Source organism: Periplaneta americana, chromosome 14 (assembly GCF_040183065.1).
Source record: "Periplaneta americana isolate PAMFEO1 chromosome 14, P.americana_PAMFEO1_priV1, whole genome shotgun sequence".
Classification (NCBI taxonomy): Eukaryota; Metazoa; Arthropoda; class Insecta; order Blattodea; family Blattidae; genus Periplaneta; species Periplaneta americana.
Window position 1 is genome coordinate 158,991,984 of NC_091130.1, and position 288,358 is coordinate 159,280,341.

Sequence of the window (288,358 nt, forward strand, 5' to 3'; positions counted from 1 at the left end):
TGAATGCAGAAACTTGTGTGTGGTTACATGATCGATCAGTGCTGTGTTCCCTAGCTGAATGCCATCGAGCATAGTGGCACCGTCCTTGCAGTGGTGCATAGAGGATGGTGCACTGTTACTATCCATGTGTGTTCAAAATTGATAATCCTGTCAGCTGTGAGATACACTTGGTGATACGATTTCGTGTGGCAAAAAGTGTAAAATGGCTGAAATCCATCATGCTGCGCTCCAGGGTGGTTTTTTGCACAATGCCCGCCCACATACTGCACAGCGTACTACAGTAGCGTGCAAATTAATCCGAACAACGTAATTACTTATGCAAAAACACTCAAACGGGATAAAAAAAGGATCTAAGACATACCTCAGTAATCTATGTGGCCTCCCTTGTTCCTAATAACAGCTCTGAGACGATTTGGCATGGATTCCACTAATTTCCCACAAATATTTTTCATTTCTTCATTGCGAAACCATACACCAATGAGGGCAGAAATCATCTTCTCCTTTGTAGAACAATCCATTTTTTGCATTCTTCTTTTGCAAATTGACCACAAGTTCTCAATGGGGTTGATGTCGGGTGAGTTGCCTGGCCAGGGGAGTACCTGAATATTCTTCTTGTTGAAGAATTCTGTAGTTTTTCGAGACGTATGGCATGGTGCCAGGTCTTGTTGGAACACACCTCTGCCATCCGGAAATGATTTTTGCAGCTGGGGTACGATTCTGAATATATTTGTCAGAATTCATCATTCCCTTGATAGGTATTAATGCTCCAGGCCCTTCATGTGTAAAACAACCTCAAAACATTACTTTAGGGGGGTATTTGGGTGCTTATTGGAGATGAGCTGCTGTTACTTTTTCGGATCCTTTCCGTATGTAAGAAACATGGTGGCCGTGGACCTCGAAATGAGACTCATCGGAAAAAAAAAGTACATTCTTCCAGTCATTCACTGTCCAGTGTTGATGTAATTTTGCCCACATTAAGCGTTTTTTGCACATAACAGGGGTTAGCAGTTGCTTCTTAATAGGCTTATGAGCCCTTCGTCCAGCTTCCAAAAGCCTACGCAGCACTGTTGTGACGTGAATATTCGCCCCAGTGGTAGCCATTAACTCGCGGGTTAAGTCGACAGCAGTTAGTCTAGGATTTAATTTACTTTTCCTGACAATTAAACGATCATCTGCAGGTGAAGTCTTCCTTTTCCGCCCACAGTTTCCTTTTTTCTGGGGTGTGATGGATCCAGTCTCCCTGTATCGTTTTATGATCGAATTAACAGTAGCCAAACCGATGTGACATTCTGCAGCAATTTGCCTCTGTGTCACAGAAGAATGCTCTGCTAATGTTATAATTTTAGACCGTTTTCGTGGAGTTGTATCCATTTGTGAAGACGACAGAATGTACACAGGATTGCAGTATTAAGCCTTCAACACAACTGAAATGCTTATAAGTACAAAACGACAGGCAAAATGTCACATATTATAAAAAAAATAATAACAGACCTTCAACAATGGAATTACACGTACTACAGATGTCAATTAAAGCGGTATGAGCAGCTGTGAGGCCAACAATGACAGAAAATGTAAAAATATGTCGTGTTTGGATTAATTCGCACGCTATTGTATGTTCGAATTGCAAAATTTAAACTGGGAAGTACTCAGTCATCCTCCATACAGCCCTGATTTGTAGTGATTACCATCTTTTCATGCATATGAAGAAGTGACTTGCATCGCAGCGCTTTGACGATGACAAAGTATTGCAGTGCAGCTTCAGTCACAGGCGGGAGACTCTTATCACCGTGGCATTCAAAATATCGTTAAACACTGTGATGAATGTGTCAGTTTCGCCGGAAACTATATAGAAAAAGAAATCAAAGTCCTATAGTTTAAAACTTTTAACTATATTGCCATTTTTTTATAGAATACAACGAAAGTTACTTCATGAACAGCTTTTGTACAATAACTTCAGGATTTAATCTTGCAGAAATAAATATCTTTCATATAAACAGTAAATTTTCTTCTGTTTTATTGTACTATTTAATACTGAGCATCATTACAATTAGTTAATGGTGAGGAAAGACGAAAATAAGTGTGAGGAATCTCTATTGTGTTGGAACATGACCCTGTGTGTCGGCTTCCAGAGCGGCGGAGCTGCTGAACCACCTGTTGAAGTCCAGCCTGAGCAGCAGCTGCGACAGGTGGGAGCCGCAGGGGTGCAGGCTCAGGCTGGTCAGCAGCTGCAGCAGGCACTCCACCAGGCACTCGTGCTCCTTCACCATCATCTCCAGCTCGCACAGTTCCGTCTCCTTCAGACTGCTTCCCCATGAGCTAATCTTGCTGCAGAATTTTTCACACAAATCAAGAAACTTAGCCAAAATCGATTGCACTGGATTGGACTTCGCTGCAGACCCACTGCTGCCCTGAAAATGAAGATACACAGCAATCACACATTGCACTACAAGTTTCTCACTCTGTTAACACTTTCCACTCAGCCATGAGGGACCACGGATGCAAATGACAACAATTTGCTGCATAGGAACTATACTATTTCCAACTAAAGATTGAAGTAAACGTAAACAAAACCGAAATGTATTACTCCGCAATCGGAAGCTAGCCACCAAAGCAGCCGCCGAGGCGCATTATTTTGAGCAAGTGAGCACGCAGGGCAGCCATCATCTGATATATTGCAGACAACATTTGAACTCAGTCATTAAACTAGCCCGTAAAATGCTCACAGAGGGTTAATAACAAGACTTACATGATTTTAATAAAGTTAAAATGTTATTAATATAATAATTAGATTCTACTTACGTCAGTGTGCGAACTCGTACACCATTGATCGTAACTTGATAGCGCTCTATCCCCTCCATATCCGACACAACCACAACACTGTAACACACGCTTCCTGTACTGACTGCTTTAACAATAGGCTACTACAATACAATACAATACAATACAATACAATACAAAAATCACTGTCGTCTGCCACGAATAAACTATTGCGACAGAGACATTGACCTCGACCTCAGATGGTGCCAGAAAGACAAGTCGGTGATTCACAAAGGCATCTTTCACGTGATGAAGGCATGAATCTCCCACGTGATCGTTCTTGGAACGCACGCACGCTAGAGGCAGACGGGAGACGAATTTTGTGCTGACAGGCGGTGATTCAATAATACAGGGATATCGAAGAATTTTCTTAGTTACATATATGCGCGTTGATATCGAAGAGTTCATTATTTCTCTACTGGGAATAGTGGATTTTCTTTTTCTGTAGATTCGTGATTAAAATGTTATTTTTTGAAGAGAGGAGAATTTCTTTAATTCTACAGAAATTTCTTTGAGGTTGGCAACACTGTGTTAACAGCTGTGCTGATGTTGCTGCAGGTCACCTTGGGAGGAACTTAATGCCTATTACGCATGCGCGTTGCCATAATACACTTTACAATGATTTATCAAGCTATGTCTGAAACTACTAATATAAACATGTTGTTTAAATCGTAACAAAGTGTTGTTATAAGCATGTTTAATTTACCCATATTCCATGTATATTATACATTTTATTATTTTAGAAGGAACTATTTTAATGTGAGGAAGAAGACGACAAGCATGAGCTTGGAGGCGTTGTGCGTTCAATAGCCAATCAGGAACCATCATGCCACGTGCATTTATTTACATTTACTTCAATCTTTAGCTGGAAAGAGAGTAGATGTGTTATTGGCACTGCTTCACTCCGGGATTTCTACAACATTAATGAAGAGAAAATCACGCTTTGACTTAGCAACCAGAAATGACGTTCTCTTGCTTTACAAATTGTCAAAGCCTGCTAATTTATAAACATGTCCCATTGATTTAATTTTTCTTCATTAAATTTTATACCCATTTTTGTTCCGGTAAGTTCTGTTAATTTAACAATATTTTCTTTAAGTCCGTCATAAACTTATCTTATATAATAATGTAATATTTTTATTTCATTCTACTTGATGAACGTTTTCGGTTTTGTAAGACATCTTCAGATCACTGTTACCCCTATTGAACTCTTGTTCTGATGTGCAATGGGTTACATTGACCATATTGTGTTAAAATGTAAAATATGTTGTTGTTGTTTTCTAATGCCAGGCGTTTGACAATAAAGTCATTTGACCTCTTGCACTCCAATATTTTTCAAAGATATTGTCATGGTCAGCCAATGAAGCACAGATTTTGAGGTGTTCCGAATCCATTTCTTGGTTTGAGTTGCACAATGGGCAGTTAGGGGACTGATATATTCCAATTCTATGCAGGTGTTTGGCCAAACAGTCATGGCCTGTTGCCAATCTAAATGCAGCTACAGACGATTTTCGTGGTAAATCGGGAATTAACTGTGGATTATGATGCAGAGAGTTCCATTTTTTCCCTTGAGGTTGTGTTATCAAATTTTGTTTGTTGAAGTCTAAGTATGTAGATTTAATAAATCTTTTCACAGAGTAATACGTAGATTTAGTAACAGGTCTGTAAGTAAAAATGTAAAATATAAAATGTATAAAATATAAGATAAGATAAGATATGTGCATTCATTAATTTTATCTTATATTTTATATTTTACATTTTAATACAATATGATCAATGTAACCCATTGCATATTAGCACAAGAGTTCAATAGGGGTAACAGTGATCTGAAGATGGCTTACAAAACCGAAAACGTTCATCAAGTAGAATGAAATAAAAATATCACATTATTATATAAGTTTATGACGGATGAAAAAATGCTACGGTTAACAACAACAAAATGGGAAAAAAGACTGTTACAACCAACCAAGTTGAAAACACAAACAAGTTTCCTGTCCAAAGTCACGGAAATAAAAACAGAATTGAATCTCCCTAAATCTAAAGAAAACATTTTAAGCAGAGAAAACCCTCTAACCTTCGAACCAATTAACATTCAACTAGATACAAAATTTGAAACTTCCAAACCTGTACTAAAAGCGCTGGCATTAGAAGCTGTGAACAATAGATACCCACCAGAAGAATGGTTACATATCTACACAGATGGTCTGCTATCGATAACAATTCAGGATCAGAAATTACGTGTGCGTTATTCTCATTTTATCAACCAGCAGGACATCATGCAACAAATTTTGATGCGGAAATAATGGCTATTCATATCTCACTCCAACACCTACTGTACAGAAAATAGATAAATTTCAAAATGCTGTCATGCTCTCTGATTCTAAAGCAGCATTATATGCAATAAATTCATATAAAATGATGTCAATCCAAATTAAAGAATGTCACAAAATGATCCAACAACTTCAAAAACTACAGAAAAGAATTCAATTGCAATGGATACCTGCACATTGCGGAATTGTTGGAAATGAAACTGCTGACTTTCTTGCCAAAAAAGGATCCAATTTAATTCAGAGTAGTAATACAAGCCTACCTTTTACATCTATCAAAAGACTAATTAAAAATAAATATAAAATCAAGCAAAACCAAGCACTATGTACCAAAGCCAAAGATAAAAAATGGAGCATTTTAATAAAAAAACCAGAAATTATTCCAGAAATCCCACGTAAATCTGCAGTAGCAAAATTCAGACTGCTTACAGAACACGATTATTTGGCCAAACACTTGAATAAAATAGGAATTTACACAAATCCAAATTGCCCTCTATGCAACAAAGAAGAAGAAATGACTGAAGATCATCTCATAACCTGTGAAGCTCTACCTGATGGATCCACCACAGAGAAATATTGGAGAGCAAGAACGCTAATGGCTTCGTTGCCAAAGCCCGGCATTAGATAACGACAACAACAACAGTTTATGAGGGACTTAAAGAAAATATTTTAAAATTTTTCTTAATTGTTTTCATACATAGGTTTCTTATGGCAATGTCAAAACCCTTTGTCTATACCAAGAAAAACACATACAGTATTTCAAATATAGGCAACACGAATAAACCCACATTAAGTTTTAATGTGAAATGTATGCAATTAGAATGAACAGCACAGAACATTGCAATATTGTAATGATTTAGACTGTTATGAGTTCAGAGTGCATGTAACAGGGCGAACTGCTCTATGGCAAGGACACGCCATTTATGCCATAAAGCAACCTGCTGCATTGCAGTGTGCAAACATAGTGACTGCAACACAGATGGGCCCTTCGGAAAAATTTACAAATCACAACAAGAAATTTACTTACCCTATCAAAAAGCAGAAATGTCTGACTTAATATGTTTGCTTGGAAGAGCGTATGCGCCTTCTGAATTTCTTCGAAGTCTTTTGTGGCCTGGACCGCAGACTGGAAAAGTGCATACTGACTTTCCAGCACATCGACTTGCAGGTAGTACTGCAGGTTGTCCACCAGGAACATCAGCCGGTTACGGAGATGCCACACTGCGTGGTCGCTCTTACGCAAACTGCCAACAGAGATCGTTGTATGAGTGGGAACTGGCCGTTCATCCCCTTGCAGTGCTACCAACAGTAATTATTGACTTGAAAGTTACATTTCATGATGATGACGGGGAGTATGATATTTTGTATTTTGATCCTCCTTTTGCAAATGTAGATGAGCCACCTGGTCGGTTTATTCAAGTTCTTGTTTCCATGGCAACCACATAATTTTTCTTCTAAATCTCAAAAACAAACGTTGCTTAATATTTTTTTAATGTTATGACCACCTTTTGAAGACATACAAGAACTTCACATATTTTAACTGTATGGTTGGGAATGAAAGCAGAACAGAAAGGCTGGCTGGCTTGTGAAGAACTTCGTTGCAACATGTAATTATTTTGTGGCTGCTAAATATGAAGAGTCCACTGCAAGAATGATGGACGTCACTTTCTTGTCGAAAATGAACCAAGACTGTCAATGCATAGCTTAAGACATATAGAATGTACATAGAGAGTTATATGGCATTAACACTGATAGTCACTGATAGTAATGAACGGAAAATCACAGTTAAGCTTTGAGTGCTAAGCATTTCAAACAATCTCAAGGGAAAAAATGGAACTCTCTGCATCACAATCCACAGTTAATTCCCGATTTACCACGAAAATCGTCTGTAGCTGCATTTAGATTGGCAAAAGGCCATGACTGTTTCGTCAAACACCTGCATACAATTGGAATATATCAGTCCCCTAGCTGCCCATTGTGCAACTCAAACCAAGAAATGGATTCGGAACATCTCAAAATCTGTGCTTCAGTGGCTGGTCATGATATCTTTGAAAAATATTGGAGTGCAAGAGGGCAAATGACTTTCTTGTCAAACGCCTGGCATTAGAAAACAAGAACAACAACTTTCAATTGCTTCTCCTGCAAAATGTATTCCAAATGACATCCATCATTCTTGCAGTGGACTCTTCATATAGCAACTGAATTAAGAACACAAATATCCATAAATTATTGCATCATATAAAACATTGTTACTAAAAACTGTTCAAATTAACTGATAATTATATCATTAAGAAATAATATTAAACTGAAAGTAGTACAATTCCTCGCAATCCAGTTCCTTAAGCACCTGCATTGTATTTTGTTGTAGTAATTTATTAAACAATTGCTGAACTGCAGGGGTCATTCAGTATTGAACTCAATGTGGGCGAGAAATGACCTGCAAACTTTGACGAGGAGCCCTCTATCAAGGACAGTACTGTATGCCCTTACTCACTGCCTTTTAAGGAACCCGAAGGTTCATTGCCGCCCTCACATAAGCCCGCCATTGGTCCCTATCCTGAGCAAGATTAATCCAGTCTCTATCATCATATCCCACCTCCCTCAAATCCATTTTAATATTATCTTCCCATCTACGTCTCGGCCTCCCTAAAGGTCTTTTTCCCTCCGGCCTCCCAACTAACACTCTATATGCATTTCTGGATTCGCTCATACGTGCTACATGCCCTGCCCATCTCAAACGTCTGGATTTAATGTTCCTAATTATGTAAGGTGAAGAATAGAATGCGTGCAGCTCTGTGTTGTGTAACTTTCTCCATTCTCCTGTAACTTCATCCCTCTTAGCCCCAAATATTTTCCTAAGCACCTTATTCTCAAACACCCTTAATCTCTGTTCCTCTCTCAAAGTGAGAGTCCAAGTTTCACAGCCATACAGAACAACCGGTAATATAACTGTTTTGTAAATTCTAACTTTCAGATTTTTTGACAGCAGACTGGATGATAAAAGCTTCTCAACCGAATAATAACAGGCATTTCCCATATTTATTCTGCGTTTAATTTCCTCCCGAGTATCATTTATATTTGTTACTGTTGCTCCAAGATATTTGAACTTCTCCACCTGCCCTACTGGTATGAAATACGTGCCATCGAGTTTTGCTCTGCATGTGACTTCTCCAGACGTCGTGCAGCTCCAGCTGAGTCTTCTTGACGCGCAGCAGGAAGCAGAACAAGTGGTTGTAGCTGTCCAGCACCGTGTCGTCGAACAGCAGGTGCAGGGGCCAGCTCACCTTGTAGTTGAGTATCAGCAAGTGCCAGCTGCCTGTGCGAAGACAAGAAGTCAGCATGTTACAATTATGAGCTTCTCACAACCGAAAATTATGTTTTTCTTTTTCTCCGAGCGTTGCAATCCAACCAAAGTGTGCAATTGCATTGAACTGCAGGTTGAGGAGAGGAGGGGGGCTAGAGGGGAAGAAGAGAATGGAGAGGCAGAAGGATAAGGAGGACAGAGGAGGATCCGAGAAAGGGAGGCAGGCTAAGGAACAACGAAAAGGAATAGAAAGTGTATAGAGAGGATAGAGGACTTCTGGCTATAGTTCATGAGTTCCCGGGTTCGATTCCCAGTTAGAGTACAGGAAATTTTGGTGTGTTCGTCTATGGTCTGGAATTTAGGTTAAGTTTAGTCTTAAGACCTCTGCAGGCACTACGTAATCACATCAAAAGCTTACATTGCACCCTCCTCTGAATACTCATACTTCACCTCAGTCTTCCATAGCGATACTTTTACAGGGTTCAGCTCCATATGAATAGTGAGGGTCACATAAGAACAGTTCCTAAACAGCAAATATTGCCGTCTAGTCAGTGTTGCCAACTGTTACCAGATATCACATGATCCTACATATTAAATGACTTATTTACTTACCGTACTGGTTATTCTAAATAATTAAATAATTTGCAGCATATTTTCGTAGGCAAACTATATGGGAAAGTGGTCAACATGTCAAGTATTTTGTCTGGCAATACGAAATTCATTGCTTTGACTAAACAATTGACTCACGAGACCTAACCTAAAAATGTATTTTGTTTCACCTCATAAAATTATTAGTATTAACTCAGAAAACTTACCTGACTATAGTCTTGAATTATAACCACAATGCAACACATAAAATAGCTATTATGTATTAATATTAATACTGATATTAATTAATTATTAGTATGTTCAAATTTCACTAGCTTCCAGTAACCGGCTTAGAAATCTAGTACAATTTTAATTTCATGGAACTCCAGTACCGACAAATATTGTCGATATTTGTCTGAGCTGCCAACATACCAGTTAAAAAATCACTACCATTTGTAGTATTTGTCAGTATCGAAATTCGAAACGAAGTTGGCAAAAGAAAATTCAACCTGCAAAGTAGAAAATCACCACAATCACTAGCATATGTAGTGATGGGGGAAAAATGGTTAGCTTTCACCCCTAGGGTATGAAGTAAGCTGACCCGGACTATACATGCTATATATTACATTTGGAACTATGAATGTAATCTTGGAGGATTCTAAAAAGGTGAATTATAACTCGCTGTGCTGTACTGCACTGGAAAATAACTGAATGAATAGTATTTTATAACATTTCCTGCTCGATAAAATATAGTATTGACATTTACAATATTTGTTTGTACCTTTAATATCGTCTGTCTCAACATGGCCTTTTCCTGGCAGCGTGAAGCTGAACTTGTCTATTATATCATCGTTTATAGAAATTTTACGAGCTGCTATGTGGAAGGCCTGGTTTACATCTGAAAATACAAACAAACAACTCAACAGTGAAGAGTTGACACACTACAGGAATCAAGAAAAACTGGCACACACAGGACTGGCCACTGCATACAGCTGGACTTCAGTGGGCTGTGCAACAATTTGATGAATTATATTGTTACGAATTTATTCTCTGTGTTATGCAACTTGATGAGCAATGGCATGTTTTTCAGTAAATCAGCGGGCATTTACTGTGAAGCATTGTGCAGGCAGGAAGAAATTTCATGACTCAGATTCGAGTTCCAGGACATGGAAGGACGATTTTAAAACAGGTTAGCAATTTTCATGTTCATGGCAGTGGCAGTATTTAACACCCAAGAACACTGAATGAGTGCAAACTGCCGTGGCAAGAAATCCGACCCACTCAGCAGTGAGACGTCTCTGGCATTGAATATTCAGAGAATGACTCTTAGAAGAACCGCGCAGACTTGGGTAAATAATCCTCTCTTTCAACAAGATGGTGCAACGGCGCATACCGCAAGAGAAAGCTTGACCAGCCTCAAAACCTCGTTTCCTGGTCACTGATTTCAAGATATGGGGACATCATTTGGCCAGCAAGATCTCCGGATCTGACTGTATGGGGCTATTTAAAGTCCAAAATCTTCCAGAATCACTACAGAAGAGCCTAAAGAATGCATACGAGAAGAAATAAGGAACATTGATCGTCAGATATTGAAGAATGTAATGTGTAACTTACGCGGAAGGTTACACAAGTGTTTATATGGTAATAGGGAACATATAACCAAAGTTATTTTAGAAAAGTGAACAATATAACTAAACTGCACACTTTGAAGTTTGTTTTTCTCAAGCAGTTGACTTTGTTCTCTTTACTATGGCCTTAAAATCCACCTGCACGTAGTGACCAACCCTGTACTAAATAAAATAAGAGAAGAAGATTATAAAATCAATGCACTTTTGTACAAGATCTCTTAAATATAATCAAACTTTGTGTACGGGCACATTAAGATTAAGAAGGACAACAATTAACTTGTGTACACAAGGCATTATAATGAAAATTTATATGGCTGAAGGCAAAACTTAATAAATACAAAATATCTAATATCCTGTTTAATATTAGACATATGAAATCGTTGTCACCTCTGGTGGATGTGCCAACTGGTGAATTTTGCAGCACTGGACTGCCTTTGCGTATGAATTCCAAAAACAGTTCTCCACGGCCAAGCAAGAAGAAATCTTTCATGAGTTTCAATTGTTGAAACAGCTCTGCTTCTTCAACGGCGAACTTCCACAAGTGCTGAACATAAACAAGAAAAGCATAATAATATTTATAGTTACACGAACTGAAAAGACTTTTAAGATATATTAGGCCTGCTTACAACCAAAATGCAAGCTTCACAGAAAGTCCTTGTGTCTGAATGAGAAGGACCAAACATTTACCTCCGTCACACAACTTCGGAACTCATCAACGGTCTTCTCAAATTCTGTACGGCTGAAATTCTTCATGGCCTGCAAATTCTGAAGTTTTCGGTAAAATTCCACTTCTCTGTCTCCCCATATGGAGGTTACAAACTTTGATGTGACGAACATTGCCTCTGCATAAAGAAAAATGTAACCAACAATAAACACTTCCTGTATTTTTATTATCACTTCACACCTCACCAATGTAGTACAAGGTAAAAGGTAAAGGTAAAGGTATCCCCGTAACATCCATGAAGGCACTTGGGGGGCATGGAGGTAGAGCCCCATGCTTTCCATGACCTCGGCACTAGAATGAGGTGGTGTGGTCGGCACCACGCTCTGACCGCCTTTCACCCCCGAGAAAGACCCGGTACTCAATTTTATAGGAGGCTGAGTGAACCTCGGGGCCGTTCTGAAAGTTTGGCAACGAGAAAAGAATCCTGTCACCACCTGAGATCGAACCCCGGACGTTCCAGTCCGCAGCCAGCTGCTCTACCAACTGAGCTACCCGGCTGCCCACCAATGTAGTACCAACATTAAAAGACCAACCATAGATATAATGTCATGGAACATAATGGTAAGTTTTAAAAATAAAACTGCACTACAATACTGTTTGTTACCTGCGATTGTATTAATTTCTGATTTACAAAACACAGGCCTCTAACTCTGAAATGAAATGTTTCTCTGTAATTCTTTGTGTCAATCGACTCTAATTTCAAATACCACATAGACATAAATACTAGCGATTTGAGATCCTAAACCAAACATTGAATGCCTTCCATACAAAACATCTTAAAGACACTATATATTATGAAATTCCTGTTTATTTCCAACCAGTGAAAGGAAATTCCACCTGAAATAATGCAAGTCTCTTGCTATTGTTGTTTGAATGATGAATTTTTGTAACTGATTTGTGGAATATCTACTATTTATTAGGTAAGTTACAATTAGTTGTAATCAATCAATCAATCAATCAATCAATCAATCAAAGGACATTATGGAGCATGTCGATTTCACAAAACGCTACAATTGGTTGTAATGGTACCACAAAATCATAACATCATCTGTGAGCCATAGCAATTAAAAGGAACATTAGACTAAATCAATAATAATAATAATAATAATAATAATAATAATAATAATAATAATAATAATAATAATAAATTCCGCTATGCGAAGGCCAAGTCGTCACCCATTCTACATTTACATCATTTGGAATATTGTTCAATGTACAACCTTAGACAAAAATATGATCAGCTGCCATACATACACCAAGTCCCTTTCGGAAGACTTTGGTTGGTTCCATGAGGGCTTAGTTTGCACGTGAATGATTATCTTATGCACGACTCTGCTCTATTTTTCCTTTACTTTTTCTGTCTCTCTATAGGACAAATGTAGCAGCTAATCTATGACAAAGATATGTTCAAGGGATAAATTAGGTGCAAAATAAACATCCTTTCCCTAGTTGTGTGAACCAGCCGCTGTCCAAAGGAGACTTAGACAAATTCACACTAGAGGAGACAGGTCATTTTTTGTGTCTAAGACTATACTGTTTTCGTTGTTAAGAAAAATCCTAATGTAAACATAAGCATGTGGCTGTCATACTCGTGATTAACTCACAGTCAAAACACTCACACGACACAGGAAAATATAGTTCGTATTTGGAAACCATAATCTTGTATTATTTGAAAGTAAAAAAATTGAATTTTACTTGTTAAATACGATGAAACACATAACTTCACTCATATGTAAAACGATACGAAAAGAAAAGCTACTTTTATATTTTGTTATGCACTATGAACGCGGATGAATACCAACAGTAATACCGAGGTAGTCTGTTCCTGTAACAAGCTGGCGTCACTTGAGCTCGTAGATGTTCACGTAAGCACGTGGTACTGAAGTATGGCTTCTGCAACCTCAACTGTCCTTTGTGAAGATATACGACTTAAAAATAATTTAATACAGTAATTATAAAGTAAATGTTTCCTAAGCAAACGAATGCATAGTAGTGAGGTTAGACCTACTTGACGAGTAACGGGAAATGTTTAACATGAAACAGAATGTACAACAGTAGGCGGGAACACGTACTGAGAATCTATGGCGCCAAACAGCGGCCAATGAAGCCTCACTTCAGTCACGTGCTATTGTTTACATTAGGATTTTTCTTACAGCGAAAAGATTATACATGTAAGGTTTGTGCCAACAGAAGAAAATCACGCACACGTCAGCAAACATCAGTGTCATGCAAAGCATATTCATCAACTTGTCTCTATGTAAGGTTGAAGAAGATAATACTTACCACTTCGATCTCTTGGTTCGCAGCCAAACATTAGAATAGTCTCTCCTATGAAGAGGATCTTCTGTGCCAGGGAGGGAATGATGTAAGAAGGAAGCATGTTGTACTGGATCTCGTATTTGTGAGAACCTTCACTTATAGATCTCCTCATTTCCTGAAAAGATCAACTTTTTTTAGCAATCTGCTGATATACAGTAGCGTGCAAATTAATCCGAACAACGTAATTACTTATGCAAAAACACTCAAACGGGATAAAAAAAGGATCTAAGACATACCTCAGTAACCTATGTGGCCTCCCTTGTTCCTAATAACAGCTCTGAGACGATTTGGCATGGATTCCACTAATTTCCCACAAATAATCTTCATTTCTTCATCGCGAAACCATACACCAATGAGGGCAGAAATCATCTTCTCCTTTGTAGAACAATCCATTTTTTGCATTCTTCTTTTGCAAATTGACCACAAGTTCTCAATGGGGTTGATGTCGGGTGAATTGCCTGGCCAGGGGAGTACCTGAATATTCTTCTTGTATAGTTTTTCGAGACGTATGGCATGGTACCAGGTCTTGTTGGAACACACCTCTGCCATCCGGAAATGATTTTTGCAGCTGGGGTACGATTCTGGTTCCCAATAAGTGAATATATTTGTCAGAATTCATCATTCCCTTGATAGGTATTAATACTCCAGGCCCTTCATGTGTAAAACAACCCCAAAACATTACTTTAGGGGGGTATTTGGGTGCTTGTTGGAGATGAGCTGCTGTTACTTTTTCGGATCCTTTCCGTACCGGTACGTAAGAAACACGGTCGCCGTGGACCTCGAAATGAGACTCATCGGAAAAAAAAAGTACATTCTTCCAGTCATTCACTGTCCAGTGTTGATGTAATTTTGCCCACATTAAGCGTTTTTTGCACATAACAGGGGTTAGCAGTTGCTTCTTAATAGGCTTACGAGCCCTTCGTCCAGCTTCCAAAAGCCTACGCCGCACTGTTGTGACGTGAATATTCGCCCCAGTGGTAGCCATTAACTCGCGGGTTAAGTCGACAGCAGTTAGTCTAGGATTTAATTTACTTTTCCTGACAATTTAACGATCATCTGCAGGTGAAGTCTTCCTTTTCCGCCCACAGTTTCCTTTTTTCTGGGGTGTGATGGATCCAGTCTCCCTGCATCGTTTTATGATCGAATTAACAGTAGCCAAACCGATGTGACATTCTGCAGCAATTTGCCTCTGTGTCACAGAAGAATGCTCTGCTAATGTTATAATTTTAGACCGTTTTCGTGGAGTTGTATCCATTTGTGAAGACGACAGAATGTACACAGGATTGCAGTATTAAGTCTTCAACACAACTGAAATGCTTATAAGTACAAAACGACAGGCAAAATGTCACATATTATAAAAAAAATAATGACAGACCTTCAACAATGGAATTACACGTACTACAGACGTCAATCAAAGCGGTATGAGCAGCTGTGAGGCCAACAATGACAGAAAATGTAAAAATATGTTGTGTTCGGATTAATTTGCACGCTGCTGTAATGGATGCACAACAGAGAGAGAGAGATTCGTGACGTAAGCATTCCTTTAGTGCTATCTTACTACTTTATAGTCGAAATTAAACGTTAAAGGACTAAGATAGTCTGAAACATTCCTGTAATTTATTCATAAAAGATCTTGAATTAACTACAATATTACCGAAAAGGAGTCACTGATTTCCTGACTAGAGAGGCTGGCCTGACTAGCCGATGTTGAGGCAGCCTGGTCCCTTGCATTTTCCGACACACGCTGTATAAAGAATTCCGCATAATTGTCGATGAGTTGTCCATACAGAAGCCAACTGGACAGCTGCTTGAAGAACACGAAGTGGCAGCACTGAATAATGCTGTAGGCAATCAAAACAAACCGTGCAGTACGGAAAACACACACTCAACACCTGCTGTACTGTACACTGCAACTGAAGTCCACAGCTCTGATCTCGTGAAGGATTCAGATGCAAGCGTTTGTTAATATGCCTAATATACATCTAGAAATGTGAAACTGTGATATATTCACTTTAAATTTTAACATTTACTGTATTAAATTATAACAGGAAAAATTAAAAAAAAAAAAGAATGATAACGTTAAAATAATAGGAGAAACAACTGCAGATTTCTGACTAGGAGGAAAAAATTGAGGCTATGTACACTAGTCAAGAAATATGACGCAAAAGAAATTAAATATTGTCCAAAAATGACTTAGAAAACTTCTTATTCACCATTCAACAAAATATAACAATAAATCAAAATTAGTTACGTCATGAATCCTAGTGTTGACACATTTTACTAACCATTTCAGAGATTCCTTGACAACATCCACATTAGCTACCATCTCCCTGTGAAGGAAATCCAGAATCTGACACCCGTGAATGTTCTGTTCAGATATCTGTAGGCAAACAAAACACAGTACATTTGAATCAATACATGATCACAGTAACCAACCAAATGATACATAGCTACTACACATCTAAAAACTTTTTGAGAGATAAAAATACATTCTCTATTAAAATAGCATAAATATGGATTTATAAGCACAATAAAATTCGTTCAGGACACTAGAAAATTCGTAATTCGTACAAATAATTTATCAGCATATCAATAACAACCTCATAAAATTACTTACAACAAACACTCCCAAAAATAATATACACTTATGAAAAAAAAATTATTTGATTAACAATATTTTCACTGTTACAATTATACATATATAAAAACTAAATATAAATATAAAGATAAAAAATTTTACATGAGAAAAAGTTCGTCCAAAGGGCTGGACTCTGGAAGAGTACCCAAAACACTCATTGCATTTCCGCGTTGAATAGCAATACTTAAGCGTAGAAGCAAATAAGTAGTGCAATGACGATCACCAGTAATGGAGATCAAAATTTGGCCGATTTGAGATACCCTGTAACATCGCTAATACTTCACAATGCCTTCAGCTGTACACAGAGAAACTAAGAGCCAATCTTGCTTTGGGCCTCTCATTCAGGGAAGGCCTCGTTTACTATATGGAGCCCTCACCTTTGCTCTCCTTCTGAAGAAACCTAGACTACAATATCTATTGCACAAACCCATTAAAAAGATCTGACTTCTCATCATCCACTCTTCCCTTTATTTCTTTTGTTGATCTTGATGTCGATCTTCATTTACTTTTAGTTCCAGAGCTAATCTGTGATGTGACTGAACAATTCTAATCTTTTAATTTTTAAGACATTTAATTTAGTTGTATTTATTTAAAACCATTAAATATACAAATGTAACAGGCATTGTCAAATTTATAACAAATAGGACACGTATCATTTCAGTAATCATAATACATTCTTTATATTGAGTTAATATATTCTTGAATATTATATAATGACAAAATGATTCATTTGTTTTTTTTTTTTTAATTTCTTTCTTAAAATGTCTCAAACTTAAATATCTAATATTATCTGGTAAAATATTATACTTTTTTTTTTTAATTTCTATAACACTGCTTTTCGTAGTGATGTAGTTACAATGTCCTTTTCTTAAATTATCTTCAAGGTTTATTGAGAAGTTATGCACTGAACTATTGTATTGAACTCATTCCTATTTGTTTGTATATACAATTCAAAACATACAAAGACAGTGCAGTTAAAATTTCAGACCTTCTAAACAAAGGTTTGCAGTGTGTATAATTATCAACATTGCAAAGTATTCTTACTGCTCTCTTCTGCAGTTTTAATAGCTTTATTATTCTAGGATCATTACTCGAAACTATTATGGCATTTGTCAGTGGCTATGTACCGTATATGAGTCAAGTACTCAGATTTTAGCATTTCAGTAAATTAACATTTCATTTCTTTACCACAAAAATGACGTCAGTGAGTTTCTTACATAACACGTCAACATGACAGTCTCAGTTCAGTGTGGACTGTATACAGGGTGTACAATAAGTAATGTCATTAATTTCAGGGAGATATTTCAAACAAAAAAAGTTTAATACAATTTTGACGAGTTGTCTAACTTACTGTTATGACAAGTGTTGTATTGCATTTCCACGTATTCTCTATACTTACATATTCTAGTGATATTTATTTTATTTTATGTTTTCATTTCATTATTTTTCCTTAAATAATACGTTTCATTACTATCATGTGAAAACTCCTGTCTCTTTTATAATTATTCTTGTGTATGTGCGCCTAAAATGTTATTTATTGCTCGTTTTTGCTTCCTTTTAGAGATAAAAATTCTTGTATATGAAACATTCCATAGCGTGTTTTGGAAAAGTCATTGATTTAATCCCCAGTATGCTGAGTCAATTTAAGAGAGCAGTGTATTATGATAATAAATGATTGAAAGAATTTTAGTTTTGTCCTTTAAATGTGCAGAAATTTGATCCAAACAAATGTAACTTTTCGATTAAATGCATCACGATCATTAATAGTTTTATCTATTATATCGACTAATAGTTACAGTGAGGACATTGCATATATATATATATATATATATATATATATATATATATATATATGACTTTAATGTACTTTTCATCAACTGTGTAGGGTAGGTCATTTACGAGGGGGATCCAGGAAATAACGACCGTTTTGTTGTAATAATTAAAAAAAATAATATTTGTTTGAAAAAACAAAGTCTGTTACATAACTGAAGCTTCCTTTACTTCTCTACATAATCACCACCTACATTTAAAAATTTGTCGTATCTGTTCACTAGCTTTAGAATTCCCGTGTTATACTCCTCTGCCGCCAGTTCATTAAGCCAGGTGTTCACTGTCTTCTTCAACTCTTCATCACTTCCAAAACGCGTACCACCCAGAAAGTCTTTCAGCTTAGTGAAAAGGTGAAACTCGCTAGGAGCAAGGTCTGGACTATAGGGCGGATGATCAAAGATTTCCCAACCGAATTGATCCAGCAATTCTAGAGTTGAAGCAGCAGTGTGTGGGTGGGCGGGCATTGTCGTGAAGAAGCACAACTCCTCTCGAAAGCATTCCTCGCCTCTTGTTTTGGATAGCTCACCGTAGTTTTCGTAAAGTCTCACAATAACGATTTGCATTGATCGTAGTGCCTTTTGGCATGAAATCCAGCAAAAGAACACCTTTGCGATCCCAAAAGACAGTAGCCATGACTTTTTGTGTTGCGAGAGTCTGTTTGAATTTTCTCGGTTTCTTGGGTGATGAGGGATGATGCCACTGACATGATTGGCGCTTGGTCTCTGGGGTGTTGTGAGACACCCAGGTCTCATCACCAGTCACAATTTGTTCAAGAAAGGCGTCTCCATCTGTGTGATATCGCATCAAGAATGTCAATGCTGAGGCCATTCTCTGAGTTTTGTGTTGGTCACTCAGTTGCCGTGGTATCCATCGTGCACAGATTTTGTGGTAGCCAAGATGTTGCGACACAATTTCACCAAGCAAAGAACGAGAAATGTCAGGAAAGGCAATATGCAATTCGTCGAGTGATGTGCGCCTGTCTTGCAAGATTCTGTCGTTCACTTTAGTCTTCAGGTCTTCTGTGATGAGTGATGGGCGTCCGGGTCGAGTTTCATCGTGGACATTTGTTCGCCCATTGTTGAACATTTCGCACCATTTTCTCACATTTCTTTCATTCATTACAGTATCACCATACACTTCTTTCAATTGCCGGTAAATTTCTGCAGGTTTCAAATGTCGGGCATTCAAAAATCGAATCACACTCCTCACCTCACAGTCGGCGGGATTATCAATCTCGTCGTTCATTTTGAAGTAACACAAAATGCACAATGGCGACTTGTTGCAACCAGTACTCACAACATTATGAGAACACATGTTAAGGAAGCCAGTTGACCTTCAAACAAGGAAGGGGAGTCAGCTGCGCAGCGGGTATGCGCGAACGGTCGTTATTTCCTGGATCCCCCTCTTACATAAATCATGAATAAAATGAAGTTCTTCTCGAGAACTCATGTTCTAAATTAAGCATATAACTGTTAACTACCACAGCGGACTGCACGCAAACTTCTACTATGAGAGACGATTCTTATTAAAAATACACAACAAAACAAACACGCATGAATATCCACGCAGAGAAAAAGCATTGAATTACCTGCTTTATGATATAATTCAACACTTCAAACAGTTTGGAGTACTCTTCCACTTTGCTGACAATTGCCAGCAAAGGAAAATATGGATCTTTGAGAGCCTTCTCCTCCAGATCTACGATATCTTTGTCATATGGCGTCAGCACTTCCTTCAGGCCGTTGCAGAATGCTTGCAGATAGACTCCATTGGGCTCATTCCCAGTATACTCTTCAGCCCCTATAACTAGAGTACCATGTATACATTTATTAGTTACTGAACTGACTAAGAATCAATAATATTATTCAATACTGACTGAGCAATGAAGCAGGGAATACTTACAGGGTGTTCCTAAAGTCTCTGATTGATTTCACTCATTAATAACGCAAACAGCACCTTGCAGTTTTCCGTATTGCAATTAACTCAAAAAGTTTCATTCATTTCTGATCACTTGTAACGATTCGAGACAGTAGTAAAGCTCTCCGAATGTGTTCCACAGCATATCAGGAATGATATTCTGTACTGCATCTCTGATCCTTTACTTCACTGTCTGGCAACTGATTTGTATAGGCCTACACTTTATCCTTCACATAACTCCATAAGAATAAATCTAAAGTGTAAAGTCGGGTGAGCAAGGGAACCAAGGTATGGGCACATCACTACCAATCCACCTACTGTTGAAATGCAGGTTCAAACAATTATGAACATTATGTGCTCAATGGCAAGGTGCATCGTCTTACTGGAAAATGATGTTTGGGTATGCGTTTCACTTGTGACAGTGAAAGCTGTTGTAATAATTATGTCAAGATAAATGTTTTCATTAACGGCAAGCTCTTGAAAACAGAATGGCCCAATGATCTGATCACACATAAGGCACACCACACATTCATCTTCGGACTACCTCTTTCCACTTCACAAACATACAAGGATTCTGGGATCCATAGCTATCCGTACTTCGTCTATTCTCCTTTCTGGACAATTGACTAGTTCATGAAAACAATGCTATCCAAATAACTGGAGTCCTCTTCAACATGTCAACAACAAAAGTAAATCTACTCTCTGGATTTCACTCAAGCAATGAGCAAACTCAATTGATATCTTCATCTCTTATCCCAGGTCTTCCATTCCTTTCCACTACAAGTCTCCTTGAATTTGTTGTACCAAGCCTTAATGATGTCTGCAGATGGTGGATCCCACTGGTACGTAGTTTTAAAGGTTCTTTATGTTTGGATTACAGATTCAGTCTTGATATGCCAAGCTATGCATTGTGTTTCGTGCTGTACCTCCATTTTTCTGAAAAACATACTTATGGCGTTGCTATAGAAACTACATACACCTAATGGAGTGAAAAAAACTTTTGTGTAAGATCGTGCGTATTTGCTTGTTTTCTGCCCAGAACCAATACGCGGTAAGTGTGAAATACCACATTCAGTATTCCCAACGTAACACACACAACAATTTCCCTCTTCTTACCGCTTAAGCGCGACATTCATTTTACTGCTTTAGGCTTTTAACATATTATTTTTAGAGACGTTTAACATAGTAATAATTATAAATTGGAAACTTACCACTGCAATTTCACCTAAATTGCAATGTTAATTATTGTTTTTAAATATTTGCAAAAATTAAGTAAATTCTACTACTCCACGAAACTTATTGCATTCCTGATACAAGTAACATTATGGAAGCCGTGAAAAAATCAACAAGATTCCAGATGCCGATGTTATTAATGCAATATGTTATATAAATAATATTGTTAAAATATTAAAATGAAAAATAAATCATTACATAACCTTACCGTTTGTTTTAAGTTCGCATTTATAGACTGGGGGGAAAAAAAAGACAGACGTATATCACGGCCTGCTGGAATATAGTAAATACAGAACACATTTTAAAGTAACAATGTTGAAGACAGATATTTTTGTTTTCCAAAATTGCCGTCATTGAACAGAAACCAAGATGGAGATTTCATTGCAACTAATTAGAAATTCCTCTTCAGGTATGTAATAAACGATCTTCGCACAAAATAATGTATGATACACGAGCGGTATGTTTTCTTTCAATTCTCGGAAATTAAAAAAGCTCAACTACGTTTCGCTTTTTCAAACTTTCCTCGAACATGAAAACTTCAACATACCGCTCTTGTAACGCATATTACTATTTAGAGTTGACAAAATTGTAATACAGAAAATCGCAAGCTGCTGTCTTTAATACTTCTTGCTTTATTAACATGAATTAAGTCTGTGAATGATTTAAGACTTGCATATCTTTAGAAACATTGTGAAAGGGAAAAAAATTCTATGATGAAAATACCAAATGAAGACTATGTGGACAAATGTGAAGCAATAATCCTGACAAGACAAAAATCCATGGCAGCGAAAATCATCAAATGTTCGTGAGTGAGCTCCTCAAACTGTAAGGTTTCAGACCTGAGGGGCTGGAGGTTCAGAACTGATACAATCCACTTCCCATTTCTAAATTATAAACTATCTAATCTCACTTCATATTTGTCCTGTGGACATGCAGACCATTTAATAGCACTGGTGTGTAATTTTATAACAACTCACCCCCACAATATTTATTCATTGCGTACAGGTGTTTCTTTATGAAAGCTCTGATTGAAGTGTAACTGGAAGAGATGGCAAGAACCCTTTTTATCAGGCCACTTTCACCAGGATCTAAGAAGTCGTCCCTTTTCAGTGCCTGGAATGTAAGCACAGATTAAAGTCAACCATTACAATCAATGTGTTAATTAAGGATTTGATGCTGTAACACATTTCAAGACAGCCACACTCCAACACGAGGTCACGACTGGTACGATTTACAGTAATCTGAAATGTGGATATGGAGAAGACAGGAGCATGCGAAATGGACAGACAGAACAAGAAATGAAGCTGTGCTAGAAAGAGTGGGTGAAGAAAGAATGATGCTGAAGCTGATCAAGAAGAGAGAAAGGAACTGGATGGGTCACTGGCAAAGAAGAAACTGCCTACAGAAGAATCCACTGGAAGGAATGGTGAATTGAAGATATCAGATAATAGGCAATATTAATAGACAGTCTTCAATGTGACCATGGCAATAAAATTCCTGTTGTAATCCGTCATAGAATTCCTCAAGGATCAATATTAGGTCCCCTACTTTTTCTAGTGTTTATAAATGATCTTGCCCCCCTAATAAAAGATGTAGGTCATCCCATATTCTTTGCAGATGACACAAGTATAGTAATTATAGCCAATAACTCCAACACATCCCAATCTTCAGCAGAGGAAATTCTCTTCAAAATATGTGACTGGTTCTCAGTCAATAAATTGGTATTAAATTGTAACAAAACTAACATAATTCAATTCAAATCCTGTGCAAATTCAACCTCGCAAATTTCTAGCGCAATAATTAACAATAGATCCCTATTAGAAACAACGACAACCAAATTTCTTGGCTTAAAAATCGATAATGTGTTAAATTGGAAAAATCATATTAAAGAAATTACCCCCAAACTGAATTCATCTTGTTTTGCTATTAGAACTATGCAAAAGATAGTAAATATCAATACCTTAAAAACAATATACTTTGCATACTTCCACTCGGTAATGAGTTTTGGAATAATATTCTGGCGAAATTCCACAGATAGTAACAGTATATTTCTATTACAAAAAAGAGTAATTAGAATAATAGTAGGTGCCAAATCTATGAAATCATGTAGGACTATTTTTAAAAAACTACAAATAATGCCCATGGCTTGTCAGTATATCTCTTCATTAATAATCTTCCTCGTATGTAATCGTGAAAACTTTGTAACTAATTCAACAGTTCATAGCATAAATACACGTCAAAGAAATGACTTTCATACTCCATCGGCAAGTCTATTTTGCTATCAAAAAGGAGTGCGTTATATGGCAGTAAAAATTTTTAATAGCCTCCCTATCGATATAAAAAATGAAACTCAAAACATAAGATTATTTAGGGCCAAATTAAAGAAGTACCTAATTCCTCACGCCTTCTATTCTGTAGGTGAATTCATGACATTCAATAACACTTCATGAAATTGATACTAAAACTCGTCTGTATATATATTTCATCTAGACTGTGACTATAAATTAAAACTTTATAATAGTATTAAGTTTTTTGACTTGTTCCATATTCTAGCTGTAAAGCAATGTACGAATACCATGGAATGATAATAAATACAATACCAAGTCTGGAACTTGTAACATATTCGTAGTTATGACTACTTTCTTCCTCATAACCACTCTATATTCTGATTTTAAATATATTACCTCAGTTAAAAAAGTTCCACGGTAACCAGCCAATGCCATAAGAACTTCATGCAGCATTATGTCTTGAATATCTGGAAACAAATTAAGTTAATTTAATTACCATGTATCATAGTAGTACCCTTGAGTAACTTTAACCTCTACGGTTTTATTAAGTTTGTAAATGCTTTAAACTAACAAAATACTGTGATACTAATATACTGTACTTTAGATATATGAACCCTAATTAATGTACATTATTTTAAACTCGATAAAATATTAACTACGTAAAAGTAATTAAATATTACACAAACCAGATTTGTCACTTGGAATTCAAATGATATTGTATTTGTAATCGGAAACTTCGTACAGCTGGTCTAGAGATAGTATCAGTTCTATTGTTATCAATCAACACTGTTTAAATATCGGTCACAAAAATTTTAACAACCAACACCTACATTTCCGTAGCAAACTTCACTTTTGTACTTCACCGCGCATTGTGTACGGCATCAAGCAAATGTCAATACACAAGGTAACCAGGTGTCGCCGCAGTCGCATACAGTGTCGCCAACACGATTCATGAAAAGGCACAAGCAGTGGTAAAGCCGGGTTAGAAGGGTCTCTCTTCTAACTGGTTGAGTAAAGCCCCTGGCTTCCTATATTATCGATGAAACAAATAAATATTTTTTCCTCAGCAAGGAGTAAACTATCGCTAACCATTCTTATATCAGCAGTGATAACTTTTAAAGTTCCCATTCAGAAGAATGTACTTAAAAAAATTGTAAACTCCTGGCATTGACAAAGCTGGTAACATAGATAAAAGTCAGAATGGCCAACATATACATAAAAAATGTTACTGTATTCTAATTTCTAAGTCCTAAGCACAAAGGTGCTAATGCGTGGACACTCCTATGGAAGTGTGGTCTGTTGAAAAAAAATTAAATTATGGTTTATTTAACGACGCTCGCAACTGCCGGGGTTATCAGTCACTAGTGTGCCAGAACCTGTAACAATTATTTACGCTTAAATATTATTCCAGGCATCCCTTTATTTATTTTATTTTTCAATAAGAATATTGAACTAAGACTTGTTACGCAGAAATAAAAAGTAAAGAACAAGTTCGGTGCAATATTGTGCCTATGATAACAATGCATCTTACTAATTTGTTCATTCGTGAAAAGAAATAATCTCTTATTTTTAAGCTGTTATAGAACTCCATTGCAAGTAATTAAGCTAAATAAACATTACATAATCTGACAGGATAATGCTTCACTTTACATACTATATGAAACTTTTAAATTTCTTCTTACTACATCATCTACTGCATTGTGTCACTACTTCAAAAGTTATCTTCTGCACATTTTTTGTGCACTGGTTTCTTGCACAAGTAGCAGATATAAGCTCTCTTCCTTTTCTTTTTTGGGTCACACAGGCTACAAGTTTTCCTGGTCTCAAGTTTCTCCTCTATGTGTGGATGTAACTCTCCAACTCTCAGAATGCTGGCCCAAAGATCACGGTTGATGTAAGAATTTCCAACTTTTCTCTCCATTTTGGGCTTCATTAACTCCTTAGCTAATTCTTTCATAAAGTTGAGTCGAAATGCCTGTTATTATTCGGTTGAGAAGCTTTTGTCATCCAGTCTGCTCTCAAAAAAAGCTGAAAGTTTACCATTTGTGAAACTTGAACTCTCACTATGAGAGAGGAACAGAGGCTAAGGGGGTTTGAGAATAAGGTGCTCAGAAAAATATTTGGGACTAAGAGGGATGAAGTTACAGGAGAATGGAGAAAGTTACACAACGCAGAACTGCACGCATTGTATTCTTCACCTGACATAATTAGGAACATTAAATCTAGATGTTTGAGAAGGGCAGGGCATGTAGCACATTTGGGCGAATCTAGAAATGCATATAGAGTGTTAGTTGGGAGGCCAGAGGGAAAAAGATCTTTGGGGAGGCCGAGACGTAGATGGGAGGATAACATTTTATGTCATATTCTATAAAGAAGAACATACTCGTACGTTTTCTTACAAATATTTTTAATTTTACTGATATATACATTATTGATTATTAAGGAACAATTGACACAGATGATGTATGAAAAAAAGATACCCATATGGTTCCAGTTGACACTTATTTACAGTCACACACCTCTGCTCCAGCCAAACATGTCAATATGTTGACAATACCTCACAAGTTTACTCCTTATTTCAGTTTCTTTGATACAGGGTACAGGCTTCCAACATAGATTGAGAAGATGAACTGGAAGTAGGAATGTTGGTAAACGGAGACTGACTTTGGAAAGGATGAACATGTTTAAAATTACACTAGAGATACTTGTACTTCACCGTATTTTTTATTTTATTGGTTTATTTTACGACGCTGTATCAACATCTAGGTTATTTAGCGTCTGAATGAAATGAAGGTGATAATGCTGGTGAAATGAGTCCGGGGTCCAGCACCGAAAGTTACCCAGCATTTGCTCGTATTGGGTTGAGGGAAAACCCCGGAAAAAACCTCAACCAGGTAACTTGCCCTGACCGGGATTCGAACCCGGGCTACCTGGTTTCGCGGCCAGACGCGCTGACCATTACTCCACAGGTGTACTTCACTGTAATGAACGATTTTCCGCATTTCTTACAAAACACTGTTTTTCTGTCTTCTTCCCACAATCACTTAATTTAAACGCGAAATTTTCACCGAGCTTTCCACACAAAATTCTTGAGGCATAATTATAACTGAAGTTCACAAATACACAACAATGAATAACCAGCAATCACGTACAAACTTCGAAAGTGAATTGTTAACCTAGAGCCACCGCAAGCTGAGCTTGAACAGTTTCATGGCAAAGTCAGGTGCAAGAAATACCACCACTGCGGTCATTAATCTTCCTTCCAATTGAAACTTACAGCTACAAACTAGCAGTTCTTTTGATAAAGAAGAACATGCTCACAAATTACAATATACGGTACACCCTTTCTGTAATTTTTATAAGTAAATCATCTTTTGGGCATTAAGCAGCATTAAAAAAAGGAGCTATTAAGGGGAATTTGTGCATAGTTGCAGTATTACTGCTTTAGCTTTCTAAAATAAGGAGACAGAACATCAGTTTACAGTAACTACCTGTTAATCATAGCTTAAGAGTTTACCACAGAGACTTCACAAGACAGTTATGTTCCTTTTAGCTATGATAGTTTTTAGAATTTATAAAACAGTTATATTACCAGTTGTTCTTTATGGTTGTGAAACTTGGACTCTCACTTTATTTATTATGTAATGGACATTATTAGGAACATTAAATGCAGACGTTTCAGATGGGCAGGGCACGTAGCACGCACGGGCAAATCCAGAAATGCATATAGAGTGTTAGTTGGGAGGCCGGAGGGAAAAAGATCTTTGGGGAGGCCGAGACGTAGATGGGAAGATATTAAAATGGATTTGAGGGAGGTGGGATATGATGATAGAGACTGGATTGATCTTGCTCAGGATAGGGATCAATGGCAGGCTTATGTAAGGGCAGCAATAAAACCTTCGGGTTCCTTATAAGGCAGTAAATAAGTAAGTATCAAATTTTAAAACTTTTAGGGCCGTATTCATAGACATTTTTAGCACGGGCTTTCGGTGGATGATCAGCGAACTAACGTTTTTCGTATTCATAAACCAGTGTTAGTGATGTGATATGATATGAATCTTGTTTAGCATGCTCGTAGCGCGGGCTAGCGAAATGTCTATGAATAGCATCCTTAAACTTTATCCACCTTTTACTCCCCATCATATGTTGTTTTCTAATGCCAGGCATTTGACAATAAAGTCATTTGACCTCTTGCACTCCAATACTTTTCAAAGATATTATCATGGCCAGCCACTGAAGCACAGATTTTGAGGTGTTCCGAATCCATTTCTTGGTTTGAGTTGCACAATGGGCAGTTAGGGGAGTGATATATTCCAATTCTATGCAGGTTGCCCATCATATGTACAAAGTAACAACACCCACAAAAATACCATTTTTATTATTACAGGGGTCACCTGGGAAATGGGCGGTTTTAAAAAGCCAACACATAACTTAACGACAATTACAAGGCAATCTTGGACATGTCAGAGTGCCTTCATAAAACATGAAAACAGGATTTGCTAAGAAAAACCTCCAGGCAGAAGGAGAACAGTTTGGGCACCAGAGAACGTTAATGCTGTTGGTTCAACCAACGTCAGGAGTCCGGTGCAGTGCTGGTGTATCTGTGACTAGTGTGGGATGGGTTTGTGTAAGTGTTCAGGCATACAAGATACAAACTGTGCACAAACTGAAGCATTTTGATCACGAAAGTTGTGCTAACTTTGGCCAAAGTTGGCACATTTGGAATGGAAATGAAGACTGACTTCTTAGATGATCTATGGACGTCCGGTGAGGCACACTTTCAACTGAATGGTATTCCTATCAGTGGCATAGCGTCAATGTAAGCTAAAAAGCTCAGCTTCCTGAGTTAATAATAATTTCATAATAAACCTGCAGTCTATGGAGAAAATTATTCATTAATTTTAATAGAGTTTATATTTAATGCGTTAAATATTGTGATGCGGCAGCTCAGGATGATTTGTGATGCAGCAGTAAACAAGAAGCCTGCACACACCAGCTTCCAAGCAGACTGGTTTCTTCTGTGTAATCCACCCCGCAGATTTTCCATCCCTTTCTAACTAAACTACCCTAGTCGCAAGGCTAGCAAGAAGCTAGCTTTAACATTTAAAATAAGTAGTTTCCGAGTTATCCCTTTTCGTCAGTTGTGTTCAGTTGAAGTGTTAGTGTGCATTGTGGCTGATATAATAAATAATGAGCGAAATAACAGTTCCTGACACCAATTTACTTGACTTTTTTTAGGACAATTGTATTATCAAGACTGACTTACGAACAAAAGTGTGATTTAAAAACAAATGACCGACTCACTTGCTGTCAATGAAGGACACAACCAAAAGACAGACGCATACTTACGTAATGATTCTAATATTGTGATTTCTCTAAGTATGACAGGGAGTGAGCTAGTGTTATAGTATATGTGTCTATTTGATGTGTAAACCGTGAAATCATATTTTACTATGTGTCATTTGAGATCATGCCTTATTGGTGTTACTTACGAGGTTCCAACCAATCTTCGACTGCGGACTTGAAATTGACTACTATTTATTTTAAGACTATATTTTTGTAATACGTTTTCTCATATTGCATGAAAGTCAACTTGAGTTAGCTTCCCCTGCTCAAAATTTCATGCTACACCACTGATTGCTATAGACAAAATCTTAGATACTCAACACCTTCACAGTGAACAAGTGGATGAGAGGTCCACATTGTTGCCTGCAGCATAACTGGCCCATAGAAGATGACGAGGGAAGAACATTAACAGCTGTACGCATGTGATCCAGACATTTCTTACTTGGTTCCAACAAGATGAGGCTACTGTTTATAATGTATCTATGGCCACTATAGGATTCCTTTTGCCAACTCAAATCATTTCTAACACATGTAACATTGTTCACCCAGCAAGATCTCCCCACATGATAGCATGTGGTTATTTTTTATGGGTACACCCAGACTCTTACACGTAAGGTTTATGCAACTCTCCCACGCAATACTCGTGATGCAAAAGCAAGAATTCCAAAAGAAATATCGACTATTCCAAAGAATATGCGCGATCTGTGTCAATGATGTCAGGAGCGTGTGCACAAGAATGGAGTCCAACTGGATGACGTCATATTTAAAACATAATCTGTATAGTATGTGTAAACTGAAGCCACTACAGATGTTCAAGATCAGCTAGTTTTCGTTTCTTGTGATTGACAACCATCTGTGCCGCAGTGATCCGCTCTGGTCCCTGGCTCAGCCAAGCATCGAGCTGTGCTTGGGTCTGGTGTCCTTCCCGAAACAGGCTCCTTTCTAGAGAATCCAGACGCTGAGAAATTGCTGGGTCTGTTCCGGAATTATGAGCCCAATCCATTACTTGCCGAAATCTCTCCTTGAACGTCTTAAAAATAAGAAAAAACAAAAGACAACTGTGAGATAGAAAACACACTGAAACCAAGATACATGCAATATGAGTCTCAGAATAATAAATGTCTAAACTTGGTCAAACAGGTCAAACTTAGTCCACAGGCACGATTAGCCTTAAAATTGAAAATTTAAACAGAACTGTCACTTTGGACATAAGTCAGCATGTTTGAAATTTCCACTTCTTTTCTTTATTTGATTTTGAACTGTACATTGACTTTCTTTTACACGTAGATACAGACTCAACATTGTACCCTGTGATCAATTTTGAATGGGAGCTCCAGGCACTTGTTTCTACGAGTTCATCATCACAGAGGGAGCTTAATCCTTAGAGCATAAGATAATATTAAAATAGATTTGAGCCTGGATCATATATGTAACAGATAACTCATTGCTATGTTAAAATCGCCAGCACTTTGAAGAGAACAACCGCCAGGATCGCCACCCGTCTGCCGTAAACGAACACGAGATGGCAGTACAGTCGCTAATGCAATTTAAATGGGAATTATGACGTGACTCCTTATGTAACAACTAGATGGCAGTGTAGTAAACCTGACAAAAGTCGTTAACCTCAAAGTCTATAAGGCCGACCTATCTGGGTATATATTTTATTTTATTGGGTTATTTTACGACGCTGTATCAACATCTAGGTTATTTAGCTTCTGAATGAAATGAAGGTGATAATGACGGTGAAATGAGTCCGGGATCCAGCACCGAAAGTTACCCAGCATTTGCTCGTATTGGGTTGAAGGAAAACCCCGGAAAAAACCTCAACCAGGTAACTTGCCCTGACCAGGATTCGAACCCAGGCCACCTGGTTTTGTGGCCAGACGCGCTGACTGTTACTCCACAGGTGTGGACTATCTGGGTATATATGATCTAGGATTTGAGGGAGGTGGATATGATGATAGAGACTGGATTACTCTTTCTTAGGATAGGGACCAATAATGGCGGGCTTATGTGAGGGCGGCAATGAACCTCCGGGTTCCTTAAAAGCCACTAAGTAAGTAAGCTATATCCTTTTAGTGACATCGCTATCAGAAATAATGTTGTTTTCTAATGCCAGGCGTTTGACAATAAAGTCATTTGACCTCTTGCACTTCAATATTTTTCAAAGATATTGTCGCTATCAGAAATATATTCCAAAAAAAAAAAGTTTATAAAGTAGGCCTATATGAAAGTGGACATTTATTCGTTGTTTTTAAAATTAACATTTTGATTCCCAATGGATTTCTTTTTTTCCAAACAGACTCTCGATTTGAAGGCACATATTTCCATACTCTGTGTTTGGAAAATCTTATTTAGTTTGTATATTCTGTAATTTATCCTCTGCTTTTGTAGTCTACACGTATTAAAATATTTTATGTTACAAACATAATATCTGTTCGTGACGAAAATAAACTAGGATATGGGGTCCAAGTTACAGTGGTACAAGCATTGCACTATACTGGGTGTTCAGTTCAAAGTGTGTCATGGCTCGCTGTATGCCGTCATGTGGCTAGTCGTTGAGCCTCGAGAATTCAATCTTCCTACACTTCCGCAGAGGTGTATTACCTATGTGCCAGAGAAGTTGCCTAGCAAGTACGGCGTTCATTCAGAAGAGAACTTACCGATACGTATAGTATCGCCAGTAGTGGCAGGAATGTGAACTGTTTGGAAACATGTACTGAGGTGAGTTTTTTTCTTACTGTCGGGATATGGGGAGAGGGTTAAAATGATTACTTCCGTATTTGTTGACATTAACTTGGATGGTCAACATGGACACGGAGCATTTGATTTGTGTTGTGGAATGTTGCCGTACGCAACCGATGATAACAAATAGCCTGCGTACGACTTGGCCATGCAAAACACAGTTCGAAAGAGGTTATGGTAGCACACAGACGATACAGACCGCCATCTGTTGCTATGACGTTCAAGTTATACCGTACACGTTCTCAAGTTCAGATTGAACGCCTTGATTATTAAGCAACTTCTCTGACATAAAAGCTGAAACTCGCTTCAAATCGCTGACACACAACAGTGACGTCATGACACACTTTGAAATGGACACCCAGTATGTGGAGGAATGCCAGATACATTCAAAAGGCTGATAACCTCTCCTGGGGACAAGGAAACAAGGCAAGCCTCAGGGATGTTTCTTCCTATCTCTGTCACACACCTGCACAAGTATAGCTCCGATTGCTGCCGAGTCTCTGTGATTCAGTCGAGATATGTAAGCTCCAAACTGGTAGAAGAACAAACCAAACTTGTGCAGATCAACAACGCAAGCGTCTGCTTTCAAAATCTCTCTATAAAAGAACACAATGAACTTCATTAAAAAGATTTCACACCCTATTTGCCTCAAGCATTCAACACTGAAAAGCAACTTGTGTTCGATCATAAGTAAGATGTCCATCCACAGCATCACAGCACTAGTTGGAGGCGTTGCTTGTGAGATTCCCTTGATCTTACCACATATAGGTTGCATAATCATTTGTGCTAAAAAATGTATCAAATGTTCACAATCTGTTCTGCTATTACAATAGAAATCATTGTGCTTCATATATTCACCCAACAAACTTTTATCCAACTTCTTCCTGTTTCATGCCTGCAAACAATCTTTCTCATAAAAATTACACACTTTGCTAAATAGTTATGATGCCTTAGTAAAGTACTGTAATGTATTTTGGTGAAGAAGCATCAGCCATTATGCATAAAGGATTGGGTAAAGGGTTAACAACTCATCACCGTAAAAAAAACTGCTTGTTATGAAACCCTAAAATAAGCCTCGGAACGGGACTGATTCTCTGGCACAACCAAGATTTGGTATTTGGAATGTCACAAGTCTATATAGAACAGGAGGGGTAACATTAGTAGCAAAAGATACAGCAAGGAGATGCACTATCACCTTTAATTTTTAACTCTGCTCTAGAATATGCCATTAGGAAAGTCCAGGATAACAAACAGAATTTTAAATTGAACGGATTACATCAGCTGCTTGTTTATGCAGATATGTTAGGAGAAAATCCACAAACGATTAGGGAAAATGCGGAAATTCTACTTGAAGCAAGTAAAGAAATAGGGTTGGAAGTAAATCCCGAAAAGACTAAGTATATGATTATGTCTCGTGATCAGAATATTGTACGAAATGGAACTATAAAAGTTGGAGATTTATACTTTGAAGAGGTGGAAAAATTCAAATATCTTGGAGCAACAGTAACAAATATAAATGACACTCGGGAGGAAATTAAACACAGAATAAATATGGGAAATGCCTGTTATTACACGGTTGAGAAGCTTTTGTCATCTAGTCTGCTATCAAAAAAGCTGAAAGTTGGAATTTATAAAACAGTTATATTACCGGTTGTTCTGTATGGTTGTGAAACTTGGACTCTCACTTTGAGAGAGAAACAGAGGTTAAGGGTGTTCGAGAATAAGCTGCTTAGGAAAATATTTGAGGTTAAGAGGGATGAAGTTACTGGAAAGTGGAGAAAGTTACACAACCCAGAACTGCACGCATTGTATTCTTCACCTGACATAATTAGGAACATTAACTCCAGACGTTTGAGATGGGCAGGGCATGTAGCACGTATGGGCGAATCCAGAAATGCATATAGAGTGTTAGTTGGGAGGCCAGAGGGAAAAACACCTTTAGAGAGGCCGAGACGTAGATGGGAGGATAATATTAAAATGGATTTGAAGGAGGTGGGATATGATGGTAGGGAATGGATTACTCGTTCTCAGGATAGAGACTGATGGCGGGCTTATGTGAGGGCGGCAATGAACCTCCGGGTTCCTTACAAGCCAGTAAGTAAGTAAGTCCTACATATGAGCAATTCATATCTGAAGTTTTGCCCACTTTTTTCATTATATTCTGTATATTGTCAGTATTTCCTTGATAGCGTTAACGATCTTAATTTAAGTTACACATCGGTGTGTGGTTTACAAAACTGATGTTGCAGCCATGTGACTCATTTACCTACTGTTAGAATTCGGAGAATATACACCACATCCATTCTAGTCGTTACTACACTTCGTGTCATTCTTAGGCTTCAGTGCCTACAAATCCAAATCTTCTGTTGGCCTGCACATCAAACATCCAGACCCCACATAGACTGCCTGAAGATCAATTAACCACTTTGTAACTGTGAAGAACATGAGATGCTGAGTCCTGTTTAAACACTCGTTTAATATTTCTTGATCGGTTCTATCAGTAACAAAACAACAAATATCAGTATCTACTTCATCGACAGTTTCGCATTGCAAAAAAAAAAAAAAAGTGTTTTTCGAAACCAAAACAGAGACGGAAGCCTCGGTTGCTATAATAATAATCAGTAGCTGCAGATCAGTGAAATGCTATAAAGGACTTTTGTATTTAGTTTTCTAGACATTTAATCAAATACTGTGTCCGTTATCTGTTCTTTTCTAGAGATTTAATCAAATATTGTGTCTGTTGCCTTTTCTTACTCACCTATATGCTTCTTTGTATATTTTTGGAATGTCAATTGTAACAATGTTACGCCTTCGAGAACTAATAGCACGTGCAAGCCAAAAAGGAAGTTCTGCAGAAGTGCCCACAACAATGTCGTCACTTTCAGAGGACGGATCCAAGAATCCTGAAAAACAGAAGAAACTAACTGCTTACTGAACGTCCTTTTAAAGTATGACAACTATTGATACGTGTAATGATTTGACCATCAGCAAAGGTGGAATGATAGATAAAATTTAAGTAATGGTAGGGCCTATTAGAAATATAGCCATCCTACTAGCTTGCATGTCCACCACAAATATTTTGTATGAGCTGCCAGAAATCAAATACAGTTTTCTTTTGTAAACCTACAGAGGTCAAAACACATTCGAGACGAACTTCATCGAATTCTCTTTGTATAACTTCTATAGAACATGTGGCTGAAAAGTACCGGTAATATAATTTTCATAAGATGAAGGATGGATAGAACAGAGAAAAATTTTCTTCAGCACCGGGACTCGAACCCGGGTTTTCAGCTCTACGTGCTGACACTTTATCCACTAAGCCACACCGGATTCCAGTTCCGATGCCGGATCGAATCCCCTCAGTTTAAGTTCTACCTCTCAATTTTCCCTTTGGTGGCCTACCCTCATGCACTGTCACAGAATATGTGGCAATTACACAATGTCCAACGCACTACGTACAGAGATGCTCTCATACTTCAGTACATCATAATAATAATATGCGTAAGAATCACTTAGTGATTCAAGACGGCGCTCACCTCGTCGGATCCCGGCCACTTAGTCACTCGTAATGAGTGCACCTCTGTATATAGTGCGTTGGACATTGTGCCACTGTCACACATCTGCGACAGTGCATTAGGGTTGGCCACTAAAGGGAAACTAAGAGGTGGAAACGTAAACTGAGAGAATTCAATCCGGCATTGGAACTGGAATCCGGTGTGGCTTAGTGGATAAAGCGTCAGCACGTAGAGCTGAAAACCCGGGTTGGAGTCCCGGTGCCGGAGAGAAGTTTTCTCCGCTCCACCCATACTTCATCTAATAGACCGGGTTAAGTTAGATTAGGCAATTCCCATATTTAATGTATAAACCCACCCTAACAGCTCACACAAGGTATAGTGATTACTGGTACCAATAAAACTAGTACCGTTTTAAATTCATGAGATTACCCCTAAAGTCAACACACAAGCACAAATTCAAATAGGTTATATAGATATTACAAGTAGCAACCTATTACTTACCTAGTCTGGGAACAGGAAGAATGAATTTGCAAGGCACACGTTCTTGTGTAGCAAATATGTCTTCAAGTGAGAAGTAATGAGGAGTTAAACTTCGACCAGCCATGCTAGATTTTGGAAAAACAATATCTTAAACATTTAAAAGTATGTATAAGATCTAGGACAGTACAAAACTTAGTTGTATTAAAATGCGGGAGAACGATAACATGTTCGCCAACTTCGTCGTACCAAATCGCCAACCTCGGGACGAGCGAACATCCGTACCACAATAGTGGCGCTGATATCGTTTTGTTCACAAGTCGGCAGAATGGCAGTACCAACGAGCACAGAATGCATTCTGTGCTCGTTGGGCAGTACAGTCTTCATCAAAAACGTGTTGCATGTTACGTGATCGGGAAAGGTGACAATGTTCAGGACCGCCCATGGGAATTGTGGGACTCTCTCCCCCCCTCCCACCGCCAATATTTGAATGAATGTTGAAGTTATACATAGAATTTCAATACAGTACAAGCTACGGAAATTTTATTACAATGTCTGGCAATCTTGTTTGTTATCTGAAATTGAAATATATTTTGTTTTAACAAAAGAAACAAAAATAAACCCCTCACTTTATAAACAAGTTTAATAATCACTAATCAGTATTACAAATACTTAAAAAAGAAAATGTCATTTTTATCAAATAAATGCAGGCATACTTCAGTATCAATATTATATTAAAAATATTTCGCTAATTAATAAAAGTTAATATGAGGTACTGTATATACCACTAAGTCAATGTAATGTAACTAAATTTTGTACAATAGTATTACGGTAGTATCCTATCTGAAAATCGCATTTATAGAAGCTCTTGAGTAAGTTACTTTGGTCAGAATTTGATAAATTACTGTTTCAATAATACGTAACAACAGAATTGTTTAATTTAACTTAATAAGACATATTGCAACAATACATAAATTCTTTCATGTAAAAAAAAAAGATTTTGTGACTATTTTTTATCCTACTATCCCTAAATAAATCTAAAATTTCAGCTGGGCTCATCCATTCCAGCAGTGTTCATCCCCCCCGAACGGACAACAACCCTGCAATGTTGTATACTGTACAGTTCAGATGAACTACACATAAAGTCTTAGAGGCATCGACTTCACCAAATTAGATGTGTCAACACTAATCTTACTCCATTCTTCTGAAAGTGCCATTTTCAGATCTTCCTTGGAATAAATGTGACGAGTTCGAATCTTCTTCCCACAGGTGTTCAATAAGACTTAGTACATTAAATCTGGGAACTGGGTTGAAGTTTAGATACAGGGAGTCTAAGTCTTGTACCATAGCAATGAATTAATGTTATGGAATGAGGCTGGTTTGAGTCCTCATAGGAAAAGAAATTTCGGCCAACAGTAGTTCGTGAAATATGATTCCACGAGCCAGCCACAATGCCTGAGAGGGCATAATCCCCCTTGACATGAGGCCAGCAGTCAATTGGTATGCCTTGGCTCTCCATGGGTTGTCACACACAGGATTATTATTATTATTATTATTATTATTATTATTATTATTATTATTACTACTACTACTGGTATTATTATTATTATTGATTGAGACTCCAGATTCTTATGTCATGTAGTATGCTCAGAATAGTTATCTTGCATGAAGATAATATGAATTTAATGGTTTCCCATTTCTTCTGCATCGGAGATATGATATGAAAGCCACCATCATAACTCAGTCGGCTGAGGCACTTGCCTGCTGATCCAGAGTTGCGCTCAGGCGAGAGTTCGATTCCCTCTTGGGTTTTTTCCGAGCTTTTCTCCAACCATAAGGCGAATATCTAGTAATCTATGGCAAATCCTCAGCCTCATCTCGCTATCACCAATTCCATTGATGCTACATAATCTAGTAGTTGATACATCAACGTTAAAAAAATAAGTATAGAAATGTATGTATATACTGTATGATCTGAATACATTGAAGGGATATGAAATTGTCTATCTTGACAATGTTAAATTGCCTTACATAAGGAAAAATTCTCGAAAATTTTGAAGCTACACAGCTGATTGTTTTACAGCTCATGAACACAGGTAGGACAGAACTTAACTTTTATGCTGAAAGAGTAATTTTTCTTTTATTTATTTCCTTACTACTAAGTTATAATTTTTTCCCTATTGGCGTATTTTTTAAATGATTTTCAGTACATTACTGCCTATAATATCTCCAACAATTAACAATTACATCCATGTTTTGAGGAAATTTTACAAGTGAGCAAAATAACTTATTCCTTTTATGCCCCAGTTAACAAATGTTATGCATTTGTTATTTATAACATTTAGAAACATTTGCACACTCACGAGATGTTATCAGCAGACGCATTTTAAAAATAAAAACAGATTTCAACATTCGGTAAAAATTGGACTGGGTTATAGAAGTAAGCTGACAGTATGATTATAACAAAATTATATTCATGTTAATTTTTCGTTTTTCTGAGGAGGGGATATAGTAAGCCAACAATATGTGATTTATTCATTCATAGTGTTCTGCCCAAGGGCAGGTCTTTCACTGCAAACCCAGCATTCTCCAGTCTTTCCTATTTTCTGCCTTCCTCTTTGTCTCCTCATATGATCCACATATCTTAATGTCATCTATCATCTTCTGCCCCGAACTCTTCTACACATTTACCATTCTTTCCAGTGCATCCTTCAGAAGGCAGTTTCTTCACAACCAGTGACCCAACCAATTCCTTTTCTTCTTCCTGATCAGTTTCAGCATCATTCTTTCCAACACAGTTTCGTTTCTTATTCTGTCTGTCCATTTCACATGTTCCATCCTTCTCCATATCCACATTTCAAATGTTTCTAGAGTCCACGGCAATTCGGAAGGTGGGTTGTCTGCTAGCATTTGCGTCGAGAGAGGCAGATAGAGAGAGCAAGGCAGCGTACAACATTGCCACATCGTACTTCACGCACGTACAATACAAATAGCGCAGGAGAGAATTTAAATTATCAAAAGACAATAATGACCTTAGCCGTTGATTACTGTAAGCATGACACCAAACAAACCCTCTTTCCTTCACTAACAATAGTCTTTGCACGGTTCTCAATCCCACACCACATGCTTCTGCAGTCGTTTCTTGCACGTTGGCAACGTTGCTGCCAGCATCAAGATGGCCGGCAGCGTTCTGCTCGTTAACGTTTTTATAATAATTATACACCTTAAACACTATTTTCCGCGCCTGCTTTTTAATACTTGTGATTTTACAGTCTCTTCTTCCATTTATTTACCTTACATACACATAGTAAATGTTAGTTTTACTTATTCAGTGTATTGAAACACTCGCACGTGAACAAACGAACTCAGGAAGTGCTTGTTATAGACTGATTCTGATTGGTTCTCCTGTTCAAGCTTGTGACGTCACATGCCATACAGGCTACGGCGCATCTAGTGGCCACCCGCCTTCCGAATTGCCGTCTAGTCTAGTCATTTCTCTTCACTTCGTCGTAATGTCCATGTTTCTGCCCCATACAATGCTACAGTCCACACAAAGCACTTCACTAGTCTCTTCCTTAGTTCTTTCTCCAGAGGTCGGCAGAAGATGCTCCAATATGTGATACATCATTTTAAAGAGGAAAAATCAAAGACAAAATAAATATATACTTTTAAAACCTCGCAACTACATATTTTGTAGTATACGTATATGTCTTATTGTAATGCTCATTTTCTGTAAGTTCACTTTTCTCAGCTTCTCTTTCATGTAGCAAGCACCAGGATGTAGAATCTGTTGCATCGCATGACCAAACAAAAATGTCCTGGAGCAGTCCCATTGTAGCAGTGGCATGAAAGAATTTCATCATCTCTACTAACCACAGCAAGCCCAAAACAGCTTTGATTTCAACAATATTTGAGTCCAAGCATCTGATTTTCGAGAGTAGTTTGCTCTAAATTTTCGTAGTTAAATATTTGAATAATGTGCAATTTCTAAAGTATGGTATTTGAAAAGAAAAGACTCCAGGATTCAATAACAGTTCTTGCATTCTTTGCTGCACCTTTCACAAAAGTTCTTCTGAAGCAATGTTGCATAAAGGAATTTCACAGATTTATTACAGGTGTACCTAAGATCTTGTAGAAAATAACAGTATTTAGTAACAGTGTCCTATTTTTCTTTTTGAAGCCAAATTTGTAACTTTTAAAAGTATAGTTATCATGTTGAAGTGTATGTGTTGTAGAGGATGCTTGATTTGTTGTGTATGTGAGTCATAGTTGTGGGATGCTTGATTGTGTTTGTGCGACTATTGTGTATTAATTTATGATGTATGTTAGGGAAAGTTGCTTAATTGTGTTATAGAGTACGGCTGTAAGAAATGTTATGTTTATGTGTTGTAACTGTTTTCTGTATGTCTCAATTGATGCCTGATGTTTGATTTGCAATCGCAATCTTTAAATTACGGATTGTTTATGTTTTGTTTCGATTGTGTAAGCTAATTTATTTTATTTTCAATTTGTTTTTATGCTTAGGCCTATTTTTTTGTGTAAACCTATAGCCCTAGCATACATATGTAAAATAGGGCTACCCCCACTGGAGATACAATAATAATAATAATAATAATAATAATAATAATAATAATAATAATAATAATAATAATAATAATAATAATATGTAGTGTGGTTCGGGGTTATAATGTAAATATGATTCCTCTGCTGAAACCGAAGCTAAAATATTTGCTTTATTATTTTCAGGAAGATGATGAACAGGCTTATCAACATCAGAATCTCTGAAGCACTAAAACCTGGTATAACTCGTGTCCAAATCTTCAGAGAGCCATTTCAAAGCTCGTGAATCTTCCATATTTTTCAGTCTAATAATACGTACAAACTGTGCTTCGATGCACAAGATATTGTAAAAATAATTTATGTTTACAATGCCGTAAAAATTCTGGGGATGTAAAAGTAATCATTACTTTGAAATTTTAAAACATAAATGCATTGTCGATAAACGCTAGTGGCTTGGTGATGTAACTTTTATTTTTATTCTGAAGACCTGGAAAAAAGAAATAGCTACATTGCTAGTCAACAGTGAGTGGGGAGCTCACTTCTGCTACATGATCATGTAAATAGTCCACTGTCGGACAAGAAACAAAATGCAGATTGACGACAGTCTACACATGTGATCCCAACACTATGATTGGAAGGTAGACAGCAGAGTCCAATACTGACTGAGGCAATATGAAAATCAAAGTGACACCATGCCCATCCATTGACCAATGGTGGATTAACCCTAAATTTTTGTAGAAATCATTACATGTTTGAACACTTTCTACACTCACTGTAAGGCGATGTTGGAAGAGCTTGATTGGATTTCTGCAATTACTTATCACGTGAAATATTGCAATAACACATCTAGCAACATAATTTCTAAATAGCATAAAATACATTTGTGGTAGTTTCTCTGCTTTATTGAATATTCTTTATCTGTTGTCAGATTGACTTGTCACGCCCATCAATTCTTTGCTCTCGTACAGTTCTTTTATATATATATATACACCCTGGTGAATGACGAATTTCAAGTGGCTTATCTTTGCAGTGCAAACTGCTACTATTTATCTCTCTACCCTGTAACTGCAAACTGCGACCTTGCACAGAGATAGAAACATTGTAACTTGTATTCATCCTTCTTCTATTACATCACTTTCTCTTTCCTTCTTGCAGTATTGTGTGTCATCCACATTCAAGTTTCCTGCCATTGCTCAATTTTTCTATTTAGCAGTTTTTTATAGTACAATAATTTTCCTACAACCCATTAGCAATTCTTCCTCCATAAGTTTCTATCCTCTTGTTTCTTTGTTGGCCAACCCTATATAATCTATACTTCTTCAGACACCTCTTTTAGGTCTTCCCCATTTTTTTGTTGTCTTTTGTTTCCCACTCCAGCAGTTTTTGGTATTCTGTCACCTGCCATCACTGGAGTCGATTTTGATCCAAGACTTTTTTTTTCAGACTTAGTGAGGGGTCACACAAGGAAAACCACTCTGTAATGCAAAGTAAAAAAAAAAAAGTAAAAGTAAATCCGTGGCGCTACAGCCCTGAAGGGCCCAGTCTGACCAGCCAGCTGGTAGCCTCACGCCCACATGCTGAAGCAGAGGTGGACGATCATCCAACCAGAACGGAGGTATAGTGTGTTTAGCACGATGATCCCCCAGCCATTATAGCTGGTTTGCTAAACCGGATTTTCGCTACCTATCGTAGCTCCCCAAGTGCATCACGATGCTGGGTGGGTACCAGTCCCATACACTGGCCGAAATTTCATGAGAAAATTTCTTCCCCAATGAGGACTCGAACCAGTGTGCATTCCGTAATGCGAATAGGCAAGATGCCTTAGACCACAACACGGGATTCTAATGCAAAGTATGGTCATAAAATGTAGCTGGCAACCTTCCCTACCAAGCAAAAAATCAGAGTTTTTTTTTGTCACTGTATATTATACACAAAACAAATACTACGATATAGATTTTCATGTTTAATTGAAATTTCAAATGTGATGTAATTACTACTCATACATCACTGCCTTCACCAAAAGGACCTGAAGTTAACAAACTCCTTAAATAGCGTATTTTAATAATTTTGATGATTTAAATTTAAGCTGCTATATGGAAAATTTTATTCGTGTTTTTCGTTCTCACTCCAGAACAGTATCAGCACATTTGGAAGTCTTCATGGCTTGTTATGTCTTTCGTTATCTCGTGAAATCAAATGCATTCTGCGCCATAGCTCATGGTAAGCTAGCTAGCTAGCTTGCAAGTCGAAGCGTAGTGAGGGAGGGAAGCTTCTCAGTCCACTTTTTTCTTCCTTTCATGTGCAGGTAGGTTTTTTTGAGATACCGAATGACCTATACATAGTTTTATGCTCGACCATGCCGAAATGTAGTAATTATACACCTGGTAGCAGACCTTTAATGCATGTCATTAAAGTACACCTACTCATTAAAGGTCAGGTCTTTCAGCCAATGACGACTCAGGTTACAACTGTTCAGCCAATGACAGGTCAGCTTTCTACCGTTATAAAACCGCAAGTATCGATTATTCTCGGATATGCAATCGAAAGAGAATTAGCGAAAAGTCACGGAGGCTGGAAATCCAATACTGTCGCAGAAGGTTATGTTCTGTTACTATAATAATTAGCATTAATTGTAAATAATATTCAAATAAATTCAATTTGTCATCTCGTTTTTCAATGTCTAATTTTATTTCAATGTTATCTCTGTAGGTTCTTATGGCCTAGCAAGGTCAATGTGGACATCTGTTCCACGGAAAAAATCAATACTTTCGCGTCTGCGCACATCTCACAACATACGGGACATTGCTCCAGGTCAGATACAATAAAATTAATAATATCAAGTTAGAAATATGGTCGAGCATAAAAAGTCGTATGAAACTCGCCTATAATGGTAATTAAGAAGCTCGTATGAAAATTATGAAACTCGCTTGCGCTCGTTTCATAAATATCCATACTCGCTTCTTAATTACCTTCATTATAGGCTCGTTGCATAATGTACTATTAATTCACTTCATCACTATGAAGTAATTCTTTAAAAAAATATATAAAAACTGGTGTGTAATTAAATATTCGCATTGTTAAACTTTAATAGAGAAATAGCACTTCTTTCTACAATATATAAGGTTTTTGCTAAGATATTAGCAAAAAGGCTTACTACGTTTACAGAAGGAATATTAGAAGATGATCAGTGAGAATTCAGAAGAAACAGGTCAACTACAGATCAGATCTTCTCAATAAGATGTGCTCTGGAAAAGTGTTGTGAATTCAACACCACTATACATCAACTGTTTATAGATTATAAACAAGCTTATGATAGTGTACAGCGAGAGGCACAGTTTAATATAATGAGGGAATTTGAAATACTGCTGAAATTAACAAGGCTTACAAAAATGACTCTAATACTCTAAGTAGAGTCAAAATATATGAGCACTGATCGAAAGTTTCAAAGATGAAAGTGGATTAAGGCAAGGAGATGCACTGTCAACAATACTCTTCAATCTGGTATTGGAGAAAGTAATAAGAAGCAAGGAAATAAATCCAGAAGGCACCAAATATAATCGAACTATACAATGTCTTGCTTTTGCAGACAATATAATCAGTAGACCTACAAACAATATTGTTACAGTGTAGGAACAGTTAAATAGAGAATCAAATAATGTGGGGCTATCAGTAATGGTAAGACGACAAAGTATATATTTTTTTATTTTAGTTCAGACCTGCAGGCAAGCACCTTAACAGACTGAGCCACGCCAGTGGCTGACAAAGTATATGGCGATGGATAGGGAAGATAGATTTAAGGAAGTAAGAGAGATAAAAGTAGAGAGGGATAGTTTTCAGAAGGTAAACCAGTTTAAATATTTCGCTGCTTCCTCTACTGAAATCGTAATTGCTATCAAGAAAATCCACAATAGTAATTTATGAAACAATGATACGACCAGTAAGTCTTGTACAGATTGCAAACTGGACGTCATTAAGAAGGATATACCAAGTTTTAAGTGTGTGGGAGAGGAAAATATTGAGAAGGATGTACGGAGCTGTTAACGATCAAGGTATTTGGAGAGCAAGAAGCACTGTACCATAAACTGGGATTAGTAGTAATTAAAGCAAGAAGACTCCAAGGAAGATAGTGGTGTGAAGAAAATATTTACGGGGAATACAGGAGGGAGAAGACTGAGGGGATGACCTCGTACAAGATGGCTGGACGATGTGGAGAATGATTTGTGGGAACTGGGGATACGAGGTTGGAGATAGAACACCTTGGACCAAAACTGTTAAGGAGGCCAAGACTCTTCATGGCTTGTATCACCACGGAGTAAGTAAGTAAGTACTGTTAAACTTTAAGCTATAGTAATTCCAAATGTGGAACAGGACTTCCGCATTTTGTCCTTGCTGTATGTCTCCACACTCAAGCATGGGAATTATTTCGTGACTCCATCTCGACATTCTTTTTTGGTATGAGGAAAACAATAAATAAATATATATAGTCTGAATTTAAACACGATTACAAGCAATTGAACTGTGGGAAAATGGGACTTCCCTCATATGAAGAGTACTGTCACCGAGTTTGCTGTTAATTAGTATTAAATGTGCTGTAAGCTTAGCGAATAAGAGGGAACAGTTCAAGAGTCAATGATTGAGCTTTATGTTGAGGGCTGAAATACAGCATTTTTAAGTACAGACACTGAATTGAGAGCAAGAAAACAAAATTTAAAGTTCTTCTATTATTTCAAGATACCGTAATTCTCCAGAAGACATTATATTAACCTGAAAATCTTTCATAGAGCTTCCACATGGTATAGACCAGGCTTCGAGACTTCGGACCCAAAAGAACAGTTCATTGGGAAATCCGCATAACGGCATACTGAGTATAGTAGTAAAGCATACAGTGGGTGGGGGTACTGTAGAATGAATGCCAACAAATACGCAAAGGAAAATGCTCTGGATTTGAAGGTTCTGACGAATAATTTGGTTTTCTTCAAACCTATTTTCAAACTATGTCTGAAACTATTACACGGTTAGAAAAGTCAGAGCAAGAGATGCCGGAAGCCCTCAAATTAATTTAGGAAATGATGCAGAGAATTAATGAGACACCAAGTACACCGGTTACTGAACGTGTAAAACAGAAGTTGAAATCAATTTTAAGTAAAAATAACGGATATGGAACATTGTGTAACATAAACAGAAAATTAGTGGGCATAGAGTCACCTGAGAATAAAGGACTGTCTCTTAGAGATTGCAATGATGTTAGGTTTTTTCGTTTTGCTCCTATCACGTCATGTGACGTAGAGCGCATGTTTTCACAGTACAAACTGTATTTGGTAGACATCTGAAAAAGATTTACGTTTGAGACACTGAAAATGTATCTTGTAGTACATTGCAATTCGGTACTGTAACTGCACTTCCTAAAGACGACCAATAGGATAAATGAAGACATTAAAATTGCTACATGCTTATTTCCACCATTAACACTGTGTATAATTAAACACAAATGCTTATAAAAGACAGGAGAATAAATGCTTTTCACATTATTTTGACATTGTCATAGTGTAATGTATATTTACTTTCAAAATGTCCATATGTGTGTGTTCCCCCATACTACCGTACTCTATTCTAAATAGCAACGTTGTTACCTCAACACATCTCTACCTTTCACTACCTGCAGCGAGTCAACAACCTATAGTGCATGCACAGTAAACTTATTGTATCGGGTCCAAAGTCTCGAAGCCTGATATAGACTGTATCTACACATGTCCTAGCAGTGTATCATGTGTATGAGATGGAGTGGTGTCTGATATGTGTTGTCTGTAAATCTCATTGATACTTTACATGTAATAACATTATCTGCAATGCACTAAAGAAATGTTTAGCACAGGAAAAAGCAAGAGTGCATTTACAATGCTGTGAACATTTCTTTACAGATATCTTAGATCTGTTGCCATCAGAGTGGCAGCACTCAGGATTCCCCAAGGCGAGAGCAGGCCCTCTCAAAGTTGTGCGTGTTGTTTATGATTATGACGATGTATCAACCACTCATTGTGTTCCATTTGGAAGACATGTGGATGCTGCAGTGTACAGCAGTCACTTAGAGGCTTAGAGCAGTGGTCCCTCGCCTTTCAGAGACGGAGTTTACTAACAAATACTTTCTTGTTCTTGAAGTGTTGCCACTAATTTTCGAATGATCCACGCAATATACTGGAGAATTGGATTAATTTAGAGCTGAGTGCAGTGTGTTGTTCCTCAGTATGGTAACATGTATGAGGGGCCTACTTTTATTAATATTACTTTTCATAAAAAAAAGCAGTGCAACACTACAAAAATCGTATTCAAAGTTTCCACGAAAATGCACATTCTCTGCACTCCTATTACCAGCAAAGAGGTTTTGAACATGCTGTCTGTATAATACAGTACAATATAGCAATTTACTCTAAATTATGTGTCCGGTTTTGTTCATGTTCAGTGTCTACTGTATGAATCAATTCATATGGAAACAACACACATTAAATATAACAATTCCAGTAACAAGTCATTGCATCTCTACTTGAAACCAAAAACACACAATGGCAATTCACTTCAAAAATAGGCAGACGATTTTCTTGGTGGTTTCTTGTATTACATTCAATACATCAATATGAAAACTGTATAGCCTACTGTATATTGTGTCAAAAATGCAGTAGGTACATCAGAGTAGTTCCAAACAGCAAGTGGGGTATGGCCAGGGATTGTCTTGTCACAAATATGGATAAATGGCATAATGATTTGGGTAAAATAACAAGAAGTTCGAAATATCCCACAAATGAATATGGATTAAAATTGATAATAATGAAACCGGTAGCTACGAAAAATGCAAAAGAAAGATATAAACAAAGAACTATATTATAATAAGCAATAAAGTATTACAGTAAATATGTACTGTAGTTTAGTGTATCTACGAAGTGAAATAAAAGTTGCAGGACAAATTATATAAGAATACCAAATAGTGTTAAATTTTACTGTAGTTTGAAAGGCTTACCATCAAACAAGAACATACCAAAAGGAAGTATATTTAAAAAATGCATAAAACACACTTCAGGCCAAACTTAACATATGGAGCAGAAAATATGTATGTATCCAATGCCAACTCCACTTCATTTGCGTAATTCGCGTTCCGCATATTGCGGATAGATGGCAGGACTGTGATCCATTTTCAAGTTGCACACCACTTCAGTGAGCCATGCTGTGCACGAAGCAGAAAATAAACTGCATGCAACGGATATTAAATTCCTTCAGAACATACCAGACTAAACAAGAAGGGACAGACAGGACCAGGAACAAAAGTATTCAAGAACTGGAAATATCAGAATGACGTAGAAATTAAAATGATCTGATATCTTCAGAAGAATGAACAGTAGTAGAACCTCAAGATTTTCTCTGGAATTACAAGTGCATGGAAAGGAGGATGAATGGAGGCTCTTGACTTCAGATGAAACTCAGAATAAACCAAAAATATTAATGAGTGGAAAATCCCTTCCTGAGAGAAAGCAAGTAAGATCACGACCCCTGCTGTTAACACACCTATTGCATGTGAGTGAACCAGTGTAGCAAGTTTTAAATATTTTAGCATGTGTTACGTCTTTAAATGCCAATTTTCATAAACAGAAAATTATGTAACTTTGATCACCTATGATACTGCTTCAAAATCCACACAACATAACATGTGAGCCACACGATTATGCTAGAGTATTACATGAAGAAACAGACGGAATTTCTGTATACCTATTCAGTGAATTTGTGCAAAATTAATTTCAGTTACCTACTTTAATGGTACAACGTTGTGGTGTAGTTATGCTGCGGGAATTTCTGTTATATTGGTGGCTAGATTGATTTTTCTATTTTGTGAACGCACCCTCATTTCTCCCTCTCTGATTGGAAAAAGAAGAGGGCGGTGTGCTGTCTGCTGGAGGAGCTATGAGCGGCCTCGGGAGACGACACTCACTCGGCAGCAGGAGAGAGAGACGACCATTAGTCTGCAGACTTCACCGAGGGATTCGTCGCTTGCTTGCAGTTTGCCACGGTTGGGCTTGAGTTCACCCGCCTGGTTGAAAGGGAACGACTCTGATTATGCGTGGGACGCATCGCTGATAGAAGCCGGTCTTATGTTGTAGTTACATAGACCCGGTCTCTGTGTGCTTCAACGTTAACAGAGCACTGGCCAGCTCTGTTAATTATTATATTCCGGATAGCGCGGAATGGTTAACATCCTTACCCGACAGTGAAGTTTCTCCGAGTATATGATTGTACTCTTGGTAATAGTTTGTGAGTCTACGACGACGTATCTTACGGGGACCAGCATCTGCATTCAGCTGAAGATTGGAGTGTTGAACTTTATCGTATTTATCAGAGCCTGTGCGCTACGGGGAACTGTACGTTTTCTTGTGGGCATTTGATCACTCCTAATGAGTATTACCATTATTTACACTTCTTATTTCATGTTAGTTATTAGTTCTCTCTCTTTCGGCAATTTATGCCGTTATTAGACCTTCAGTATTTAATATCTCTTTTATTACTACCACCCCCCTTGCCTGGGGTTATTCTTATGTACTTGCAGTTCTTAATTTGTATAACATTTATAATTTCTTTCCTCTCTGCTCTGTTTGTTGTTTATTAAACTGTTATATTGATGGTATTGTAAAAAACATACTGGGTACAAATGTATGACAAATCATGATTTTAATTTAGCAACTTTTTTCTTCTTCTCGCATTGCTGCTGTTTGCACAGTCCAGGTCTCCTAGTAGCATTCGGGGCTGCGGAAAAGGTATTTAGTTTCAAGTTAAGTTACTTTCGTCATGGTCACTTTATCGCTGTCTTTGCTTTCTCAGTGTATGAACGAAAATTAAAGTAGAGAGATGAATGAAAACCAATTATTTTCCATTAGGCATGTAACAACTTTGAATACAAGTGAATGATCAATACCATATCGCACCAGTTTAAAAAGTAGGGGTAAAACAAATGTTTGATTTTGTTAAACTTGGGCTGAAGAAAGATATAAATGATACTTACCTCAGAGGATTTACAGTGCACACTTTCCTTGTAAGTAAAAGTGGTGGAAATTGCTGAGGTTGCCAACATAAATGCAGAGTACCAAGTATTGTGGTGTTGTTCTAGGGTTTATTCTCTGAAGAAGTCCCAGTTTGGGACAAAATACAAATATCCAACAATGAACTTTGCACATCTGCTTCACACTTCATTTACCCAATCTTCCTTTACTGATATGCCAGAATGGCCAAGTCAGGTGTAACAAAGATACTGTACAAATGGCCTGTTGATTGTTACAATACTGTATAGTGGGTTTGGATGGTGGTACAAAAGTTCATGGACACAAAAGGAATGGAGCAAACATTTGCCAGTCCGACCAACACAGTGGGTGCCATGTTGTCTAAACTACATACAGTAGTAACATATTTAAAGTGCACTTCTCAATCTTGATGTGGAAAAGAAGTCCAAATTCAAAGTGTAGGTCGTGGGATCGACCTCTACCAAAATAAAGTAACCAAAAGTATAAAGGTTTAAAACACAAACTAACAGGAGGTGTTGACCGCATAGTCAGTTTACATTGTATTTTCAATTTTATTAAAACTAAGAGAGAATGTGTATTACAACTCCTTTGAGGAAAGCTTTCATTTTCTCTTCATGGTAAGCGTATTAGTGCTGGAGAATGCATACAAAATCTGTAACTACATAAATATCTCACAATATGTGAGTGCACTTCATGGTCTCTTGTTACAATATGCTTCTACACACAACCAATCCAAAACACTCACTTCGTATGCGCCAACCAATAGGATCAGTCTCATCAGTTTCAATATGGTACAGTACGGATGGGGAGGGTACACATGCTCTCACACTACCATGGAATGGTTAGCTTGCAGTATGCATGTATGTAATATTCCAAGCAGGCGAGATACGTAGTAAATAGAATATGCTCTTATAAAGAGTACATCGACATCTACACATGAGGAAGCCTGCTCCATCAACAGTTGGCCAGAACGACTTCAAACAATTTTAAAATCATTACAAGAGACAAGTTCCCGACTGCCTCAGTCCACTACTTAACAGGAAAAGAGATCCGATCAACTGGTACGTAAACCACCTAACATTTTAAGACTAGGAAATCATATAAAAAATAAGAGTGCAAGTTTAGTACTAAAGACAATTCAACTGCAACATACTAACAGCTGTCTGAGAACACCTAAATTAACTCCAACCGAACGAAGGGCACACAGTAAGATATTCAACTGAAATGATCATCAACCAACTTAATCCGATAGGCCAAGTGACAGAACAGGCAGCTTACACCACGCAAAGTGCACTTACAGATTAAAATGGACTTCCTATATCATTATCCCTCCAACCAATTTTTCTCTGCTTCTCACTGAAGAGACAGTGGTGGGACATTATGTACTATAGTACCTATATTACGTTACACTAGTTACAACGGCTGGCTCTCAAGTGTGATGATCCTCCAGAATGCACAAATGGCACAATATCAACTTGCGAGACTATATCGTATTCGGACAGCAATAAACATGATTCATTACTGACAAAACCGATCCACATGTACCAACTGGAATCTTGTGCCATAATACTGAAGCTAACAGACTAAGTTTTGCTTCTGTCGCGTTTTATCCCGGGCCCAGCTCTGTCCAAGAGTTGGTCCAATTCTTGGGAATTTGAATTAACGCCTGCCATATGCTTAAGGTCAGTTTTATCTTTTTATCGTGGCTTTTAAACGTTCTCGTTCAAATTCTCTTTCTTCCTCCACAGTCCACTCGGGATCGTTTGGGTCTTCACCTTCGCCCATAGCAGATTCTGTGGAGTCCGTGCTGGGGGTGACAGGTCTACTCTCATCCTGCAACAAACGGCAAGCACACACCTTCACTCCACAGTTCCCCAACTCCTTGGCTATATCTGACAAGGTAGATAAAATGTAACTGACTCTGGTATATGAATTATCAATCTGTTTACTTGCAGGGTGTGATACCCCAATACTCAGACTAACATCATATAGCAGTAACTAGGAATTTTCTGAATTACTTGCTCTATGGACTCCTTACATGTTATGATCAGGCTTCGAGACTTCGGATCCAATAGAGCAGTTCAGTGGGAAATTCGCATAACGGCGTACTGAGTATAGTGGTAAAGCGTACAGTGGGTGGGGGTACTGTAGAATGGATGCCAACAAATACTGAAAGGAAAACGCTCTGGATTTGAAGGTTCTGACGAATAATTTGGTTTTCATACAAACTGTGTCTGAAACTATTACACGGTTAGAAAAGTCACAGCAAGAGATGCCGGAAGCCCTCAAATTAATTTAGAAAATGATGCAGAGAATTAATGAGACATCAAGTACACCGGTTACTGAACGTGTAAAACAGAAGTGGAATCAATTTTAAGTAAAAATAACGGATATGGAACATTGTGTAACATAAACAGCAAATTAGTGGACATAGAGTCACCCGAGAATAAAGGACTCTCTCTTGGAGACTGCAATGACGTTAGGTTTCTTCGTTTTGCTCCTATCACGTAGAGCGCAGCTTTCTACAGTACAAACTTTGGCAGATAACCGAAAAAGATTTGTTTGAGACACTGAAAATGTATCTTGTAGTAGGTGCATTGCATTTCGGTACTGTAACTGCACTTCCTAAAGACGACCAATAGGATAAAATATGAAAAAATTAAAATTGCTACATGCTTATTTCCACCATTAACACTGTGTATAATTAAACACAAATGCTTATAAAAGACAGGAGAATAAATGCTTTTCACATTCTTTTGACATTGTCATTGTGTAATGTATATTTACTTTCAGAATGTACATGTGTGTTTCCCCATACTACCGTACTCTACTCTAAATAGCAACGTTGTTACCTCAACACATCTCTATCTACCTGCAGCGAGTCAACAACCTATAGTGCATGCACAGTAAACTTATTGTATCGGGTCCAAAGTCTCGAAGCCTGGCTATGATACAATAGTAGTTTTGTAGTTTTCCACTGGTAATGCACCACGATTATACATCATCAAGAAACCATGTAATAATGGCATGGAAAATGGAAATACCTCGAGAAAACGTTCCTTAACACAGTTCCTATCCACCACAAAAATATCACCAGACTTGGAGAGATATGAACTTGGGTCTCTAGCAAATGGAAAGTACAGTAAATGTCGTTATAATGAATGCCAGAATAACGAATTGATATATTGGTCCCTGCCTTTTGTCTATACAGGGGGGGGGGGGGCATGCACACACATGGTTGGCTGGTTTGTAATGTGCTGTTTTGGCATTTAAACCACTAACAGCCTAGCTCTCCAATGCCTAGACATTCGACAACAAAGCCAAAGTCTTCGTGCACTCCAATACTTTTGCACCAAGGTATCTTCCTTAGCTACAGCTGTAGTTCCATATTAATTTCTTTACTGGTGTTGTCTAGTACACAGGAAGATGTACTGAATGCTCCTATTTTGTGTAGATGGCTTGATAAACAGTCATGGTCTGTCACAATCCAAACAAAGCAAAAGCAAATTTTTGGGGTGTTTGTGGAATTTCTTAATATTTCCCATCGATTTTGTCCTCTCTTTCTTTTTTCTGGATCAAATGAAAGCTGTTGTGAATGATTTATTTTATAGAATGGAAAGACAATGCCTGGCTTCGTTTCTGTATTATTGTTGTACCTCTTTTGGCAGGGCATCTGCTATTTAATTTCCATTTCAATGTGAGGGGATCCATTGTATAGTCTTTTTTAAATTGAACAAATGTCATAATTATGTAAACTGAAAAAAACAGGGCAGTAACTCCAGCTCCAGCGCCTTGCAGTCATTCTGTATGTGGATATTTTGAATCGATGGTTTCTAGTGCTAAAGCTCTCATTATTGTTGTCAGTATCTAATTTTTTTAAGTTTTGATCTAAATATAAGTTATATTTTATTGAATTTTTGTTAAGTGCGTTCTCTACTAACATGAGGTTTTCTGCCAGCTGTGGAATTACTGACTCTTCTTTTGTATCTTTCACATAAGTTAAAAAGCTCTTCTGTGTTTTGAGTATGTTTACTGGTTACCTTTTTGTTACAGCGATGTTAGGTATTCTAATTTGTTGCCTGTGATGGTTAGATTAGTTTATGTGATTTTAAATATCAGTTAAATCTATCAGACACCATATCTCCATGCTTCTGGCTAATACGCTGGTCAGATATATTATGTACTTATATGGAAGATAACTTTTACTTACTGTTCTTCACTCAATAAGAAGAATGTAGAAAATTCAGCTTTTGTGGAAGTTTACGATTTTATCAAGAATAAAAACATTTCCTATGTATAATGTAGTAAGTAAAAACTGGACAAATAGTTGAAAAATTACCATTTCGTTATTATCTTTGGTGAAAAGCTTCTTTGGTGCCATGGAATACGGTGGGAATGGATGTCCTTCTGGCATTGCCTTCAACATCTTGTCGTAAACATCATCAGGCAGGGGAAATATTCGAGGCTCATATGGAGGCACCTGCAATAATAATAATAATAATAATAATAATAATAATAATAATAATAATAATAATAATAATAATAATAATAATAATATCAACAACAACAATAACAACAGCAGTAGTAGCAGCATCATCACCACTACTTCAGACTACAGTTCAAAGTATTAAATAAAACAATTTTTCAGACAGTCATTCCTAAAGCATTACTTTCAATGCTAGGCATGCACATTAAAGATTGACTAATATATGACAGCACGCAAAAAGTACTTTCAACTGTCTGTGCTGATTGCCTGTTGTTTCCCACCAAATGTCAAATGGCAAGAAACAAAAAACCACTTTCTAATACAAAACGCATCTTCCTGTTGTGATTACATGCACAAAATCACGTTCTTATCAAAGAGATAAAAAAATTCTGTTATATAATGTTTCTTGTATGAAATTCAATAACAATAATAATAAAAATATATAAAAAAAACCAGAAAAATGCAGGCAATCATGATAGAAATTATACCTCAACCATAACACCGTTAGTCGAATGGCTGAAGCATCGGCTTTCCAGGGGTGTGCTAGATATGCAATGTACACCAGTACAAATGGAATACTTTGTCATTTCATAATGACGACTTTTCGATTCTCATTTCAGTATCGTAAAGTCATTGATTTCCGCATCTGTAAATTAGAGTGCTTAAAAGTAAATGTCTGTGCCTAAAAATACTTTTAAGTACGCTAATTAGAAATAATGAAAACATAATTTTTTTTGTAGGTTGAACATAGTCATCGCAGTTTCTGGTGCATTTTCTATGTCGGAATTCACTTCCGAATCACTCATTTTCCTAATTGTATTTATCACTTTCGTTGTAATAATTCTATATTCCAAAATTACATGACAAGCAGAACTCCCTAAAACAATCACCACAGCTTACTACATACCCGAAAGCCATGAAATCTATCTCTTTCCATACGAATGTAATACTTTTTCGTCTTTAACATCAGAAGTTCACCATTGCGAGAGAACAAATCAACAATTTTAATCTCTTCAAAATATAAATACATTAGGGACTCTCGAGTGACTGTCTAAAAAACCTTGTATGAAACACATGTGAAACTAGCGTTTTAAGCACTCGCCATGTTATTCACCTCCCCTTCGGGTTGGCTGACCATCTCCACTTCTTGTGCTTAAAACGCCATCATTCCGCAACTTGTTGCACAAATAGCTATTGTTTTATCCTTTTTCAATACTGTAGTGCGCACGCATTTCTAAGAGTCATTAAACCATGTCTTTTTGGGCAGCACATCTTTCATTCACGTTCACCAGATGCCACTGCAGCTTTCAGTACTGGTAACCTGGGTTCGAATCCCAGCAGATACCAGTGCAATTTGTGGTGAACAAAGACAATGTTTGGTAGTAGGTTTTCGTGGGTTACTCCCGTTTCCCATATCAGCATTCCATTACTGCTCTATTAATCATCATCACAGTGCCATGTGTACCAGAGACAAAGTCTACAGATACGCAGATTGTGAAGAAGCTCACCTCAACCACGGAGTCTGGAGTGCTGCTCCGAGGCTCGTCCCTGTCTCGATCCCTGTCCTTGGCCCACCGAGACTGAGACATTGTCCGCCTCCGTCCCAACACTTGCTGACATGGAACGCCATCATTCTCTACTAGGACGGACAGAGGAGTTGCGGGTGGAGACGTCAGGGGTGATCCTCCAGCCTCCCCATGAAGATCCAGCATGTTGTTAGGTGACATTGGATCTGAAAACAAAGAGCAATATTTTACAAGCTGCCAGAAAGTATGCCTATCATATTATAATGCAATTATACTATATTTTAAATCACATAACGCTCTGCAATTCTAGTATCACGACTCTATACATACTCTGAAAGCCCAAAATAGATCATTTCAATAAATCACAAAACTGAAACAATATCTAGATTTGCCAAACAAAAGAGAAAATCTGTTAAATGATTATAACTCGATAAAATCCTGGTCTAATCCTTCCTGGATTCAGACATAACTTTTAACAAAAGAAACATATAAATGCTGAAGGATCAAAGGCAATTCGATGGTGTTCAGGTAAAGGGGATCAAGTCATTTTTGTGCAATGGGATTTTTGCTTCCCAAGTGAATACAAAAGTTGTTGTTTTCTAATGCCAGGCGTTTGACAATAAAGTCATTTGCCCTCTTGCACTCCAATATTTTTCAAAGATGTTATCATGGCCAGCCACTGAAGCACAGATTTTGAGGTGTTCCGAATCCATTTCTTGGTTTGGGTTGCACAATGGGCAGTTAGGGGACTGATATATTCCAATTCTATGCAGGTGTTTGGCCAAACAATCATGGCCAGTTGCCAATCTAAATGCAGCTACAGACGATTTTCGTGGTAAATCGGGAATTAACTGTGGATTATGATGCAGAGTTCCATTTTTTCCCTTGAGATTGTGTTATCAAATTTTGTTTGTTGAAGTCTAAGTATGTAGATTTAATAAATCTTTTCACAGAGTAATACGTAGATTTAGTAACAGGTCTGTAAGTAGCAGTGCTGCCCTTCTTTGCTAAAGCATCCACATTCTCGTTTCCCAGGATTCCACAATGGGATGGTATCCATTGGAATACAAAAGTTAAATTCAACAAGCAGGTGTGCAAAAAACAAATTAATACCAGCACTTGATGTATTTCATTTGTGTAGATAATTATTTACACTAAGGGTCCGAAGTTTCTCATTTAGCTCAAAACTCACTTTTATGACTTATCTCCCTTTACCCAAACACCAACTATCTGCGAAATAACTGGATTCACATTTACCCTGATGTTCTAGGGAAGATACTGGAGCTATGCAACCTGCCATTTCTTTTCTTCCTACAAAAGTGTTGGAAAATATACAACAAATTATGATGGAGAAATTGAGGCCATTCACATAGTTGTTAAAAAGTTTTTGTATGGCTTCATAAATGCAAAAATACAAATAGCACCGGAACAGCTGTAAGCCACACATGCTTAGATAATTAACACGAGTAAGATCGTCATTTAATCAATTATTTATACTCAAGTGTTGAAAGTAGTGTACTGCCTGCTGAGGTTCATTATGCTGTGCCACTGAAATTTTAACAAAATATAAGTACAGCTAATATTCAAATTTTCAATTACTGGCACATTTTCCAAAACAATGTTTTAATTCCACGTGACTTCTGGAAGAAGCACAACTTCATGCAGTACTCCTGTGTATTATTTTGATGTATAGCACAACATTAAGGAAAACTACATAAGAAATTCTAACCACTGATGACGGAGGTTATGGTGAAAGCATGCTTAGCATTCATATCATCTGTTAAGAATTCCTGATATTGGCAGCACACTGTAATACAGAACCTGTCACGTCAACTGACGAGCTATTGTGCCCAGCTCTACACCCTCGCAGTGAAGTCAGTTCGAATCAAAACACAATCCTCTTGCAATGTCTGCTGGCCCAACACAATCCCTGTGCAAGGGAGTTCAGTTCTCTGTTGCGTCTGGCAGAATTTCTTCTGTGGTGATCGTGAAATTGAACTGAATGTTTCTAGGTTAAGTTTTTAGTCGTCCTATGGTGCATACAGTTGTTTGAAATTAGAGTGTACAAGACAAATGCTGTACAGAAGGCGTCATATTTTGACCCAGGAAAGCCCAAATGCTAAACACTAGATAGAATGCTTTTAAATAAAACTATTATGTGTTTTATTTTTATTCTCAGTGTAATATGGTGGTAATTATGACTGACTGTCCAGAAAATTCTTCTACGACTATCTTGTGGGCTGCATAAGGCACTGTACTTACTGTACGTGTAACTCATTATGTCTAAAGCAGCCTGACGATGCATGTAATGTTTTACGTACCATTTATTATTTTAGTAGTTTTACCATTATTAACACATAATTAATTTTCATGGAAGAGTCGAAGGTTTTATCTACAATGCTTACATGCTTGTCATCCCATGATCATTAGACCAGTGATCGCCAAAAGCTGTGTCGCCCCTGTCTCTATCCAAGTGTAACGATGACATCAAACCCCCACCCTCTTCCTAGCTCCTTCACTTCGTTAGAAGTAAGCAGATAGGTATCAGCAGCGGACGTACAGTACACTTGTAATAGGCCTACTGTAAGTGTGTCGATACTGTGTTTCGAAATGTTTCTTTCGGAACAGAAAACTAATAAGCAAAAACGCAAATTTCAAGAAGATGGGAGAAACACTTTTCTTTCGTCCCGTGTCTCAGAAAATTCGCTGTGAGAACTGAAGCTATGTTTGATTCAACATACATATGTGTATAATTTTTTTTCTAAAATGAACGCTATAAAGTCATGTGAAAGATCTCGCTTAACAGATGGGAGTCTTCATGCACAAATTACGGTGGTTGCTTATGATGAAACTCCTGATTTCAAATGTCTGCTGGTGTAAAGTACGTGTTTTCTATCATAACGAATAAGATATATTTTGTTTTGATAATTATACAATAATGATGAACGGAGGGAAAAAAGTTAACATGGATTAAATGTATGTGACTAGTAAGTAGAAGAATATTACTTTGTTTTTGTTTTCCGGTCACAGTCCGTCTCTGCACTGCATTACCTGAAGCGATACCCATTCCACTCAACTCTCTGCGACAGTGGTGTGCGGGTCGCATTTCTATTACGTCACTATTTTGTGGTGTTTGGCAACCACTGCATTAGACCCGGCATATCATTCTGTGTGTGCTTCTCTTCTGTTAACACGTGCACTTCTTTATGCGAAGTGGGGCAATAATGATCGATTTATTATGCCAGAGTATTTATTTACAAGAGAAAAATGTAAAGCTAAGGAAAAATGGAGGAAGGTACAGATACTGTAAGACGAATATTAATAATACATAATAGTAAGAGATATTACATAAACATACCAGGCAGAATTAACATATGGAGCAGATATTCATAAAAAACTATGTCTCTGTATTGAAAGCTGAGAATTAGGAAGATGGTCACGCACATTTATTTTAATTTAAATACTAAAACTAATAATAACTCCTGGGAATGATTCGTGGCAACTTAAATTTCTCTCAACAGATTTAAATAATGAAGTTATTTTGTGACCATCACACTTTCAAAGAATCCAAGATAAGAGGAATACTATGCAAATCTGTCTGGGCATGCTCGAGGATTTCAAAACTCTGCTCTCAAATGAGAATCATTTCCTTGTCATTTTTGCATTAACTAATAATCAATGTATCTATCAAAATTTAACACGGTTTGAATATTTTTCTGTGTCATAATGGCCGACATCATGGATTAATCCTGCAAAAATTATGACCTGGACCTCTTCCTTCCCTATCCCTTGCCCACATATCGCTCATTCCTTGTAAAAACATGTAAAATATCTACACTGACCAGGAGTGTTGGCACCACTGCTCTCAGCTCTGCTATCTGTGCGACGGTGAGCTCTTGTCCTTCCAGTGTGGGGAAGCTTGATATAACTCATGAATTTCTTCTTCTCTTCCACCTCACACCGATCATGCCGTGCCGAAATTGTGTCGTCATTCAAATCTTCCACCTAACATTACAGAAAGAGCATAAGCTTGGCTCATAATAACAATTTTGAAAAAGACAATGAAAGTTACTAACCCACATGAGTGCCGTAATGGCACATCCCCATTAGTCATGCATTTTAATACATTTTTCAATCATGTGTATTAGATCAATACAATTATCTTAAAATGATAAGAAGTTAAAATATAATAAATACGAACGAAAAAATACACGAATTCAATAGTAAGATGAAGTGATATATTGAGTACTTGTAAAAACAATTTCTGTAGAGGTACCTTTTCAAGAACTATATCATGGGGAAATAAGTTAAAAATTACATTGCCAACATTACAATATCATGATTATACAGACTTATAACAACTGTCACAAAGGATAAGGAAGGTGGGATGAATTTCTATACAATTATTATTATCAAAATCAGCATCAACACAGATAAAATTTTCAATAATCTGATAGGCCTATCTGATTAAACACACCCATTACCTCTAGGGAGGACGGGTAAGGGAATGACAGAACTGTCCTGTAAGCATTTAACTGTATTAGATTTTACAAGAATTTACGCAATTTAGGAGAGGGAATAGATAAAGAAACTTTTCCGATCAGTTTCGGAAAATATTTTTCTGTTTTAATTGAGCTTAATACAATTGGCTAAATTAGACAATTAATTTCGTCTCTTCCACAAACTACAATTAATTCGCAATCAATTTTGTTTCCTAAATCCCTCATTATACAGAAATTATAATAAGATTAACCTTCAAACATACACAACAACTCAAAGCTAACAATAATGCTGTGAAGTATAAATCCACAAAGACTAACAGTAATTGCAATTCTGAAGAAGAGAAATGCAATACATTTTAATTAATGCTTCACCAGTAACAAATTACCACTTTCCTAACTTCTTACCAAGAGAATTTAATGGGTACAAATAATAGGGCAGAAACAGTAGATATATTTCACGATTTTCATTTACCAGAAAGGTATCACAAAACACATATCACACTAATAAATTTTAATGCCTTCTTTAATATGCAGTAAAATATTACCAACATTAAATCACTAAGTAAGTAACACAACACAGATTGGCCAAGATCTTATTTTCCATACTAACAAATAGTTGAAATTAACATGACAATTCAACACAGCTTTTACTTCTGCATTTCTATCCAATTTCTTCAAAATATGTTTTCAATTTAGTATTAAGAAGAGAAACTGCTATTTGTTGCAAGCATTTTCTTTCAATATTGTACAGGGTTTGTCTTGTTTCATATCAAATCATAGTCACAGAACAGGCGAACCTTCCCCTGTCTTACACGTGGGCTCAGTCAGCTCTGTGATATCTGCATTTTCGTGGGGCTACAAATAAGAGTGATCAGGGCAAAGAGACAGACAACTGCTTGCAACAGCTTTGCATGGATCTGTAATCATTTCTTGCACAGAAAAAAAGTATTTTGATTATAAAGAATGTATGGAAAAACTTTTGAATTCTTATAAAGTGATGGGATGTCGCATGTCCGTCACACTTCATTTTCTGCATTGCCACTGACTTTTCTCCAGACAATCTCAGTGAAGTTACATGGTGAGCAAGGTGAATGGTTTCACCAAAACATCAAGGCAATGAATCAGAGCATCAGGGATTTTGGAATGACTCCACGATGGATGACTGCTATTGGATGCTATGCACAGAACACATGGACCAAAGATCCTAACCTGACACAGCTACTTTAACCAAACCGTACTGATCGGATTAAAGATGATGACTGAGATAACTGTTGCCCGGTTTTTCAATTCTAGTATAATACTCTTCCACATATCCCTTTGACTTCCAGCCATCATAAATGTTAGGTCTTTCTTCCAGTCGAAATATATGGAATGAGGCTTCACTACATTTGTAATTCCTTCACTTCTTGAAACTTCCGACTTTCAACAAACTTTGTGTTATGCTTAGACCTGTCAATTATATTAGACGTTTTATTTTGGCTCACTATATTGAAGTCTTCTACAACTTTTCTTGATGTGACACAGCTCTGTCCTTCACGTTTGCTAATGCTGGGAGGGATATTCTCATTTGTGAGGTACATCTTCTCTTCGGTTGTCTTCTTGACAGCTCTAAAGCAGACTGTCTGTTTGAGAGCCAGTTGTTGTTGTTTGGCACCGCCATTTTAGTACCAATTTCAAACTGACATAATACTTCACTGTTTTCCTCAAGCGAATTATTTTCTTTCTGAAATTGAAAGTGAAAAACATTCCTGAACTATAAGACAGTATTTGGCTGCAGGATCTTTCTTTCTTTTGCAACATCTTCAATCAAGTGGACATTCTAAATACAGAAATGCAAGGCAGAGAGGTTGCAGTTTAGTCAATTGCCTAAAGAAGATTTGAACCTCACAAGTCAGACTAATAAGGCATCATTCATGAGACAACTAAGCCAGGAGATAGGTAGTGTTGCCAGTTCCTTTCCTCTCTATTGCATACATGTCACACTAATCAGACTTCCTCAGGCACATATCGTCAAGTGAGATGTACAGAACCTCAATCGGAGGTTTTAATTGCTGAATTCTTTGACATGATAAGGACCTTTCAAACCAAACTGACATTAGTCCATTCTCAAGTAATGACAAAGAATTTGTATCGCTTCAAAGCTCTACAGAAACAGAAGAGAATTTATTTTTAAATAAGGTCTATGCGCAACTATTGCAGAAATTTAAAGAAGAATATCTGTGCAGATTCAGGGATTTCTCACTTTTCTTTTACCTTATTCTGTCGGTCAGGTTGGAACTTCAGATGGAACTCAATGAACTACAGTGTGACACAATTCTGAAGGACAGAAATTTAAGGAATTCTATACATTTTTACCACAAAACAATTTTCAGGACTCCGAAAGCATGCTGCCAATATTCTCACGATGTTTAGTTCGACATACACCTGTGAACAATCGTTTTTTGGGTCTACCCTAATCAATATGCAGGAGAGAAGGGGATATTTGGGAATTAGTAGCTAACATGATAATTATTCATATCTCTAGAACTGTTGCAAATTTCCTAGCACCTCTTTCTATCTCTCATCACTGTCACAATTGCCACATCACCAGTATGCATTTTCCTTTAGTAGTCAACATCAGCTATCATGAAATTTTTAGAACTCATTTTAAGGAAAATTTCTATTTGCATGGGGCATGATTAAGGCACAATGCTGCAAAGCTAAAAGGTCGCTGGTTCGATTCCCGGTGGGGTCGTAGATTTTTCCATTGATAAGCCTTCCAGCCACACTACGGCCCCCTCTACCAGAAATGAGTACCAGGGACATTTTCTTGGGGGTAAAGTGGAGGGCACGTAGGACTGACATTCCTGTTGCCATTCAATGCCGACTGTCTGTGAAGATGGGAGTCCTAGCCTCTCGCCACACTCTCGGCCGATTCGGCGTCATGGGTGACTACCTTTACCTTCTATTTAACCATGAACTCTCGCACTTTTATTTTCACTAAATTTCAACACACTATTGTCTAAGTACACGCCACTTAGAGTGCTGGTACTCTCATCTCTATCACCTACGACCTAGCAATATTTGTTTAGATTTAATATTTCGAAATTGGTATTTTACAAAACAAGTAATTAAGTACTTCACTTAAACACTCTTTTTTAATTTTATGTTCTTGGGTATCTTTATGAAAAAAAGTTTCACTTACATCACTTTCCTGACTAGATCTTCTGACTACACCGTTGTTTTTCAATTCCAGCTTCAATGTTTCAGCCTCCAACTGGACAGATCTCCACCTGCAAGCACAACAGATAATTTGTAAGCACTCAAGATACGTACAATGAATATGAAGTGACAGCAGCAGTACTGGGACTGTTCACATTTACAATATGGTGGCTACCTTTCCTGTAATATATGACGTCAGTCTGTCCTCCTCAAATACGCGAGTTCCTAAAATGAAAACTTCCTGCTTTATCATAGTCGGGAACATACAAAAACTGAAATATATACAGAATGAACACTCGATAAGAAAGTTTTATAACTCGGTAACTATTAAATTGATCTAAATGCTGTTTGTTGCTGGTAACAGACAAACTCACTAAATTTTTATGGTGGCAACACCGCAATTCCATTCCTTGTGATTTCTACTATGTAATCGTGAAAACTCTGTAACTAATTCAACAGTTCATAGCATAAATACACGTCAAAAAATGACTTTTATACTCCATCGGCAAGTCTATCATGCTATCAAAAAGGAGTGCGTTATATGGCAGTAAAATTTTTTAATAGCCTCCCTATTGATATAAAAAATGAAACTCAAAACATAAAATTATTTAGGATTAAATTAAAGAAGTACCTAATTTCTCACGCCTTATATTCTGTAGGTGAATTCATGACATTCAATAACGCTGTATGAAATTGATACTAAAACTTTGTGTTGTACTAGTAGACTATATTGTAAACCTCGTCTGTATATATTTCATCTAGACTGTGACTATAAATTAAGACTTTATAATAGTATTACGTTTTTTGACTTGTTCCATATTCTAGCTGTGAAGCAATGTATGAATACCATGGAATGTTAATAAATACAATACAATACAATAGAATACTAGATGATGATGTTGTTTTCTACTGCCAGGCATTTGACAATAAAGTCATTTGACCTCTTGCACTCCAATATTTTTCAAAGATTATTATCATGGTCAGCCACTGAAGCAGATTTTGAGGTGTTCCGAATCCATTTCTTGGTTTGAGTTGCACAATGGGCAGTTAGGGTACTGATATATTCCAATTCTATGCAGGTGTTTGACCAAACAATCATGGCCTGTTGCCAATCTAAATGCAGCTACAGACGATTTGCGTGGTAAATCGGGAATTAACTGTGGATTTTGATGCAGAGAGTTCCATTTTTTCCCTTGAGATTGTGTTATCAAATTTTGTTTGTTGAAGTCTAAGTATGTAGATTTAATAAATCTTTTCACAGAGTAATACGTAGATTTAGTAACAGGTCTGTAAGTAGCAGTGCTGCCCTTCTTTGCTAAAGCATCCGCATTCTCGTTTCCCAGGATTCCACAATGGGATGGTATCCATTCTTTTATTGAGTGATATTAATTGAGAGAGCATTTTAGTTATTTCTGCTGTTTGAGATGAAGGTGTGTGTTTAGAGACTATTGATGGAATAGCTGCTTTGGAGTCTGACAATATAACTGCATTTTTAAATTTATTGATGTGGCATAGAAGATTCCTGAGACTTTCACTTATTGCAACGATTTCTCCATCAAAACTTGTTGTTCCATATCCAAGAGATCTATAAAGTGAGAAGAGACAGCACGTAACACCTGCACCGGCACCTTGTTCTTTGGAGATCAAGGATCCGTCGGTGTATAAATGAAGCCAGTTTTGTGGAGGGTACCTAATATTAATTGTCTCTAAAGACAATTGTTTCAGCATTTCAGTGTTTACTTCTGATTTCAGTATTTCTTCTGTTAAATTTAGATTATATTCTATATTTAATAGAGTTAAAGGGTTTGGTTCAATTTGTAAGTTTTCTTTTAAATTCGGGATATTGATTTTCTGTTTTAATTCTTGCACAATGGATATGAAACTTTTTTGAGTTTTCAATCTACATAGAGGACTGTATGACTGCCAATTGTTTCCTGGTAATCTGACAAGTTTTTCATACTGAATCAGTGCTTTTCCGTCTATTGTCATTTTGATGTTGTTAATATTAGTGAGGAATCTCATAGAATCTATTGGAGTTGTTTTGATTCCACCAGTAATGAGTCTGAGAGCTTGGTTTTGAACATATTCTATTTCGTTTATGAAAGGTGAAATAATTAAAATTTCTCCACAGTATGTCAGCACTGGCTGTATCAATTTTGTATGTAGTGTTCAAAGTATTCCTAGAGCATCCCCATTTCTTTCCTGCTAGTCTTTTTAGAAGGGAGAATCTTTTACGAGCTTTTTTAGAAATGTATTTCAAATGGTTGCTCCATGTTAACTTACTATCGAAAATAACTCCAAGATATTTGGATTCATAAGTCCTAGGAAGGTGTTGGCCATTGTATTGGATATTGAATTCTATTTCTTTTTTACCGAGTGAAAATATTTGGTAGTTACTTTTGCTTAAATTGAGTGTCATCAAATTTGATGTATTCCATGCATGTAGTTGATTTAGAGCTTTAAGAGCAGAATTTTGTCTCTATGTCTGTAAGATCCGGAAGTCCACAAAATTATATCATCTGCAAATAGTGCTGTTTTCATGTTTGATTCCTCTAATAGGGAGGGTAAGTCATTTATATAAATATTGAATAAAGTTGCGCTGAGGACAGCGCCCTGAGGTAGACCTCGATATGTCTGTCTGTAACTAGAAAGTGAGTTATTGAATTTAGTGGCAATGAATCTTTGACTACGACAATACTAGATGTTCAATTGCTGTTAAGATTTATGCTTTTTTTTTTTAGTTAGTTATTATATGACGCTTTATCAACTGCTATAATTATCTAGCATCTCAGTGAGATGAAGGTGATAATGCCAGCGAAATGAGTCCAGGGTCCAGCACCTAGTTACCCAGCATTTGCTCTTAATGGGTTCAAGAAGAACTCTAGAAAAAACCTCAAACCAGGTAACCTGTTCCAACCAGGATTTGAATCCAGGCCTGCTAGTTTCAGTCACACATACTAACTGTCGAGCGACAAGATGTGCATGTGTGGAGGTTTACTATCACAGTAACAACTTGGGGAGTTCCTCTGTCTTTTGCAGCAAAAGGCATTTCGATAAATTGATTAGTTACTGAGTTATAAAACTTTCTTTTTGGTAATGTTCATCCCTGACACTCTGTACGAAATAGCTTTGTTACCAGACAGAGTATTGGATTATGAAGAATCCAGGTGGAAAGGTAGAGAATATCTTGGCTGAAATTTAAAATCGTAAATATTAAGTGTACTGATACTGCTAACACATCACTGAATGCTTAACTGTACTGAGTTGGTTTGAATTGAGGTAAAAGGTTACACTGGGCAGCACAACAAAATTCTTAATCTGCAATTTGTTTTGTGTAATAGTGGCACAATGTTCAAGCATGTAACAGCAGAAAAGTGAAAAAGCTGCATTCAGCATGTGATGTGCAAAGAGAAAACAGGATGGCTTAGCTGACACTATAGCAGCACAACGACATTCAAACTTGAAATGAGCCACTGTCACATTCATTCACAGCAATACATATTGCATGGTATTGTCCCAAACAACATTTGAATTTGCAGATGGATAAATTTCCTTTTGTTTATATCAAGTACATCCTTGTAGTAAAAGAAAAATAGTAGCTTTCTTTTGTTAAAAAAATACCTAATACATTTTTAACATGAATACTTACTGGCTTTTAAGGAACCCGGAGGTTCATTGCCACCCTCACATAAGCCCGCCATTGGTTCCTATCCTGAGCAAGATTAATCCATTCTCTATCATCATATCCCACCTCCCTCTAATCCATTTTAATATTATCTTCCCATCTACGTCTCGGCCTCCCTAAAGCTCTTTTTCCCACTGGCCTCCCAACTAACACTCTATATGCACTTCTGGATTCGCCCATACGTGCTACATGCCCTGCCCATCTCAAACGTCTGGATTTAATGTTCCTAATTATGTCAGGTGAAGAATAGAATGTGTGCTGTTATTTTTAACACGAATAAGAATGATAACTGAATTTTGGAAGAGGTTTTGTTCAGACACCCACGACAGCAGAAATGTTTTTATTTAAAGATGGCAGTGGCTGGTAACAACTGTAAAGTTCTGCTGAACATAAATTCGGCATTGCATTAAAGCACAGCAGATTATGTATAATTTGATTTAGTAAAATGTGTCAAAAGCTGGAATATTCGTACATATGCACAAACTTACTTTGGTGTAGGAATTTCCTTGTACTGTAATTTTTCAACCCTTGTAGACGCAGCAATGCTGTAAGGGATGACAATGTTGTCTATGTCGTAGGAATTTTCCCTCTTCCTCCTGTTAACACACACAAAAAGGCACTAACGACTATTCAAGAAAGATCAAATTCCAAACTTTCAAATAAATGCAGCAGTTCTCATCACAACTGTTGAAGTCATCTTTATATTCACAACAAAAATAAACAAACATAGTGTAAAGTGGACCAATAACACAATTCATTTCTCATTACTCAGCACTGATACCTGCTTCAGAGCTTCGACACTCAATACTACAATTTTAAAAGCGAGTGTGTTTGCTTGACAATTACTTTATTACAATTTTCTCCACCCCTTCGTTAGTCATGTATTTGAAGTAACAAAGGTTGTTTTATCAGGTTACATTTTACCAGCAAATTAAAATGGAGAAAGAAAAGCATCAAGTTAGCGAAAATGAAGAAATGTTGTATAAAGAGGTCCTACCCAGGAAAATTATATTTTGCTCAGGTATCAAACATGAATACGACTATACATAAAAAAACTACATGAGTGCCTCCCTCCCTGCACGCACACACACACACTTCCTCGCCCCTCCCTTCTCCTCACAAATGATACTGATGACATATTGAAAATGAAAATATGTTGTTGTTTTCTAATACCAGGCAGTTGACAATAAAGTCATTTGACCTCTTGCACTCCAATATTTTTCAAAGATATTATCATGACTAGCCACTGAAGCACAGATTTTGAGGTGTTCCGAATCCATTTCTTGGTTTGAGTTGCACAATGGGCAGTTAGGGGACTGATATATTCCAATTCTATGCAGGTGTTTGGCCAAACAATCATGGCCTGTTGCCAATCTAAATGCAGCTACAGACGATTTGCGTGGTAAATCGGGAATTAACTGTGGATTTTGATGCAGAGAGTTCCATTTTTTCCCTTGAGATTGTGTTATCAAATTTTGTTTGTTGAAGTCTAAGTATGTAGATTTAATAAATCTTTTCACAGAGTAATATGTAGATTTAGTAACAGGTCTGTAAGTAGCAGTGCTGGCCTTCTTTGCTAAAGCATCCGCATTCTCATTTCCCATGATTCCACAATGGGATGGTATCCATTGGAATACAATTCTTTTATTGAGTGATATTAATTGAGAGAGCATTTTAGTTATTTCTGCTGTTTGAGATGAAGGTGTGTGTTTAGAGACTATTGACAGAATAGCTGCTTTGGAGTCTGACAATATAACTGCACTTTTAAATTTATTGATGTGGCATAGAAGATTCCTGAGACTTTCACTTATTGCAATGATTTCTCCATCAAAACTTGTTGTTCCATATCCAAGAGATCTATAAAGTGAGAAGAGACAGCACGTAACACCTGCACCTGCACCTTGTTCTCTGGAGATCAAGGATCCGTCAGTGTATAAACGAAGCCAGTTTTGTGGAGGGTACCTAATATTAATTGTCTCTAAAGACAATTGTTTCAGTATTTCAATGTTTACTTCTGATTTCAGTATTTCTTCTGTTAAATTTAGATTATATTCTATATTTAATAGAGTTAAAGGGTTCGGTTCAATTTGTAAGTTTTCTTTTAAATTCGGGATATTGATTTTCTGTTTTAATTTTTGAACAATGGATATGAAACTTTTCTGAGTTTTCAATCTACAGAGAGGAGTGTATGAATGCCAATTGTTTCCTGGTAATCTGATAAGTTTTTCATAATGAATCAGTGCTTTTTCTTCTATTGTCATTTTGATGCTGTTAATATTAGTGAGGAATCTCGTAGAATCTATTGGAGTTGTTTTGATTCCACCAGTAATGAGTCTGAGAGCTTGGTTTTGAACATATTCTATGTCGTTTATGAAAGGTGAAGTAATTAAAATTTATCCGCAGTATGTCAGCACTGGCTGTATAAACATTTTGTATGTGGTGTTCAATTCCTAGAGCATCCCCATTTCTTTCCTGCTAGTCTTTTTTAAAAGGGAGAATCTTTTACGAGCTTTTTCAGAAATGTATTTCAAATGGTTGCTCCATGTTGACTTACTATCGAAAGTAACTCCAAGATATTTAGATTCATAAGTCCTAGGAAGGTGTTGGCCATTGTATTGGATATTGAATTCTATTTCTTTTTTACCGAGTGAAAATATTTGGTAGTTACTTTTGCTTAAATTGAGTGTCATCAAATTTGATGTATTCCATGCATGTAGTTGATTTAGAGCTTTAAGAGCAGAATTTTTAATTTTGTCTCTATGTCTGTAAGATCCGGAAGTCCACAAAATGAAAATATTTAACTGTTTTAGATGTGATTTTACAAATATAGGAGGTAGACTTCATAATACAGAGTGACCAACAAAACCTAGTACAAAAATAATAACAATAGCAATAATAATAATAATAATAATAAAAATAATAATAATAATAATAATAATGATAATAATAATAATAATAATAATAATAATAATAATAATAATAATAATAATAATAAAGAATTATCATATCTCAAAAACTACTACATTTATTTTATTAATGTGTATACCTTTAGAAAGAGAAACTCAAAAAGTTGTTTACATTTTATTACATCTGGATATGAGTGGCATGGACTACATCCAGACAAAACTCAACCTCCTGCCACATAAGGGAGAGCATTTCTGGTGTCATCAGTGTTATAGCTTCCACGACTTGGCAACGTAAATTTGCAATTATCTGATTTTAGAGCATGCAGAAGTTGATGTTTGCAGCTGCTTATGAATGATTCGTGAATGGCGGATTTCAACATATTTTCATCCACGAATGGGTTTCAGTGGGTGTTGTGCAAATAATGCCTGCAACCTATCGACGTCATCCTGGGTAACACTTTGTTTACTTGCTTTTCCGCTTGTATTGTTACGTGTCAAGGGAGTTCTGCCTCACTCCATCAGCAAGCCACAAAACGCATGGGGCCTTCTGGAGGATACTCATCCCCAGATAAAGAATAAATTGCAATGAAAACAACAATGTCAACAATAGCAACATAGGAGAAACATTTTTCTTTTCTCCTTGCACAAGGGTATCCATGTGTGCATAGCTCATTCAACAAAACCTTTAGAGTTTCTCGTTCTAAACACTGAGACAATAAATGCAGCATTTTCTGAGATATGATTATTTCTTTTTCACAAGGTTTTTTTTTTTCTATGAACAAGCAAAATAATGAACTTTACAGGTGATAATATGTACCTGATCACTTCTCCACGTTCCTTGCCTGATGACAACCTCTCTGAACCCAGAGCCATAACCATGGGGCACGGGGAAGGAACTGGAGACGTGTTCTTACTGCTACCTGAAGGAAGAGTGGTCTCTACTCCCAGATGCTCCTCTCCATCCTCGCCACACTGGGTTGGGAAGGAGCCTGCACAGTGCAAACTAACATTACTCTGCAGTTTACAAGATTTTCCCCCAACAGACGAGTAGTGCATCTCTTAAGTATTACAAGTGAACATAATCATAAATGATCACAACTGACGAGTTGGTGTCTTTACAGAGGTTCCTTATCATTCTAATTATCTTGAGTGAGCATGCATGAAGTCTCAGGGCACATCTCTTAGAGTTCTAGGTCTTTAGTCCTTCAAAAGATAGCAAGGAGCACAATATGGGTTGGGGATGAGTTAGCTTGTTCAATATTCAAAACTCACCCACAACGTCTTTCTAAGGATCTATTTCGATAGAGACTGTTCTTGTAATGTTGCACAGCTCAGCTGTGAGCTAGTCTCAGGTCGAATCTCGCATGAGCTCATTATTTGGCTGATTTGTTTTCTCCGACTTCAGGCCAATTCTGTCTCGTCTCGCTATCGCAGGCAGCACTAAGATAACCTCGCAGTTAGTGCTAACTTTTCTCCTCCTCGATTGGCATAATAGCTACATTACTGGGACACTAACTTGTTATAGTTTTTTCTGAGGTATGATTGATGACTTTCATTGTTGGAAAATTTTTTTCCGCCAGGGCTGCAGTCCCTGGAAGAACTGGTACAATTTTAAATACAGAGAGTCCAAAAATTGCATTCCCATTTTCTGGAACAATGTCGGTGTTAAAGTGACATCAACTCTTGCAATAAGCTCCACCAGTCGAGTAAGCTCACATCCTTTGATAAATCCCCACACAAAGAAGTCCCCTCGTCATGCACTTCTTCTTCAGCGTGAAAAGCAACGCCTATACATGGTCAAATATGGAATATTCAATTCGTGTAAAAAAGCAGCACTGAGTTTAGACTACATCCAATGGACAACCTGATGGCTTCAATGCTGCCATCAGATGATGAAGATGGACATCCTTGTACAGGCTCCATAGCGTCTGTCCCAGTACACTTAAACTGTTCATCAGCATGTGAATTGTTTTGTCTATGGAATGGGCGATGAGATTTCGTACAAATGTCCATATGACGACCTCTCCAGCCTCACATCACAATAGCCACCTTCTCTGGTATGCTGAAGATCATGCAGATTCAGTTACTTGTAAAGCCAGAACACATGTTTAGCTGTTGCCACAGACTCCAGCAGCAACTACACAGTAAACGTACACAATGTATCTGCAATTCACTATCTTAACTTCTATGATAAATGTCTAGCTTTCATTAATCAGGTATTCTTGTCGTACTTTAATTTTTATTGTAATTGTAATTGTAAATTTAATATTAATTGTAATTTTATTGTTCATGTTATAGTTGTAATCCCCTGGTAGAGGGGCAGAGAAGGCCTGAAGGCCTTATCTCTACCAGGTTAAATAAATAAATACTAAATACTCATCTTAACCCTAAACGCCCTATTTCTACAAAATCGACACTTAATTTCTGGACACCCTATAATAAACTTCAACTCTCTGAAACACCCTTACTTTTTTACTTGTATGTATGTATGTATGTATTTATTTACACTGCAAGTGGGCAAGCACCTGGTGGCAGCGGTATATACAATATTAACTTGAAGCGCATTTCGAGCCAGTTTTTACAAGACAACATTGAATTTTGAAAAGAGTAGCTTTGTCACCTCTCGTTTTAGCATAAGTAAGTCTGTGGAAAGATCACAAATAATGGCACAAGGTAGCCTAACTTACACGCATTTTCAAAAAACCTGTTATCCATTTCTTGCAAAATATTAATAGTCAATAACTTACCTATCTCATAAGTTATCGACTGAAACTGACTTGTAAAGATATTGATACTTCATAACTTATTGGAATAAAAACATAAAAAAATTGCAAAATATTCCCCATTATCTCAAAAAATGCGGCACTTAATCTACTTTCACTTCTTTTTTCCGTCTCTGACTGACCTTCACCTGAAGACTGTGTCACAAACTACATAATCGTTTAAATCAGTATTTTTCGAGAATGGGAACAGCTCCGTCCATTTTCAGATTCTAATCTCCCTGAATTGTTAGTTATATCCACTGCGTCCTTGCCTTGTACAGTTCGTTAAATTTAATCTTCATCCCTTATTGAGACTTTGGGACATCTAAGAGTTTTATGCACTGTGCATATCCTGTTCTCGAAGACTAGATTTAATGAAAGAGAATATAACACTAACAATATAATAACGTCAAGTGAAGTAAATTGATTAAGAGGACCTCTAGTTTCCACAGCTTCGCGGTTTCTCATACTTTCGTAGCATTCTTCAAGTAGTAAGCTTACTTCGAGCTCACAAGCAAACCGAATTCTGAAGAAGAGTATGGCTTTATATTTCGACATCTCCACTTAGTGTCATTATGCTGTGAACACTGGCAGCCTCTTGAGCTTTCATAAAAACTTCATACCAGAGTGCTGAAGTACATTGGCATGCAAGGCTAAATAGGGATTTCATCTACAAACTTCACACGAACACCAGATTTAGGCTGCGAACACAGGACAAGGATTTTCAGACACTTTTCTAACGAAGAATTGTGTAAGCCTAACATTGAGGGTGTTCAATGCAACACATGCCCCATCCAACTGAATGAACCAAAGATATTGTTTCAAAGTTAAAGTAAAGACATTCAATAAAACGTAGAAACCTTTCTTGAATTTCTTCCATACAAACATAGTGAACACATTCGTTCTTCACGCCTTTCATCTCCAGCTTCATTAACAACACTTTGCTGTAATCATATACATTACTCCTAACAATAACGTGACACCAGTCTGTAATACATTTTGCATTTTGGGGTTGGATCAAAGTGCTTCTTTTTTAAGACGAGAAGAGTTCGGCCTGCTCATGGCAAATGTAACGTTAATCAATTTCACTTCTACTTCCAGTTTCTTCACGGCCTCTCAAACCTGGGTTTTGTCTCGCACACTTCACTAGCAGGCGCATGTTTATTAATTTTGATTGTGACAGAACCCATTTATTTTAGCTTTGAATTTTATAATGAAACCTTACGAGCATTTGACTATTCATGTTAGACATCCAGCGTACCCAATCACTATAACCCATGTCAATCAGTAGACCTACTTCATCGTGTTTATTTATTGAGTGTTTTCCAACAAAACAGAAATGACGATTTCTAACCGAATATTCTATTCAAGATAACTTATCGTACTAATGAATATGGAAGCATGTATTTCTACAGGAAAGAGCTCTCTGTTTTCTAGGAAAGTATTAAATTACTTTTGACTGTGTGAGCACATTTTAAGAATCTAAACTTAAATCAAGAGACTTTGAAATTTAAATTTGCAGGATTTCAGAATCACGCTTACTATTATACAGCTGTGTTATGCTACAAGCATCGCAGAGTCATTCTCATTAGCACCAAATACGCTACTGTTTCTGTTCTGTCCCTAGGTCGGGTGTAGTTGTATCATTCATTAGCTACGAACCGCAAAATGTATTGATAATTACTAATTACAAACGGACGGAATAAATCTCAACTAAGTTACTGTTATTTTTTATATTTTGTTGCACGCCACCATCACACGTACAGTATCCCATTGTTGACCACTACATTAACTCTATTAATTCTCGTATTCGGTATTACACAGTGTCGCCAGGTTGAGGGATTTATCCCTCGGCGTACGACCTTTCCATTTTTTTTTTAATATTTTTCAAAATATTTTTATTTTTCAGATATAAAACGAGTTTCATAATTTTTATTAAAAGCACAAAAATGATTTAACACCGAAAACTCTATTATGCGCTTAATATATGGTTGGTCAACAATGGGTTGTTACAACATAATATATAATTTTAATTCAAAGAGTTGAGTGATTGAGATACAAACGACCAACGAGATTTATGTTTTTCTTTTTTAATTTTATTGCTTGTTGGCTGCCATTTACCATTGTCGTTTACGTCTTCCCGCTTTATATTCAAATCCATTCAGTACTTCAATAGAAAATAGATTGTTGCCAACATAATACGTTAGGAATATAGTGTATCTGGAGTTCTTGTGTTAACGGCCGGGAAAATGTACGTAGTGTACACTATGACCACTATATAGTTCTAAGTTGATATTTTTTAAGTGTCTGTTTATTTTCTTAGTTTTAAATTACTGATATTTTTAAGCGTATGTTTATTTTATTGGTACAATGAGTGATCCTCAAGGAAAAAAAAACGTGAAATCAGGAAAGAGTTATCTAAAAGTGGGAAATCTTGGCAGAAACAATCATTCGTTGAATCATGGTTGGCTAAATCTAATGATCGCTATGAAGTAAAATGTTTGTGTTACAAAAGGGAATTATCGGCCGGTAAGAGTAAACTAGAAAGACACAGCTCCAGTGTTTTTATAAGAAAGCGCCATCTGATGACAAAGTAAAAGTTGCATGTTCTCCTCTCAAAACCGCAGTGTCGTGAGATATGTCCGTATGAACCAAGTTCTTTTACAGTATAGAGCCGTAAAGTGAAAGAACCAACGTTTTCTGAAGAGTCACGTTACCCGAGGGAGGGGCATCCTTGCCATGCCGTTACGTTGATGAGTACATGCCCTACCGAGCAGTTCGAAAGACAGACTGAGGGGATGTAAGGTTCAAGATAACTTGCAATGAGGATAGGATATTACGTAAATCATATACAGTTCACTGTTGCGTAATATTTTAAATGAATATGAAAAATGTGGAAACAATCGAAGAATTTGAATGCTTCGGTATTGAAATCAAGGTTTAAAATCTCAGTAATTTTTAGGCACTCTTCTACCGCAGATATTATTTTTGAGACTTGTGACGTATGCGAGACAAAGAAGAAAAACAAAAGAAACATAGCCCTAGCAACAAACAAGTGCGAACGCGTTGTTCCACAGCTGTGGAAGACAAGATATTATAATGTGAGAAATGACTCATCATGGATTTAAAAAGAAAAATCCATTTATTTCAAACGAGTAACAACAATCGAACAATATTAACCTACATTAAAGTACCGAAGTATCGCTATTCAGCTTTAATATGCATTTTGGGCGGATACAGGCCACTTGCCCATCCTCTGAAATATATTTAGTACAGAATTCCCTCCTAAGTCAGCTTCAACAGAAAACATGAACCATTTTTTTCTTGTGAAGTCATATTAGAAACAGCGAAAAAAAAAAAAAAAATGGATTTCTGGAGGAAAGATGCGAATGTATAAACCCCTTAGGAATGTTCAATTTGAAAAAAAATTAAAAATAGATAGAGATAGAGAACTAAAGCCAAAATTACTAAACTAATTAGATAAGATATCCAGAATTGGAGAAAAATGCAGGTAAATTAAAAAAATATATATTATTCACAAAAAGATGTCTTCAATAACTCTGTAACAAAGAGACTTGAAGTAAATAAGGATCTGATTGACACTTTCAATTTTTTCCAGGAAGATGAGATGTTGAAGCTGCCACATACACATCCCACCATCTAAGAGTCCACATTATTCGATAGGCAACCCAAATCACACCATCAGGGATGGGTAAACATGCTGGTTTAACGACTTTTAGGACCGTATTCACAAACGAGACTTTGGATGAAGACTTCCCAAAGTCGACTTTGGTAGTAAAGTTTAACTTTGTTGAAAGTCTTATTCATAGACAATCTTCTGAAACTTTGACTTTGACTTCGGTAAGTCGAGATTTGACGATCTTGTTCTAATGTTGGCAATCACAACACTGCCTTCTAAACGAATTAAATTAATAGATAGTTGAAATAGAGTAGGCATTGCCACAATCAGAGACATCTTTTGAGACAGAAATCATTGAAACAATCGAACATCGGTACATGTTAAGCAATTGTTGGCCATTCTTGCAGCTTTACATAAGAATATTAATAGTGTGAAACTAACGTAAGTAAAAAAATTGACACTTTTAGATCTTTACACCAATAGATAATAATTCGTTCTTCTACTTGGTCACAAAAATTCGTAACTACGAAACATGACGGTATAGTTTATCTGAAATAGTATTGCCTGCTAAGAATTTTGTTGTGAATAAAACATTGACTGTAATTACGTTAGGTTCATATTAAGCCCTGGAATTATTTCATTATAAAATAATTTTATTCTGAAAATATGGAAGATAAGAAGATGCCACTAATGGCAAACTATTTAAAAATTAATTGAAATCAAAATTCAGAAAACATTACTATGACGACCGCAGGATTAAAAATTAACTGCATATCCATCTGTGTAACATATTCTCTATAGAATTAAACAGTCAAATCAATATTAAACCATCAATTACCTGTAGCGTAAAATCGCGATGAAATAAGAAATTCAATCATTGGTGGAATAGATAATCCTCTTTGATTATTACTGATCAATGAATGTTGAAACATGACGAGGATATCTAGTACTGTCTGTTTATCAAAAGTGTACCTTGATTTAAATTTATTATCTATATCTTATAATATGCTAAGGTACATGAACAGCTTTAATAATCCCCTAGATGTCCTCAATATTCTCGAAAAATCTAACAATTTTCGAAATATCAGCCATTTTTCTTATGTCCACGAATGAAAGTCAAAGTCAAAGTCTAGATTTTCGGCGACTTCGAAGTAAAGTCACGATTGAAGTTTACTTTCGTCAAAGTGTCGACTGTGAATAGGAAAATGGAGACTTTGTACTTTCCAAAGTCAACTTTGATCCAAAGTCTTGTCTATGAATACGATACTAAATATAACTTTCATTGCCTAGTCTTCGAATATGGATTATAGAACTAATGGACCTAGAACCTACAGCATGCATTTCTGAATAACATCTGTCCTGAAAGAACAGTGTTATTTACACGTCAGTGACAAGTGACTTTTCTAATAAATCATGCAATGTTACGAGGGAGAGTCAAAAAGTAACCTTAATAATGGTTTTACTAATTGAATATGTACAGTAAGACTACAAACACTTCATCACTTTTCAACATAGTACAACATAACATTTGCATTGAACGTAGTGGGCACTATGTTAAAAAATGATGAAGTGTTTGTAGTCTTACTGTACATAGTCAATTAATAAAACAATTATTAAAGTTACTTTTTGCGAACGTTTGCTACTCAAAATCAATGTAATTTTTGAACAGGAAAGATCCAACAAATTCGGGCTCTCCTACACGATTGGTTGTTATAATTCTCACAATCCAAGCTGGGAAATGTGGGGCAAGGAGGAACCTTCTAGCAGTCTTATACTACTATCATTTCCTGTATCTCCCTCTGGACTACTGGAGTAAAGGGTCTCAACAAACTTTCGTCACCGTCTTATACTTCTATAGCCTAACAGAATACATGGCGGCTCACAACTTTGATATCTTTAAGCGTTTCATATTCAAAATTGGTAATCCCTTCTTTGAAGACATTAAGGTTAGACAATATACTTTTCCTGAGTTGCACCTGAAACTGGCTGGTGCTTGATGGCAACACTGTATTAGCCCAATGTACATCTGACACCTAGTTTAGTATTAGTCTTGCTCTCAGCATCAGCACGTAACTATCGCACAGAATGGATGAGGGCGGAGATGAAACAAAAATAATGTGTAATAATATCGCTTTCACACTAGGTTAAGTTCACTGCATCAACTGCATCATACTCAAAAGCTACTTACCCATAACTGGCTTCACTGCTTGTCTTTTCTTCCTCAGTCTTTGTAAAGAGTGGTTACTTGGATCGTGACCTTTGGGCTTCCTTCCTTTCGTCAACTTCCTCTTGATTTCTTTTTAAGAAAGAAAAAGAATGGATATGATGTAACATTTAATATATTTAGGACAATCTCTCTTTAAGTCCAAAACTAAACATTTTGTTTAAATTATCAACCACAGGATGTAAAAGTTGCATTATTCACCTCAGATGTTACACTATTATCATCATTTGATATTTCTTAAAAATATGTTTCGAGACCATGGGAATATTACAATATTATATACTGCACAACAAATTACTAAGTTCGCACATATAAGTGAAGTAATGTGGAATTTGATTTAAGCAAACCACATGAATATCATACCAAATAGGTCTATGATAGTATTCTATAGTAATTTCACTACTAGTCTTATTAATATGCTGGAAGATATCTTAATGAATATCAAACGTTTACCAAATGTCATTTAACCAACATTCACCGAGTATATTCATCACACTCTTAAAATTGAATTTTGGCCTGTGAACTAAGTTCACTTATTGTCATATTGGTGAAAAAGCATTATACAGTTGGGCATATAGATGTAATGAATGAAGGTGTGGAACCTTATTCTAAATTATTACACATATTTCGTAAATAATGGACAATTTGTTGTACCAGGAGTGTAGAAAATGCGCGACCTAAATGTACCTAAACAGAGAGGAATACAGATTATTTCCTGGATAAACATAAATTTCTAACACTATTTACTGAGCATTTATTTTCAACTAACGTGTGTGGAAAAGTAACAGTTGCTACTTTTACTGTTTTCGTGGGATATCTCCCACTTCTTTATTAGCTATAACTCTGCATCCACACACAGTACATTAGAATGATATACGAAATCGGAAGTTTTAGTGAGTACAGGCACACTGCCTTCGATACATCGTTGTCAAGCTATGTAATTCCTCAAACACAAGAATATATGGGTGTCAGAACCACATTTTCTTATTAGACATCACTTCAACAAAAAACCGTTTGAGTATGGTGTGTAATATCCAGTCACAGGATCATATGAGCAATTTTCTTAGAAGAAACTGTAAATTCTGATGTGTGTAAGAACATTTTCATGGAGCAGGGACATTTTCCACACATCTTTAATGAATCCATGGCACACATCAGCAGCTTCTTCGAGGACTGTGTTAACTCTAAAGGTTGTAGTCACCGGACATCACATCAGCGGATTATTTTTTGTGGGGCTATCTAGGAAAGAGTCTAGAGAACCAGTTCACAAACCATCCAAGATCTCCGGACAAATATCATAGACGAGATAAATAATATCAATGTAGACATGTATCTGACAACACAGTGAAACAAGCAAGAATGTGTCTCCAGGAGGACGGGGGGGGGGGGGAATCCAGCACATCTTGTAACTGTAAGTTCCTTTCATTTACACTTAGCTATATTAATGTTTTGTTATTTAGTTAGCTGAAACACCCTGTACTTCAGTCGAACAAAAGTAACAATGTTTGTGAAACCAGTTATTAATGACATTTTCACATACAGGATGTACGAAAAATGCCATCCAATAATTTAGGCCGTGGTAAAGAGGATCAAAACAAATAAAATGAGGACAGAAATCAACACTCCTAACTCCAAGTCAAATGGGGAAATAACATAATGTAGTTTTAGGTAAAGTGTACAGTCTAAATATCATTGTAAATGCCTCGAAAGGAGAACTCACGACTTCTTAAATCACTTCTATGTTGGCGTAGACCAACGAAAACGTTCATACGTCTTTTAAATATGTAATGTAAAGGTATAGCACCTTAAACATAAGCTGTGAAGTCAGTGACTGAAATAAATACTTTTAAGACACTTCTATGTAGTTAATAGTGACTATTTTGTGATACAAAGACAGCAGGCAAATGGTGGCCCATGTTTCCTTCACATTGTAGGAACTAGCAACACAGGATGTAAACAAAGCACCATCATTAACCAACCAATGAGAAAGCATCATTAAAAGGCAGAGTAAGATCACCTGACTGGTGTGCAGACCATCATAACAGTGATGTTAGTAACAGAGTCGAGTGAGCCACAACGATACTTGTCCAACCATGAACTTGAAGGCTTCATAGTATCCACACTATTGGAATGCTACAAGGCGAGTGGAATATTTCCAACAATCCGACCAGAAGAAGAACGAAAAGAAACGACAATAAAATATGAAATTTCATATTGAAAACCATTCCTACTAGCAGTGTGGGAACAAAAATTTCCACAATTTACGATGTATAGACGTAATTAAAAAAAAATTAATATTTTTGTTTACCTTCACATAAAAATAGCAGCCGTTTTTGTATTATTATGTTCAACATTTTTTGTTTTTGTAGACAGTTGCGGTAAATGCGATAACACATCTCAGAAAAATGACAGAAAAGGGAGAAGGAAACACTATTATTTTCAGCACATCCTAAGCTATATTTTATGTTTTGTGCCTTTTTACCCCATTTCTCTTTGTAGTAATTGAAAGTTAAGGCTAAAGTTGATTATCATATTTATTTATTTATTTATTTATTTTATTTTATTTTTTTTGCAGTGGGAAAGAATGAAATATCAGGGCTATCATTTTGTTAGAGGGCAGCTATCCACTCAAACCTTTTTAGCTAGAGCAGTTTAAAAATGCTTGCTTTCAGTTTTCTCTTAATTTCAGTCCTCATATCTGGTGGGCGACCTAATAAAAATTTCAAAATAGTATTCTATGAGAGATACCCGTGGGGACCAAAGTTACAACAGGGAAAAATGAGCGAAAAATGGGTTTATACTGTGTTAATATTTATGCAATTAGGCTAAATATTGCCATATTTAACAAAACCTCATATACAGTAAATAAATACAATTATTAATTAGATATTTTGTGTAAAACAACATTTTAAGATATCCAGTTGAGCTATTTCTTCAGACAATTGGTGGGAGAGCAGCGTGTTACTTTTGTAGTTCCAAAGCAGATATTTTTGAAGGAGGTTCTTGGGCTGCTGGGTGTTACAACACATAAACATCCTAGTTTTCTAGACCGATGTCCTGAATTTCCACAATCGACCACTGTCCATCTTAGATGAATGACTGTAAACTCAGATGAATGGTCAAGATTGCAGTCGTTAAGCAGATCGCCGAACACCTCAGATGGAGGAGGTGGCTGATCCACTCGACCCACATGCACAACAGAGGGAAGAATGCCGTGGTTCAATGAAGGATGAACATGTGGGCTTCCTTAGGGAAAAAATCTACTCATCCTCCTGGAAGACAACCCTTATGTCCTTATATGCACTACCTCACACTCGTGAGTCCTGTTAGGAGTTGAATAGGCAGTATTCAAGATGGTGGTCAGGTCGGAGGTGGAACTGGTGAACAAGGAAGACCTCGTCACTTGCTACCACCAGAGCTACATGGATGGTGGGCATTTTGCGCAGCCCAGTATTACAGTACGTAGCACAACAAATCTTTATTACGCCTATTTCATTAGTTTCGTCAATATACTCCATTTCACTGACATATTTTAGCTATGGCAACTTCATCAATATGGATCATGGAATGTTGTTCCTCCTATAGTATTACAATTAATTGGTATAATGTACTCTATCCTACAAACTATTATTGGACATTTTTACCAAAATTCTGTATAACATCAAAATCCGTACCTCTTCATTTTGTGCAATGTGTTGGATCTATTTTATCCTCACTAATTGCATAGTTTTTATAGGCAAAATAACAAGGTACAAAATGCATAATTACTGGAAAACGTGCGCATATTTTTCACAAATCACATACAAACAGAATACAAGTATTTTGTCTCTTACTTGCTGTTAAACTGTTGGCAACTGTTTTCTTAAGTCGACTGGTGTATTTCTTCCTATGCTCCACCTGCTGCTTCTTTGATCGCCTTTCTAAGCCCGATTCTTTGTCTACTTTAGACAGTCCGGATGACTTAAGTGATTTCAGGCTGCTCCGCAATGCCTTCTGTTGCCATTCTGGTGTTCTCATTATAGCATCGTAATGAGTGCTCTCATAAACCTCTGAAATGAAGATCACAACACCAAACTGTACAGACCTTCCCATTACACAGCAAGAGTCAAGCTATTTATTACATTGTGCAAGTAGTAATGAACTAATTCATTTAACAAGTATATTGGGAGGGCATGTAAAAGTAGAATGAGTGAGCGAATCTTAAAGTGACTATTCTAGTGTGTTATGCATTACTGACTGAATTAGCAGTATTAGTTGTATGTCATTTGCTCAGTGACTAACTACACTATATTCTAAGTAACTAGTTTCCTATTTAATAAGCATGTGACATGTTACCATAGATTAAGATGACTGTAAAATTATTGTATCATTGTTAGATTAATGTACACTGACTATGCCATGAATAATTGAATCAGTCGGAGCTAAAAGGAACTAAGTCACTTTTCACAACTTTTCAGGAGAAGCAAAAAACATTCAACTAATAACACAAATATCATATTTTTATGTTATAGAAGACAAAAGAATATTTAAAAGTCTTAGTTCCTTCTTCCACCGTTCGATGCACATAACATCAGTTCTTCAAATTGTTGCATAACCCAAAACTGCATATCTTGACTTAGTTCTTTTTAGCTCCGACCAATTGAAATTGTATTCCAACAACTAATAAAATATCTATCTATCTAGCTATCTATCCATCCATCCATAAAGTCACAGTACTTTAGTAAGATAAAACATGCAAAATCTGATTCTGCCTTCAACTTATTTGCTACTCCTGAAAAAAAATTTAACCTCTACAACTGCCCAAGGAATTTTGAATTTGAAGAACTTCATCGATCAAATGTTGAAATGTTATAATTTCTAAGTTGTATTTTATTCTGCTGAAGATGTATTACTAATTCTCCAGTGCTTGGGAAAAGTGACATGTCAGTTTCCACAAACCTTTTTTCATAATTTATTGACAACTTACACTGGTTTATGTCGGTTTGATTTTTTTCTGTATGAATTATTGTAATGGGAGGAATACGTATGTATTTTTTTCCAAGCGAACAGATGTTCCGTAAGCTGTCAATAAATTATCAAAAAAAGGTTTGTGGAAACCGACTTGTGTCACTTTTCCCGAGCACTACAGAATTGTGCATTTAATATCTATAAAATAATTTCAATATTTCAGATTATTATGTATGAGTATTTTTTTTTTTCAAGAAGTAACTGAAATAACCACCACAGATCATGCGCATCCATATTGTGAACCAGTTTCAACATCTTTCAGAACTATAAAAAATATATTGTACAAAGCACAGGGAGAAAAAATAATAGATTTTGAAGCATCGTTATTTTTTTTAGTAAAAATTACGTTTCATGTCGCAACTTTCCATATGAATTTGTATTGTAATTTGATAATGATGATAAACACAATTATACAGTAGTTTAAGAAAACTGCAAACAGATTCACAGACAGAAAGCAAGCACAACTTTTTCATTATTAGAGCCTGAAACCGCATTTCTGCAATAGTAGCATGCGTTACAAGAGCGGTATGTTGACGTTTTCATGTTCGAGGAAAAGATTGAAAAAGCGAAACGTAGTTGAGCTTTTTTAATTTCCGAGAACATGAAAACAAACATACCGCTCGTGTATCGTACATTATTTTGTGCGAAGATCGTTTATTACATACCTGAAAGAGGAATTTCTAATTAGTTGCAATGAAATCTCCATCTTGGTTTCTGTTCAATGACGGCAACTTTGGAAAACAAATATATCTATCTTCAACATTGTTCCTATAAAATGTTTTCTGTGTTTACTATATTCCAGCAGGCCGTGATATACGTCTGTCTTTTTTTTCCCCCCAGTCTATGATGAGTCTGGAATCTTGTTGATTTTTTCACGGCTTCCTTAGTGTTACTTGCATCACGAATGCAGTAACTTTAGTGGAGTTGTAGAGTTTACTTAATTTTTGCAAATATTTAAAAACAATAATTGACAGTGCAATTTAGGTGAAACTGCAGTGGTAAGTTTCCAATCTATAATTATTACTATATTGAACGTCTTTAAAAATAATATGTTAAAAGCCTAAAGCAGTAAAATGAATATGACGCTTAAGCGGTAAGAATAGGGAAATTGTTATGTGTGTTACGTTGGGAATACTGAATGTGGTATTTGACACTTACCGCGTATTGGTTGTGTGCGGAAAGCAAGCAAATACGCACAATCTCGCACAAAAATCTTTAATTTATTTAATTGCTTTGTACTTCACACAATCACAGAGCTGAAATTGCTGAGTGATTAAGATACTGTCTGTACAACAGAACAGAAATCTGCAATAAATGGGAAATAATATTTATCTGACACAACGTGCTTGTAGTTAAGGAAGTGTCACATTTGCTAGCTCATATCATTTTGTGCGAGATCGTGCGTATTTGCTTGTTTTCCGCACAGAACCAATACGCGGTAAGTGTCAAATACCACATTCAATATTCCCAACGTAACACACAACAATTTCCCTCTTCTTACCGCTTAAGCGCGACATTCATTTTACTGCTTTAGGCTTTTAACATATTATTTTTAGAGACGTTTAACATAGTAATAATTATAAATTGGAAACTTACCACTGCAATTTCACCTAAATCGCAATGTTAATTATTGTTATTAAATATTTGCAAAAATTAAGTAAAGTCTACTACTCCACAAAACTTATTGCATTCCTGATACAAGTAACATTAAGGAAGCCGTGAAAAAATCAACAAGATTCCAGATGCCAATGCTATTACTGCAATATGTTATATAAATAATATTGTTAAAATATTAAAATGAAAAATAAATCATTACATAACCTTACCGTTTGTTTTAAGTTCGCATTTATAGACTGGGGGAAAAAAAAGACAGACGTATATCACGGCCTGCTGGAGTATAGTAAACACAGAAAACATTTTATAGCAACAATGTTGAAGAAAGATATTTTGGTTTTCCGAAGTTGCCGTCATTAAACAGAAACCAAGATGGAGATTTCATTGCAACTAATTAAAAATTCGTCTTTCAGGTATGTAATAAACGATCTTCGCACAAAATAATGTACGGTACACGAGCGGTATGTTTGTTTTCATGTTCTCGGAAATTAAAAAAGCTCAACTACGTTTCGCTTTTTCAATCTTTTCCTCGAACATGAAAACGTCAACATACCGCTCTTGTAACGCATATTGCTATTATTATTTGTAACAACTGTCCACAACTTACTTGACTTCGCTATCTGATTGGTAGAAGCATAACGCACGCGTCTTGTGTCGTACGAACACTCTCGCGAAGTGTATGCGTGAACGGATATGTTTCCTCCTCTGAAATGTGCGTCACTTAACATACGAATGCTACGCGCTCACGATATCAGAGCCCTCATTTGATTCTGGCGCGTACCCGCTACATATTCATAGCAGTCAGTTGGAAGTGAAAAATATCCGGAAGCGCGCTTACAGGTCACTCCAAGTCATGAACAGTGTTACAGAGTATCAAGTTCCTTGTTTCCTTCTGAAGAAAAACATGTCTATTACATACATGCTGTCTTTGTAGCCTCTTACAATGTTTATTTTAACTTATTTAATATGGCAACAGCAATAACTTCGGAAAACAAAAGATTTGTCAGAGATTCAAGCCTATACCAAAATGGTTTAAGGAGTGACAATCTTTTCTATATATAAAAAAAAAACCCACTAACATGCACAAAATAAAACAAATGTTTCCTTTCCATACGTCACCATTACAGTGACAAAGGCAGAGAAGGAACTGTTCTGTTGTTCGCAGGAGCAAGGTACTATTTTTCCAGATTCTTATTTTCATACTAGCCGTACCCGTGCGCTCCGCTGCACCCGTCAGAAATAAATATAAAGTAATTACATAATTAAAATAGGACATTTGATACAGGGAACATTCGTGTTTGATAGAAGGATAAATCGTTTAATATGTTACTTAATTTAAATTGCATCCAAATAATTAAAATGCGATCATTTTGGTCCAGAGACACTCATTTGGTGCAATGACAATTCCTTTAACATGTTTCTAATTTTTATTACATGCAACCATAGTTTAATGAACATTGACATCATTTAGATTTAATGTGTATATTTTATTTTACTTGTTATAGGTTTCCATTGAATTATGGTAATAACTTAATTTTAACTCTTGTTTTCTACGTATTCAGTAAATGGCGCTTGGCCCACTATGGTTGTGAACCCTTCAAATAACTTAAATTATATTATATAATATTATATTATATATTATATTATATCAGAAGTTACTGTAATAACATTATAGCATTATGTCCATCTAGAGAAACTACACTTTCCAATGGTGAAATAATAAATAATTATACAAATCGGTTAATTTAGCTTCCGATATTACTTCATACAAACACAGAAACATTCTCTGTAGGCTATCTTTCATAGCTTTCGATTGTTGCTGTCCAAGGCCCCTTATAGAAGAAGTCATTTGTTTTTTAATTCATTACACGGCCTTAGATGGCAGTTATTTTAATTTTAAAACTCATTTATCTCATTAAATATCAGCCCTATCAAAATTTTTCAAAGAATTAAACTTATCAGAAATCATTTTTAAAGAAACTTTTGTTATGTAACATTTTTCACAAAAATCAATAATAAGCGAGATATTTCGATTTATTTAATTCATGCCACCTTATAACCCCCCTTTTAAATAATGTATTTTGAATGCCATATAGCCTAAAATCTAAGTTACAACGAACTTAATTTATATTCCAATTTTCATCGAAATCCGTTCAGCCATTATCGCGTGAAGAGGTAACAAACATAGACAGACAGACATACAAACAAAAATTTCAAAAAAGCTATTTTCGGTTTCAGGGTGGTTAATTATATATGTTAGGACCAATTATTTTTGGAAAATCGAAAATTATCAAAAAAAATTCGGCTACAGATTTATTATTAGTATAGATTATCGCCAAATTTTGCATTTATAAAAAGTTATACTTTATTCATATTTATTAAACAATTTCATAGTGAAGTCTACCCTTCAGACCTACTGTAACATCAATCAGGAAGTTGCTCCAATTTTGTTTTCTACAATGGCTATGCAACCAAATGTTTCTGTTCAAACAGAATGGCCTAGTAGCTTATGCTTCGAAATCCCAGAGGAAGGGAACTTTTTTAAAAACAGAAATACACCAATGCGTAGGAGAAAATGTAATATGCATGCTTTGCTCATCAGTTCAATTGGGAATATGATATACAGAAGCACATCAAAAAGCATTACAAGAATTCTCATGGTGAATACATAGGCGTAATAGATATTATTACTGTTATTCTGTGCGTGCATGAATATTATTTTTTAGAGCCCTTCCCTTGAAGGATATAATTACTAGGCTATATCTCAATATTAAGCCTTTTAAACTTTAGATGCAGGTAACTTAACACTATCACTTATTTACTGATTATTCATTTAATAATATTATAGAAAACTGATTCAATAGTAAGTGTTATTCTAGAACTGGAACGAGCTATTAAACTCCAGGAACTGAAATCAGCCTTAAATCATCGTCGGGAAGAGGAAGACGACGTAAATATTATAAGGAAGCCAGCTATCTAGTGGCGTGGAAAATAACTCGCCCTGTTAAGCCTTTCAACGAAGAAGAGTTTCTATACAGGGTAAAGATTAAAATGAACGAAATAATTTGTCAAAAAGAAGTTCATTTTGAAAAACTGCTCATTTTCCTACCACGGCAGGCCTGTCTTCCCCCTTGCCGTCTCTCGCGCGTAATCACTACAGTTCGAGATTTGATTACTTATATTTAAACCCATAAATAATTACAAATATTTCTTATTTGAGGTTCTGGCTGATGCTGATATGTACATCTATTACATCTCACTTGACGATATGTGTCAGAGGAAGAACAATTGTTTGTATGCATCTGAAGTCTCACTAGTGTAACATGTAGCTAATCGGCGATGTATGCAATGGAGGGGGTAAGGTACTGGCCACCTTATCCCATTATCTTCTGGCCTAGTCGCCTCATAAATGGTGCCTTGTTGGTATCACCTGAGGTTCAGACCTGTTTTCGGACAGTTGACTAAAGAACAATAATAGACTTAACCCACCATTCTGCTTGGTTATTTAACTATGGTGTATCAACTACCGAGTTATTTAGCGTCGATGGAATTGGTGATAGCGAGATGGTATTTGGCGAGATGAGGCCGAGAATTTGCTTAGATTACCTGACATTCTCTTTACGGTTTAGAAAACGTCGGAAAAACCCAACCAGGTAATCAGTCCAAGCGGGAAACAAACCCACGGCCACGCCCAAGTTGCTCATCTGCAACTCCAGATCAGCAGCTCGCACTACCGCCTGAGCTACACCCGTGACTTTCTGCTTGTAAAAATTGTATTTGTAAATTATGTTTTATCTAACGACGCTCGCAACTGCCGAGGTTAGCCTATATCTGCGTCGTTGGTGTGCCGGAATTTGGTCCCTCAGAAGTTCTTTTACATGCCAGTAAATCTACTGACATGAACCTGTCGCATTTAAGCACGAGAACTTTTTCCTCCCCTTGCCTTGTAGTAGTAGTATTAGTAGTATTTATTTATTTAACTTGGTAGAGATAAGGCCGTCAAGCCTTCTCTGCCCCTCTACCAGGGGATTACAACTATAATATGAACAATAAAAATTAAAGTACGACAAGATTACCTGATTAATGAAAGCTAGACATTTTATCATAGAAGTTAAGAACAAAGAATATTTTGTATTTACTGAATTACAAATTAAACCTACAATAACAAAAACCTATAGTAATGAAATTACCGGATATTGAAATATTTTGTGATAGATTAAAAGAACTATTTACAAGAAACCATGTCTGAACGAGTCTCAATTACTGACCAAGTGCCTAGTAAGTTTGCGTTTGAATTCAATTTCGACAGTCCCTGATGCTAGCAGGTAACGAATTCCAGAGTCTTGGCAGGGCTATTGTGAAAGAGGATGAGTATGAGGAGGTGCGATGGGATGGTATTGTTAGTATTGTTTCATGACGAGAGCGTGTGTTCAGATTGTGGTGGGAAGAAAGGTAAGTGAAGCGAGACGACAGGTACGAAGGAATAGAAGAGTTCAAGATTTCGAAGAGAAGGAGAAGTGAATGTAAATTTCTTTTCTTATCTAGTTTAAGCCAACCTTGCAATCGCGAGTTCCTATAGACAAGGTGGAAGTGAAATAACCCTGCAGATTTTTTGATACTATATTGCTGGAAAGTTCATAGTTTCTTTCCAGAAAAAAAGTCCCCCCCCCCTCCAAATGTTTAACACGTACGCTGAGTTGATCTCTTACATCTGTATTGTGATACGAAATGAGATTTTTAACGGCGAGGTTGCCAGACTGCTGCTTTCGCAGAATTTAATCAGCTGTTGATAATAATCGGACTAACGTTCATACGACATTCAAAATGGCCTCCTAAAGGACGGGTCATTAGTCGTGAATCACCCTATATATCCCACGTGGCCTGGCGCTTGTCAGTTTGGCAACATTGTCTCGCAGAACAAGAGTACATCGCACAGAGCTCAGTTGACACTGTATTGCCAATCTGTCGATGGCAGACAAATTTTTGGATTATAAACTCAGTGAAAGTTATGTTCTGATTCAATGTGACAAGTACGCTTCACCCCTCGCCTAGTGAACTACTTCCGTTTCGTCGCTTTAAAACCTGGAAACTAGCATAGTCTGAAGCCCGGTCCACACGCGAGGTTTTATGCGCGGTTCAAGATGTTGCGTGTGGACAGGGAAACAACTGTGAGCATAGTTCAATTGTGTTCCGGTAAAGGGGGTTGTCTTTTTTGTGCAAATGGAGGCCTGTTCCCCAGGGGAATACACAAGTTATATTCTACAAGTTGGTGTGCAAAAAACAAAATGATACTCGCATTTGATGTGTTTTATTTCTGTAGAAAATTATTTGCAATAAGGATCCAATGTTTGATTTTCTTTGGACTCAAAAGTTTTTTTTTTTACTTATCTCCCTTTACCCAAACACCATCGAGTTTTTTTTTTTTTTTTTTTTTTTTTTTTTGCGACTTGCATAGTCTTGGCGGTGAGTGTGGTCACTTCCCTCCCTTGCTCAGGTTTCCTTCCACATAGGTGCGGAAACAGTGTTCGCTCAGTCAAAGAAATACTTTCATTTATCAATATTATTATTTATAGTACCATTTCTACTTATACAATTAGGCCCACTGAATGATATTATGGATCTCCGTCAATGTAGACATGGATTCCTCAACTATACAAAAGCTCCCCGTGCTCATGGTTAGTGAAGTCCAAGGAATACAGCGACCGGGACAACAATCACCAGGCCTAATAATAATAATAATAATAATAATAATAATGGCAGAGTTAAGGCCATAGGGCCTTCTATTACACTCTACCAGATCACAAAGTACACAAGCAGTGATATTTAACAAAAAGTTAAAGAACAGAATACTAACGTTAAAAAAAAAATAACAGCATAACAAAATCGACACTAAACGTTATGAAAATAGTACCATAATAGAAAAAAGGAAGTAAAATACAGATCTAATGATTGGAATATAACGAGCAACTCAGTTAGTACAAATAGTTCACAGGGAAAACGTAAGGAAGAATACAACAATTGGAATGTAATAAAATAATAAAAAAAGAAAAATACGAAATTTAAATAAAGTCCACAATAAAAAGGCTATGATGATAAATTCATCTGGTGTTAAAAAAGGGATAAAATGAATATACATTTTTTTTTTTACAAAACTGTCGCAGAGAAAAGAGTTTATAATTGAAGTGAATCTGAATTGAAAAAGTGCAATTATAGTTTTAGGCCTGTGAGTTTTTGGTAAAAAAAAAAAATACAGAGACTTGACACCGCAGCGAACAGAGAAACTGTCACAAAAATTCTCTGAGGTCCGTTTACCGAAAAGAGTTGGCTAAAGTAAACAAATCAATTCGTTCAGAGGCTGGGGACGATGATGTAAAAGCCATTCCTATGGTGCTTTATTTACTCCTAGAGAGTCTACAAATACCGTCGGTGATAAGTCTGCTACTTTTTGTGACGAAATGGGACAAATGATAAGACAGGATTTATATCGCATACACTAGAGACGTTTAATTTGTTATATTCTGGCAAACGTTGACGAGAGTAGCACCTCCTCCTCCATGGTGGATTCAGCGGAAGTGAGTGAAAAAGACGGATGCTGAGTGCCCAACTTCAGAAACACGAAATCCGCTACGGAGGTGCCAAAGTTCCACTATGGTAATCGGCACTGAATAAATATGAAGCAATCAGAAATATACATTTTTTTTTAATTTATTTATTTTATGTCGCTTTAACTTAGGAAGTCATATCGCGACAAATATACATTATTATACTTCCTGGTATAATATATATTGCATAACAATAGAAAAGCGTGAATTACATTAATTGCACTTCATATTAATTTACAAATGCTTAAACTTTAATACAGACGTGCTGGTATCTTGCGAACAGAATATAAGTGGGGCCTTGAAACATATTTATTTTATAAAGACAGGCCCGAAAGCAAATCGTTTTACTTAATCTTCTCTCTATAATAACACACTACAAATTTTAATTTACTTACATTATTATGTAACGTTACTTAAATTTGGAATATATGTGGGCGTAATAAGTATATTACAATGTATTTCTTCTTCTTTTTCTGTCTTTCCGGTTTAGACACTTTTGTCTGTTTCCGGTCACTGTTCTAACCATCTTTTTCGTGGTCTTTCCTGATCTATTGGTCTGTAGGATGAGCTGCCTTGGATAACGGCAATTTTGCATTCTTCAACACGTTTCCATTTCTCTCTGTATTCTAATATTTCTGTTATCATATTTTTAACGTTTAATTTTGCTCTAATAGCTTCATTCCTCTGGTGGTCTAATCTAAAATAGACCAGACGCCATCTTGTTGCTATCAAAACTTGCAAAATAGCTACTATGTTATAGTAAAAGATCTTATGAGTGTATAGGAAACGCAGACGTCCCTAATTTCCTGAAGAAGTCACAGTTTCTTTTTTGTTTCCTAACACAGAATCGCTAAGCACGCATTTTTTAGCAAAGACTGGGAAACTGTCATCGATAAAATACTCACATACAAACATAAATAAATAAGCCTAGAGACAGGTAGTTTAAATTGACAGCTCTTAAAAATGCAGTATGGTATTTAATACTTTGGAAGGTAATAATTATTTTCATAGGTTGAAACATTAACTTTGAGTTAATAATACATATTATCGATGTTATCCATTCTCTTCCTTTTGCCAATATTTCATATAGACTAATGTCCCGGTTTTGTGTAGAGAAAATAGAATCATCTTAACCATATAAAAATCGATAAGTTGTTTTGTTATAGCATTTGTAGGGTACATAACGAAGTAGACAAACAAAAATACAAAATGTTACCACAGTTATTGCATTATTATTGATGATTATAAATGAAGTAACACATGAAATAAAAGATTTCAGAAATATTTAAATCAATTTCTAATAATTGCTAGTTACAATTATTCTTTCTATTACGTAGTATCTATGTAAAGTAAAATATATAAAAATAAACAATCAAAGAATCTATAACCAAATACAATCACTTACGGCTTTTAAGGAACCCGGAGATTCATGCCACCCGCACATAAGCCCGCAATCAGTCCCTAACTTGAGCAAGATTAATTCAGTACCTACCATCATATCCCACCTCCCTCAAATCCATTTTAATATTATCCTCCCATTTACGTTTCGGCCTCCCCAAAGGCCTTATTCCCTCCGGCCTCTCAACTAACACTCTATATGCATTTCTGGATTCGCCCATACGTGCTACATGCCCTGCCCATCTCAAACGTCTGGATTTAATGTTCCTAATTATGTCAGGTGAAGAATACAATGCGTGCAGTTCTGTGTTGTGTAACTTTCTCCATTCTCCTGTAACTTCATCCCTCTTAGCCCTAAATATTTTCCTAAGCACCTTATTCTAAAAACCTTAACCTCTGTTCCCCTCTCAAAGTGAGAGTCCAAGTTTCACAACCATACAGAAGGACCGGTAATACAGGGACATCATTTTATTTTTACTTCAATTTTCATTATACTTGAGTTTTTGAATGTACTTCACTTCCACCCCCTCTACTAGTAAACTTCCAACCGTCCTACACACAGTACTTTAGTGAGTATAGTACGTTCCAGAAATATATTCGCATTTTCCAGTGACGAAAGAGCTTTCAATATTGAATCATATTTTCGCACAGGTGCTGTCGTCGGTTTGCCTACGTCGCATCCCGGTTTCCCCCAGCAGCTTCTGCTCGCCCCTTTGTAAAGGCTAGTAACTGGGGTGTCTTAGCTATTTTCTGAAAACATTAATTTCTACGTAATATTATACAACTGTTCAAAATAACTTAAACAAAAGGGCCTCGTTAAGTAATTAACTGTCACGTGACAGTAGATAGCATGTCTGAGTAATTTTATCTTCTCGGATCGGGCAGAAGTGAAGTTTGAATTTACAGTAGGCCTACGTAAGGTACTCTTTTATAGAGTAGGTATAGAATTATTTCAACATGAGTTACTAGTACGAAGGACGAAACTGGTAATTGAAATTAGATGCAATAGTCTATAGTGCGATAATATGCACAAAGAACTAACGCTTGTATCGAAATGAACCGCCACCATTTTCAAAAATGTATTTAAATATCCATATTATGATTATTTTTCAATTTAACTTCAATCTCTATATTGTACGCTAATGTGCTGTAGACAGTATAATATACACTGCATAATGAATACGTTCGAATGAATAACTCACTTCGTGAGTAAAAACACTAAGTATTAATAAAGTGCTGTATTTTTATTCAACAAAAACCTAATGAGAATTATCAAAGTCAAAATCGCGATATTTCTTAGTTTACGTAAATGGATGAACTACTTTTCTACCCTCCTATACCTAGTAAAGTGATTTGTTTGTATTTTACGCCAGTATCATCGAACTCCAGTCGTGGAAGGCGGTAGCAAACGGTGTTTCCGGTTCTCAACCGTTAATCCAAAGGTATAGCCAGGTTAATATTAGAAATGTTTGTAAAAATAAAATGATGTCCTTGTATAATTGTTTTATAAATTCTAACTTTCAGATTTTTTGAGAGCAGCAGACTGGATGATAGAAACTTCTCAACCGAATAATAACACGCATTTCCCATATTTATTCTGCGTTTAATTTCCTCCCGAGTATCATTTATGTTTGTTACTGTTGCTCCAAGATATTTGAATTTTTCCACCAACGTTCGAAATGTATAAGATCTTCACTTCACATGTACACAGTATCCACAACACCTGATTCAACAAGCAGGATCAGTTTCTTCACTTAATAAAGTTTTCTATGACTGCGCTTTCTGTTTTGGGAATTTTGAAGAACATATTAATCACGCTCACCACAATACAACATATACAGGGTGATTCAGTAAAGCGTGCAAACATTAAACGGCAAAGGGAATGCTGTACAGATCATTTTGAGATAGGGAACTTGGGGTCTGCGAAGCCAGATTAAGAAGATACGAGCTTGAACATGTCTATCGTTATCGATTACTGTTTTCTACATTATTTACATTTATCTTCATTTAAAGTTATTTTCGTATCATTTACAATACTGTGAGGTAACAACTTACGTACGCACTGTGACTAACTCCTCGAATGGTATGAAAGAGTCTGTGACTCATATCATGTTTTGTTATGTGCCAATGTAAATACGACAGACAGAACCACCTAGTGGACCGTACACCAACAAACAAAACATGAAGGATTGCCTACATGTAAATAATACATGTAAAGGTGCGGTCACACGTCGCTACTCTTGCAGCGCTTCAGTACAAAAAACTGCGCAACTCTCGTACTGCGACGTGTGAACAACGGTGCAGCCCGAAAAGTAGCGCTGCCGAACCTGCTGCCCGCTACTTTTCCACGCTGCGCGCAGCTTAGAAGTAGCGACGTGTGAACAGGGTTCTCAGGGTTGCAGCCGCAGCATTTTGGATATCGGTTTTGTTGAAGATTTTGCTGCGGTTGCAACCAGTGTTACCACCCAAATGTATAATCGCAACCTATAAAATTAACTGTCTTCAGAATGTCTCTGCGACAGAGTTTCAAAATCAGGAATTATGTCACTTACTGCCAGTCGTAGTTGATCACGAAGGTATTTGTCTGTCAGTCGTGATCTAAATTTGGTTTTTACTATTTTCATTGTTGAAAATATTTTTTCACAAACGTAGCCTAAGTTGTAGCGAACATGGCTTCAACAGAGCAAGCGAAAGAACGAAGCTTCGGATATTTATTTCTTGGCAAAGATTTGAAAAGTTCAACATTTGTCAAGTCCTTACATCTAGCTTTCATTTGACATCACATTGTAAATCTGTGAGTTTAAATTGAAGATATAACCGCATTATTCGTACATCTGCTGAGAAAGGATCGACGTACAGAGATGATGATAATAATAATAATAATAATAATAATAATAATAATAATAATAATAACACTTAATCTTTTAATGTTTCTTGAGTAACATGTAGCATAATGCCGTTTTATGTTATACGACAGTTTTCCTCGTAATATTTGTGAACGAATCATATATTCTCATCACATTGGCAGCAAAAAAACTGCATCCTCCCATCCTACTTTAATCTTCCGATTTTGTAGAGGTACATGGTTTCGAGAGAGACATTGCGACAATACGCCACTCGGAGGTCAGAGACAAATACAAATGAAACGGAGTTTGACTGCAGTGTGTGACAGGATGAGGGTTAGGGGAGGTAGGAAGCAAGAGAAATGCATAGCTATCATTGCGAGCCACAATGTGCTCGCGAGTCACATTTTCGCCACGGCTGCTGTAGAGCATCCCCTATTTCGTATATAACTTCTGCACGCTTTTTACTGAATCACCCTGTACATATTTAAAACTGTAATGTTTAAAGATGTCAAATAGTAAAACAATGCAAATTAATGTAAAAGTCGCGTGACTGACGGCTTGTCGCCATGGAGTGTCTACTCACCTTCGGGGAAGGAGAGCACGGGGTGGAAGGTGGGACTGAGCAGCGCGATTCTCTCGGGCGCGGTGAGCAGGTCGGGCTGCTGGGGCGCCGTGGGGTCCGCCCGCCCCGTGCACAGGGCGCACGTGGGCAGTGGGGGCCGACACCCGCATCTTATGGTGGAGGCTCTCGCAGCTTTTTTCGACACCAAGTGCAAGCCCGACGTCTGCAGAAGCTTCCGCTTCCGGAACGTGCTCCTCACCAGCGGCCTCGTCCGGGCGCAGTGCGTCGGCCCGCAGCCGCTCGGCAGGTTGCCGTTCACAACCTCCTCCGCCCCCGACGCGGGCTTGCCCGGCGCTCCGCCCCCGGGGAGCAGCCCGTGGAAACCGTTCACCACCAGGTGGTTGTTACGAGGCATGGCCGTGGCGGACACCTGCTGCTCCGCCAGCGTTACAGGACCCTTGGCGGCACGGATTTGTCTACAAAGCACATTTGTGTTATGGAGCCGTGGAGTTACTCTCTTGTAGGTTTCAGCAACAACAAATAAAGAGCAGAGTTTCTTCAAACATAAGGTCTGATTTACGGTTCACTAGATTCTACTGTTCCCAAGTATGCAGATTCATGAAACATTAGAAATACAATTACTTAAAATCATCAAGAAAAGCAATGATCACACTTGTGTGTATGTATTTATTCACACTGCAATGGGTATATACCCGGTGGCAGTGGCAACTAATTACACTCAATAATGACAATAAAAAACTTATTAATTAAAAATAGTTAATAATAATACCAATAATTAATAATAATAATAATAATAATAATAATAATAATAATAATAATAATAATAGGGAATATCCTAAATTAAATGAAGCACGATCACTTAAAATAACATTTAAAATAAATCTAATTTGTTTCTTAAATCTAAGTTCGAACTAAAACCCACGAGTATGATATGTTCATTTCAACATAACGTGGCAGCACACTGCACATACCTATGGATTTCATTATGCTGACGTATTCGGTACTCGAGGTCAGATATCTGAGCCTGAAGCCACGTCCACCGACTTGCGACGCCCGCTCTATCCTGTGCCCACTTCCATGCTGCCCGTTTTGCTCTGGAAAGACCAGAAATTACACATTATTCACACTAAGTCGGATCATCAACTATTACACACATTACTGCCTCAGAAATACAGGCACCAACTATTACACAGTGTTTCATAATCGCAATTAAAACTGAATGAGGGCATTTTGGACAAGAAACTCAGACGTGTCAAACCCCGTATTTAGAAGGGAATATTTTTTATGGAAACAAAACATTTTTGTGACTATTGTGCGAATTATGACGTCATCGATAACTTTAAAAAATGGCACCCTACAGTTTAATATCGTCTGAAAGAGCATATTTTTATGCAACACTGCATTTGTTTTGTACAGAAGCACTATGCTTATGGTTACCATGGTAACAATGTTTTAATAGTTAATAATATATTTTGTTAGCCCCTGTATTCTGGAAGCAGTTTTATTGACGAAATCAACATAATACAAGAAGTTTTAACAGGAATGGAAGAACTGAGATTCTGATTATGAGAAGATGTACAGCAAAATAGGTGCGCACACTTTTGAATAACACTTATCCAAATCGGCCACAACTGTGGGCAGAATAAATCCGACATTAAGTGAATATGGTCATGTCTGAGACATAAAAATATCATTTTATATTAAAAGCTTCTTGTTTTACGTTGATTTCATGAACAAAATTGTTATCATGGTAACCAAAACCACAGTGCTTCTGTACAAAACAAATGAAACATTACAAACAAAATATGCTCTTTCAGACATTAAAAACTATAGGGTGTTCTTGGTGACTCTGATAATAGTCTAAGAAATATTTTGTCTCCATAAAAATATTCCTTCCTAAATATAAGGTTTGACGAATGTGAGTGTTTTGTCCAAAATCTCCTCATTCAATTATGTATTAAATTTATTATAATGGACCCCTGCAAACTGCAAAAAATAAATAGTATAACAAACTTCATACAGCCGACTGCTGGCCTCGCGTCCACAAGCACGTCATGGCTGGTTTCCGCTACCTATCTTAGTTCATCATTGAGCACCGGTCCCATACACTGGCCGAAGCCACCTTCAAGAAGTCTTGGAAACCCTGGTTCAGCTCGACTTTGTATACTCTGTCATACAGAGAGCACCGGTGGTCAGGGAGATCACTCTTTCTCTGGCCTCTGCTTTTTCTCCCAGTCGGGTCCGACTCGTGTGATAATTGTAATTTTAAGCTAATCTCGGGTTTCGAATCTGGTTCAGATCGGGCCGGACCGGGTCTAAGAATTTCCTCTCGTAAACACCTCTAAATTACGTAGAAAATTACAGACACTCGCAATTCATTAAAAATACTAAATCCTCAGGAACAGGTAGAGTAAACACAGAATTGCCTGAACTTAAAACATGGCTATTAAACTGTAAAATGCACAGGGTGTTTCAGTAAAAGCGTACAGAGGTTAAGCAGGAAATAGGGGATGTCCTACAGAACATTTTGAGATAGGGAACTTCTCTACGAAGTCAGATTAAGGAGATATGATCTACCGCTATCGCTTGTTGTTTTCCTTATTATCTACTTTTATTTACATTTTCTTCACATTTTAAGGTATGTATTAACGTTTGAAATGGCGTTTTTATGACTAAAATTTTCTTTGTATTAATGTTAGCTGCAAAATCCTAGTACAGAGCATTGTACGCATAAACAGCAATAACTCAGTGAAAGAAATTTCAAAATTGAGTAATTTTTAGAAAATATATGGCATTTTGAAGAACTAGAATAATTTTTAATTAATTATTTTTTTAAGGAATCAAAAAGTGAAATTGAAGTTTCTGATATATGGTTATATTAGTCTACTTTCATATGTTGTCTGATAAATATCTTAAAAAGGTTGGTTAAAAAATGTAGAGTACAGTAAGCCTACTTGTTGACTCGGATTGTAAATCATACGAAAATAATTTTAAAATGGTAATAAATATAAGCTAAATAATAAAGAATAAACAAATGTAGATAACATGGAAAACATTAAACGACAGCAATAGACATGTTTAAGCTTATACCTCCTTAAGACTTCGAAAGCCAAGAGTTTCTTATCTCAAAATGTTCTACAGAACATTTCCCTATAGCCTGTATTTACTAAATCACCCTGTATGTTGGAGAGAGTCAAAATAATGAGTTCTATGTACAAGGGGCGTATACCAGAAAACCATGTTCGGAGGAAATTACATTTGAAATTTTCATTTTGGTTTAGTGCTTGTACTAAGTACTTAAAAAAACTTTTTTTTAATGAATGTAGTAATGAACATAATCATTTATTATTGAAGACAATTCTTTGAAACAGAATTGCAATACTTGAAATAGCAAGTTGAATTTTAAAATGTGCCAGTATACGCCCTGAGTACATAATATTGACAGGAATTTAATATAATAATAATAATAATAATAATAATAATAATAATCCGTGGCGCTACAGCCCGTGAAGGGCCTAGACCGACCAGCCGGCTGCTGGCCTCACGCCCACATGCCGAAGCAGAGGTGGATGATCATCCAACCAGAATGGAGGTATCGTGTGGTTAGCACGATGATCCCCCCAACCGTGGAATTTAATATACCAAAACTAAATTCAAAGAGCCGTTTTAAGTCACTTGTAACAATAATATAGTCATACAAAGTAAAGACAATTAAATATAAATGAATAATTTATATTTTCCAATAGATAATGTGGAATTTATAACAATTTCAATAACAGTTTAACAAATGATACATAATCTTTTCTTGCTTGTCATTTTTCATCTTAGCAGATTTCGTTCTCTTCCTCCTCCTGCCTTATTTTGCTGGTTTGCTCTGGTGAGCATTTCTTCAAACCAAGCCACCTCCTCCGAACATCATCTTCCTTTTTCAGTATTAAGTTGTATAACGGAAATTGATGGTAAACATATCCAATGGAATGGATGAACAGCATTTTGTGAAGGAAAATGGTTCATAAGACCCAGAATATGAGGAACATATGCAACCCCGTCATGTGAAGAAAATGTCATTCTTTGATAAGACTGAATTTTGAAAATTCTCACGGTTAAGAAGAATGTCACTTGTTTTGTATGTAACCGCATGATTTAAAGAAAGTGTCTTAATGATCGGCGTATTTTTTACAAAGTTTATGTCATTGTTTATCATGACATGCAGATAAACAATCGATCGCCATAATCGCTGTATCAGAGATATTGAAACAAAATTTTGCAAGATGGGTAACATGGTTATGGGGAACAAGAGGTATAGTCTACGCCCCATGTACATATAAAATCGGTTATTAAAATAATACCGATCTTCTAAAACATGATATCGAAATGAACTTTATGCTCGACCATACCGAAATGTAGTAATTATACACCTGGTAGTAGCCCTTTAATGGACGTCATTAAAGTACACCTATTCATTAAAGTTCAGTTGTTCAGCCAATGAGAAATCACCATTGTAGCATTATAAAAGCGCAAGTATCGATTATTCTCGGATATGCAATCGAAAGGCAATTAGCAAAACGTCACGGAGGCTGGAAATCCAATACTGTCGCAGAAGATTATGTCCTGTTACTATAATAATTAGCGTTAATTGTAAATAATATTCAAATAAATTCAATTTGTCATCTCGTTTTTCAATTCTAAATCAATTTCCAGGTTAATTATATCAAGATTAATGTTCATGTTATTTTCTAGATTATATCAAGGTCAATGACATTCGTTCCTCGGAAAAAATCAATACTTTCGCGTCTGCGCACATCTCACAATTTAGAAAGTCAGTTCCGCTCCTCACTTCGATAACCATAACATGAATACTTATGAATAATTTCAAGTTAGAAATATGGTCGAGCATAAAAAGTCGTATGAAACTTGCCTATAATGATAATTAAGACGCTTGTATGAAAATTATGAAACTCGCTTGCGCTCGTTTCATAAACAAACATACTCGCGTCTTAATTACTACCATTATAGGCTCGTTGCATAATTTACTATTGTGAAATAAGCATTTTAAATACCACGAACAAGCATAACAATGTGAAATAATCCAGCAAGCAGTATTAGTGTGGTTTCAGGAAAGGGCCCTACCGTTCAAGATGTGTTGTCAAACTGGGGAGTGGAGAGAATAAAATAAATTGCATTTGGAACAAACTGTGAACTACCTTAATGAGAGATAACTAAGCAGTAGGCGTAATATTAGTAACCAGTCAATAACAAGAACGTATATTTTCGCCAATTACAGTATTTATAATACGTACAGCCTCAGAAATAAAAAATGGTCCGACTCTTGAAACTCCTTGCAGAGCACGATTCATACTACGATTCAAAAACGGTTTTGAATAGCATTACAAGCAGGCATTTCACAACTAAAGCAAAAAGGCACGAAACTGATTTCAAAATAAGAAAAATTAATGCCCAAGAGTCATTATTAAACAAATACGATACAGCACAACCACCACGATGACATTGATCGCAAGCACTCCGATAGCTCTGTGCTCGCAGACTACAAAGTTCAGAGTTTGGATACTGTTGAGGAAAGAGTTTTTTTTTAATTAATTATGCAGGTTAATTTCGTTTATCACTATTCTATTCGTATTTTATTGCACGATTTATAAATACTCATCTACTATTAAGAATAGGTCAATATTATTTTCATCACATCTTTTCAATGCCCTTCGGGTTACGAAATGAATTTATGAGGCTGACAAAGCGATATCGTGTGTACACTGAGCATGCGCAATGCTTTGAGTCTGGAACTTAGAAAATTCAGGCAGGATATTTTTTTCTGGAACTATACCTTGACACAATAATTGTTAGTGTGGCAAATTTGAATAAGCAGTCGCGGACAGCCGATAAGGGGTGGTCCTCCAGCTTGGGGGTTTGGCGAAGGGTTAACAACCCATCACCGTAAAAAGAGCTTGTTGCAAAACCCCAACATAAGACCTTTGGGGAGGCCGAGACGTAGATGGGAGGATAATATTAAAATAGATTTGAGGGAAGTGGGATATGATGGTAGGCACTAGATTAATCTTGCTCAGGATAGGGACCAATGGCGGGCTTATGTGAGAGCGGCAATGAACCTCCGGGTTCCTTAAAAGCCATTTGTAAGTAAGTGGCAAGTTAAACCACCATCACCACCACCACCACCACCACCACCACTTCACTTTATTTATAGACGTCCTATTCAGTAGGCCTAATGGGACCGATTTTTAACGTCTTTGTTAAGTCATATTCCAGAAAATGTTTACACAAACATAACTTTAACATTAGGGTTAAGACAATTACAGATAACTTTTATTACTAGTAAATACAATTACTGTCAAAAACATACGAGATGAATAATAAGAGGGATAATGATGCATTTAACCGAAACAGACCATTGAGTCCCACGTTAAATTACATTAACCTTTTAAGTAGGCAACAAGTTATGGCATCCATGCACTGTTTGTTGACATCTTGGCCGAATTAGCAGACAAATCCAGAAATACACAATGAAATTAAAAATGAAAATATATAATTTTAGAGAAAGCATTACTTGATCAAAGATCATTGTTAACGGTAGAATAGTAGAAACGCTAGCCAACTTCAATTATAACGTTTAGTACAGAAGATCGTCATAATATTGTGCGACACGATAAGAAAGCTTCACTTAGCAAACAGAACGACTTAACTCGAAAGTTTGATAAAGCAATGGAATTCTGCCTATGAGTGGAGGAGAAATGAAACAACAGAGATGAGGTTTCTACGATTAAAAACCTTAAATCTAACAGAAAAAAAGTTAAGAGGAATATCAACTGGTATGAACACACATCAGGAACGGAGGAATAGAGCCAGTGTTTCCATAAATCAGGCAACTTTTAACTGTTTTTAGCGACAATTTCTTTTACATTTATATCGCTTAAATAGGGATTTAGAGACTTTCCAAAGCCTTCAGTTGGCAACACTGAATACAGCTTACCAAGACAACTTGCAAACTAGAAGGCTACAGGTTTGTCAGGATCAGTTTTGTTTTGTGCAGCAGTCCAGATCACATATTAACAGACTGATCAGCCTCATGAGCCTGATCAATTTCACTATGCTGCCATCTAGCGACTGCAGAAGAAGCCACATTATAACTCTCATTTGAATTGCATGGAACAACTGTACTTCCATCTAACGGTCGTTACCAATCGACAGTGACGATCCTGATGGTTTTCTCCGTTACCGTTATCAACATAGAGATGACCTATTTGTTATCAGGCGCAGCAGTTACATGGTTAATGACGTGTCGTGGGTTAGTAATTCGTTCACATCACGAATAAGAAAGAGTCTTTGTAAGAGGAAATATTTACACTCCAAAATCACACATTACTACGAACAGTCCACACCTGTGGAGTAACGGTCAGCGCGTCTGGCTTCGAATCCCGGTCGGGGCAAGTTACCTGGTTGAGATTTTTTTCCGGGGGTTTCCCTCAACCCAATACGAGCAAATGCTGGGTAACTTTCGGTGCTGGACCCCGGACTCATTTCACCTGCACTATCACCTTCATTTCATTCAGACGCTAAATAACCTAGATGTTGATAAAGCGTCGTAAAATAACCCAATAAAATTAAATTGAACTACAAATAAAAAAAATACCACACATAGTATAATTATGGACTTCAAGAAGATCTAAACACGGCTGTTGCCAAATCTACTCGTTACTAGTACAATATCGAATATCACATAATGATACGTACAGTTGAGGCACTGCGAGGACTGAGGGAACAGCAACAATTAGGAAGAGGCAGGTAAACAGTTTATATATACCTTTTCCCATAAAAATATTCACAGCAGCATGCTTTCACACAGATGAGTCAGAAGGGTACCGCTGTGTTTCCAAACGCAGCCGTATTACGTCTGTCCTCCACTTTTCACCACAACAGCAGCATATGAGCAGTGCATCTCTTTTCAGGAGAACAGAAGTAGACAACCTAACCTAACTTGATGTGCATACGAGTTCAGTGAGGTTAAAGGATGATCGAACAAATTCAATCAATATCGTTCAATTGTACCGGCTTCCTAACTCATCCTGTCCTGTACGGAATGATAAGAATATACGATAGGTAGAACAAACAGCGATGGATTTGAATGTTCTCTGCTAATTACAGAGGTAAAGGCTAAAAGGGAAATATATTCTGAGCTAAACAAACGAGAAACAACACGACTAAAATTGAGGAGCGTTTTTGCTAAACTCGATAGATGCAAAATTTTGCGAAAATGAGTTATATATCACAATCATATGATGTTTAGTTCCTGTATCATCCTGTATTTGGTATTCCCAAGAAACTAGTTCGATTAATTAAAATGTGTCTTAGTGAAACTTACAGCAGAGTCCGTATAGGCCAGTTTCTATCTGATGCTTTTCCAATTCACTGTGGGCTAAAGCAGGGAGATGCACTATCACTTTTACTTTTTAACTTCGTTCTAGAGTATGCCATTAGGAAAGTCCAGGATAACAGAGAGGGTTTGGAATTGAACGGGTTACATCAGCTTCTTGTCTATGCGGATGACGTGAATATGCTAGGAGAAAATCCACAAACGATTAGGGAAAACGCAAAAATTCTAGTTGAAGCAAGTAAAGCGACAGGGTTGGAAGTAAATCCCGAAAAGACTAAGTATACGATTATGCCTCGTGACCAGAATATTGTACGAAATGGAACTATAAAAATTGGAGATTTATCTTTCGAAGAGGTGCAAAAATTCAAATATCTTGGAGCAACAGTAACAAATATAAATGACACTCAGGAGGAAATTAAACGCAGAATAAATATGGGAAATCCCTGTTATTATTCGGTTGAGAAGCTTTTGTCATCCAGTCTCCTCTCAAAAAATCTGAAAGTTAGAATTTATAAAACATATTACCGGTTGTTCTGTATGGTTGGGAAACTTGGACTCTTACTTTGAGAGAGGAACAGAGATTAAGGGTGTTTGAGAATAAGGTTCTTAGGAAAATATTTGGGGCTAAGAGGGATGAAGTTACAGGAGAATGGAGAAAGTTACACAACGCAGAGCTGCACGCATTGTATTCTTCACCTGACATAATTAGGAACATAAAATCCAGACGTTTGCGATGGGCAGGACATGTAGCACGTATGGGCGAATCCAGAAATGCATATAGTGTATTAGTTGGGAGGCCGGAGGGAAAAAAAACCTTTGGGGAAGCCGAGACGTAGGTGGGAAGATAATATTAAAATGGATTTGAGGGAGGTGGGATATGATGGTAGAGACTGGATTAATCTTCCTCAGGATAGGGACCAATGGCGGGCTTATGTGAGGGCGGCAATGAACCTCCGGGTTCCTTGAAAGCCTGTAAGTAAGTAAGTAAGTAAGTAAGTAAGTAAGTATCATCCCACCAGTCAGATTTTGCATAACTCGGTTCATACCGTGCGTAGAGGATGATTAGAAACATCTCCTTCCCACAACATAACTGTGTATACAATAAAACTCGTTTTCTGGGAAAAGTAGTTTTGTGCATCTATCGAGTTTAGCAAAAACGCTCCTCAATTGTTCTAACGTAATTTCAGCAACATTTTATCCTCAACAGCTGGAACACTTCCAACGCGCGGAGGAGTCCCGGTATGACCTTCACTATACAGATGACGAAGCTGGTGGTCTAGTTCCTTAAAGTAAAAACGAGACTATTTGGTACCACATGCTTGCACAACTAATTTTAAAAAAATCATACAACTTATTTTCATTGGACGGCTATTCGCTATCGAAAAAATGACAAAGAATTTGCTAATTGAAATGAAGAGCTGGCTATTGTGATGCGCTATTCAGAAATCTGTTTGTCGGAACCACTAAATCCACCAAAATATATTAATGAGATTCGAATTTCGGACCCCGGCATGTTAACTCAGTACATTCGTTTCGTGAAATGAATATATTCTTCTCCCTTTCCCTACGCAAAGTACGAAATTGTTCTCTCTCTCTCTCTCTCTCTTGTACGGGGAGGGATCTGAAGGCTTGCACTGCAGCCTGAGGCTTATTGTGCTTACCACTCCTATTCTGTGAATGATTGGGTAGCCGAACGGCAGCGCTCTTGCACGAGTACAGCACGCCGTACCGTGAACTGAATCCGGACTATTGTATGGATGATATGTGAATTAATTATGGCGAAGTGAGTCCGAAGTCCACCGCCGAAAGTTACCCAGCAATGCTTTAATTGGTTGAAGGATACACTGGAAAAAAACGCCACCCAGGTACAGTAGAGCGTCTCGTTTAGGCACAGTGAAAACGTAAACGAAATGCAGGTAACGTGTGGGGGGGGGGGCGACGAGCCGTACGATAAACACGAGGGATGCACAAGGTTTTAGTTACAACATTTATGGCGGAGCATTAATTGAAATTAAATTTTCCAAAAACACACAAGACAAAAGAACATAAATTGCATAACTTTATCACACACATTTTAACAAACAAGCAATTGTAACGTTGAAATAATTCAATATAACAAATCAAATTTTGCTACGTATATGATGTTGCTTTCAAGCGGCATTTTTTTACGACCATAAATTTCATTCTCTGTATGACTAACATAATATCACTGTCTTCTGTGGCCGAATTAACAAAACTACAGCATATTGGTCTGAAGTGACAACACTATTCCCTAAACATAATCATCCCTTCTCAAAGTCCAATTTATTCAGGTAAAGTACAGAAGACGTAAAAATGCTGCTTGAGAACATCATAACAGCAATTTGGTTTGTTATTATTGAATTATTTCAACGTTACAACTGCTTGTTTGTGTATGATAAAGTTATTCAATTTGTGTTCTTTTATTTTGTGTGTTTTGGAAAATATAATTTCAATTAATGCTCCGCCACAAATGTTGAAACCTTGTGCATCCCTCGTCTTTATCGCACGGCCCGTCCTCCCCCACACGTTACCTGCACTTTGTTTACGTTTTCACTGTGCCTAACGAGACGCTCTACTGTAACTTGTCCCAATCAGAATTTGAACCCGGACCCGCTCCTGTCTTCCACCGCGGCGACCAGAGTTCGATCCCCTTCTGGATTATAAAGGAATTTGTGGACAAAGCGATCGCTAAGAGGTTTTTCTCGGGGTTGTGCTCACTATAACCATCACTCCACCAATACTCCTTAATCACCGTCACTCTGCGAGGTCCCGAATCAAGCCTCCAGAACAAATAAAAAATATTCGAGAATTGTACACATTGTGTTTAATAAAGACGAAATTCTTAGTCACGTTTAGCAGTAAGACGGAGGTTCACACGTAATAGTGATCATTACTCACTCGGTGCAACGTGCTGCGCGGACTTGGACTAAGAATAGAGCGCTGCAGATTTCTTCCAGTTCACTCAACCCAGACTTTTGGAGTGAAGTTAATCGATGGCACGGGCATCACCCAATCAGGAGGACAATCATTAACAGGACATTTTGGTATCCAGAAATCAGTTTGAATAAAGATAAAAACACTGCGATTTTATGAAACTATATCGGAATTTCTGAGCATAAGATAAGACAAATGCATGCAGTTTTGCGTCAACTCCTATCAGAATAGACAGGCGCACCTAACACTATTTCGTCGATATTTTACCAACTATAAATGTGCCTCAATCTGTGAATTGGCGCGTATACGTTCGGACATGAACATGGCAATATTCAGAAACATATTACGCAAGAAAACACCGCACCTCTTTGCCATCGCATCTGCGAAACAACAGGCGGTGGGCGAGCCAGTGTTGTCAGATTGTGTTCCGATAATCTCTCGTGATAGGTTGAAATTTCCTTTTTACGTGTAAAATTTCCCTCGACCTATCATATCTACTTCACTGCCGGAAATAATTGCACGGTTTGCAACATCACTTATTAAATTAGCTATAGACAAAATAAACGGCTCTAGACACCCAATTTCTAATGACTGAGCCATGCAATCAAATTGGATGTGTTTATTACACTGTATTACCGCTATGAATAGTAACCAGAACTCTCAGTTACACTTCCAATATAATATTATATCGTCAATAATACTATCTGTGTGAAAAAGGTGCGAAGGAAATCTTTATACTTCACAAGTAGCCTAAGACGCATGTATTTTGAGTCCAATAATTTATTGTTTTCTGAATTGAAACATTTCACTTAAAACTAATTTAAACTAAAATGATGTGTATCACAGCTGCTCATGTACTGTTTGAGAGAGTTGGGGGACGGCAAATTTTAGCACTGCCTAGGGGCGGCACTATGCCTAAATCCGGCCCTGTACAGAGGTCACTGTTGCCAATGTTTTGGAAGAAGACAGACGGATGACGTGTGCTGACAGCCCAAAATTCACCAGAACCAACCACAGCTATTGGAGTCTGGTAAGCTCTACGAGCCAGTGAATGCCGCATGACCGCTTACACTCCCTCTGCCAGCCTGTAGTCCGGACATGAATCCACCTGACTAATCTTTTCTCGAAAAAGAAAAGTTCACTTCGGGTCAACGTTTTGCAATGTTAAATGATCTGAATACAACTGTGACCCAACATATCCAAGACATAAACTTCAAGGAGAAGTCGGCCTCGGTAGCGTAGTTGATACAGCGCTGGCCTTCTATGCTCGAGGTTGAGAGTTCGATCCCGGCCCAGGTCGATGGGATTTAAGTGTGTTTAAATGCGGCAGGCTCATGTCAGTACATTTACTGGCATGTAAAAGAACTCCTGCTTGACAAAATTCCGGCACACCGGCGACGCTGATATAACCTCTGCAGTTGCGAGCGTCGTTAAACAAACTATGATTTAAAAAAATTAAAGGAGAATTAAACGGCATCCGAAGCTACCACAACGTTGGGAAGCAGTCATAACACTTCAAGGGAACTATTTCGAATCTTGATGTAAGTGGATTGAAAAGTAAAATGCGTGCCAATGAAGTAAGTTTGTGCATTTCTTCTGAGATCACCCTCGTACTTTGACTAGAATAGGTTATTCCTTCTTCCTGATTGCTCTCTCCTCGAACCAACTCCTTCCAGTAAATTATTATTTGACACAGTCATAATTCTAGATCTGATTTGAAAATACTAAGAAATAACGACAAATGAAATATTGCGAAATGAAACTGGAAAAGTTGTCAAAAGCGTTAAAACTTTCCTGACAAAAATTTTCCCCTTTTCCCTCAAAGCATGTTTTTCCCCGGAATGTGGGAAATTTCCCTCTATCTGAGATCACTGAAGCGAGCTTCAAACGCAACGCTGTCGCCTGTCCGGTAAGTTCCGCGGCAGAAGGAACAATAAAGTCTAATTTCATTGTGTGTGAGGTTTCCGATAAGCAAGTATAATCTTAAGTATATTGAATAAATTAAATAAGCACAGACTGTTCAATTTATTCAATATACTTAAGAATAAAGCCTAAGTTTTGGAAACGCAGGTAAGACAGTTACTGGCGTATGAAAGAAGTTCGGATTTTACTAAAGTTTGAAGCTGCACAGATGAGATTTCTAAGGTCACTATTAAGGCCACATAAAGGGTCGTTACAGAGAAAAATAGAGGTAGAAAGAATAGTGGGAGACATAAAACATCCATAAAACTGATATTCCACGACCCAATCTGATGCAAAGAAGACCCCAACAATGTGGGCACAGATCACGAGACCAGCAGCCTCTTGAATCTTTATGGAGCCCAATCCGCAGCTCATGAATGACGATGAGCCAGCATCTTAAAACATATTATTATTATTATTATTAGAAATCAGATGATAGATATATAGATCGTATGCTGAGACTAAAGGCTGGTTCACAATAAACCGGGAACGGAAACAACGAGAACGAGAACTGAAATATTGTTGAAATAAATGCATTGAAATGTGGGCATTCTCAATTACCTATTGTGAATGTTCACATTTAAACACATTTATTTTAACATTATTTCCATCCACACCTGTGGAGTAATGGTCAGGGCGTCTGGCTGCGAAACCAGGTGGCCCGGGTTCGATTCCAGGTCGGGGCAAGTTACCTGGTTGAGGTTTTTTCCGGGGTTTTCTCTCAACCCAATGCGAGCAAATGCTGGGTAACTTTAGGTGCTGGACCCCGGACTAATTTCACCGGCATTATCACCTTCATCTCATTCAGACGCTAAATAACCAAGATGTTGATACAGCGTCGTAAAATAACCCAATAAAATAAAAACATTATTTCCGTTCTCGTTCTCGTTGTCGTTTCCGTTCCCGGTTTATTGTGAACCAGCCTCAAGAGGAGGACAGAAAATAGGAAAGACTGAAGAAGGCCAGGTTTGCAGTGAAAGACATGTCATTGGGCAGAAAACTCTAAATGAATAATAATAATAATAATAATAATAATAATAATAATAATAATAATAATAATAATATATATTCGAGTAATCCTATGTAAAATGAAACCTGAGGATCTACAACAGACTGTAGTTATTCTGGGTTTCCGGTTATCCAACACTATTCACAAGGCGGGGCTCCCTGACCCTCTGGTCAGCACGATGTAGAGGCCATCGCAGAGACGTCACAGAACAAGTTCAAGGCAAAGGATAAACAGTCAGACCCATGGAATATTGAAAAATTTCGCCTTCGCCTGGAATCGAACCACAGACCGGTTGGGAAGCGCGCGCGAGCTATTACTGATCCAAAGCGACTGCCAATTAAAAAAATTAAATCAAAAGTACGCGCTTACTAGAGCGCAGAATACAAAATGCGTTTCTAGTTCGCAAAGTTGAACAACATTTAGCGTATTTTAGTATGGCAAACTTCGTATATTTCATTCCACAAACTACGAGTACAAAGACATTGATTTCAAAGGATGAAGCAAACTGCATTATTTGTATTGCATTTGGACGACGTTTTCAAGGTCTTTTGAAGGCCGACCTAATTTTTTAATGGAAGCCGAAAGGTATTTTTTATTCCCATGTCTCATTCAAAAATAAAGTTTCTATAAACCATTTTTCAATTTACTGTGTAGTTTCACAGACATATGAAAAGTAAAAATTGATTTAAAAATCACACATTTCATAAGCATCTAAATTTATATTAGGCGTATGCATACAAGCATCGACTAGATTTTTCCTTACTTCCCTACTTCACTGCACTTTCCAATTATTCGAAGAAAATATTGATATGAACGTAAGATTACTTCTCTCTCTCTCTCTCTCTCTCTCTCAAGCGTTTCGTACGCGCTCCTGCTGCATCGATCATTTTCTCGTTAAAATAATCTAATTCAATGTATTTTTTTTTTGTTTTGTAATACAATTTTAGATTATGCAATATATAGGAAGAAAATTGCTTTCAAGTTTTACTTTCCAAATATCTCTGAAACTACATGCTAAATTTTGTTTATACAAATGTTTATTTTTGTACGAGGGTTGAGAATGAACAATGAAAACTATACCTTTTCCTTAAAAGAGATTAGACTGACCCTCAAATCATCTCAACCTACAAAATAAATAATGCAGTTTGCTTTCCTCCTTAAAGTTAATTAACCTTTATTCCAAACATTTTCGAAACACTCAGTTTCTTAGATTTTTCGTATTATCACTTAAATGGTCTGGTGTATGTGTGTGTGTGTGCGCGCGCATAAGGTACTTTAGGGAGATACGCCTATCCTACCGTTCAATTTCGATTCTCGCACAGGTACTTTATAAGTCCCAGAAAGGAGGCAGTGCGCATGATCAGACATACAACAAAACAAAACTAATTTTAATACCTCAACTAGTCCTTCTCTTGTGAACCAGGTGCTCACACTGTCTCCTTTCTGGGACATAAAGGTTCGTTCCAACAACAGTCAGGAACCGTCCGTAACCATCGTGATCATGCGCAGTATAGAAAAAGCGTTCCAACACAATCCGAACCAGTCCTGAGCCGGAAACATGTACTGCAGTCGGGCGTTCCAACAAGCTTTTGACACGGGTTCGGAACGGTCAGAAATAGTCCGCGGATTGAGGCATGTACGGAAGAGTACGCGAGACGCGCATGCGCATAAGCTTACCAACGTCTGGATACTGAAGAAAGACATGGTCGACTGTTCACATCATTGAGGTTAAAGATGAAAATAATAAAACTGGAGATTTAATTTAAATTTTCGCCAAAAAGAAAGGGAATGGAAATTATTTGGGTATTGAAACAGTTAATTACAATTTCAACATGCAGCTTTGATTAAAAGTATAATAAATAACGTACATACATTAATAATTAAAAAAAGAACTATTTTTAGATGAGAGTCCCCCAGTACACGACATTGAATTAGCGGAATTCTTGCCTTCCATATTTTTTGTCACCTTTTTATAGAAAATGATCGAAATTCTATTTTCTGCAATTAGAATTAGCTGCGAAACGATAATCATTAAGCATCCAATTCTTAGCAAAGATGATCACAGTTATAGCATCTCTGGATTTAGTACATAACGATCCGCGAAAGCGTTCCAACAGCGTCCAGTCCAGTTTCAATCCCATAGCAGATGCCCAACTAGCGCATGCGCATAAGATGGTACAGGAACCGTACGTGAACTGATCCATGAACCGCTTGTTGGAACGTACCTAAAATATATGTGAGACAAAACCTTTTTCTAAGACTCTACATCTGGCCGCTACCGCGAATCGGGCTCGGCACACAAATGGTCAGGACAGGGATTGCCCATGTCCGAAATGGCTAATTCCTTACAATTTCGCAAATCACTGTTTACCACCGTTCACTTGTAACGACCTCGGCAGGATTTCACAGAATGAAGTGTACGCTACGCACCCCCCTCTCCACTGACGACAAGCCGGCCGGCCGGCCAGAGCGAGGCGTGGTGGCGTGGTCAATGCCAATGCTTCGTCAGCTGTGCTGCAACAAATCTTGGCTTTCCCTTCAACGTTCTGAGCGTCTCACTATCGAAGTGAGATTTACCGGCAAATTGCCTTCAGGCTAGGAACAAGCCCTACAGTCCATGAGGATTTACTTGTCTAGTCCCTTTTAGAAAGAGAAAGAATACTCACTCTCTCTCTCTACCCTCATTTATGGTGACGGCGATATGGTCAACACTCCTTCCAACAACCACGAGTTAGCAGTGGCGGCACTCTCTTCCTCTTCAAATTCTTACTCCTCTCCGCCAGAAAGTTCCTCGTCCGTGTCTGTGTCGTCCAAATTTATTACGAACCGATCACTAATTTCATCTACTAGTCCGTCCTTTTCCCAATAAAATTGTTCAACTTTTTCTATGTGTTCACAGTTCTTTCTCCAATTATCTTCCGTCACTTTTGCAAGAGGGCTCTCAATCAACAATTTCACATCTTTACTTTTGAGCGAAATATTATACTTCGCAACGTCATTTTTAACCTGCCCCCATATTAATTCGTCCGCGTTTAAGTCACAAAGGTATGGTGGCTGTCTCACTACAGTATGGGAATGGATTGTCGCAATTTGGTCGATTCCGTATGTTTTGAAATTCTCTTTTTTAGTTTTTACAAGTTCATACAACTTCGTGGATCGTAAATCAAATTCAACGTTATTGCTACGAAGCCAGGACTGCAGTTCAGATTTCGACGTTGAAGAAATCAGTGCCTTATTGAGTTCTGTTGAATGATAGGAGGCATTGTCCATAACAATGATACTATTGAGAGGAATGTTTGGTAATAATTGATTAATGAACCAGTTCTTAAATACAGTACTGTCCATCTCCTCGTGGTTTCTCTCTCAAACTCCATATGCTTCCAGTGAATAAGTTTTCCTTAATTAACGCGTCATTTATATCCTTCAAACTAGGCAACAAATCAGTCCGATATAAAGAATAAATTACTCGTCTTATAGTGGCGGCAGAAAATGAGTCAATTGCAGTTTTTTGAGGGGTCCTGTTTGGGCGTTTCTTTCCTGGAGTTCGCAGAACGCTTCCACTTTCTAGCGCCTCTCTTTGGTTTTTTGTTTTTTTTTTATTTATTTTTTAATCCTGCTAACACTACGAGACGATATACCTGTCGCTGCAGCAGTTCTTTCGACAACACTCGACACAGCTATTGCTTGCTTTCCGCCTTTCAGTGCCTCATATTCTTCAGTAAAGAATTTGTGTATACGTATTAATAACCATGTTCATACTGTCCGACTTCAAGGCTTTCCCGCGTTTTCCCATATTTCCTACCATGATTATTAAAAACAAGAGCACAACACTCATTACAATGTTTAAGGTAACAGGTAAACCATGCAATTCCGAAAACATTTTGTTTAAATTGTGAATTATATTATATTATATTGGTACAACAAGACACACACTTACTTCACTATTCACAAAATATTACTGAATAAATAAACTCGAACAACAACAAGTCGCCACTGAGAGATCCACTAATTGGCTTTGCAAAAGTGTGTTCTAGAAGGGCTAAGGGAGAGGGAGGGAAGGGAATTCCAAGAATTCTATAAAAGAAAACCTTTTCCCCGTTACATCTGTTGACGGTCGGTAGACAAGGACCGCAGACAAGGACAGTAGAAATCACGCCAACTTAACCCTCATGCACTGTAAGATTTTTCACCACCACCATCTACTTCTAGTACCAAACAAAAAGGTGCAGTCAAGCTGCAGTGTCGTTCACTATCCGTGCTATATTTACTAGTCCTTCCGTAAAATGAAATAGTCAAACTATTCTGAATTATCTCAGGGATAAGCACCACGCAACGCGTTAATAAAATAGGGTCTAATGTTTTGAGAAGAGTCAACATGCATAAAAACGAGGGAAAAGTAGTCCATGGGTAAACTAAACATGGCTCCTAGAAATAATATCTTTGAAGAAACAAGGACTAAAATTAGTACTGGAGTTACACATATCATCTAATGAGAGTTAAGAATAAACAAAAAAGTAAACAGGCGGGTGTGACGTAATCCGAAAAGAAAGCAGCAAAGAACTCACGTTAAAACATATTTCTTTCTTATAATACCAATTTCACAGTCCTTTCTCTTCAAATATATTATTTTGTGACCCATATTTGACACTTTTACTACTTTCTTTTCTAAACACCCTGTATACGTATATCGGTATGAATCCGTAAATCATTCTGAATAAGTACGTCATATAGATTCGCAGCATCCCGCCCTCTTTCGAAAAGTGGACTCAGCGTCGTAATATTTTCACATAATTACAGTGTATATACTTACTATATTTTAATAATTCGATTGGATCTAACAAGTTGAAACTCTATTAACTGGTACTTTTCCAATAAAGAAACAATTCAACAAACTAATTCTGTGTAGCAGACCATGCTACGCTCAATTCTGTAGGTATTTTGAAGTTCTTTACTTGCGCCTTGGCCCGAGTCATGTGACTTGCACATGCCAGTGTACAGTCTGACTTCTCGAACGAATTCCAGTTCGATTGTTAGCAGAGAAGTGGGAGCTCAATCTCGTTCCATAGGAATTAAATGAAGCCCTTCCTTGTGAGCACGATACTGTACGCAAATCGTTACTGGCTCAAAAGTAACACGAACACAGCACGTAGCTGACATTAAACACAAGTATGCAATTCTTCCTCGAACCTAGGGTATCCAAACAAAATAATGCTTTCTTAAATAAATGGCAAAGTACAGTGAATGTGGTGCCTACTGTTTACAGACTGTTGCTGTATAAAACTATCTTCTTACCTGTGTCATGGATGCAGTCTTTCTTTTATTCTTCAGCCACTGTTTTAGAATCATTCTTAAGGGGCTTAATTGGAGGTAATGTTCTTTTTGGAAATACAACTTCTATGTTAACACCCTTTGTTTAGGCACATTTGCTCATTACAAACCTTACATCTATGTTCACAGATATTTCCGAAATTGATAATTTGTAGACTAAGAAAAATGGTCGTTTTTTTCTAACAAAAAGGGACTGAAAAAAATTGAAATCGGTAACTCATATTTTGTAATCAACGAAGTCACCTTTTCAAGAAACCTTTCAATTTTATTACGGACTGATAAATTTCTTGAAAGTTTCCGTGTCCAGGTTCGGAATATTTTGTTCAGTTGTGACAATTTGCGAACATAAGATTTGCCAATGATATGGCGTTGTTAGCAGAAGAGGAGATGATACTAAGGGAAATGCTACTGGAGCTATATGACAGCTGAGAGCAGTATGGGATGAAGATAAATGCAAATAAGACGAAGACCATGGCCATAGGAAGAAAAGTAATGACGGTATACTTGCGAATTCTAAATGAAGCATTAGAACAAGTGAACAACTTCAAATACTTCGAGTGTACTATAAGCAGTAACATGAGCTGCTGTCACGAAGTCAAAAGAATAGCAATGACAATGGAAGCTTTTAATAGAGAGAAAAGCATCTTCCGTGGACCTCTGGAAAAAGAACTAAGGAAGAGGCTAGTCAAGTACTTTGTGTAGTGTGTGGACTTGTATGGGAGCAGAAACACGAACATTACGAAGTAAAGAGAAACGAATAGAAGCATTTGAAATGTGGATATGGAGAAGAATGGTACGTTGTGAAGTGGACAGATAGAATAAGAAATTAAGCTGTGCTGGAAAGTTGGGCGAAGAAAGAATGATGCTGAAGCTGATTAGGAAGAGGAAGGAATTGGTTGGGTCACTGGCTGAGAAGAAACTGCCATTGCCTACTGAAGGATGCACTGGAAGGAATGGTGAACGGGAGAAGAGTTCTGGGCAGAAGAAGGTATCAGATAATAGACGACATTAAGATATATGGATCATATGCGGAGACAAAGAGGAAGATATAAAATAGAGAAGATTGGAGAAAGCTGGGCTTGCAGTGAAAGACCTGCCCTTGGGCAGAACACTAAATGAATGAATAATCGTAGCTCTTGAATTGCGACCGTTCCGACGTGTAGAGCCAGCTCTTTCCCTAGCACAATCGGCTTGGTTATGAGTTACATACAGTAAACAAGCAATGCAAAGAATGGGCAATAAGCTGCTGAAGCTGCAGAACGTGGATCACTTCACACTGCGGCACTTGCAATGAACGCTATTCATCTTCATATAAATTCAGTCGCATCATGCCTAGGCCATACTTGCACAACATGATTGGAATGGAATTCAACAGAGGGATTCTTAAGTATGAAATACAAATGATTTCAATGTAGAGGGCCATACAGAATAAACTGCCTGACCTCAAAAATCGCCAAATCAAATGTCCTGCGAAAGGCTAATAAAGATACTATGGTGAAAAGTATATCGGCTGAAAAGGAGAAAAATCTCAAAGGATCTTGGTGGACTACTTGGAAAAAATCGACTCCGATTTTAGGAAAATCTTCCATTTTCAGAAGAAAACTAAACAAACTGATGTTTCATAAGTTTACTATTTCCTATCCCAATAATAATTGTTAATATTAAAATGTAAATTTGTTTATACACCGTGTACTTAAAAGAATATAGCAGTTTATAGACGTTATATTATTACTCAGATGAGGCGTAGAAAGTTGTTTGTAGGCTTAAATGATTCGAGGAAGGAGAGTTTTAAATCGGTTATAACAGTTCAACGTGCGTTTCGTAGGCAGTTTAATCGTGATCCCCCAAATGCAATACATAGGTTTTTTATGACAATGTTAAATCCCTATGCATTATACCCAGAAAAATTCACAGATATACAATATTTAGTTAGATCCATAATATTCTCTACAGTATTCTTCGAGAGGAACAGAAAGTGAGCCGGTATAAGCCACATTTCTTCGTTTATTTACTCATATATTAACTACATGAAAAAACACTCAGTTCCTCTAGAAAAGATAAGTTCTCATTTCCACGACCAGAACGGAAGGCGGGTCTACTAGGTTTGTAATGGGGCATGCTGCAGTTTCAGCCAGAGAGAAGAAATTGTGTACACAGATACATTTTCATGGAATCTCAGGAAAACCTGTCACGACAACAAATTTATGCGCCAAGTAGGAAGTGTACTTGAACTAACGTGCATGCACTAACAGAGGTCGACAAACTCTTCAGAAAACGAGCCATTATCACTTCAAACCTTCTAATGAGGGTATGGACAATACCGGCTCGTGTGGATGGTCGATATGTTAGAGCTTCAATATAATAATGAATTCATGCTCATACGTACGAAGTTCGAAGGGCATACCGTGATGCAGAATGTGACCAATCCAAGTTCTTGGAGTAGGTGGTTAATACAGTGAACTGCGAGGTAAGCTGCTTGTGCTTTCTAGGGATCCTTTTGTAGGAGCAACCTCCTCTCAGCGGAGGGAGTTCTACCTGCTTCTCCTTCACTGACGCACGTCGCATACAGGAAGGCAATCAACTATTCATGTTGTGCTTCTCAAATGGCGCAAAGAAACATTTTCTGAATATAACTGCTCAAATGCACATAAAAATTACGACTGATAAGTTATATACAGAAAGCTAGCTACTCTCAAGACCCAGTATTCAGTATCTTTATAACATCAGATCAAGATTGTAACGGGACAAGTGTGCGTGTGACGTTTTATTGTAATGGCAGGATGGTGCATTTAGTTCTGTCAAATTTCCAATATGATCGATTCTTGTGTATCGAATGCGCTGTACTTGCTACCGGTTCCACGTCAGGCACAAGGTCGACGCAACGCACGGATCGCATTTTGGCTCTGATCTCCGAAGAGTCGACTTCATTGATACACGAAGGCATACTCTCCTAGTTGCCTCTGATTGCGGTTCTGACTGATAATTACGTAATCTATTATCAGTAAAGTGGCAAATGGGATACATAATGAGAGAATACAAGTTTACTACACAGAGTGGTTTAATGACGTCACAAGCGTGGGTGGAGTTGTACCTCTTAGGTACGCTGACTTCACGCTCATGTCGTAACTCACGATTTCGTAGCATTTATTTACCATTCGTTGGCAGTTCTTTCCTCACTCCGTACTTCTACACTTGCTGGCACATTTTTTCACTTCCTCTTTTAGTTTTTCACATTCATCCACACGTCTGCACTATGTACAGCATTTCTTTACTATTCTTCTCATTCTTCCGCACTTCTTTACTTCATTTCATAGAATTTAGCTTCATACCAAAACATCGGTAAGATATGCCGAAAGCAATAAGTCTCGACATTTCTAGTTATTTGTTGAAGAGTTCGGACCTCAACACTTCTCTACGGATAATATTAGCGAGAGAATACTTTTATTATAGCAGTAATCTAGTTTCCTTAATTGTATGGTATTCTTAATATGGTTTCCCATAAGAGTGCGTTCACCTATCCCCAAAACCCGCCGATACAAATCCGCGAGGAGAAAGGATTTCGATCAGTCCGAAGCGTACTGATGACATCATTCGTAATCCGAACTAGTGCTCCGGGCATTTGCATTCAGGATCTCCTCGTGCAGCATTTTGAAGGCAGAATGGATGATTACTAACTACGAAGAAAATAATGCCAAACATAAAATTTATTTTGGCAAACTAAGAGTGAAAGTATGAAACAAATATTACAAGGTTAAAATTATCTTCGTTCCTGAACCATTTTCAACCAGTTTACATAATTATTTTCAAAATAAGCCGTTATAATACTCTACAGACTTGAAAACAGGCCACTGAGGAAGAATGGTTTGCAGTTCCTCCTCGTACAATGTTACTGGTTTGAAGAAGACGCGGGAACGTTCCAATCCCGTGCAACTCACTCCAGCGTTGCTCTATCATAGTTTGAAGGGGGTCACGTTGTCAATGCTCGCAAGCCGGTACAGGGTGAGATCCTAACCACATGATGTGACCCCATTCTTGAAAGAAGTCAGACATCATCCAGGCAATGGAGCGGCCAAGCTGAGAATCCCGACAGAATCCTATTGAACAAACGGGACCAACTTCAACAACGCGTGAGAAAGAGAGAAGAGCCTTCCCAAACATTGCATGAGCTGGAAGAAGCTCAGCCTCCGTGCCTCAACGGTGTGCGTCCGTGGGGGGGGGGGGACATATTAAGAAACCTTTCATGATCACAACGAATAGTTCATCATTCGAGGTTTGGGATACATAATTATATGAATTCACATACTTAATTGTTAATTTACAATTATCAGGAGTATAGACGGATAGCGTATTCTAGTGGTACCTTGTTTTCGCACGCCACGGATTCGCGAAATAAGGTTTTCAGCTGATAGAAGCAAACGTTCTATGTTTCAAGCACTTCCAGGTCAAAATATCGTACGTTTAAACTCGCGAAATAGCGAGAAATTGTTGTTTTTAGCACGAATTTACTTAAAATTAGTGATTTCCAACATACCTTTTTGCTTTACGAAATTTTAAAGTATCCAAACACAGACATTTATGTACAAAGTCTTGACTTTAATATTCAAATCCCATTTCAATACAGAATTTTGAATCTAACATTCAAGACGGATTTCGAGCGACTACTTTTAAAATTTAAAAATATTTAATATAAAGTGAAAACGGTTTGAATGTTTAGAAAACTGTAAATATTGTAAATATGTACAAAGAACTTAAGATTCACTTGAAGTTACAGACCCCAGCCTTTGAAGGAATATACAGCAATGTATTTTGCACGACGACAGTGTAAAATAACACCGAAATTAAGTAAATTTCTATAACGAAATTTTAAAATTTTATTCACCCTAAAAGAAAAAAGGTAGAAAATTTTCAGAACACGGTTACCAAAAGTTAACTCCACCCCCAGACACTATGGGGCATGGGACAAGTAGGGGTATGCTGGATGGGGAGAAAGTAAGGGAAGGAAAGGTTTAAAGGGGAAAAATTACCTGTTCGAGGGTAATTTCCCTCTTGCTTTCGCCTCTATATCTCTACCCTCTATCTTCTACCCGTCTGTCTTCAATCACTGGGTTTTTGTACTTCAATTTCCTTTTGTATCTCTTGATATACAGGGTGGGCAAAATAAAACTGGCCCGGAAAATCTGTAATATCTGCATGTAATATTTTGCCCACCCCGTATTTCTTCATGTTGTTTATTATCCGTTTATGTTCAGCAGTCTTTCCGGAGAACACATGTTTTTGGTGGAAACTTCGGAAGTCAAGTAAATTATTAATAAAACTTTTAAGAGACGATAAGGATTCGCAAATTTAAAAACATTTTCGCCATCGATCTTAACAGACTATGAATATTTCTTTCTTTCTTTTTAGTAGGTTATTTCACGACGCTTTATCAACATCTTAGGTTATTTAGCGTCTGAATGAGATGAAGGTGATAATGCCGGTGAAATGAGTCCGGGGTCCAGCACCGAAAGTTACCCAGCATTTGCTCATATTTGGTTGAGGGAAAACCCCAGAAAAAAACTTCAATCAGGCAACTTGCCCCGACAGGGAATCGAACCCGGGCCACTTGGTTTCACGGCCAGAAGCGCTAGCCGTTACTCCACAGGTGTGGACAATATTTGTTTCAGAATTCTTTTCAGGCCCCTTAGTGTTTTTTTGTGACGGTTTTACCTGTATTACAGTTTAAAAAATAATAAATATGCATATCTTAAAGCAGCGCTAATTGCTTGGGTTTTGTGGCTCAGAAGCGAGCAAGTGTATATGATTATTGTTGCACGGGCTGCTTTGGAGGTGGGGGGCTGTACAGAGATAGGAGGGTAGGACAAATAAAAATAAACCTTTTTGAAAATGTATAGGCCTGTTCCAATTTAATCACGATCCACAATCTTCAGCACGCACTGCTTGGCTCGGCCAGTTGCTCTTTCTCTACTCTATGGTTAAAAGAGCGGCGTTTCTCTGACACGGACTATAGGTGGCACCGGTTCCATACACTGTAAATTTCATCCAGTTGGAAAAGTCGCAATATACTGTACTGCATGTCCCATGTAATATTAAACCTAACAGTGCCTTCGCACACCACTGACGCGGGACCAGTGTTGCCAATTCAGCGGTTTTCCCGCTAAATCTAGCTTTTTTGGATAACCGTCTCGCGGAAAAAATTATATTATCCCGCTTAGAGGGAATACTAGCGGATTGTGAAATAATGGATGTGTTAATGTAGCGATAATTCCATATTATATATGTTACCGTTAAAACCCAAAATCCATCAAAACCAGTTTCAACTAGTAAAAACTAGTTTAAGCAAATAATAGATAGATAGAAAGCGAGTTTAATTTGTTTAGGTTTTTGTTTGGTAAAAAAAAAACTAAACAAAACAAACCAAACCTGACCTGAAAATTCGCTATCTATCTACATTTTAAAACTAATTTTTTACTAGTTGAAACTAGTTTTGTCGGACTTCGGGTTTTAACGGTAACATATACAGTTCAATAAAAATTGAAATATGTTGTGGCTGTGATAAAAGTGTTCAAAATTGCTGTATAGTGCCACATTGGCAATGATAAAAGTGTGCAATATTCGTTACTTTGGCGGGTGGATGCTCTATCTTGACTATTATTATTATTATTATTATTATTGAATAATAATAATAATAATAATAATAATAATAATAATAAGTACACATTAAAATTTAGAGATATTTGTTATAAAATCGCGGGTTTTCGAAAGCCATCTAGCGGGATTATATGAACTGTTGGCAACACTGCGCGGGACTGCGTTCTAAAAATGTTCGTTATCAACCATGTCCCTTATCTCATACGCTATCAAATCACTACGAAATTGTCGTTAGATCACTTTTCGAAAGCCACCGCATATCATATCGCAGAAAACCTCTCCTGCCGTGAGCAGAAACAAACAGCAGATATCAGAGGGAAACTCTGTATATACTGTAGATAGAAGGAGGTTTTCTTGGATATTTCCGTTTTCCGTGCAACATTGCTCCGCAGAGGAAGGAGCATCGCATCACAGTACTGAAAGCTAACGAAGGCAGTCTGCCATGCAAATGTTCGGAACAGACAACACTCAACAAACTGTGGCGAGTATTATCGGTAGAGCGCTGGTATAGGTCTCGCAAGCAGGGAATACCGACGGAAGGAATGCGAATGAAACAATGCGATAAGGAAGAGAGGGCGACAGGAAAGGTCACGAGATAGCTTGAACGATATTCAAGAGTACAGTCGGAAGAGAAATAGTGATGGGCGAAGTTGTTCTTTTCCCGGAACAGTTCCGACGGTTCCGGTTCCGAAAAAATACTATGTTCCAAATAACAGTTCCGAAATAACAGTCACCAGTGGTGATGAGTCGGAGTCGTTGAGTCGTTCAAACGAACGGTACAGTACCCTCCCTCTTCACCATAGACAAATAACACCATGCAGCTCACACTGGAGCACTCATAGGCATGACATAGTACACACTCTTATCTATAGATGGCACTGCAATGCACATTCGAATCGATTTTGGAAAATTGCTGTGCATGCGGACAGAACTCAAAAGCTTAATGTTAGTAATTACACAGCTGTTGACTACAAGGACAGAATACAACACTTTGTTTTCGTACATAAAGTTATAAAGACATGGTAGCCAACTAAAAAAAAATAACATAACATTTAAAACATATGGTATGTAATTTCTGTTCTCTCTATTACATAATAAAAAAAACAAATCATTAATTTTTATTTTTACTTTTCTTAATGCACAGTTATAATAATAATAATAATAATAATAATAATAATGATAATAATGATAATAATAATAATAATAATAATAATACATATTACAATTTCATAAATAAAAAAGATATATATTGGCAGTACTGAAACCTGGAAACCCCGCAGTGGGTTAGTAAAATGTTGGAATCGCATCTTTACCAAAGTGTAATTTAAACTTCGCATTAAACCTCGCTCTCCAAATCAGTACTTATATGGGTAGTTTCCAACAAATAATGCTACAACATTTTTGTCGTTCTTTGATAACAGAGAAGATAGCACAAAAACTTGTGCTTGTCAGACTTAACCTCAACAAACGACATACAGACATTGTAACTAAACCACTCATTACCATTTACGACTTTAACCTTTGTATAGAATCAGCTGATCAATGAATTAATAATAGTATGCGTACTTTATGACTTTGTAGAATGTTTATAAAACAGAATTAGTCAACTAATGGTGAAATAAACCATAAAGCGGGAATCAATATTACAGATTATTGAATACTTACTATAACATTACAGATGATTGGCCAGTCTTACAAATGTTGATATTAAAGTTCGCGCCACCGCAAGGATTTCAATGTCCATGCGCCCCCCTCCAACCACGTGAGAGTTTCAAGTACAGTGTAACTGCAGCTGTCGTTGGTTCATCGGAACAAGCTCCGACGTTCCGACTGTTATCTCGGAGTCGGAACATACCTTGTGCAACGCGGTACTGCGAGCCCGCAACAGCTGGGCAAGTGAGCAGCTCGGAGTCGGAACACTGCTATTTCGGAACAGGAGGTTCCGACCTACTGTTCATTTTTGCAACAGTTCCGAGGGAGTCGGAACATACCTTGTGCCACGCGGTACTGCGAGCCCGCAACAGTTGGCAAGTGAGCAGCTCGGAGTCGGAACACTGTTATTTCGGAACAGGAGGTTCCGACCTACTGTTCATTTTTGCAACAGTTCCGAGACCGGAACAGTTCCAAAATAACTGTTGTGTTATTTTTTACCCATCTCTAAAGAGAAATGACATCGGTAGAATCAGTCTTGCGTTGTGATAGTTACATTACGACTTTAGTTTGTTCCATTGCATGTGAATACGTGTCTTGTATCGCACGGTATTATTATTTCATTCGTAAACATATGTTGCGCGTTTAATTAGCTTCGAATTTTTCTCTTGCTACGTCCTTTATTTCCACAGCGATGTCCTCATCTGTTCATCTTCTTGGAAGAGACGGTACTTCCATCGGCTCGCCCTCTCGGCGTGCCAACATACACACGTCAAAACAGACAGCAAAGCCACCACTGCTTTTCGGTAATCGTTCCTTCTCCTGTAACTTCATCCCTCTCAGCCCCAAATATTTTCCTAAGCACCTTATTCTCAAACACCCTTAATCTCTGTTCCTCTCTGAAAGTGAGAGTCCAAATTTCACCATACAGAACAACTGGTAATATAACTGCTTTGAAATTCTAATTTTCAGATTTTTTGAGAGCAGAATGGATGACAAAAGCTTCTTAACCGAATAACAACAGGCATTTCCCATCTCCACAAAGCTCATTACAGTGATTTATTTGGTGCGTGAAAATACACTAAAACTGTGGCATCCTGCATTCTGTCCCCAAATTACAGCAAAACTGACCATCGTCCATTATTTACTTTTCCGCATTAAAATACTACAGACAGTTCCCAACTGACGGTATGGCGGAGCGCCTATCCCGAGGGAATTAAGAGATGGAGGGCAGAGTGGGATCGGTCTGCGTAGGGAATCGTGTATGGACCTGTCCGTGTGACCACTCGCCTCCCGTCAACAGATTTTGTTAGAAGTTGAAGCACTGTTGCCAACCGGTAACGTTGCAGTTGCCTAAAATACTCATTAAACACTTATTCAGTTTTGTCTTACTCAGTTTTGTGTGTAAAATTGTAGTGTACTTTGTAAATTTGTAGTGTTTTTTGTAATGCAGTTTTACTCCTGGTTGAGTGTTAGAGAAGGCAGTATGGCCTTAACTCTGCCAGGTTAAATAAATCATTATTATTATTATTATTATTATTAAAAATCATTTGAAAATGAATGTACGTATATGGAGAAAAAGAAAAAGTAAGCGGCAGGAATTCTCAATAACAACAAAAACAAATCACCTTTCATTGTACAATACAACTAGTGGTGCAGACTACCGTAGAATACGAAATTGCAGCGTATTAGAACACACATTACAGTTTTCCCAATACAAGGCAACTTTAGATACACCACGGTTCTGCTAGTTGCATACACAACAGGGGACGTAACTATCAATGCTATTAAAATGACGGTATAATAATTATGCAGATTTTGTAACATATGGCTTCATTATCTAGCAGCCCAGTATTCCTAACTACAAATGTGATCCTGGGTTCGATTCCCGTTCTGAGTATGGACTTAATGACTTCCCTTATTAGAGATACATTTTTCTGGTATACGATATTGTTGGAACTCATAAATAACCTGAAGTTAAGTGAGTATATAAAAAGGGTTTCTGTATGTAGGATCACTCAGTGTTCATGTAAAGGTCCTCAGGATGCGTCCTTAGGACTGAAGTGCAAGAACTTAAGATATATTGTAAAATCCATACAACAAGAATGAAGCCAAATGTAAATACTGCGGATCGATTACCATAATGCAGTGGCCATCCCTATGAGAGGACATTTTCCACAATCTGCCAAACGAATGGCTTCGAAAACACCATAAAAGGTGTGATTGTTTAAGAGAAGCAACATACATTCTTTCCACACGTACAGAACTTTTAGCTAAATATCTCATACTTCCAAATTACCATTCACACATCAACAACACTCATAATCACCTACAAACGAATTTTGTTGGATTTATATCATTCTGTAGCTAAGCCCTGGGGATAACGGAACTCAGAAACTTCCGCCCATGTCCTGATCGCTTACACAAACATACAGTAGCCTGTGAATCAGTGATAGATTCCAGGCGACCAGTGATAGCCGAAAGTTCGTAAAAAGCTTACACAATCCGTCACTGAGCAATACTTACTTCCTGTGTACTTCTCTAAATCGGGGAAGATGGAATTGGGAGTTACGGGGAAATCTGCAGAGCCTCAACTGAGTTAATAGTGCCCAGTCCTGCTGTAGCTCTTAATTTGAAAAAAGGAAATAGGTATTTCGATTCTTACACATGTATTCAACTTTCTTTTCTGTCCAATGCTACCAATTCTACCGTTGGATACTTATTTTCGTATTCTACAAGATGCAACACTGTAATACTGATACAGAGAATCACAACATTAAACTGAATTAAATATTTAATTCATTTGACATTCTACATTATAGATTTTAACAGTGACTTTCATAGATTAAGTATATAAAAACTGAGTTAAAATTTTCGAATGAAAAAAAAATCTATGGAAAAGTGGACCTAAAGTAAAAAAAAGGAGGAGGAGCCCAAATTGGAATTTTGTTCTAAAATGCACTATGTTATAAACAGTTACATAACTCCACTTCTATAGCATTGTGTTCACAGAAGAATACACTACAAATTCACTGAAGAGAACTATGTTATTTGGCATTTTAAATATGAATATTGAAATTTACATTCTTAATCTTCTAATTTGCAATTAAGTAATTATTTTTATCTTCGTAACAGTTTCTGATAATATTTCAACTAGAGAACTTGTCTAGAATGTAATGGTAATGTGTAAAAAAGTCATGTATTTAGCATTAATATTCACAAAATATGTTGCTTTTAACATAATATGTAAGTTCGTAAGTTTATTGCCAGAAAAATATAATACAAATATAAAAAAATAGGACCTACAGAAACATGTTTACGTATTTATGTAAATTAAGTTTTTGTGGTTAAAGTTCCAGTGAGCGTCATGCCATTTAAAATGGAGTCTCATGCCATCTTTGGGTCACTTAGGGGCATAAAATCATTGGCAACAAAGTAGACATACACATGACTCTTTCAAGAGATTTTATTATTTGTTTTAAATCATAAATTTTTCTCAAATTTCAGTACCCTCTCCTCTAAGACATGAAAATAACTGGAGACAGTATTGTAATAGTACGTAAACTGTAAAAGAATGTCTTAATCCTCAAAGGAAAAACAGCTTCAGTAAATAGTTTATAATCCCCATTTTTTTTTGTTTCCCCTAACAATACCCCGAAAAAAAATATATCCTTAAAATTTCCCCTACATACTTCGAAATATCTCAAATTTAGGGAAAAACTCATGTGTCCACCAGTGGCGTAACATGAAATTTTGAGCAGGGAAAGCTAACTCAAGTTGTATGACTGAGGCTTTCCCGGCGTTTGATATAGAATAACTCTTCTCGGGTTCTCAGCCAGGTGAGTTGGAGATTAGCTTCCAAGCTTTCGACGGCTAGCTCTTCCATCTTCTTCCCTACTTTTGCATATATACCGGCTAGACGTGGTCCCACATCACTTCATCCCTGGAGAAGATGGCAGAGCTAGCCGTCGAAAGCTTGGAAGCTAATCTCCAACTCACCTGGCTGAGAACCCGAGAAGAGTTATTCTAACTCAAGTTGTCTTTCATGCAATATGAGAAAACGTATTACAAAAATACAGTCTTAAAATAAATAGTAGTCAATGTCAAGTCAGCAGTAGAAGATTGGTTGGAACCTCGTAAGTAACACCAATAAGGCATGACCTCAAATGGTACGTAGTAAAATATGATTTCACGGTTTACACATATCTCTAATAGACACGTATAGTATAACATTAGCTCACTCCCTGCCGAGAAATCACAATATTAGTATCATTACGTAAGTATGCGTCTGTCTTTTGGTTGTGTCTTTCATTGACAGCAAGGGAGTCGGTCATTTGTTTTTAAATCACACTTTTGTTCGTAAGTCAGTCTTGATAATACAATTGTCCTAAAAAAAATTCAAGTAAATTAGTGTAAGGAACTGTTATTTCGCTCATTATTTATTACATCAGCCACAATGCACACTAACACTTCAACTGAACACAACTGACGAAAAGGGATAACTCGGAAACTACTTATTTTAAATGTTAAAGCTAGCTTCTTGCGAGCCTTGCGACTAGGGTAGTTTAGTTAGAAAGGATGGAAAATCTGCGGGGTGGATTACACAGAAAAAACCAGTCTGCTTGGAAGCTGGTGTGTGCAGGCTTCTTGTTTACTGCTGCATCACGAATCATCCTGAGCTGCCGCATCACAATATTTAACGCGTAAATATAAATTCTATTAAAATTAATAAATAATTTTCTCCATAAACTGCAGGTTTATTATGAGCTTTTTAGCTTACATTGACGCTACGCCACTGGTGTCCACACCTTGGAGTAACGGTCAGCGCGTCTGGTCGCGAAACCAGGTAGCCCGGGTTCGATTCCCGGTCGGAGCAAGTTACCTGGTTGAGGTTTTTTCCGGGGTTTTCCCTCAACCCAATATGAGAAAATGCTGGGTAACTTTCGGTGCTGGACCCCGGACTCATTTCACCGGCATTATCACCTTCATCTCATTCAGACGCTAAATAACCAAAGATGTTGATAAAGCGTCGTAAAATAACCTACCAAAAAATCACATGTTGGCTGCACTGAATTGGTGTGGGACCGGTCTGCACAGGATCTGTGTACTTTTTCTTGCTTCATATATGAACGCATTATTCTCTTATGTAGACTAAATACAAAAAATTAAAACATCAAAATTAAATCTTACGAATCCTTATGTTTATATGAATTCGATTCTGAGAATACAACCGGACTGTGAAGTACGTGTCTATCCATACTCATCACTTCAGCATGGTTCTCTTCTCTGGATTTTAAGCAACGTTTTCATCTTCTAAGTTGTCATGCTTCACAGCAATTCGGTTCCTCTGCGAATCATGTTGCTGTTTATAGTTTCCGTCTTCTAAACACATGTACGCGAATGCAACTTCATAAGAAGATGAACATTTGCTTTAGATTCCACACACAACATTATGACCCAAGTAAGCACTGCACGTCTTGTATTTGTACAAGTTTACATGAAGCAGCTGTACTAATATTGTAATCAGTTCTAACATTATCCTTCTACTTTCCTCGTATGAAAATCGACATATAAAACGAAATAGTTCACTCACGCGTAAGAAAATGTGTTTTGTTCTTCACTAAGGGCAGCGGCTAGGAGCCTCCGGACTTCGGCAAAATCCGCAACTAAAAGGAGAAATAATTCTGCATATAATTAATTTTTCAGACACATAGGGTCGTGGGGCGTACTGTCTAGCTCGTTTCCTTTATCGCATTTAATCTCGTAATTTTTCTTGACTCCTGATCACGTGTGTTACGTGCTTCCTCCCATTCAACGAAATAGAACAAATACTGCAGCCGCAGTGCCCGCAGTCAGCATTTCATTGCGAAGACGTAAAAATTCTGAAAGTGAAGTGAAACAGACAAAGTTTTATGCCATAGTCAGTAACTAGTTGAGATAAAGTATTTTCCGCAGATGGAAGAATACTAATTTGTCAGTTGTGTAGTAAATGCAGTTGCAGCCAGATAAATGGTGGAAGTTGGCATGGCAAAAGAGCTTAATGTAAGATGCGTGGTTCATGAACTATTGCGGGAAAAATTTATGCAACTTAAACTCGTGTTAAAAAAAGTTTCTGAAACTCCTTGATGAACAAGACATTTTGGCATCTAAGTATGAGTGAATGAAAAAGGTACTGGGAAACAACAATTGGTACCAGTCAATGTGTAAAGTCGGAAAAAGTTCTACAAGGTGAAAATTTTGACTTCAGTGCTTTTTATGAAGATTTTTCGTCAGGGGACCTTGGTCATTTCAAGTATGCGCCCATGACGTCAGTTGGAGTTTTATTATTATTATTATTATTATTATTATTATTATTATTATTATTATTATTAGTACTTTTAATAATAAAATATTGATCTTTTTTTTTTAATTTCAGTGTCATATTTCCAGAAATGTAAGGCATATTTTCTGTGATTTTTAAGTCATCAACTTCCAAGTCCTAGTCACGAATGGATGTATCGACGCCACATTTTCCACATCAGACGTCACGAACGAACGGATCACCATATAAATGAAAAAAAACTTCTTTGACAGTGATATCTATCTCCACTGGCACTAAGAATGCTTTCTTGCTGGTGCAGCCTAGGCCCCAAGCACCCACTGTCCAGAAATTTGCACTGGACCTCTTCAGTACTCAAACTGCATGTCTCATCAACACGCGCCACTATGGAGGTGACACGTCCTTTCATTACTACATGCAACAGGTCAATAGTCACGTGCTTAGTACTCTATAGGCCTATTCGTGGTACGCAACTGTTGCCTCCTTTGGTCTAGTTCCTCTGCAGCATTACCGCAGAGAGATGAAAAAGTGCCAAATTGCCTATAATTATTGAAATTGTATATATAAATTTGCTACTATAAAGTATTAAACACTGCTAGTACATGAACGGCTTCAAGTTACGTATGACTTTTTGTAGTCCTCCTCTATCGTTCGAATGTGATAATAGTGATAGCATTAAGTACATAAAAGCTGAATTAGGCTTACAATCTTAACTTTAGCTAGGGCCTATCTATACTAATAATAAATCTGTAGCCGAAATTTTTCTGGTAATTTTCGATTTTCCAAAAATAATTGGTCCTAACATATATAATTAACCACCCTGAAACCGAAAATCGCATTTTTGAAATTTTTGTTTGTATGTCTGTCTGTATGTTTGTTACCTTTTCACGCGATAATGGCTGAACCGATTTATATGAAAATTGGAATATAAATTAAGTTCGTTGTAACTTAGATTTTAGGCTATATGGCATTCAAAATACTTCATTTAAAAGGGGGGTTATAAGGAGGCCTGAATTAAATAAATCGAAATATCTCGCTTATTATTGATTTTTGTGAAAAATGTTACATGACAAAAGTTTTTTTCAAAAATGATTTCTGATAAGTTTTATTCTTTACAAAATTTTGATAGGACTGATATTTAAGGAGATAAATGAGTTTTAAAATTAAAATAACGCCATCTAAGACGGTGCAATGAATTAAGAACAAATGACTTCGTCTATAAGGGGCCTTGGACAACAGCAATCGAAACAGGGGCCTTGGACATCAACAATCGAAAGCTATTAAACATAGCCTACAGAAATGTTTCTTGTATGTATGAAGTAATATCAGAAGCTAAATTAACCGATTTGTATAATTAATTATTATTTCACCATTGGAAAGTGTAGTTTCTCTAGATGGACATAATGCTATAATGTTATTACAGTAACGTCTGACTAAATCCAGGACAGGTAAGATTAAAATAGCTTCTTATGCACAGAAAATTTGATAGGCTGTTTTGTACATTCGTTTTCTGTATTTCTTAAAATAATATTTATGTACACTCATTTTAATCTCAGAGAATTAACGAACAACGAGAGTGTATTGATTTAGTATGCAGTAATAGTACGTTAGCTTAGCAATCCATTATTTTATAATTCAAATTTTAACTATGCTCAATTGAATCGTGTTAAAATACATAAAATATATATGCAATAAATGCAATGCAAAAAAAAAAAAAAAAAAGGGTAATGAGCGAGGCATATTATCTTGCGCTGTTGTAAAAGTTGTTCCCTGGATCAAACGTCCTATTTTAATTATGTAATTACTTTATATTTATTTCTAACAGGTGCAGCGGAGCGCACGGGTACGGCTAGTATTAAATAAGGTTATAGGTAATTTTTATTCTAAGATGAAACCTAATCACAGTCTATTGTAGATATTTTTCAAACTCTATTATTATATTATATAAATACTTAACAATTTACACCAATTTTAAAACTCAAATCCTTCTCCTTAATTGAATTAAAATAATAATGATAATAATTACAGTAATGAGAAATTTAAAATCCACTTTGCAGCTACGTAACTTCTGAATAAACCAGTAAAACTGGAGATAAGGTTGAGGTTATGATTATAAGGCACAACGTGAGAATGAAGAAACAAGAGGCCTAATATGACACAGAATACAAACATTTTCATCTTATAAATCCATTCTACCTTTGAAACTTAACTTTATTGTAGTAAACAAATGTCTCATTAATTGTCAAGGCAAACTACAGCACTACTAGCTTTCGGCTAAGTTACAACTAAAGCGTAAGTTAAGTTGTGTCCACCGCTGTAGAGTAACGGTTAGCGCATCTGTCCGTGAAACGAGCTGGCCCGGGTTCAAGCCCTGGATGGGACAAGTTATCTAATTGGGGTTGGTGCGGCGTGCTGTACTTGTACAAGAGCGTAGCACTTCGGCTACCCAATCATCCACAGAATAGGAGTGGTAAGCACAATAAGCCTCAGGCTGCAGTGCAAGCGTTCGGGTCCCTCCTCCGTACAAGAGAAAAACAAAGTTAAGTTATGACTCTGTTGCTTCCCATGAAATACAAACAAACCAAGTGCTTATATTTTCTCTCAAAAGATATAGCCTATGATCTGTTGGTAATTGTAGGATTTCCTTAACACCGTTTAAGAGTTTGCATCAACTGAAAACTTTTAAAGAATGTTATGTAAGGGGACCTGAAAGAGATAAATTAATGTAGGAAGAACTGAACTATTCACAACAAAATTGTTTGATCACCTTGCAGAAGCGAAGAAAAAACAAAATTGGCAACTTTATTTTAAACCTCATTCTGGATATGTTAAACGTAATATGAAATATCATGCACCAACTCGCCAGTCCTTTACCTTTTCCAACCAAGACTGAAAAGTAATCTTTATTCCTCACTTTTTTCTGTCTCCACAAATGATCGCTGTACACAAACTACAAATCGAACGTTGATGGAGAAAATAACGTCCGACTCCTCATGCTGCTTTTACGCGCGTCGAGCACACGACTGAACACAGATTACTCATCGACGTGTTACTGCATCTTTTCTGTGTGGAGGTACTTCAAGAAGTTTATGGGGCCCATCCGGCTTTGCACAGTTTTCAAGTTCGAAGGATAGTACGGTCTACTTTCGCTAAACTGAACCTCTTGCAGAAAAATGGAAAACTGAAATGGACTTTATTGGAACTAGATGCTGCAATACAGACATACGATGAACTACCACGCCGCTTTAACTTAGACAATCATAAATATGTAAAATCTTTTAAAGAAGAATTTTTTATCGAATGGCGGATACCTGACATTGCGCCATTTACCCAAACATCTCCATCTACGAGTGGAGAGCCGCATGGTTGGAGCAATGCTGGAATAATGCTGAGCAAAACGGGAGTGCCTCGCAAAAGCTACCATCAAGCACCGTTTCGTCTACTACAAATGCCTCGCAAAAGCTACCATCAAGCACCGTTTCGTCTACTACAAATTCCACATACTCACCGGGATTCGAACCGGAGTTACCAGCGTCAAAAGCTGAAGCTCTAAAATAAACGTTCGGCTAATGGTGCGCCCTATCTCCGAAGTAACCCCAACATAATGCTTTATCTTACTAACAACATCCCATGAAGTGTGAAGACTGTACACGTCACACGCTGTGCAGCGGACGGGAGTGGTAGTGCCACGTGTGCAACATGAGTCACGTTCACTTGACTTCGTGATAAATCACAATGCTCTAACCGTTAAGAGTCTAACGTTTTAAGGGCAATTTTCAGTGATGAAAACAAATACCGGTATAGCAACGCTTTCCTTAGTAAGATGGACAAGGTAAATTTAAAACAATAGCAGGATATTTTTTGTTTTGTGAATTCCAGCAAAAGGCATATGCGTGAGATTAGTAACACACTCCGGCCAACTCACCAAGATGGGAAGTGTTATCTCAACAGGGAGTGTTCGGGAAACCTTCAAGTCACGCTAGGGCTGAATTTTGAGGCAGCCACCGGCGTAACTCGATCCGCAGTTGCGTTCGGGCGTAGGTTCGATTCCCGCTTGGGCTGATTACCTGTCTGCGTTTTTTCCGGCGTTTTCCCCAACCGTAAGGCAAATTTCAGGTAATCTATGGCGAATCCTAGATCTCATCTCGCTATCGCTAATCCCATCGACTAAATAATCTAGTAGTTAATATAGCGTCCTTAGAAACTAAGTAATAAAAATGAGGAAAGAATTGCAAAAATTTCGAAATTTATGATATGTGTACCTAAACACACAATGAACACTTAGGGCCGTATTCATAGACATTTCGCAGCACGCGCTACGAGCGTACTAAGCTAGCCCCGGCTATCCACTGGTTACTTGTACAGAATTCAAATCATATCCTATCGCTAACACTGGTTTGTGAATACGAAAAACGCTATCTTCCACCGGAAGCCCGCGCTAAAAAGTCTATGAATACGGCCCATTTAGATTATTTTGGCCTAAAATTTTTCGCGCGCTGTTATTTTTAAAGGCCCAGTAACATTTTTAAATCTCCCGTGCGTAGCCCTTTGAACGTCACCTTTACTGTAACTAGAAAACTATTTTTTTCTCAGTTTCATATTTCTAGACATGAAAAATGTTACATGCGCCACGGTTTACTTCAATTTGCGTGAATATTCTTTGACAGTGTATTTATATGTAAGAATGCATTTCATGATACTTTCATTGGTTATACTCATGGTTATAATGAAAAATATAAATGAACGAGTCACTGCAAGAATGATGGATGTCACTTTCTTGTCGAAAATGAACCAAGACTGTCAATGCATAGCTTAAGACATATAGAATGTACATAGAGAGTCATATGGCATTATAACACTGATAGTCATTGTCCAGTAATGATCGGAAAATCACAGTTAACCTTTGAGCGCTAAGCATTTCAAACTTTCAATAGCTTCTCCTGCAAAATGTATTCCAAATGACGTCCATAATTCTTGCAGTGGACTCTTCAAATATTATCGACATAGATTTTTATTGAAAAAAATTAATTTCTCGGTACGTAATCTCTGCTTCAAACAACTACATTTATTTGTAATATTATACGAAGGTACAAAAAATGGCATTGTTTCTTCCAATTGATTTGACGCAAGTAAGCTCTAAAAATTTACATGATACCTCTCATTAAACTACATTATCTCTGAGAAACCATTGAAGGTAAAGGGTTGCAATTTTGCATAGCAGCTTCTTTAGTTATAGCCTATACAGCGTGGAAGTGATACGACAGTGCAGATTGAAGGGAGCAGCAGGATGCATTAAAATAAGTTTGAGTTTTGTAATTAAGTGCGTGGCTTATTATAAAATTAGACAAAGTCTGCGTACTTTCACAACAACGCGTCGAGGCTTAAGGAGAGAAAAGTTATTCATTTTGAGACTAACACAGAATTAGATTTTTCGTACTCTATCTAAGGAATAGGCTGTTAAAATCTGCACAGTTTGAATATTTCCAGCCCGTATATTGTGTGTACAAACCAACAGCTTAATAATTACCAACATTGAAAATTCAGTCCCAGTGTCCCTTACTATAAAAGGGGAGGCATGGCGATCAGGTTCCTGAATCTTTTAAATTAAGAATTAGGAGCAATGCACATGTGTATCTTCTCAAAGCATGTGGATAATAATAATAATAATAATAATAATAATAATAATAATAATAATAATAATAATAATAATAAACTAAATCCGTGGCGGGCCAGGGCCGAACAGCCTGGCGGCCATGTGCCTCAGCATGATGAACACATCCATATACGCAATTTTAATTTTAATTCTTTATGAGGGATTCCGCTATCCCATTATCCCATGGCTTAGTTGCCTCATAAGCGGTGCCTTATTGGTATCACTATCTTCGGACAGCTGACTAAACAACAACAATGAAGGATTCGTGCAAGTCTTTAGTGGCTTCGAAGATTCAAACCTGGCCTAGGCGATAAAATTCTTAAGGCTCATTCACAATGGAAATTAAACATAACGTAAGCGTTAACTTAAGAATATAAACGTTACGGTAAAATCAAGAAGTCATATCATCATTCACGATGGGAACATAACAGCAAACATACTTGGTAACCATGGAAACATAACAACGACGCCATTTCCTCATATTCTGTCGTATACTTCAGCGCTCCACGATTGTGTTCTGTTTGCAAATCACGTAAGCATAAGCATGAAAGTTTGGAGTTTGCAGACTTTCATGTTAACGTCTTACGGTAATGTTTATGTCAATGCTTACGTGAATCATTGTGAATGATCCCATTTGGAAGCCTGGGCGCAAACTTCTGTGTTTATTAATATTTGAGGAGAAAAATTCGCTCCGGCGCCGGGGATCGAACCCGGGTCCTTGGTTCTACGTACCAAGCACTCTGACCACTGAGCTACGCCGAATTCAATCCACAACACCGGATCGAATTCTCCTCCTTCAATGTTCCCCTTTATGGCCTGGCTCCAAGTTAGGCATATATGTTGACGTATATGTCCAATGTCAACTGCCATTATACTAGGAGCGCACTCAGCTGAGTGACTTATTTGGCCGGGATTCCGCAGTTAATTGCACAGTAATCTGTACAGACATATGCACTGCTAGCTATGAGAATATTATAGATTTACTAATTTGTTATACAGAATAATATATGTAATATTAATGGACATTGTATTCTTCACCTGACATAGGCCTAATTAAGAACATTAAATCCAGACGTTTGAGATGGGCAGGGCATGTAGCACTTATGGGCGAATCCAGAAATGCATATAGTGTTAGTTGGGAGGCCGGAGGGAAAAAGACCTTTGGGAGGCCGAGACGTAGATGGGAAGATAATATTAAAATGGATTTGTGGGAGGTGGGATATGATGGTAGAGACTGGATTAATCTTGCTCAGAATAGGGACCAATGGCGGGCTTATGTGAGGGCGGCAATGAACCTTCGGGTTCCTTAAAAGCCATTTGTAAGTAAGTAAGTAAGTAATATTAATGGTCAATATTACAGATATTATTCTGTATGACAAATTAGTAAATCTATAATATTCTGTGTTTATGTTACAGTTATGTTTAATTTTCATTGTGAATGGGCCTTAAGCGTGGCTTCCTCCGAGAGGGAAGTGACGCTGCGAGTATGATTTACCCACATGATGGAATGCAGTGGAACACATGGCACTATTTTGCCTGCACAATAGCAACATAATGCTATGCCTCGACTACAAATTCGCACTATGAACACATCTGCAGCCACTACTTGAGCACAGGAGGGCGGGCGGGTTGGAAGCCTTCAAAAATTGTTCATCTAATTTGAATGACCGACATTCTGAAAAATCTACCTCACGAGGCGCGAAGTGAACCGCTGTGGGAGTGCACTAAAGGCTAACTTACGTCACACATTTCGTATCTTTAAAATTTTGTTCGACGAACTAACGCAGATGGCAGAATCAAGGAAAGACAACATTAAAGAACGCTATTCGTGCCACAAACCACAGGCGGAAACTATGAATGCTTTTATAGAATATTATCTTTGTCTGATGTAACTGGAACTCCCTGATAAAATATTTTGCAGACTGTTTTGTTGACGTAACAAGTGTGATAATGAGGATGGTAAGTTGTATCCTAGGCTATATTCGCTACCAAACGGAACGTTTTCCCGTCATAGGTTTCTACTATATGAAACTTGTTCATAATTGTCATAATTATCGCTCCCCGAATTCATCACGAAGCTAGGTGGGCACCAGTTTCATACAGTGGCCAAAATTTCATGGAGAAATTACTTCCCCCTGAGAATTCGAAGGGACGCTCATTCCATATCCACGCGGAAATGTAACTATGTATTGAGAGAAGGCACATACTGGGCGATTCAGTAAAAATTGGACACACAACATTTCAGGCGTGCTGTACGTGCACTGCGAGGAAGTCCATGCACTTGCATATTTTCCATTGGCTGTAATTAATGCTGATTAATTAACTTCACGAATCATCCACATTTAAACTCCTCAAACCAAATGTTATGTTCAGACATCGGATTCTAGGGCAAATGCCTATTTTGTTTCTTTAGGAGAAAAGTAAAGATAATTATTAATATTTGTGTTTCATGGAAATTGAAAGATATTCAAAGAGTTTTATAGTGCCCTAAAATGTCCTAAAACGGTTATTAGAGCCTAATTTGTTAATATTCGCCTAAAAATTCCTAACACACTGTAAAGTTTCGCATTTTACCCTTACTTTTTATAATTTATACATGCATTCACTGCGAAATTTAAGGCATTTAAAAAGTGGAAAGTTTGCTTCACACCGGCCATGAAACCATTGATAAAGGAAACAAAATGTTTTGAATCTCACGACACTCGCAATAGATTTCACCGAATTTAACATGTTTGGAGGCATAAATGCCGACAAAGAACCAACCTTAGTTTTGAAGCAGGCAACAATCACAACATGTGCTGCTACCGATTCAGAGATATACTATACTATAAAAATGACTGTTTTCGGTCTGAAACCGATTAGCTGTACTGCCCTTCAGAGTGTCATAAAATCACAATTTTTGGAGAAAGAGTGTTTTTGAAATATTTATGAAAAGTCGTAAAACTGCGAATTAGTAGGGTAAACCGTTACAAAATATTTAAAAGAATGGCCCTCCTAGTGTTAACACTACCAGGAAATGCAACAATAAGTGGAACTTTGTATTTTTGTCCAATTGAATCTCAATAACAACGGTTCATTTGAATGCTCGTTAACAGTTGCTCTTTCCCTCACCTTATTTGTGTTGAGAAGTTTTGAGCGGTAGGACGTTTTCCTGTGAAGTTTAACGCGATAATGCCGAAAAATATAAGTGCAAAATCTACATTGATCCGGCAATGGCTAACAGAATATTCAGAATTCACTTATGATGGAAAAATAATATTCTGCAAGATTTGTAGCAAACAGGTATGTAACAATAGTTGAAATATATAAATTCTATTAATTTTAATGAGTAGGCCTATAATATTTATACATTGACTGAGCTATCCTGAGGTATAATTCTTTTAAGACCACTACACTTTAACCTTTTAAATTCCGATAGTTAAAGTATTTGCAGGTCATTAAAATTTTGATTGTTCGAACCCACTAACTTTGTGATAGAAATACGGCAATACAACAATTAGGATTTTATTTTAATTCAGTTTACTTTACATTTTTAGATTTCGCAAGAAAAGAAGTGCCACCTAAAGCAGCATGTGCAAGGAGCGGCTCATAAGGCTAAAGCTCAGCAGAAAAATCAACTGCAACAAACTTTACTAACACAGCCTACTTCATCCAATCTCAGCAGCAATTTCTATGCTGATTTAACCAGAGCGTTTGTTGCTGCTAACATTCCCTGGAATGCAATTGAAAATCCGGTTTTAAGACAGTTTTTACAAAAATACTGCAAACAAAATATCCCATCTGAGTCGACCCTAAGAAAAAATTACTTAGACAGAATATACAATGAAACTTTAGCTTCCATTCGGGAGGATATAGGTGATTCTTACATATGGGTCTCTGTGGATGAAACCTCAGATCCTATGAATAGGTATATAGCAAATATGGTAGTAGGAAAACTTAATCCTGATGGACCTTCGATTCCACACCTCGTATGTGTTAAGGAACTTTCGAAAGTGAATAGCCAAGCCATTGCTTATTTTGTAAATAAAGGCCTACAGTCTTTATACTCAGGTAATGTAGACGATTCTAAAGTTCTGTTGTTTTGTACTGATGCTGCCTCATACATGGTTGCTGCAGCTCCACTTCTTAAAACATTTTATCCTAACCTCACGCATGTAACCTGTCTAGCACATAGCCTTCACAGGGTTTCTGAAACAATCCGGAATGAATTTCCTCTTGTCAATTCGTTTATTTCTAACACAAAAAAATGTTTTTGTAAAGCCCCATCTAGGAATTCAATATTCAGAGAGAACTTTCCAGATATCCCACTCCCACCTCAGCCGGTTGTTACACGATGGGGAACCTGGATTCAGTCAGTGATGTATTATTCTAAGTATTTTAAAGAAGTGGTCAAAGTTATTGATAAATTACCTGAAACTGATAGTGCAGCGTGTGTGAAAGCAGTGAAAGATTGTCTGAATGACTCACGAGTGAAAAACGATATTGCCTACATAACATCAAACTTTTCTTTCATACCTGCAAGCATTGAACAATTAGAACGTGAAAAACAATCTCTTTGTAGCCAAATAGCAATAGTAAAGGAAGCTCAAGTGAACATACATTCTGCTTTGGGCGAAACTGGGAAAAAAGTTAAAAATAAGTGGGACAACGTATTAAATAAGAATGTAGGATTTTCATTGTTGGAAAAAGTATCAAGAGTGATATCGGGGGAAAGTGTAAATGTTCCAGTAAGTATTGATGTTTCTATTGTACCTAATTTAAAATTTGCGCCTCTCACATCAGTTTCGGTTGAAAGAAGTTTTTCTGCTTTCAAAATGATTCTCAGGCAAAGGTTAACTGTGGAGAATTTAGAAAAAATTCTGGTGGTGTACTGTGCAGATAATTATAATAAAGTCTGAGCATGGAACTGAATTTCAATAACTTAAAATGAGTAATCTTGATATCAATAATCATTATTTCATTAGTTTTAATACATCAAATTTGTGCAGCTCTGTTTATAAATATAATACAGTATTCTTTTTTAATGTTTAAACATACTTTTTTGTGCGTATTTTAGTGTATAACTAAAAATTTCAGTGAAAGAAATAAGTATGATACCTTGATGTGCCTAAAATGCCTATTTTCATTAAAATAGAGCCTAATTTTACAAATTTTGAGCTTATTTTAGGCGCCTAAAACTGCAATTTTTAGTGCCTAAAAATCCGATGTCTAGTTATGTTGCATAGGCTATATTCTCTTCTGTTCTATAGTGTACTTCATGTTATATCGAAGTAAAATAATGTATATATTTTTCTAAATTATAGACATCAGCTCAAAGAATTTGATTGACCACAAGGGTCCTGAATACAATAAACATGTACAATATAATGTGAGGTGATACATTAGAGAAAAAAAAGAAAGTTAATTGTTTAAGGCAAATATAAGTCGATTAATTGAAATACAGATGATGTAATATTTGAAGAGAATCCTTGACAATATTTATAAGGAGACATTACATAATCAAAAGGAATGTGAAGTTCCTTAAGATAATTCCATGTGAATTTGGAAATAGAACCTCTACTGCCAAACAGCAAACCAATGACGGACCATTGTTTAAGAGGGACGTTGTACTTTTGAGAAAGATAACGCAGACAATGTTCATATATGGACTTCTTCTCAATATCAACTTCGGTGGCCTGATTTAGGTTTCTTTCGAAACGGATAGTAGGGTCAAGAACAAGAGCCCGTTTTAAGCGTCCGTTGATAGCAATAATGTCTGCCCGTCTAAAAGAACCATCTGATGATACACAATGTACTTCCTCATGAATCTCCCAATTTAAAGTTTTTAACGATGTCGCCAAAGCATGTCGTACACGATGATGTCTAGCATTGATCAGCAGCTCGCCTTTAGGGCATTTTCCAAGCACGTGTCCAAGTGTTTCAAGCTCACTACAGTCTGGATTACGGCAGCGGGTTGTGCTTACGAGTTCTGCCCGGTCTTTTATTTTTATAAATACATACTATTTCACGATATTTATATTATTGTGGCATATTTTCGCGTTTAAGCTCATTTTATGTTGCATTAAAATGCATTATTATTATTATTATTATTAATTAGTGATCAAGAAATATAGAATTTTATTAGTGCATATTTATTGACATATTTTAAGGCTTTTGAAGGCATATTTGCATTCGTATTTAATACGTTTTTAGGGTATGAACTTCTTGGCCTTACTGATTACAGATAATTCTTCGAATAGCGTCTGTCGTTGACTCGTATCATGTTTTGTAATGTAACATTTATAGACAAACAACCTGGTGAACGATAAGTAAACAGACAAAACATGAATTGTCTACATGCAAATATTGAAGGTATACATATTAAATATATAATACATGTAAATATTGAATGTAAATACTAATTAATGTAAATAATAATTTGTGTATCCGAGAGTTCAATTAATATCCAGGCGGTGTCAAGGGGGGCGATTGCTTTTCAAGAGATAAGATAACAGTTTGTTTGTTGATTAGGGCTTCTCCAACCACAAGAAGCGTTAGCAGTTGTAATTGACATTCTCTTACTTCACGTGGAGTAAAACCCAATGTTGTATCTGGAATTGATTGACGACAAAAATGGTTACTAATTTTAATTACAAGTAATATTATAGCTTACTACGCCTCCAAGTTAAATCTGCGCCCGGAAAGAATGTGAAGCACCGTTCCCTCTTCCTCTGGCCTTTGCAACCCATGAGTAAATACTAAGTTGATAAAGAGGTGTTTACTGTTCGTGCCAGCGAGTTGTGTGAGATAGCGGTGAATACACGTGTATAGAAGGTGCAGAAAGTGTTGTAGTGCAGTAATTGTTAATTTTGATAGGCTATTTTATCCAACTTCTGATCATCTTTACGTACAGTGGATACTCAATACTGTATAGTTAATTATTAATATTAATATAATGCACCGTATTTCTTACACATATTACCCCACTCACTGCATTATCTCTTGTAACATGACCTCACAGACGAATCTGTAGGTTGCATCTAACATCGAGCTTACTAGCGCTAGTCTCTTGCATTCACGGGACACAAATTTAACTTGGGGGCGCAGTAAAATTGATTCACTGTAGATGGTGGTGATAGAAATCAATGTATTGATTTCGGCATAAAATAATTGTAACCAGCGTTTTATTTCTAAACAAAAAGTGCCTTGTCTCAGGGATTTCGGTACTACAGGTAGTGGTGATGGTGGTGATGGTGATGGTGGTGATGGTGGTGGTGGTGGTGTAGTAGTAGTAGTAGTAGTAGTAGTAGTAGTAGTAGTCTATATCACCATTTCCGCAGGAATAAGAAGTGTGTGTGTTTTAGGTTAGGTTTTATATGTATGTGCTTCGTTGATATATCGTTTTATTCCCTTTATTTTCATTTTTGTCTCTTTCGTGAATAGTGAACAGAAGCCATAAGAATGAAATAAACATATTACTACCAGTCTAGCATATACAATCGCGAAGCTCAATACGTAGTAAATATGCAAACATTAGGTAGTTCCTCACCACTAGGATCGCTAATATCGCCTCATTACAGGCAATGTAAAATAGAACCGTCACAGTCTAATGTTTCTAGCACCCTCAAAACTCAAGCTTCGTAACTGTATACAGTAGACTGTGTTACTACTGCTATTATTATTATTTCTCTCTCTCTCTCTTGTCCATTATTGCTTGCTCTTCAGGAATATTTTGAATGCCAAGTTTTTCTACAGTGCAAAGCAAAATAGGTCTAGGCCTAATGGTACGAGATCTCTTTTCATGATGAGGTTATGACTGCACATGAACTAGAGACAATATCTCAGCAGAAGCAGCCATATCAGATGTATTGCTTACTGGCGTGAAAATATATATTATCAAAACATTAATGATTATATCAACATCAAGATAAATCTTATCTCAAAATACAGGTACCGATAGTCAACAAAAATCAAAATCATTTTAAACCCAATGTAATTATGGAATCTGCTTAGAAAGCAGGCACGTGAGGTCTCTCAATGCTAATTTATTATAGATACTAATGTATGGTACAAATCTGTAGCATAGAATTTTAATGCAGTCAATAACTGTATTATTGGAGGCACTGGCAAACCTCTAGGCCTATTATTCGTTTTTGTCAACCGGCCATCGAAAAGATGAGCAATCTCAATAACAGTTTCTTTATCAAATTGGAACAGTTTTTTTTAATTCTATAGCATTATAAAATTCCACGGGATTGTCTTTAGGCCTATCCCTAATGTAGCGCTTTCGTACATTGTCCACAAATTGTGCCACCTCTTCCGCACGTTCCAATAAATAGTTCGACAACTTCCAAGACGTCCACCATTTTTCTACAAAGTGACACTTTTCGGCTCAAAGTGTGGTCGGAAGCACACTTTCATCCAAAGTGTCGACTGTGCAACGGAAAAGTGATACTTTGCGTCTTCCAACGGACACTTTAATCGAAAGTATCGACTATGAATACCAGCCTAAGGAATAAATATGCTAAAATCCAGCCCCTAGTTATCACCTATGTCCAATCGTGGTACGGCTGAAAGCTGCAGTTGCTGGTTTGGCTTTACCTGCTGAAACTTGCCCAATAGCACCCCAGTCGTCTGTGCTATATTCTTCACGACGCGACGGTTGGCGAACGAAGATCTTGCCATCCGTTTCGAAGAGAAAGAAACAAGGTTAACCCAAAAGACAATACTGTAACATTCATCACGTCACTCTAGAAGCCGATAAGCCTGGCGCTCTTGCGAAAGGTAGCCAACCAGCACAACATGGGCCGAAGTCAATAAAAGCCGACGAACTGTTACCGCTGACCTTGGACGCACACAACGAAGCAGTTCGCTCTGCCAGAGATATCCTCCGCACATGACGCACAATTCCGGACTACACGAGAGATTGTGAGTGAGTGAGTGAGTGGTTTCTGTAACTGCGAGATGCGAGATCTGCGCCCCTCGCAACTACAGAAACCACTCTCCATCTCTCGTGTAGTCCGGATTTGTGCGACGCGGGCCTCGCATCTCACGAGGCTTTACGGCGTTGTCCATACACGACGCCTTCTCTTCGTCCTGCACGTCAGTACGGTATTTGCACTACAAATACAATTTCGCGGAAAGAAGCATCGCAATCTCTGGCCTCAATCAAATTACGTGGCCTAGCCGTCCTCTTCCAGTGTCGTTAGCACTTCGGAGACTTCGATTGTATTGTTTTATCTTTTAAGATTTACTGTCATTAAAACTCGCAGAAAATTTACAACGCTCAATCACCTTTTGACTAAATCCTAACTTTTTCAGATGATCTAGAAATTCAGATTTATACATTTTCCAAACTCAATAGCGATTCTCGCCTTTTATACTTCAACACTGAGGATCAAATTCATAGACATCCTTACTGCGGGCTTCCGGTGGATGATCAGCGAACTAACGTTTTTCGTATTCATAAACCAGTGTTAGCGATATATGATATGATATGAATCCTGTACAAGTAACTAGTCGATAGCCGGGGCTAGTTTAGCACGCTCGTAGCGCGGGCTAGCGAAATGTCTATGAATAGCGCCCTGAGAGTGCAGATGGCGTGAGATGAACGGAAGACACAGCAGCTGTCCGATCTGGCTTTCTCAGATCAAATCTTTTTTCGCCTTACCGTTCTAACTTTTATTCTGCTCTTCTACGAAGTACAAAGCGACAATACCTTTCCGAGATTTTCACACGCGGATGCAAGTTCTGAGCACCCTTGATTATTGTTTTCCGCCTCTGCGTACAATTATTACTCCTGAATATCGACACAGACCCTCATTTTACGCCTAAATCTCCACACTCGAAAGATTTAATCTATACTAATAATAAAACTGTAACCTAAAATTTTCTGCTATTCTTCGGTTTTACAAAAAATAATTGGTGATAACATGCATCATGCATAATCCTGAGACTGAAAATATCATTTTTAAAAATCTTTGTTTGTATGTCTGTAGATTTCCAGAAATGCATATAGAGTGTTAGTTGGGAGGCTGGAGGGAAAAAAACCCTTTGGGGAGGCCGAGACGTAGATGGGAGGATAATATTAAAATGGATTTGAGGGAAGTGGGATATGATGGTAGAGACTGGATTAATCTTGCTCAGGATAGGGACTGATGGCGGGCTTATGTGAGGGCGTCAATGAACCTGCGAGTTCTCTAAAACCATGAGTAAGTAAGTATGTCTATAGATTTGTTACCTTTTCACGCGATAATGGCTGAATGAAAACTGGTGTGTAAAATAAGTTAGGTCCCGCTTAGATTTCAGGCTATATGACATTCAAAATACTTTCTTTAAAAGAGGGGTTGTAGATAAATCGAAATATCTCGTTTATTATTAATTTTTAGGATATTACGCAAAAGAAGTGATCTTCATATTAAGGGGCTTTACAAGAACAGATGTATAATAATATGTTGTACAACACAATATAACAAATCATAAAGAAGCTACAATATGTGAAAAAAAAATATATATATATATATATATATATATATATATATATATATATATGACCAGAATTAAAGAAAAGAAATAAAGAAGAACAGTAAGATACCACTGAGAAAGAAGAAAAAGTCTCAAACCATCAAATAAATAAACCAAATGAGAATCAAAATAAACAATCTTCTCAAAAACGTTTTTGCTTAAACATTTCCTTAAGACACAGGGAATTTGACACAACTTCATATTCTAATGGAGGCTGATTATAGCTTGTTATTAAAAGTTATTACCCCCTTTCGTATCATAAGTTACTAAGCCATACCGAGGACAAAAATAATTATGTACCAAGTGCAGTGAAGAGCATGGGTAAGGCCAGTTTCAAAATATATTTCTTAGAAAGTGTAATCCCAAAGCAACGCATACAGTTTTACTGTGATCTTGCCCCCCCCCCCCTAATAAAAGATGTAGGTCATCCCATATTATTTGCAGATAACACAAGTATAGTAATTACAGCCAATAACTCCAACACATTCCAATCTTCAACAGAGGAAATTCTCTTCAAAATATGTGACTGGTTCTCAGTCAATAAATTAGTATTAAATTGTAACAAAACTAACATAATTCAATTTAAATCCTGTGCAAATTCAACGTCGCAAATTTCTAGCGTAATAATTAACAATAGATCCCTATTAGAAACAACCAAATTTCTTGGCTTAAAATCGATAATGTGTTAAATTGGAAAAATCATATTAAAGAAATTGCCCCCAAACTAAATTCAGCTTGTTTTGCTATTAGATCTATGCAAAAGATAGTAAATATCAATACCTTAAAAACAATATATTTTGCATACTTCCACTCGGTAACGAGTTTTGGAATAATATTCTGGGGAAATTCCACAGATAGCAACAATATATTTCTATTACAAAAAAGAGTAATTAGAACAATAGTAGGTGCCAAATCTAGGGAATCTTGTAGGACTATTTAAAAAAAACTACAAATAATGCCCATGGCTTGTCAGTATATTTTTCATTAATAATCTTCCTAGTCTGTAATCGTGAAAACTTTGTAACTAATTCAACAGTTCATAGCATAAATACACGTCAAAAAATGACTTTCATACTCCATCGGCAAGTCTATCGTGCTATCAAAAAGGAGTGCGTTATATGGCAGTAAACATTTTTAATAGCCCCCTTTCGATATAAAAAATGAAACTCAAAACATAAGATTATTTAGGGCCAAGTTAAAGAAGTACCTAATTTCTCACGCCTTCTATTCTGTGGGTGAATTCATGACATTCAATAACACTTCATGAAATTGATACTAAAACTCTGTGTTGTACTAGTAGACTATATTGTAAATCTCGTCTGTATATATTTCATCTAGACTGTGGCTATAAATTAAGACTTTATAATAGTATTAAGTTTTTTGACTTGTTCCATATTCTAACTGTAAGCATGTATGAATACCATGGAATGTTAATAAATACAATACAATACAATACAAGGGGTTTTACAGCGAACCTTGGACTTCTGATGGATGAGTGTAACCCAGCAGAACTGCTTAGACGCCAGTTCTGGGGTGCACGCGGGTACAAGAGGGCAACAATTTACCGAGGCTCGTTGTCAACACTTATCAAGTGGTTATGATGAAAGATCTTTCGCATGAAGAACAACGTGAAATAATATAATAATTGTTTGTTTCTGAGATCCTGTTTCACAACAAACTTCAACTTCGTTCGATCAAGGCAAGCAATTTGGTATAATTTAGCCTGTGCTGAGTTCACATCCCAGGTCCAAAATTCAATATCATGTACAAATTTTTCGGGAAATATGTTTCAAATTTGACACAAAAAGCAAGAAACGGGAATAATTTAAATATTATCGTAACTATCTACGATACAGAACTACATGAAAGTCAAAATAATTATAAGACAGGCTAAATTAGATTAGATTAGATTAGATTTATTTATTTAACCTGGTAGAGATAAGGCCGTCAGGCCTTCTCTGCCCCTCTACCAGGGGATTACAACTATAACATGAACACTAAGATTACAATTAATATTAAATTTAAAACTACAATTACAATAAAAATTAAAGTACGACAAGATTACCTGATTAATGAAAGCTAGACAATTTATCATAGAAGTTAAGAACAAAGAAAATTTTTGTATTTACTAAATTACAAATTAAACCTACAATAACAAAATTCTATAGTGATGAAATTACCGGATATTGAGATATTTTGTGGTAGATTAAAATAACTATTTACAAGAAACCATGTCTGAACGAGTCTCAATTACTGACCAAGTGCCTAGTAAGTTTGCGTTTGAATTGAATTTTATTTCGACAGTCCCTGATGCTAGCAGGTAACGAATTCCAGAGTCTTGGCAGGGCTATTGTGAAAGAGGATGAGTATGCGGAGGTGCGATGGGATGGTATTGTTAGTATTGTTTCATGGCGAGAGCGTGTGTTCAGATTGTGGTGGGAAGAAAGGTAAGTGAAGCGAGACGACAGGTACGAAGGAATAGAAGAGTTCAAGATTTCGAAGAGAAGGAGAAGTGAATGTAAATTTCTTTTCTTATCTAGTTTAAGCCAACCTATTGCTTCCAGGGATGGGGTAATATGATCATATTTACGAACATTGCTTAGAAAACGTACACACAAATTATGAGCACGTTGAAGTTTCGTTTTGTTGTCGCTGGAAAGGTCAGTCAGTAAAATGTCAGCATAGTCAAAATAGGGAAATACAAGGGTCTGCACAAGGGACATTTTTAAGCAAGAGGGAAGATGAACATTTATCCTTTTTAGCACATGAATAATAGAATATACTTTTCTGCAGGTTTCTGTGATTTGCATGTCCCAGTTGAGATTATTATCCATGTGAGTGCAGAATTAAAAAATTGTACTCAGAATACTCTATAATACAAACTTTTATGGATATCACTTTTTGTCTCGCTGTTATTTATACTTACTTTAACATCTTTGAGCATATCGCGAGTTATCTTTTGAGTGAAATCCGAAGGCCTGTGTACTATTGTTGAGACTGGTTCTATTGTTGTGAACTAGATGGCGACTGTATATGTATTACTGATTTGTTATGAATGAGTCGGATGACATTCAGGGATATTGTGGCCTGAATTTCCTGGTATTTGCCTTACGGTTGAGGGAAAACCCTGAAAAACCTCAACCAGGAAATTCAACTCGACCGGAATCGAACCCGGGCCCTCTGCATAAGAGACCAGCATGGTGACACCTACACCACAGAGGTGGTCTATGGTTATCATGTGATGATATAAAAAGCTTAATTTTTCTCACGTTAGATGTTATAACAGTTTATAAGCCTTTCTTCAACGCCAATCAATAATCTTATCTCAATCTTACTTGTCCACGATCTCTTTGTCCGTTCGGTTTTATCTTTGCCCCTAATTTTACACACGAGAAGTGATAACACGATGCCTATTAAATAGTAGGCTACATCTTACGTCACACAATGCAAAGAATGTATTAAGAAAATCACTTTCTAAGGATTTTTGGCTCATTACATACAGTAGTCTACAATAAACTTTTGAAGATTTCAAACGAACAGATTTTAAAGAAGTATAAGTTGAAAATATATTTACAGAAACCTAAAATCGCGGCATTCTTATGTATGCATCCAGTTGGTAAAAATGTCTGTGTATGATTTAAATTAGAACATTTATCTAGTTTTTAAAGACAAGAAAAGTTACACATTCAGAATATTTGAAATACATATAAGCCGTGGGTGATAACGGCTACTTCAGAAGGATGGAATAAAGTCGTGCAACAGAGCACTAGTTCAATGCTTGAATGAAAATTACGATGACAATACTGGCATCTGATGGGAAGGGAAATGAAAGGATATAATATTCAGGAACGGAGGCGGGATGTACTGAAATGGCCCGAAGTAGAAATGAAACCATAAGAAATTGCATGGACACGTTAAATAATGATTTTTTTTTATAGGAATTACATTTTACAACTTAATAGGTGACTGCACCTATAACTCAGCAGTTACACGACGTGGGGGGGGGGGAAGAATTGAACTCTGTTCATATAAATTTAACATGTCAAGTGAAACAATGCACAGTCTTCAGGGCGGAAGGGGAAAATGGATCTTACCCAAACTATTAGGCCTACGATTTTTGCATACTTAGAAGCAAGCACCTAATAATGCACAAGTAATGAAAAGTTCGCGAATAGCAGAAAAAATACTGTAGGCTACCAAAATATAATTTTTACAATACAACTTAACGTATTCATAGACTTTATAAGATAGAAAAAATAAGGATTCAAACTAGACACTGCAAATTTGTAGAGTTATCATGCTGCAAACAAATACGTAGTCGTTCCTGTGCGAAGTCTTGTCTAATGTGGTTAAGAAATGCATGGAATATTAACAGTTTTGTAAATTTTGAAGGGTATTATGAAAGCTAGTCTGTCCTCAAATTAAAACAATGTTGTCTGAAATTTTGCCTATGCACCTGTCACACTGTCAGAAACAAACCTTGCTCTGAAGAGTTTCCATTCCATCTATTAATATACACACACACAGATATATATATATATATATATATATATATATATATATATATATTTGAATATACAATTTCTTGAACCCTATTTTACCCGAAAGTACATTAGGGTTATAGTTATAAACTGATAGTTCATATTAGTACAAGGAGAATTCATTTGACGTGGATAACCCAGTCTTGCTACTTGAAATAAACACTTATCTACTACATTAATTTGAATTAATTACAAATTCTTAAATATATTACATATAAAATTACAGAACTGTTTATAACAGCACGTTTTTTGAACACATCGAATAATGGTTTGTATATTGCATTACAAAAATATAAATGACCGACCAAAATAAATCTTCTGTTTTCGAATACTGGACAATGAAACAAAAAGTGTATGTATGTGTGTGTGTATGTATGTATGTATGTATGTATGTATGTATATATATATATATATATATATATATATATATAATTTACTTGTTACGTTATTGAGTCTGGAATTTATTGTCTTGGTTTTATTTTTAATATTACATATTTATTTTAACGGCTTTAATTATGAATTATTTTTTAGAATAGTATTTTTAACATTTTCCGTTAGTGAGGGTGCTTTGGGTTTATCTATTTTGGTTTTTATAATTTGTAGATATGGTAATGATTTAATGCAGTCGAGTATATTATAAAACAATAAAATATGAGATCGAAAGGAAATCTTGAGAGCAAATAATGTTAAGCTAACATTCAAGAATATTAGCGCCACCGGAGTAGCTCAGGCGGTAGCGTGGGTTCGATTCCCGCTTGGGCTGATTATCTGGTTGGGTTTTTCCCAATCGTAAGGCGAGTGTCAGATAATATATGGCGAATCCTCGGCCTCCTATCGCCAAATACTATCTCGCTATCAAGAATTCCATCAACGCTAAATAACCTAGTAGTTGATACAGCATAAAAGCAAGTAAAAAATTATTTTAAAAAATCATGCATCTACTAACTACAACATTAATTGTAGGAAGAGTAGCATTTTTAGCAACGGAAAATGTACCAAAAAAAAAAAACTACGCCGACAAAATGAGTTTAAAAATTTGAACTACAGTATAGATGAAAGTAAACACGTGCAGAAGCAGGTGATTGGACATCGCTATGAGTATGAAAATTGATGGAGGGCTATTTAGACCCTAAGCATTTTTTGTGCTAAAAAGTGAAAATCGTAAAAAAAAAAAAGGACAAAATTTCACCTCTGTGTATACTTGAAGTAAGTATACAAAACGTAAATTCATTCACAGTTTTCTGCCCCGGAGCAGGTCTTTCACTGCAAACCCAGCATTGTCCAACCTTTCCTATTTTCCGCCTTCCTCTTAGTCTCCGCATACATCCACGTATCTACCATCTGATATCTGTCCATTTCAAACGCTCACGTAAATAGAGGACTGGTTACTACAGAAATAAATGCAGAGTAAAAACAGATAAAAGTGTTGTCGGACTCGAGCCGATTCCTTTCATTCGCGCACTGCATATAAGTGATCTCGTCGTAGGCACTGCGCCAACAGCTGGTCACGGACAAGGAGCGAGTGTTCCCATGCGTTTCGCGCTGAGAACCAAAATGGAATTTGTCATACTTTTACCACAGAATAAAAGTGCTCACATTTTCATATACAGTACATCATTCTTGTTTGAAGCTACACGATGTGTAGGCCTATTATTACTATTATTATTATACACAATTTCCCTTGAAGTTGTAACAGGCTTGTCGTTGACATGCCGACTAATTAAAACTTAAGCGGTCGAAAATAACAGTACAAAACTCCTTCCCTTTCTTCACTTCATAAAATGATAAAGAGCGGATAATTTATTATGTTCAGGACAGCTTGCTTCACAACTCATCATTGTTTTTTTTATTGGGTTATTTTACGACGCTGTATCAACATCTAGGTTATTTAGCGTCTGAATGAAATGAAGGTGATAATGCCGGTGAAATGAGTCAGGGGTCCAGCACCGAAAATTACCTAGCATTTGCTTATATTGGGTTGAAGGGAAAAAACCTCAACCAGGTAACTTGCCCCGACCGGGATTCGAACCCGGGCCACCTGGTTTCGCGGCCACTCATCACTGTTCGGGAATGATAAAAGCAAAGCCTATGTTCAAGAAGTCATTTCACGGGATATTGATTTTTTTGAAATGTACAGTAGTAGCAAAAAACCGGGCATTTTTTTTTTTTGTTCCTTATTCAAATTTATTCCCAATACCTTTCGATTTTTGATAAAATTCATGTTCTGGGAATAATAAGTTAATTAAGTAGTAAAATATCGCTGTAATCGAAAAGTATTGGGAATAAATTTGAATAAGGAACAAAAAAAGTTTCCTTCCCAGGCAGGAATCGAACCACGAAAGTCTTAGTTACCAGTCTATTGTGCTTTGGGGTGAACAAGACTCTGAAATCAGCTACAAGGGTTGGTCCGGTTTTTTTTTGCCACTACTGTACAGTAATTAATTTACATATAATAATTCAGTAAATATTACATAAACCCTGGGGTGTATTTCAGGCCTGGCGGTCCCTGGCACTTTTACATTTTTCATATTAGCTCAAATGTTTCATTTCATAGAAAGTAGTATTTGATTCATATTTAAACAATTTCATAGTGAGGTCTACTCTGCAGATCTAACAACCTCTATACCTAGATTCGAACCCACATTCATTAAGAATGTCTGGAGGTGGTGATAACGACGAAGACAACTACTACCAATACCAATGAAATTCCAGAGCCAGGCACGTTTGTTTAGAAATACAAAATTGCATAGACTTAAGCCAAGCTAATCATAACAGTAATGACGGACATGGAAAATGTTTTGTTTTATTTTTACATATTTTAATCAGAATGCCGGTCTATGGCAATGCTTCCAACTTTGACTCTGCATACTTCACTGCATTCCAGTGGCGGTTTGAATGGCCGAGTCACCCATTTTTTAATGTACATACTTTCAAAGTTAACGCATTAACTGGTAATTCTTTAAAATTGCGTTCCCAAACGAAGCAGGATATCTATCCATACCGAACACTCGACATTACGGAAACTCACTATCTATGCCTACATGCTCTCACTTCCATAGCAACTCTCCACACTTCTTTCGGTGCGAAATTATTGGGATCGCCGCCGCTCTACTTTCTTTTGTTTACGGTACGTATGACACAACTAGAAGCCAAGTACGTTTTTCGAATAAATGACAAAGGATATTTTTTCGGCTTATTTTTCGCGTTCATATCCTACTACTCATAGTCTTAATAGCCAACAGTTTTACCATAAATGGGATTCAAACTTCAGATACAAATTATTTTTTCCCGCTAAACCGTTATTCAAATACCAGGACATTTGACTTTTTGGTTACTTACAACCTAAAGATTCTGTTCTTAAAATTAATGCAGTTATACCCCTTTCACTCTGTGTATAAACGTAACCACAACGGTTCACGACCTAATGATGATACTCAAGTATCATTCACACGTGATATAACAAGGACGTTACAGATAAACAAACTTAACCTTTCAACAACTCGAAACACGTCTTCACCGATATTTTCTGTCACACTGACATGAATTATGATTCAGAATTGAGAAATGCAGTCTCAATTATATTTTGGTTTGACAAAACAAGGGTCGCTGTGTTTACATTAGCTTCAAGGCTAGTGCTTATCTCGCCATCGTACAGATTGGAGTTTGGACAATCGTCTTCAATAAAAAAAAAATAGCATTGTCTCATGACATTATTAGAAAAAAGTTCGATATGTAATACATTTTGTGCACAATGGAAACATATAAAAAGGCTTCGCCACAGCGATCTAGCGCTGTCAGTAATTAGGCGACGTTGCAGCGATCTGGCGCCCTATGTTCACAGATGTTCTATATTCACTATAGTAGAATGACCTGTAGGACTATAGAGTAAAAGCCCATTCACAATGAAAATTAAACATAACCGTAACATAAACACAGAAGTTTGCGCCCAGGCTACCAAATGGAATCATTCACAATGATTCACATAAGCATTGACATAAACATTGCCGTAAGACGTTAACATGAAAGTTTGCAAACTCCAAACTTTCATGCTTATGCTTACGTGATTTGCAAACAGAACACAATCGTGGAGCGCTGAAGTATACGACAGAATATGAGGAAATGGCGTCGTTGTTATGTTTCCATGGTTACCAAGTATGTTTGCTGTTATGTTTATGTTCCCATCGTGAATGATCTTGATTTTACCGTAACGTTTATATTCTTAAGTTAACGCTTACGTTATGTTTAATTTTCATTGTGAATGAGACTTAACTGCGCTTATTTCGGAGTCCATCGCAATAAACCGTGCACAGTAAGCTGCGTTCTTGAGGGCTGGAAGCTAGCTATGTTAAGTGATTTCATCTTTTCTAACGCACAAACAATAAATGAGTCGAAAAACGTGAATGGCGGAACTGTTTTCCGTTAGTATGTTTATTGTCATCAAATTATGTACATCATCCGTTAATGGCGGTCCTGTTACATTCCTGCTTTCTAGCATTTTCAATTAATTTCAAGCATGTTTTTAGTTTTTGTGGGGGAGGAGTGTATGGACAAACATTTAAATTGATTTTAGAAAAAAAAAATGAACATAAATATAGGCCTATGGACTGAACAGAGTGGACAATATATTTGTGGACCTACTGCACTCCAACCACGAGAAAGTCTCAGGGGAATGAGACGAAGCGGGGTAATGCTGTGAATGAATGTTGATGTCATAAGGTCATACACGTGGGTACGCGTATCTCTATTGGCTAGCTCTCACAGCACAAACGACAACACTGATACACACATACTTATACTACCCTAGTTACAAAATTAGATCACTGTTAACCTCCTGGTATTTTAATCCCTCCATACAGGAAATAACATATGCAGGAGAGCGCATGTTTTTAAACTGACGTTATAACGGTAATATTATCTATCTACTTCGCTCCAATAGATGACGCAATAGTAAGCACATCCCTTTCACGCTTATTCTTCTGGTTGGAGAACAGTATGACGTTAATGAACATTATCCATGAAGAAAAAAGAACGAAATGTCTGTGTATCAAAATAAAGGTGAGCTGCAATAAAATGGACAATCTGACCTGGAAGCTCAGCAGCATTTAAGCGGACGTCAGTATGTTACTTATATGGGAATAAGTACACGGCATAAAGGGATATTTTATTATCGCGTATGAAGACTCAGGATCCGTCATGTGGTACTGGCTTGAATTACACGGTTCCCATCTTTAGAAAAAAAAAAGGACTGATTAGTTCAACTACATTTCGTGCGATAAGGCCAAGGACAACGAGCGGAGGATTACGCGCGATAAGTGCGCGTCGCTTACTTCCACGTTTCGTGTTACGAGAAAGGAAACACGGCGGCGGCATCGCGAAGGTCACGCAGCCAGAGCGTCCAGTCCAACGTCCAGCAGTCGCGTAGCAACGGACTCCAACTGCGCGCATTTGAACAGCGTATTCCTTGGATAGAGTACAACAAACAAATCCAATACCATATTAGACCAGAGTCAATATTTTTCTCAGAAAAAAAAAAAATTCCCCAAAAATGTATGTATAGTGGGGTTTAAAAAGGGCGTGTCAGCTACTATGGCTATTTGCGCCCTTATCTAAAATCTTTTACTAAACACAAATACAATACAAAAACCAGAATATTTAAAAGAACTGATAAGCGTTGTCACGGTTTAAACGAGGCAAACAAATGCAGTTTCAACAAGGTGATGCATAAAAACCATAAAAGTGAGAAGTTCTCAGACCCTAATTAGTATTTAAAAAGAAACAACAAAACAATAAAACAAATGCCACCAGAAATAAATTGTCTGGCGCATTTATAAAATGCACGGATGTAAAAGGTCCGAATGTCAAGTTTGTTCAAATCATATATTAAAAAATGTAACCTCCGGATGTAAAGAGTCCAATTTTCCCGAAAATGTTAACACTGTTTTACGTGATAAGTTCTATCTGTAAGATTCTGATTTTTGCTCTTGTCATTACAGAAACTGATAAATAATTGATCCCTTTGCAGTTTTCAATAAAATGAACGCTTTTCTGGCAAATTAAATAAGAAGTCCGGCGCTACGGAATGCTATGCTGCTAGTCAGACTATTCGTATGTGGAACGGCGATGCGCTGTTGTGCTACGAAAACCTTCAGTTTAATTTTCTAATTAACCACGCACTTAATTACAAAACGGTTAATAGCTTTTTCATTCATTTTAACGCATTCTGCAATCTGCACAGCTATATTACTTCCGCCCTGTATACAGAGTGAAATTGAAATAATGCTGCAGATTTTCAGGGCGAATAGCTTATGTTATAGGTAACAAAAAAAGTGTAATGCCATATTGGTGGAAGTTCATAGTTTTCATAATTTAAAATACAGGGCAGAAACGACTACGAAAAGAGCTACAAAATATAAAAATAACCTATTTTTCACAATGTTCGCCGCCAAGACCATATATCTCTGAAGTACTGTAATTTTATTACAATATAAACTCACTAAACAGCAATACATTACATTATACATGGGTTGGATAAAAAGTAATGGCAACAGCTCGATATTTCTGACATGGCTTTATTCACAGGGTACAACATTTACGTACCTTCTATATAGTCCCCCCCCCCTTATTTCTTACTTTTTGCCAAATGTTTGGAAGGCGTCGTACACCATCAGCGCGTCCATCTTTGTTGATGTTCCGTATTGACCGCCCTAAAGCACGGATAAGTTCATCTCTGGTATTGTACCGGGTCCCTCGCAGTGGTTCTTTCACTTTGGTGAAAAGATCGTAATCGCATGGATCATATCGGATGAGTACGGAGGATGTTGCAGTAGTCCGCGTTTTCCGTCTGCCTTGGAGGTACAGCGTGGTGCAGTATTACCCCATCAGTGTCACACGCCACAATGAACATCTCCTTCACAGCACTCTGTGTAGGGCGCACTTTCTTTGGACGAGGAGAATCGGGATGCTTCCATTCATTTGATTGACGTTTCAAGTTTGGTTGGTTCGTATGAGCGAGCCCAGGTTTCGTCCATAGCGACGATTCGTCCAAGAAAGTCGTCACCTTCCCTTTGGTACCGGTGCAACAAGGCCTTCCCGGACCGCTTTAACCCATCGTGCAACTGTGCGATATGGCAACGCTGCATCGCCACATGCTTCACGCAGTCCCTGAAAACATTCTTGTGCACTATGACCTCGTGCCATTTCAATTTTGATCCAGGAACGTTGCTCTAGTAAACATGATCTTAGGGCGCACTATGAAAGTTCTACACACTGCAGTAGATTGATGGAGTACTGTCGCCGCTGGCTGCACTAACTCTTCTAACAGTCCTTCTTCATGTCCACACAGCTGGCAGCTCTCGAACGCACCATCGTCACGTGACAACAGTGTTGCCAACCTATGTAGAAGTCAAGTTAACTTTGTCTAAATGCACCACCTGTAGTGAGGTAGTTTCTTTTATGTTTATGTAATGAGAGTTTTATACAAAACGAATACATTATCTGTAACTACTGCATAAAGTTCGATGAAAATCTGTTAGAAGAAAAGTTGATAAGTGTCTAAATTCAGCCCCTATAATGGGGTAGTTTCTTTCACACAAACCCAATGAGAGCTTGTATACAAAACAAATATGCTACCTGTAACTACTGTACAACGCTTCATAAAAATCTGTTAGATAGGAGAGAAGTTATTAATTTTGTCCTGCTACATTTGCGTTCTGATGCACTGTGCGACTATGTGACTACGGCGCTCGTTTTCCTGCAGTGACTAGCGAATGCTCGTGATGGATCAGATTTGTTTCTGAAACAGTTTCCAACGTCATGAGCATGCGCACATCGACTTTACTGCTCGCGCAAGAGGAGGTGTGACAACACTGTGGTCTCCGCGAGGCGACGGGTGACGTCAAGACACAACCTTATTTTTCAGACACTGTAGCAGAGCAACAGCCAGCAATGGGAAATCCTAATAGTCAACAAAAACTAAAGGGATAGGAAGGATATCGATACAATGTATTGATTTCGGCTTGGGGGCCGTCACAGTATTTCCGTCATTATGATAAAATTTCATGAAAATAAGCTGCCATATTCGAAAAATACGAAACTCGCCACTCTTTCTGAACTTTCTGGAAGCAACTTATTTTATTATCAGTGTCAACATATAAGAGTAGGTGAAGAAAGAACAATGCTGAAACTGATCAGGAAAATAAATAGGAATTGGCTGGGTCACTGGCTAAGAATAAACTGCCTGCTGAAGGATGCACTGGAAGGAATGGTGAACGAAAGAAAAGTTCGGGGCAGAAAAAAATATAAATAAGCATTTAAGATATTGTGGATCGTATGTGGAGACCATGAGGAAGGCGGAAAATTGGAGAATGCTGGGTTTGCAGTAAAGGACCTGCCTTTGGACAGGACACAATATGCGTAGGCAAGCCTCGCCAACTTTATCGTCCATCTTGTATTTTAATCGTACCAAAGCGCGAACCTCGTCTCGATGTGCGTGTTGCTAACTTCCGGAACAACAGTATGGAGTGTAATATTCGGGCATCTCTGCACACGGATGAGGAACTTCGGTGCCTGATTTACTTATTCAGAACTTTGCATGGGTTACGTAGTCAAAAGTGATGAGTAGGGAGCGACTGACTGTGGGATAAAAAACCAATGTTAACACTCACAAGGCACTGCAGATATTGACGATAGTACAGAACCTTCGCTACGACGTCGCATCATCAAACTCCCGCGAAGGACATTAATCCACATTAAATTTTCGAGCGCAGGTTACTGAAAGATTATTCCAAAGAGGACGAGAGAAAAGAGATGCAGAGAGAAAGAGGAAATTAGAAAGAGGGGAGGAAGGGGACGAGAATGAGAGAGAACGCAACCTTTTTCGGGTCACGAGCTGCAGTCCACGCGCAGCTAACGCTCCCGTCTCGTACGAATAAAACCGCGCGTGAAGCTTATTATGTAAAAGAAACAGCAACATTATCCAAGCATCACTACGCTATGGAGATAAGCTTTCATTTCATTTACAGAACGTCGTGGCAAGACGTTATTGTTACAGCAATCCGTGACTGACGTTGTCCAAAATTCAGGGTTGCCAACCGTTCCTAATTTTCCGAGACTTTCCCAAATGTGAGCAAAATGTCTTGTGTTCTGGTTGAAAGTCTTTCGGGGACGCGAAATTTCAAGAATTTGGTCTGTTGCCCATGAATTTATATATATATATATATATATATATATATATATATATATATATAATTTATTGATCAATCAGCGCATTTATCACTATACAGACCACTTCCAAACTTCCAAATAAAATACAAATACAGGGACATCATTTTATTTTTACTAACATTTTTAATATTAACCTGGCTATACCTTTGGACCAACGATTAAGAACCGGAAACGCTGTTTGCTACTCCCTTCCACGACTGGAGTTCGATGATACTGGCGTAATATACAAACAAATCACTTTACTAGGTATAGGAGGGAAGAAAAGTAGTTCATCCATTTACGTAAACTAGGAAATATCGCGATTTTGAGTTTGATAATTTTCGTTAGGTTTTTGTTTGATCAAAATACAGTACAGTATTAACAATGAGTGTTTTTACTCACGAACTGAGCTGTCCATGCGAACGTATTCATTATGCAGTGTATATTATACTGTCTACAGCACATTAGCGTACAATATAGAGAATGAAGTTAAATTGAAAAATAATCATAATATGGATATTTAAACACATTTTTGAAAATGATGGCCGTTATTTCGATACAGGTTTCAGTTCTAATGTGCATATTATCGCACTATAGACTATTGTACGCAATTCCAATTACCAGGTTCGTACTTCGTATCAGTAACTCATGTTGAAATAATTCTGTACCTACTCTACCTTACGTACTGTAAATTCAATCTTCACTTCCGCCCGATCCGAAAAGATAAAATTACTCAGACATGCTATCTACTGTCCGTCCAAGTGGTTACGTCGCAGCGTCGTAGAAAGGGAGGTAATCACGTGACAGTTAATTACTTAACGAGGCCCTTTTATTTAAGTTATTTTAAACAGAAATTAATGTTCTCAGAAAAGATCTAAGACAGCCCAGCCACTAGCATTTACAGACAGGCGAATAGAAGAAGGTGGGGGAAACCGGGATGCGACGTAGGCAAATGGAAAATGATGCAATATTGAAAGTTCTTTCGTCACTGGAAAACGCGAACATATTTTTGGAACGTACTGTTTACTATGACTGTAAGGCTACTATGACTGTATATGCGGTCTTGGATCTGTGTGGAGGACGGTTGAACTTCATTAGTAGAAGGGGTGGGAGTGAAGTACATTCAAAAACTCAGGTACAACAAAAATTGAAGTAAAAATAAAACGATGTCCTGTATAATACGTGACAAAGAACTGACAGCAGCCTAAATTAATTAATTTTAAATTAAATAATGGATATTAGTCAATTAAAGAGTTTTGTCAGCGGAAAAATAAATGATTGCAAGAAACACTTCTCACGATGCTGGAGGTCTTCCATCCAATGTTGCCAAGTCAGCGATTTTACAGTAGATCTGGCATTTTTCTACGACGATTTGCTATAGATTTCGAATGTCAGTGACTAGCTAGAAATCTGGCTTGTTTTTATTTAAGAGAGAGAAAAAAATTGCGCAAATTTTAAACTGCACACAGATAGTCGTATTAATAAACTGTATGTCCATTCTTCCTCCTCACTGCGCTCACTGGTGACCAGCTAGTTCATGCACTCACATTTATATTATAACCAGGGAACGGATTTATATGGACTAAAAATATATGAAATATGTAAATATATATGTAGTTATTTTTACCAAAATATGGAATTAAATATGGATTTTTACCAAAATATGGAATTAAATATGGACTTAAAATTATAAAAAAATGACTATGTACGTTAAATATTGGTACATTTTAATCAAACTAAACAAAAAATATAATGGACGTACCTTATCTTCCAATGTAGTTTCAACAAAACACAATTTTTATTGTCTGTTACCATAACAATAGGTTACAAACATTTCTTTCAAGTGCTGAAAAGTGAATCTTCTTCTATTGTCTCTGAGGATAGATTTATACTGACTAAAAGAGCGTTCGACGTCACAAGAAGTAACTGGTACATAATTCAATTTCACAATGTCTGCTGGGGATAAGTCCAAGTTAATCTTCACTGTTGATTCACCACTCATCACAGCAACAACCTTTTGTAGTTCTTCATATCCAGGGTTTTTTGAAAGTACAGTGTCCACCTTAGCTCTTACTGCATCTGCAACTTTACCTCTACCACGATTCAGTTGTTCCACAGTACTATTTATAATTTCAAAACTTTCAGATAGTGAAAGGTGCCTATTTTGGAGACTTTTGAGCGTTTTTATGATGCATGAAAATGTATGCTGAATGTGAGCTAAGTCATTCTTCACACTTATGTCACAGGTAACTGTTTTCGCAGTATCAATTGAGACTGCATCTTCAGAGTCCAATGCAAGGAGAACATTGTTAATAGAGTCTATATGTTCGGCATAATATTCAACTGCTTCTAGCCATGTACCCCATCTAGTTAAAATTGGCTTTGGTGGCAATGGAATTTCAGGGTACATTTCTTTCAACACGTTAACTCTACTGGGAGCTTTGAGAAATACTTTTTTCACTGATGAAATCAACAAATCTACTTTAGGGAAATTGTCTCTGACCACTTCTGCCACACGATGAAATGCATGCGCCACACAAGTAAAATGAGTCAATTTAGGATATACAACAGATAATGCTTGTCCAGCTTTGACCATATAAGGGGCAGCATCGCTAATAAAGAATAACACATTATCGTACATAATACCCTTTGGCCACAGGATACCCATAGCTTCGTTGAACAGTTTAACTATAGTTTTGTTATTGCACTTTTCTAGAACATCACAATGTAAAAGAATTCGTTCAGAATATTGTTCACTTAACAAACCGATAACTACATTACCAACAAGTCTACCTTCTTTGTCGGGAGTCTCATCAATGGAAACCCAAATTGAACTATCTTTAATTTCATCTCTTATCTTCTGTATTGTCTCATCGTAGATGGATGGAGCATACGTCTTCCTAAGTGTTGACTCATCCGGGATTGTATGTTGAGTATATTTTTCAAGGAATTCCCTGAAGACCTTATTCTTTAGTTTGTAGAGAGGAATATCAGCAGAGATGAGAGAACGGCACAGGTCGATGTTAAACTCAGATCTTACATTCGATGTTGTTGGTTGTGTTAAAAACAATTGTCTCTGCTTGGAATTTAGTTGTTTGTTGGCCTGATGTTTACTAGTTGTAATGTGTTGTTGCACCAGGAACTTTTGTGTAGATGATACTGCACACTGACACAAATTACAAAATAATATTTTATTGTCAGTTGATAAACCATCTTCTTTAAATTCTGAAATGTAACTTGTTAGTTTTGATTTTAAATTGACTGAATGACGTACTTTTGGCATATTTACCGTCTTTATAGTATGATTTACAAAACTGAACCTATGTGTACTCTGACTGGCATTTAACTGTTGAGCTGCACAACTGAAGTCTGTTAAAAATTTTAAATTAAATTAATACAGTTTTGTAACTTACTTTCCCATTGTTGATAGGACTGCTAATTTTCAAATAACTCTGATGTTAAAGGGATTACTGAACATGTGTTTAAATCTCTATTGTTGAAATGTATTTTTAAAAGTTAATGGAATTTTGTTTTGTTTTATTGTTAAACCTAATATAATATGGACTGTTTTATATGAAATATGGAAAATATATGGAAATTAACGAAAATATGTACTAAACTCTAAAATATGGAAAAATATGGAAAATAAAAGTAGGATTTTTCAACCCTACACATTGTGAAACATAAAGATAATGCAAAATATAAATTATATTAGCTTTATAAGTAAATATGTATTTACATATAAATCCTTTCCCTGATTATAACCAACCAAGACATACATGTCGTATGTAACAATGTTCGCGTTAATATATAATCGTATTTTGGCACAAATTCAGCAAATTAAGGCCGTGTCTCAAAGCTCAAGTCCATACTACACACTAGTGACTAGCAACTAGGTGACTTGTAAACTGCACAATAGGGAGCTTTGGACATGTATGCTTGAAACATGGCCTTCTTCATTGACTATTTTTCTAAAAACCATGACATCACGGTACAGCACTGAATTAAGAAGGTATTGTCCTAATGCAGTTTCATTACGAATTATGTGGAAAAGATAAGGGCTAATATATTACAATAATGTTTAAAACATTGTACAGAAGGTACTAACAATGTGAGTGTTCGAAGTTAATGTGTTATTCTACATTATTTTACTTCCAAAGTATTTTCACATTTCATAACCCCAATTGCTCATGAGGTATCCATGTTTGTTTGGTGAACAAGTCAACAATCGAGCAAGCATTTTCGTTTACTAGCTACTACGGACTTCATTGCCGTGCACTATGTAGCTTTGGATCATGACTTCTGACGTCACATCCGGCTATTTAGTCAACAATCTAGTTCACTTCAGCTGAAAATGTAGCTTTGAGACACGGCCTAATTACAAAAATGATTACTTAACCCGCCATTTTTATCCAATGATTGCGTTGTATTACATTCTATAAGCATTAAACGAATTGTCATTCATTCACTGCTGTATATTGTGAAATTGTACTATCACCCAGAAACAATTGAATTAGCATATGCTTCAATGGTATATAAACTAAATTGAATTTAAAATTTGACGATTTTCCTGGCCAATCTAACTACTTTTGAAATTTCAATTTGACAACACTACTTCAGGCCATTGTCGATTGCTCAACATTACACTTATATTATAATTTTACGAGTGGGTGTGTGTGTGTGTGGTATTGTATACATCTAGGGTGCTATTCATAGACATTTCGCAGCACGCGCTACGAGCGTACTAAGCTAGCCCCGGCTATCCACTGGTTACTAGTACAGAATTCAAATCATATCCTATCGCTAACACTGGTTTATCAGTGGCGTATACTGGTTAAAGGGTTTGGGCTACCGCTGACCCTATTATTACACAAAATATATCTAACAATTACTTTAATTTTAATTACTATGGTAAAACTAATAATACAAAATTATTACATTATGTTATATTATAAACTTTTTCTTTTGTAATTTCCTTGGGCTACCGCCGGTAGCCCGCAAAATACGCCCCTGTGGTTTATGAATACGAAAAACGATGATCATCCACCGGAAGCCCGCGCTAAAAATGTCTACGAATACGGCCCATTGGGTTTAAGTTGTATTGCAAATATGATTGAAACTTATTTCTCAAAACGACGAGGAACTGCTGATGGGCTGTATGGAGTGTAGGAATATTCCAAACACAAAGAATGAACGGATCTGTAAATTTTGTGAAGCTTAGGTCAGTCACTTCAAACATTTAAAAAATTGTAGAGCGAATAAATGAAGTGCAAGGAGTAACAACACTATTGGCTGATGTTAAGGGGAGACTCCACTGAAAATCATGAAAATTTCTATTTCGCGTCTTAATAATGTATATTTTCATACACCAAATGGATTTACTTAAATTGGTTACAAATAGGTTTTAAAATGAATAATTTCGAGGGAAAAATTGTTCCGGGGCCGGGCATCGAACCCGGGACCTTTGGTTAAACATACCAACGCTCTGCAACTGAGCTACCCGGGAACTCTACCAGACACCGATCCAATTTTTCCCCTCTGTATCCACAGATCTCAAAGTGGGCTGACAACCGTCAAGCAACCGACATTGAGTGCACACTAACTCTGTGTGACTTAAATTGTGGTTTTGCATAATACACGTCACTGTTCGTTAACAGAAAACCACAATTTAAGTCACATAGAGTTAGTGTGCACTCAATGTTGGTTGCTTGACGGTTGTCAGCCCAATTCGAGGTCTGTAGATACAGAGAGAAAAATTGGATCGGTGTCTGGTAGAGTTGCCGGGTAGCTCAGTTGGCAGAGCGTTGGTACGTTTAACCAAAGGTCCCGGGTTCGATGCCCAGCTCCGGAACAATTTTTTTCCCCTCGAAATTATTCAAATCAACTTTACAGGGAGTTATACCTGAAAGCTTGATTTGCAGGTTTTAAAATGTTAATTTAAGGCTGTAAGGGGACGTGGTATTTAAAGAGCTGTCAAAATTATTGTTTCACCAAATAATTATTTTTTACAAATTTCTGACCGCAAATCTAGTAACTTTTTGTTCTAAATTTGGCTTCCAGGGGCCTGTTTCTCAAAAATACTAGTTTAGTAGTTCACCAGTTACTAATTACCAGAGTATATTTCACCAGCTCTAGTAGATTCTGTTTCTCAAACTATTTTACCAGTCCAGTAACTTGTGACAATTTTTCACTAGTCACATGATCTGTTTCACTAGTCAGCTCATTGAGTTCATCTGTTTATAGTCATTGGTAGATATTTTTATTTGAGGTTAGAAGGCTAAATTGTTTGTTTTGGTTTTACTTTCTCTTTTCGGTTGAAATTCCATCAATTAAAAGCAAATTAACTATACTCAATATGATTAATGAATCGAATGATATAGGCTATTATTCGGTGCTTTTTCAAGCATATTAACAAAAAATGATGACAAGAAATTTTGTAATGTGTGAGGATAGGGAACTGATACCTCAGAACAAAGATTATGCATACGTTAGGGACACTTACTGGCCCAACATTAAGAAAGCAACTTCGATAAGTATCAATTCAAGTTCACAGTACATATTATGTAGCTAGTGGGTCTACTTCCGACATGAATGTCACTTAGACTTGATGAAAAATTTGCTAATTTTTTTTAGTCTAAATTTGATATATTCATAAATTATTGTCGTTTTATATTTAATTTGTAGGCTAAAGTTGATGTCAGAAGAACTGGCAGTGGAGGAGGAAAGTCAGCAAAAATTACTGCAGTTGATGAATTGGTATTAGATTATTAGTAAAGAATTCTGCAAGTGTTGCTGGTCTAGGGCAGAAAGACCTGATGGCATTGGAAAATATTCAACATCCCGATTTGTAGAACAATTTGTATTTTAAGTTTTGCTGATAATGTATGACTTCTATTTGTTTGTCTTCTTATGGCAGGTCCCACTATATTTAACAACTCTTCAAGCTTTTCAGCACTTTACCTAAACTGTTCATTATATTCAAACAATGCTCCCTTAAAGGAATATTTGTTCTTTCTCTATATAGTTTTAGCTCTTCTCACAACAACTTCATCACTTCAATCAGAATCACGATGCCACATAACTACAATATTTTGTTTTATTATCTGAGAAAGGATGTCACTGGTAACTAATAATATAGAAATCACCAGTCTTTAGAGTCTTGTAGGAATATTCCTGTTGAATACTAGTATAATCAAGTAGATTAGCATTTTGAGAAACAGAATCACTTAGGAACTGGTGAAATCGACCAATATTACTAGTCTCTGAACTGGTAACTACTACTTTACTCTTGTAGTTTCTAGAAACACAAACTTGTAAAATAAACTAATATTACTACTGTACAGACTAGTATTACTAGTCCATGAGTTTTGAGAAACAGGCCCCTGAAGTTATTAGATGATTGTAGCGGAGGAGAATTCTAACAGGCATGTGTTACATTAAAATGCATTGTTCAGTAGGTGTATTTTTCTTGATTCGACACCAGTTTTTTATGCCAAATATTATTTAATCTGAATGAAACTTTTACTTTATTTATGAGCTAGCTGCATGTTTCTATGTATTTATTTTGTAAGAAATGCTGCAAGTTTTTATTAATATTGTTTTCATGAATTATAGAAAAAATAACACATTCAAATTAATTTTATTTTAATGATTAAATGAAATATTATTTCATAAAATGAATGCATAGAAATGTTTATCGATGTCTTGTGAATGTAACCAAAAAAAAGGAAGCTTAAAAATTGAGTTCTACTATAAAACCTTGGTTTGAAAATATTTCTAAAGAAAATAGAAAAAAAAATCAAAAGCCAAAAACATTTGGGAATTCAAAATTTGGATTTTATTAGTCCTTTACATTGTAAACATGCTTTCTCTTTTAGTGAAGTGTCCCCTTAAGTTGCAGGAAAATTACTACGCTTATATACCCAAAAAATTCACTTTTAGTTAGACCCTATTTTCATATTTCGAGAACTCAGTTTTCACAATCCATTTCAAGTCTCGAATTTTCATGGTCAAAAGGTGGTAACCCTGTTTCCAATAGAAAAGAGACAACGAAAGTTATGCTTGCTGTAACATAGCATCTGTCGTTACGCACGAGATTGCTCGGAGACGACTGAGGGAACGTCAAACGGAAATCGAACACTCTGAAAGCAGCTGCTGCGATGTAAAACTCCACAACATCGGCGTTCAAAAAGAAACCTGCCGAACTTTACATCTAATCAAACAATTTCCAAGTACCAGATGTTATGACTTATGAGAGCAGAGTTGCAGCACTCTACATAAGCTCCTCGACAGCCAGAAAAAAAGTGACGTCACTAACAAGTCTGTTCACTCAGTCTAGACTTAGAAGCGTGACGCAAATTTCGGAGAGATGCACTGCGCCCAGCCAACGGACAGCTACTCATATCTATCACAAATGAAGTGCGTAGCCGCGACATGTGACGTGCACGTAACGCATGTAGCACGTTGCAGTGGAGGAAGGGAAATCAATTGGGCGGCGCGGTGCGTCGCGACGGGTTGGGCTGGGCCGGGCGGGAGGTTGGGGTATCGATCCCGCTACACTGCACGGTCTACAAGGAACCAACCGGGCTCCCAACTACAGCATGCGGGGTTACGCCCCTCGCATTTTACAACACCGACATAATCGCCAATGATGACCCACAAATGGACATGAATTTGTATCAATAGTTGTAGCTCTCTGATCCGTAACGCAGCCAAGTTTTACATAATTCTAAGAACATGATGCTGAAGGTGGTCTGCATTTTCATATTTGGCAAGTCATAATTCGGCTTCCAGGGCCCCAGATTCCCCCCCCCCCCCAGTGAAAATGTCCGGAAACACGTTTACTACCGTTCCCTAGCTGTAATGTGACAAAGCAAGTTCTACATTCTCAGGTTCGTACCTATTATTTTCATCTACTGTTAGTCTTAAAATTTTCGGTTTTTTGATCTTCCAGCAATAAAATGTTGAATTTTCATGAAACCCGTCTCTTGATGAAGATGCGTCTCATCATGAAAAACGGTCACACAGTTAAAAAAAAATACAGCATTACCACTTTACTGCGATTCTCCATTAAATGACTAAGAGGTTAGGAAGGCAATGTAATCTGACGAATTTCTGTTTAAAATCCGGCAGGTAGTGAAAAGTTAGGTTTAATTTCTAAATAGGTATTAGCTGATTTTTTTTTCCTTTCATTACAAGTTTTCTTTAATGAGTAATAACACTAATAACTTCAATACAGAAATATAAATAAGGAACAATATTTTACCTCACTTACTGTTGAGGAATGATGCTTACAAAAATAGGTTGAAGCCTACATTCTGCACGTGGAGTTTGTAATTTAGATTTCCTGGTACACTAATAACAACGGAAATATAATTGGCAATGAAACTAGCTATGAAACATTTTATACACTAAGAGAGAGAGGGAGAGAGAGAGAGAAATAGCTCGTCCGGCCTTAATTAAGGATGACCACGAGGATCCGGAAATTAATAACAAATAAATATAATTAATTAAATATGAACATTGTTATAAAATAAAATGTAATAACTAGGCACCACTGATTATCAATCTATACTAATAATAAATCTGTAGCCGAAATTTTTCTGGTAATTTTCGATTCAGCGAGGGAATGCTGCCTCCATCCTGGGATCATTTCCTAACTCTATTTCGTTAGAAGAGATCTTTCTCATTTAATGTGTAGCGTACCTGCTTGAGCACGGGTAGAAAGTTCACAAGAACAAAACTTCCACGAAGAAAGGAGAGAGGATGTCCGATCTTTAATGAAGCCATGGTCGAGAATATCCACAAGGCGAGGAGCTCCCCATCGGCAACATGAAGATCAACTCTATGTCTGAGTTACGACGGCTGGCCGGCGTCAAGAGCATGGGCGATGCGGAATGCCCCACGCTGCTGGACATCGAGATCTGCAGCGAGCAGGACGACCCAAGGCAGCGCCCCAACTTCGGCGTCAAGTGCAAGATCTTCGAACTGGACGCTTGCCAAGGCATCGGAAAGGTGTGTCTGGTGTACCTTCACAAGAGCGAGTGCGAATCCGATCTAAAACGAGAGGACCCCAAGATCTGGCTGCTGGACAGAAGTTTCGAGTGGCACTACCTGGCTGCAGACTTCACGCAGTACTTCCGCATGATGCTGGTACACCAGGGTCTCCCCCAGTGGCAGTTCAAATTCACGCCCATGGTTATTTTCCAAAAATAATTGGTCCTAACATATGTAATTAACCACCCTGAAACCGAAAATCGCTTTTTTGAAATTTTTGTTTGTATGTCTGTCTGTCTGTATGTTTGTTACCTTTTCACGCGATAATGGCTGAACGGATTTCGATGAAGATTGGAATATAAATTAAGTTCATTGTAACTTAGATTTTAGGCTATATGGCATTCAAAATACATTATTTAAAAGGGGAGTTATAAGGGGGCCTGAATTAAATAAATCGAAATATCTCGCTTATTATTGATTTTTGTGAAAAATGTTACATAACAAAAGTTTCTTTAAAAATAATTTACGATAAGTTTTATTCCTTGAAAAATTTTGACAGGACTGATATTTAATGAGATAAATGAGTTTTAAAATTAAAATAACTGCCATCTAAGGCCGTGTAACGAATTAAAAAACAAATGACTTCGTCTATAAGGGGCCTTGGACAGCAACAATCGAAAGCTATGAAAGATAGCCTACAGAGAATGTTTCTGTGTTTGTATGAAGTAATATCGGAAGCTAAATTAACCGATTTGTATAATTAATTATTATTTCACCATTGGAAAGTGTAGTTTCTCTAGATGGACATAATGCTATAATGTTATTACAGTAACTTCTAATATAATATAATATAATATAATATAATGTAATATAATATAATATAATATAATATAATATAATATAATATAATATAATTTAAGTTATTTGAAGGGTTCAGAACCATAGTGGACCAAGCGCCATTTACTGAATACGTAGAAAACAAGGGTTAAAATTAAGTTATTACCATAATTCAATGGAAACCTATAACAAATAAAATAAAATATACACATTAAATCTAAATGATGTCAATCTTCATTAAACTATGGTTGCATGTAATAACAATTAAGAAACATGTTAAAGGAATTGTCATTGCACCAAATGAGTGCTCTGGACCAAAATGATCGCATTTTAATTATTAAAATACAATTTAAATTAAGTAACATATTAAACGATTTATCCTTCTATCAAACACGAATGTTCCCTGGATCAAATGTCCTATTTTAATTATGTAATTACTTTATATCTATTTCTAACGGGTGCAGCGGAGCGCACGGGTACGGCTAGTTATAAAATAAAATCTTAGAAGATGACTATAAAATTATACTTATAAATAAAAGATGTTATTTAAAATTAGCATATCCTTAATTAAGGCCTTCTGAGTGATATAAATGAAACTGTATAATCTGCAGGGAATCTTTAAGAATTTGCGAGATGATTTTTTGAATTTCAAAAGATGATATTGATAATTGTTTTAAAAAATGATATGTAAATTTTGGTAAAGAACTCCGAGCACCAAAAAATAAACCTGTCACTGACCAATCGAAGAGAGGGATGTTATACTTCACTGTTCTGTGACTTACATTGGCACGAGAGAGCAACATAACCTCAATTTCTGGAGTCAGGCGTACCAATTCTTTTCACGATCATGACTTTTTATAGGACTTTTCTTCATAGTATTTAAAAATTTCTTGCGTGAATAATTGTTTCTCAATAGGCTCTTCCATTTCTCTCATTTAATTCAAGTCTTCTAACTGTGAATTTAAAAAAATAATCACTGTACGCCACTTCAACAAGTTCTAGAAAATTACACATCAAATGGCTGTTCAACTTACAATTAGTCACTTCATTAAAGTCCAAGAGCACTTGAATAATGCTGTTTGAAGCTTCGAGTCACTTGATGCATTTTAAATTTGCGTCATAAAAAAACCGAATATTCATGATGTGCTTAGAATGTTTCCAAAAAGAAGGTGTTATTTTGAAAAGTCTATTTTTTTATGTTACGCTGTACCTACCTCACCCAAACCCCCTTAACGGATCACAGAATAAACACCGATAATAAAATATAGATAACCACTGCAAATCCCATTACATCCATATCGGTATATGATCCATAGAGAATGTACTGAAAATGGATTCAGACTCATTACTGCTAATATTACCTAATTAGAGGTAAAAGATTATAATAAATCTTTAAACCTGACATGAAGAAAATGTCCTCGCTTCACAGCTTGTGAACTACTCTTTTAACTCAATTCAGTAACGGTCCCAACTTGCTGATACTTGCTCTCAACGTTTTCCAAATAAACTATATATAAATTTAAATTCAAGCTTAATTTATCCAATTTATTAATAATAATGTGAATTTATATTAATATACATCAAGGAAATGATTCCAGTGTAAAAGCCTCACAATGTCCTATTGCATGTAATTGGGAGTAAACTATTTTCTTTAACATTTGTGCACCAATGGTCCCAATAATGCTTGAGGAACAATGAAAGAGTATTACTTTGAAATAATCAGTACCTACTACATAAAATGAAATACTGTGTTCGTTTTTTGTTGTTTCGAAATTACTGCAATATTTATATTTTCTTGAAATACTGCATAGAAATCATGTAAATAAATGACACTGACAATAATTGTGTTTTTTCCTTCTAAGTATGTTTATAATGTCCAAATGTCAATTTAATTGAACACTAGAAGCTCAGAACAGATTCTTGTACATCCCTCCCGCTAAGAACTTGTAAGAGCAACACGTGAATGACGCAATCTGCACAGACCGGCGTTCCGCGCACATACACTGCACTTTCAGTGTCTGATTTCTGACATGCCTGCTATAGGCAGTGACATGAACTGCTGCCAGGAAGTCAAAAGAAGGATAGCAATGGCAAAGGAAGCTTTTAATAGAAAAAAGAGCACCTTCTGCGGGCCTCTGAAAAAAGAACTAAGGAAGAGACTAGTGAAGTGCATTCTGTGGAGTGTGGTATTATATGGGGCAGAAACATGGACATTACGATGAAGTGAAGAGAAGCATTCGAAATGTGGATATAGAGAAAAATGGAGCGTGTGAAATGGACAGACAGGATAAGAAATGAAGTTGTATTTGAAAGAGTCGATGAAGAAAGAATGATGCTGAAACTGATCAGAAAGAGAAAAAGGAATTGGCTGAGAATAAACTGTCTACTGAAGGATGCACTGGAAGGAATGGTGAACGGGGGAAGAGTTCGGGGCAGAAAAGATATCAGATGATTGACTTAAAATATGGATCATATGTATGCAGCTAGGCAAAAAATGGACGACCCAAAAAGCGCCGGAAATACAATCGCGCCTGAAAGAAATGTCAACAAACAGATTTATTAACGGACTTTCAAAGATAATAGATTCACCAGACGGTCCCTTTCAAAATGTTACAAAGATGATGACTAGAAGAAAGGGGGGACGTGTTATAATTACAGAATTGTTGAGAAAAACTCGTAATCAAGTGAAATTATTGTAAATCAGTTTCAATTTTCTAGGTGGATTTTAAACTGAGCGTTCCAAAATAAATAAATTGTAATTTATTCTGTATGTTCCGTGTCTCACTGAACCTGATTCGCAGTTAACAATGCAAGCAGCCACGCCGTTTTGTCGTTGGAAGCTGTTCCGTAACCCAACTTTCTTTCCTCGGAGCAAGTACCGTTTGAACACAAAACGGTTTTCGTCACACAGGAAAACTATTGTGTGCCCGTTAATCCCTCACAAGTGACAATAACACACCGCTAGGCCGGTCCTAGAACCGATCCGAGAACCCCGGCTCTGTTGTCGGTTATTTTACTGCCCGCGGTCGGCATTTCTATTTTTTAAGCACGTGTAAACGATAACAATTAACAAGTAGGCCTGATCACGCTTACTCGTTAATGCCGATTCAACAAACTAACATGCGCATGAAGAGTAAGTAACAAGCCACGGAGATGTGCCTTGCGGAAGGCAGAGTTGCTTCGGGCGTCTTTCTGCAACCGGTCAAGTATTACATTCCCCGTCGCGTAACAGCATTTAAACGAAACTTTTAAGCATTCCTATTACAGCGATTTCAGTGGTGTGCCTCATCTGCTACTATAGCGTTCAATATACGGTGACTGGCCACGTACTGGCGGTACATTTAAGTGGCTTTTCATTTCCTCATGCACGGATTCTATTAATAAAAATCGTGGATTTACCGCCAGTAGGCCTATATCAGCGTGCAAAATATTTTGTCCAAACTCTAGAGCAGTTGCTGTTATACGCAGTACAGTTTATTATGGTTTCTAGCGACGTAGGAGACAATGATGTGTTTGTAATTAATCAGAAATAAACCTCCATGGAATATGTCTTTTCTTACATACTTATTTTTCCTTCACTCGGTACACATTCCTGAGCATATTACTGAAAACATATAACTAAGGAAACAAGCCCTTTCATGGCCACGTGTCTAGCTGATACCTTTACATGTCGATGTAAGAGGCAAGCGAGTTTTTTCGAGTCATTTTTCAGAGGGCAATTATTTTCAAAAGTGAAAACCGCAATAGCCCAACACTCAACTCTAAATCATTCTAATTCTACAGGGTGTTTCCTAGGTAGTGTTACAAACTTTCAGGGATGATGGCGAAGGGCACATGTATCAATTTGAGATAAGGAACCCTGGTCCGGAAATGACCGAGTCGAAAGTTACAAGCAAAAATAGTTGTGTGGAAATGAAATAATTTTCTCTGTACACCTTATTTATGTGCATTTATCTGTACATCTTGCACATACTGTATTCATCTGAAGTTCTTTACGTTGTCTACTTACAGTACTCCATTCAGTGCGCTGTCTGAGGGATGGGGACAGGAAACTACAATAATGCAATGCAGATAGCGTAATGTGTAACGGACATGGTCAGTCCTGTAGACAGCAGTGTATGTGTACAAGTTGCAGTGTCCAGTCGATCAGTCCTATTGAAATGGAGGAGTACACGAGAGCAGGAAAAGCAGACCTGATTTTCGAATACGGATGAGCCAATGGGAACAGTAGACAAGCTCACAGATTGTATCGGGGCAAGTACCCACGTAGGAGACATCCGGCCCATACCATCTTTCCACGACTGTTAATGAGGTTAAGGGAAGGAGGGCATGTGGTACCAAATTACAATTCCATTTCCACACAACTATTTTTGCTTATAACTTTCTATTCAGTCACTTCCGGATCATGGTTCCTTATCTCAAATTGATACATGTGCCCTTCGCCATCATCCCTGAAAGTTTGTAACACCACCTCGGAAACACTCTGTATAAAGCTATTCACTTTGCATTTTTAATATGTGCAGTGACTATTTCAATACGTCCACATATCACAATAGAAATGTTTAATAATTAAAATAATACTTTTACTGCAATAGCAACTAATGTACTCATAATGCTTCAGTAATCTGGAAATTACCAATCGAAGTCTGAAGATAATTACCAGGTTTCATATATTAAAATGAAGATAAAATTGAAGCGGATACTGTGCTTTTCTTACGCTACGATGTAAACAGGGTTAAGTAATGTAAGATTTTCTGAAGTGCGAACATCATGTTGCGATGCTGTGTGAAGTCCCAGGGCGGAGAAAGGGAAGAAGACCATCACCTATGCCCACTGCTAAAACAAGCACATCACGAAGCATATACAATCATCCCGATGGAACCTTGATAAATTTCCGGGACTTGAACTAAGGAACGCTTGACTGGTTGCTACAAACGCTAACGTTTGAGCCCCACGAGAGGACGCTCTTTCTTTGCGATAGATAAACAAATAGTAATCAAATCTTATTAGTTACAATGTTAAAACCTGACGTCACAAATGATTCATAATAATGTACCGAAGTCCTACTGGCATCTGTCACGTGCAGATAACAAGCATTCCACAGCAGGCAATAGAAATATTAGTATGAAGCTTATGTAATGTAAATAAAAGCAGCCACAGTTATCAGGTTACAATACTGAGATCTGTGATCACTTCAGAACTATTTATACACTCACAATACTCTTATTCGTACGAACAGAAAGTCTGTTTACAAACATTCTCTCCTTCATCTCTATCACCCCAATCAAATTTTTGAAGAATTAGATCTTCAGAATAATATTATGTTCATCAATGTTCGATTACAGACTGAGAATGTGAATATAATTACAACACATTTCAATAAATCGTAATAGTACTTTAATCGGTTATTTCACGACGCTGTATCAACTACTAGGTTATAGCTACATGGTGTGTGACGAGACAAGGCCGAGCATTCACCCGACATTCGCCCTACAGCCGGAGAAAGCTAGATAACCAGCCTATGCCTGCCCGAGCGCGACCCGTACCAGTAGGCGAACGGGTCCACCACCTGAGCTACGTCGCGGCGTGGGGATCTTTTTATTTTTTATTGGGTTATTTTACGACGCTGTACCAACATCTATGTTATTTAGCGTCTGAATGAAATGAAGGTGATGTATGTATTTATTTACACTGCAAGTGGGCAAGCACCCGGTGGCAGTGGTATATACAATATTAACAATACACAATAAAATGATAACCAATACACAATAAAATTTACAATACACAATACAATTTTACAACACATATACAATTTTACACACAATACAATAATAATAAATAATTCCGGTGAAATGAGTCCGGGGTCCAGCACCGAAAGTTACCCAGCATTTGCTCGTATTGGGTTGAGGGAAAACGTGGGGATCTTGTTCCTAATCCTGCTCAAACACGAATCACTATAATTCTCCGCTTGGCAATGGTGCCATGTACAGAGCTAAGATACGGCGACGTCATTATAATGTACTTAAGGGCGATAAATTCAAGGCGTGTCCCGGGAAAGAATTCACCCCCCCCCCCAACCGGATATTTCAGACGTTTTAACTAAAAATATGACATTTACACAATATATTTTAATATGATATGACTTTTCACTAACTAGTAAAATAAATTCTGTTATATAGATTTTCGGATAATTGTTTTCTTGAGAGTTGACGTTCCTTTTTTATGTAGGACATTTTAGGAAGCGCTAGTTAGCGACATTTCCGTAGCTCAGCCAGCCGGTCGATCTTGATTGGTTGAAATTTAAACCGTCTGAATTTTCAGTCTTGATCGTTACAGTTAAAGAATTCAGGTGTGCTGCGTTTCTATTAGCGTACTTTTCAGTGTTAGTTTTGTTTAGCAAATATGATAATCTTGTTCACTACAACAGTTGCAGCATATACAGTAAATATAAATATTTCAATGTACAACACTAAAATAAGACATTGTTTACTTTTCTTAAAAACAAAATACGTATTCAGGAATCAATAGAATGTGCATTCGTTGCATTTAATGAAGAAAATTCTCGATTGGCTTTTCACTGAAACTATAAAATCTGTGTTACCTTCATTTCGTACTATTAATGGTAAGTCCAGGAATAAAACGGTTGGAGGTGAAATCAAATATAAAAAATATGGGAAACTAAATATGAATGGTCGTATTTCGATCGTATTCGGGGTGGTGCATTTTGTAAACTGTGCGAAATGTATTCAAATGACCTCGAAGCTTTTAAAGCCAGGTGGGGCATTCATATCAGTGCCTTTAAAAACTTAAAAAAAGCTGCTGGAAGACGTATAGTCTAATTTAATCGGTGAATAATTACTATTTCGGGGCCTATACTAAATTCAGGCGGTTTGTGTACAGAGGGAACTGAACACCGGCTTCATGGGACAATGTTACACAGAAGGGTTGTTCATATTCACCATGTTTCACATGACAATAAGGACATTTTAAGTTATTTCTCTAACTGGTCTGATTTTCAACGTTCTCTTTCACATAGACTGCCTCTGTTATTGTCACGTAGGATCTGAATTGTTTCTTTTTCTGTCGGTCCCACCTCCACCCCTCCTCCCGGGTGGGGGGGGGGAAGGTCTGAACTCAACACTGCTGTACTTACTATACTGCACGGACTCTGACGGGCAAAGGTCACAGACGGAGTTTTGCATTTCACGAAGACTAACTTTCCATCTTAGCCTATGTATGATCATATTTTCCATTCGGCCAAATTGTCTTATGGGACTTCTTGATGTGTTTCTTTTTATTCTATTTTGTCATTTTCTTTAGTTTGGTAGCAGATATTAAATTCACTTTCGTAATAAGGTCAATAGCCATTCTCTTTCACACCACCAGAAAAGGAAATACTAGTAAAATACAGCCAAAAAAAACTCAGCATAAATTAAAATTAATCTACAACAGCAATGACAGCGATTCAGTCTACGAAAGAAGTAACGACAGCTTAATCATAACTGCTATTACTATTTAGCAAATCAGACACAACAAAAGAATTGATAATACAGAATACAATTAAATTACTATAAATTTATTAGATTGAAGTACAAAGCACCATATCTAGCAACTTATTGAAACTAGAATTCATGCAATAAAACACCCCTCTCTACTTTAACGTTAAACTGTGATACTGTTGGGCAATTTCTGACGTCAATAGGTAAAGGATTCCAAAGGGAGCTGATGTTATATGAAGGAAGATGAGTAAAAGAAGTTCTGTGGCGAGGAATAGAAAGAAGCGATTGGTGCTGATTATGAGGTGTTGGAGGAACTGAGAGCATGACGACGAATGATTTGGAGTGGAAGTACGTAGTAGGAGTGACAGGGAATGTATGATTCTTCTTTCCCTCAGACTAACCCACGAGAGTAGTTCGAGAGACGGTGTTACATGCGTTACTAATACGATGCAATCTTTCAGCCAAGTTGGAATTAGAATAGTAGCCTATACGAAATGGGGCATCACAAGTGTTTGAATAAGGTTCTTAAAAATTAGAGTAAACGGTAAAGATTTTTAAGTATTAAGAGAATCGAGTATAAAATATTTTCTTGCATGTGCTGGTGACCTGCGTATTCCATAAAGATGCCCAGATTTCTTACAGTCTGTACAGTATTCAATGTTTTTATCGTTAAGCTTTATGGATGGTAAATCATTGCTATCTAGAGAGCTGAGCTGTTGCCTGTGATTTCTCTGGTTTTAGCCTCAATCCAAATACATGAACGTATGAGCCCACATCGAAATAGAGTTCCAGTCCTCATTTCCTGTTCCTAAGGAACAACGACGTAAGTGCAACATAGAATGGTTTTCAGGAGACGCAAAAAAAACCTTTTTTTAAAGATTGAAATTGTTATGACAATCTAAATAAAGCAAAATATCATGACTTTTTTTGTTACTTTTAAATAATACTACAGAGACAGGGGTGTTTTCAATATTCACCCCAATTCTGCTGCCGTCATTTCTTCCGGAACAGAGACCTAGACTTCGCGCTGCGTCAGGATGGAAGTAGTTGTACAACTGTACGTCGTCAGCATCATGTGATGTTTACAATGTTTTATTACTTTCTGTTACATCATAAAATATTATATTTGTATTTCAGAATATTATGCTTATTACAAGTGATAATGTAAATAGTGTATCTGATTAGCAATAGTCTGTATTATTAATAAAGCTCGTAAAATTACAAGAGGCGACTAAAAACACTGTGTGCACTCGTAGCTAATCAGAGATTACTTGCTCCGGTTCAAGTAATACTCAACTTCCCGATACCGTACCATTGCATTCCTTGCAGCAACAATTTAAACTGAATAGCCTATGTAACAGCGCGTGCAAATTATGATCTGAATAATAACTTCGTCTCAACTGTGCTAAGAGCACATTCGTACAATATTAGGTTATTTTAAAATAACGATAAACTGGATTGTAAGCGACACTCGTGGAGGAAAATGGCACTCCGGATTAACTGAAGGTCACGCGCTGAATCAACGAATGGTGGGGGATTGAGGATCGTAGAGAGTTCAGCACTGAGTCATCATTCACATTAAGTCAATATTCTCTTACACACAGTCTGAAAGCTGTGCTGACTTCTTTACTGAAACGGAGTAATTTCAGCAAAAGTAGGTTGGACTACTTGCGCTTGAAATAGCGGGCGAGTAACACCGGCACGATTTCGTAGTTCACAACATGCAGGCAACTGCAGGCTACCCGTTTTATACTTCACACAAACTGTACCTTATGTGGACTTCACTTAAGAAAATAATTCAACAATACATCTCATCGAAGAAATTCAAACTGCATTTCATATTTGACGAGTACAGCTGAATGGAAATAGTAGTCATTAAAAATCTGTATTAGTAATTAGATTGATTCGAATATGAATGCAGAAACAATTAAATATGAAGGCAATTGTGTACAACGTTATCAATTACAATAATTTAATACAATAGGATGTGTATTTACATTTACCTTACTCTCGGTCATTACAGTTAAGCTACAGTTTGGCTACGGCGATCTTCGCCGACGATCATCGCTGACGATCTTCGCTGGGATTCTTTACGGCGATGAACGTCAACGAACGTCGCTGGGCTCGACGAACATGGTCGGCGTTTGCCTTGAAGGCAAAAACCTGGCGATCATCGCCGAGAAACCAATTGTAAAATTACAGTAGGTCATGAATTAAATAATTTAATAACATGTGATTTATACATCATACACACAATAATGGCGGTAAAACAGAAATCTTTCTGCAATTTCTCCACTAACGAAGACGAGATATTAATTGTTTAAACACAAATCCCTGTTCGACATGAGCCAAAAAGAACCAACGTAAACAATAACAAATCTATATTTTGCAACAACCAGAACTGTTAATACAATTGAGTAAAGTGATTCATAATTGAAGGACACACACGATGCGGCAGACTTAGCTACTGAAGCAAAAGTTTCAGTGTGAAATAGTAAGTGAAGTGGAATTGTGAGCAATGGAGAGAAGTGCAACAATCTCCTCACATGATTTTTTTTATTTGTAAAATTATTTCCTAAATAAATGCTCCTAAATGAAAAAAAATAACGTTATGCTTATCTTTCAGCTGGGCTTATTGGTTTGTGAATAAATTTTGTGGGTAATTTTTGAATATCATTTTCAATTGAACTTAAAACAAAATGAAATTGTTCGGGAGAAAGTCTGAAATATTCCTTAAAATTGGTGGGTTCATTTTCAAGATGTCTTAATATCAATGAATTAAAAGACCCCTCTGTATAACTATTTCTAAACATGACATTAACTACTTTAAAGATCCGTACTTGTTTTTCAAGGTAAAACATATTAGAATGTTATCATATTGTCATCCACTTATCAGCTGATCAGACATGGTCAACTAATAAAACAATTTACTATCCACCTACGTGTTCGCCGGTAAAGAAACCACTCTCTGACGATGACCGCCGGCGATTTCAATCGTCAGCGATGTTCGTTCGACGAAGATCGTCGTAGCCAAACCGTAGCTTTAATCTGAACACATTCTCGGCCAACCGTATGTCGAAGAAAAATATTTACCCAGTGAAAATGACCTGTCACAAGGACGTACATCAGACAGGCAAACTTACGTAAGCATCAATAAGTGCTAAGCCGATTACAATTTTTTCAGTAGCCATTACTGTAAGACATATTCCTAACATTTCTTTTTATTTAGAGAACGTAAGTATACCATTAAAAGCATTGATTCTCTTAAATCAAGAAAAATGAATATTAATCGAAAAAAATGTATGCATTTATGCTATCAAATGCATGCAATAAGTTGCACCAAAGCAAAACTATCAAAGTAACGTTCCAAATGTGTAGCCTACAACACACATTTTCCATATGGAAACTACAGTAATACCACAGTCTACTATATACAGTCACGAAGCTTGAGTTTTGAGGGTGCTAGAAACAATAGACTGTGCCGGTACTATTTCGCATTGTCTGTAATGAGGCGATATTAGCGATCCTAGTGGTGAGCAACTATCTATGTATGCATATTTACTAAGTATTGAGCTTCGTGACTGTATATACTAGACTGTGGTAATACACTAAATTATTTTACAATCGTTTTACACAGGATGAGTCGGGAAGAAAGGTACATGGTGTAAGAGGTGATCATATTGGTGATTCTGAACAAAAACGTTTATATGAACATATATACCCTGTTCTTAACAGTATCTGACATACAGCTGTTTGAAAATCACGGCCGTCAGTCTCATGTCCTTCATCAGAACTCACATGTGAACGCAACCAAAACGACATCAGGTTGTAGTAGAATCAATGAAACCTGAGCGTTGGATCGGTCTCTGTGGAGTCATTTCTTGACAGTGAAGTCACCCGACCTTACTCCATTTGGATTACTGTATTTGGGGTTGACTTAAGAGCGAAGTCTACAAGCGCAAAGTGGAAACGAGAGAGAAATTTCTCGCTTGCATTTTACATGCTTGTGGTCAAGTACAGCATTGTCCGACTCAGCTCAGATCAGCAACACAGCAGCTTCTACAAGACTGCGAAGTGCAATGAAGTTGACACCCTCAAACCATGTAGACCTAGGCTACCTTTTCTCCTGACCGACCCTGTATTATTTTTAAAGTGGAAACGGGTTTACTCCTGTAAATAATATTTATAATATTGTTATTATTATTATTATGCATAACAATGTTCACCTTGTTGTTTCATGTCAATAAAACACGGTATCTTGAATCTTGATTGGAAAAGTAAACTTTACTTAATTAACAACATTGCGTTAAAGTGTCAGGCAACGAATGATTTGAGAAACAGTTGGGTTCATAAAAAATTTATACAAATAAACGCTATAGTAGCTTATAAAAAATGAATGATCACCTAAACGCCAGCTATCTGCATAAATTAGGAAAATGTCTTTTTAGAGTTAAAATTAGATGCGAAGAGAAAGTCAAAGCTCTAACGGAGATGGAATTATAAATGTTGAGTAGTCACACGATAAGAAACTACGAAGAGTAGTCAATGAAGTTAACAAAATAATTCTTAAGAGACTGAGCATAAAAATATAAAAGCTAAAGTAGGAGTTTTGAATACAAGAGTTTATTATTATTATTATTATTATTATTATTATTATTATTATTATTATTATTATTATTGTAAACAGAGGATACTTATAGGTTCATTATGTATTAGTTTTTGTTATATTTGTATAGAAAGTAATGGCGGATTAAGAACTGGAATACATCTAATCCGCCATGACGTGAACAAAGATTGGTGAACTAAATAAATAACTGACAACGTACGTTATCCACAGTTAAGCAGTAAATCTGCGGCTGTTTTGTTACCTATGTGGCTTCGAGGGATTAAAGGGCTTTCGCAACCAACCAATTAATTTCGTAACAAAATCGTGTACTTCATAAAGGAAAAAAAATATATATTATGCCGAATTGAAAAAAATAAATAAATAAAATGAACTCACACAAATTTCGAGAAATTCCGACGTTTCAAATTTATATATGAAACATGGGCATGTGTTCGAAGAGGACGAAAAACAAATACAATAGGCACTTCATAAAAAGGAAGCGAGAAATCTGATGAAACTTACGAGCAAAGTGGCTGCCTGCAGGAGCGGGGCAGCTATGAGGCAATGTGGCGTAACACTGACGCAACACGTGACGATTTGATATGGCCAGTCTACTATTTCCAAAACCAAATTCTTATTTGCTGAAGTAATTCATTCTAAATTTCTTTTAAAATAAAACAAAAGAAAACCTGTAATCTTACAACATATACAACACATTTCAATGCTGTAACATGTCTACAACACTTCAATACATTCCCTTCTTTCATTTCTGTAGAATAATACATTAAAAATAATCTTTTATACGCTTTACACGTATGCGTTTTCCACGCATTACTTTTTTTTTATCCTGAGATGCTGCAAAATTCTCATACTTCCATGTTAATTTCGGTTATACGTTTTCAGCTTATTCGCTTTTATACGTATCGGCCTATGATCGTCATTTATACGTTCTAAACAAATATTTTGCTCAGAATAAGGTTTAAGAACGTGAAAACCTACCTCCAATCTTGTGTCCTTTAATGACGCTGTTGCTGCTGAAACGTTTCTAACACATCATGATGCAACTCTGTCGTTCTATAAGACTAGGGCCCGGTCCAACAAATTTACTCGTAAATGCCTTTCCAATTTCTTTAAAGTTATCATATTTAATTAGCATAAGTATTAATACTTAAGTATGTCTATCTTTAAGACTACGAAAACTGTGTGACATGTTGACAAATAATTTAATTACCGGTAATTATCAATCACTGGATTAATTAAATTTTGTAGCATGTTGTAATTTCCTCGAGCCAAGATCATTACTGTACTTTAAGCTAGTTTTCATTGCCATACTAACCCTTTCTGGCCACCAAAACTTACATATTGTATCAATACATTTGATTTTAATAACGTTGGTTTGAAAAAGTAATAAGAAAAATGATTACGCGTCGTAACTCATCTGAATGAGCTGGGAAAGCAGCAGCAGCAGATGTCAGTATGTCGAAGAAAAACTTACCGCACAAATGTTTTATATGCAATGTACTGTATGTAATACGAGTAAGCTTATTATGTATAAAATGTATGAATTTCTCAATTCTAAACGCAAGTTCTTCGCCAGTGGAATACGGTTTTTTACATTTGACTTTTTTTATATTAAATAGAATTCAGTCAGAAGTATCACTGGTTAAAACTAGAAAAATAATTTTATTCTCTATTTTAAGTCCATCTCTTTCATGCATGAAGAATTCAATGGGTTTGTTAACTAAATCGAATGTCTTGTATTGAGATGTCGAAAAAGTGGCGACTGCTTCATTTCCCAGAACAGCAGCACAAATAACACATGAGGTCGTGGCAATCGTCAATGTCAGGGCACAGTATGAAACCAAATTTGTTTCTTCGTGCTGGTGCACCTTCAGTACTAAATTTCTTAATACCAAAACTAAGCAAAGTCTCTCGACTTTTATTCATACTGATATTTAAATCTGTATGCCTATTACTTACAAAAACACACATACTTCACAATGCAATGCGAACTTGCGAAGAGACAGAATTCACGATTATTCAGTATCGAGAAGTGAATAGACTGTTTTAATCTTAAATTTAAGTGAAAAAAAAAAAGTTTATATATAGTTCCCAGCTAATTAGTCACTGACATCTAGTTCAGTTTTGAGAAAAGAGGATTCGCCGCCCATTCGGCTCGCAGGTAATTTTTATGACAGGTCATAAAGAGCGGTACTCCCTTTCCGAATATTGAAACATTTCCAAGCCTGAAAAATTCCCGATCATTCAAAAATAAGTAGCTTGATCACTGAAATTTGCTACACAGATGTTGTTTAGTTAGATTTGAAATGAGTTTAGGATCTGCGTTTTTCGACACAACCATGAAAATTATTTGAAGAATATTTCCATTATAAACAATTTATTCGTGAAAAAATAACTGATTTTTCTGTAAAATAACCACAAATTAATTATTAAACAAAGATAAAGTATGTCAATTTTGTAAAATTTCGAAAAGTAATATATAGATCAGCTTCGGCTCTAAGCAGCTAAGGTTTCCTACAAATAAAATCTTACATTCCTCAAGAATGTGCGTTATAAATATTTGAGTACTGCATTATGGACTCAAAGACGGCTTACCTATCAATTTCTAAATTTCTCTTGTGAAATTGTTACTAAATTGCTTAATTCCTTCCTCCCGTATAGTCTTCAAATGCTATCTGAGTTAGGCTATACGTTTTTTTCGGACCCCTATAAAGACGTAGGCCTATAGACGAAGTTTTATTACAGTTACAGTGTTACAATTACCACGCAATACCCAGAACTCGAGCTGGCCTATGCCACACGTATCGTCGCTTTGACGTAAATATCAACATTTGCGAAATACGTTGGTTTTAGAAAACATCACTTGCTTTTCCTCCATCTGCGATGATATCCGATAATAATTCACGCGCTTGCGTTAACTCTAGGAGTTTCCCATTACTTGCTTCGTAGAACGACCGCGGCAGGGATGCAACACCCTGTCCTTAGGAAATGATAGAATCCTGCAGTTTGCTTCTGATAATCCTTGTAAATTATGAATTGGTACGTGGTTCATTATAATATACCACTCACTGTTAGACACCTTCATCTCCACTAATATTTTCCCGTAACAATTTCAGCGTTACGTGTTGACAAGGAAGGAAGGACTTTCAACTGTTCTAACCAACTAATGTAATGCACACTTAAGTTTAAAATGCTGGTACCACCATTTACATGAATTTGTCGATTATGTTCCAGTACTCTAAACCCAATACACACAAATAAATTTTAAAAAATTCCATTCAATAAGCAGAAGATATTTACTATCTTTTGTAAAAACACTAAAGACCGTATTCCTTCTGATGACTTCACATTACGCAGCCTTAGTTACACAACTAGACATGCAGGTCGAGGTCTGGACTCAACCTGATTGAGATGGTTATGTTCCTATCTATCTAAATCACAGCTCGGCTCCAACAGCTGATCAGAGCAGAAATACATAGGAGGGCCAAAGTTATAAGCACGCGGCTGTAAATCTAAATAGCTTTCGTTCGATTCCATGAAAGAAGTAGCAAAGCATTAATTTTCCTTCCCTGTGGCCTGTGTATCTTTTTACTGGCGTTGCGGAATACGACATGAAAATAGAGTTATTGGCATATTTTGCAGCAAGAATAAGTTACAAGGAAATGTGTATACAAATTATCACTGTGCACTTTATTTGTTCGCTGAATATTTTCTAGACCAGCGTTTCTCAAACTATGGTCCGCGGGCCACCTGTGGTCCTCGAGTTCTGCCCTTGTGGTCCTTCAAAAAAGACAGAAGAAAAAATAAAATTCAAAAGAATTGCGTATCACACTGCAGCTGAAAATCTCAGAGTTTGGAAATGACACAACATGGCAATCGTTTTTCACCTTTCACCTTTTCTCCCAGTACTAATATTTTATGAAATCTATTACCCTACCCGTCTACTCAGTTCCCACTTTACTCTCAGCAACAAAAGAGGATTTAAAGCACTATGAACTATGAATACGGCGTTTCCCTGCACATCTGGCGCCGAGCCTGTAACCCAGTCAGGAACCACTCAAATTCATAACAGTACCGAACCTTTTGATGTACTGATGACTTTCTTAATAGTTTTGCCAACACCCAGTCTGCACATTGAAGTAGGCATGTAACTGTACGTCGTACACCAATAATGGAACGTGCCAAATTTCATCTTTACGTGTTGAAAATCGGGCATGTTTCTGCACTAATTTTTTTATTTGTTTTTCCAGATGACGATATAAGAAATTTTAGACTCCGCCTATTTTAAAATCGACAGGTTTACGTTTTACACTTACGTGTTTCGTCTCTGAGTGCCGTTTCAATTTCGCGGGTCTCATACACTCGTTTGAAAGACTTCGTAACAAACCATCCCACTGGTAACCTATGTCAAGTAAAATGAAATGGTTTAATTTTTTTCACAGCAAAGACATTAACAAGACTTATGGTAGATCTAAAAACATTGGTTTCTTTTTCACAGTAAAGACATGATTTAACGTAAAATAACTTTGTGTTTTTTATATTTTCAGATTATATTCAAAAGCTAAAACTGAAATTTAATATCGCTGTCAATTCATTAAAGATGCTTAATTCATTCTTTACGCAATGTCTAAACATGATGAAATACAATACATTTTGGGGTCCCCGACACACAGAGATTGGGAACCACAGGCACACACAGTGGATGGATAACTTGAGCTATATATAATCATAATTTTCCTTACTGTAACTAAAAATATTGTGTTCATTGTATGCTTTGTACTTCACTATTTATTATTATTATTATTATTATTATTATTATTATTATTATTGTTGTCTTATATTTTTATACTTTGTATGTTTAATTTACTTTGACCTACTGTTCACATTCCATTATGCATTTTCCTTCCTTTGTATATGTTATACATTATGTCTGACTTCTACTGACTTGTTGTTTACAATATATTACGATTATCTTTAGTTTTGTGTGTAAAATTGTAGTGCACTGTACTTTGTAAATTTGTAGTGTTTATCGCAGTTTTACTCCAGGTTGAGTGTTAGAGAAGGCCGTATGGCCTTAACTCTGCCAGGTTAAATAAACCATTATTATTATTAATTTGTGTTAGTATTAAAGCAGTATAACTCTGTGGTATTATCGTGATAGTGGTCTGCATCGCTGCGATCTATGTGAAGATTTTATACAGAATTGGAGTTGTACTATAATATTTAATTTCTTGTCAGCTTGCGCCTTCTTTCACTTCAATTTCCAATTGAAGAGTCCAGTGCAAAAATGATGGATGTCACTTTCTTGTCGAAAATGAACCAAGACTGTCAGTGCATAGAATGTACATAGAGAGTTATATGGCATTAACACTGATAGTCATTGTCCAGTAATGATCGGAAAATCACAGTTAAGCTTTGAGCGCTAAGCATTTCAAACTTTCAATTGCTTCTCCTGCAAAATGTATTCCAAATGACATCCATCATTCTTGTAATGAACTCTTCAATTACTAGTTCAAAGTCAGATATCTCCCTTACAACACTTGAAAGGAGTGGCTCGCGACAGGAACAGTTTGGCTGTGGCGCAAGGGCGGGCCTCTCATGCGGTGGCAGCGTGATCCTTACCTTAATTTATTTTTGCGTGTATTTTTGCGTGTACACTCCAGATCAAATCAAGAAGTTCCCTTCGTGCTCCGGTTACACAGCTTGCATATACGAAGGTTAATTTTGGTTACTTTAGGTTTTTTATTAATCAAATCCGCGCATGCGTAGTTATCATGTCACATCCAAACTGTTCCTCTCGCGAGCCAGCACGTCGCTTGAATACGTTCCCATTCCATATCATTTCCTTACCTATCTCCGTCAGTGAATAATACTTTCTCATCACATTACTGTGATTCTTTAGTTTCACAGTTTTTTTATTATTTATTTATATACATTACAAAGATACATAAAAATGATTATATATAGGCTATAAAACAGAAATACAAATTAAATAATTTACCCCCGTAAGACTCAGAGCACGTGCATTAGCCAGTAACAACCCGAACAATAGCAATAGCGCATTCTGAACGCCAGTGAGTATGACGCGCTCCAACATCACAGCAGCGCACCGGTCCACCACGCGCTCCGTCCAAATAATCTACCTTTATAACGTATACTTCCACGTTCTACTGACATAAAGCATTACAGCTCAGTATTCGTTTAATTTTAAATGTTTAGGTTTCTGTAGTGAACGGTCAATGACACTTGTTCAAACTCTCACTTCCTTATCTAAAATGTCAAATTTCCAGAGAAAACATCGTACAATTCCGTACTAATAAGCCACGATAGAGTGCAAACTTGTACACCTCTTCAATAATACGAAAAAATGTGAGGACTGAAACAACCGTCTTGAAGAATAACGGTCTTACTAATAAACCGTGTATAGTTTTTATACGAGACTTATGCAGAGTTGGGGTAGAAAACGTTACTAATAAACCTTGAATAAGCTATGAACGTGTAAACAGATTGTAACTATACAATGGGAAATGCTTTGCAGTAGTTATATACACCTAACCCCTTGTTTAAGCGTTGTATATAGAGAAAAAATGGCCGCCCCTCTAACAGCTGTTCGTAACGACTGTCATTTTTTGATGATGGTTGCCTTATAACCCACTGCCTGCTTGATCGCATCTTATCGCTGCGTAAACAGCCATAGGATGTGATCCAGCAGGCAGTGTTATAACCACAGAAGAACAAACCAAAGAGCACAGAATAATTAGAATAATATTGCTGTAGCTTGTACTCTTTGACCAAAATATAGTGTGGTAATCGATCAGAACCAGTTGTGCTATCGATACTTAACACGCCACACTAGAGCGCTCTACCGGATGCAATAGAGAACCTCAGATATTCTATTTCCTTTCGGAATGAAGTAATGACGAAACTATGACGTAGCTGTGTAACTGTTATACACGACGTATGTAGTGATTATTAGTAAGGAATTTACACACGACTTATAAACGAGCTACTCATTGTATAAGGCAGTTAAACGTCTGTATATAGAGTTTTTATTAGTAAGACCGTAAGAGTATAGCATCATCAAAACTAGGCATCTTGCCACGGCGCTGTGCTGGAAACGCTGGCGTACGTACAGCACGAAATCTACTTAGGTGCGTGAAATGGGTTTTCCCGTTCTGCAGAGAGAGGGGACACTTCTGCCAATCTTTACGGGGCTTTCTTTCTATGCAGTCTCTGGCTTCCCCCCCCCCAAATCATAAGAAAACTTTATTATACAATTATGTACAATAGAATTGTGCTTAAAATGATAAATACTGTGCTATAAAAGCACACAAAAAACATGTATGGAGGTTGCAGTCCTATGACTGTCCTCTGGCAAAATGTGAAACAAAACAAAAGTGTTTCAAACAACAGATCTGAGTGTCTTTTTCTTTTTAATCTTCTTATTTGGCGAGGCGGTGGAAGTTGTTCTGGGATGGTATTAAGAAGTTCATTTCGATGGTTAACCATTGAGTGATGAAGTCTGGCTTTGAAACGTGACCTATGAACTGAAACAGGCGTCTATTATACATAATAACTTTGGAAACCAAATAACGATAACGTTAAGTTTCCTTTAAACTAGAAAACAACGAATGTTAGTAAGGATATGGGTTGATTTAAAAAGAATACTAAGATGACGTTTCATGGAACGTACATTACAATAAAGACTACGTTAACGCACACCTACAGAGACCGTGAAAAGTCGTGTAGACTTGCAAGCAAATCAAAGAACCACAACATACTAATAAAAAAAGTGCCAATGTAAGGTGTTCATAAAATGAACACACTGTCAAAATAGATACATGTATGAAATATTACGAGTTTACTGCGCAAATGCTTTATTGTTAATAATCAGGCAGCATAACTTAGCGCCCGATGAAACAGGTTTGCTGTTCCTTTATGAGTTTATTTACTTGCGCATGCGTAGTCACGGTCGGGGTGGAGATTTTCGCATTATGACCTGAAGCGTAGAAAGAAGGTAGTAATTCCTGGTAATGTAGGAGAGTCGGTACACAAATTAATTAACCATTTCAGTTTGGACTTAAACTGAACTGTAAGAACTATTCGAGCATGTCAGTTTCTGAAACTTGAAAAATACGAGTTACACGATTCATATTCATTGTTTGTAAATTTAAAAGAATTATTCAACCCAGTCAGTAAATTGTACAAATAAATGCTGATAAAGTTTATGCACTGAAAGAAAGGGTTAAAACAACGAGTTACTTCAAGGATATAAAAGGTACTGATTGCAGTGAGGCATTTGTTACTTTGAAAGAAATATCCAACACTTTCAATGTTACAGTTGACGAGCTCTCGTGTTTAATTACATCTGCTGTGTCGAGGCTAACCTCTTGCGAGACATTTTGACTGGGAACATCAATACAGTTCTCAGATTCCCGCTAGTTACGAGATTTTGAAGTGCTGAGTAAGAGAGTTATTAATTTCGTCACAGAACTTAGGAATGGCCGCGATAAGTTTTACAACTACCGTAGATTAAGGGTAATTACGTTTGATCACCTGTTGAGATTTGTCGAAGACGATTAGGTAACTTTGAACACTAAAAAACAAATATGATCAGCTCCACAATCTACAACGCACTGTCAAAAGCTTTATTTTTTCAGTCCTCGCGCATGCGCGATTTGAAATTCTCAAGCATATTTGTTGCGAGCCATCTGTCAGCGCAGCATCCCTTTTGTTGCAGCGAGTTGCAAAGAGATGTGCAATACCGCTGCACTTCATTTGATGTTAAAGCAACCGACACGCCTGCAATAAAATGCTGCATTCGGTGTGCGCGCGGCCTTAAGTCTTTGTCTTTTAATCTGAGTAGGCTCGAAAGTTTGATTCGATATGACCAATACTTACTGATATTCAATTAGTTCTCTTTAGAAATGGTTTTCACCTTCACAGAGTAGATAATAAACACATTACAGTGTAACTGCTGCTACAGTTTGCAGGGCCGACAAATTAAAACTACTCGAAGAAGTTCTTCGTACAGTAAATCGGCTTCAATAATAAAACACAGTGTATGCCTCAACACTTGATTAGCGTAGTATAAAGCCTCCATGACGCGATATATAAAGTGAAAGTAACAAGTAAAATCAATATAAAATATAATACACGACCAGAGTGTCCTCTTCCAACCTACTCTCTTTAACCTTTACAGTATACTGACCAGCTCACTGAACACCGGTATGCAGAAATGAGACTATTGGATCATCCCCAGTGGGATTATTTTATGCTGATTATGTCCAACGCACAAAATCACTTACACAGATCATTACAAATCTCCAAAAATATTTCAAGATACATAACTCAACACGGTCAATCACTGTTGGGCTGCTCATGATCATTACGGTTATATTCTTTAGGCTGGGATTACGATGAACGTTCGTTTGCGTTACGTTGAAGTTTGACAAATACAAGCTCTGTGTATTTGATTACGATTAACGTGAAAATGAACGAACGCATGACGGCGCTGATTCGACATTGTCGAAGTCTAATTTCCACAAACGCAAAGAAACGTAAGCTGAACGTCATCCAATCACGAATCAGAAGCGTTTCATATATTTTCACCTCTTCTTTCGTTGTAGATGCGCCATACTGCTAACTAAAATATTAAATAAAATAATATTAATTAAAAATTACATAATACGAGGAACGATCTTTGATTGAATATGTCACATCACATGAATATATTTCCTCTATATGGCATAAAACACATTTTTGTTTAAAATTAAACATTAGGGGGCAGTTGGGTAGTATCGGACAGTGCGTTTCTTTCATCTACCACCAGGTGGTAGTATCTGAATGACATGGTTACGTTTCTGTATGCGACATCACAGAAACGTAATTATGTCATTCAGGTACTATCATCTGGTGGTAGATGAAAGAAACTCACTGTGCGATATTACCCGATGTCCGATACTACCCAACTCTCCCCTATAGGCAGCAAACATGAAAGCATTCATAACACCTAATTCAACAATTGTACTGCGTAGCTCTCCATGGTGTGTTGGTCAAGAGACTGGTCGTGGTGTAGATGGACCCAGGATCAAACCTGGGGTCAACTTATTATTTTTTTTATTTTTAATAATTTATTTACATTATTTTAGATACGTTATTTTATTTTAACCCGAAATATAGGGGCTTTTACTACACAAATAATATATTCGTAATTCGCACTAGTCCAGCTATTTAGTAGGGGAGACTGTTGTACCTTCAGCATAATATACCTTTGTGCTTTTTTTTTTATTATTTTTGCTGCTACCTAGAGGACTCAAACTGAAGCAGACTGTAGAGAAAGTCGCTAAGTAGCTCTGGTCGTAATTTCGGTTTGATTTATTGCAATTTTTTTTAGTACCAAAACTGAACATTTCATTTACTGATTTATGTTTTCTAACACAAAACCAAGAAATAAAATCTCAATCAGAGAAGCCTGCTCTGGTTTATGATCGGAAATATATTTTAAATATGATTGTCAGTTTTTACAGCTATATTCCCACCTATATTCCATGTGTTTCAATTTACAAGAGGGTATATTCCAAGGTACGTGAACCTGTTGTACCTTCGAACACATTACATATCCCTTTATTTTGTTTTTTCCTCCTTAACAGATCTGTAAAACATGAAAATACATACAGGAAGTTGTAAAAGAAACTTCAATATTATTTCAAGCATTTTTCATTTTAAAAATTTCATTTCTAAAAATTAAAAAAAAAAGGTCAAAATTGTTTCATACAGGAAGTTGTAAAGGAAACTTCAATATTATTTCAAGCATTTTTCATTTTAAAAATTTCATTTCTAAAAATTAAAAAAAAAAAGGTCAAAATTGTTTCAAGGTACAACTGTCTTCTCTAGTATATGGTATTATTATTATTATTATTATTATTATTATTATTACTTTATCATTATCGTCATTCTATATTATTCTGTCGTAAAATATTTTTGTAATACCGGTAGGCCTATTTTATTTATGTTGTCTCAAACAAAGTTACATAAAATTCAATGTTTATCATAAACAGCTGACTGGCGTGTGGATTTCAGTACTCATTATGGCCGGCAGAGCGTGATAGTTGTCACAAACGTCGATCATAACACACAGCCTCTGAACGTTCGGCAGAAGTTCAACGTACGGATGAACGCAACGTGACGTACCGCAAACGAACGTTCATCGTAATCCAGTGCATTAGGAACGCCGGCGAAGATTTTCCAAGAAAACACGACATTTTATAAAATGACGGTAATTCCAATAATGGCATGAGCATCAGAGACTTGGACATTAACAGAACAAACTACAATCGAAACAAATGAAGTAACCAATACAGTAAAGACATTACAAAAACATCCACGAAATACAGAAATTTAGAGAACCATCAGTTTGTTAAAAGGTTTTCACACAGATTTCCACGTATGACAAAGATGGCAATCTTAACCTACCTACAGTGGCTCCCTTTAATATTCGGTTCGTGATTGATTTTACAGTATTTTGCTATTGATGTTTTGTTCTGCGTTCAAGTGAACCTGCATTTCTTTGCAGATAGAACATTTAAACACTTTGTACATAATGTTAAAAAATTTACATCGAACGTTTAATATTTACGATGTAATAACAAATAATCTGTAAGTAACATCAAAGTTCACACTCTTTAATATTCGGTTTTGATTTATTTGCTTCCAATCTAAGGCACGTTTTCTGCTGGCAGTATTGTAGGGTTCAGTAGCGAACGTGCAATCATTCTGTCTACACGTTGTGCACAACTCAGGCGAGGTTGGAGTACAAGTCGAAAAATTGGTCGCAAAGGAAACAACACAACTTTTGACCAGCGACAACTTGTGATCTATCATCACGAAAAAGGGCTAAAATACACAGAAATAGCCAAAATATTACGTGTGAGTATGAGTACAGTTGGGGATATAGTAAGAAGATACAAAAACGAAGACAGAATCGAGTCCATACCACAAAAAGGGCAGCCGAAAAAATTAACTGAACGTGAAGAACGCTCCATCCTGAAGAAAATAAAAGAAAATCCTCGACTAAGTGCAACGAAACTTGCAGCATGTGTTCGTAAGGAGTTTGGCAAGCAGGTAGGTGCCGAAGCAATTCGAAGAGTTTTTAGGAAAAAGGGATTTAATGGGAGAGTATGTAGGAGAAAACCTTACATAAATGAAACAAATAAAAGAAGGCGGCTTCAGTTCGCAAGGGACATGTCCATAAAGATGACAACTGGTGGCACGATGTGATATTTGCTGGTGAAAGCAAATTTAACGTCTTCGGATCGGATGGACAACAGTACGTGTGGCGTAAGAAAATGAAGAACTCGAAAAAAAGAATCTGTTGCCAACAGTGAAACATGGTGGGAGCAACGTCATGGTATGGGGTTGTATGGCTTCAAGTAGGGTTGGTGAACTTGTTTTTATAGAAAAAAGAATGGATCAGCATGTGTATTTGGACATTATGAGAAACAATTTAAAACGAAGTGCAGAGAGTCTAGGGATTAAAGATACTTTCAAGTATTATCAGGACAATGATCCTAAACACACAGCTGAAAAAGTGCGTTTATGGCTTCTATGCAACTGTCCAAAGGTAATCCGAACCCCAGCATAATCACCGGATTTAAATCCGATTGAGAATTTGTGTTAAATCCGATTGAGAATTTGTGGGAGGAACTTAATCGCAAGATCAAATTCCTATCACTTCCAAGACAGAACTGAAACGGAGATTAACGGAAGAATGGAGGAAAATTAGTCCCCAATTTACTACGAAGTTATCCAGAAGCATGCGAAGGCGTTGGAGGGGTGTTTTGAGGCAAAAGGGGTGTTCAACAAAATATTGAATTGAACAAACCGAATATTAATGAGGCACTATGTTCTATCAGAATAATGTAATAATATTTATAATTTTTATTTATATAACAGAGGAGACTTTTTTTCATTTTGTTGTAAATCTATGTAATTTAACAGAGAGTATACTTTTGCTTTTATTATAGTGCACATTTTTATTTTCATTAATTTTTTGGAAAATAATTAGTGTATTTATTTTAATCTTACATGCCAGTCAAACCGAATATTAATGGGAGCCACTGTATATAAAAAAATCCGATCAAATGATCAGTCTATCCGTATTCTTGATGATGTAAATAAAATGGTGTAAACATTTTTAATATATGCGAATGTATGAGACGAGAGTTTTAAGGATTACAGAGCATACTCCACGCACCAGATGCTGAACCATTCCCAGCTGCTATAAAGTTGAGAGAGAGAGAGAGAGAGAGAGAGAGAGAGAGAGAGAGAGAGAGAGAGAGAGAGAGAGAGAGAGAGAGAGCGCGCGTCGGGGTGACTGCGGAAAAGGAAGGCGGTTGTTCGGTCAGTTTAGACTTCTAAGGCCGAACAGTATTGCAATTTTAAAAAGCTCACGCCTTTATTTGTTCGACATAGGTGCATACTCTCTGGTTACAGTTTAAGGGAATATTTCGTTCTATACGCAGATTAATTGGAAAAGAAAGAAAGAAAATACCAGAAATGTTCACAAGAACATACATTCGACTATTCTCACACAAGACGTTTTTCTTGTATTTCGCAATAATGCAACAACGCCTCAAAGCGGTAAGTTCACAACATGAATCAGCATAATATAGTTTAACCATTCTTTTTCCTTGAACGGTCCATTCTTTTTCCGGCTGTACCAACTGCGGTCGATGTACCAAGTCAAACCAGAATTTTATTATAACTCATTGTCATGGGAATTTGCTCTTCGAAGGTCAATCAGAAACTGAAGTTAAATTTTGTGTTTTACAGTATTAACTGATCTAATCAATACGGCAATATTTCACGCAATGCAAATCCTTCCCAATGTTCTGCACAACATGTGGTATTGCCTGAACAAAAAGGAAGAACGTTACCATGACAACAGGCCTACAAATCAACTGAAAGTTTGTATGAAATACAGTATTATACCCAAGCCGTTGCATCTGCCAGCTTTGCGCAATGCTGGTAGCGAGAGATGCGACGTTGCCACACAGAACAGTACACAACAGCTGACGAGTCCTTCGAATCAATTGACTTCTGACTTTTGAAGTTACAAATTACTTATAACACTAACACAAATTACGCACGTGGTAGCAAACTGGCAACACAGCAGCAGCTGATAGAAAATGCTACGTTCAAATTCCAAAACACTATCACGCAGGGTTCATGTAAAGAGTTGCCAATGCAGATACCAACTGTCAAGTGCACAGTTGACAACCACCAGCCTTGAATGGACTTCGAACAGACACAAGACTGGAGTCTCTGGTGCTACGGTAGACAGCACAGCAAATCACTCTGACAATGCACAAACATCCGTTATCACATCAAACAAAGCTGGACACTAATCCTTGCTTATGTCATGACTCGTTACATCAAGCGTTCGCTTAAAATCAAATCGAAAACTCATTCACCTTTTATATCTCTGGTAAAATTGTGTCACAATGCCATGCGTAAATTCTTCTGTCAGATTACTTTTAAGGAGATACGGAATTCCCTATCCGCACAATGTTAAATTATGTCTTACATAATGAACATTTTCTCGAAAACTGTTCAAGCTAAACAGCTTATTTATTTTTTTTTTTAAAGCTCATGAACACACAACTTGAATTTATGTTGAAGCAGCAGTTTTCCTTTAATTTCCTCCTGAGAAATAATTTCTCTCAACCCCTTCGTATATTTTGTCGACTACTTCCAGTACATTACTACTTGTAACATCTCCAAAAATTAACAAATTTGAAGAACATTCAAATTTCAAGTAATTTTAGATTATTTTATTTATCCTATCACGATAATCCTTTATTGAGGCACTTTATTTTTATTGTTTTAAGAGAATTTTTTATTTATTGGTTTAAAATTTTTGATTTTGTAATGCATTTTATGCTTACTTGTTGGTAATTTGATTTTTCGATTCCGTATATGCAAAATATCCAAAGAAAACGATTCCTTAAAATTTCAGTTTTCTACATTAAAGAGGACTCGAGAAAAGGTTCGTTTTATATGGAAAAACTAAACTCACGGAAAATGTGCGCTACCGTAAGACACACACCCCCCTCAGAAAAACGAAAAAATAACATGGACATAATTTTAATATAATGATATGCAATTTTAATGAGGAAAAGTTAAAGAATACACTGAAAAAATAAAAATATATAATTTTCCGCTCAAACCTATATAGCCTATTAGAAAATGAGGGTAAAATTAAAACTTGCATATCTCTTCTCAGTAAATCGAAAAATTAAAATGAATGCAATTTTAGTATAGTCATATGTCCACAGAAAGAACATGCTAAGTCACTTAAATCTTACAGGGGAATATTCCTTGACTTTAATACACTGATAAGACATCAACAGTTTACATCCCATTTGGTTTAAGTTACCAATGTTACAATGCAAACTTTTTTCCATTCTCATTTACTAGAAAGATATCACTTGATGAGCTTGCAGATGAGACCAAAAAAAAAAAAAAAAACAAAAATAAACAAACAGTGACTTCGCTTGTTCTTTCCGCGGGCCCTTCATTTTGTGATGCATCATTTTAAGTAGGGAAACTCAAATAATTGGAAAAATAAAAAAATAAATAAAAACTGTCATCCAAAATACAAATTCGCTCTTAAAATAAAAGTATGAACACTATCCAGATATTTTACACCTAATATTGAATTGGAACACATTCATTGAAGTTCAGTACATTACTTACGCCTATTTAGGAGAAGGAGTCTAAAGAAAGCAGCAAAACAGTATAACGTGGTCTGCTGTGACGAGAATCCAGGGCCCCGCATACCGGTAAGGCATCGTGTCACAAACACGTTCACGTCTGAGTATTTCTCACAAAGTAAACATTATTCAACGCCTTGAAAACGACGCAAACATTAAATATATTGCTGCAGAGTTTAAGATAATATTTACTTATTATTGTATTTTATAGGAAATAAAATTAATCTGTATTAATGTTGTATCACATTAACTTTTATAACTTAATGAGTTAACAACTCTTAAAATACACATTCACGTATAATCGATTTTTTACTGTCCATAATATTCCTTGATTTTCTTGCTCTACCTAAACAAGATGCTTGCCGATCGCAGGGGACTTTTCCCGCGTGTGATATCAAAGTAGATGAACACTGACTTTCTACTATTCGACGGAGCAGTGTACTGAAATTAATACACACTGAAACATACATTAATATTTAGCAAATCTAAGCAGAAGAAAGCGGAGTTATTTTACTCTAGAGAAAGGTGTGGGGGCAACCGCGGAAACGGCAGGAGAAAAACCAAAGCATTGGTAGTGAAATTACAACCAAACCATGGAAGAATACATATCAAAATGTTACCGTTAAAACTATTTTAAACAAATATAAATACAGTATATAGAAAGCGAGTTCTCGTAGAGTCTAGAATCAGTGACAGGTTAAATTTCGTTTATTTAGGCTTTTGGTAGGCCTTGCATATACAATTTTTGTTCATGCTTTTGTTTATGAAACTTACGTAGGTACTGTAATACAACAATATTTATTAAAGTCGCGACGCTGTTATTCCCGGCGTGACTCCTCCTCTTTGCTTACGTCTTAGGAAGTGAAGGCTCTGTCTATGTAGGTAGTATCGTTCTCCATTTTTGTTCTTTCGTTGCCGAGCTACCAGACGAGGAATCTATTTGTCACACCGTTAAACATTATCATGACGTAGCTCCTATGATAATAAATCAAATGCACTGTAATTCGGCAAGTAATTGAGAGGAAAATAACGTCCTCGTGTGCTTTCTGCGAACGCCAACGAAAGAGCCAAAATGGCGGGCGATTATATGAAGTATATTTATCGAGCCTTAGGAAATGCATAACGTCATCATCTGCGAATCACAAGACCCAACGTGATTGGCTGCCGAAAATAAGAGCGACGGAACTATAGTAAAAAATCTTAACATTTTTTAAGGACACCACCACCACCACCACCACCACCATCACCATCACCACCACGACGAACAGATCGATCACTAACTCAATGTCTATTCAGAAAATAAACATACATTTTGTAATCAAAGGTAATCCACATTGTCTTAAGAACTAAATTATAAATAGAAGGAAGTGCAACATAAGTTTCCATCTCATACAAAAATTCATACATAGACAATAAAATTAATAAAGTAATACAAACAAGTAGCAGACAGGACATTATTGAAAAGAAGTTACACGACGTCGGCTGCAGTGGTAACCCATGGTTTTGAAGAGTGGACAGCCGCTATCAGGGGACTTACACTTCAACTGTTTATAGCTTCCTCGACCATGAAAAAATGAAGGTTGAAAATTACAATATGAGAAACAAAATTACAGATTCAATTGGTACGAAAATTTATTGAACATGAATCCACAGAGAATTCCCCTTGCTGTTGGTAGATCAAAGAAATGCAGGACCTCCAGGCCAGAAACCTCTGACACAGACGACTTCAACTTTAAGTAACTAAATACGGGTGCTTTAAAAGAAGTTTACTGCCACGCAGGTTGTTATGCCACTTTTGTCTTAAATGTGACCACAAGATTCTATTAAACTATCACTACAAAAGAAAAGTCAATTTGTCTCAAATTGTGAAACTGTTTCAAAATATGAATAAATCTGTAGCTATATTATTTGTTCTAAAGAAGACAATGGAGAAACGAAACAAACGAGGTCGCGCGTAACTCTGTGCTGGTAGCAGACGTGAGTGAACATAGTTCAAACTTCTGACGTGACATTTCGTTTGTCCTGTTCGGAAGAAAACTGTGATTTTCTCACACGTACAATCGCATGCAATAGGCAGTCCAAGCAGATCTTGTGGCATGCCAATTACGATACAAATGCAAAGTCAATTCCGAAACAGCACCAGTAACCACTGTGACCAATAGCTAGGAGCGTGCTTATAGTAACTCCCAAAGAGGAAGATTTGATTACAATGAGTACTCGAAATCACAACTTCCCTAAACTCGTTTAGAATAGGCTTGTTGAAGACTGTGTATTGCACACAAATGTGTACAGTACATGTAAAACACTCCCTAAGAAGTAGAAGTTGCATGGCTTTTGGACTATGTAAGAAGTACACTATATGGAACTAAATAAAATGGATCTGATGAAGGATTATACAATTCTGTATCGAACTGTTAAATGTTATGTTTTATTTAACGACGCTCGCAACTGCAGAGGTTATATCATCGTCGCCGGATGTGCCGGAATTTTGTCCCGCAGGAGTTCTTTTACATGCCAGTAAATCTACTGACATGAGCCTGTCGCATTTAAGCACACTTAAATGCCATCGACCTGGCCCGGGATTGTATCGAACTAAATCTTATGAACTGCGGTTGTTAAGGTGGAATGAATCAGATCACTAAGGCCTAATACATGCCAAAAAGAGTAGACAAAATTTCTTATGGTGTATTATGACAACATACAAATTCCACAATTTAGGACATCTGGCCGAAATCTAAGGCTGACCACTAGGATCCAGAATACAAAGCAGAGGTTAAATTAAAAATACAATATGACTGCGGAGAGAATACGGAACAACGATAAATTTAAAAATAAAGTACAATTTGGAGATGAAAATGCATTGAAGAGTAATGAAATGAAGTAAAAAAAAATACATAGTATTATACAAGTGATTGTGTAAAATGAATAATGAATCTCTCAATACCATTAGACAAATTTTGTTAATGTCCTTATTAGAAAATTTAAGAGAAAGGAGAATGGTTTTGGTTAACTTAAATGAAGTTCCCCTAGCGCCAAAAAGAAGTCCTTTCACTTCCCATGTATTAATATTCATTTTGTATCTCTCACTGAAGTGAGGAATACATGGGTTGTAAATAGACTTCTTTCCATCGTTAACGTTATTGGCTTGTTGGTCATCCTTCTCAAAACGGACAGTGGGGGTCAAGAATGAGGCTTCTTTGATTCCGGCGACTTTATGTCTCCATATCTTCTCTATTATTCTCTGTCTCAATAACTCAATACCTGAGTTACTACGGAACGCGGTGGTTGTCACTATCCTTATAGAAATTTTGTCTAAACCATCTTACAGTAAGCTAATCAGCAACCTAACTATTCGTCGACTACAGTGGCAAGATTCTACACTGTCCCACAACCTTAAACTAGCTTATTTTAGTGTGTCTAAAAATAGTTTGTATTTACGTTACAGGGTTCACCAAACCCTACCGTTTAGAATATCTGGCAATTATAAAAGCTGTTACAAAAATTCGTTGTAACATGAAGTTATTTTTAATGGGAAACCCTATATTTCATTCCATACATCTGTTGCACTCTTCGCCCTGATTCAAATAATGTAAGCATTAAGTACCATAGCTCTATATTCAGATCATTAAAAAAACAATTGCCAACTACTCCAAACGGTAGACTCTGATGAACCCTATAACGTGAATTCAAACTATTTTAGATACATTTAAATACCCTAGTTACGGGCTATGGGACACCCTGTATACACAAGTCTAGAATATGCCCTAGACTAGTTTACATGATTTCGTTAATATCATGAATAGCCTACTTACCTCCACGCCACAGATTGTATTTACGCTCAAGAAAATCAATATGGAAACAAACTAGTGTACTTAGCGAAGAAATGAGATATTTATAAAAGAAAACATAATATAAGGATCCGCAACTACATGACTGTGTTTGCAGCTCGGGAAAGGTCTGCCTCGTTTCCGGTGTCAGGTACTTGCAATCTTACACATCTGCATTTGCGATGCTCACATACTTCCGCAGGAAAGAGAAGATGCAAATTGTTCTACATTGAAATTAACGAAGGCAAATAATACAGACAACCTACCGTCTCGTATAGTTTGTCAAGCCTACAATAACCTCAGTTGTTTTGAATATTCACCCAGAACACAACTAAAATGATAATTTTCTTTTATGTATAGTCCGGGTCAGCTTACTTCATACCCTAAAGGTGAAAGCTAACCATTTTCCCCATCACTACATATGCTAGTGGATTGTGGTGATTTTCTAGTTTGCAGGTTGAATTTTCTTTTGCCAACTTCGTTTCGAATTTCGATACTGACAAATATCGACAATATTTGTCGGTACTGGAGTTCCATGAAATTGAAATTGTACTAGATTTCTGGGCTGGTTACTAGAAGCTAGTGAAATTTGAACACACTAATAATTAATTAATATCAGTATCAATATAATACATAATAGTTATTTTACGTGTTGCGTTGTGGTTATAATTCAAGACTATAGTCAGGTAAGTCTTCGGAGTTAGTACTAATAATTTCATGCGGTCAAACAAAATACATTTTTAGGTTAGGTCTCGTGAGTCAATTGTTTAGTCAAACCAATGAATTTCGTATTGCCAGACAAAACACTTGACACGTTGATCCCTTTCCCATATAGTTTTCCTATGAAAATATGTTACAAATTATTGAATTATTTAGAATAACCTTCCAACAAAGTACGGTAAGTAAATAAGTCATTTAATACGTAGAATCGTGTGATATCTGGTAACAGTTGGCAACAATGACAAGACGGCAATACTTGCTGTTTAGGAACTGTTCTTAAGTGATCCTCACTATACATGGGGTTTTTTCTCCAGTAGTAGCATCTTTTACAGAAATTACATCTTTTGTGCTTAACAAAGACGGTGTTTGGTTACGTTTTCGCGAGATATTCCCATTTCCTCTGCCAGCATTACGCTCTTACTCCATCATCATCCGGTGCTATGTAGTTCGCCTCCCACTGATAGAAATGCGGCACAAAAATTACAGCTTCGCTTATGATGAAGATACTTGGGTGAAGGAAGAGTCAAGTACCCGTCATTGAGTAAATCTCCTTAAATTTTAAACCGTATAATCTATAAATATCTCGTATATTGAGTGTATAATGAACGCCCCTTTTTATACACAGAACATGAAGGAAGTTTCAATCTTCTTGTTCAATTATTTTACTCGCATTTCGGTACGTCATTGAATAATACTTCAAGAAAATAAACTAAGTTGCAATAGTCGCAATATGATATGCTGTAGGAATGAACGGTTCTCACTCAGAAACTAAATGAAAATAGGTATTTACTGCTAACATGATCTTCATCTTATATTTCACAGCAACACTGCAAAATCTCCAATTCCATTAGTAAACGCAAGAATCTTTATTCTGTGACGTTCCCATCGCTGCATTACAAGCCTGTTAATTGTTTTATCTAATTTTGCTATTTCTTGGAGAGGGGGAATGGAACAGTCAAAATCAAGTTATCACAAAGTTAATGAAGAATCATTTTACATATTTATGGCATCCACAATAAAATTACTTTTGATTTTCACCTATCAACAATCTCTCTACAAAAACCAAACTCACGAAATAACGCCACTGAAGTCCCTAATGCGTTATAAATAGCTACAGTGCACATAGATATGACGTATTATCACACTTTATTTTACTGGCATGCAAATGTATAAATAGTTCAGCATTCTTCTGGGAGAAAGTGGTGAAGAAGGAAACAAGCAGGCTTCCGTCTGTAATTCTATTTCACATAGTCAACAAAAATACCTATACGGAGCATGTAACTGACACTTCAATTCAATCAAAACTCGCCTGTTGTTCTGTAAATACACTTACTTCGTCTAATGTTTCGAAAACAGCTGTATCAACACTGAATGTAGTATAACACTGCCTATTCCTCTGCTATCAAAAGGAACGCAAATGTCATTGTACCCAGATTGCTTGCTTTTAGGCATCACAAAAAAGAAACGTATAATTATTAGAGGCACGATTTTATGGTGAGCCACGAAAATGCGAAATGTGTTAACATGCTTAGTATAAAAGTTTGAATTAGATAAACGAATGGTTTCTGATCTTTAATACGCAAATTTATGGCCGCGATAAAACACAAAATCATGGTTTATTCACGAAATATATTTTGATCACTAAATGAATCTAATTTGTTTTGAAAGGGCATCAGTCACTAATTTTCCCATTTTCTCGCAGAATGAGGTAAGTCATTTTCAAATTTCATTGCAATATCATTGGTACTGGAATTATTAAAATAAATTCCGGGTTCGGTGGCGAGTGGGACACACTGTATAACTTAATTGAACATTTCAATCATTATTTCCTTTCAAATATGAACTGTATTACGTAAATGCGTGTACAACACATTATGTAAGACATTGTTAATGTTCGATTACTTAAATTTTTAAGATGGGCCATTTTCAATTGAAATAAATTAAACAGTTTTTTTTATATTCGTTCAAATTTTTGTTTGTAAAATTTGTATTAGACTACTTGAGAATTACTTTTAATACAATAAATTCAGAAACAAGGTAGTACTAGTAATTTTGTTTTAAAAACTATTTTACTGGTCATTTTTCAACCACAGGTCACATCAGCTCCTAAACTCAACTACAAGGTTAGTTAGCAATGAGATAGTATTTGATGAAATGAGACCGACGATTCGTCATGTGATTACCTGACATTCACCTTATAGTTGGGGAACTGAAAAAAAAAAAAAAGCAACCCTGGTAATCAGCCGAAACAGTAATCGAACCTACGCACGTCCGAGAGCAGCTCCAGATCAGCAGACAAACGAATAAACCTGGAATTGTGTGTTAACTCTGACACGCTCATAGATGTCTACGTCACAAGAACGAAACACTGGGCGCGTGACTAGATACTCAAGAGTTCAAGACTGTGCGTATGTTGATCATCCAGGAGAAAGGCGCCAGTATTTGATCCGGCGAAAACTACCATTAGTAGAATATCGGCTCATTGGTATTAAATGGCGAAGGGTTAGTAAAAAAAGACGACAGTCGAAACTCTTCTGTAATTAAGTTTTCAGTTAAATACTGTATACAAATTTACACAAAAAAATCACTCCATCTACTTATCTCAGTGAATAAGGAAGGCGAAGAAACCAAAATACACGACTACGTGGCTTAGAATATTCAAAACACCGCCACACGAATGAATAAACGGAAACCTGCAGGCCTGCTCCAAGGAGATGCAATGTATTAATGTAGCGCCACTGCGCACCATTTACATGTAACAGATTCACATGGGATAAGAACTGGTAGTTGAACCAGCTAGAACTTGGCTGGCTGCTACAAGGACAGTCATGCCAAGCGGAAAAGATCTGCCAAGTGTTGTGAAGAGGGGGGGGGACTAAATAAAAAAAGAGGTTGTTGCATTCAGAAGTATGACTGCCACTGTAGAAAGATCATTTAGTCTATTTAGCTGAAAACATTTAGAGAGAATGCAGAGCACAATCGAAGCTACATAAAAAAAACAAACGAATTCCAGTACCCGCTAGTGATGGCCAAAGTGTGATACTTTAAAATGCATTAGCATACCTACTATAATAAAATTGCGTTTTATAAATTTTTATGCTCAACCATGCCGAAATGTAGTAATTATACACCTGGTAGCAGACCTTTAATGCATGTCATTAAAGTACACAACTGTTCAGCAAATGACAGGTCAGCTTTCTACCGTTATAAAACCGCAAGTATCGATTATTCTCGGATATGCAATCGAAAGAGAATTAGAGAAAAGTCACGGAGGCTGGAAATCCAATACTGTCGCAGAAGGTTATGTTCTGTTACTATAATAATTAGCGTTAATTGTAAATAATATTCAAATAAATTCAATTTGTCATCTCGTTTTTCAATGTCTAATTTAATTTCAATGTTATGTCTGTAGGTTCTTATGGCCTAGCACGGTCAATGTGAACATCTGTTCCTCGGAAAAAATCAATACTTTCTCACAACATACGGGACATTGGTCAAAGTCAGATACAAAGAAAATTAATAATATCAAGTTAGAAATATGGTCGAGCATAAAAAGTCGTATGAAACTCGCCTATAATGGTAATTAAGAAGCTCGTATGAAAATTATGAAACGAGCGCAAGCGAGTTTCATAAATATCCATACTCGCTTCTTAATTACCTTCATTATAGGCTCGTTGCATAATGTACTATTGGTTGGTTGCCGAAAAGAAAATCGTTAGACCTACGCGATAGTCATCTATGCGAGAACCGATTTTGATCAAACTTGTAACACACAATACTGCAAAGATATTTAGTTTCAAAATGGACCCAAACGAATAAATAAAAGTGACCTAAATTATTATTATTATTATTATTATTATTATTATTATTATTATTATTGCTGAACTACAATTGGCCTCTGGCTGTTGTTCAGCACACAAATATTAATAAACAAATTATTATTATTATTTATTCACAGAAGAAGGTGAAGAATGTGTTCTATTCTGTTGGGTATCTCGTTGTCTCGCCTTATAATAAATAGCAATATTACGCAGTCTGTTAACGTCCATTCCGTCAGTATGCTAAGACATCTGCACCGAAATTCCTGTATATAATTTTTAATTTTACATATCATAATGGGAGAAATATTTTGAAGAGTTACTTTCTTTGAATTCCACTAGGCAACATTTGAGAAGCTGGAGAAAGATGATGCAAACCAACTAATTGCAACTGGACAACAACAACAACACATTTGTGAAACTTTGTGTGAATCTTCGTCCAATCAGCTGTCAGAAATCATTTCTTTCTTTCCATCATTCCAATGGGCTCACGATAAACATGCTATCCAAATGTTGCAATGTTCATTGCGACAAATTATACTGAAATGATACAAGCTATAGGTATACATCAAATATTAATACTCATATCATTTCTAAAAATGTCCAAATATAAGTGTATTGTAATAAATGGTTTCAAATTATCGTTTTTAAGCCTGTCCAAGAATACAATTGAGCTGAAGAGAGATAATGAGAAATAGTCTATAATTCAGTGTTACAATTCATCACAGGGTTAGTCTGGAAATGAAATGTGTATCGATTATAGTTACTATCATGTTATCACTCACGAAGGATTCGTATTATGACGTGACAGCCTACCATCAGTTACAGTTTTCAAGAATTTGAAGTAAGCTACTGTAACAATGATTTTTTCATCAACACGAGGAATAACATGGGCGAAAAATCATAAAATCTAAAAAAAACTGTTAGTATGTAATATAAAGCTATTATGATAGTATGAAAAATTTCTTGCCGGTTAATTATATTATGATTAAAAGATGGGAGTTTCCATAAATGACAAACAACAATGCATAATCTGAAAAGACAAATGAAAATCGTAGATTATTAAAATGGCTACTACAAAATCAACAGCGGGCACAATGTGTTCTTTGGCATGCTAAATTTCAATGTGTTAAAAGAGTTCGAAAGGAATTTCGACGTGAGTATGGCGTGCGTAATGTACCTAAATACGATTCCATAATGTTGTGGTATCGAACATTTGTAGAAACAGGTTCTGTGTTTAAAAAAAACATGCAGGAAGTCGCAGGCGAAACTCAGTACGAGAAGCAGCTATCTCTTGTCTTGGTCTCCAAACTCCCCAGATCTAACCCCTCTTTGTGTAGGGTTTTGTTAAAGACTGTCTGTTCAGAGAAACCCAGGAACATTGATGATCTGAGCATAAAAATTACTCAAGCTTTTCAACAAATCACCCCTCTTATGTTACAACGGACATGGGCTGAATTGCATCGCCGTTATGAGTTGTGCAGGGTGCGCAATGGGGGTCATGTTGAGCTCTGAGGAATCTCCCATCTTTCAGTGTTGTATGCACAAAGTTTCAACAAATAAAGTTCAATAGTAAATGTTTTACGGTGTTTTTATTTTATCCATAATCAAACGGATCACCCTGTATAACCAGTGTTCGTACATTCCTATTCTGCATCGCGTACTGAATCCTAGACATTGTTGTGTTGCGCAATAACGTCTTTATTATCAATTCTGTGGGAATCCAGAGTTCCGACTGCGTCTGTGGCTCAAGCTGTCTTCTACCCTGGCGGCCCGGGTTCGTCCCCTAGACACGTCGCGGTGGAATTCGTGATTTTCCTCTATAATTCCACCCCCCCCCCCATTTCATCCATCATCCGCAGTTGTTAAAATTAGGCTGGGGCGAAGTCTCGGGAGTAGTACGGGTTTCCGACGCTGATATGGGGCTTATCAGGGACTCGCCCAGGCCACTTGTCGGGCACGGCCCTTAAAAGCCAAGCCAGTTCTGACTAAGCTTAATTCAGGCCTTTTTTTCTTTTGTACTGAGGAGGGACCCGAGGCACTGCAGCCTGAGGCTTATTGTGCTTACCACTCCTATTCTGTGAATGAATGGATATCCGAACGGTCGCGCTCTTGTACAAGTACAGCACGCTGCACTGTGAAGTTAACATGGGCTATGGTACTGTTTTCCAACCAGGAGACTAAGAGACTAACAGTGAAAGGAATGTGCTTACTATTGCATCATCTATTGGAGCGAAGTAGATAGATAATATTACCGTTATAACGTCAGTTTAAAAACCATGCGCTCTCTGCATAAGTTATTTCCTGTACGGAGGCATTAAAAGACCAGGAGGTTAACAGTGATCTAATTTTGTAACTAGGGTAGTATAAGTATGTGTGTATCAATGTTATCGTTTGTGCTTTGAGAGTTAGCCAATGGAGATTCGTGTACCCACGTGTGTGTCCTTATGACATCAACATTCATTCATAGCATTACCCCGCTGCGTCTCATTCCCCTGAGACTTTCTCCTGGTTGGAGTACAGTATGGATGATATGTGAATTAATGATGGCGAAATGAGTCCGAGGTCCAACGCCGGAAGTTACCGAGTAATTCTGCTTCAATTGGTTGAGGGAAAACCTCGGAAAAACCCCAACCAGGTAACTTATCCCAACAAGAATTTGAACCCATGCCCGTTCGTTTCACGGCCAGACGCGCTAACCATTACTCCACAGCGGTGGACAATCGAGGCCTTATACGACCTCGCAATATCAGTTACGGCAGCGAAAAATATAACGCAAGAACTGCCACAGTTCAACGTTATCATCTACGCTCAAAAACGTCAGGCTATCGCATCCCAATGATCTTTTATTTCCTGTTGATTTCTGATAGAATTTCTTGTTTTAACTTGAAGGGGGAGGGGGGGAAGAGAGAGGGAGGGAGGGAGGAACGAGAATTACTGTTTCATTTTTTAAAGCAAGAATGATGGAAAAATGAAGAAAATATTAATGATAAAGTGCATTTTATCAGTTTCCTACAAACTGGGATCTTCTTGTACAGGCCTACAGGTTTCACTAATGTAATATTAAGTGACCGACTGACTCAAGAGTTGTTTAGTCAACTGTTCGAAGACAGGTCTGAACCTCACAAGTGATACCAACAAGGCACCACTTATGAGGCAATTAGGCCAGGAGATAATGGGATTGGGTGGCCAGTTCCTTTCCCCCTCCTCAATCAATAGAAAGGTTAGAATATTACATTCCGAAACTCTTTCAATAATTGAAGCGTCGGCTGGAACAACGTTATAAGTTACATTTGGTAAAATTTACAGAACCTGCAAAAATGTGTACGCGTACAACGTTGTTCTTATGAGGGTAGCAAAATTTTGAGTAGACAAATTTCACGTACTGCACTGATGGACAGTTGCAAGCCAAGGAGTATAGCAAAGTAACATGACATACAACATTATTACACGGAAACACGCCGAATGAAAATTTTGTAACTTACAACGTTGTTCCAGCCGACGCTCAATTATCCAATGACGAAAAGATAACATTACTCGACATTTTAACTTACACATTCTGTATAAAGCAAATAGGCTATCTACCGGAAAAAGCATGACGATAGCAATGGCAATAAATTTACTCAGCAAATCACAACAGTTAACAATGGCACATCGTTAAGATATTTGGAAAAAAACAAACTTGAGTCAGTGCTTTAAATGATGCGGTCTGGGTTGATTCTCGAAATATATACCTACGGAATTCGAACTTGCAACTATTTCCTGATCATCTATTTCTATAGCATCCACAATCTCAATGCCATCTGTTCAACGGCGAGAATACGCACTGGGGGAGTAGCGGGGGTAGCTAGCCACTCCCATCTGATACTGCAAAGACAGCTTCGTCAGCTCCGAATGTTTAAAATATGTCTATGGCTGCAGACTATGACATAATTCTGTTCCTTCGTCTGAACAGTTTCCTTATGCAATCAAAGTATATTGTGCGCTATTCCGTTTTAATTCATCCATAATATTGCCTACTCCAACCAGTAAACTTAAAGAAGCCCCAATTGTCTAGAAGTAACTCCTGTTAACATGGGAATGGATAATGCAGACATTAAAGAATGTCTCTTCGGGCGTTTTATGCCCAATTACCTCTACAACAAAAGAAAATCTAACCAAATCGAGTGGCACATTTTTCATGATTACCATTCATTGTTTACACTCAATAACGCACATAAATATCTACTGGAACATAAAATTAATTTGTATACATAGGCTATATGGTATTAATTTAACAACAACAAAAAATAAGCTGTTCCTCTAAATAATGTGAATAATCACTACATTCCACAGACTACCTGAAAAATGTAGAATAGGATTTTAAAATCACAATCACATTCCTAAAATTTGAAGTGTAGGCATAGACAATTTTTCCTTTCTGCAAACTGGTCCATAAGTTACGCAACACGAAATCATTCACTGAGATTCACAATGAAGAAATAACTTAATAAGTGGGCCATGTTTAGAAATTAGCAGGCTCTGATAATTTATAAAACAAGAGAACATCAAGCTTTGACTTTGCGACTATAAAATATGAAGTTCTCTTATTATACAAATTGTCAAAGACTGCTAATTTCTAAATATGGCTTCTGATTACCGGTAAGTTATTTCTTCATTATTTTTACACATAGAATTCTTATTCCAATGTTAAATACCTACATCTATCTACCCAAAAAAAAAAAAAAAAACCCACATAGCATATAAATGCATACAGAGTTAATGAAAGACAGATATCAGCTACACATAAATTTCACTTAAAATGCACTGAACAGTAAAATGTACAGATACGGAAATAAAATTTGGAGCTCCCTTATTGTGCGAGTTTTGCTTAAAACACACTGCGCACGTGCAGTAAACAAGGGCACCTGTATATACGCTACTTGTGTACAGTCGTGCGATATTGTTGCCTACATATAGTTAGACTAGGTCCAAATTTTAATTCCGTATCCAAGAAATCTCGTAACATGCTGCAATGAACAAATGTGAAATAACAAGCATATCGCTATACAAATGGAGACCAAATCACCGAGGCACGAATATACGAAAGTCGCTAATTTCTATAACTGAATGTATACATAGTAGATGAACAGCCAAACATCATATCCATTCTAAACCTCTACAACTCACTCATTGCAGGATTCAGGTCTACCTGAAGCCTGGCGCAATTTATGCTTATTTACACGGGCAAGTTATTTTATAAAAGAGTTTAACTTACATGCTTATATGCATCTGATGGTGGTTGTTGAAGGACTGCATCTCGTCACAGCTCTCCCCCCCGGAACTGCTGGCAGTTGCATCAGAATCCACACAATTTTCCACCATTTTAAGTTGTGTGTGGAGTTGCCCTGAAACCTTCTCCAGTTCATCCTTCACTTCTGCACTAAATTTCGGCAGCACACGTGGTCCATTACTGGAAGTTGTTGGCGGAGCGTGGTCGGAGGAGCCGGAGCCGAAATACCTCTGCAACGCCTGGTGTCGTGTGGACACAGCTGCCTGTTGCTGTGATAACATGTCCAACCGCCTGAATAGATTGGCCATCGCGTACGCTGAAATACCTTTCAATTTCTTCTCTTTCCGGGAAACTTCTGATTTTGTTGCACTCGTTTCTTCGCCCTGTACAGAAACACCGACAGCACCACTATTTGAAGTCTGCTTCAACATCCTATGGGCTTGCTCCAACAGTCCCGTCACTTCTTCACTAACGTGCTTGCCCATCGTCCTAGCCTGAAGCTTTCTTAACCTTCGTAGAAGCCACTCGCACTTTCGTTCCATTTCGAATTGTTTTTTACGTGCTTCTTCTATACGTTCCTTGGTAAGTGCTTCTTTGTTTTCTATTACCAAAGGATTTTCACCAAGATTAACATCCACGCACATGTTCATCATATCCACATCATTTAAAAGTTCCCTCTCGAATGTTGACAGTCCACTGGCAATATCGGTGCCGTCTGAAATTGGAAACATGCCCTCTGGTTCACCACTCTCACTAGGATCCATCCCCACAGTTTCCCCGTGCAGCGGAACATCTGATTCTGTAGCGTTAGATTCCATACTTTTTATAACTTGAAGCAGCTCTTCTACGTTTTGTCCCAGGTCCCCACTACCTCCTAAGTCACTACTGGAAATGGCAGCACCCAAATTCTTGAAAAGTTGATCCATATCACTAGAAAGGCTTTTCTCCTTCAAAAAATTTCCCGATTCCAAAGATGGCACTGGTGTGTTTGACTTCTGTAAACCCATGTTATCTTCCTGGTCCCCCATAGATGGGTCACAATTATTCATCATAAATCCACCTTCCTTCACAGAACCACTTTCCGAGGCTCCTGACTTTCCACCTGTAGAATGTAAACCTTCACTACACTTTGCAGATGCTATAGCTAAGGTCGTTAAATTGTCAAAAGCGAGGGAATCGGATTCTGTCTGAATTAGCCTTTCTTTGATTAAATCCTTTGCAATAAAATTCAAGTACTGTTGTTCAAACTTACTCCGTTCGTTCAATTTTGTCCCAAGGCTTATTTGCCCACCTTTACATAACAAATGCCCATTGGATAGTAATCCACTTAAAGTCACACCTACCGGAGATGCTGGCAAGGAATGTGAAGATGCAGGTAATTTGAAGTTCTGAGACTGACCAGCTTCTGTCAAAGCTGGTGCCATGACAACCACATTGGGATGCCTCGACGAGGCAAATCTCAGTCCCATTCATCCATGGGTTTATTTCAGCAGCATCAATGATGGAATCCACGACATAATTCAGGTGTAGGTATTACACGTAAACTGTATAAGTCTTGTTTTCACTGTATTTTGGCATCTTAAAGTCACAAACATAATCCAACAACAAACGCATCACGGAATTCAGAATACCTTCCCCAACAAGTCTTTCATCATAGAATAATCACAAATGTAGTTAAATTTTTTACTGCACTGAAAAAATTGCAACTGACCCTTTCCTGCCATGTGTCTTGAATTTTAATTAAATGATAAAAGATGAACACAAACACATTCTCATACGCACATATTTAATCCCCGCACACATCTTCAATCTCCAGCACGATCCAAGTTCACTGTCTACTCCAAGACAAAGCATTGTTCTAGATGCAGCCAACAAGCATTCACTGCAAACAAAACAGTGCGTTCTTAGTATGAACACTTCATTACACGTCATGTCTAAAAAATTAAATATAACTTTCATGCCAAGTCTACATGTAAATACTATTTAGCACAACGTGGGTTTCCAGCACCCCTATCGTGCTTCCCCCTCCCCTTTAAGAACAAACACCAACACCCACGTGACAAAGCCCGAGCTTATGATACGTATGTGGCGACACCGCAAACGAGAGGACAAAATATCACAATAGCCCTTCCACATAGCGTTATCATGAAAACCTACCAATTGCTGAACGACAACGTTAAACACTATAGGCTTACCCGGTAACACTTTCATTTTATTCACAGTTATAAATATCCAACATTCGAATCATTCTGTTGAAAAATGTTCCCAAACAATGGCGGAATACGACGTAAATGCGTACAGAAATCTCGAGCGAACGATCTAGCACAAGGAACAACCGGCCAAGGCCTGTATCACTACTCAAACACATTACAAACATTTCACATACACAAGTGTTTTTCTTTCAAAGTCATAACATTGCTTCATAATTAAATTCCGTATGAATTGGTACGTTATTTATGACACAAATATTCGATACATAACCAGTAACTCAAAATACAAAATATTTCGCTCTTCAAGAAAGTAATCTCTATCTTGCCTAGAGTGTGCGCTTTATGACATCAATACTCGAACCCCTCTAGAACACATTTCCTATTGGTCGAAGCACATATTCTCGTCTTCGAACTACAACCCGAAGCTATGTTAAATATATGCATTAATACTTAACGTTTAAATAGTTTAATATCAGTTTTACAGCAGTATAGTAACATATATTAAATAATTAAAGTATGTACGTGAGAACTATTGTTCATGTTACGAACATTGTGTATAGAAGAAATACCGTAAGTAATATATGTAGGGAAGCCGTTCGCCTATTGGAACAGCCCGCTGTTCCATCCAAATCTTTTGTTTAGTTTCGTCGACTCTATTACGCCGGCGCGAATTATGTTGGTTGTGCTGGTGACACAGCGGATACAGCCAGAGTGGCGGCTTCCGTTCGATCAGTATGGTCTCATGTGAGGAGAGGGAAGGCCATTTTGTGATTATAGAATTCGTGATTGTTTTGACATGTTACGACGTTAGGTGATAGGTGTCAATGACATGTTGACGTGTAGAAACATTTATTTTATTCTGTCCTTTGTATTAAAAAATACATAGACGCGTGACAAGTGTTTGATATTAAGTGCCATTTTTTAATGTGTACCATAAAAAATATTAATTTCCGGACGAACTTCAGCCTTTTTTAAGGTTATGTGCGTCAATGTCACAAAATAGCTAATACTTCATTAATAATTGTTGCGCCATGCCATTGTTGCACGTAGTTCAACAATATTGTAAGGTCATGTATTTAAATCTGCAGTTAATGTGGAAAATATGCTTGGTATAATGAATTTTACAGTCATTTGTTAGGCGAAAATGACAAAGTGAAATTTTTCGCAGAAGTTGTAGCACCTTTTCATACAGTTTGTGTCGACTTATTATATTAATCTTAGGCTAAATTAACATTTTCCATCTGCTCAATATTATGAGATCAGATGAATATATACACGTGTTTTTATAATTAATTCATTTGTATCGTGTTCGTATTTCAATATTAAATGATGCAGCTGTTGGAAGTTTCATTAGGCTACACTGTTAATGAACGACTGAAATCTCTACAAAGACTTTAAGAGTTATTCTGCTGTAATTACCGGTACATCTGCATATTCGTTAAAAAGATCTGTGAAGTTACAAATCACGTTAAGGCAGGGCATGGGTTATGGAAAAAAGAAAAATACAGTTGTGCCATTATTAATGCTGTTACAAAATTTCTAAGAAACTGTTCAGAACATAATAAAATTGTTTAGATTTGTTTTTTAGAAATTTTTCCTAGTCTAGCCCCCATCAAAGAAACTAATCACATGGAAAATGGACAAATTTACTATCTCGAACGGGATCGAACCCATGATTCTATAGAATATTTTTTTCCGAAAAGATTAAAGTTCTCTTAATTGATCAGTTATTTAATTATTAGGTCTAGTCTACCTCGCCTAAACTAATATCACTATTAACTTCTGTGGCTGTCATTTAATTCAAATTAAACGAAAACCACAACACTAAATATTAGCGATATTAATTTTATTGTAATTAAAACAAAGGATAAAACGTTACGACAAAAACTTTGGCACTTTACACTGTCGTTTTTTAAACTGAAAGAAAAACTTTCAAGCTTTGTTGATTTCTTAAGCAGTATAATGGCATATTTCGCGAGCCCTTTATCCTCCTGAGTCCTGAGAGTATAGTATGCTATACACTTCATACATAGCCTATTTATGATATAAGATGTGCAGAGACCCGAAGTATAGTATAATATAACTACATTTGTGTCCTAATTGTAACCTGCAGAATTTTTTCAGCAATTTTCCTCGTGTCTGTGACTTTTTTTTTTAAGTGTAAAATTATATTGAACTTTAAAAATAAAACAAATGCCTTATGACTCATTTAACAAAATAGCAAACTGGACTTTTCTCAAGTACTTGGCCAAATACTCTCACACAATCTCTATTGTTGAGTGGCTGTGGTAATTCAATCTTAATACAAATTTAATATAAAATTTTCCACCACCTCAAGGTGTACGTTAAGATTCTTTCCCCGATACTTAGGATGCAACATGTTGGCTGTATGGACAGTTTTCAAGAGTAATTGTACAACTACTACGAGAACTCCAGAAGACTTTTCTAGGGCAATGGACCTTACATAGGTAACAATGAGGATGTAATACCTGGAATTCGTCCTGGACCTCTCAGCAAAATGAAAGCCCAAGAAAGAAAAGGAAAATACCAGTGACTCCTGTGGTATAGTTACCTATCATAAATCTATGACACAGCTAATGATTTTATCGCCCTTGGCGGGGTTTGCACCTGGGAACCTCGAATCCAACTGAGGCCCAGCTTTGTACTGAAGCAAGGTAGCAGCTGGGACCCTCATGCTCTCTCACATAGTACATGTTGCAATTCTAGTTTATTAGTTGACTCGCAAGTTAAGGGAACTTGACCCTGAAATACGTATATATTTCTTAAAAAAAATTCTACCTACCAAAACCTTCCGAAGTTTATTTTGCCAGAGAGAAAAAGAAGTTTTTAGCATTGTCACTCTTCTGATGCCTCTCAGCGGCTGTATTTTAACTGCAGCATGCTATTTAAATACCTACTCGCACCTACTGACATGCACGCTGTCGGCATTTCTCCCCCTCAACCCAAAACATTTTACAGTAGTATAAAATGCTTCAGTGACCACAGATTTCGTTTGATTTGCACAAAATTTTTACTGTATGTCAGGAATGAACCAGAAACGAAAACTTGCTTTTTTATGTATACCCTATTTTAAAAGGGGTGATGGTTGAAAATTTATATTTTCTACATTTTTCAAGCTACGTCCTTGATTTTTTTGTACACACAATCACAGTGTGATAGATAATGATGCGGTGAAGTTTCATTTCTATGAGTGAATTAGTTTGAGTTAACAAATATTTTGACAAATTTGCATATTTGAAAATGAAATGTGCTCAATTTTTCAGTAAATTGTTTGAAATTTTTTGCACGACCAGTGGCATATTTAGAACATCACAATTAGTTTTTCTATATCTTTACTACAAAAGAGGGAAACAATTTTTATAACCACTGCATACCTAAAAATTGAAATTTTCTATTGTCACTATAAATATTTCATTTTTTATTTAAAAAAGTATTCATTTAATCATAAACCCATGCACTATTTTGTTAACCACAGTATACAGAACATGCAGTAAAAATTTCATGTTCCTATCATGAAAATTGTAACTGCCTTTACACATTGAACCTGACGAAATATGCTGAAAAAAAAGTGTGAGAAAACAGCTTGTAAAATTTGAATTGAATATATATATATATATATATATATATATATATATATATATATATATATATATATATATATATATATATATTTTGCGTAATTTTTATGCTTTGGAGAGCTGCAAAGCAGTGAAACTTGCTCAACATATAAATAAGAGATTGCTGATTCATTTTTTTTTACAAAAGAACGAAAATGCTATTTTTAACTGAAAATAACAAAATTTCACCTATCACTCCCTTAAGATTTATATGTTATTTATATTTTTGAATATTCGCATATGGAGAAAAAAATTGACGCATAAAATGAGTGAACTTTTTTTTTTGTTAGAGATATTGTCCATAAAGCAAAAATAAATAGTAAAGTCTATACATATTTATTATAAGATATCCCCGTGACATGCCATGAAGGCACTTGGGGGCATGGAGGTACAACCCCATGGTTTCCATGACCTCGGCACTAGAATGAGGTGGTGTGGTTAGCACCACGCTCTGACCGCTTTTTACCCCCGGGAAAGACCCGGTACTCAATTTTATAGGAGGCTGAATGAACCTCGGGGCCGTTCTGAGAGTTTGGCAACGAGAAAAAACCCTGTCACCACCTGGGATCGAACCCCAGACCTTCCAGTCCGTAGCCAGCTGCTCTACCAACTGAGCTACCCGGCCGCCACATATTTATTATAATAATATTAATGTTCAAAATCAAAATTTGTGACTATTGAAGCATATTTAATCCACTACTGTTAAAAGAAAATAGATACTAAAATCTGAGTAACATGAGTAATAATTAAGATAGGAATATATAGCAATACCGTTACCAGTGTCCGGTAAAATTTTCAAAAAAAGCTAGGTTAAAATTTGTAGGATTTTCATATTTCAGAAGCAAGTGACCAAAGGACTCACTGTCACATAGCAGAGACTTCCCAGTGAATAGCGTCTTCCCTTTTTTCGTTATTAACTGATACCTGTCATTGCAGTGATATTCCAGGAGGCTAGGCAAGTACACCAAGTATCAGCAGCTCTATTGCTACATTCTGCCAACTTGTACGTGTGGTTAGGAAACTTCAGTACTTTTAACACACTATTTACAACGACGTGAAATGCCGTTGGGTATCAGACTCTGCAAGAACATTGCCTGTATGTGAACTGCAAGGAGAATTCCATCATGGAACATTACTTGTTGTAATAAACATATTGTTTGTATTATATCACTGTTACACTTTTCTTTGCTTATACGATTTCGCACAACCTTCCTTCCATTTCCGCAATCCCAAATTACACCGTGTCCCAAAATGATGGCTCTCATTTCACAATACTTTCTCTCTCTAATTATTTGGCAGTAAGTGCCAATAGACAGATAATCTCTTCGACACCTTACAAGCTCTCGATATGCGAACCTCACATCTGAGTGATATTCCAATTCTTCCCACACACTGCAGCTGTGATGTCACACCGTGCCTCCTGCAGGTTATTGGCCAAAGGAGGAACATAAACAATATCCTTTACACACCCCCACAGGAAAAAAATCACAGGGGGGGGGGGGGGTTAGGTCAGGTAAATATAGAAGCCATCTCATCAAGTTTTGGTCTTTAGTAGTGAGTGCATGGCCAAACCAGCATCAGGAGATGCTCACTGAGGTACTTTCACACATGTGGTGCACCATCTTGCTGAATAATGAACTCTTCTTCCTCTTCATGCAGTCACAACAGAATGATGAGCTGCGAAATCAAAAGCTCCATTCTCTAACAGTGACATTTCACAACAGCCAGCTAGCTCTTGCGCATATGGTATGGATACTAGATGTGAAACAAGGGAATATCAGGCTTTGACTTAGCAACCATGAAATAATGTTCGCTTGTTTCTAAATAGTCAAAGCTTGCTAATTTCTACACATGGCCCACTGAAATCTCATATGTTTATGAAAATATATATATATATACACACACACATACAATATATTTATTTATTTATTTATGGAAACCTATAGCCATCGTACTATTCTCCAATTCTTGTGTATGTGGAAAACTTACAAGTCCTTCTGGTATTGGCTTTAAAAGTGTACAGCCCTGAAAAAAAAACTGCATCATTATTTTGAATTTTATTCAGTTTCCTCCAAGTGAAGACTGCCTAGAAGACAAAGCTTACAAAAAAATTTTTTTTTTTTTTTTTTTTTTTTTTTAGTAAATTGTAGGTACACAATTATAATGAAAAAAAAAAACAATGGAGAAGGAAAAGAAAAAGAAATAACACAATTATAAATAATTGAAGACTAAACAAAAGATCATTAATTCCAGAAAAAACATAAAATTTCCTAGTACGGTATCTATTTGCTATCAAGTGATCACAGTCGTCTATTAGCACTAGTTGCAAGACCCAACTTAAGTGAGCAGATCGCCATAGGAAAGAGATCAATCTATATACGTGTAGAGATGGTTTCTTAGGATTCTTATAGATCCCTTCACTGCAGACAGAGATACTTCAGTGACAAGAGTTTGTCCTAGACCAAACTGCTTATAAAAATGCGCGAATCTTTGTGTGATGGTCCCTCTAGCCCCAATCAGTAATCCAATAACTTCGATCGATGTTAGATTATATTTTTCCTTATAATATGGTATAGTGGGGTCGTATATGTTGCATTTTTCCTGATGTACCTCAACAGATTGATTTTCATATGTTTCCATCCTTACAGTTGGATCAATTATGAATCCGCTTGTTGATCTTGTCGGGATAGCGATGATGTCAATGCGCCTTGTAGATCCATTTGTGGACAAACCATGGACCTCCTCCTATACTTGGTAGTCTACATTGCAGTATACATTTTCGTCTTTTATGAATGTTAGCTACATCCCTAGTGTTATTACTAGACTCGGAAGTTCATGACTTAAAAATCACATAAAAATGACCTCAGGTTTCTGAAAATGACAAAATTAAAAAAAATTAGCATGATTTGAATAATAAATTACAAACAAAATAGTATACTTTCATCTAAGGAAAACACATCATCACCAAACTCAGTCACTGTCTCAAAAAAAGTTTCGTCTGCTTTGTTTTACTTTTGGCATTTTTAAGTCTTCACTTGTGAGGTACAGTATGCTGCAGTATTTGTTGTTGTTAAATGGGGGGAAGCATGTAATGCATGTGATCGGGGGTCAACGCTAATGCGACTGTATGGAAAATTCTATATGGTGCAATCTGCACTCTGCAGTTGGTTAATCACTTCAGAATGGCATGCAGAACCAAGTGTCTGACTCTGCACAAAGGAAGTCATTGAATTTGTTCTGGTTTAAGTCAGGTTTGTATCCTTTGTTTTCAAAGGCAGATTACATACACAAATCACGTTTTCATTGCCAGCGATGCTGAAAATCTTCATATCTATGTTTTACAATATCACCAGTGGCGGCTTCTCAAGGGGGTTGCAGGTTTGTACACCCCCCAGTAATGTTCCTAATCTCCCGGCTTTGTTACTATTAAAAATATATATATTTTTTTTACAATTTTCATTCATGACTATCTGCAGCTGGCGTCTTGTTTTATACGTCTGCAGGAGCCTTCGAGCCTCTTGGTTTGCAAAGATGTTGAAAACCTATGAAAGGTAGTTTATAGAGATGTTTGGCTAATGGGAGACAGGGGGTTAGAGGCGTGGTCTACTGCTTTCCTCATTGAGAACGGTTTGTCGCACTCCCTGCCATGGACACCAACGTCGGTGCAGAAGAAACTAAATTCACTGGGAAAGTATCTGCTTCAACTAGACATTTGTCCGAAGTAATAAGCATGAACAATGTATTCATTCGGCTTGTGCAACGGACAGTCGCATATTTCGCACATTACTTTCTCAATCTGCATGCACACAAACGGCACAATACATAAAGGAGCTTGTATTTTGCTTTAAAGTTGTAAGAGTTGTCGTTCTGACAATAAGTGCTGCTATCTCCCGAAAGCCTACGAAAGCTGCATTTGAATTTTATGAACGAAAACGTTGCACTTGGTACTTGGTAGCATTCTGATGCCGATTCTGTGCTCAAATGTTTTTCATGAGGGTAAATCGCAATATAGAGAGCTCCGACCACGACCCCTTCCACTTTTGGACTTTCTGTATAAATAGGTATGCTTGTATTTAGTAATTTTACTTATTAACTGCATATAAATAAGCCTTATATGTATACGCCCTCAGGTATACATGGTTTTAAACTTTAAAGTAAAGAATGTTTAACTCCTCTTCGATATCCATTGTGCACCACCATATTTTCAAACCACCAGCCGCCACTGAGTATCACAATGTCTTCTCCCTTACACTTCGCATAATGAGAAAGTAAAACAAATGACACACACGAGGACATCTGGTAGGGCTCAAATAAAAATGCGGTAGTTATAGTTATTGTGAATGTAAACATTTGCCTAGTTGTCATATGCTTTAATATGGTGCTGAAGTGTGGTACACAGGATCAGCATTACATTTACGTGAAGAAATAATTTCTCCCAAAAGTTTTGGGTCTTTGAAGACACACTCTTGAACTTCAGTAATCGAAGTGTTTAGAAAGTGTGTCTTCATCACAATCATTGTATTCACATTCTCAATTAATTATTAAACTTCTTCCATCTGCCCACAAAGAACTTGTGACAAATTTATACACTGATAAAACAAATAGTTCAAAATAAAACACATTTTCATTGTAGAAATAGAGAGATCTTTTATAAATATATTGGAATAAAAAGGGATAGTCAACATTCTTGTTAATGCTTCTTCAGGACTAGAGTCTAGACTAAACCAAGGAACAGTCCTGTTCAAAATGTTCTAACTTAATGAGCCATATAAAAATGTACACGCATAGGGCATTGGAACATAAGTACTGAGAGAGCTTTGTTCATGGCAAGAACAATGTGCTGTGCAAAGAAGCATTATTTCTCTTCCTGGATTCCTTTGAACACTTAAACACTTTTACTGGTATGTTAATGTAATATTACACAAGTAGTAAAATAAAGAAATATTTGGAAAACAACCAGCATGAGTAAGGGTATTATAAATTTATTAATTTGTCCTACAGAATTAATATTGAGGAGAAAAATTCGCTCTGGTGCCGGGGATCGAACCCGGGTCCTTGGTTCTACGTACCAAGTGCTCTAACCACTGAGCTACGCCGAATTCAATCCACAGCACAGGACCGAACCCCTCTCCTTCATTGTTTCCCTTTATGGCCTGACTCCAAGTTAGGCATACATGTTGACATATATGTCCAATGTCAACTGCCATTATACTAGGAGCGCACTCAGCTGAGTGACTTGTTTGGCCGGGATTCCACAGTTACGTGCACAGTAATCAATATCACAGATATTATTCTGTAGGACAAATTAATAAATCTATAATATTCTCATAGCTGCAGTGCATATATTTGTACAGATTACTGTGCACTTAACTGGGGAATCCTGGCCAAATAAGTCACTCAACTGAGTGCGCCCCTAGTATAATGGCAGTTGACATTGGACATATGCGTCAACATATATGCCTAACTTGGAGTCAGGCCACAAAGGGAAACATTGTAGGAGGAAGGTTCGGTCCGGTGCTGTGGATTGAATTCGGTGTAGCTCAGTGGTTAGAGCGCTTGGTATGTAAAACCAAGGACCCGGGTTCGATCCCCGGCGCCAGAGCGAATTTTTCTCCTCAATATTAATGAGTAAGGGTGCTTGACCATTACAATAAAACACTGTGACAACTTCTTCGCCCATCCCCTGAGTAGCTGGATGTACGTTAATCTGTTGTAACTTCGATCTCTTAATGCTTAGAAGAAATAGAAAACAGAAGACAGCAACAAGCAGTGGTTTAATACAGAGTGGGAACTTATTCTACCGACAAACTTTCAGAGACGCTTTCCTCGTAAATCTGCTGTTGCTATGTTTAGGCTACTCACTGGCCATGATTGTTTAAGTAAACATCTCACAGAATCGGTATACTGACTTCACCAAGTTGTCTGTTACGCTGTCAGAAGCAGAAAATGGATATGGATCATCTGACAAGCTGCACAGCCCTTCAAATAGCTCGAAATATTGGGAAGCACGAAGGAGAATGACTTCATTGTTAAATCAAGAGCATTAGATACATACTTTCAGAGATATTAGTGGAGTGTTTTCGTGTGGTTTTCTGGTACTTCACCGCTGAATAATTTGATATTAATGTGTTAGACAAGTATTATTCTTCCTCAGACTGTGACAGAGTACATTACAAAGGAAAATTAATCAAATACTCATTGCCTTCTAACATAACTTCATGAATTACAAGTGCTACGAAACTGATAACGAAAAATTAAATGAACAATGAAACAACCAAAGACAATATAGCGATAATAAATACTTTCTGATAAATTTTATTTCTTTAAAGCAGCTGTTCAACCGCAATCACAACATGTACAATGATGATGCATTATGGACTTGACTGAAGTTCGTAAACTAAACTCTTCACATGCTCCCACAAGAAGAAATCCACCAGCATCATATCTGTTGATTGAGCTGGTCACGAAACAGGACCACCACAACCAATTCATTTTTGACCAAACTGTGCATGAAGGTGCTTCTATATCACGTGAGAAGTGTGTCATGTTGAAACTACAGAGGCAGTTTCTCTAGGATTTCGGGGGGACATGTTAAATGTAGGTTTTGCAGACAATTTATCAATTCTGTTAGAAAATACATAAGCTTCAATCAAAATCTTCTACCATCACAGAGAAGGTCTGTTGGAAGAATAAACGCACTTGTGCATGTGGGTTTCCTTCCTTCGGCTACTGAACATGTCATCTCTTGTGAACACTACCTCGTCTGTGTACAGCACTGAAGCAGCAAAATGTCGACTCACTGTGAAAACCAATTTGCAAACTCCACTGAATATGGAAAGTCTCCTGTGCAATGCTTAAATCTTCTGCAGATGGTACGGAGAAGATCCCTGAACCACCTCTGAAAGTTTTTCGGAAGAGTTCATTTCCACCTTGTATACTTTTTTTAATTAGATATCGGAAAAAAAAAAAAAAACAGCAAAATTCGTGGTCATTTACTGCATTGCTACATTGTATCGAAATACTAAAATCCAGTAACTGTATTATACGTAAAGATCCCATCTCTATCACGGACACTTAACATTAGTTAAAAAATACAAGTTTGAACATGAAATACAAAAAGAAAGCAACAAATTTGTTCTGGAAACAAGAAGGAAAATAACAAAGTCGAACACTTGCTATTGGAGAGTGTTTGTCACTGAAAATACACGTGTGTCATTATTGAATGTCTGTTAGGGACCTGGACACAGCATCAAGGTCTGCGTGTTGACACTGCCAGTGAGATACAAGATGAGGAAAAGTTTCTGCTTCTGCTGTATAACAGCTGTACCCCAGACACATGTTTGTACTCTTGACTCTGAGGACACAGTGATACGTTTAATTACTTTTTAATGTTGGCAAATTCGTTTGATGAGCTTCTCTGATATACAGGATGTCTGAAACCTAGTGGGTCAAAATAATACAGATGACAGAGGAGTCTAAACTGAGTATTTTGAGGTAGAGAACCAATGGTCGGAAATGCCTATTTCAGGAACCACAATGTCTTGAACGAGGGACAGTTTTGTAAGTTGCTTTGAGTTTCTTAACAAACAATTACCTACCACATCGACGTTTGGTGGCGTTAGCTTGCAAAACAGTAACAAAATCGTCGCAGGTAACATGAACCATTGAAATGCACGTTCTGAGGGAGCAGCAAATTACACCACTACGGGTGCAAGCAATGGGACGAATGATTTCGCAATCAAGAGTTCAGTTTTGTCAGTGGTCAGCGGTGTGCTTCTTACAGTTTGTACTGTTCACAGATGAGGCCTGTTTCACCCATGAGGCTGTTTTAACAGCTGTAATAACCATGACTGGAGTGACGAAATCCATTTACATCCTCGTGTCTGTGTGGGCTGGAATTGTACAGGATCACCTGATAGGACCTTATCCCTTGCCACCCTGTTTTCGTGCTCTAGGAAGTTGTACCATGCGCCATCCCTGCTATATTATATCTCATTTGTCGTCAAAAATAAGTCCACAAAATGACTCCTCCCACGAACTTTTGAGCAGACATCTACAGTGTAAGAAGTTAGATGTGTTTGAAGAGCCTGCTATTTCCTCCATTTTGATCCAGCAATTCAGTAATTATATATACAGCACACCAATGAATTAGTTCGAAGTTTAGGATTCCAGTATTAACAGATATTAAAACACCTCACATAAAAATGACTAAGATAATCACTACAGACCAGCCCTAGACACTAAGGGTCGTATTCATAGACGATACTTTGGACCAAAGTTGACTTTGGAAAGTACAAAGTCGCCATTTTCCTATTCACAGTCGACACTTTGACGAAAGTAAACTTCGATCGTGACTTTACTTTGAAGTCGCCAAAAATCTAGACTTTGACTTTGGCTCGTGGACATAAGAAAAATGGCTGATATTTGGGAAATTGTTATATTTTCCGAGAAGATTGATAACATCCAGGAAATTATTGAAGCTCCTCATGTTTCTCGACGTATTATTAGACATGTGCAAAACTCTATTGAATTTTATAGAGATAATGCATTCAAATCAAGATACAGATTTGAAAAATGGACCGTATTAAATAATATCCATGATTCAACATGACTTATGAATAATAGAACAATACAAAAGGATTACCTGTTCCATTAATAATATTCTTATTTAACTTCGATATTGCTCTATGGGTATAAGGATTAATGGTTTACTATTGATTTTGTATATTTAATTGTATTCTTTATATGTCTTCACCAGTTCTAGTAGCATGTCTCTTTCATAATCTGTCATTGGTGGCATCTTCTTATCTTTCACGTCTTCACAATTATTTTACATTGAAATAATATTATATAATGCTGCAACAATCATTTAACGTCTGCCGATGTTCAATTGTTTCACTGATTTGAGACTCAAAAGATGGCTTTTATTGTGGCAATGCTTACTCTACTTCAACTATTCATTAATTTAATTCGTTTAGAAGGCCATGATTGTGATTGCCAACATTCATAAAAGACTGTCAAATCTCGACTTACCGAAGTGAAAGTCAAATTCTCAGAAGTACTGTCTATGAATAGGACTTTTAACAAAGTTAAACTTTACTATGAAAGTCGACTTTGGGAAGTCTTCAGCCAAAGTCTCGTTTATGAATACGACCCTAAGACCTCAACTGAGTTGCTGCCGAGTACACCTTAACTTCCCACTCCACCCACCGAGACAATAATGTTCTGATCTGATATGAGTAGACAGTAAGGTAAGCACTGTTCAGTGAAGAACTGTACAACGCAGGCTCATCATGGAAAGTCGAAGACGCTACAATTTCTACAAGGCATAAGAATTAGAATAATTTTTGCATTCAGGAAGAACACCACAGCACCAGATATGTGACATATCAATCTATAACAAAACCTGTAATAAATTCAAGTCTAAGAGGGCAATTTAGATGCCCGTATGGATATTATACAATAATAATTATTATCATGATTTTATTTAGGAAAGATATAAATAGAAAGAAAGACAGAGATAGAAATAAGGCAGAGACGAACAGTAAAGAAAGGTCAGAACCTGCGACAGCTGAGGATATAGCAGAGGTATTAGATATGATTAAAAAATGTGGGGATGTGATCAAAAAGTGCTAGTAAAGTGAAACTGAAAAAGATCGAGAAGTATAGGGGAGAGAGATGTATAAGCAGATGTGTAGAATAAAATATAAGTATTTATAGGAAGTGAGAGTAGTGACAATGGATTAGGTGTAAGTGGAATAGTGAGAAAGTGAAAGTGACCGCAAATAGGAATGAGTGAAAATAGTGAGAAAGGGTTAAAAGAAGTGAACAAGTGACAGCATAAAATTAGTACTAACATTTGAACGTTGGAACAGTAAATGAATATAAGAGAAAGATAGGAGAAAAGGTCAAAGAACAAATAGGACAAATAATTCAATATGATAATTTATAGAGAAAAAGTGAAATTTAGATTTTAGTGAATAGTAGTTAGAGGAAAAAAGGAGTTTGAAAGGAGTATATAATATCAGATATATTAGGATTAATGAACAAATAGAGAGTAGCAAATGAAATGTAGGAGAAATACTGAAGGGGTGATTGACCAAGTAACAAAAAAGGTACATAGTGTGATTGGGAGTATTTGTGTAGACGTGTACTGCAAATAATGTGTTATTGTAATAATATGTAAATGATGGCACCGGATACAGAAATGTGAGGTACACCATTACATGTAAAGAAGTGCTGTGACGAAATATATATCATATCATATATCATTTAGGAAAGACACGAATAACTAAGCTAGAACAACTGAAACATAAAAGTGGCAATAAGTTTCCTGATGTAAATATTGAAAACAGTGTAAGAGCTAGTTATCCATTTTCACAGCGAATTTCTAACAAATATAAAATTCCTGATTTGAATGGCGAATTTGTTAAAAGCTACCCCATTGTAGCAGCCTACAAATTATGCCCTGACAAACTGAATTTATTTAAAATGTTAAGCCCTTCTCAACATACAGTGACGAGTAGAACAGAAGAATTGGGGGTTTGATAGTCAAAGCCAATTAGAATAAAATAAAAATTTTCTTTGTGGTTTTTGTTTGCATTAGATGAAAGCACTGATTTCAATAACACTGCACAATTGATCTATTAGAGAAGTCGATTCTAATTTTAACATCCATGTAGAATTGCTGGATTTTGTAATACTTGTTCAAGCCTGACAGATTTTCATCTAGTTTGGCTTCTCAGACTTTCACCGACATCTTATGAACCAAGCAGACAAACTGTTAACAAGCTTGAATACTAATGCATTTAAATAGGGCTGAACATGCCAGTTTCAGTGCTCCCAACTGTAGTTTAAGAGAATAATTTTGTTAACATATTTCTTTTTTTCTTTTGTTTAGTTCATGTTAAAATTCGGTAAAGTCCTCCCAGTTAAGAAAAAAAAAACTTAAAACCGTTTATTTTGTAGTCACAATGTTCTTCCATGAAATATGGACAGAAATTGTGATTTGTTAAAAATACGAGTTCCACCATGATGCAACTACAAATATGTGACAGAGATGTAACTAGTTTTGCTCATATAAAAGAGAGATGAAAAAGGAGGAAACTCAGTTCCCTTCTTGATTTGTTAGTCCCCAGGCCTGTTCAAGGAAACGACTACACCAATGAAGGAAAGATCTTTTAAGTTACTGCGGAAGCAGATAAGGGAATGTGGAAAATAATGATTACATCAAGTGCCACTGCATGATACTATTATCATTGCTTTTATGAACCTTCGGCTCTCGCTGGCCACCTGAAATCCACCACTGACGCAGACAGAATGCCTTACTGTACGGCAAAGTAAGCAGAGGAGGACATGAGCCAGGGTTTCTCAGTTTCCCTGCATGTCCAGGGCTGCTATATACTATGTTTTATAAAATATCAGTTTCGACAATGTAGCCGATGCAAATTAAAACTCTTACAGGAGCTACATTGACTCCTTGCTTCCCGCACTGCATGGCCAGGCAAAATAGAGAGTGCGTGCACTCGTAATTGATACCTCATACAGTTGAAAGTGCAAAGTGTACAACTGGCTTTAACTACAAGAATGAACTGTGTCAGAGAGCTGTAAGGTAAATGTAAAGAAAAAACATTTTCTTGGTATGAAAGTGTAAGCAGTGTATGTACAGTATATACACCTCATCACTGTCCAAATTTCTAGTTTCTTCACCAGATTTAAAGGGATTCATTACAGCATGACGTAATGGCACAGCTGAACTTACAAGGGAACTGTCCCAGGTAGTGTAGCTTGAATTTAATGAAAATGCATATTTAAGTTAATTTTCATTCGTTAAGAAACGTGGTAATAGTCGTTCATTTCGCTTTTTCCTCATTTACGAAATATACTGACTTGTAAATCGTTGCTACTTATGCCGCTTCTTGCGCGCACTCGGATCCTCAAAGCTCCGCGACATCGTATCACAGCTGTCACATTAATGCTCTAGTATATTTCCTTTTCCTCCTAACTCACATTAATACATTAGTAGTGCAATCCATGGCACCTGTCACTCATTCATACACAGTCCAAATTCATAGGTATGCAGCTGGAAGTCTAGATAAATTAGATTATTATGGAATTAAAGGTGTTGCACACCAATGGTTTCACTCATATCTCATAGATAGGAAACAGAAAGTTGAAATCAATACAACTATGAAATCTACATCGACATGGGGAACTATTAATAATGGAATTCCTCAAGGATCAATATTAGGTCCCCTACTTTTTCTAGTGTTTATAAATGATCTTGCCCCCCTTATAAAAGATGTAGGTCATCCCATATTATTTGCAGATGACACAAGTATAGTAATTACAGCCAATAACTCCAACACATTCCAATCTTCAACAGAGGAAATTCTCTTCAAAATATGTGACTGGTTCTCAGTCAATAAATTGGTATTAAATTGTAACAAAACTAACATAATTCAATTTAAATCCTGTCCAAATTCAACGTCGCAAATTTCTAGCGCAATAATTAACAATAGATCCCTATTAGAAACAACAACAGCCAAATTTCTTGGCTTAAAAATCGATAATGTGTTAAATTGGAAAAATCATATTAAAGAAATTACCCCCAAACTAAATTCAGCTTGTTTTGCTATTAGATCTATGCAAAAGATAGTAAATATCAATACCTTAAAAACAATATACTTTGCATACTTCCACTCGGTAATGAGTTTTGGAATAATATTCTGGGGAAATTCCACAGATAGTAACAATATATTTCTATTACAAAAAAGAGTAATTAGAATAATAGTAGGTGCCAAATGTAGGGAATCGTGTAGGACTATTTTAAAAAAACTACAAATAATGCCCATGGCTTGTCAGTATATCTTTTCATTAATAGTCTTCCTCGTATGTAATCGTGAAAACTTTGTAACCAATTCAACAGTTCATAGCATAAATACACGTCAAAAAATGACTTTCATACTCCATCGGCAAGTCTATCGTGCTATCAAAAAGGAGTGCGTTATATGGCAGTAAAAATTTTTAATAGCCTCCCTATCGATATAAAAAATGAAACTCAAAACATAAAATTATTTAGGGCCAAATTAAAGAAGTACCTAATTTCTCACGCCTTCTATTCTGTAGGTGAATTCATGACATTCAATAACACTTCATGAAATTGATACTAACACGTCGTGTTGTACTAGTAGACTATATTGTAAATCTCGTCTGTATATATTTCATCTAGACTGTGACTATAAATTAAGATTTTATAATAGTATTAAGTTTTTTAACTTGTTCCATATTCTAGCTGTATGCATGTATGAATACCGTGGAATGTTATTTTCAAGAACCGAAAGGGGAATTTCGACCTAAAGTAAAACAACGTGTAGACAAAGATAAATCATTTAATGTCGTGGTCGATGAAAGTATTTCCGGTAAACTGACAAAAATCACGTGAGAATATAGTTAAGAGATGTATTTCTCCCAGATGTTAAGAAAGACACACTACTACTTCCAGATTCCTGGAGTGATCAGATAGATGACACTATATTTACCGATGAAGAGGTAAACAATACTTTACATAGCAAGACAATTAAAACACAAATTATCCCTAGAAAAACTACAAGATTTGTGCAACCCTTGGATGTGTATTGTTTTAGGCAATATAAAATTGTTATTCGAAGGCTAGGAGAGTATTTCTGACATAAAATTAGCTGTAAAAACTTTCCAGACACATTCCAAGAAAGGGGCTTCATAATGATATTGCATTGTAAGGTGCATCACCAGTTTCATTCATATGTCCTCAAAGACATGCTAATATACGCGTGCCAGAGGTGTGGATATGTGGCAGTGAAACTTGGACGCTGTCTAAGAAAATGGAAAAGCAATTGATGACATGGGAGAGAAAAATGTTAAGGAAAATTTATGGTCCAAAATATGAAAATGGCTACTGGGGAATCAGATATAAGACAGAGTTAAAAGCTCAATATAGATTTCCAGATATTGTAGTTGAAATGGTTGGGACATATAATCAGGATGGATGATAGCAGAATACCCAAAAAGATTTTAAACTCAAAACCTTAAGGTAGACGCAATATTGGCAAACAGAAACTAAGATGGTTGGATGGAGTAGAGGATGATCTAAGGACTGAGGAGTGAGAAGATGGAGGCAGAAGGCTGTGCTTAGGCAGGAGTTGAACAAAATCCTAAGGGAGGCCAAGGCTAGACTACAAGGGCCGTAGTGCCAAAGAAGAAGAAGAGATGTGGATGTGATGGAGAAATATGTGAGAAAGTTGGATAACGTTCTTGCAACAATGTTGCATGTTGGAAACTGTGTGTGTGTGTGTGTGCGTGCGTGCGTGCGTGTGTGTGTGTGTGTGTGTGTGTGTGTGTTACAGAAGAGTGTCAGAAACCAGCCTATATAAAATGTTTGTACTGTTCAATGGCTCTTTGTGCCGACCACTTCATTTCAAATCCACATCATAGTTGAGTCACAAAGCTAATATATATTTTAAATATAAATAGAATTTGTATTTCGGCAAGAGTACTTTGAAGAGCGTAAGAAGCAGCATGATTTTCAAGTCAATATATTTTGTAAATGAGAATAAAGCGAAACGAACGGCTATCACCACATTTCTTAACAAACGAAAATTAGCTTAAATAAGAATTTTCATTAAATTCAAGCTCCACGACTTGGGATGGTTCCTTGGCGTCAGTTATGACAACAACCCACTCTTCTTCATTTTAAAATGTACGAATTATCTAATTTAGTGAACAGTTGATCTACAGAAATTTGCGTCACATGAACTGTGTTAAGGCTGGTAGAGGCAACACACCTGGAATAGCAGCAACATTCACAATAAAGGATCTAGTGAAACTAATGGAAGACAATCTGCAGCATTTACGGTACCACTCGAGTAGTGTTGCATCAATTTGTCTCTAGTGAGGTATAAAGACGTTTTTATGGACTGAAAGAATACTGCATTTCGAGGCATATGTAGGTACTTGTGTTTGACAATCACTTTGCAGAACAAAACATCTTTGGAATACTGTCTTAATTTATTACTGTTTCTGTCAAAATAATGAAATTTACTTTTTGCGCCCTGTGATATGCCTTTTACTTCGTATCGAGTAGAAAAAACGGTGGCGATAAAGATAATATTTTAATATAGAAGACATTAATCTTAGGTTCTATTATTACACATAATCACGTGCAGTTATCCTGTATAATTATGCAATAAGCTTCATATGAAACGTTATCAATATCAGGTAATGTTACTATACAGGTTATTCAGTAAAAGCGTACAAAAATTGAACGGGAAATAGAAGATGCTCTTCAGAACATTTACAAGTAGAAAACTTGTGATCTGTGAAGTCAGATTAAGGAGATATGAGCTTACACATGTCTATGGATATTGCTTACTGTTTTCCATAGTATCTACATAAAAAGAATAGTCATAAAAAGAATAAGTTACAGCGAACAGGCAAAACATCAAAATTCAAAATGGAAAGAATCATTCAAAGATCCGAAACTAATTCCTGATCTACCTCGAAAATCTGCCGTGGCCATGTTTACATTGATTACTGGTCATGATTGCCTCAGTAAACACCTCCATCGTATTGGAGTACTGAATTCACCTAAATGCTTACTGTGCACCAGAGAAGAGGACATGGAGATGGAGCACCTGGCTAATTGTGAAACTCTTAGGACATTTGTGGACCTTCCATCAAAATATTGGGAAGCAAGAAGGATGATGACTTCATTGTTAAATCCAGAGCATCAGACACACACACACACACACAAATTTGAGTTAACAACATACTGTGATTAATTCCTCGAATGGTATGAAAGGGTCTGTCGATTCATATCATGTAAATGCAACAGATAGAACCACCTGGTGGACAATAGGTGAATAGACAAATCATGATGGATTACCCTGATGTAAATACTAAATGAAATGTTTTTACTTACTAATGGCAGGTACTTTACACTAATGAAGCCAGTTGTGTACAACAATTTATCGACAGAGTCGTCCAAGGTGTGCCATAGGAGGCTGGTCTACACTACACCCACAATAAGATGAGATAATGATGGAAGTCTGTTGGGATGCCGCAGGGTAACTGGAGAAAACCTCTGTTACTAGGACAACACGAGTCATAAGTTGGGGGTGCCAGGGATTGAACCAGAGTCCAGCTCTCTAGCTATTGGACCACAGTGGCCGCTATACTTACTTACTTACTTACTGGCTTTTAAGGAACCTGGAAGTTCATTGCCGCCCTCACATAAGCCCGCTATTGGTCCCTATCCTGAGCAAGATTAATCCATTCTCTATCATCATATCCTACCTCCCTCAAATCCATTTTAATATTATCCTCCCAACTACGTCTCGGCCTCCCTAAAGGTCTTTTTCCCTCTGGCCTCCCAACTAACACTCTATATGCATTTCTGGATTCGCCCATACGTGCTACATGCCCTGCCCATCTCAAACGTCTGTATTTAATGTTCCTAATTATGTCAGGCGAAGAATACAATGCGTGCAGTTCTGTGTTGTGTAACTTTCTCCATTCTCCCGTAACTTCATCCCTCTTAGCCCCAAATATTTTCCTAAGAACCTTATTCTCAAACACCACAGTGCATCAGTTATTCATAGATTTCAAAAAGGCATATGGCTCGGTTAAGAGAGAAGTTTTATATGACATTCTTATTGAATTTGGTATTCCCAAGAAACTAGTTCGATTAATTAAAATGTGTCTTAGTGAAACGTACAACAGAGTCCGTATAGGTCAGTTTCTGTCAGATGCGTTTCCAATTCACTGCGGGCTAAAGCAAGGAGATGCACTATCACCTTTACTTTTTAACTTTGCTCATGTAAATAATAAATGTAAATATAAATTTAAATGTAAATACTAAATGAATTGTTTTTACTTACTAATAGCGGGTACTTGGCTGTTCGTCATTCACACTTATGAAGCCAGTTGTGTGCACCAATGTATCGACAGAGTCGTCCAAGATGCACCATACGAGGCTGGTCTACACTAGACCCATAATAAGATGAGATAATGATGGAAGTCTGTTGGGATGCCGCAGGGGAACTGGAGAAAACCCATTACTAGGACAACACGAGTCATAAAGTGGGGGTATACCAGGGATTGAACCAGAGTCCAGCTCTCTAGCTATTGGACCACTGTGGCGGCTATGCTAAATGTAAATTTAAATGTTAGTGACCGTCATTTTGAGGTACAAAGTGGCACTTTGATAACTCATGATAAGAAAATAAAAGTAAATAATTAGTAATCTTCATCTTACGATGTTTGGTGACGTATACACGTCCGTTGATGTGACATATTAATGAATTTAAATACTATTATAGTCACAATCATGCCATGGTATGAAAGAAAAATTTCACAACCTTGAGCGGGAATCGAACCTGCGACTTCCTGTTCTTCGGTCAGGCGCTCTACCACTGAGTACCACTGGACAGTACTCTATAACAGAGTCGCCAGTATGAAAGGATAATTCCAAGCCTTTGGCGTGGGACGAACTCGATAGCTCAGTGGTAGAGCGCCTGACCAGAGAACAGGAAGTCGCAGGTTCGATTCCCGCTCGAGGTTGTGAAATTTTTCTTTCATACCATGGCATGATTGTGACTATAATAGTATTTAAATTCATAAATAATTAGTATCATCATCTGTTAAACAGACTTCACACCATGGTCTGTTGCGGACTCAATCCATCGTTTAGCCTGTCTGCTATACATCTTCTGACACAAGGTATATAATGCAGGATTTGTCTGGCTATTTTCTTGAGTCTTGAAAACAATAACATTCCTCTCAGTGAGATGCTGGACAACATCGGGGGCAAATCTAGTGGTGGGGCTGCTACCTTTAAATGTTGGAAAACAGTAGCTAAGTGATAGTGACAGACACGTTCAAGCTCATATGTCCTCAATCTTACTTCGCAGACCCCAAGTCCCTTATCTCAAAATGTTCTGTAGGGAATCGCACACTTTTACTGAATCACCCTGTAGTGCACCTCTGCTGGTCCCACATCCCTCTGTTACAGCAGGAACACTCAATGAAGTACTGAAGAATCAATAAATTATTCACTTAATTTTAAATGAATTTATTAGATATCATTCCTGCCTTGAACAGCAAATAATTAAATTTTCCAAGTCGTTCTACGTATAAAAATGTACAGAATACAAATAAGACTTCACAGCCTTCCAATGTGAAGTAACTGGTCTGCCCCCTCCAACAAGTGCACATCCCAAAAACTTCACATTCATGAAGTCTGCAATATAAATGAAGATTCGAATGTCATTCGTCAGCTTATACTATTGCTCAGTTTCGCTATATCACATGCTCGTTATTATGTACAATACTCGCATCGTAACTAACTTAAACGACATCTTCAGTTTGTCACTCTGTTGATCACTTTCAATAACAGCAAATACATTACGTTCTTAAACTTCGCACCTGTGAAGTAAGTTGGAACTGAGAAGGCTTAGCTGAGTTCGAAGCCAGCGCCGGCCTGGATGGCGTACAGCAGCTTGTCTCTCAGTATCACTTCTTCTCCGAACTCCGGCAGCTTCAGAAGATTCATGCAAGTGCTTGCTGTAGGCAGGCGGTCCACCGATCCTGCGTGCTGCACGCAGAACGGAGGGTCCAATTCCTGCAACACAAAATCACCATCAATACTCTGACCAATACTCTGACATTTCCTATTAAACACATACAGTGTAGCCAACCTTAAATCATACAGTATACGAAAATGTAGTACTATGTAAAGTCTTTAAGGGCTTACAAACCATTTAATTACAACGGAAGTCTGCAGAATACACAGCATCCAAGCCATATGAGGTACAATATGTTATAGAATATATAACTGACAGGCTATAGAAAGGGAAGAGTAGTGTGACACGTGCAATACCAACCTTAAATCCCAGCAATGGTGGTCTCGAACAACTAGTCACAAATTTAAGAAGTTGGCGTCGTTGAAGATCTGTGAAGTTTTCCACAACCTGCAAGAGCATTACAAACAAGAAGTAAATCAGGAAATCAAACAAATAAATGTTTATCATATGATGTCCCCGTCATTCAGCACAACAAAGTGACTCTTGCACAACAAATAATGGAATGGGTTAGGCTATACACCCAGAGACCAGACGCAAGCCAAATAAGACAAAACATTTGCTTAAGATCTATATCTATACTACTAGAAGCATTTGAAATGTGAATATGGAGGAGAATGAAAGTGTGAAATGGACAGACAGAATAAGAAATGAAGCTGTGTTGGAAAGAGAGGGTGAAGAAAGAATGATGCTATCCTCAGGCATGGGATGGGACCAATGTTAGGTTACGTACATGTTGGAGCGACGATAAACGATAAAAGAAGCAGGGATGCTATATCAGAGAGAATTGAAGCATGCATAGTCATTGAGTAACGATAAAAGTGGAGATACACGATAAAAGGAACGAAAAAACAAAGTTCCATTTTCTTCGCTCTTGTCGTTAATATGATCTTTGATTAAGATAATATTAATCTGTATAATTAGCGGTGGTTATCAATATATCCGAATATTAATCGATTTATTATTATTTCGGCGTATTAAATTAATTGTTGTACATATTGGCAAATTGATCAGTTGTGTATTTATTCGTCATATGTTATGTGACCACAAGAACCAATCACAACACAACGAATTTATACTGTCTTTGGGATGAGAAACGGGTTCAATATTGTACGTATTTAAGTTATATTAACCTTGAACTTGGCAGCTGATACTTTCTATATATCTTCTTTCATTAAGTGGATGCATAGAGTATCTTCTACTGATAAATCAAAATGTTCGCTTCCCTCGCTCTCATTGCTCCGATATGAACACTTGATTCTTTGATAATACCAAAGCGTCGCTAGATCATTTCTCTTATCATTTATCGTTGCTCCAACGTGTACGTACCCTAACAAATATCTACACAACTCCAGTTAAGTCCGTTTCTGTTGGATTATTCTCGCATTTTTCTTTTTCTTCCACGCAATATCAGTCTAATCACTCCTCTACCTCACAATGATGAAACTAAATTGAGGTTGATTATGTAAGCAACTTGTCAAGTTTGTTTTTAAGCAGGTATGCGGTAGTCTTCATAGAATTTACGCAAACGTTTCTGCTGGCATGAAAATATTGCAAGAAAGAAAGATTAACCTACATATGGAAGGTACCGATTCAGCTATTTCAGGTTCATGACTTACAGTATGTCGACATCTGATCACCTAATTGGAATAATAAATTATTATGTAAAATAAGACCTAAATATTACAATTAAATTTTGAAAAGGAGCAAATAATAAGGTTTAAAGTCTTAAGGGTTATCACGATTGGTTTAAACATGCACTAAAACAAGACGTGAGTGCAAGTTTGAACCAATAAATTATTGAGATTTGCGATAGATTAATTAGTTTAGGAAATTGTATATTTATTATGTAGAACTACATTTGTATATAGATCTTTTGTTAAATTATTAAGTTTTGTACTTTTGTGAACTATATCAATAAATCTATCTATCTATCTATCTATCACTCCTCTACCTTCAAAGATAACCACATGGGTGGAGAGGGAAGAACTTAATTACATTTAAACCTCTAGGATCGAAAATTTCACATTAAAAAGAACAAATCCAAAACGTGTGGAAAAATGATTCCTTATATTAGAATCTTTCAATTGAATTTCCGACGAAAATAATTCTGACCCACGTAGAGAATGAAGCACTTATTGCAATAAGAGAACAAATGTGTACCTTCCAAAACAGGCGGATGGTGGGATGGTCTGAGGCATAACCCCCGGTGTAGTTCGTATGCTGCTTCAAGTCCTCCACGTCCACGGGGATCTGAGCACCCGATATCAACACCTGCAGCTCCTTGTTGTTGAACATCTGCAGCCACTCCAGCGGCACTACGTTTGCCAAGCCCTGGAAAGAAGAAACATTTGCTTCAACGACGAACAAGTAAATGATCCTCGACAGGTCTGAAAATGACGCCTAGAATCCTCTTGTTATCATACCATCATCTCACAGAATTGAAACAATGAACAGCTACCATCAAAAACAGGAACTGAACCAAAATAATTTCTCCTTCCCATTTGTTGGGAATTTACCTAGAAGAGTGCAGTTCCTCTGGATTCATATTGTAACTTATTTCTGCTTTTACCACCACACCTGTCAACAATGCGACTTTTATTCTTAATGATTCACCCTACAACAATGGGTATTCCACTCAACACAGCACATTTTTTTTTAATGTTCTAGTGATATTTAACTTATTTTATATTTTTGTTTTCATATTTTCCGACAATGGTATATCTCTAATGTGGTAAGTTGAGCTATATATAAACATAATTTTCCTTACTGTGTGTACTTAAAAATATTGTATTCACTGTATGCTTTGTACTGCACTATTTTATTACTACTACTACTACTACTACTACTACTACTACTACTACTACTACTACTATTATTATTATTATTATTATCATCATTATTACTATTCTTATTTTTTATAATAATAATAATTGTCTTATTTTTATACTTTGTATGACTCATTTATTTTGACCTGCAGTTCACATTTTATTATGCTTTTTCTTTCTTTCTGTATGTTATATATTATGTCTGATTTCTACATACTTGTTGTTTACATTTTATTATTATTATCTTATTCAGTTTTGTGAGTAAAATTGTAGTGTACTTTGTAAATTTGTAGTGTTTTTGTAACGCAGTTTTTACTCCTGGTTGAGTGTTAGAGAAGGCCGTATGGCCTTAACTCTACCAGGTTAAATAAATCATTATTATTATTATTATTATTATTATTATTATTATTACTATTATTATTATTATTATTATTATACAGTAGTCATTATTGCACTCCACATAGCGACAATGACAATACAGGGTATTATTGAGAAGAACAAGGCAAATTGGAGTCTGTCATAGATTTATGGCAAGTGAAAGAGCCCTGTCTCTAAATGAGAGAGTTTCAGGCAAAATTTACCGGTAATTTCTGAAAGATGTCACAATCAAACTCTGTTAGCCAGCTTCACCTGCCATCCAATCACTGGCGATAATGAGTTCTGTCTTGCATGTGCTTCCACCTCATAACCTGCAGCCTTACAGAGTACGTTAACCACACCAACTGTCAGCTGTTTATCTAAATTATGATATATAATTCACTTCGTTAATCTGACTTGACTCACTTGTTTAAAAGCATTGCACTGTGCTCGAATTTGTTTGTTCAGCTTGTAGTCCGCCATGAGGTGGATGTACTCAATGCGATTCGACGCCGTGACTGGAATGTTGGAGCCTCCAGGCTTCAATTCATCCACCTACAACAAACAAGAATTCAGCACAGATAACAGGACTTATTTGAAATTTCGGTGCTATAAGTAAAACGGAATACCAACATTAAAAACAGCAGTATTACCCTTGTTTCTCCGAGTTCGTCATTGAGAACAGTGAAGTCTAAACCAAGATCGGCCACATCTCCTTCGTAACTCTTGAGGAAAAGGAGGTTTCGATACATTACAGGGTCGAGTGATGCTAGATGGTGGACGTCAACATCTGAATGTCGACCAACTAACTTGGAAAGGAAGAATTCTGCCAGTGGAAGCTCGACTAGAAGATTTTCATACAAAGCCTGAAAATGAAATTTACAGTGAATGTCCAATATTGAAGTTTTTTTGGTAATACAGTCATCAAAAATGGGTAATGGGGGAAGTACACATTCTGCTAGCATAATTTTACAATATTTCAACATTTTTTTTCTCAGAATTTAGATGCCCTTTGGGAATAAAAATTAGCATGCTTAATATTCACTGTCTGCACATCAATGAGCAATTTTAATGCTTTTTTTTTTAATATTATGAAAATTTGTTTAGTATTTTATTCAACCAGGCAGCATTTACACGATAATTTACCCAAGTATCTGAATGTTCATATAACTCTTGTTTTGAGATATTTTAATAAACACATCTACAACCAGGGCTGGGCAAAATACTGACATCCAAGTATTTCAAATACAAATATAAAATACTTCAAATAATTGTATTTGAAATACAAATACAAAATACTTTTAAAAAATTAACCAAAATATATTTGTATTTCAAATAAGTTTACTCAAAATACATTTGTATTTCAAATACTCGATACAATATATAGGCCTAAAGAAATAAGAATATTACCGTACTGAAAATCTAAAATATTATATTAACATTAAAAGTATTTTTACCTCGAAGTTTTATATAAACACTGTAACTGAAGATTCTTCTTTTTCCCAGTCATCAATGAAATGATTTTACATATGAATAATTGCTGCTCCCTTTCAAAAAAACCAGTTCCTCAAATGTTCATAAGATAAGGATCCCCTTGCTGATGAATGAATAAATCCTGCAAAACAGAACAGTCTTTCTACAGGAGCAGAGGAACACAAACTTGTATTATACTTTATAAAAGCTTGTTTCACTGTTGGGTAATTCTCTAGAGTGCACAGGGTTGTCCCTTTGCCATTGAAGAATTGTATGAGCACATATTCCGCAGTAGACAAGTTCTTTTCTTTTTGCTTTTCAAAGTCTGTTGTACTTGAGTTGAAAACATAAAAATTGTTTTCATCATCTGAAATGACCAAAGATGTAGCAGACAACTGCTCAGCTGGTTTCACACACATATTCTGTATCCTCTTCTTATCACTTAGTGAGGAAATGTCAGGTAGCCATCTCATCTTCAATGACGGGTGGAAGCAAGCTGCCAAAATAGCTCAATTTTCTTCCGGGATCAGATCAAACATCACTTTAAATCTTGATGAAAGTGAACTTATTAGGATTGGAGTTACTTGGAATAGATGGCGTAGATTACTAGGTAACAGAATATGTATTCTGTTTTTAAGGGAAATTAATGTGGACAAAAGATGGCAGTACTAGCTCTTCTCATTTTGCATTAAATGAAGCGCTACAGCAATGGGTTTCAGCACTGCACAATATTCTTCAAGGTACTGAAACTCAACCTCTTTGAAGGTTGGCAATCCCAGTTTTTCACATATACTGTTTATATCATGTTTGAATTGCAATATTTGAGAGATTGAGTCATGAAGAGAATTCCATCGAGTTGGGCAAGGAAACTTTAATGAATATTTCAAGACATCTGATATAATTTCAGAGTATTTGAGTCTCCTAGTCGCATTCCATAATGCTAAACATTTAGCAAATGTTGGGAGATAGATCACTGATGTTGTTGGAGATTTCTTTATGGCATTAAGGAAATCAGTTGTGGCAAGAAAACTAAGTGTATGGCTAGCACAGCTGAAATGGGTAGGCAAATAAGACAAAAGTTCATTCTTCAAATCCAAATCCAAAACTTGAAGAACACGAAGAAGAAAAAAGTATTTTGAGTATTTGAATACAAAATACATCAATTTTATGTATTTAAATACAAAATACAAATTACTTTCGAAAATCCTTACAAATTACAAAATACAAATGTATTTCAAATACTGCACAGCCCTGGATACAACACACAGCAACATTTCTAACATGTCAGTTCATTTTTTTAATTTCAGGCTAAATTTTTCATGTTAACAATTGAATAGCCGCCCAGAACAATGTTGCAACCCTCATTTCTCATAAGTAGACTTTTTCGTGAATAATGATTGTTAATGATGCACTATGTGTAATGCTTGTACTCGTATTCAAATCAGCACACATGTCTATTGCCAACCTTGCTCTAGTGTCTGCCGTACATTGTATTCATCGATTTCACCTCAGGAATGTACCAGGTTCAATTTATTATAATGAGATAAGATATATAATTTAAATTTATATTTATGATGAATAATATAACGATAATAAATTATAATTTCCAATACAAAAGCGATGGAATACTGTATGGTACAACCAAACTTCCAAGGTCCCACTTTTAAGGAGTTTTTCTGCTATTACTGATTTTAAAATGTTTTAAGAGGGTGTCACTGTACATTCAGTGTAGTTTTGTTCATTTTGACAAGTAATTACACAACAACTCGACCTGTTTCACACTGTTAGCAGCATAATTAATCAGTATCTACCAGTGTAACCTCTTCATAACATATAAAATAAGAAACACTGTTGCCTACGTCTCTATTTGTTCGTACTTCTCGTTTGTCTTCTGTAATTACGTCTTTTCTTCAGGTACAGGTAGTATAATATTCTTTCAAGTGACCATTTGTTTTGGTAGTTTCCTGTAACTGATTTTATTTGTAGTCACTTTGAACCATGTATAAACAGCAGGGACTAATGTCTTACCAATCATATGTCTAGGTTAGTAGTAGAAGTAGTAACCAATCCAGCCAGCATTCACCTAACTAATTAACTAGAATCACAGTTATTTTATGATCGAGGAACAGATTGGCTTGGTTCTGTTTTGGTAGTTCTGTTTGCTCTCATTTTCTGTAATACTTTTCTAACTCCTCCTTGTCCTGCTATGACTACCACAGATCTCATCTCTTGTGCAATTAATTTCTGAAGTCAACTGCTTTTACTGCTGATAAAGACTCTGCTAATGTTATAATTTTCGTGTTTATTAATTTCCAACGTGGACTGCACTAATTTACCTTTCCTAGAATTCGTCCGATGAAGTAGTAATGTCTTGGAAAGTCTTCTACAAGAAGATGAACGTTAGGACTGGGGTACAACTGATGATCCTTCGTGAGACGAAAGAAACCTCTATTGGGGTCAAATGCTGTTTTGAGAAGTTCAGACAGAAATTCCCGGAAGACTCCACCCCCATCGACTCCTGCTTCATCCATGCCCACAACGTTCACCAGCTGCACCCTCATCTTGAGCCTCAGCTCGGGTTCTGCAACAGGAGAGCTTCAAATGTACCTGATCACACTGCTGCTCCAGTCTATGACGTATGTGCTGGGCTTTCCTGAAGAAATCGCACATTCTGAATTCAAATCTTTCTTGAGAGCTAAGACAATTGAAAAATTATTAATTGCTAACTTTGTTTACTACTGTACTTTAATGCATAACTTAATAACAAGTGCACAGACGAACTTAATTTTGAAGTTGTTTGATGTAATCTGTAAAGCAAGAGAAAATAAAAGGACTGGCCCTTTTTATTTCAGTAAGAGCCACGGGTATTTAAGCTGTTTCATTTACATATTTAAATAAGTACTTTAGTACGGTTCTTGGCATCTCTCAGTGCAGCCCCTACCCGGAGATCCGATTGAGGGACTATTTTACCTCCGGAGAATTTTACACTGAGGGACTCCATGAATATAAACAGTGAAAAATATAGTGGGACTGCGTTGGTGGTAATGCAGCTTATGTGGGTACCTCTTTGTTACTTGTTAGCTTAAACAACAAGTTTAAGCCCCCTCACCACGACAAGGTGAGTACCCACGAGAAGGTACATGTTTAAACATCATGCAGACAAACTTGTATTACAGCACACAACTGAGTAATAAAATACAGCTGTAGTACTCATCAGGTCAGTTATATTGGCTTAGAATATGCTGCCTATGGCTAAAAATACGTAAATTATCACTTCTGACATCTTGGCTTTTGGTTAGCGAAGTGATTTCTTAGACAAGTCTGCCTCAATGTTAAGAGTGGCTGGAGCATTAAGTTGGTCCTCATTCATGTTTTAACTAGTAACTTGCTGTAAACAAGAAAAGCTACTTTCACTACAACAATTGAAGAGTCCACTACAAGAATGGCAGATGTCATTTGGAATACATTTTGCAGGAGAAGCAATTGAAAGTTTGAAATGCTTAGTGCTCAAAGCTTAACTGTGATTTTCCGATCATTACTGGACAATGACTATCAGTGTTAATGCCATATAACTCTCTATGTACATTCTATATGTCTTAAGCTATGCATTGACAGTCTTGGTTCATTTTCGACAAGAAAGTGACATCCATCATTCTTGCAGTGGACTCTTCAATTATCATAGTTCCAACACGAAAAGCAATATTAAAGTTGGTGGATAAGTTTAATAAAATAGATTCTGTGACTGACCAGAAAAGAAAACAAAGACGTCATGGACTGCCATGATATCTCACTCACGCCAGTGACTGCACGGGGCTGATCGGCCGAGCAATGTATCACCCAGTCTGTGTATTATTTAAGAAACAGGTAAGGAATTCCCAGGTTTAAGTAATTGTTTCTCTGAGGAATACTGAACGTTGCCAATAACAGACATCTGGAGTTCATTCACATATCTGATAGCATTCTAGGTGCAGAGTGGCAATACTAAATCCTTTATAAAATGTATATTTTTATTTAATATTCGTATTTCTTTTCTTTTTTTTTATTAATATTTTATTACATTCCATTTTGTTATATTCTACCTTACGTTTTTCATATTAACCATTTTTACTAAATGAGTTGCTTTCACTATATTCCAATGTATTTTACTCTCTTTTTTCTATTATTGTATTATTTTCATGTTGTTTAGTATCGATTTTATTATGGTATTATTATTATTTTTTTTTTGTAATATGTTAGTATTCTGTTCTTTAACTTTTTATTAAATTTTAACTGCTTGTATACTTTGTGACCTGGTAGAGTGTAAGAGAAGGCCCTGTGGCCTTAACTCTGCCAGTATAAATAAAGACATTATTATTATTATTATTATTATTATTATTATTATTACTATTTCCATAGGAATTCCTATTATGCATTGCTATTGACAGATTTCTCAACTCACGACTATTCAAACTGTTTGTTTACTAGGAATGAGGATTACTTTACAACTTCTACTATAAAATATTTTTGTAATGTGGAAAGGACTACACGTTTCTGTATAGAGTGTAACAAATACAGATATCACAAGATCCCTTAGAGTTTGATATTATAGTGAAAGTGTAACCCATAGTTGAAAAGAAATATAGTAAAAGGAAAACTCCTTAAGAATTCAAAAGTCTCACTCTTGGCACTGAACCTAGCTCTGCCACTGATAACATTTCAACGAGTGCTCACCGTTCTCTGGAGACAGCTTATCGAAGGCATCCTCGTACAAGTAGTTGCGTCTGACGGCCACCTGGATACTTGGTCCCTGCAAGAAGTGGCTCTGCTCCCCCTGGTGCTCCATCTTGTCCTTGAGTACCAGACTCTGGAAGACGAGCACTCGCTCCTGGAATGCTACTAGGAAGGGCAGTTCCCGCAAAATTGTCATGGTTCGAACTTCTTTTGTTGATAATGGAGGACCTTCCTCTGGAGAAAAAGAAACACGAGATTCAGTTCTAAAGTGTACTCTCTTGTAAACTCAAATTTTGATTTCATGGAACCTACAAGTTATCACAGAGCCCCCACTTCGTACACGTTTTGCATACCTCGCCACTAATCTTATGTTCACTTCACTTGTGCAGAAGGAAGATCAAGTCTCATCACAAGCTGAGCGAAACCTAGGGCATCAGCATTAGTTTTCACAACCCAGGTTTCTGCCATGGACTCACGATTAATAAACCAACACTCTTTTCTTATGGTGCATGAGTGGTGATGCTGCAGTTGTGAAACAAAGCATTCACTAATGTGTCCCTGTCAGACAATGCTCTCTGCTCGGGAAACTAAAATTTACATTAGAAGGTCAGGCTATCCAACCAGACATTGTTCAGAAAGTAATTTCTGGAAGTGAATTTATTCGCTTTTATATTCTGCAATTTGAAGTACTGTATATTCTTTTTCGACCCCTTATGATTTTTCTAAGCTCATAAATTTTCCTCGATTTGCACCTTTTTCTAGTCCTTAGGAAAGTGGAAAAGTGAGGTCCGACTGAAAAACACGCAAACACACGCAGAACTGGGCTACAATGGAACACTACAATCGACCCTTCATCAACATCCGTGTGCTTTCAGTGCCTTCATTTAATTTTAACTTGCCACCACAGAAAACACAAAGCATACGAAATACAATAAACGTGACAAATACAAAATTTGGATATATTTACTTACTGGCTTTTAAGGAACCCGGAGGTTCATTGCCGCCCTCACATAAGCCCGCCATTGGTCCCTATCCTGAGCAAGATTAATCCAGTCTCCATCATCATATCCCACCTCCCTCAAATCCATTTTAATATTATCTTCCCATCTACGTCTCAGCCTCCCTAAAGGTCTTTTTCCCTCAGGCCTCCCAACTAACACTCTATATGCATTTCTGGATTCGACCATACGTGCTACATGCCCTGCCCATCTCAAACGTCTGGATTTAATGTTCCTAATTATGTCAGGTGAAGAATACAATGCGTGCAGTTCTGTGTTGTGTAACTTTCTCCATTCTCCTGTAACTTCATCCCTCTTAGCCCCAAATATTTTCCTAAGCACCTTATTCTCAAACACCCTTAATCTCTGTTCCTCTCTCAAAGTGAGAGTCCAAGTTTCACAACAATACAGAACAACCGGTAATATAACTGTTTTATAAATTCTAACTTTCAGATTTTTCGACAGCAGACTGGATGATAAAAGCTTCTCAACCGAATAATAACAGGCATTTCCCATATTTATTCTGTGTTTAATTTCCTCCCGAGTATTATTTACATTTGTTGCTGTTGCTCCAAGATATTTGAATTTTTCCATCTCTTCAAAAGATAAATCTCCAATTTTTATATTTCCATTTCGTACAATATTCTGGTCACGAGACATAATCATATACTTTGTATTTTCGGGATTTACTTCCAAACCTATATCTTTACTTGCTTCCAGTAAAATTCCCGTATTTTCCCTAATCGTTTGTGGATTTTCTCCTAACATATTCACGTCATAAATTTGAATATATGATTAACAAAGTATAAATTATAATGACTGCTTTGGTGGACGATGCTAACATCAATCATACTATCTCACTGAACTGATAACTTGTCCACTTTACTAACAAATGGACAGAGGCCAGAGAATACACGAGAAAGGCCTCTGTTCTACAAATTAAATTATCACAGAAACATAAATTCTGAAGCATCCCTATGTTCAATTCATTGCTTCATATTTTGTATCCCAGGTAGACAAGTATTTTATCTAACACAGTGCTTCATGTCACGTGATCACAGTCAGACTGTCAGCAACATGCTTACCTAATTCCTCTCTGGTGAATGCCCTGAGACCTTGAAAAGGACGATAATTCCTAAGTCTGTGCCTTCGTAGTGTGAAGTCCGATGGTTTGTCCAGTGGGATCATTACTTGCTTAGATATCCAGTGCCCGTCTGGACAGAACGGGCGTCGAATGTCTCGCGCGTGTAACTGCCGCACCAGTCCAACTGTCACCTGCACTATGAAAGTTCAGTTACAGGACACACCAATTCTTATATTTATGTAAAAGAAAAATTCCTCGAACACAGAGTACTCCTGTAATGAAGACTTTGAGGACCAAGTTTGGTATAATACAACCTTAAGTTTTGTCAGACATGGCAGTTTACAATACATGACTAGAGATGGATAACTTTCACACAGACTTTGTAAATTCTCACACACCAAGCAAATATTGTAATAAAACCTATTTATGTTTGAAAATTGCAATGGACATGAGAAAGAATCGAAGAAAGTACCTCGTTATGTAGACAAGGACAGGAAAAATCATTCCATATTTATATGGCTCTGTCTGATGTGAACTTGCAGTCTTATCGATACGCCCTCTGGCATGATGCCTCGATATTCACACTCCTGAATTACAGCACAAGGGACAGTACCGGTACTACAACCAATGCAATCAGTCTTACCGGTCTTGTGGCCACACATAATCACTGATATCTTACAGGATCACTTTACTTTTAATCCTTTTCCTCAAAATAAAGAATTAATAAAAACTCTGTGAAATAAGCACATGGTGAAAGGAGATAGATGACAGAATTTAAATGAAATACGATAGGCCTAGTTATTAAAAGAGGTCTCATAAAGAAAATTGAGCTCCAGGCCCTGATTCCACCCACACATTGGCCTCATGCTCATAGCTTACAGGAATGCAAAAATTATGAACGTAAACTTTTACTTCCAAACAGGCATTAAGTGGGAAAGCAAACAAGATGAGTCTGGTGTGAACTTCTATTGCTGACGAAACATAATGCCCATGGCTTGTCAGTATATTTTTTCATTAATAATCTTCCCCTTATGTAATCGTGAAAACTTTGTAATCAATTCAACAGTTCATAGCATAAATACACGTCAAAAAAATGACTTTCATACTCCATCGGCAAGTCTATCGTGCTATCAAAAAGGAGTGCGTTATATGGCAGTAAAATTTTTAATAGCCTCCCTATCGATATAAAAATGAAACTCAAAACATAAGATTATTTAGGGTCAAAGTAAAGAAGTACCTAATTTCTCACGCCTTCTATTCTGTAGGTGAATTCATGACATTCAATAACACTTCATGAAATTGATACTAAAACTCTGTGTTGTACTAGCAGACTATATTGTAAATCTCTTCTGTATATATTTCATCTAGACTGTGACTATAAATTAAGACTTTATAATAGTATTAAGTTTTTGACTTGTTCCATATTCTAGCTGTAAGCAATATATGAATACCATGGAATGTTAATAAATACAATACAATACAAAACAAAGAAGTACTCAACGTTTCGAGACAACAAATAAAATGAATTTCCTCCTCTTTTTGCCTGCAGACGAAGGTAGATATTGTGAATTCTGTACGTCATCAGTAATGGAAAAAGTTCAATCCAAACCTCGTTTTCCAACATGGCAGTTGTGAAGAGATAAATGAACAATGGGTTTCAACTATTGTACTCGACCCCAGCTCAGACAGCAGAGTAGTGTGAGTGCGGCGAGAACAATAGCTTGCAACACAAGTTGACATTCTGTTCTTTATCGACTCCAACTGAGGTGAGCAATTATTGCTATCTACTGGTATTTAAGCACATTCAGGAACATTTGGTAAACGTTCAATAAATTGAAAGAAACCGCAATACCTTGAACAGATGCGCCCACATCTGTGTCTCCTGACTGCTGACGCTGGACGGTCGGTCCCGTCCATGCACGGCTGTGCGATAGTCATCTCGTACACTGGGGCGAGAATCAGGGAAGGCCAGTTCTACCAACCCTAGACAAACTTCCTTCAAAGTCAAGCTCAGAGGCACCAATGCCGACAGAGGAAATGGCATTGTCGTCAAAACTGCACCTGTCAAAGAATCCAAATGCAAAATTGAAGTTTTATGAAGCACTTTGTATGATGAGAGGTGCCAAGTTGTGAGATTAGTGAGCTCTGATTGGAGGCACCATGTTGCGAGATTAGTGAGCTCTGATTGGTAGAAGGAAACTAAATGGGGAGATCAAGGGAACAACTGCATAAAAAAAACTAACACAAAATTCAGAGACTTCTGCATAAAAGTTTTGTTTAGTCAACTGTCCGAAGACAGGTCTGACCTCAAGTGATATCAACATGGCACCACTTATGAGGCAACTAGGCCACGAGAAATGGTGTAGGATGACCAGTTCCTTTCCCCTGCATAAAAGTAAACATACATTAGTTTGGTATTTAATGCCCAACATGCAATTGCAATATTATTGTAATATAAAATATGTCCCCAGTTAGAAACTGTACCCTATATTTAAGATAATTTTTCTTTGAAAAAGTAGATTTTTCCGGCAAGGAAACAAAATGTATATTTAGTTATACTGATTTTTTTTGTAAAAACAAAATTCTTTAAAAGAATTGAAATATTTTAATATTAAATTATACGGGAAAAAAGGAGGGGACAGAAAATTATTTCGTAATATTGAATATTTCGTTATACTGGCATTCATTGTAACGACATTTTACTGTTTATCATATCTACACGTCACATTCTTTCACTTGTGTGAATAATTATTTTAATCAGCAAGACATACAACTCTGTGACCAGCTGCTCCACAATATCAAGACCGCTGCAGCCACTGCGGCCACTATTGTTCAAGATCTCTTACGGAATATTCACATACTCATTACACTTTGAATTAGTAGCAACATTTAAAAGCTGTAAAAAGAATTATGAACATGTGACACAAAGTAACTAAAGGACACATTTTAAGTAAACAGTAAGTCCACTTCTTGTGTAATATCTTGGCCTATTAATATCTACAACACATTCTTTACTTTCTGTTAAAGTCTTAACAGATCATTCTACACGAAGTTACTATTTACACACAGATCTAAACAGACAAACAAACATAATGTAAATACCTGCATGATTATCGTCGGCATAGAACTCTGAATCGTGGAGAGTGGCTATGAGCAGACTGAACAGGGAGCAGAAGACTGCGAGCAGTGGGACAATCCGATCACTGTCTTCCGGAGACATTGGAATCCCTCTTGAGATCACGTGCAGCAACGGTGTGGCACTTCCAAACAACGAGGTCTGACAGACAGACAAGATGGCCGTCCACAGATGGCGCAGGAACGTGGGTTTGAATGCCAACATGTAAAGCAACCTAAGCACAATATTACAAGATCGCAATCAATTTTTTTTTTAATAAATACACAACATATGTCATTTTGCTCATTCATGGAAAAGAACATATTTCGTATTAACAAAACATAAAGTAATGCAAACATGACACTATCTAGTTCGTAATTAACAGTTTACTAAGTAACATAAAAATTGTGGCAGAGCTGACATATCTGATGTCCGTATCAAGGACAACTTCACACAGGAATGGAGATTGCATTATTTATTTAATGACATAAATCTGACAGTGTTCTCTGTTGACGAGAAATTAACAATAGGCTGAATTAAATGTAAGGTCTTAGACGTTGTTGCTATATGAAATGGAATATAGAGATTACATTTCACAGAAGATTTTATAGAAACAAAAACTGGATAAGCATTACTGAAAGTGCAAATAACAGTGCAACTATACAAAAAAATAAATAAATAAAAAAATTCATGAAAACAGTTACGTTTCACATACCACTGTACATAGCACTCACTTAAATTTTCAAAAGTAAAAAAGAAACATTTTATTTTGCATTGCATATATTATATGAAACAAATGAAAGAATGAGCCATGTCAAGATAGGAAAAGAAATATCAGACGGAAGTGGAATAGGGAGAGGAATACGAGAAGAATGTCCTTTATCACCTATCCTGTTCAACAACATCTTGGACAACTTCGGGTGGTAGTGGGAGGAAGAAGAATAAAGTGCATAAGATTTGTTGATGATATGGCGTTGTTAGCAAAAGAGGAGACGTTACTAAGGGACATGCTACTGGAGCTAAGGGCCGTATTCATAAACGAGACTTTGAATGAAGACTTCCCAAAGTCGACTTTCGTAGTAAAGTTTAACTTTGTTAAAAGTCCTATTCATAGACAATACTTCTGAGACTTTCACTTTGGTAAGTCGAAATTTGACGATCTTGTTCAAATGTTGGCAATCAAAATCACTGCCTTCTAAACGAATTAAATTAATAGATAGCTGAAATAGAGTAGGCACTGCCACAATCAAAGCCATCTTTTGAGTCACAAATCAATGAAACAATTGAACATCGGTACATGTTAAGGATTGTTAATAGTTCTTGCAGTTTTACATAAGAATACTATTATCCGAGGGGTTATTGTGAAACTAACCTAAGTACAAAAATTGATATGTTTAGGTCTTTACACCAATCGATAATAAAAAATCCCTAACTCAGTTAGAACAGTGTTGTATATAACACAATTCATAATTACAAAACATGATGGTATAGTTTATCTGAAATAGTATTGCCTGTTAAGAATTTTGTTGTGAATAAAACATCGATTGTAGATACTTTAGTTTCACATTAAGCCCTGAAATTATTTCATTGTAAAATAATTTTGTTGTGAAGATATAGAAAATAAGATGCCACCAATGACAGACTATGAAAGAGACATATTATCCTGCTGGCAGTTGGCAGAGTTATTCCCTACATGTCTGCAGAAACTACTTAAAAATTATCTGAAATCAATATGCAGGAAACATTATTATGACGACCTCAAGGATTATAAATTAACTGCATTTCCAGCTGTATAACCTATCCTCTGTAGAATTAAATAGTAAGAATCAATATTAAGCTATTAATCTTTACCTACAGCATAAACTCGCGATGAAATAAGTTGTATTATTTATTGGTGGAACAGATAATCCTCTTTGATTATTCATCAATGAAAGTTGAAACATGACGAAGATATCTAATACTGTCTATCAAATCTGTGCCTTGATTTGCATTTATAATCTGTAACAATATGCTAAGGAACATGAGCAGCTTTAATAATTTCCTGGATTTCTTCAATATTCTAGGAAAATTCAACAATTTCCTAAATATCAGTCATTTTCCTTATGTCCACGAACGAAAGTCAAAGTCTAGATTATCAGCGACTTCGAAGTAAAGTCACGATTGAAGTTTACTTTCCTCAAAGTGTCGACTGTGAATAGGAAAATGGTGACTTTGTACTTTCCAAAGTCAACTTTGGTGCAAAGTCTAGTCTATGAATACGACCCTTAACGACAGCTGTGAGCAGTATGGGATGAAGATAAATGCAAACAAGTCGAAGAGCATGGTCATTGGAAGAAAAGTAAAGACAGTAAACGTGCGAATTCAAATTGAGGCAGTAGAACTAGTGGAAGTTTCAAATACTTGAGGTGTACTATAACCAGTACTTAGCTTTCCAAGTTTCTGTTGCTTCTTTTTAAACACAATTAGATTAGATTACACTGTTGCTATCACTTAGGAAGCTACTTACTTATATTTGTGAATGGCAAACTTGTGTGCTACTAGGAGATTGTGACATACTTGGCACAGAGCCTGAAGAACCTGTGGGTCTTCTGACTGATCAACTGCTAACAGAAGGATCTGAACCCGGGACGACTCATTTAACATCTCCACACACTGCTCCAGTATCTGAAAACAAGTATGAGTATTAGGAACACAATTCGTTCTGGACAATCAAATATAGCGACAGAGCTTAAAATTACAAACTTTGACAAGATTGAAAAAGTAGGGGAGTAGTGAGTACAGTGAGACACAAAATGTTAAGACATATGTATGCAAGTGATAATTCAAGTATTTTTAAAATCAAGTGCAATAGAAATAGACATTAAAACATGGAGTATAATAATACATAAACAAAAATGTTAATAGATAAAGGACATAATATACAATACGTGTTTGTCAAAAAAATGCAAATGTCTCACTGTTCCCATTCAGGAGGGTACAGTGAGACACCACGGTGTCTATTAACGGACATTGAAATGATTTACATTTATTTCAAAAGAAAGGAAAGCTTCATGTCTCTTTATCTTGCCATGTTCTGTAGGCTTATTTAGAATCATTTTGATGTGTCACTTCGAAACCATTGGAACATCTGGAACATTTGGAAAAGTGAATTTTCCATGACATTTCAAACTTTTGCGAAAAAATTAAATGAATTTTTGGTGACAACAAATCTTATAATTATAAGAATTTAATGTAATTCTTTATTATTTTTTAACATTTTCTTAAATTTTGTAAATAATTGTTTATTTATGAAACCATTAAAACGTAATGTATCCATTATTTTAAGCTACATTCCTAAATTGGTTACTAGTATGTTCATTTTTAATGTTAGTTACCGGTAAATGTAATATAATTACAGTTTGTTTTTGCAAATCATTGGTACATGGGAACAGTGAGACGTCTCAGTGTACCCTTCAATGGCATGTCTCACTGTTCCCTTTACGCATAGTTAATTTAAAAATGACGGATCACTTCAAAATTAAAACAAGAAAGACGAAACTTTGCCAAACATAATCTCAAATACCATAGTATTAGGTAACAAAACATTCATATTTATATCTCATTTGTATATCCAATATAACCTTCATTAAACACAAGCCAAAATTTTACTTCTAGAGTGAAAAATTACGAATTATTTTTTCATCACTCACCTTTATAACTAGAATCAAATCGAGTATGAAAATACTGTTACTTCACTCATGCAACATACAATTTCACTGTTACCAACATCTCAACATCAAAATTTACCATCTAATAAAATATGTCTCACTGTTCTCCCTGTCTTACTGTACCCACTTCTCCTCTAATTATCTGCAGCCATATAGCGAATTCCTTGTGAAGTATTCTCGTAACCAGAATAATGTACTGGCTCACTAACATACTGTCCACAACAAGAGCTGAGGAGACGATCTTATGTATTAGTCACAACTTGTCATGTGCAATATTACCTGCAGTTCTTCGACATTGCTTTCTTCATGGTCCATCTCGCTATTAGAATCAATATCAGAATCGTGACTGCTATGCAATGCAGCTCCATTTGCCCCATTGTACACTTTGCTGATGTTCACAGTCAGAGACGCCAGGATTTGGAGGTAGATTAACAGCAGGCCATCTCCGCCCACATTCTGTCCTGGAACTGCAACATACAGGCTACTGCAAATCTGTTTTATAATTCTTCATAGCAAGAGGCACAGTGAATTTTTTTATTTTATTGGGTTATTTTACGACGCTGTATCAACATCTAAGTTATTTAGCATCTGAATGAAATGAAGGTGATAATGCCGGTGAAATGAATCCGGGGTCCAGCACCGAAAGTTACCCAGCATTTGCTCGTATTGGGTTGAGGGAAAACCCCGGAAAAAACCTCAACCAGGTAACTTGCCCCGACCGGGATTCGAACCCGGGCCACCTGGTTTCGCGGCCAGACGTGCTGACCGTTACTCCACAGGTGTGGACAGCACAGTGAATGTAACATTGCTCAGAAATAGGTAAAGTTAAGCTACAGATGACTGTTCCACTCTTTCTACAAGGACCCCTGCTCAACAAGATAACAAAACAGTACATCTTGATTACACAACACTTAACACTAAATCACTTCGGAATATGTATTATATGTCTTTCTCGTGTTAAATTCATCGTACCTGGCTAACATGTTTCGGCCTGTTATGGGCCTTCTTCAGAACTGCAGTTCTGAAGAAACAAAATAGTATAGTAAAACTTCATTTATACGTTTAATTATGCATATAATGCTATAATTTACAGTACTGTTAAAATATGTTGGGTTATAGATTATATTATTTCCACATTTCACGATTGTTTCTATTTTCATAACACAGTTTCAGACTTTTCCAATCCTTGCAACACAATCGTCGAATTACAGTCTGCAGCAATCTGTTTGCAAATTTCTCTTCCTTTTTCTTTGGTGGTAACAGAAGCTTTTTTTTTTTTATTATTCTCTACAATTCATTTATGTTTGAGAACAATTTCCAGCTTCATTTTTAAATCTGTGTTCCCCATCAGCTGTGTGTGTTACCAAGGAGAACATGCAGTACTGCAAGCCAACTTCTTTATCCCTGTGATCTTAGATCAGCGCTAAACCAAGTTCACATAATCTAAGATCAATATTATATACATAACATAAACAGATATGGAACTCATTTCATTTCCTGATTTTCTATGAAAACGCTAAGAACTTTTACATTAACCCAATATATTCAATGTCCCATGATAAACTGGATGTTGGTAGACGTCAATCTCAGTTTCAAAAGCATCTGCATATGAATGTTTTTACAAATGACTGAAGTGCACAGACATAAGAAACAGCTATTCACCTTATTTGCCTTAGACAGAAACGGTGATCTCAATTGAACTTTTCTACTGTGTTTTAATTGTATTAAATTAAGAACTTGTTTAAGGTATTGTTTAATAAGCTGTCTGGACGTAACAAAGACAAATTGAAATAAGAACTTCTTTAAGAAGGTGGTGGATTACGAACTTACATAAATGTGTAGAATGGAAGTAGATTATAAGCAAGATAATATATTTATTTTTTACTGGAGGATTTAGGTTGTTCATACATCTCAAAGTGTTTGTATGTTTCCGTCTGCCATTCTGATCTGAGACATCTTAGCCACTTGGAAGTGAAGTCAACATAAAATACATATAGCACAGATTTTCGCATTAACGATGCATATAGTGAAGTCAAAGATAGAAGAGAAAATGGTTTTCTTTGTGAATATGTATGTAATAAGTGACAGTAAATATACCAATATTTTTACAGCGAATTTTCGTAATAATCACGTATAATTTACTTTTTTGGCATGGAGAAAAAAGTCTGTTCTTTCTCAGCAGGTGAAAAATGGGAATGAAAACACGCAATGCATTGTCTACTATTGGAAGTACTTAACAGGCCATCACTTCTACCAAGTGCTTTTGCAGGTCAGTAACACTTACCATGTACTTCAGTGGGAGTGGGGGGTGAGGTGTACTGGGATTTCGTAGTTTTGGGTAAATCTTTTTCAAGTTTCAGTAGTGAAAATGAGTCACACCACTATAGTTACATGGTCTTACTAATAAAAACCCTATATACAGACGTTTAACTGTCTTATACTTATACAATGAGTAGCTCGTTTATAAGTCGTGTGTAAATTCCTTACTAATAATCACTACATACGTCATGTATAACAGTATGTTACACAGCTACGTCATAGTTTCGTCATTACTTCATTACAAAAGGTAATAGGATATCTGAGGTTCTCTATTGCATCCGGTAGAGCGCTCTAGTGTGCCGTGTTAAGTATCGATAGTACAACTGGCTCTGATCGATTGCCACACTATATTTTGGTCAAAGAGTACAAGCTACAGCAATATTATTCTAATTACGAGGGGGATCCAGGAAATAACGACCGTTTTGTTGTAATAATTAAAAAATATATATTTATTTGAAAAAACAAAGTCTGTTACATAACTGAAGCTTCCTTTACTTCTCTATATAATCACCACCTACATTTAAACATTTGTCGTATCTGTTCACTAGCTTTAGAATTCCCGTGTTATACTCCTCTGCCGCCAGTTCATTAAGCCAGGTGTTCACTGTCTTCTTCAACTCTTCATCACTTCCAAAACGCGTACCACCCAGAAAGTCTTTCAGGTTAGTGAAAAGGTGAAAATCGCTAGGAGCAAGGTCTGGACTATAGGGCAGATGATCAAAGATTTCCCAACCGAATTGATCCAGCAATTCTCGAATTGAAGCAGCAGTGTGCGGGCGGGTGTTGTCGTGAAGAAGCACAACTCCTCTCGAAAGCATTCCTCGCCTCTCGTTTTGGATGGCTCGCCGTAGTTTTCGTAAAGTCTCACAATAACGATTTGCATTGATCGTAGTGCCTTTTGGCATGAAATCCAGCAAAAGAACACCTTTGCGATCCCAAAAGACAGTAGCCATGACTTTTTGTGTTGAGAGAGTCTGTTTGAATTTTCTCGGTTTCTTGGGTGATGAGGGATGATGCCACTGACGTGATTGGCGCTTGGTCTCTGGGGTGTTGTGAGACACCCAGGTCTCATCACCAGTCACAATTTGATCAAGAAAGGCGTCTCCATCTGTGTGATATCGCATCAAGAATGTCAATGCTGAGGCCATTCTCTGAGTTTTATGTTGGTCACTCAGTTGCCGTGGTACCCATCGTGCACAGATTTTGTGGTAGCCAAGATGTTGCGACACAATTTCACCAAGCAAAGAACGAGAAATGTCAGGAAAGGCAATATGCAATTCGTCGAGTGATGTGCGCCTGTCTTGCAAGATTCTGTCGTTCACTTTAGTCTTCAGGTCTTCTGTGATGAGTGATGGGCGTCCGGGTCGAGTTTCATCGTGGACATTTGTTCGCCCATTGTTGAACATTTCACACCATTTTCTCACATTTCTTTCATTCATTACAGTATCACCATACACTTCTTTCAATTGCCGGTAAATTTCTGCAGGTTTCAAATGTCGGGCATTCAAAAATCGAATCACACTCCTCACCTCACAGTCGGCGGGATTATCAATCACGTCGTTCATTTTGAAGTAACACAAAATGCACAATGGCGACTTGTTGCAACCAGTACTCACAACATTATGAGAACACATGTTAAGGAAGCCAGTTGACCTTCAAACAAGGAAGGGGAGTCAGCTGCGCGGCGGGTATGCGCGAACGGTCGTTATTTCCTGGATCCCCCTCGTATTATGTGCTCTTTGGTTTGTTCTTCTGTGATTACTAAGCAACCATCATCATAAAATGACAGTCGATACGAACAGCTGTTAGAGGGGTGGGCATTTTTTTCGCTATATACAACGCTTAAACAAGGGGTTTTGTATATATAACTACTGCAAAGCAATTCCCATTGTATAGTTACAGGCTGTTTATACGTCCATAGCTTATGCATGGTTTATTAGTAACGTTTTCTGTCTCAACTCTGCATAAGTCTCGTATAAAAACTATACACAGTTTATTAGTAAGACCGACAGTGCATAACAGGGCGAAAAAGATACATTCCAGGGATTTATGTTTCAATGTGCAAATTTTTTAATGTTCAGGTAGACTGGAGAAACATGATACAGTGTCCAGACACAGTTTCAAGATTTAAGAACATTTGAGACTGAAAGAGGAAAGTGTGAGAAAAATCCTTCCATTTCAATATAAATATTCTTCACTTAAACGAAATTTTTTTAGATTATATTATGATAATTAATTCATGATGAAATGCAAAATGTAATATCGATATAGTGAATATTTTCCCAACTACATGCTCCAACTGCTGAACTATGCATTAATGTGCGCCTGGCTATCAAGGGCATGATTACGAACAAGAGAGAGAATAATTCTTACCGAAATGTTTCCGCTCGAGGGAAAGCACTGCGAAGAGCAGCCATGTTGAAGCAGGCACAGTGTGGGCGTTCATCTTCAGTGTCTCCAGCAGCTGTCTGAAGGGGAAGTAGGGCAGTTCAGCCAACGCGGGGATGATGAACAGTTTGACTGGTTCAGTCAGTGGTGGAGCCAGTATGTGTTGACACAGACCACGCAGAATCAGCCCACTGCAACAAACAATACAGTGGGTAGAGTGACTCACTGAGTGTGTCGAGTTAACAACATTATTTTCGCTTCTCATATCTGTTTTCTAATCCTTCCTTCAGCACTTACTTATTGTGCAATTCAAATCAAGAAATGGATTCGGGACACCTCAAAAATCTGTGCTTCAGTGGCTGACCATGACAATATGTTTGAAAAATATTGGAGTGCAAGAGGTCAAATGACTTTATTGTCAAACGCCTGGCATTAGAAAACAACAACTTATGGCTTTTAAGGAACCCGGAGGTTCATTTCCACCCTCACATAAGCCCACCATCGGTCCCTATCCTGAATAACATTAATACGGTCTCTACCATTGATGCTACGATTTTATCATTAAATTCAACTAAACATCTCAATATCTTTAAAAAGTGATTTTGCTGGTTGGTATAACTCTGTACATACTATATAAACAGACTTGTCAAATTTTAATAATATGAAGAAATTCCAAGTTTCAGTAACGAGTCAAATACACACCTGAATTCAGATGAGCTATTCACTGGTGAAGAGATGACCAACTGAAGAGGGCGAGTGATCATATCAAAGAGGCAGGCAGCCAGCGGAGTTGGTGGGTGGGCAGAAGCCTCCAGAAGCGGCGGCACCTTGTTATCCACAAGACAGCGCACGTGTTCGAAGTATCCTTTGTTCACCAAGTATGTGAACAAATGCGTCAGATATGTACTTGCCTGTGAAAATAACAACAACTTGCAAGTAACGATATGCAAAACTGAGTGACATTCCAAACTGAATCAGTACAAGCTGTGAATCTAGGATACAGGACTCTCAGGTTTGCTGTCCTCCTGGAGCCACACTAAGGATATTGTTGCCCTCAGTCAGGTTTGAACCTGCAGTGCCTTGTACAGTAAGCACCAGGCAGAGATCTGCCTGTGATCACTACATCTTGCACAAGTTGTAATTAATCTACTGATTTAATCTTTATAAGCTGTTTGTCTGAAGAAATGGCTGCATTTAACTTACTATAAAAAAAAGGTAAAGGTATCCCCGTAATATGCCATGAAGGCACTTGGGGGGCATGGAGGTAGAGCCCCATGCTTTCCATGACCTCGGCACTAGAATGAGGTGGTGTGGTCAGCACCACGCTCCGACCGCCTTTTACCCCAGGGAAAGACCCGGTACTCAATTTTATAGGAGGCTGAGTGAAACTTGGGGCCGTTCTGAAAATTTGGCAATGAGAAAAAATCCTGTCACCACGTGGGATCGAACCCCGGACCTTTCAGTCCGTAGCCAGCTGCTCTACCAACTGAGCTACCTGGCCACCATTTAACCTACTATGGGTGTTTTAAAATCTACTCTTCAAGCCGTGTAATTTCCAACATGTTTTTCCATACCAGTAACACAGAAGTTCAGGACATTTTGCCACAATAAATCTACGAATGTCTTTTCATACTCCCATTGTACATAGGTACTAATAATTGATGACAATATTTGAGGACAACAAAATTACATTAAACTGGATTTTTTTTTGTACAATTACAAATTATTTACATTAATGTTTTGTGTATAGTCATACTGTTTCACCAGGTGATTATGTCATAGGGTTGGCGAAACGGGAGAAGTCATGTTGACAATTACTTACTTCAGTGGGCCCTTTTCTTTCAATTATTTTAAACAGTTGTATAATGTGACGAATACTCCCAATTCCGTACAGTTCAGGAAAGAGCCTAATACCCCAGCCATTAGCCTTTACAGAAAGCCCACCAGAAACAGACAGGGGAAATCGAGATGCAACATAACCACTTATTTGTTACTGAAACTGCCTCAGTTTTGTTTCTGTTTTCCTAGGCATAACACCAGAGCAGAAAGAATTTTTTCTTATGTATAACCAATGGACTGATGAAAGGAACAGCTTAAAGTGACCTCTGTGAAATCAATTTTAATGTTATAGACATGACCTGTGTTGCATTTCATGACTACCTCCTGGATAAAGATGTTCTATTAATTCACCCGGGACGGCGCTAAGAGAGCAGAAACAATGAATGCCTTGCTGGATGACACCACTTCAGCTTTACTTAACAGCGATCGCCATTTTTGGTAGCTGAAGTTTTTTTTTTTTTTTTGCTGTACTTCCGCTGCTCACTTAGTGAAGAAAGAAGGGTGTGATTGTTTGTAAACACAGCAGATATTTTGGAATTGGGTAGTTCACCCCTCACATCTGCTGTCACTCATCAAAATTAATAGCTGAGTCAGTGCTGCCAATGTCTCAATCTGATAAGTATAGGCACAGTTCAAATCTGAGAGACTGTAGCAAAGGTTCCAGCTTGGAATGGAAAGGGGTGGTGTTCACTGTTAAGCCAATTTACCTCCAAGAGCAAAATGACAGCTGCAGCTCTTCTTTACCCTCTGATAAGTGTGTTCAATTTTTTTGTAAAAGTTCTGAGCAATATTAAAAAAATTCAGGAAATTTGCAAGAAATTAAACATTCTTTCTTGGAGCAGACGTATGGCAACCCTGCGCTTGTAGTGTTTACCTTGGCATCACCTAGAATGCGCTGACATGTTTCCCAAGACGTGAACACCTCGACGGTTCGAAGGGGCACGGCCAGGGACTCTCTGCTGTTCAGCTGCTGAGTGGCGGCAGCCAAGTGGGCCACGTTCATGTGCAGCAGGCGGCACAGGCGCCAGGTCCAGGCGTCCCCCGGGCGCTCCGCTGCTACCATGATGTGCTCGTACTGCCTCAGCAGTAGCTGGGAAATCCAGACCTTCCACAGAAGCACGGGTTAGCTTAGCTTACATGTCCTGCATACACTTGATGACATTCTACAAAATAAAGTCATACCATTATTTATGAAGCAGATTTCGCTCAACTATTTTTTTTATGAATTCCAGTATCAGTTTTCAGTAAATCGTACATCTAAGTCACTGATTTTGTACAGAGTGAACTAGCCAGGGCTAGATTCCTAACCGCACTGATTCATACGTAATGATGCTATCATATGCAGATGATTCATTACGATCTTTTGCAGTTAGTATTGCATAATGATGTACTTGCCGAATTCACAATTCATGTTCGAAATGACGTCCTTGTGATGTCTGGCAGGCTGAAGACATGTCCAGCAAATTGCTGCAGTTCGTTCTCCAAAATGTCTCGAATTTCGTGCTGAATATTTTGAGTTCCTCCAGTGAATGTGGGTTATTCGCGCAAACTTGAAATAACTGTACAGCTTCTTGTCCTCATTCAGCTCATTAAAAAAATGCACGGAGTATGAACTGTGTATATCTTTGTGCTTGACTGTTTCCTCAAAGAAAATAGGGCCAATTAGCCTTTGTTCACTCATGTATACCATACTCTATTTTTATGTCATGTAGCAATTGTTCGTGAAAACTGTGTGGATTTCCACTGTCCCAGCAACGACTGTTTTGAGTGTTCACATAACCACTAAGGTGGAACCACTCTTCATCACTATAAAAAATTAAGGTGGGGACAAATAGTCCATCATACATTGACTGTTGAAAAGACATGCAAAACCTAAGTATGCTCTGATAATCAGGTTCCGTTAACCTCTGAACTACACGAATTTTGTAAGGTTTTAATTTTAATTGTTTTGTACCTCTTAACACTGAAGACTGTGACACCCCTACCTGCTGAGCTACACAGGGGGATGATGTCGTAGGACTTCTCTCTAGTTGGTGGCCAGTTTCATCTAACATCTCCTCAGAGAGAACATGCTTCACACATGTTCGTTTCTTATCCAGTACTGATCCAGTTGTACGAAATTTCTTCACTAATTTTTTTTTTTTTTATCCAATGCCACCAGGTTGTCTTTTCGACATTTCTGGTCTTCTCTCCTGGCCATGGCTTAGTTGTAACCCGCTTCTGATGTTGGGGCGCCTGGAAGGCGGAGTTACATTACCCCGATGATGTGATAGGATGATTATGATAATGTGGTGCCAAGAGAGGTCTTAAATCTAAATCTAAGGAAAAATTCCTGTGCTCTAACCGGGAATCGAACCCGGGACCTCATGAACTATAGCCAGAAGCTCTGACCACTAGACCATGAGGCTGGTCGGGATCTGTATAATCTAAATGTGCATTAAGAGATAGAAACGGAATTATGATTGAGAAAACGCTAAGTTATTGTGTAAGTTTTGCACTGATTTCAAACTTCTGCAATAAACAGAACTTCACGCTATCTTAATCTACAATACTGAAATTAGATATTAAAATTTTAAGTTCCCATATGATACTAAATTGTAAATCACTAAATTGTAAATCATTGCTTTAGAAGGCCCTGGCGAATCAGGGAATGACTGACGGAAGATTGTTACAACTGTTCTCCAAGATTCGTATTTTATAAAATTGTCGTAAATAAACACTCATTGTTCAAGGCTATATTTCATAATGGACACACTGCAGTATACAACTGCTCCTAACTATGCATACCACAGTCTAGTCCTGGCTGACTCACTCTGTGCAATGCTAGAACACTGGAACTTAACCACAGTATGAAAACATCGACCTCGGATGCTTGCTTCTGGACACAAATCCAGCCTACAGCAATGGGTAGATAAACAGGAGAAATATCATTCGCAGCTTCCACTAGAAGAGTAAATGAAAGCCATTAGGCCTACAGTAGATTTAGTGCATATTAAAGATGTCTTTGTTCATGGATGGCTAATGTATGTGTATGTATGTATGTATGTATTTATTCACAATGCAAATGGGTATATACCCAGTGGCAGTGGTAACTAATTACACTCAATAATGACAATTAATAATAAACACAACTAATAAAAAAACAATAATTAATAATAATGATAAATAATAATAGTAATATCGGTAATAATAATAATAATAATAATAATAATAATAATAATAATAATAATAATAATAATAATAATAAGGAGCATCCTAAATTAAATGAAGCATGATCACTTAAAATAACATTTAAAGTAAATCTAATTTGTATCTTAATCCTAAGTTCGAACTAAGACCCACGAGTGTGACAGGTTCATACCTGCACAAGTACCTTTCGGCACTACACTTATTTCGCTGTCAACTCACTCACTGCACTGATTCTACCTGATTTCACTAACACTTCAAAACCATTTCACTGTTCGAATACTTTGCACATCCATTTCACTGACACCAACACACTTCATTTACACAATAGACTTCACTGACACTACACACTTCACTGACACAGCACACTTCCTCACTGATAGAACACGCCAAATAACAAGATATCAATTACAGCCTTTAAGTAGTGTGTATAATGTACTACCGTCTATTAGTAAAGTCCTTAAGCCTATTTTAAATACATTTTTGGTTATTGGTAAAGCCTTTAGCAAGTCTGCAGGTAAAGCATCCCAGTCTCTCATAAAGGCAGACCGCCATTACTCCATTCTCAAGCCTTGGCTACACATCACGGTGATAAAGATTGTGGAGATCTATGATAAGAGAAAGAGTAGAAACAGACCAACTCAAAATCTTGATGATCTTTTCTTCCATATAGTTACTAATGTACAAAGAGCACAAAATGGTAATAAATATCAATTAGGCCCTAAGATAAAACTAACTCAAAAAAATTAATGCTTTACAATGCTTAGAAATAAGGTTGTGGTTGTTGGAAAAAAAAATAAATAAAAAAACACACTATCAGGTACCATAATTTTTGACGAAATAAAGTTGATGATTTCAATGTTAAACCTGCCACTATTTCGGTGGGTATTTCGTGAAATAAACAATAAATGTATTAGCCTATATTATGTTTAATATACGTATATATTTTTTTAGACCTACACATATCACAAATCACCATCACCAAAATATAGACTAAGCATGGCTTCTACATAATTCGCAAGAAGATTTGTGCGACACCCAGTGAGTATGTCTTTGTACGTAGAAAAGCCCCTGTCACTGTCAACATTAGATGGATGGAACCACACAACTGGCAAACAATGCACACCAAATTCACTTGGTCCTCTACTAGTTTTCACAAAACGTCTTCACGTCAAAACAAGTCTATGGAGCATAACATACTGCAGCAAAGATTGAAGCATGCTGAATGTATATTTTTTTGACAGCCATAGAGATAGTAAAAGTGACTGTATGCAGTATCCATAGAGAAAATACAGAAATATTGGCATTACCAAGTGACTGGTTCTCAGTCAATAAATTGGTATTAAATTGTAACAAAACTAACATAATTCAATTTAAATCCTGTCCAAATTCAATGTCGCAAATTTCTAGCGCAATAATTAACAATAGATCCCTATTAGAAACAACAACAACCAAATTTCTTGGCTTAAAAATCGATAATGTGTTAAATTGGAAAAATCATATTAAAGAAATTACCCCCAAACTAAATTCAGCATGTTTTGCTATTAGATCTATGCAAAAGAAAGTAAATATCAATACCTTAAAAACAATATACTTTGCATACTTCCATTCGGTAATGATTTTAGAATAATATTCTGGGGAAATTCCACAGATAGCAACAGTATATTTCTATTACAAAAAAGAGTAATTAGAATAATAGTAGGTGCCAAATCTAGGGAATTGTGTAGGACTATTTAAAAAAAACTACAAATAATGCCCATGGCTTGTCAGTATATCTTTTCATTAATAACCTTCCTCGCATGTAATCGTGAAAACTTTGTAACTAATTCAACAGTTCATAGCATAAATACACGTCAAAAAAATGACTTTCATACTCCATCAGCAAGTCTACTGTGCTATCAAAAAGGAGTGCGTTATATGGCAGTAAAAATGTTTAATAGCCTCCCTATCGATATAAAAAATGAAACTCAAAACATAAAATTATTAAGGCCAAATTAATTTCTCACGCCTTCTATTCTGTAGTTGAATTCAAGACATTCAATAACGCTTCATGAAATTGATACTAAAACTTTGTGTTGTACTAGTAGACTATATTGTAAACCTCGTCTGTATACTTCATCTAGACTGTGACTAGATTTTATAATAGTATTAAGTTTTTTGACTTGTTCCATATTCTAGCTGTAAGTAATGTATGAATACCATGGAATGTTAATAAATACAATACAATACAATACAATACAATAGTGACAAATTAACTGAAACAAAAGTCACAAACATGTTTTTTAACAACAGCACATAAAAAGTTGATGCATATTTCGTAATTTTTGCAATAGGGGGAGTATGTTTCGTGGTTATTGACGTATTTTGCACAACGATACAAATTTCGCGTTATTTTACGAGTTTGTTTTCCTTAAATATGGTACTTTAGGTATCTAGAAGGGTAAATGCAACAGAGAAAGTAATTATAGAAAATCTCGTGCATATTGCTATTACTAAAAAATACTAATTCTTATAAAACAAAGAGACTCGATCGAAGTCTTAAAAATGTTGCTATATTAAATCAGAGACATTCTGCATACAATCCAACTATCAACACACAGATCTTCAACATTTACTTGCAGAAAATATTAATCAAATTTCAGTTAGACTCACAAGTCTGACAGCATCTTTCTCCTCAGTGTAGAAGAACAGCAGTCTCTGGATGAGCACAGCCAAGGTGTGCTCGTCCGGGGTCTGGCCAGAAGAGTTGCTCTGCTGCACAGTCTCATCAAATGCCGCTCGCTGTAATTTCTTATGATGCTGTCTTGTCAAGTAGCCCCGCACAAATGCTTGGATAAGGATTGTGCTGTTGTACCGCCTCCTCAGTTCCTGAAATCATAATTAGACAGGCCATTACAACTGCTCACTAGAGAACAAGCATACCACCACTTGATAAATAGCCTACAGTGCATTGTCAATTACCACCGTTTCTAAGGCTGACTCTTTCAGCAAGTTAATAGGGAATTGTACTTAAGAATAGCAAGTACTTATATTTCAGGCTATTTTTCTTAATTCGGCTAGAGGTTCAAAAGGTAAAGGAACTGAAAATCAGTATTTGTCTCTTGATCCATCACAATTATGTTTTCCTTCCTACACATTTGCACACTAGCATCAAGAGTACACACCAGAACATCCCAAAACATACACTTGAATTAACACAGGCTTACAATATATCACATAGAGGCAGCAATTTATACAAAAAAACTTCCACAAAATATCCAAGAGATTAACATGGAAAAATAAAAAAATATATATAAAGCACATTCTATTGACACATATGCCATTTTGCACAAATGAATATCTATAGTTTCGTCACTCTTATTTCCGGCAGCCAATTACGTTGCAGGTCGGCTACATTTAAATGTGTGCATCTTGTCATTCGCTGATGATGACGTTATGCATTTCCTAAGGCTCGATAAATACTTAATATAATCGCCCGCCATTTTGGCTCTTTCGTTGGCGTTCACAGAAAGCACATGAGGATGTTATTTGCCGCTCAATTATTTGCTGAATTACAGTGCATTTGATTTATTATCACAGGAGCTACGATATGGTAATGTTTAATGGTGTGGCAAATTGATTCCTCATCTGGGAGCTCAGCAACGAAAGAACAAAAATGGCGAACGATACTACCTACCTAGACTTTATAGAGCCTTCACTTCCTAAGACGTAAGCAAAGAGGAGAAGTCACGCCGGGAATAACAGCGTTTATAATATAAAGTTTTAGTAATTGAATTAATTTTCTCTCCTTGCAGAAAAGAAGTAGAGTCTGGATGGGCAGTGCTGAATGCTCCCGGACAGGCTTTGCAGCCAAGTCGACATGTTATCTAGCATTAAGTCTGTAATTATCTAGGGTAATTCATCCTTTACACTGTGCTTCACTTACAATGTACAATTAAATGAATTGTAGTTTAGCATGATACTTAGAATTAAGTTTGTATTGTGTTATAATATTAAATTATGTAATTTTTCTTGTGTAGTGATGGTACCACGAGTGATTTAATTCCTGTGAGAACTAAACCTTAATATTAAAATATTTTACTTTTATAACTGCTTAAGAAATAAAAGACAAGATTTGTTGGGGCTAAGTCGGGAAATTGTTTGTGGCAATGGCATATCATCCGGCATGCCTTATCCTGTTAGGAATTCACCAGCAATTTGGTGTGTAACTTACCCACAATATGAGGAACCCGAATCACATAAAGTAAAGAGGGTAGGCATTGAATACATACATATATACATACACACACGTTCAAATTAATATTTTCAGTGTATTAAGACTAGCCATAGTCCTAGACGAGAATTGAATATTCTTTTACTATTATTTGGAGGTTACTGTAGCAAACCCATGTCTTGCGGTATTATGACTTATGTCAGGATGTGTGTTCAGTTAGGAGTGCCATCATCAGGTTTTCTTAATAACCAACGACTTGTTTAAAGATTTTGCAAACAGTATGTCTGAACTGCTACTGTGAACCCTTAGAAAGACACGCACAGGTGCAATAAAACATACTGAATTACACTCAGGAGTGCATTTTACAGGTAGTGTTTCTGCATTCATTGCTGAAATTAAAATTTTGCTACATGATGTCACCCGTGCAAAAAGGAATATTTAAGCCCTGCCTGCAATAGAACTTGGAGAAATGAAGCTGGAAATCCTATACAGACTAATTTTTACAATTTATCTATACAGCCAGGAAACGAATTTCATGTTTCAAAGAAACAGTGTCAAATGGTTTAAAACATTTAAACATTTTTTAGGTCAAGTTTACCCTAGTTTACGGTATGGAAAATTTCAGAGAAAATAGTGAGGCAGTTTGCCATGTGATATCCTTACAAGGTCTTACATAAAAAATCTTGCGCCCATCTCAAACAAAACTGAAATTACACCCCTGAAATACAACAAGGACCAAACTTGAATACCGATAAACACCACTTTACATGTGACAATGGTAAGTTAAGCTTTCAGAGAGTGTGATAAGAGGCTAGCTAAGTGACAGGATGAGGTCTGTGATAGATAGTCTTGAAGCTTGTGACAATTAGCCCTGAGGTCTGACAGCCAGCAATTTTTTTGTGTATCATTGTCTGAAAAGCCAAATCTATGAGTCACCCTACTGGTAGAAGTAGCTAAGTTAAGAGGATTTCTTAAAGAGTTTGGGAGTGAAATTTCTCAAAGGATTATTCTGTGCTTTTTGTGAATATTGTGAGACCTGTGAGTTCTAAATGGTTTTTGGTTAGTCAAAAGCTACAAACAGCAAGCACAAAAAAATGTACAAAAATAATCAGAATTCCAATCTACGCTCCGGGTTGTTTGAGTGAACATCTATATACCGTAAAGTGGGGTGACTTTGAACGCTGAGCTGACTTTGAACAGTAATTTAGCGCCTTTCTAAATTAAATGCTGTACCCAATTGCGAAAAAACTGAACTAATTTATTGACAAATTAAACAGTTTTTTCGCAATTGGGTACAGCATTTAATTTAGAAAGGCGCTAAGTTACTGTTCAAAATCACCTCAGCGTTCAAAGTCACCCCACTTTACGGTATTAAAAAAAAAAAAAAATTCGCGAATTTTCTAGAAATTTATGTGAAGCTTTCACTGTAGCAAGTATTTCTAACTGGCAATTGACTAACCCTAGTCTAAGAAACGTTTTTTAAGTATTGTGGCAAAGAAATTCCAGATGAATTGCATGTTGCGAAAAACCTATGCCAGTAAATTATATAATTAATTACAAAAATTAAAAATACAATGAAGGACAAAAACATTTCGATTTCAATGGACGAACACCAGATTTGTGTTGTGTTTACATAGCAAATGTGATAAAATAGGACAGATATTTCTTGTTAATGTAAAAGAGGTAGAAAAAACAACCACTCTACAGTTACTTAATGTTTTGAAAATGCTTGCAGGTTGTTCTCTACTAGCATCCAACATCACAGAATTTTGCTTTTCATTATGATGGTGCGCCATATACTATGAAAGTAGCATCAGGTACTGTATACCTACCTGAAAATGGTACATATCACATACCTGGCGCAGGATATTCATAAAGTTTTTACATAAGTTAGTGTCCAGTAACTGACAGATTCATTTCAAACATGAAGAAGGTTTCCTCAAGTCCCTGTGGAGATGCCATCTCTACAAACCAATTGCTTCTGAAATCCCTCTTCCACCAAAACCAGTCCTACAAACTGGAGGACGTGGCTGAAGGTCGTTACATATTATTGAAGGAATTTTTCCGCTATCACACACGGTGTTGATTAATTGCCACTTTTCAGTGAAAGAATATTTGAGCTACATTTCATCGAATTTCGGAATGCTAACGTCCAAGATCACTCAACTGGAGGCCAGAGATATGCAGTTACGTGACTCGCTAGAATTAATGGAAAAAGTGCAGAAGAAACTGCAAACAACAAAGGGACCTATACCAAGAACAACTGAACATATATTAAACAAGGTGCTGGGGAAAAATCCTGGATACAGAACTCTGAGATACATCACAGGAACACTCTTTGGAAAACAATGGGGAAGATTTGACACCAGAAGATGTACTTTGTTTTGAGTGCTGTCCAACAACTTCTTGAGATAGAGTTCAATACCGGAATTGTTACATTGAGCTAACTTTTAAAAAGTCTTGTAACTTATATAAATAATATAGCCTACAAACTAGGCCTATGTTTTTTCCTCTGCAATGAATAAAATTTAATTCAGCTAACTAGAGAACGTAAAATGCCCTATATGAAATTATTTTGTTGGTGCATATTCATTCACTTCTGGTGCATATTTCTTCTTCTGATAGTGTATTAACTTCCGGGCCTCTGTAATTACAGTTACAATCATGGTCGAATGTAAAACTTAAAATATTTTTTGCCACGCCCACAAGTGTCTCCATACTTGTCTATAAATATAATTCTAATATCTGTATAGGCTACACATACATATTGACATACCGTACTGCAGACATTTGAGACGTTTTATATCAGTGAAAACAACATTTTTGATATCAGTTTTTCGCCAGTTTTACTTCCTTACTTAGGAGAAAACTACCCTACTTCATAAATAGCTGCACTTATACAAGAGAGCGGATGTACGGCTACCCAATCATTCACAGAATAGGAGTGGTAAGTACAATAACCCTCAGGCTGCATGCAAGCCTTCAGGTTCCTCCTCCATACAAGAGAAAAAAAATAGCCAATTCAAATACTACATAACAATGACAAGAAAAGGCTGACATTGTAGTAGGTTAAGTTGTGTCTTGTATAGAACATGAACAGTATCGTCTTAGACTAAAAAACTAGTAAATTTTCTTGTTAGAATTTCTCATGCAAGTAGGAGTAGACCCTACTAAGTTGGACCTCAGGTGCGAATTAACGGGGGGGGGGGATGAGGGGGATTTTCCCCCTCCCCTGTTGGAAAGTCATTCACCTCATAAATTCTGATTTAAGTTTCTTTATAGGTTAGATGGGTTAAATAAGGGGATAGCTAAGTGACATTAAGCCGAGGTATGTGAAAAGGTTAGTAAGTTAGTTGAGGGGATTATTTAAGTGATATGAGGCCGAGAAATTGTGTAGTGTGGGGAGATACCGAAGTTAAGTTGTCAAGTGGCAATGTTATAATTTTTATAATAATAATATTAAAAATATTAATGCAAAGTATTTAAAAATTAATTATGGTACTGGCATAAAGTACCAGATTAGCTGCCTGCATCATAGCCTATATCGAAGGGATGCATCATATCAAAACATTCTCGCACAACTGTTATTGTACGTGATTACCTTATAACATATTTAGGTTAGGTAGATCTACGTGATCTAACATATGACATGACATACATTAGCCATCAATGCGGTCTCTGAATTCACAAGTTTAAACATTTACACTGCTAATGTTTTCTTAAGATGTATTGTTCTTGAAAAATGTAGGATAGAACACACTGACAGATTAAAAGTGCAAAGCAAAAATACTCTTTAGTCATTCATGTATTTTTCATTCAACAGTTTATATTAATTTTCCTTGTAGTAATTACAGCTAACTTATATTCTGTACTAATCATAAAGGGATTGACAAACCTCTCTTTTAAGTCGTTCATTTTGTGCTCTTTGGAGCAATTCAGTTCTTTCATGCTTCTTACTTGCGCCAGATAGATTTTGCTGTGGTTTCCGACGAAATTCGCCTTCAAAACTGTACATTGTTAAATATTCTCGTATTTTCACTTTCGGCTACAAGTCTGTGAAAACGTGAACAACCATAACCACCAAACAGTTTCGTACGTCAAATCAAACTATCATGATACATTTGATACTAACATATCCTTCTTATTTAGTCTGAATCTTATAAAATATCACACACGACAATACTAGAAACATTAATACATTTGTAACGATATAATTTGCAATCTATTACAACTCATGCCAACTTATATGATTCTTGAAGCCATTGAAACAGCTGACATACGAAATTAAATAGCAAGTAATGATTGCATTAGCTCACACTATCTCATTCTCGCGAATATACGAATTACGAAGAACTGGGCTGAACTTGCTATGAATCATAGTGGCTAAGCAATTTTACTGTGGCTGTCAAGAGTTGACAAAGTAATATTTTTGCATGGGGAAATATGCAAAAATCGCTATTTCCGAAAAGAAGAATGAAAACATTTATTTATTTCTCAAGAAATATACTAAATATATATCTACAGTACATATGTTGGTAACTAGCAAGGACCCGTCAGTCTTTTACAAGGTTAGTGGGTTAGTTGAGGTGATATTTAAGTGACAAGAGGCCGAAGAACTTAAATCATTTAAATACGGTCTACTCCTCGTCTCACGTCACTTAGATATCCTCTCAACTAATCCAAAGCTTGTCACATACCTTGTAAAAGACCGGCGGTCCCTTTCTCATTACTCATATGTTCCTTGAATAATTAAGTAAAATAATGTTATTATATAACAATTTTCTTTAAATGATTTCGATGATCTGATCTATGCTTCACCTCAGGATGCGATTTGACGGGTCCCCCCCCCCCTTGCAGAATTTAGTGTTGTCTGCTGAAATGATATTAATTTGTCCCTGCCAGGAACAACATTTATCCCATTTTATGCTAATTTAAAGTTTTCGTACTTTTGTTACTAATGCTGCGACTACAAACGAGTCGGCCAACAATGCTAACTGTGCGTGTGTATCCACTCGTAGCTAGGCTACTCACTTACGTGATTCGGATTCCGCATATTCACAATGCTGATTATTATGAACGTTATTTTTATCGACAATGAGTTGGCAAACTGATGTTTAATAACATAGTAGTACAGAGACCACAAGCGATCCTTGATGATCCACACTCATAGGCGGAGAGAGAACAGTCTGGGGGGGGGGGGGGGAGGCAAAGCAAAACCATAGAATCCCGATATGACGAAATTACGGGAGACATAATTTATCTCCTCCCCCCATTATAGCTTGACCTTGCTACAGTATATCGGAATATGATCATTTAATAAAGGTATTGTAATAAAGCAAAATTGTAACAAAATATACAGACAATTTTACTTCCCCCCCCCCCCCTCTTGTATGGAGGAGAGACCCGAAGGCTTGCACTGCAGCCTGAGTTATTGTGCTTACCACTCTTATTCTGTGACTGGTTGGGTAACCGAATGGCTGCACTCTTGTACAAGTACAGCACACCGCACGTGAACTCAACCTGGGCTGTTGTAAGGATGATATGTGAATTAATGATGGCGAAATGAGTCTGAGATCCAACACCGAAAATTACTCAACAATTCTGCTTCAATTGGTTGAGGAAAAACCCCAACCAGGATTTGAACCTGGGCCCACTTGTTTCACGGCCAGACATGCTAACCATTACTTCACAGCGGTGGACCAATTTTACATTTACTTTATCTGTTTATCTAAAAAAAAAAAGCAAGATATCATATGTAAATTCCAATTGTTATTTTATTTAATCTCGTCTTTAAGTTTACACATTATACCGGGATCACTTTTCTTTTTTCTGCATTGTTGTGCAGTATGTTATTCATATTTCTCCAAGTGGTTGCTTGAACACCTGCAGAGTTCTCACACATCAGTATAGGCTGTTACAAAAAAACATTATAGTGATTCCATTTCTCAAATGAGGTATAGAAATTCTTATACATTGAGAAATTTAAAATACATATTAGCCTATAGTCCAGGCACCTGCTCTGAAGACATTAATTCGTCAATTTATGCACAGAAACTTAATCATTAAAAAAGCAAGAAAAATCTTTTGAATTCAATACGGCACTTCACAACATCGCTGGTGGCACACGGCTACCACCACAAAATCTGTCACGACAAGACATACCACCCAACCGGAAACTAGGCCTGCAAGATATACCACGTCATTACCTGCAAAAAACGAGGAAAACCAATGATCGAGTTCTGTGAAGTGAACCAATGTGATTCAAATCAGACACCAGCGCAATTTGCGCGCATTTCGCTATTATTATACAAATATTATTTTAAAAAAGAATGAGTGTGAGGATCTTTAGTCCAAGTCAGTCACTGCACAGGAAGCACTAGCTTTGGAGTGGTGAAGTCAGTTTGCAGCGCTAGCTTTTGGACTCCTCCTCCGTATAAAGGAAACTATTTTTTTTCTTCACTGTATTTGCAAAGTCTCCATCTGGTTAGCCTGGCTAGGAAATTCTTCTTTGAGACTTCATCTTTGACTTTGGTCTCGGAACCTGCCTGTGCAAGCATCTGACTTCGGATGCCTTTTGTGAACTTCTTTAATTTAATAAAGTATATTTGACTTCCACCAAAATTATGATAGTTTTAAAATAAACTCTGATTAACACAACCACAGCACAAGAACATGCAATAATTTACATTTTAATCATCATAGGTTATCCAAAAGTCTCAATAGCTTATCACATACAGGGATAAGACTTTACAACAAACTCCCTGTTGAAACTAAAGCCCTTAGCTATGCTAGATTTAAAAAGTCAGTGAAACATATTTTACTTTTCCACATGCCTTTTTCTGTCAATGAGTATCTTAGTTTAGCACTCCAAATTTAACTTACAGTAGTTAGCATCTCCTTTTGTGTTGACTGCTCTTCTTTTCTATCTGATTCATGTCTGGGGTGAGACTGCCCAAGAAGATAAGGAAACCAAGAACTTTGCACAAGTAACGGTCTGGAGAAGACTGTGGAGAATTGACTTCATTGCAGAATGTGTTGATTGTATATTATTGTAGACATCTTGTATGTCGGAATAACACGCTATGTAACCACATATTTATTATGTATTCACTCTGACGATGCCATGAAATCATTGTATTTCCTAAGGCTAATATCTGTCTGTCTGTCTGCCTCTCTATCTATCTGTCTGTCTGTCTGTCTGTCTGTCTATCTATCTATCTATCTATCTATCTATCTATCTATCTATCTATCTATCTATCTATCTATCTATCTATCTATCTATCCATCCCTATCAAAAAGTTTGTGTAAAACAAGTAAATAATTACAGACGCGGACGAATTATTAGCAAAATGTAGGATTTTCGTAATATATTTTTACAAAATTCGACTTTTCAATTTAGACTACTGTTGACATTTTTATGATTATAGTACTTAGAAATGTGTAAAAATGTCAACTGCAGTCAAAATTGAAAAGTCAAATTTTGTAAAATTATATCATTTTTTTTTGGGTTATTTTACGATGCTTTATCAACATCTACGTTATTTAGCGTCTTAATGAAATGAAGGTGATAATGCCAGTGAAATGAGTCCGGGGTCCAGCACCGAAAGTTACCTAGCATTTGCTCGTACTGGGTTGAGGGAAAACCCCGGAAAAAACCTCAACCAGGTAACTTGTCCCAACTGGGATTCGAACCCGGGCCACCTGGTTTCGCGGCCAGACTTACTCCACAGGTGTGGACAAAATTATATCATAAAAATCGTCAGTTTTGCTAATAATTTGTCCACGTCTGTATATTAACAAGTTCTTCTATTATCATAATTATAATATTATCCACAATTATTATAATAATACTTACTGGCTTTTAAGGAACCCGGAGGTTCATTGCCGCCCTCACATAAGCCCGCCATTGGTCCCTATCCTGAGCAAGATTAATCCAGTCTCTATCATCATATCCCACCTCCCTCAAATCCATTTTAATATTATCTTCCCATCTACGTTTCGGCCTCCTCAAAGGTCTTTTTCCCTCCGACCTCCCAACTAACAATTATTATAATAGCAACAATATTATCAAAAAAGAAATTGAAGACGGGGAAGAGAGATCACCATTTGAATGTGGTTTTGATCCTAAATCTAGGGCCTGACCACCTTTCTCATTACGATTTTTCCTACTTTTGATTTAATCTTTCTTTTTAAATTAAAAATTTACAGTGCCACTTATCTGTTCTTTCACAATCTCCTGATTTGTTAAATTATGACAGTCCCATTATTTCAATAATAATAATAATAATAATAATAATAATAATAATAATAATAATAATAATAATAATAACAACAACAGGCCACTTGGCCTAAATCCCCTGACAGGAAGATTATTACTGTTAATTTGATCGTTTATACACATACTATTTCTTAAAAAGTGTTTAAACTATAGCGTTCCCATTTTTTTATCTCACACTATGCTACAGTAATTTTTCATTTCATTTTTACCTATTGATGACAACGTTTAACACTATATCACTTCGGAATATAAAGTATATACTGTCATTTCCCATAACTATGGTCCACGATGTAACTATTCAAAGAACATTGTAGAAATAACATACACTGTTCGCAGATAGCTGCAGTGACTTGACTTCAAACTACATTAAAGTAAAAATATAGACAAGCGAGGTACTACATTATGGTTGTATCGTGGACCATAGTTGTGTCCCAGGATCATAGTTATGGAAAATGACGGTATATGCTAGCACGTGTTAATTAACTAGGTTACCTTGTTGACTATTTTCAGCCTATGGGCTATCATCAGAAATGGTTGATCTTCGCACCTTCTGATTGCGTTTACAATCATTTCATTTATTGTATTCCATTTATCATTTGAGCTATGAACAAGGAAAAGATATTTCTACAAAACTGAATTACTTTAACTATGCAATGAATACCATTAATAACATTATTATTAATTGTAATTATTGAGTGTAGTTAGTTACTATTGCCACCGGGTATTTACCCATTTGCAGTGTGAATAAATACGTACATACAAACCTTCTCTTGTCCAAAAACATACAATTAAAGCCTATAAAACATTGGCGAGAACTGTTCTCATGTATGGAAGTGAAGCTTGGACCATACTTAAATGTGATGAACACCGAATCACTGCCAATGAAAGGAAGTTTTTAAGAAGAACTGCTGGCTATACTAGATTAGACAAGAAGACAAATTTTGATATTCTGAAAGAATTAAATATTGATTCAATTTTAGAGAAAGTTCAAAATTACAGACAGAAGTGGAAATCTCATATACTCAGGATGTCTAGAACAAGGATTCCACGCCAAGCACTAAATTACCCGCCTTTAGGAACAAGATGTGAAACAGTGGTGAGACCGTAACAGGCCACCAGGCTTAATACGTAATAGGAGGAAGAAGAAGAAGTATTCCATAGATCTTACATTAGCAATGAAGCTTTAAGTGGTAAGTCAAAATTTTACAATATTACAATTTTTGGCGAGATGTAGTAAAGTTAAGCTTAATAACCAAAATATGTCTGAAAACACATCTTGGTCCCACGGACCACAGGTTGGGAATTGCTGTTCTATACTATATCTTACGCTGGTGTCGTGGTTGGGAATATCACAAGTCGCAGTGTGTGACCTCGTATAAATATTTAATGTTACCTACAAAATAATAATAAAATAATAGCCATAATGTGCAGGAGAAACTAAAATGAAGCTGATTTATGATGCATACAAAGGGTTGTATTCATTTTAAAAATGATTGAACTTATGTTTTGGTTGGTCATTGATCTGTAGAGGTCTGGCTGCAGTGAGTCAGTTTCCAACTGTGTTAAAAATGCGCTGGGTTTTGGTGGATTGCAATTGCATGATCTTTATTACCCTTTAAACATTTTTTTTTCTGATCTGGTTTCTGCAATAGGTGACATAAATGGTCTAACAATTGATTTATATATTCTTATTTTTACATCAACTCTTAAATGTTTATATTTACAAAATTATATCTTTTAAACCTGAAATTAATACTGTACTGACTTTATTTGGTCAAATGCACAGCTGGCAATATTTAAATTCTGACAGCTGATCAACATTATTATTCACCACAATTAACTTTCATCTTGTGGGGAATCCAGAGCCTGCTATAGCTTCAGATTTTTATAAACTAATAAAATAATCGTTGTACATGATCTTCGTTTTCAGCAAGCAAAACAATTCATCTGCATGTACATAAAGTAAGCAGTCTGGTTTGTGATTTTAGGTTTTTGCACTATACCACGGTTGTAGAAACATAAATGTTCAGAAGTGTACTGTGCTCCAACCACGAGAAAGTCTCTGCCGGATGAGATGAAGGGGGGTAATGATGTGAATGAATGTTGATGCCATAAGGTCACACACGTGGGTACTCTTATCTCTATTGGGTAGCTCTCACAGCACAAACCATAACATTGATACTACCCTAGTTACAAAATTAGATCACTGTTAACCTCCTGGTCTTTTAATCCCTTCATACAGGAAATAACATATGCAGGAGAGCACATGGTTTTTAAACTGGCGTTATAACGCTAATATTATTTATCTACTTCGCTCCAATAGATGAGGCAATAGTAAGCACATTCCTTTCACGGTTGATCTCCTGGTTGGAGAACAGTATATCCGCTCAATTATAAAAAAAGTCACGGATCTGAGCCCATCTGTTATCTCAGCAGCTCTGGACTGACTCTTTAGAGTTGAAATAATACTACTCTCACACATAGCAGTGAGAGGAATGAAATTTAAGTTCATCTGTAGTAGCTATACTTCACACGTAAAAACTCACCTCATCAGCCCCAAATGTACTGAAGACTAGACTTTTCCGATCCCTGGTCTTCACAGCCACACTGCGTCATTATCTCGATAATTAAACAAACCACACCGTGACTGCTGTTTACACAACATAAATAACAAAGCGGAGTTTCTGAATCATATCTTAATATTGGGTTGACGTAAAAGTTTAGTAGCGTTTTTTTCACTGTGACAAAATTTTTAATTTGAGACGCATAGACGATAGAAATTAATCAGTAATACATTCTCCTACATTATCTATGATGTTCTGTCAACACTGGGGGTAGTTTTTCGATTTCGTGTCCAAAAAAAAAAAAAATAGGTTGCAGCCGCCAAATTACTCTTCAAGGAACGACCACTCATATAAATTGAGGGAAAGAAGGCAGAGGACAGACACTGGAAAGTTTTCTTTTCTCAATCGTACTATCAGGGACTGGAATGCTTTACCTGCAGACTTACTAAAGGCTTTACCAACAACCAAAAATGTATTTAAAAATAGGCTTAAGGACCTTACTAATAGACGGTAATTATACACAGTATTTAAAGGGTGTAAATGATATGTTGTTATCGAAGTGTTGTATCAGTGAAGAAGTATGTTGTGTCAGTGAAGTGTGTTGTAACAGTGAAGTGTGTTGTGTCAGTGAAGTGTGCTGTGTAAGTGAAACGTGTTCCTGTCAGTGAAGCTTTATAGTTTATAGTGGCAGTGCATAGTGAAATGTTTTTGAAGTGTTAGTGAAATCAGGATAGAATCAGTGAAATGTGTCGAAGTTCCAGTGCAGTGAGTGAGTTGACAGCGAAATGAGTGTAATTTGAAAGGTACTTGTGCAGATATGAACATATCATACTCGTGGGTTTTAGTTCGATCTTAGTTTTAAGATACAAATTAGATTTATTTCAAATGTTATTTTAAGTGATCGTTTCATTTAATTTAGTATATTCCCTGTTGTTGTTGTTATTATTATTATTAATTATTGTTAGTATTAATTATTAGTATTATTATTAATTGTATTTTTAATCAATAAGTTTATTATTGTCATTATTGAGTATAATTAGTTACCACTGCCACTGGTTATATACCCACTGCAGTGTGAATAAATACATACATACAAAGAAATCTGCTGATTTAGAGTTAAAGAAGTCAAGCCAAGTTTGTGAAATATCTTCGTTATCAAAGGACTTCCCTTGAAGATTGTTGGATAGAGAATGCCGAGAAGGTAGAAATCAGAGAGTGCAAAATCGAGAGAACATGGGGGATGCGGATAGCTGCTTTTGTCATGTTAGCGAGCTGTGACCGTGCATTAGTGTGTTGGAGCAGCACTTGATGCAGTCTTCACGGTCGTTTTTCTTCAATTGCGGCTGCAAGGCGTCTGAGTTTTGGCAATAAAAGTCAGCAGTTATGGTTACATTCCTGGGACATGATACCTTCTTTATCCCACCAGATTCATAACATCATCTTGGATGGACACTAACTTTTGTACGGGGTGTTGTGTGTTGAAACCAAAAAATCATTTTCTTGCAGCGCTTTTTCCGATGGCATTCTCCCCATACACGACACAAATGTTTCGAGCCACCTCCGTTGCCTTTGCTCCTCTATTAAATTCAAACAGAAAATATTTCGGAAGTGTTCGTTTTTTTCTACTTGACAATCCATCTTCTTAGCCCACAAACAGCACAGTAGTATATTGCGATACAACTGTAGTAAGAATGGACACAACAGTTTGAAAAAATGAGGTGAAGCCAAGTTTTTTCAGTTTCAAAGATTGTTACATACTTAATGCATGTGAATTGCATACTATTTTTTGGATGATCACTGTTTAAATAAATTTGTTTTTGAATAATTTCAAGGGAAAAATTGTTCCGGGGCCGGGTTATTATTCAAATCTGCTTTACAGGAAGCTTTACCTGAAAGACTAGATTTGCATAAATTTATTTTTAATTTTGAATACTGGATAAACTTGTTTGATAAGTAACAATTTTATTTCCACTATGTATAAGAAAGTTTTGAACGTTGTTGCCAAGGCAGCATGTAGGCTATTTTGTTTCAGTGTAAACAGTCATTGTTGTTTGTTGTCATGAAATTTGTATTAATCTGATAAATATATGGGTTTAATTGAAAGTTTTGTAATCATTTAATAATTATGGCAAAAGAATTGATTGAGGATATATGGGATGAAGAGATTGAAGAAGTGTGGAGGATCAGTTGTGCTAAGTTAATACTGGAAAAGCCTAAAATAGATATGAAAATGTGTATCAGGTATTTGTTAAATGGTTGAGTAGAAATACCAAAAGTGTGGATCATATTGCTCCGATAACATTTAATAATTCTACGGATTGTAATATCACATTTGATTTTTCTAAATAAAGACTCTGTTTCTACTTGGAGCACTAGTAAGGCAAGCGGATATCGGGTCCAAAACTTAAAGTTAGGTAGGAGAAAATCCACAAACGATTAGGGAAAACACGGGAATTTTACTGGAAGCAAGTAAAGAGATAGGTTTGGAAGTAAATCCCGAAAAGACAAAGTACATGATTATGTCTCGTGACGAGAATATTGTACGAAATGGAAATATAAAAATTGCAAATTTATCTTTTGAAGAGGTGGAGAAGTTCAAATACCTGGGAGCAACAGTAACAAATATAAATGGTACTCGGGAGCAAATTAAACACAGAATAAATATGGGAAATGCCTGTTATTATTCGGTTGAGAAGCTTTTATCATCCAGTCTGCTGTCGAAAAATCTGAAAGCTAGAATTTATAAAACAGTTATATTACCGGTTGTTCTGTATGGTTGTGAAACTTGGACTCTTACTTTGAGAGAGGAACAGAGGTTAAGGGTGTTTGAGAATAAGGTGCTTAGGAAAATATTTGGGGCTAAGAGGGATGAAGTTACAGGAGAATGGAGAAAGTTACACAACACAGAACTGCACGCATTGTATTCTTCACCTGACATAATTAGGAACATTAAATCCAGACATTTGAGATGGGCAGGGCATGTAGCATGTATGGGCGAATCCAGAAATGCATATAGAGTGTTAGTTGGGAGGCCGGAGTGGAAAAAGACCTTTAGGGAGGCCAAGACGTAGATAGAAATATAATATTAAAATGGATTTGAGGGAGGTGGGATATGATGGTAGAGACTGGATTAATCTTGCTCAGGATAGGGACCAATGGCGGGCTTATGTGAGGACAGCAATGAACCTCTGGGTTCCTTAAAAGCCAGTAAGTAAGTAAGTAAGTAAGTAAGTAAGTATGTCTGTTAAAAGGAGGTCAGTGGACTCACTGCTGCTCTTCCTCCTTAGGACAAGGGATGTGACACTTCCGCTGTGTAGGGACTGAAAATCCATTGTCTGAATATAACAGCACTGTGATTTGCTTTGTTTGTGTAGCAACCAGAGGAAGTGTGGTATTGCCAACTTACGAAGCATGTAAACTACAATGGTAAGTAGGGAAAAAGGCAGGGTCGTCCAAAACATCCACAAAATTCAAGGCCTCACAAGCACAACACTTCAAATGACAAATGATAAACAAAGCAGGTTGTGATGACGAATAAAACTTGTGCATCAACCTAATATACCTCGAGCACAATATATAAATATTTACTTCACAGAATAAAATCATTTTATTACAGTTGTTGACAGTTTAAACACTTAATACTATACAAAAACATCAGTTCTACGAATTGTCTACCTTTGGTAACAATCACTATAACTACCATTTGGCAAATTGATATTCTGAAACATTGGAAGGGCAAAAATATTGCAGTGCAATGAGTCAAACGGGCTGTAATCACACATGCAAGACTGTGCCAAGGACATCATGCATTACGAGCAAACAGCACAAACTACTATCATCTTTAAGAAATGGACTTGGCTCTGCAGCCCCATCACAGCATACATACGAGTACAATCTAAGGAAGTGACATCTGTCATTTTTCACAGAATACAAAGTCACAGCAATAAATTCTTTACAAATTTTACATTGATCTGTAGTGCAACATTCTTAAAAATTAAGTTCAAAAAGCCAGTCCATTGGTCTCCAAGCAACTGTGAGCTGCACCGCAGCCACTCTCATCCTCTCTACAAAAATAAAAAAATATACATTACAAGGAAAATAAAAAATGAGCATTAAGGACTAAATGCAATACAATACAATACAATCTGTTATGCTAACACACTTTCACTTGTGTCATTATGTGAATGGAAATTCTGTACTACTACATAAGCAAACTAAAGTGAATGAAATCTAGCACGGTGACTGCTTTGCATCATCCAGGAAATTACGTATTTCATTTGGAAGATGACACGAGTCTTATGAAAACTTGGAAATTACATGGAGTTCACAGAATTTGAAGCAACACATTTAAAAACGTGTCTGCGTCATTTATCACAGCTTTCAACTGCTTCACATTTAAACTGTAACCATGGCGACAGCATCAATAACAAGATCGACTTGTCTGCCATTGTACATAAAGCACACAGGTCTGATGAACTCAGGTAATTAACCACTACTGAATAGTAAGCATTACAACTGATAGCCTACAGCCTGGAAACTTATAAAATGTTTGTGTTTACATTTAATGACTTTAATGAAACACAAAGGCTGTCTATCAACAACAGTCAAATGAATTTATAATTTTCATTTTTCTAAACACATATATTACTTATTAAATTTCCAACTTCTTTACTGTGTTAATATTTAGAATTTACCTTAGCTGGCTAGTTTCGAAGTCTTGTGCTTCATTGTCCAAAGCCTAGTGGAGATCCTGCACTATTTTCTGGTTTCCTGTTGTGGGGTGTGTTCACGATTGTGTCGAAAAGGGTGTATGTTTTGAAATCAGTTGAGTGTTCAGGATGTGCTGGGGATGTGTTTTTGTATGTTTGTAAATTATTGTTGTTGTTTTCTAATGCCATGCGTTTGACAATAAAGTCATTTGACCTCTTGCACTCCAATATTTTTCAAAGATATTATCATGCTCAGCCAATGAAGCACAGATTTTGTGGTATGTTTGTAAATTTCATATTGTTCTAGGGTGTCAAGAGTCTGGTTTCTGGCTGGATGTGTAGTATTTTCATGTTGTTGTCTATGTTGCTGTAGCTGTGATGTGTTCTATGTAGGTTGAATTGTTGTGTGGTTTGGTTATGGCTGTGATATGTTCCTTGTAACATGTTTGAAATAATCTTCCAGTCTGTCCAATGTAGAAGTCGTTGCAATTGTTGTATGATAGTTTGCAAGCTCCTGTTAAGTTATATTTATTTGTGTGTCTTGCCAGTTTCTTGAATCATGATGCAAGTTTGTGTGTTCTTGTTTTTGTATGTTAGTGTGAAGTATTTGTTTTGTTCTTCTGTTTGTGTATTGTATTGTTTTGTAGTGTATTGTATTTATTAACATTCCATGGTATTCATACATTGCTTACAGCTAGAATATGGAACAAGTCAAAAAATTTAATGCTATTATAAAGTCTTAATTTATAGTCACAGTCTAGATCAAATATATACAGATGAGATTTACAATATAGTCTACTAGTACAACACAAAGTTTTAGTATCAATTTCATGAAGCGTTATTGAGTGTCTTGAATTCACCTACAGAATAGAAGGCGTGAGAAATTAGGTACTTTAATTTGGCCCTAAATAATCTTATGTTTTGAGGCTATTAAAAATTTTTACTGCCATATAACGCACTCCTTTTTGATAGCACGATAGACTTGCCGATGGAGTATGAAAGTCATTTTTTTTGACGTGTATTTATGCTATGAACTGTTGAATTAGTTACAAAGTTTTCACGATTACATATGAGGAAGATTATTAATGAAAAGATATACTGACAAGCCATGGGCATTATTTGTAGTTTTTTTTAAATAGTCCTACACGATTCCCTAGATTTGGCACCTACTATTATTCTAATGTAATAGGAATATACTGTTACTATCTGTGGAATTTCCCCAGAATATTATTCCAAAACTCATTACCGAGTGGAAGTATGCAAAGTAAATTGTTTTTAAGGTATTGATATTTACTTTCTTTTGCATAGATCTAATAGCAAAACATGCTGAATTTAGTTTGGGGGTAATTTCTTTAATATGATTTTTCCAATTTAACACATTATCGATTTTTAAGCCAAGAAATTTGGTTGTTGTTGTTTCTAATAGGGATCTATTGTTAATTATTGCGCTAGAAATTTGTTTACTCTTTCTTATGATGTTGTCTGTTATGTTGGCAGGATGTGTAGTATTTTCATGTCGTTGCCTATGTTGCTGTAGCTGTGATTGGAGTTTGTGATGTGCTCTGCTTAGGGATCTCCACTAGGCTTTGAACAATGAAGCACAAGACTTCGAAACTAGTCAGCCAAGATAAATCCTAAATATTAACACAGCAAAGAAGTTGGAAATTTAATCAGTGAATTTATAAGTTGTACTTTACATAACGGCCAATGCATCTGAGACATTATTGCCACACAAAAAGTCCTTTCTTATACTGTTTAATGACACACCATCGACAACAATTTTATTGAATGAATTTATAAGTTGTACCAACAAAAGCTAATGTTCTTCTAACATTATTGCCAGATAAAAAAATAAAAATCTTTCTGAAGGAAGTAAACAATTTCCCTATCCTATTCAAAATAGTGTTTTAGTGGTTGTGATTTGAAACCTGTGCTTTGTCACTGTGACTATAGTTCCAAAATCACGGCTCCGAGAAATTTCCACCACAGACCATACATGATTCATAAGTATGCTGACTGATGTACGTATATGACAGCTCCAGCTGAAAGTCAGAAGATTAACCTGAAGGACAACATATCTGGGATCTGAAATTACTTCGTTGTATCGAAATAGGTTATTTTTCTAAAGAGCATGTTAGTTCATTTACTCTACTTACGCATAAAATTCTGCATATTTTGCTGTAGGCCTAGAAAACATCCTTAAATAAAATAAAAAACTGAACTTGCATTGCGTTTGAAATGAAAAAGTTAAAAAAAGAAAGGCATAGGAAAAGTACAAAAATTCAAGATTTATGAAACACTTTGTAAGACAGAAGGTGTCATTTGTTTGGGAAGCCATGTTGCCAGATTAGAGGAGACATCTGCATCATAGTAGACATACATCATTAACTACATATTTAATGACCACATGGCCATTATGCAATTGCAATATTATTATATTATAAAAATGTCCCTACTTGCTAAGAAATTGTACCATATATTTAAAATATTTTTCGTTAAAAAGATAGATTTTCCTCACCAAGGGAGCAAAATTTTATTTCGATATACTGATTTTCTTTTTCGTAAAAACGAAATTCATTGCATTGAAATATTTTAACATCAAATAAAATGGACAGAAAAGGCAGGGGACAGAAAATTTCATAATACTGGCGTTCTTTATAACGACATTTCACTGTACAAAATACACATATTCACTACTTCTGATACAGAGCATGCGAGAATAAAAAGTCTAAAGACCATAAGAAAAATCAAAGAAACTTATATGAGAAATATCTTTTGCCTCTCAAAATTTAGCCCCAAGACTGATGATAATAATTTCCCGAGAACCTGTACAGTCCAGGCACGAATTACGAGCTATGGCATATCGGTTCATGGGAATCTGCATTTCAAAAGAACTCCACCTGCTGATGGAAGATGTGTTCAATGGTGCACAAAAAGATCGCACAGAAAATAGTAAACACATTCTGTGCGTATTTTCTAATTATTATGAATACACAATACAATAGAAAAACTTGTGCAAAATATGTATAACAACTAGCATTCGTGTAGATGATGCACATCTGTGTGCGTGGATGAATTCCAGTTACCACGATTGTTTTTTGCTGAACAACATATGATGCCGAATCCATTTCAATTCAGTTTGTGAGAAAATATGACGTATTAGCATACAGACTGTATGTATATTCCACATAAAACCATAAAAAAATTACGATACCTTAAGGACATTTGTGACAAATTATATATTCTATTATTTACAGTACAGAAAATTGGGAGCCAATTTCTGGAAAGAACA

General features: G+C 36.8%; 5 protein-coding genes across 14 annotated transcripts in view; all 5 read right to left on the reverse strand.

Moving 5' to 3' along the window:
• Positions 1-1,870: 1,870 nt before the first annotated feature.
• Grip75 (gamma-tubulin complex component 4) lies at positions 1,871-24,524 on the reverse strand. 2 transcript variants are annotated; one of them, XM_069846466.1, is made up of 13 exons: positions 24,300-24,524; positions 24,010-24,080; positions 22,303-22,438; positions 19,764-19,981; positions 15,993-16,087; positions 15,362-15,548; positions 13,672-13,822; positions 11,352-11,506; positions 11,052-11,208; positions 9,818-9,934; positions 8,286-8,460; positions 6,172-6,388; positions 1,871-2,408 (listed from the first exon to the last, which is right to left on the reverse strand). In XM_069846466.1, the coding sequence occupies exons 2-13, from the start codon at positions 24,064-24,066 to the stop codon at positions 2,091-2,093; spliced, it is 1,983 nt and encodes a 660-aa protein (XP_069702567.1). In that variant the 5' UTR covers positions 24,067-24,080; positions 24,300-24,524; the 3' UTR covers positions 1,871-2,090. The 2 variants fall into 2 exon arrangements, with proteins under 2 accessions (XP_069702567.1, XP_069702568.1); XM_069846467.1 differs by having other exon boundaries at positions 24,444-24,508.
• Positions 24,525-25,883: 1,359 nt separating this feature from the next.
• On the reverse strand, positions 25,884-35,975 carry Psf3 (DNA replication complex GINS protein Psf3). The gene is made up of 4 exons (XM_069846468.1): positions 35,721-35,975; positions 34,463-34,607; positions 32,171-32,300; positions 25,884-29,989 (listed from the first exon to the last, which is right to left on the reverse strand). The coding sequence occupies exons 1-4, from the start codon at positions 35,821-35,823 to the stop codon at positions 29,762-29,764; spliced, it is 606 nt and encodes a 201-aa protein (XP_069702569.1). The 5' UTR covers positions 35,824-35,975; the 3' UTR covers positions 25,884-29,761.
• Positions 35,976-49,381: 13,406 nt separating this feature from the next.
• On the reverse strand, positions 49,382-214,716 carry nsl1 (non-specific lethal 1). Of its 2 annotated transcripts, XM_069846469.1 has the most exons (12): positions 212,819-214,716; positions 97,263-97,385; positions 96,292-96,746; positions 82,075-82,290; positions 78,206-78,313; positions 70,433-70,604; positions 67,198-67,305; positions 63,008-63,095; positions 59,164-59,326; positions 55,304-55,527; positions 53,649-53,789; positions 49,382-51,142 (listed from the first exon to the last, which is right to left on the reverse strand). In XM_069846469.1, the coding sequence occupies exons 1-12, from the start codon at positions 214,300-214,302 to the stop codon at positions 50,999-51,001; spliced, it is 3,426 nt and encodes a 1,141-aa protein (XP_069702570.1). In that variant the 5' UTR covers positions 214,303-214,716; the 3' UTR covers positions 49,382-50,998. The 2 variants fall into 2 exon arrangements, with proteins under 2 accessions (XP_069702570.1, XP_069702571.1); XM_069846470.1 differs by lacking the exons at positions 49,382-51,142; positions 53,649-53,789; positions 59,164-59,326 and having other exon boundaries at positions 55,329-55,527; positions 212,819-214,454.
• Positions 214,717-236,774: 22,058 nt separating this feature from the next.
• Positions 236,775-274,583, reverse strand: LOC138713931 (ubiquitin-protein ligase E3C). 2 transcript variants are annotated; one of them, XM_069846472.1, is made up of 17 exons: positions 274,551-274,583; positions 267,955-268,170; positions 262,991-263,221; positions 260,980-261,188; positions 260,263-260,468; positions 255,850-256,037; positions 254,370-254,527; positions 251,851-252,098; positions 250,601-250,809; positions 248,750-248,939; positions 246,667-246,900; positions 244,293-244,537; positions 241,137-241,349; positions 240,910-241,038; positions 239,462-239,632; positions 237,602-237,688; positions 236,775-237,339 (listed from the first exon to the last, which is right to left on the reverse strand). In XM_069846472.1, the coding sequence occupies exons 1-17, from the start codon at positions 274,566-274,568 to the stop codon at positions 237,172-237,174; spliced, it is 3,120 nt and encodes a 1,039-aa protein (XP_069702573.1). In that variant the 5' UTR covers positions 274,569-274,583; the 3' UTR covers positions 236,775-237,171. The 2 variants fall into 2 exon arrangements, with proteins under 2 accessions (XP_069702573.1, XP_069702572.1); XM_069846471.1 differs by lacking the exon at positions 274,551-274,583 and adding an exon at positions 273,411-273,843.
• Positions 274,584-283,879: 9,296 nt separating this feature from the next.
• frc (fringe connection) overlaps positions 283,880-288,358 on the reverse strand; it is a 267,265-nt gene continuing 262,786 nt past the window's right edge. For 6 of the 7 annotated variants that reach the window (XM_069846482.1, XM_069846483.1, XM_069846485.1 and 3 more), the window contains one exon: positions 283,915-288,358. This exon is cut by the window's right edge and continues 8,179 nt beyond it. The gene's annotated coding sequence lies outside the window, so the exon portion shown is untranslated. The other variant, XM_069846480.1, reaches the window with a different exon arrangement.

Coding starts and splice junctions, on each gene's coding strand:
- Grip75 (XM_069846466.1), bottom strand. CDS start 24,066: ATGCTGCATGAAGTTCTTATGGCATTGGCTGGTTACCGTGGAACTTTT. Junction 11,209..11,351: donor TCCGAAGTTGTGTGACGGAG/GTAAATGTTTGG, acceptor GTTTATGTTCAG/CACTTGTGGAAGTTCGCCGT. Junction 6,389..8,285: donor ATGCAGAGCAAAACTCGATG/GCACGTATTTCA, acceptor CTCTGTTGGCAG/TTTGCGTAAGAGCGACCACG.
- Psf3 (XM_069846468.1), bottom strand. CDS start 35,823: ATGGCTGGTCGAAGTTTAACTCCTCATTACTTCTCACTTGAAGACATA. Junction 34,608..35,720: donor TCTTCCTGTTCCCAGACTAG/GTAAGTAATAGG, acceptor TCTGTTTTTCAG/GATTCTTGGATCCGTCCTCT. Junction 32,301..34,462: donor ATATACAAAGAAGCATATAG/GTGAGTAAGAAA, acceptor GTTCTTTTATAG/AGAGATTTTGAAAGCAGACG.
- LOC138713931 (XM_069846471.1), bottom strand. CDS start 273,530: ATGTACAGTTTTGAAGGCGAATTTCGTCGGAAACCACAGCAAAATCTA. Junction 252,099..254,369: donor TTTGCCATTCACAAATATAA/GTAAGTAGCTTC, acceptor TATTGTGCTTAG/GTTGCTTTACATGTTGGCAT. Junction 250,810..251,850: donor TGCCGACGATAATCATGCAG/GTATTTACATTA, acceptor ATTCTTTGACAG/GTGCAGTTTTGACGACAATG.
- nsl1 (XM_069846469.1), bottom strand. CDS start 214,302: ATGGGACTGAGATTTGCCTCGTCGAGGCATCCCAATGTGGTTGTCATG. Junction 97,386..212,818: donor CATCAGATGCATATAAGCAT/GTAAGTTAAACT, acceptor TGGTCTTTCCAG/AGCAAAACGGGCAGCATGGA. Junction 51,143..53,648: donor CCAAAGATAATAACGAAATG/GTAATTTTTCAA, acceptor CGTTTGTTGCAG/GATGAGAGTAGACCTGTCAC.